This window comes from Hyaena hyaena, unplaced genomic scaffold, assembly GCF_003009895.1.
Source record: "Hyaena hyaena isolate Hyena2069 unplaced genomic scaffold, ASM300989v1 scaffold_4, whole genome shotgun sequence".
Lineage (NCBI taxonomy): Eukaryota > Metazoa > Chordata > Mammalia > Carnivora > Hyaenidae > Hyaena > Hyaena hyaena.
In genome coordinates, this window is record NW_024080636.1 from 2,412,564 (window position 1) to 2,688,591 (window position 276,028).

The 276,028-nt window shown below is 50.9% G+C and overlaps 14 protein-coding genes and 1 non-coding gene across 41 annotated transcripts in view; 9 read left to right on the forward strand and 6 right to left on the reverse strand.

The window, feature by feature from the left end:
* MEI1 (meiotic double-stranded break formation protein 1) overlaps window positions 1–5,438 on the forward strand; it is a 77,680-nt gene extending 72,242 nt beyond the window's left edge. The window contains exons 27-31 of the mRNA XM_039237528.1: window positions 2,059–2,140; window positions 2,606–2,712; window positions 4,013–4,144; window positions 4,325–4,434; window positions 5,245–5,438. Coding sequence (XP_039093459.1) covers window positions 2,059–2,140; window positions 2,606–2,712; window positions 4,013–4,144; window positions 4,325–4,434; window positions 5,245–5,290 — 477 coding nt within the window. The 3' untranslated portion in view covers window positions 5,291–5,438. The remainder of the gene's footprint in view (window positions 1–2,058; window positions 2,141–2,605; window positions 2,713–4,012; window positions 4,145–4,324; window positions 4,435–5,244) is intronic.
* A 1,176-nt stretch (window positions 5,439–6,614) lies between these two features.
* Window positions 6,615–25,145, forward strand: CCDC134 (coiled-coil domain containing 134). 3 transcript variants are annotated; one of them, XM_039237244.1, is made up of 8 exons: window positions 6,615–6,736; window positions 8,198–8,234; window positions 8,580–8,698; window positions 9,546–9,667; window positions 9,865–9,949; window positions 12,528–12,709; window positions 13,002–13,073; window positions 21,180–25,145. In XM_039237244.1, the coding sequence occupies exons 3-8, from the start codon at window positions 8,596–8,598 to the stop codon at window positions 21,303–21,305; spliced, it is 690 nt and encodes a 229-aa protein (XP_039093175.1). In that variant the 5' UTR covers window positions 6,615–6,736; window positions 8,198–8,234; window positions 8,580–8,595; the 3' UTR covers window positions 21,306–25,145. The 3 variants fall into 3 exon arrangements, with proteins under 3 accessions (XP_039093175.1, XP_039093183.1, XP_039093193.1); XM_039237252.1 differs by lacking the exon at window positions 8,198–8,234; XM_039237262.1 differs by lacking the exons at window positions 6,615–6,736; window positions 8,198–8,234 and adding an exon at window positions 8,179–8,197.
* A 1,253-nt stretch (window positions 25,146–26,398) lies between these two features.
* On the forward strand, window positions 26,399–82,534 carry SREBF2 (sterol regulatory element binding transcription factor 2). The gene is made up of 19 exons (XM_039236739.1): window positions 26,399–26,645; window positions 50,186–50,614; window positions 51,668–51,849; window positions 52,531–52,677; window positions 54,075–54,296; window positions 55,585–55,699; window positions 55,886–56,067; window positions 57,565–57,757; window positions 58,366–58,547; window positions 59,982–60,258; window positions 62,221–62,390; window positions 70,285–70,453; window positions 71,748–71,865; window positions 72,684–72,793; window positions 73,961–74,093; window positions 76,340–76,508; window positions 78,623–78,808; window positions 80,231–80,342; window positions 80,799–82,534. The coding sequence occupies exons 1-19, from the start codon at window positions 26,558–26,560 to the stop codon at window positions 81,017–81,019; spliced, it is 3,405 nt and encodes a 1,134-aa protein (XP_039092670.1). The 5' UTR covers window positions 26,399–26,557; the 3' UTR covers window positions 81,020–82,534.
* Window positions 82,535–84,732: 2,198 nt separating this feature from the next.
* Window positions 84,733–89,996, reverse strand: SHISA8 (shisa family member 8). 2 transcript variants are annotated; one of them, XM_039236818.1, is made up of 5 exons: window positions 89,476–89,996; window positions 86,739–86,869; window positions 86,578–86,580; window positions 85,849–86,010; window positions 84,733–85,436 (listed from the first exon to the last, which is right to left on the reverse strand). In XM_039236818.1, the coding sequence occupies exons 1-5, from the start codon at window positions 89,994–89,996 to the stop codon at window positions 85,042–85,044; spliced, it is 1,212 nt and encodes a 403-aa protein (XP_039092749.1). In that variant the 3' UTR covers window positions 84,733–85,041. The 2 variants fall into 2 exon arrangements, with proteins under 2 accessions (XP_039092749.1, XP_039092746.1); XM_039236815.1 differs by lacking the exon at window positions 86,578–86,580.
* Window positions 89,997–97,481: 7,485 nt separating this feature from the next.
* TNFRSF13C (TNF receptor superfamily member 13C) lies at window positions 97,482–100,889 on the reverse strand. 5 transcript variants are annotated; one of them, XR_005528829.1, is made up of 4 exons: window positions 100,739–100,889; window positions 100,138–100,467; window positions 99,493–99,736; window positions 98,965–99,020 (listed from the first exon to the last, which is right to left on the reverse strand). XR_005528829.1 is itself a non-coding variant. In XM_039234709.1 (3 exons), the coding sequence occupies exons 1-3, from the start codon at window positions 100,881–100,883 to the stop codon at window positions 98,848–98,850; spliced, it is 648 nt and encodes a 215-aa protein (XP_039090640.1). In that variant the 5' UTR covers window positions 100,884–100,889; the 3' UTR covers window positions 97,482–98,847. The 5 variants fall into 5 exon arrangements, 4 of the variants coding, with proteins under 4 accessions (XP_039090640.1, XP_039090658.1, XP_039090649.1 ...); XM_039234709.1 differs by lacking the exon at window positions 99,493–99,736 and having other exon boundaries at window positions 97,482–99,020; XM_039234727.1 differs by having other exon boundaries at window positions 98,929–99,736; window positions 100,138–100,383.
* An 8,392-nt stretch (window positions 100,890–109,281) lies between these two features.
* On the reverse strand, window positions 109,282–119,887 carry CENPM (centromere protein M). Of its 2 annotated transcripts, none has more exons than XM_039234669.1 (6): window positions 119,777–119,887; window positions 119,159–119,238; window positions 117,984–118,076; window positions 115,399–115,478; window positions 114,110–114,201; window positions 109,282–110,095 (listed from the first exon to the last, which is right to left on the reverse strand). In XM_039234669.1, the coding sequence occupies exons 1-6, from the start codon at window positions 119,831–119,833 to the stop codon at window positions 109,955–109,957; spliced, it is 543 nt and encodes a 180-aa protein (XP_039090600.1). In that variant the 5' UTR covers window positions 119,834–119,887; the 3' UTR covers window positions 109,282–109,954. The 2 variants fall into 2 exon arrangements, with proteins under 2 accessions (XP_039090600.1, XP_039090609.1); XM_039234678.1 differs by lacking the exon at window positions 119,777–119,887 and adding an exon at window positions 119,372–119,495.
* An 18,596-nt stretch (window positions 119,888–138,483) lies between these two features.
* SEPTIN3 (septin 3) lies at window positions 138,484–165,305 on the forward strand. Of its 5 annotated transcripts, none has more exons than XM_039236939.1 (13): window positions 138,484–138,550; window positions 141,810–143,136; window positions 149,790–149,981; window positions 153,523–153,651; window positions 154,075–154,156; window positions 155,212–155,349; window positions 156,964–157,081; window positions 157,960–158,055; window positions 159,649–159,745; window positions 161,407–161,458; window positions 161,750–161,843; window positions 163,514–163,559; window positions 163,973–165,305. In XM_039236939.1, the coding sequence occupies exons 2-13, from the start codon at window positions 141,822–141,824 to the stop codon at window positions 164,032–164,034; spliced, it is 2,421 nt and encodes an 806-aa protein (XP_039092870.1). In that variant the 5' UTR covers window positions 138,484–138,550; window positions 141,810–141,821; the 3' UTR covers window positions 164,035–165,305. The 5 variants fall into 5 exon arrangements, with proteins under 5 accessions (XP_039092870.1, XP_039092862.1, XP_039092876.1 ...); XM_039236931.1 differs by having other exon boundaries at window positions 138,485–138,550; window positions 159,646–159,745; XM_039236945.1 differs by lacking the exon at window positions 163,514–163,559 and having other exon boundaries at window positions 138,486–138,550; window positions 159,646–159,745.
* A 2,305-nt stretch (window positions 165,306–167,610) lies between these two features.
* WBP2NL (WBP2 N-terminal like) lies at window positions 167,611–196,936 on the forward strand. 6 transcript variants are annotated; one of them, XM_039236591.1, is made up of 8 exons: window positions 167,611–167,726; window positions 177,993–178,101; window positions 178,345–178,486; window positions 178,674–178,766; window positions 183,361–183,471; window positions 185,803–186,287; window positions 191,340–191,388; window positions 196,919–196,936. In XM_039236591.1, the coding sequence occupies exons 1-6, from the start codon at window positions 167,665–167,667 to the stop codon at window positions 186,219–186,221; spliced, it is 936 nt and encodes a 311-aa protein (XP_039092522.1). In that variant the 5' UTR covers window positions 167,611–167,664; the 3' UTR covers window positions 186,222–186,287; window positions 191,340–191,388; window positions 196,919–196,936. The 6 variants fall into 6 exon arrangements, with proteins under 6 accessions (XP_039092522.1, XP_039092503.1, XP_039092526.1 ...); XM_039236572.1 differs by lacking the exon at window positions 196,919–196,936 and adding an exon at window positions 191,694–191,871 and having other exon boundaries at window positions 185,803–186,301; window positions 191,340–191,507; XM_039236595.1 differs by lacking the exon at window positions 196,919–196,936 and adding an exon at window positions 191,694–191,871 and having other exon boundaries at window positions 185,803–186,301.
* Window positions 196,937–218,671: 21,735 nt separating this feature from the next.
* On the forward strand, window positions 218,672–218,756 carry TRNAK-UUU. Its single transcript has one exon. It is a non-coding gene; the product is annotated as a tRNA-Lys (tRNA).
* Window positions 218,757–219,746: 990 nt separating this feature from the next.
* Window positions 219,747–227,485, reverse strand: NAGA (alpha-N-acetylgalactosaminidase). 2 transcript variants are annotated; one of them, XM_039237134.1, is made up of 10 exons: window positions 227,404–227,485; window positions 226,882–226,974; window positions 225,919–226,054; window positions 225,349–225,520; window positions 224,676–224,853; window positions 224,235–224,329; window positions 223,319–223,480; window positions 221,846–222,043; window positions 220,629–220,772; window positions 219,747–220,385 (listed from the first exon to the last, which is right to left on the reverse strand). In XM_039237134.1, exons 2-10 carry the CDS (start codon window positions 226,895–226,897, stop codon window positions 220,251–220,253), a joined length of 1,236 nt encoding a protein of 411 aa, XP_039093065.1. In that variant the 5' UTR covers window positions 226,898–226,974; window positions 227,404–227,485; the 3' UTR covers window positions 219,747–220,250. The 2 variants fall into 2 exon arrangements, with proteins under 2 accessions (XP_039093065.1, XP_039093071.1); XM_039237140.1 differs by having other exon boundaries at window positions 226,882–226,967; window positions 227,404–227,422.
* A 3,764-nt stretch (window positions 227,486–231,249) lies between these two features.
* Window positions 231,250–235,019, forward strand: PHETA2 (PH domain containing endocytic trafficking adaptor 2). The gene is made up of 2 exons (XM_039236517.1): window positions 231,250–231,333; window positions 232,658–235,019. The coding sequence occupies exon 2, from the start codon at window positions 232,663–232,665 to the stop codon at window positions 233,425–233,427; it is 765 nt and encodes a 254-aa protein (XP_039092448.1). The 5' UTR covers window positions 231,250–231,333; window positions 232,658–232,662; the 3' UTR covers window positions 233,428–235,019.
* A 566-nt stretch (window positions 235,020–235,585) lies between these two features.
* On the forward strand, window positions 235,586–239,262 carry SMDT1 (single-pass membrane protein with aspartate rich tail 1). The gene is made up of 3 exons (XM_039237308.1): window positions 235,586–235,866; window positions 237,657–237,797; window positions 239,015–239,262. Exons 1-2 carry the CDS (start codon window positions 235,681–235,683, stop codon window positions 237,792–237,794), a joined length of 324 nt encoding a protein of 107 aa, XP_039093239.1. The 5' UTR covers window positions 235,586–235,680; the 3' UTR covers window positions 237,795–237,797; window positions 239,015–239,262.
* Window positions 239,263–240,813: 1,551 nt separating this feature from the next.
* NDUFA6 (NADH:ubiquinone oxidoreductase subunit A6) lies at window positions 240,814–248,330 on the reverse strand. The gene is made up of 3 exons (XM_039234752.1): window positions 248,164–248,330; window positions 242,219–242,334; window positions 240,814–241,026 (listed from the first exon to the last, which is right to left on the reverse strand). The coding sequence occupies exons 1-3, from the start codon at window positions 248,300–248,302 to the stop codon at window positions 240,895–240,897; spliced, it is 387 nt and encodes a 128-aa protein (XP_039090683.1). The 5' UTR covers window positions 248,303–248,330; the 3' UTR covers window positions 240,814–240,894.
* Window positions 248,331–248,662: 332 nt separating this feature from the next.
* On the forward strand, window positions 248,663–274,288 carry LOC120234268. 9 transcript variants are annotated; one of them, XM_039236087.1, is made up of 9 exons: window positions 266,221–266,357; window positions 267,854–267,892; window positions 268,758–268,801; window positions 269,502–269,578; window positions 272,792–272,857; window positions 272,999–273,037; window positions 273,278–273,457; window positions 273,767–273,809; window positions 274,128–274,288. In XM_039236087.1, the coding sequence occupies exons 2-9, from the start codon at window positions 267,861–267,863 to the stop codon at window positions 274,247–274,249; spliced, it is 603 nt and encodes a 200-aa protein (XP_039092018.1). In that variant the 5' UTR covers window positions 266,221–266,357; window positions 267,854–267,860; the 3' UTR covers window positions 274,250–274,288. The 9 variants fall into 9 exon arrangements, with proteins under 9 accessions (XP_039092007.1, XP_039092025.1, XP_039091992.1 ...); XM_039236069.1 differs by adding an exon at window positions 267,535–267,632 and having other exon boundaries at window positions 273,726–274,196; XM_039236107.1 differs by having other exon boundaries at window positions 273,721–273,809; window positions 274,128–274,154.
* A 1,492-nt stretch (window positions 274,289–275,780) lies between these two features.
* LOC120234310 (cytochrome P450 2D15) overlaps window positions 275,781–276,028 on the reverse strand; it is a 4,393-nt gene continuing 4,145 nt past the window's right edge. The window contains exon 9 of the mRNA XM_039236117.1: window positions 275,781–276,028. This exon is cut by the window's right edge and continues 14 nt beyond it. Coding sequence (XP_039092048.1) covers window positions 275,864–276,028 — 165 coding nt within the window. The 3' untranslated portion in view covers window positions 275,781–275,863.

Below are 276,028 nucleotides of genomic sequence, written 5' to 3' on the forward strand. Positions count from 1 at the left end.
AAGTATTTTCTCTCTGGGCCTCAATTTCTCAACTGTAAAACAAGGTGAGTGGATAGATCAAACACTTCAAGCTGTGTTCCTTGGAGGCCTTAGGAGATCTGTGGAGAAAACCCAGGGGGGTTTAAAGCGGGAGGGATGGGGGGAGGGTATTTCACCTGTTGTGCATTTCATGAGGATGTTCTCACCCTGTATTGAGCGTGTACTCTGTGGCAAGCACTGGCTGGGCACTCTGTATCCATTTCTCCTTCAACCCTCTTAGCAACCCAGGTAATTTTTTAATCCTCACTCAGTAAGGGTAAGTGACCTTAGCCAGGGTCACCTAGATGGTAAGTGACTAAGCAAGGATGCAAACCATGTCTGTCCCATGTTCTTAACCACCACATTGTTGCCTTCCAAAGAATAGTACAAAGACAGCATAGCTTTCTGTTTGTTTTTACATTTAAAAAATCCATTTTTTTATAACCTATATGCAATAAAATTCATTGATTTTAAGTGTCCAATTAAGTGAGTTTTGACAAAAATATGGCTTCATAAACACTACCACAACCATGGTATAGAACATGTCCATCACCCTAGAAAGTTCCCTTGTGCCCCTTTGTAGTTAATCTCTTCTCCCCTTCCCTGTCCCTCAGTACACACTGATCACTTTTCTGTCACTATAGTTTTGCCATTTCTAGAATTCCTAGAAATGAAATCATGCAATATGTGGTCATGTGTGTCTAGCTTCTGTCACTTTGCTCAATGCTTTTGAGATTCATTCATATTGTTGTGTGTGTCAGTACTTCATTTCTTTTTACTGGTGAGTAGTCATCCATTACATGGCCATACCACAGTTATCTACCCATTACCTATTGATTCAGGACTTCCAGATTTTTGGCTATTATGCATAAAGTTGTTCTTAATATGGAAGTACAAGTCTTTGTGTGGACATGTAGTTTTGTTTCTCTCATATAGGAGTGGAATTGCTAGGTCAGACGACATATTTGTTTTCTAATGTGGAACAAGTTATCACAGACTTAATGGCTTAACACCACACCGTTTATCATCTCAACAGTTTTCTATATTAGAAGTCTGAGTGGGTTTGAGCAAGTTCTTTGCTTAGAATCTCACAAGGCTGAAATCAAGGTGTTGGCCAGGCTGGGTGTTTATCTTGGGGATCTGGGAAGAAATCCATTTCTTCCATAAGGGCCTCTTCCAGCTCTTTGCCCACACTCTTTCTCACCAGGCCCCTCTATCTTCAAAGCAGCAATGCATGCTGAGTCCTTCTCACACCCCCGGGCTCTCTGGTTCTTCTGCCATGAGCCAGAGAAAACTGTTTTTCAAGGGTTGGTATGATTAGATTGGGCCCCGACGATCTCCATTTTGCCATATAATGTAACATAATCACAGGAGTAACATCTGGGAGCAAAGGTCATGGGACATGACCGCCTTACGCATATGGTAAGTACATGTTTCCTTTTAAGAAACCATCGAATTGTTTTCCAAAATGGATGCATCATTTTACTTTCCTGCCAGAACTATATGAGAGTTCTAGCTGCTGCACATTCTGGCCAACATGGTATCGTTGGTCTTTTTAATTTTAGCTCTTGGTGGGTGTTTAGTGGTACCGCATGGTACCTATTTGCATTCCCCTAATGACTGATGACAGTGAGATCTTTTGGCATGCTTCTTAGAGCATAAAATTTTGTTTGATGAAAGGTTCTGCTTTAAAAAAAGGTTGAAATTTACTGGCTTAGATAAACTGTGAGGTTCTTACAGAGTCTGTAATCTATGAATCTCTTAATGGGGCCCAGGGCTTATCTCCTTTTCTGAAACAGCCTCTTGAATGTAGGCAGCACAAAGGTATATCATCAGTATAAGCACTGTGCTCTGCTGTGTGCGTGGGTGAGACATGAAACCAACAAACATTCGTTGATTATCTACAGGGCTACAATCCCAAATCTGGAATTCTGAAATCCAAATTATTCTGAAAACCAAATGTGCTTTTCCTGATTGACACCAAAACTCATTGGTGGCAAAACCTGACATGAACCTCTGTGGGGCTTTGTTTGTTTGCAGAAGGACCCTGTGTTGTCCTACGCCTGTGTTGGCTGCCTGGAAGCCTTGCTTGACTACCTGCAGACCCGGAGCCCAGACATCGGTAGAAACCCTCCCTATTCTCTGATGTTCTCATAGGGGCAGCCAGCCCCTGCCACCCTCCTGTCCCAGACTTCCAACCTCTGTCCTTTGATTCACACTCATTTTGTTTCATTGTTTTCATAACACTGCAGGGGCATTGCCATGCCCATTATATGGATGAGGACATTACAGTTCAGAGAGATCAAGAAACTTGCCCAACCAAGGTCAAAAGCTCTTAAATGGCAGAGCCCTTCCTATTGCCTGCTTCACACAATAGTGGGACATGTTGTTTCCCTGAGCCAGGTAGCATAGGTGGATAGAAGCCCAAGGAAGAAAATCTTCCTGTGGTCAGGTCAGTTTGTCCAATGCCCTGCCTCTAGCTGGGCAACCCTTGTTTGAGCCAGTCAGAGAAAGTCCTCTTCCACAATGTTCCAAGGTCTATGGAAAAGTAGCAGTAACAACCTAGGGTGACTGGTGTTTCCTGTAGCATTCCATGTAGTCTCCCAGCCCTGGAATCGGTTTTTGCTGTTTACCCTCCTGGATGCTGGAGAGAGTTCCTTCCTCAGACCTGAGATCTTGAGGCTCATGACCCTGGTAAGTACAGAATGGATGGTCCTGTGGGCTGAAGAATGTGATGAGCTGAGTGGTCCTGAAGAGGCCAGGTAGAGGGGTGGAAGGTAGAGGGGCTGGGTGGGCCTCATCCTACAAGAGGCCTGCTCAGAGAATTCCTCAAACACCCACATCTTCTTACCCCAAAAGACCCAGATATTCCTTCTAATTGATTTGCACATGAATCATTGGCCAGGGCCTGCCTGCTGCACCCAGATCCTATGCTAGGAACCAAAGATGTTACTGAGCCAAATGCTCTGCCTTTTAAGGGTCTCTCAGTTTAGAGAAGGAAATAGACAGGAAACTAATAGTTAAAACATGACGTTATTAGTGGCAGAGTAGATGTGCTAAGAGCCTGGCTTGTGGTAAGCGCCCACCGAATAAACAGCAAAGCAGTCCACCTGTGAATGATAGTAAAGCAGATCAATGAATAAATAAGTGGTTGGTGTGGGGACACAGAAGAGTACAGCTGACCCTTGAATAATGTGGGGGTTCGGGGCGCTGATCCCCGTACAGTTGGAAATCCAAATATAACTTGACTCCCCAAAAACTAACTACTAATAGCCCACTGTTGACTGAAAGCCTCACTGATAACATAAACAGTGAACACATATTTTGTATGTTATACGTACTAAATACTGTATTCTTACAATAAAGTAAGCTAGAAAGTGTTATTAAGAAAATAATAAGTACAGTACAGTATTTATCAAAAATTATCTGTGTATAAGTGGACCCAGGCATTTCACTCTCCTGTTGTGTAAGGGTCCACTGCAATTGTTTCTGCCAGAGCTGGGAGGGAGAGGTGAGTAAGAATGTAGTAAGCACTCAGTTAATGCCTGTATTTCTCTAATAAAATGAAAAGAACATTCAGTAGGAAGGTAACATTTTAGCTGAGGCTTGAAAGATTATTAGGCAAAGAGGAGGAAAAGTATTCCAAGTAGTGAAGTGAAAATAGCAGGGGTATGAGCACATGGTGTGTTTGGAAACCACCATAGTCCATTTTGACCATGAGTGTGAGGTGCAAGGCCAGGCGGTGAGGGGGAGGGTACTGAAGGGGTCAGCAGGGCAAACTTTCTCAGGGTTTCATCCTCTGCCTCACTTATTCCACCTTCCTGGACACAACCTCACCCCTGCCCACCAAGTCTGAGCTCCTGAAGGCAGAGTTCTGTGGGCTTCAGATCGGTGCCCCCAGCCCAGGGCCAGTCACAGCAGGGACACAGGAAATGTCTGTGAATTAAGGAGATACCAAACCACCGTGGGTTTGGGGCTTCTCTCCTTGGTCTAGTTTGTGCGGTTCCAGAGCAGCAGTGTCCTTTCTCATGAGGAGGTGGGTCATGTTCTGCAAGGCGCAGCTTTGGCTGACCTCTCTACCCTGTCGAACACCACACTCCAGGCCCTGCGTGGCTTCTTCCTGCAGGTGGGTCGGAAGGGGTTGCCATGTAGCCTCTCTAAGGCCAGACCCTCCACACCATCTTCTTTGTGGAGTATGGGCCTTCTGGCCACAGCAGCCAGAGGGAGGTCAGGAGTGCAGAGGGTGGAGGGTAGAGAGGGCCTGATGGAGCAGGCACCGAGAAGGCTTGCCCTCTTCTTGCTCCAGGTCCAGAGCACGGGCCTCCTGGCTGATGAGAGCACGGCCCAGACCTTGCGGGTCTCCTTGGAGGGCCTCTTCCCCAGCGCCTCCTCAGCCCAGCCGCCCCTGGACATGCTGTATCCTTTCCTGCATGTGGGAGCCTTGGCCCAGGCAGGGTCACCCAGGCTATGGGAGGCTGCGGCATCGTGCTTCAGAGGGGTGCACTGTCTACAGCCCTGTACTTTTAAAGCATGTGGGTCAGTGAGAATAGTTAATAGTGATAGCAACGACAATGACTTATCCTGTCTAAGTTCCCACCAAGGGCCAGGCACATTATACGTACTGTGTCTAATCTTCACAGAAGCCAGGGGTGCTAACATAGCTGTAACTTAGACCAGAGGGGTTAAATGACATGCCCAGGATCACATAGTAATAGCATCAGGATTTGACCCCTGTTTGTCTCCAAAGCCACGTCATCAAACTCAGGAAGGAGCTAGTCCTTCCCCAAGAGCTTTGGAGAAAATTGGCCAAACCCAGTTGATAGGGGTGCTTCCCTCAGCCCAACATGGGGGGTGCTGGATGCCTGACCGGAGAAAGCCTGGCTGTGGGCAGTGGCTAGAGGCCCCCTGGGGGTGGTTGTGGTGCTCCAGAGAGGCTTCAGTCTGTGTGCTGTTTGGTGGTACTTCCTCCCCACCCCCACTGGCTAATCCCTGGCTCTCCTCTCTCTCCTCTTTCCCTTGTGTACAGAATGTTCCCTGTTGAATAGCAGCTGCCTCAGGTAGTTCGGGTCCAGGTGTTTGGGTCCCAGGTTTAGAATCCAGCCCACTATTCTTAAGAGCTCTTCTGTTCTTGTGTGACTGTTTTTGCCCTTTTTGGGCTCTGGAAGTGTGGTTCTCCCACGGTTGCCTCCACCTTTCTGCTGTTCTCCTCTCATGTTTTGCCACCAGTTGCCTGGGAGGTGTGGCTGTATCCCTGTCCCACATCAGAGACTGATCCTCCTGACTTGAAGGCCCAGAAACGAAGAGAACTGAGACCTGGAGAAGAGAAAGGGCAGACTTGTTGGGGGAAATGGATGACAACTGTAGCCATTCACTCTCTGGTTGAAATGGAATCAGGAAATAAAATGATACACTCACATGTCTCTGGGCTCTCCAAAAAACATTTCCCTCTCAACTTACCTTGGCTCCCTGGGGCTGACAACTCTGCCAGTGGGATGGTGGGTTGCTTCGGTAAGGAATGGATGGCCTCCTCAGGGACAGGGGTGGGATCTGCTCTGCTGACGTGTAAGGAACACCAGCCTGATACCTCAGTTGTACCCAGAAAATACCCCTTGCAGGCCGTCCGCCGGGCTGGAAGTGCAGAGACCCCATGTGTCTGGTACCGGTGTGGTCTGAGTGCTCTGAGAGGCACTTTCCCTGCTGCCTCACCTCACACCAAGGTGGAGAGAGGTACGGTTTCCAGGCAAGGACACCGAGCAGGTGAATCCTTGAAATCCTTCTCTGCCTTGCGGGCTCAAACGAACTGTTCCAACTCAGCCCTTCCCTGGCCAAAGCAGGTCCCTTGTTTCTTTCTGTGGCCCCTCCGCAGAGCTCGTATTTGTATACCCACGTGTGCGGTTCTTTTAACGTCTGCTCTCCGCCGCTGTGCCTGCTTCCTGTTCCCAGCTCAGCCGGCTGCCTCTAGCCTCCCGCCCCCAACCCGGGTGCCTGTAAGTGGACAGCCCACCCTTACTCCGTGGGTTTGGCTGTATGGACCCTGCACAGAACTCATATGAATTCTGTCCTAAAGAACTGCACTGTAGGTTTCTTCTTGTTTTATAAAGTTTATTTTAGTCATCTCCACACCCAGAGAGGGGCTTGAACTCACAACCCCGGTGTCAAGAGTCCCGTGCTCCTCCCCGACTGAGCCAGCCAGGTGCCCCTAGAAGTTTTTTTTAAAAACAACGAAACAAAAAACACTGCTAGTCGTGACCCACCAAACGGATCCTACCAACTACAGTTTAAAAAACACTATCAGCTTATGAAAAGTTTCGGTCAGGGCGCCTGGAAAGTCACCCAGACGGCAGGGGTCAGGGCCTCAGTCCGCTGACGCGTCCTTTAAGTCGGACGCAGACCCCACACAGACTTAACTTCCACCAACCTGACCGTGACAGAGCGCCTGGCGATCGAGCCCCGGCACTTGTTGGGCGGGACCCAACTCCCGCTAACCGCGCTGAGGACCGCCCGGCGGGGCGGGGCCGGAAGTGAGGTCAACGGAGCGGCTGTCGCGGCCCGCGCTCATTGGCCGGGAATGGCGCAGTGGGCGGGGCGATATTTGGTGGCCTTAGAGCTGCCGCTCGCGCCTAGTGTAGGGTTTCGAGTCTTTGCCATTCGCTCCGTAGATCCTAGAGCCGGGCTGGACTCCGACGTCCTGTCTGCACTTCCCGCACCTCCCGGCCTGGTAGGTGGCGGCAGGGGTCCCGAGCAGGCAGCCTCCAGGTGGTGCGGGGAGCGCGTGGGGTACGTAGGGACCAAGGGCCCCCACACCGGTTGTTGGGAGTAGAGGATGAGATTCGCGGCCCCGAATGCTCCTTGTTGGAAGGGCTCGTTCTCTCCTCCGGGAGCCCCACAAGGCTGGGGGCAGCAAGCTGGGTCCGCGAGCCCGCGTAGCCGGCTCAGAGCCCGCCGCCGCCACGCCATCCTTGCAGAATGGGTTCAGAGTCGCATACCGAGCCGGGAAGAGGTCTGGGAATGCACGGTGCGGGGAGCGGGATTGAGAGGCGGGGTATGTGGGAGTACCAGTGGAAAAAAGCAGGATCCGCGCCCACGCAGCCTGCTTTTTCGTCCTTTCCCACTTTTCTCCCGCTTCAGTCATTACCGGCTGTCTGATATCTTCCTGGCTCCAACTTCTGCCCTAGTCCGGGTCTGGTTCCCTTGAGTCTAGAGCGTGGCGTTGGAAGGCAGGTCCTGGGTGAAGTTGGACTACTCCTTCCCAGTCTTTGGGCTTCAGGTGTCGGATCTTCGTAGGGTGGGGGCGGTTCTCCGAATGACCTCTGCGGGCTCTCGCTGTCAATAACTGAGCATCTCTCCCCTGGAGCAGGCGTCCTGATAGACCAGTGGCATCTTTGAGGTAGCCTGTGCTCATTTAGACTCTTGGTTTAGGCTGGGAATAGCTGAGTGACTTTGGATAGTCATCTGCCTTTTCTGTGCCTTGGTTCCCACATTGGTAAAATTGATCAGCTGTCATTGGAGTGTGAGGCCTCCACTGACCACTGTGTTTAATATTACATGCCACCGATTCCCTCAACCTTTTGTCTTGTTTTACAAGTTTATTGATTTTCTGTTTCCCCTACTAGGGACATAAGTAATGTGAAATGCAGTCATTTTTGTCTGCCTTGGGCACTGTTGTATTCTCAGGTCTAAAACAGTGCCTTGAACTTAGTACTCAAAAAGTATTTAGGGAATGGTGCCTGAATAGTAACAGGTGTTGCTTGTGGTGCCTGTGGTTCCAAAGTGAATGAGTGGCAGCCTGCTTATCCAAGACTGTGCTGCCTTCATTCCTGCCCTGCATCCCTTCTTCTGTTCTCTCTCTTTTTTTAAGATTTTATTTTTAAGTAATCTCTACTCCCAGTGTGGGGGTGAAACTTAAACCTCGAGATCAAGAGTCGCATACTCCACTGACTGAGCCAACCAGATGGCCCCCGTTCTTCTGTTCTAATGACAGAAGTCAGAGAGGAGGGGAAACCAGAAGTTTCACATCCCCCCTGACTGCCTGGGCTTCCTTAACCAGATAACCCTCCTGGGGTCTAGGATGTTGAAAGGGAATAATGATATTGGCCAGCCCCCACTTTCCCCAGGCACAATGCCTCACCCAGTCCTTTCTCCCTACAGCAAGGAGGTGACTTCCTTATCTCTTTTACAGGTGAGAAACTGAGGTGACTTCCTTATCTCTTTTACAGGTGAGAAATTGAGGCTCAGAGAGGCTAAGCAGTTTGCCCCAGGGCCCAGAGACAGAGGCAGAGCCAAGGCTCTAGCCCAGAGCTCTAGACACTAACCCCTGTGCTCTAAGCATTCCTGTATTGCCAATATTATCTCTTCTCCTTCCTCCTAACATCCCACAGTGTTTATTGTATGTCTGGTTGGTCACAGGTGCTGGGCTGGGAGCTGGGGCTCCAAGGCTTCCCAAAGCTGGGTTCTTGGTATTTGGAGGCTATGTCAAGTTGGGAAGTTGCTGTTCACCTGCACTGTTTATTTTATAAACCAAGCTCTGGATCTCACCTCCTCTCTCTGGGTTACTTTCCTAGCTCTAGGATCTTGGATATGGACCTTCTTCAGTTCCTGACCTTCGTCTTTGTCGTGCTATTGTCTGGGACAGGAGTTACAGGCACCCTGAGGACCTCCCTGGACCCAAGCCTGGAGATCTGTATCCTTTGGGGTTGGAGGTGGGGTTAATGAGCTGTTTCTGAGGGTGTCTATAAATAAAGTCTTTCTGTACCCACAACCCCTTGGATTCCAGAGATGGAGCAGACCCCGCCTATAGGAACAGGGGAGAAAAGGTGAGGTGCTCTAATCCTTGATCAAGTCCATTCTTTTCTGACTCTCAGTTTCTCCATATGTTAAATGGAGGAGGCGAGGCATACTTCTCAGAGCCCTCTGAGGATTGTATATATGCTTTGCATCTTGTGGGTGAGACCCTGGGTGAAGAGCCAGGCCTTGCCATACTGGGGCTGCCTACTCTGGGCCAGACCTTGGGGACACGAGGAAGAATTAGGACCAGTCATCCCTGGCTTTGAGGAATTCACAGGCCTCTCACTGTACTGTGTGGTCGGCACTTTAATGAAACGTGGGGGAAGAGGGGCAGGGAGAAATACTGTGCTGTGGCTTTTGAACTGGGTCACGAAAGCATAGAAATTCATGGAGAAGAGTGGGGGGCATCCTAGGCAAAGTGTATAGTGGAAACAGAGGAGTGGAGGTTCTGGGCATGGTGAATGGTTGCAGCAGACGATGGGAAGACCACGGGAGGGGAGAGCAGCAGCCACGTCCGGAGGGAGTGTTCAGGGCGTTGGATATAGACTCCTCTGTGAACTGGGCAATGATACATTGCAGGATGCCTCTACTTCTGTTTGTTTCTTCCTTCTGGGTGGGGGCAGGGGGAGTGTCTCAGCTATGGGCATCCATGGCCCTTGCAGATATTTGCTGTTCGGGAATGGGCCCTCTGGATTGAGACCACTGGGTTGCTGAGGCCAGTCCCTTGACTGCACGCTGCTCAGACAAGAAGATGTTTATGGTGAAGCGGCGGGAGCAGCTGCTGGCACTGAAAAACCTGGCGCAGCTAAACGATGTCCACCAGCAGTATAAGATCCTTGACGTAATGCTCAAGGGGCTCTTTAAGGTACATGTGGGCATGGGACAGCTCACGGCCAGGTCTTTGATCTGGGCCCTGATAGATAAGGTAGGAGTTCCCTGAGGGGCTGGTGTTCAACGAGACGGGGAACCACATACACAGAAGATTTGAAATAGAGTTTAAATAAATAGGGCCGTGTGTGAAGGGCTCTGCAGAGCCACTCAGCCTGGGTGGGGTTCCCTCAGGTGCTGGAGGACTCGCGGACAGTGCTCATTGCTGCCGATGTGCTCCCAGATGGGCCCTTCCCCCAGGACGAGAAACTGAAGGATGGTATGGTCTTCCCAATCTTGCCCTTTCCTTCTTCCCACCACCTTGATCTTCTCTCACTGCTCCTTTCCTCCTGTTCTCCTCACTCTCTTTTTTTCTCTGGAAGTTTCCACTTATGACACCTTCCAACTGGTCCCCTTGGGTGTATGGACACTTAACCCATATTTCTCTGGGCATTTCCAGGTGTCAGAGCCAGTTTCTGGGCCCCTGACGTGGATATATTCCTTTGTACTGTACTGTGCTTGGGGCAGGGGAAATAGGAGAAGCCTCTGCCCACAACCCCACCTCAGGGACCCTTGCCTTTTCTATTACCTTGACTGTTCTGGTAGAGAAGGCAAGGGTTATTCCCATTTATAGGAGAAAAACTGAGACCTCTTGAAGGGACTCGCTGGTGGGGGGCAGCTAACAGTGCTCTTTTCTACTGTTTTAAAGCCTCAATCCCCTTAAATACTTTTTGAGACAAGGGGAAAACAGGTAAATCAGAGAGGAAGGAATGTTTGTGTCTCTTCATCCCCTTTTCTTAGAATTTTTCTCCCATGGTAATTCCCTTCCCACCTCCTGTTAACTGGTTATATGCTAACAATAAAACGTTAGATTATACTGTGAGAGAGGATGGAAATAGCATCTACATATCAAACGGTGGGCACTTTATAAATTTCATCTCGAATCTCTCCTATGACTCTGAGGAGGGCACTGTTGCCTTCATTTTCCAGATAAAAGAAGATGAGTGGTTTGCTCTTGCAAACCTGTAAACCAAGCTAACTCCCAAGTTCTTTGAGGTTCAAGATTGTTCTCAGGCCCAAAAGCCCCTGCTCCACTTTGCTTTGGACTCTGGGGGAGTCCGCTTATCTCTGTGTGGGCTGGCCAGTGCTGGTAAGGGCTGCCTGGGTCTTATCTGCAGGGGTGGCTCGAACAGAGACTTCTGGTGGGACTGGGTATATAGTTATTTTTCATGATAGTCTAGGTTGGGGGGACCTGCTGCCACGATGGACACTCTAAGTTAGTCTGAACTGATCTGTTGACCAGAGGAAGGACATTAGTGAGAAAATTAGTGAAATTCAGATAAGGTCTATGGATTAGTCTCAATGTTAATTTCTTTGTTTAGATAATTGTACAGTGCTTATGTAAGATGATAATATTAGAGGAAGCCGAGTGAGAGAGTTTTATGATGAATGATAGAAATCTATTTTTTTTTTAAGATTTTTATTTATTTCTAGGAGAGGGAGAGAGAGACAGCGTGAGCAGGGGAGGGTCAGAGAGAGAGGGAGATACAGACTCTGAAATAGGCTCCAGGCTCTGAGCTGGCAGTCAGCACAGAGCCCGACGTGGGGCTCGAACCCACGANTGATGGGCATGGAGGAGGGCACTTGTGGGGATGAGCACTGGTGTTATATGGAAACCAACTTGACAATAAACTATTTAGGAAAAAGAAGAAAAAAAGAAATAAAACACAAAATAATTTTTTAAAATCTCATAAATATACTCTGCCACATCAACAAATTAACAAAAAAATTTTTTATGTTTTATTTATTTCTAGGAGAGAGAGAGACAGCGCGAGCAGGGGAGGGTCAGAGAGAGAGGGAGATACAGACTCTGAAATAGGCTCCAGGCTCTGAGCTGGCAGTCAGCACAGAGCCCGACGTGGGGCTCGAACCCACGAACCGCGAGATCATGACCTAAGCGAAAGTCGGACACTTAACTGACTAAGCCACCCAGGCGCCCGAATCTAAAGTTATTTTAATATAAGACCTTGAGAAGCTTTTAAAATAAAATTGGGGGGTGCCTGAGTGGCTCAGTCATTTGAGCATCCAACTCTTGATTTTTGACTCAGGGACGCTCCCAGGGCTGTGGTTTTGAGCCCCATGTCAGGCTCTGCGCTGAGCATGGAGTCTGCTTAAGATTCTCTTTCTCTTTCTCTCTCACTCTCCCCCACACCTTTCCCCCTCTCCCCATCTCTCCCACCACTCCTTTTATCCCCTCTCTCCCCCATCCCTTCTCCCCTTCTCTGCCCCTCTCCCTTGCTCGCACATGCTCTCTTTCTCTCTAAACAAACAAATGAAAAAGATATTTAAAATGAAATTGGGAAGATATTAAAAAAACCAAAACAAACCCTAATGTGTTCTCTGGTCATCCTAACAAACCTGCCTCCTCACGTACACTGCCATTGTGTTAACACTGGGGCCTGGCTCTGGATATTTGGAGGCCAAGTTGGGGAAGTCCGACCCAGCCAAGCCTCATGCGATATATGTCTTCATGTGCGAAATGGTACCCACCTCTCCAGTCCTTAAAACAAATGAGGTTTCTAAGCTATGAGATACAGCCACCTGAGCCTCAGTTTCCCATCTGTAAAATGGGAACAGCAGCCACATCTCCTAAAGGTGGTTTTGGGGATTCAATGAGCTGGGGGACATAAAGCCCTTAGCATACACTGCACATGTGGTCAGCACCTATGGATAGTGGTCACAGTTCCCTCCTCTGATGAGCAGGCTTAGTGGGCTTATATACTCTGAAGGGTGGCTGGGGCTGGGCAGGTGGGCAGAAGGGCATCTGCCTCGGCCACTCATCAGGATCCTCTCGCCAGCTTTCTCCCAAGTAGTGGAGAATACAGCCTTCTTCGGTGACGTGGTGCTGCGCTTCCCGAGGATTGTGCACCACTACTTTGACCACAATTCCAATTGGAACCTTCTCATCCGCTGGGGCATCAGCTTCTGCAACCAGTCGGGCGTCTTTGACCAAGGGCCCCACTCGCCCATCCTTAGCCTGGTAAGGACTGTAGCAGAGGAGGTTCAGGAGCCCTCTGCCTGGTGGTGCACCGTGAACCTTGCATCTGCCTTCAGTTAGGCCTGAATGTCAGCCCGTGGTTGTGGTTTCCGTGATAAGCCTCAGGACACCTTGAGATGCAGTCTCAAGGGGTTCTGTGCTGACCTGGGTCCCTAGGGGTCATCACCTGTTTTCTGTCTGCCTAAGCCTTGGGCTTGAGTCCCACTGTGGAGGAAGTAGGTGCGGGTAAGGAGTCAGGAGAGGCGGAGGATGACTAACTTCTCCCCATCCGCAGATGGCCCAGGAGCTGGGGATCAGTGAGAAAGACTCTGACTTCCAGAACCCATTTAAAGTAGACCACCCAGAGGTAAGTTGTGGGGCCTATGGCCATGTCTGCTCTGCCTCTGTGGGGTCATGGGAAGCCAGGTCATACAGGGGGTGGGACACCTTGGGTGGAGCATGAGGGCTTTCGACTCGGAGTCAGACACGGCTTGAGTCTGGATCCACATTCCATTAACTGCTCATTGTTGCCTTCGCACAAGCCACTGCCCATGTCTTAGCCTCATGTTCCCTGTCTTTTCACGGGGTATGGAGCCCAGCTGTGAGGGACAGTCAGAGCCTGTGAACACACCCATCCCCATGGATAGTAGGCATCCCACATCAAGTGGCTGCCAGGCGACGATGTCGGGCCATGCTTCTCTGCCCTTGAGCCTTTGAGCACTCAGCCAGGCTTCTGTCTCACATTCTTGCATATGCTTTCAACGTAGGGGGCTGAGGTGGGCTCTGAGGGCTGACGGCTACAGGGTGGGACCACAGATGGGGACACATAGAGTAGAGGGGAGGAGGGAATCAGGTGGCAGGCCAGTGCAGCAGGGGCAGGAAAGCCTGGAGGACTGGACTTGTCAAATTATAGGCTCTGCTCTGGTGTAGGGAGGGGTGTCCGGGACCTTGAGGGGTCTAGGATTTTAGCCTGCTGCTGTTTCATGGGTGCTCACAGGTCAGAGACATCGGAGTTGACTGCAGCAAAAGCAATATCTGGACTGTTGGCCTGGCCACAGGGGTTTGCCTTGTTCCTCAAGTCACCCATGGGTGACACAGAGGGGTCCAGGCAGATGCTGTGCATGCAGTGGCTTTGCACGAAGGTGAAGAGTAGTGAGTTTGGGATAGTCACAGCCTTTATAGTGAATAGAGGCAAACCTACTCTCTTTAAGGGCAGTCATCCTGTCCCCCCCGCAGGTGGTTCTCTGCAAGCAGTCCTGACGAGTGATACCCACGTACAGAGTGGTCAGGGCTTTGCTTTCCTGTTGTAGCCAGTGAGACCGTGCAGGGGTACGCAGGGCCGCGGTTGGTTGCCTCCCCCACAGTGTACCCGTTAACCCTGTATGTCTTGGCTTAGCTTAAGTTTCCACACGAATGTGCCATTCAGTCTGACCCATCGGTAGAGGCGAGGACCAGATGAGTTCAGTTTGTCTCATGTTGTCATTTGATTACTGCTGCCATCAACAGGACTCTAAGCAGCAGGAGGAGGCCAAGCCCCGGGGTTGCAGACTCAGCCAGCTAAGTCCCAGGCAGGCCAGTAGATCTTTTTTGTCTGTTTTTTTATTTTTTTTAATGTTTATTTTTGAGAGACAGGGAGAGAGGGCGAGAGAGCGTGAGCAGGGGAGGGGCAGAGAGGGAGGGAGACACAGAATCTGAAGCAGGCTCCAGGCTCCAAGCTGTCAGCGCAGAGCCCAACGCAGGGCTCGAACTCACAAACCACAAGATCATGACCTGAGCCGAAGTCGGACGTTTAACCGACTGAGCCACCCAGGCGCCCCACCAGTAGGGGTTTATATTAGATATTCAGAATAGTCTAAGGCCGGTCTATTACCCATGACCACCCACACAGGAGTTTAGATGAATCTACTGATCTTTGATATCATTGTCCATAATTACCAGGAGCAATAGATGAACACAAAGCAGCCCTTCTCCCCAGTGAAGAGACAGTTCATGGCCCACGGTCTCCCATATATCACTACTTGATTGGAGTCACTGTTATATCAGTGTCTCCATGGGACTGCAGCCTCACTTGTCCTGTGTGGCATAACCCAAGGCCACTCAGACATCAGGAGAAGCAGATGGATTTGTATCTGTCTAATTAAAACAGGTTGTTTGGGCCTGTGTGCCTGCGCAGGGTCACTTTGGGAGCTGCTTTCGACAGCATCAGGCACAGCAGAGTAGGTCACTGCTGACGCCGTCCCTGGGAGTTTTCCTGTCACAGGGCTGAGAATGACACACCCAACAGCCAATCACATCGTCAGCTGCAGCTGCCACTTGGCTTGGGCAGATCCTAGGATTGTTTGCCAAGTGGCGGTGCTAGACCGAAGAGACCAAGAGGATTCATTGTTCCCTCCCCAGATGCTAAGATTATTGCTGCAAAATCGGTGTGTCACATCCCAGGCCCTAGAATTCCACTCTTTCTCCAGTCATCCCCTACTCTCGCCTGGACCTTTCTTTCATCCAGGAGGGTCAGATGTGAATGGACAAGGGCATTTTTACATTTTCAGAGACCCATCGTACCTTCCATCTTGGGCCACATGGGCCACTGTCAGGACGTGGCAGGGTGCGTACTTAACCAAATGGTCATTATCCCAATGATTTCAGGACATACCATTCCAACAAGGGACTCCAGGCCGTCAAGCCAGAAATAGAGAGTCCTCTGCTTAGTGCCCATCCATGGTGGCAAGTACGTTGCCACAGCTGGTACAATGATATATTTAGATGGCAAAGCCAGTTAACTGGGCAGTGTAGGCTTGATCAGCGTTTTGATTCTGGTTGATCTCATCAGAGAATGGACCTTACGATGGGCATCTAAACAAATGACCTGGAACGTTTAGTTGTCAACCATAGTTTGTTTCCAGACTTCATGGCCCCAACGAGGAATGGCTGTCTTGGATCTGCCGGTCTGTGGTCTTGTGGCATAGATGGTTAGGACACTGACAACAGTCACTAGAAATATAATATGCATGGTGTTAGGAATATTATCTAGGCAAGGCCAGTGGCTTTTAATTCAGATCATTGTCTGACTGGCCTTGATGGCATTGTCACCGGTGCTGGATGGCTGCCACTGCCAATAGACAACACTGTCTAGGATTCCCAAAAGCATCCCTGGATTTGATGATTCGCTAGGAAGAATCACGGGAGTCAGTGTATAGTTGTGCTCATGGCTGTAGTTGATTATAGCAAAAGAATACAAAGCAAAATCAGGAAAGGGAAAAGGCTCACGGGGTGAAGTTTCAGGGAAACCAGGCATAGGCCGCCAAGAGTCTTCTCCCAATGGAGGCACCCAGGGCATACTTAATTTCCACAGCAATAAGATGTGACATGTGAGAAGTTGTCCTGAGAGGAGGCCCATTAAAAACTCAGCGTCTAGAGTTTTTATTGGGAGCTGGTAATGTAAAGCTCCCTCTGCCCAGAGTTCCAGAGTCCCAGGAGGAAAGCAAGGTGTTCAGTATAAACCACATTGTTTGCACAGTTTAGGCTCAGTGAGTCACTCTTACCAATTAGGGTGGTGGGAGCCCTCCCAAAATCCAAGTTCCCAGACACCAGCTAGGATGCAACCCTAGAAACAGGCCTTTCAAAAGATAGCAGTCGGGCCGGCTGTGTTAACTCTTCTGCACAGTACCATTAGCTCTTAGTTTAGGCGAACAGTCAGTGAGCCAGGCCTGAGTGTTTAGGGGAACCTTTGAATCAAGGGCCCTTTGAAGCTGCGTCTTTGCTTCAGGCAGCAGAATGGGAGATAAGGGTTTCCCCACTAGGTTGCTGTCACCTCGTCATGTAATATCCCCCTCGAGGTTGCTTGCTGCAATCACAACCCTGATAAGTGGCCAATGTAAGAACAGTCAGGGCCTACCCAGCATGAATGCGAAAGGACACTCAAGGCCATGGCAAGTTTCCTTTCCCAGGGAGGGGCACCCACAGAGATGCTTTATTGCTGTGAGGCTGGCTCTCCCGGCCCTGCAGGTCATGAGGGCCCCTGACACAGAGAGGATGGGTGTCAGGAGAGATGGAGTTTGGCTTTGTCATAATGTGCTCTGCTTAGAAATAACCGTACCAGCAACATGCTCTCCTTACTTCTCACTGGCTAGGGACGGTCTCAAGCGTTTACTCCCTTTTTAGCATCCAGCATGGACCCGTCCCACCAGCAGCCCAGGCTTGCTCAGCCCCCTTCATGCACTCTCCGTGCTAGTGAGTGTTCTGTACATAAGTACCTCTTATGCACCCATAACTAGAGCCAGCCTGTGTCAGGCTGTATGCTGGTCACGGTCCCTGCCCAGAGGGAGCTGGCCCTCTCCCTGCTCTTCATATGCTCACAGTCTGTTGGGGAAGGTGGCAGGGAAACAGTCCCGATGTAGCATGATCACCGCACCAGTGGAGGAGGGAAGTGGGATGAGCTGTGGAACCCCTAAGAGGGAGGCTGACCCTGCTTCAGCAGGTAGGTGGTGGGGGCTCTGGGGTAAGTAAGAACTGCCGGGTGGACCGGCTTGGAGAAGACCCTGCAGGCCACGGCACTAGCTTGCACAGAGGCTCAGAGGCATAGCACATGCATTTATGTATCCTTTGGTGAGTGTCTACCGAATCCCAGCTACTAGAGAAGCAGAGTAGCCCTGCTCTCCTGGGAGTGCCACTCCAGTTGGAGGATATAGTCAATAAAAAGCATATAATCATGGGAGGTGGTAACAAGGCTATGGAGAAAAAAGCGGGGGAATGTGCTTACGGAATCAGGGATAAGGTAGAGTACAACTGCTGTTGCATGTGAATTCGATGCAGAAGGTCTTACTAAAAAGACCTGAACAAGGTGAGGGAGCGGGTCATGGATCTGGGGGAAGAACATTCCATGCTGAAGGAGCAGCAAGTGCACAGGCCTTGAGTTGGAAGCATACTTGGAGGGGAGGGAGGTTCCATGAGACGATAAGGTCGGAATAGGCCAGATCACAAGACCCTTGGGGGTCTTCTCCGGGGCTTTGGCATCTACTCTGAGACACATGGAGAACGGGGTGATGGGCTCTGGCTTTCCCTGTACAGGATCAGCCTGGCTGTTGTGTGGAGAGTTGTCTAGGGGGCCAGGGCGGGAACAAAGACACTGATGAGGAGACGGCTGGGCTGGTCCATTTGGGAGTTAATGGTGGTTTAAACCAAAACCAGGGTGACAACATTGAGGACAGTGAGATTCTGGTTGTTTAGAAGGTAGAGCCAGCTAAGGAAGCAGATGTGGCCTGAGAGGAACGCAGTAAGAAGGACTAGAAGACTTCTGGCCTGCGCACATGGAAGAACGGGGCTGCCATTTTCTAAAACGGGCACACTGTGGTAGGACCAGGTTGAGGCCTGGATCGGGGAGCAAGACTTTGTTTCTGGGCCTGGTGAGCATCCGGATGAAGATGTCATGGAGGTGATTGGAAATAGGACTCCAGATTTCAGGTTGAAGCTGGGGCTGCAAATGTGAGTCGTGCTTATGAAGGAAGGTGTGGGGAGCCGTGGCACAGGTCACGGTCCATCACCCCGGGGCAGGTAGGGTGTCAAGGCAGATAGAGCAGTGGTCAGGGCTGAGTCCTAGGATGCGCCTCCTGGTAGAGGTGGGAGGATGGGAAGGAACGAGCAAAGAAGCTCCAGAATGACGGTGTGAGAGTCGACGCCCAGAAGATCATTTCACAGAGGCCCTGTGAGAAACGGGCAGCAGAGGGAGTGAGCAGCTCATAGAATCTGCTGGAAGGCCAAGTAGCATGAGGCCTGAGAACCGGCCACTGGATTTAGCAACATGGACACTGGCCATCAGAGATCGTATTATAAGCTGTTTTGGTGGAGCCGTGGGGACAAAGATTGGATTTCGAGAGGGAGAGGCGAGGAAGTGGACGCCGCAAGGGCAGACTACCTTCGAAGAGCTGCCTTTTCAAAAGGAACAGACCAGTGGGAACATAGCCGGAGGGGGTGTGGATTCCAGGGGAGATTTTAGTCAGATGGGAGAGACTAGGCATGTTGGCATGCTGATGGGGACGGCCCATTAGGGGGAAAGAATCGATGGTGCGGGGGCATAAGAGTGGCTGGAGCCTCACCCTGAGGAAGGCAGGCAGGGGAGAAGATCTGGCACCCCGGGGGAAGAGTCCATCTTGTCTGGAAGAGCAGGCTGTGCACAGAGGCAGCTGGGTTGGCGGGTGTGGAGGTGGGAACTTGTGGAATTGTCCTGTGAGTGCTTCTGTTCTCTGAAATAAAGAGCTGGGTCATGGTCTGGGGGGAGGGGGGAGGATTGGGAGGCCCCAGGAGGTGTGCCTAGGAGAGCGGCTGCGGGAGCAGGCCAAGGAGACATGGATTGCCAGGCAGCATGAAGGGCCCGCCGGAGGTTAACACCAGGAATTTAAAGTAGGCATTAGTTAGGCCTAGTGGGGAAGCGGTCTGGGAAAGGGAGAGGCAGTGTTTCTCTTCTGACCCAGCTAGGTGTGGGCTCCTCTGGTGAGGCTCAGCCGGCTGCGGTTGGAAGGCCCACATCTTCTGACTTGCTCTACCCCAGCCAGAGCCAGAGGGTGTGGGGTCTCTGTGACCTGGGGGGTCAGCTCCTCATTCCTCCCAAGAGGATATGGATTAAAGCCTCGCAATAGGAGGCAGAGTGTGGTAGGGGCAACACTGGTCAGGGAGGTGGGAGGCCCGGGGGCTGGTCCCAGTGTGCCTCCCACTTGCTGTGTGACTTAAGCATATCACCTACCCTCTCTGGGCCACACTTCTCTGATTTCACCCCATCTTCCAGACTCTCATAGTTCAATCTAACATGGCAGGTAGATTTCTGCACAAGGTAGAGCTTCTAGTTTGTTTTTAATGCCTACCTTGATTACACATTTGTCACATTTGCCCTAAGAACAAATAAAACGGGCATATTTCACAGCATAGTTAACTTGAGTTTGGGGTACTATTATTGTATTTCATATTCTACTCGATTCATTTGTTCATTTAAAAAATACATACCGAGGGCCCTCTATAAGCCAGGCAGGTCCTGGGCTAGGGACTCGTGGTACGGTGAGCAACACAGGACCCTCCTGTCCTCGCGGAGAGTGTTTTCCAGTGGGCGCGACAGGCATGAAGCACTGAGAAGGAGATGGAGGAGCCAGCCCCAACTGGGAGTCAGAGCAGGTCCCCCAGGATGGCAACAGCTGAGCAGGGGCCGGAAAGAGCATTCTGGGCCCGGGCACAGCACATGCAGAGGCCTGGGGGTGGAAGGGAACAGGGAATCCGAGAGCCCAAAACAGGGAGTGTGAGGGTGGAGCACAGAGGTGGGCAGGGTGGGCCTGCAGATGGAGCGTGTGGAGCTTTATCCTGAGCGCCGTGCAGTCACAGAAGGGTTTCAGCAGGAGTGTGACACGGTCACATTTGCATTTTGAAAAGAGCTTCACTGCACTGAGGAGAAGGTCTGAGCGGCACCTTCTGCGTGGGGAGCGTGGGTGTGGAGAGCGTGGGGAGGCCCCGAGGCATGGGGAGAGGTGCGGGTGGTGACGAGGGTAGCCGTAGGGGAGACGGAGAGGAGGACCGGAGTTTGAGAGACACTGAGGAGTTAAAATGAGCCAGGCCTTGGTCAAGGAGGGAGGGCGGTGGGGGTGTGGGGCCCCACTGTTCATGAGGACAGGGATGCTGCGAAAGGACTGGGTTTTGGGGAGATGGCGCCGGGCCAAGTTTGGGGCACGTCTGGGACATCCTAGTCGCATTTAGATGTGGAGATGCAGGTGTGAGGGGTAACTGACCTACACGCCTAACGCAAGCCGTGGGTTTAGATGAGCCAGTCTGGAGGGGGTAGCGGGAGAAGGGCAAAGGCCCCGGGGATTGCAGTCGAGGAATGCTTCCACTGAAGTCCTCCTCCGCCACCCTGGCCACCCTGGGTTCCTGTCTCCTCACCGGGCACCACCGTCCCCGTGCCGTGGAAGCCATGAACCTGGACACCACAGTCTTCTCCTTCGCCTCTTTTTCAAGGTCTGCCAGTTTGACCTCTGGCCCTCTGCTTCCCATGCACTCCCTCGCCTGGGCTTCTCTGCAGCTTGTTCATAAGCAGCCGGATGCCTGCCGTCTCCTGCTCTCACTGGAGGCCCTCCCCTCCTGTGCGGCAGCCAGGGCCCTAGGGGTCTGGGTGTCTTGGGCACTCCGTCCCCTCACCCTGAGAGAGGCCTGCTTACGGTTTCTCAAATGCCCCGTGCAGGTTCCCACCTTAGCACTCATCCCTCCTTCCTGGAATGTCCTTTTCTTCCCTCATCCTGTGTGCTTGGGGAGCTCCTGGGTATTTCTCAAGACTCTCAGCAGTTTTCCCCGAGCTCATTGAACTGTCTCCTTGTCTGCGGGCTCCTTGAGGGCAGGGGCTGCGTCTAGGTGATCTTCCTGCTGCCGCAGGCCCACAGCGGCCTAGCCTCAGACAAACTCTCTGCTCCCCACAGACTAAACCAGACTGTTCTTTTTTTTCTCTCAGTTCATTTCCAGCACTGACCCTTTCCAGAAGGCCCTGAGGGAGGAGGAGAAACGCAGGAAGAAAGAGGAGAAGCGGAAAGAGATCCGAAAAGGCCCGCGGATCTCGAGGTCCCAGTCTGAGTTATAGCCGGGAGTGGCCCAGGGCTCAGGGGGCCAGGAGGAGACCAGTCTGGAGGAAGAGGCAGAGGCATCAACTGGCGGTGAGAGCCAGCTCTGTGAAAGGGGAGGCGACGTTTGCTCAGCCCCCCTGGAGCCGGCTCTGTGCCCTAATTGAAGTGACTGGGCCACGGAAGGCTGGATTTCCTTCCTGGGGCCTTCCTGGAGGCGTGGGTGCCAAGGAGGCCTTCAGAGGATGCCATGCTGCAGATCAAGCCACGTTGAGATGTGGGGGGAGGCTGGAAGGATCCTGGGCCGGACCCTCCCTTTGAGTTAGGACCGCTGGCCAGCTGGCTGCCGCCTTTCACGAGGAGGCAGCAGAATCAGACCCTGGGCCACTCGTGGAAGTGCCACGCGTGCTGCTGGCCCCACTGTGGCACTGAGCTGCTCGGCACCGGTCCCAGCCCCCTGCAGACACAGGAGAAGCCAGCAAGTCCTCTGGGCTAACCGAGGCTGATTTGGGCCCCAGGGTGCTGGGAGCCCTTTCATGGGGCAGGGGCCTGGGTGGGAGGGGGGGACGAGAGGTCCTCACAGACAGAGAGACTACCTTAGAGGGTGTTTCCACCTCATCAGGAGGAGCGCCAGGCCCTAGCAGGGCAGCGAAGCAGGGGCTTGGCTTAGGCCTCCTCTTCCCCTTCTCAGCACCGTCCTTCATGAAGGGAGTGTCCCGGGAGGGTGTTTAGCCAAAGACCTTAGAGCAACATGATCTCTGTCCTCAGACCTCTGGGGACAGTCCGAGAGCAGGTGCAGGGTGGACTCAACTTGTCCCCTCTGGCAACTCTAGGAGATCCCTGGCCTATGGGCAGGGGCTGCTGGGCAACGGGCTGTAGCTCTGCAGGAGGCTGTGCTTTGTAAAGGCAGAGCTGCCGCAGGCTGGATGGTGAGGCTGCGAGCTCCCCGTAGCAGAGAGCAGTGGCGGCAGAGCAGGGGGGGCAGCTGCCCTTTAATAATGCTCCTCCCAGGCAGAGGAGGGAAAGGCTCTGGTGGGAATTCTAGTTTCGTCTCTTTGACCTTGCCACGCCAGGTCTGCCCCCTTAAAAGGGGAGAGACACATGAGCATCCCAGAATCCCCCAGCCGCTCACCACTGACAGGGCTGTGAGGAGAGACCTGAGTCTTGTGTCAGCCCCTCAGACTCGCTGACTGACCCTGGCCCAGCCCGTCCCTGTGCTGTGGCTTCACTGGCAAAATGAATTTGATAATGTCTGAACCCTCCCCGGCCCTAAACTGCTTCTCTGAGGCTGGGTCTGGCTTCTCAGTGACCGATGCCCTTCTCTGATGGTCCCCCCCACCATCCCACAGGTTTGCTGAGCACACCTGTATGCGCAGCTAAAGAGAAGGACCCAGTCTTACCTGTCTTCACCTCTGTCCCATCTGGCACCCCCATCCTCCTAGGCTCTTCCTTCTGCGTCTCCAGCCTCTTCATCTTGGTTGATTTCCTTCCTCTCCATCCTCAGATGGGCCCAAGTTTTCCCATCTGACACCTTCAAAGAAACAGGCAGAACCACTCTGCTCTCCCCCTCTCTCCTTCCCTTTGATGCCATTGTTGATTGTTGTTACTTGTTCCTGGAATTCCACCTTGCGTCTTACGCAGGCAGAGCCTTCCCACCTCAAGGCCCGAGGGCACTTGTTTGTCCAGCTTTCTCTCAAGCAAAGTGCCATCAACCAGATGCACCAGCCTGTGTGGGAGTTGTGCTGGTGAAGGTAGTGGCCACTGGGACCAGAGGTAGCGGGGGGTCAGGAGGTGGGGGCGTTCTAGTGGCCAGATCAACACCAAGGGTGCCCAGTGGTGACAACAGTGAGGTCTTCGGTGGTGTTTTCAGCACGGTCTAGGCTATTCCTGTCTGCTGAGCTTCCAAGTTCATCTCAGGCACCGCTGAAGAGTCTGGGAGCTAGCTCCTCTGTATCCTGTGAGGCAGGATTTCTCAGCAGTGGCACTATTTACATTTAGGGCCAGTGTGCTTATGAGGATGGCTGTCCTGTGTGCTGTGAGGACACTTAGCAGCGTTCTTAGCCCCTGCCTGCCAGGTGCTAGTAGCCGTCTCCAGACATTACCACGTGACCCCTGGCGACAAAATCTCCTTGGTCCACAGCACTTGTCCCTCCTTATCCAAGCCCTACATCTTCCTCGGCTGAGATGCTATTGGAAGCTCCTTGAGATGCTCCTTCCAGGCTTCTGGGCTGCCATGTTGTCCTGGTTCTCTGCCCTTGGTCTCCATCTGCTCTGTCTCTTCCGGATTCCTCTTTCCGTACCCACCCCGTAAGTGAAGAGTTTTAGATTAGTCTCTCCTCTCTGCTCTTCTCTGCTGGGCACCTGCATCCTCTGAGAGACCCCAAAGCTGATTGACCCTCTTGCCACTGATAATCCTCAGTCCTCAGGTTTCAGCTTATCCAAAACCAAACTTGGCAATTTCCCATCCCCAGGCCTGATCTCTGTGTCAATCCGTGGGGTACATGTTCTTGCCTAACGCTGGAGGAAGTGACAACTAAATCCTGAAAGGTTGGGGGCGGAGGGAGAAGGTGACAAGGCACTGTGAGTGGGGGCCTGAAAAGGGAGGCATCAAAGGTACTCAGTGAAAAAGCACGTGCAAAGTTCTCTTCTGTGACCTGTAGTTACTGCCCAATCTGTGGTTGATCTCTGGCTCTATGGTCATCTGGTCCCTCCCTTTCCAGATGAAGAACCCAGGTCCTGAGGAGTGACTTGTCTAAGATTGCTCCACTCCCGAGAGCCAGTCTCTGTTCTCCCAGCCAGGGCAAGGTGCCAACTGGGAGAGACGTTCAGGTAGGTGGGATCCAGGGCCACAGGGACAATGCCAGTGTTTTGCTGGGGCTCGGTGCGGTGCAGCCACACTTTTTCTGCAGTTTCTACCGAGCCTTCATTTGCGCTCCCTCTGGCCACTTTATTAGGCCCCACAGCTTCTAGGCAAGTCCAATAGCGAGTTGTGGGGACAGCACGGAGTGGGAGGTGCTGTGCCTGACCTGCTACTTCGGTTGCCCTCTGCAGGGGGTTACTCGGGCTTTGGGTTGGGAAACCACTGGACCAAACTGAGTTATGGTAGGGCAGGAGACAGTCAGCCCTCGGCGTGGGGAGCCCTGTGAGAGGCTGTGCGAGGTGCAGCCCAAGGTGGCCCTGCCCAACTCCATGCCTGGTCCCGGGCAGGGCATCAGGATTTGGTGTTTTGTTTCAGGGTGAGACTGCTAGGTGTAGACCGCATGGAAACTCTTGTGCATATAAACAGTGAAGAAACATTCTTGTCCTTTGTTCCCCCCAAAATAAGTCGCTGTTTTTTTCTTATGTTATACGTGTTCATTATAAGAAGTGACTTAAACAATAGTGAAACACCAAGAAGAAAATGAAATTCACCCTAAGTCCAACCACTCCCATAATCATGACTGACAACTCAGCTGTTGGGCCTTCCAGCCTTTTGCCCTTCATGTGAGCACATAGATCCCTATTTTCTCAATTACAGTGGCTACTTGTACGGCACGTACTATATGCCAGGCCTTATGAGACCGATGCAGCAGCCCCTCCTGCCTCAGAGCATTTGTCCATATCATCTGTTCCCCTGGCTACACCAGACATGATTCCTCAAAATTTTAGGTTTCATCTTAAATGTCAGAGTCATTTGACATTTTACTGACAACCTAAGTTAGGTCCTTTGTTAGTTTTGGCACACCCATTACTCTCTCTTGATTACCTGTACCTTCTCTGCTTTCTATTTGTGTTTAATGTCTGTTCTCTTCACTAGACTGGAAGCTCTCAGAGGGCAGGAATTGCCTGTCGGGAATGTTCAATAAATATGGTCAAATGAACGTGCAAATGAGCTCCTTTAATCTTCAAAACTATGAGAGGGCACCGTTTTCCCTGCATTTTAGAGATGACAAAACAGAGGCTTAGAGCAGTTAGTGAGCCAGCCCAAGGTCACCCTGCATAGTGGATCCCTGTCTGCCTCCGCACCGCCTGCGTGCTCTCTTGACCTCAAAGCGACAGCTCTGTTAACATACTTTCCCTTTTTAACAATATATTGTGAGAGTCTTTGTCAATAGACATTTATGCACGTGATCTTTAATGATACCATTTAATTCCATTGTGTGGAGGTAATTTACTCATCCGGTCCTTTATTGGGCTTCCCAATACTTGCCCCAGTTACAGAGAACTTTGTGGTGAACGTCTTTGAACTTGCATATTTGCGCCCTTCTTTGAGCATTCATGCTTTCATTCCGTAGGATAAATTCCTACTAGTCTGCACATTTGGTTACGTGGAGACCAGCTGCAAGGTGGGGCAGTGAGGTGCTCGAAGCAGTGGGAGCTGGTGGGCGGGCCTGCAAGTCGGAATCCCTGCGGCGCGGTCAAAACGCTCAAGCCTAGGTCACACCTTAGGAGGCCTGCGGTGGGTCTCCGGCTGTAGCATTGCTTTAAAAGTCTGCAGGGGGTTCGGGGGGACCTAGGGTGAGGACCGTCGGAGTAAGCGCTTGGTCGCGGCAGGTGCAAAGGCGCAGAGGTAAAATGCGCTCCGCACTTGGGACAACTCACTGCCCACGCCAAACCTCCCATTTCCGCCTTCGCAAGCGGCTTCCTAGGAACGCTACTTGAGTGATCGAGACTCCTCCGGGCCCCAGCGTTGGGGGCCAGGTTTGATTCTACCCGCTCTCCCAGGCAGGCTGGGCGGGGGAAGCGGCTGAGAAGATGACGTAATGTGCTCACAGCGCGCTCAGGGGGCGACCCGCAAGCGGGGGTGGAGGGTGTTAACCCTTCCACCCCCAGCCGGTAGATGGACTAGTTTGCAGAGGCAGACGCAACTGAAAACGGAGCGGCGCCTTTAAGCAAAGGGAGGAAGGTTGGGCTGAGGACCGGGAGGCTTCTCTCCGCATTTGCTGCGAGCCCTCGCGGGGCGGGGCCTCACTATGCAAATCTGAGCTGCTGATCGTTGACGCGCCATCACCCCACGCGCCGCTTCGCGCGTTGATTGGCCACGACCACCCTGGTCCCATTGACAACAAACAAGGGGGCGCGCGGCCTGGAGGCGGGGCCGCGGAGGGCGCGGGTTGGGGCGGGGGAATCCCGCCCCGCCCCTCCCGCGCGGCGCAAACATGGCGGCGGCTGGCACCGGCCGGTGAGGCGGTACACGGGAGGGGGCTGTCGGGTGTCATGGGCGGTGGCGGCGGCACCGCCCCCGCGTCTCCCTGAGCGGGACGGAAGGGGGGCCTCCGCGCCGAGCTGGGCGATGGACGAGAGCGGCGAGCTGGGAGGTCTGGAGACCATGGAGACGCTCACAGAGCTGGGCGACGAGCTGACCCTGGGGGACATCGACGGTGAGTGGTAGGTGGGTGGGTGGGAGTGCGGGGGCGCGCGGGGAGGAAGGGGTTACGGCAGCGCGCGGGCGCGCCTGCGCCCACCCCCCTCAGCCCTGGCTCGCGCGGGAAGAATCGGCACGCGCGGTCTGCCCGGCGGAACCCAACCGTTCGGAGCGCTGCGGGTTTGGGTCCCCACCCGGCCCCTCGGTTCTGCGGTGCCGCGTGTCCGGAAGCGGAGCGGGGGTCGTGGGGCCGGGAGCGTGTAGCTGGGGGCGTCGCGAGCGCCCAGCGGGAGCGGCCGGAGGAGAGCGCGCGGCCGCCGCCTCCCTCGCGCACCTACACGCGCCGCGCGAGGTCCCGCACTCCAGTCGCCCGCAGCTCGGCGTCGCACCTGTCACTCCCCGCCCGGCCGCGGGGGCGGCTTTGGGATTACCGAAACAGGGTCCTCAGGTTCCGCGCTCTCATCTCTGGTCCCCCCAGGGCGTGACCCGCTGCCAGGTCTCCTGGCGCTCTGGGAAACTTTGGGCAGGGAGCGCCTGCGGAAGCAAGTTGCTGATGAAGCGAGCGGTGGCGGCAGAGTATGGACGCTTCTCTCCCGCGTGGAGACTCGGGCGCTCCTGCTATCGCGCTGCAAAGGGAATTGGGCAGCAAGAATTTTGAGCTGTGGCCCTTCGGGGACAGGCGGGGGAGCGGGTAGGGTAGCCTTTGTTCAGGCGACCTTAACAGCGGAGTGGAAGAGCTGGTTGGAGCCCAGGGATTCTCTCTTGCAATGCTCTCATTTTGTGACCATGGAAATCCAAAGTTTGGAGAGGGTCGTTACTTGCCCAAGGTCCACCAGCAAGAGAGCCCAGTTCCTGGGCAAAGTGTCGGTGTCTCTATAGCAGACTTTCACCTGACTCTTGGGGTTGAGGAGGCCAATAAATAGGTTAATGACCACAATAATAACTCTCAATATTTGGGCCCTCTTGTTAGTCCCCAAATTCTTTACATTGTTTCACTTATTCCCCACTACAATCCCATGGGAGACTGAGGTCAGATGTTTACTTGTCCAAGGTCACTCACCTTAAATTGTCCAGAACCCATGGTCGTAAGCAGTAACGAAACTGCATTGTGCTCATGAGTTTATAAAGTGCTATCAGGTCCAGGATTTCACTACAGTCTTGCAGGCAGGAAAGGCGGCTCCATCCCTATTATACAGATGAAGAAACTGAGGCAGCAGAAGATTCTCTTCTAGGAGAAGAGATAAGTGGCAGCGGCTCATTGAAAAGAATGTTTCCCATTTTGCGTCTGTAACGTTTAACTCCTTGGCTTGTCCTTGCCTTCTGTTATTGATCATCCTGGCAGTGAGCTAAGACCCTTAATGGAAGCCCCAAGTCTTGCCACAGATTTTTTTCCACTAAGTGCTGGAGATGTGTTAACACATAGAGGAGAGAGATTCTTGAACTCAAGAAGGGCAGCTAACATGCTTTGAGCATTTATGTGCCAGGCACTGTGTTAAGCACTCATACACATTAATGTTCTCAATCCTTAACAACAGCTTCAATAGATAGAGACATCTGTTCTACTACTCTCATCCCCTTTCACAGATCCTGAAACACAGGCTCAAGGTGGTTCATTAACTTACCCAAGGTTACCCACCCAGTAAGAAGTATGCCTAAGGCTGCCTACCAACAAGCTTACATGAAGAAATTCATGTGCATTTTGCCTTCTCATTCCATAACCAGTTCCTGTTTCTCTAATTTGTAACGTGTTAATTATCTAGTAGTCAGGTATTAACCTTGGCCCCCTAGATTTCTGAGTAAAATATGCATTCTAGAAACTACTGCAGTGGTTCAGTGGCTTCACAGGTCCCCATACCAGATTAGGGGACCTAAGTGGCTCCCTGTCTCCAGTTGCTCAACAAGTATTCAAGTGTCAGCTGTGGTTTCTGAGCGGTAGGGAACGTGAAAGTTAGGAAAGAGAATTTATATTGCCTCATGGAGCCTAAGATGAATAACAATAAAAGTGTAATGCTAAGTATAGAATAGCTTATAGTTACTCTGAGTAATAAGTGAAAGTCAGCATTGAGGAAGCTTGGTCAAGGCTGGCATACCAGGAAGACCGCTCCAAGGAGGTGGCCTTTGACCAGGGTCTTGGAGCTCAAGAAGGCTTGGGCAGGCTGAAGGCCAGTGGTCTGCAGTTACAAAAATTCCTGAATTCTTATGCATCCATTCCCCCTCCAGAAGGTCAGGTCCATGAGGGCCAGGTCCTTCTGTTTCCTTCATGCTGTATTCCTAGCACTTAGAACCAAGTATTTGTGAAATGCCTGAATGAATCTAATGACCTTGGTCTGGGCAGAATTCTACGTTGTTGAATCTTGGAGTTGGGTTAGATCAGGGGTAACCTGCCCAGTTGTTTCTAGAGCCAGTCAGGTAAGGAAGAGACCATGAGAATGAATAAATATACTTTGTGCGTGTGTTGGGGGATGGTGTGCAGTTTGCACATCTTGCAACCTGGGGATTTCATATCTGGCCCAGGAAGACCAGTTGGGCAAGATCCTTCCCTGGGCAACCTCATCTGTGCTATAATCTGTGAGTGCCCTTCAAGGATGTGAGTCCATGGAGGCCGCATCCATTCATTTATTCAGCACATGTCTTGAGTGGCTACTAAGTACCCCTGTGATGGACAGGGTGTTGAGGATAGCTTTGAACAAGACATCCACATTCTCCTCCCTCTCAGAGAAGGAATTCTGGAGGGAGGAAACACAAGAGGAACAAATAACTTAAAATGAACACTTCTGGCAGAACGCATGAAGAAAATAATATGGGCCCATGTTAATATAGAATGACTAGGGCAGACTAATTTAGACTAATTTAGGTGAGGGAGGCCTCTTGGAAAAGGAATCTGCCGTCTCTTTTTCAAGAGGTACCCACGTCAGGATTTTTATGTGAAACGGCCACATTTTTAAGTGTTGGCTCAAAGTGTAGGCCCAACAAAGCATGGTGTCTCAGTTGGTCTCCAGGGGCTCGTTCCCCTGAAGGATGCTCTGGTGTCCCAGGCCTCCGGTCCTCTGATGATAGAGTCTAGGGCACTTTCTTTTATGGTGGGTGACTGCATTATGAGAAGTGCCTCACGTCCTGTGATAAACCTGCCCTTCTGCAAAGGCAGAGAGGGGAGATATTTTTCCACTGGGCTCAGGAAGGGCGCAATGACAGAGGTGTCCTTCCCCTAAGACCCAAAAGGATCGGTGGCAGAATCATGACAAGCACATGGCCAAGGAGGTGGCAGAATCATGACAAGCACATGGCCAAGGAGGATCGAGCTGCTTTAGAGATCAAAGATTACTAGTGAGTTCTTGGACCCACGTGGTATGTGTAAGGCAACGGTAGAAGATAAGGTCTGAAAGGTGGGTTGGAGCCAGACTGGGGGGGTTCTTCATACCTGATGTGCATATTTGATGGAATGTCGAGGGGGACCTGCTCAGGATTTTTAACTAGGGAAATGATGCATCAGTCACGGGTTTCAGGAGACTTCAACTGTGGTGATGGGCAAGGAAGATTAGAGTCAGGGAGCCCAGTTTAGGAGGGAACTGCAGCTATCTGGGTGTGAGGTGATAATACTAAGAGGGTGATGGGGTCTCTATAGGAAGTGGCCATCATGCAAGATGGTGGACATAGCAGGCTGGGGCCTCAGTGGAGACCTTGCCCTGAAGGCAGAGTAGAGGTGGAATTCTATGATCCTATCAAGACTTTGACCCTCGGGCATTGGGAGAGTTCTGAAGCGGGAAGAGCTGGTTTTGGGAGATGATAAACATTTGTCTTAAGTGTAGAGCAGTTGAGGTGCTGGTGGGCGGGAGGGGGTGGTCTTCCACTGGGAAGTCAGGCCAGTTACTCAGGAAAAGGTCACAACTGGGGATGGAGATTGAAGAGTAGTCACTGGAGTTGAGGCTAGAGGTGAGAGAAGATAGAACTGGGAAGTCAGATCAGGTGGGGAAAGTGTAATAGAAAACTGAAGGAACGTGAACTTTTCAAAGAGTGGCTAGTAGATGCCGGAGATCCTGCTGCAGAGGACAGCAGGGATGACAAGGCCATGAAAGGAGCCATGGGATTTGACTGCTAGGAGATCGGCCTTTGACAGAGCAGTCAGATGAAGGGGTCCAAGTCTAGATAAGCCAGAAAGAGGTCGGGAGTGAGTAGATGATGGCAAGTAGAGGCAGCTGTTTTCTTTGGAGAAGGCTCAAGAAACTTTTCAATGAGCTAATTTCCTTTCTGTCCTTGAGGATTGGACTGTTCTGAACACTTCACAGAAATGGAACATGTGGTCTCCTTCCCTTAGCCTGACGTTGAGGTTCATCTGTGTTGCAGCAGAGCGTTCTCTTGTGTGGAGATACACATCGTGTTTTATTTATCCATTCATCAGTTGACCGATATTTAGGGTGTTTCTACTTTTCAGCTTTTATAAATGAAGCTGCTGTGAACATTTGTGTGCAACTGTTTGGACGTAGGCTTTCGTTTCTCTTGTATAGGTCCTCTCCTTTTTTTTTTTTTTTAACATTTATTCTTTGAGAGACAGTGAGCAAGAGTGTGAGAGTAAGAACATGAGTGGGGGAGGGGCAGAGAGAGAGAGAGAGAAGGAGACACAGAAACTGAAGCAGGCTCCAGGCTCTGAGCTGTCAGCACAGAGCCCGACGTGGGACTCGAACCCACGAACCTTGTGATCATGCCCTGAGCCAAAGTCAGACACTTAACCGACTGAGCCACTCAGGTGCCCCAGTCCTCTGCGTTGTTTGTTGCTGTTTGTATTTTCCCTAGGCCCTGTAATAGCACTGGTTATTCACTTGCTCACTTTCCATGTTCTTGCAATGAATTCTGCCCTAGTTCTTGTGACAGAAACTCTCAGTACAAAGTTAGTTCCTTTTATCCCCTGTCCTCTATTTGCCCCACCTGACGTCTGTCTGGCTCTGCTGTCGGGCACTTATCCTGGGATTACCTTAGCCATCTCCCTGGGGAGTGATCATTGAAGCCACTGTCCCTAGGTGGTCCACGTCTATGGGGAGCTTGGAGTGGCCAAGCCGGTGAGCCAGGGGCGGGTGTGGCAGGGCGTGGCCGGCACCGCGCTGGGAGGTGCGAGTTGCGGAAACCTTGCACGTTTCTCTCTGGTGAGTCATTCTGGGGGAAAACTGCTCGGTGAGGCGAAGCACAGATGTACGTTCTACCCCATGTGTGGCTTTTTCAAGAAGAAACTTTGCTCTGACACTTGAGTATACATCACCGTGGCTCACGTCTGGGGTGAAAGTGCTGCTGTTGCTCACAGCTTATTTATTGTTTACCCGTTTTTAGCTTCTGATCCCGTTCCGTTTCCTGGGACAAAGTTTTTGGGGGTCGCTTGGACCACTGAACCAGCCTCCTTGGGTCTCTCCTCCCTCCCCGGTGTGTTTGGCTTTGCCCTTGACAAACGTTGCCCTGCACTCACACCCAGGCCTTTGGCCTAATGGTCACGAACAGTCTATTCTGTCCTTCTCCCACTCAGCTCATGTGTTCGTATTTTTTAAAAAATACATTTTTGTATTTGTCTCCGCTGGATCTTTTCTCTCCTGCATTTCATAATTTAAAAGGTTCTTAAACCACTTTATTCAAAGGAGCACTTTCTGATGATCAGATAGTCTGTATCCCCTGGATGCTGCCTGAGCTTGATTAATGGGTGCCTGAATTGTTACAACATCCTCACTGACAGGTTGCTAGATGTTGAAACAGTTGAGCTTTAATAGCTGGGTGATGCAGCATAACCTGCCCCCCCGTCCCCCCCAGCACAGACAGGCCCTTGCGTATCCATGTCCCTGCAGAACATAAACACTCTTGGCTCGAACATACATGAGCAAGTCACTCTGGAGTCAGTTCCCTGGTGTGTATTTCCCAGAGAGCACTCCGCGCAGGGAGGGTGGCGGCCCCTTCACCCTGGCAGCCGTAGCCCTTCCAGGTTTTAAACTCTCCGTTCGCTGTCCATTACTGTGATTACTGTGGTGATTGGGGCTTAACCACTTGGAAAATATTTTTAGTTTTTCGAAAAGGGCAGTACATTCCTATGGCGAAATTTAAAAATGTGAGAGAGGACTGTGAAGTCATGTCCCAGCCCTGCTGGCATTTGCTTAGCGCCCACCAGCCCCGCCTCCTCTCAAGTAATTCATTCTGTAGTTTCTTTACCTTCTTCAGAACTTCCTTATGTGCAAATATAAGCAGATAAGCATGGCTTTTTTTTTTTAACTTTTTTTAAATGTTTTATTTATTTCTGAGAGAGAGACAGCGTGAACAGGGGAGGGTCAGAGAGAGAGGGACACACAGAATCCAAAACAGGCTCCAGGCTCTGAGCTGGCTGTCAGCACAGAGCCCGACGCGGGGCTCGAACCCACGAACCATAGAGATCATGACCTGAGCCAAAGTCAGATGCTCAACCAACTGAGCCACCCAGGTGCCCCAGCATGGCTTTTAATATTTGCTCCCCTTTTTATCTCTACACAGATAGGGAGCATGCTACAAGCTTTGTTCTTCTGCACCTTGCCTTTGTTTTTGTTTGTTTTACTTAACTATGTATATCAGAGATCTTTCCTGCTGCATGGTTTTCCATTGCATACATGTACTGCTGTGCCTTCATTCATCCAGCCCTTTTCTGATGGACATTTGAGGGTGCTTCCGGTCCTACTATTAAAGACACCGCTGTGGTGACTAGCTTGTAAATTCATCATTGCACACGCGTGCAGGTGTACGTGCGGGGTAAAGGACCAGAAGTGGGATTGCTGGGTCATAGTGGGGCTGGTGATGATCTACATCACAGATGCCACAAGAATCAAATGATAGAAAACTTATAAATGGAAGGGGCAGGAACTAACATTCTGTTCTGGCTCCACACGTTTGTGGTTTTGAGAGATCCTGTGAAACCACCATGCACAGAGGATGTGCCAATTTACGCCACCATCCGTGTGTAGGAGAGAGCCTTTTGCCCGTCAACTTCCCGGCAGAGTCTAGGACTCTGGTCCCTTTATTCTGACTGTCTTTGTACATGCGTGCTGTTTAGAGCTCACGCCACCCTAGCCCCACCCCGAGCCCCCAATATACAGACCCCTCTGGCCTGGCCTCCCGGTGCCTCACTTTCCTATATTTAGAACCACTGGACAGTGAGTAGTGACCAGCTTTCTGAACGATCCCTTCCTATGCCTCAGATGGTCCCTTCGCTTGCCCGGGACCCCCGTGGTTGGGACTGGCCATCACCTCTGCCACTTCAATTTGGTTTGCTTGCTCTCTTTACTTAAAATTGCTCCTTTTTTAAAAAAAAATTCTTTTTAATGTTTATTTATTTTTGAGACAGAGCACGAGCAGGGGAGGGGCAGAGAGAAAGGAAGACACAGAATCTGAAACAGGCGCTAAGCTGTCAGCACAGAGCCCAATGCAGGGCTCGAACCCACCAACCGTGAGATCATGTCCTGAGCTGAAGTTGGACGCTTAATTGACTGAGCCACCCAAGCGTCCCTAAAATTTCTCCTTAACATAGAGCAGTTCCTACTTTCAGCTCTCTGCTTTGGGGGACTTGAAAACTAGTTTCTTGTTTTACATGGTTCTGTTGGGACTTTCTTCTCTGCCTGTGCTGTCTTTCATGTAGTTTCTTGGCAGCAGCCCTTGCTGCCCCAAAATTTCAGTGCGTCCTCTCTGAAAAAATTTTGGGGGCTTTCCGTCACTGTAAGTGGTGTTCTGGAAGTTGCTTCCTTTCACCATAATTCTCTTAGGACTACTTTTCACCCAAATCGACAGGCATTTTAGGGAGTGCCCTTTGTTAAGAATAGTTCAGTCCTCATGATACTTCAAATACCTTCATTTGAACTTTAGGTTATTGGTGTTCCCTAGGAGAATATGATTCATCTTTTGCTTTGTTAGTTATTGACTGTGCCTGCAGTTACCTCTACTTTTCCATCCGTCACCAGGTTTTGAAATCACTGTGTCTGCAGCACCAGCTGTGGGCCCAGCAGCGTCAGGCCTGCAGTTCCGACCTTTACTTAGGGCCTGTGTGGAACTGGGCTTTGGATGCCACACTGGCAGGGTAAGCGAGGACCCTGCCCTCACACAGTGCGTATGGCCCTTTACCCATGTTGTCTCCTAAAACGTTGCTTTTAATCCTGTCTCCTGATTCTGTGGCCTGTACAGTTGAGAAACCGGGGCCCAGATCACACAACTGGTAAGGGGTAGAAAGGTGACCTCAGTCCAGACAGGCCTAACTCCCAAAACCCGTGTATCTTTCGCCAGCCCCATCTCTTGTCTGATGTAAATGGGCTTCCAAGCTGCAAACATGAGATGGTGTGGTGGGCTAGCGCCAGAGAGACCCGGGAGCCTCTGCTCAGAAGCACACTTAGTGACCCGTATTTACCAAGAGGGGTCTGCTCTGTGCTGGCGCTTCAAGTGACCTCCCCCGCGTCCTGCGACAGTTCTCTGAGCCTTGTCCCTGCTGTGTGGTGAGGACCAGGGACATCTATATCACAGGTACTACAAGAATCAAGTGAGCCAAAGCACATAAAGGGAAGAAGGCAGGAACTGACAAGCTGTTTTGATTCTATCTGAGAATGAATAAGGAAGTTCACTTTGCAAGTTGACTCTTAGGACCAAAGGGCCTTTTTATAGAATACGGTGTTTTTTTCTTTCGTAAGGGCTCTTGTAGGTGGGGTGGGCGGGACACAAAGGACTAGTCACAGAGTACAGAGTAAAGTGTTCCATTTCTTTTTTTTTTTTTTTTTAAATGTTTTATTTATTTCTAGGAGAGAGAGAGAGACAGCGTGAGCAGGGGAGGGTCAGAGAGAGAGGGAGTCACAGACTGAAACAGGCTCCAGGCTCTGAGCTGGCAGTCAGCACAGAGCCCGACGCGGGGCTCGAGCCCACGAACCGCGAGATCATGACCCGAGCGAAAGTCAGACGCTTAACCAACTAAGCCACCCGGGCGCCCCTAAAGTGTTCCATTTCTGAAGCACAGGACTCAAGGGTTAAACTTGGTTGACTTGATGGAATTTTTTTTTAAGAGTAGCCGGCTCCCAGAGCCTGGGCCTCCAGGTAAGGCTCCCTTGGGAACCTCTGTTTAGAAACTAATCCTAAACCATTGACCGGTTTGGAAACTGGAAAAGCAGAACTCTTTCTGAATTACTTAGGCCTCTGGAATTGCTAATGAACATGTGTCTAAATGTCTTATAATCTGGCCTCTGGATCTGGCCTGTGAAACTGGTCTGTTGGGTTCAGAGTCTGGTTTGGACCAGTGATGAAATTCCGACGGCTGAGCCAGATGCAGAGCCACCTTGTGAAACTGGCCCTCACTGTTCCACAGCAACAGGGAAGTCATGCTTCTTGCTAAGTGTGAAATTGATGGTGAAGCCTTACACTTTTACTAAAGTCCTACTGATACATTTGTCTAACAGTGCTGTGAGGTCAATGCTTCATTTTTCTTCCCATTTTGCAGATGAGACATTGCGACATAAAACAATTTGCCCAAGATTTCCCATGCTGATGGAGTCGGGAGTTGAATTTGGGCCTCCTAACATGGGATCCCATATACTTTTCTGCCCTGTGGGAATGCGGTGGGATGTGTCCTGACTCTGGAAACCTGTCACTATAAGTGGTGACCCTTCTGGGCAGAAGTTATTTTAAAAATGTTTAATATAATTTTTAAAATGTGTTTGAACCAATTCAGCATGGGTGAGTATCTATTATATTCCCAGCACAGTGTTAGAGCTCTTTAGGGTGTTGGAGGTGAGTGGAACAGTCCCCACCTTCAGGGAGCTGACATCTAAATAACGAGACATTATACGAAGTGAAATGCGACAGAGGCCATGACAGAGACTCCAACTCCAAGTAGTTCAGTGAGCACTAAGGAAGGGAATCAGCAGTGTCTTCAACAGGGACTTTGGCATTTGAGCTGAGATGTGAGGGAAGAAAGAACAGAACTTTATAAGAAGGGAAAAGTATCAGGATGTTCTTTTTGGTAGAGCTGGACCAAACTTGGGAATCATTTGGCCTGTTCTGGGAACACGTGATTTATTGTGGGATCAAGGTTCTCAACCTGCAATGTGTCTAAGAGCCCACCAGGGTGCACTCCCTAAGATCTTGAGTGTGGGAAGTCTGGGATGGCGTCTGGGGGAGGGGGACACCTAACTAGTGGAAGGGTGGATCCGAGGAATTCTCTGTGGAGCACCTTGTAAGCGGAGGTCTTAACGGCTGAATAAAGGGGCAGGAGAGAGGAGTCATATTCTAGGCTGAGGGAACAGCCCTTTGGAAAGGCAGTTGAGTGTGTGGGCCATTTACAGACTACAATCTTGATAACTATCAGTTTGTTATCTTTCTCAAACACAGTTTTGCTCAGGTCCCTCCCTCCTGGGCTTCAGTGTGTCGGTCAGGAGGCTGGGTGGGGAGCAGCAGACACTGCCTCTGGCCTGAACAGAAAAGGAGTTTGTTGGAAGGACAGTGGTGACCGACTGACCAGCAAAGCTGCAGCGCCTGACTTGGAGAAGGGGCCTGAACCAAGGGAGGCTCCGGAGCAGAGCTCAGCTAAGGATGGTCCAGGGCACCTGGGTCAGATCCTCCCCTCACCGCAGTGAGGCCCGACAGGTTGTCGCTCTCGTGGGTCACCCCCACAAGAGTCACGCTCCCGGTGGGGGTGTGCATGAATCAGGGCTGACTGGAGGGAAGCCTCACCGCCCACCAGCACCGCTCATGGGGGTTCTCTGAAAGGAAGAGCAGGGTGCCGATGGGAGCGTCGGGTCGAATGATGGACAAACAACGAAAGGCGCAAGCGTCCACTACGTTTTCTGTGCCTCTCCTTGCCTCCAAAGTAAGAGCCAACGCCTTGTGGCACCACCCCGGCCTTTTACAGCATGACTGGGAGCCGCTCCACTCTGTTCCATGCCTGCTCCTCTTCAGCAGCTCGAAGGGCATCTCCTGGGGTGGGGGGGGGGGAGGTTGCTCAGCCTGTTTCCTTTGTCTGCTGTGACCTTCCTTCTCTCTTAACTCCAAAAACTCTTCTTCCACTGCCTGCCAGAGGCTCAGTATTTCCTCTACTCTTATCAGTCCTTCCTCTGCTCTCCGACAGCCTTTTCTTTCCTTTTTCTTTTTAACGTCTTTTTTATTTTTTTTAAAGTAGGTTCCACACCCAACGTTGGGGTCTGAACTCACGACCCTGAGAAAAAGAGTCAGATGCTCCACCAACTGAGCCAGCCCCCTCCAACAGCCCTTTCTTTGTGAAGCACTCTGTTCTCGCCCGTGTCACAGTGGGTGGGGGTTGGTGGGGTTTCCCTATCTTTTCCCTTTGAGATAGGAAGGTTGGAGGGGGATGCGCCTGGGTGGCTCAGTTGGTTAAGCATCCGACTTCGGCTCAGGTCATGATCTCACATTCACGGGTCCGAGCCCCGTGTTGGGGCTGTGTGCTGACAGCTCAGAGCCTGGAGCCTGTTTCAGATTCTGTATTTCCCTCTCTCTCTGACCCTCCCCTGCTCACGCTCACTCTCTCTCTCTCTCTCAGAAATAAATAAAACATTTTTAAAAAATTTAAAAAAAAAGAGAGAGATGAGAAGGTGGGAAGGGAGCCACGCCCCTTGGGAATCCTTGCCCTGGGCTTCCTCCACCTCCCAGCAACATAGTACCCAGTATCTGTGGGTGCTGGGTGGGTGCTTATAGCACGACTTACTAATCTGCTTTGCAATTTTTGTTTTGTCCCTAGTCTTAGGGGAGTGAGTGGAAGGGTGGGATGGTGGGCCATTGGGGTCTTTCACCTTTGCCTGACTGGTTTTAGGACTGAACAAGGTTGAGATCCCCTGGCGTGGAGGCTCTGTCCCCAGGAGGGTCAGGAGAGTGGTTCAGCTTGCACCTGCCTTTGTTGACACTCGGTTGGTTACCTGGCACCGTGACATGCGATGCCCTTGTCTTCTAGAACAGGACAGTGCAGGATTGGTTCTGCAGTCTCGCTCTCCATGTCTTGCTCACCTTTCAGTCTTGTTCCAGGAGAGTGAAAGAGCAGCGTGGTGCAGGGCGGGAGCAGGTGAAGACGGGAAATACAGAAAGACCTGAGATGACACTCCTGCCCTTCCCGAGTGGGAGGTATGGGCTCTCATTCGTGAGCGAGGCACTTAATGAGCATCTGCCCGATGCCAGGGTCTGTTTGGTAACATCCATTCAACCAGTAATGGAGCCAAAGCAAGTGTACAGTGTGGTGGCTAAGACCTGACCGCAAAATCCAGCTCCACTACCTGCTGACGGGGTGACATAGGACAAGTTCCTTAACCTCACTGTACCTCATTTTCCTCGTCTGTGTAGTGGAGGTGATAATGGTATCTGCCTCAGAGTGTTGTGAGATTAAATGAGGAAACTATGCAAAGTGCTGAACGCCATCGCTGACGCACACTAAGAGCTTAGTAGGTGTTAACAATTAGTGTACTGGTTGTGTTATGGCTACTACTGATTGCCTCAAGTTCTTTCTTCTTAGTTCTCAGAGTCTACTCCTGACCTGTTTCTAAGAGCAGACATTGCAAAGTCCTAAATGGAAAAAGAGGGACAGCCTTTCAAATGTGGGGTGCCAACAATCTGATGCCTCTAACTTGCCTCCAGTTGGATTCTCTGAGGACTGGGAGGCCTGGTTTCACCGGCTGGGACCCAGGGTGGGGCTTTTACATGGGTGGTGTGCCTGGACTGTTGAGTGCGGCAGTGTTGTGAGCCCTGGGCCACCTCGCGGGGTGTCCGCGAGGAAGGACATCCAGGGAGGGAGCCCCACGGTGTGGTTGTTGGGGCAGCTGCTGGTGCGGGGTACTTGCGAAAAGAGCACAGGCTCGGGAAGAGGTCACTGCCGCGCACTTGCCCACCTGCCTAAGGCTGTGTGCACGTCACCCCCAATTTGGACTTGGGCTTGTTTCTTCCTGTGTAACCACCACCGTCACTTTTCAAGAACTTGTGTGCTGGGCACTGTTCTAAAGTACTTTACATGCACTGACTCTTTTTTAAAAGAGTTTTTAAAAGAGTACTTGAAACTACCACTTCACAGGGTGATTTGAAGATTATATACCACAGTACATGTGAAAGTGCCAGCAAGGTGTTAAAGGCAAAAACAACTAGGAGACAGTGCTAATGAGGTGCTTTTGCAGTTAAGAAAAAAAAAATGTTTAAACTTTGCATATAAATATATACTCACACACAAACAGATAAATAGCAGTAAAAGTCAACAACAAAGCCTTTTTAAACAACATGCTCTACAGCTTCTTTATCTTAACACTTGGTGCCTGACCCTGGCAGATGTTTGCACAGGGTTTCCGCTGTCAGAACATGTGCCTCCTGGGGCATCTGGGTGCTTTCTCTCTCCCCGCCTCCCTCCCTCTACCCCTTGCTCACTCACTCTCAAAAAAAATAAGAAGAATAAAAATTAAAAAATCAATACTCAGAGAATCAAATACTCTTTATGTTCTGGATATATGGATAGGAATATATATATATAATGTGTATGTGTAAGAGTTTGGATTATTCCCATATCTACAAGAAAATGAGCCTCAGAGAGATTTTTTTTCCCCCAAAGTCAGCACAGCAGTTACATTGACAGATTCATGGTCTGGTTTTGCTATTCGATAGCCAGATCTTCTTCATTCAGTACTCTTTGAACTTACGCTTGGGAATCCCTTTTCTCTTCGGCCTTCTAGTTAGTTCTTGGTTTAGCTTTTTGACATCCTGCTTTTTTCCCTTAATATGACTCCTTGCCACACTTCCTTCACACTGTCTCTAGGAGGTGGCCTGTTTCCCAGTGTGGACCATTTTTTAGAACCTCACATATAACCAGACCTTGTCTTTAATCAGTTTTCAGAAGATTGTCCTCATCAGTTGATGAAGTTATCCAAGATTTTGTTTCAGCTATTCTGCTATTATCCTCTCAAGTCAGAATTCAGCCTCGAGTTCGTGCTCAGAATGAACTTAAAGCGTTCAGGATGTTGGGGGGTTCTGGGGGGCCCAAGCCCCCTTGTACAAGCCAGTACGAGCAGCCGCTGACCCAGAGGGGTTTCCGAGAGCGCTGTTGGATAACTCACTGTTCCTTCCTTAATAAAGAGAAGGACCAAGTTCATCACCATGAGCTACCGAATAACCTGTCGTGATTTGACCCTGACTCCTGCCCAGCCCATGGCCCTGGCAGTTGCCCGTTCTCTTCAGCCCACTGTGCTAACTCTGTGGGTTCTGAGAAACCAGCCCTTGGCTTCTGAGATTCCCTGGGCCTCGAATCCCCTTTGTGTGCCCATCAGCCTTAGTCCAGCTCCCGCAAGAGGCCGTTCCACCAGCACCTTCCCCGTGTCGTCCTTGCTGCTGCGATTGTGAAGTTTTATTTTTTTTTTATCATCTCTCTAGGCCAGCGCACAGTGGGTGCTCAGCACATTTAACGTGGGTATGTAAAGTAGGATTTACATTTACATTTACATACCCATGTCACCAAAAGTAGAAGCTTTGCAGAAATAACAGATTTGTCCAGATTTCCCAGGATAACTTGAATTTCAGAAATATCTTGTCCCATTGTGAGGTGACATGTCCCTTCCAGTTTTGGTTCAGAAAGCGTAACTGCCATTTTTACGATTCCATGAAAGTTGCTTTGGGGAGCATTTCAGTGAATTGATGCCAGTTTTTTTTTTTTTTTTAACTGCCAGAATGGTTAGTACTTGGAGAAGTTTAGGAGAGTGGAAGATTTTGTCCATGTGCTTGTGAAGCGTAATCTATGAGAAAAGCATTAAAAAAATATAACTTTATGTAATGTGGCAAAATAAAATGTTTTGAATATTCAAAACCTACTGTGAGCTAACATATCATCAGCACATACCAGAGATTTGTTAACATTGTTAATGAGAATACCATCAGGACTACAAAGCTGGATCAAAAAGAGAATGTAAGAAACTGATACTTAACATAGTTTAGAAAGAAAAAAAGGATGCAGGAATAAGATTGCAAGTTTAGGTGCAGAACTGGTTAATGTCCTACAGGGAAATACAAACAAAGCCTTCAAGTTTATCTTTTTTATCAGAGAGAAATCATTTACCACTTAACAATTTTCTACAAATGAACATCTAACTTTACCTAACCCATGGTAAATAGAAGTGAAACGAGTTTGTTTCCACAGAGCATCGGATGACCTTCAGTAGTCACAGCGCATACTACTCCCTGTAGCATGACTTTAAAGGGACACTATATGTACATATATTGCCTTGTTTTCCAAGTTTCAGATCATTTTTCTTAACACATAAATCATAATTGGGTTCAAGAGCTCAAAGATGGCTGGATCCGAGGTAGAGAAGAGTACTTGTTGAAAGTCATTTAAGTGCTTTTGAAATGGAATTGTGGAATTCAGAAAGGAAGAGGGTGGTGAGGAACAGAAAAGGTGCGCTGTGGCAGTCACATTCTGGAATGATCTTCCCCCTCCCCCACAAAGGCATGTACAGATAAAAGGAGTGGGTATTTCCCCCCAGGTGGATGATGAGCAAAGGTGAGTGGGAAGGGAAATTCCTAGGAGTGGGAGGGAGCAGTTTGGCAGGAAGTTTTGAAGCTTGTGTTTAATAAGAGATTTGATTTGATTTGAAAGACTGTTGGACCAACAAGATACTCACAGAAGACAATTGTCACTGGGTAGGAGGCTGCAGTTGAGTATGGAAGTGAAGCGAGGAGAGAACTGTGACACCATGAAAAGAGGCTTGCCAGGAGCTCATAGTAAACTTAGGGTAGAGGGAAGAAGAAGAAAGAGCAGTTGAGTTGAAGGTGGTGCTGAAGATCACTGTCCTGGTTGAAACTGGGAGCTGGTTCAGGTCCCCTACTGGGTTGGACCAGAGAGTTCAGGGCTTGCCAGCTGGGACTCTCGGAGGCTGCCCTTAACATCCAGCTGGGCAGATAGGGGGAGAGAGGTAGGAGAGGAGTCCAGAAGACCATGTGAGAATGGCATTGGCTTCCCTTTGTGTTTTCTTTTTCTCTTAGTTTTCAAATGTTTTATTTTATTATGTAATATTTGATACATGCAGTGACACATTTCTGTGTGTTATGAAACACAGGCATTTAAGAACCCCCACCTCCCTGCCCAATTTTCTTTTGTGGCTTCTTTGCCAGTAAAAAGGGTTTACTCATCCCTCGCTTAAAATATAAGATGCCTGAGTCACTAGTTTGCCATCCTGTGTCATTCAGCCCTCCTCCAGACTCCGTGTCCGCCAGGAAGGTGACCCAGAATTGCCTTGAAGTGCATGATGCTGTCTCTGTGCTCTGAGCGGCTTAGCAAATGTGCCCCCTGGTGTTTGAAGTGATTTTAGGCACCAGTTACCTGTGATGTGTCCCTATGTTCCTTATATTCTTGCATTTCAGGGTTTCTGTGTTGATGGGTTTAGTCGACAGCCCAGTTCCTTAAGTGCTCTTCTGGGTGACCTGAATGGAGGTAACTAATGTTTCAGGTCCCGAGAACGCAGTGGTGATCACAGATAGCAAAATGGTGGAGGCAGGGAAAGTGATCTGTTGACCCTCAGGTGTGATACTGGTCTACATTTGATGTTATTTTGTTTTGTTTTCTTATTATCAGGAAAAAAAAAAAAAACATCCTAGGAGGGACAGTAGGGTCATCAGCTTGAAAGCAAGATACTTGTTTCTTAAGAAGCTCACAGTTGTGGATTAACTTTCGTGATACCCACCCTCCCGCTCACTGGTTGTGGTCCATCTGATTCCCAGCAGCCTACCAACATCACACACTATACTTACTTCTGTGTCCTTACGCTTGTTGGCCAGATCTAATGTGAAAGATTAATGAACAACACTACATGAAGAAAATTACGTGAATATCCTTACAATCTTTGGGATGAGGGACTTTTCAAGTGTAACACAAAAACCATGTCATTTCATTACACAGTAGTAGCATTTGTGGGCCACCTGGGTGGCTCAGTCGGCTAAGCGTCCAACTTTGGCTCAGGTCATGATCTTGCAGTTTGTGAGTTTGAGCCCCGCGTCAGGCACTGAGCTGACAGCTGACAGCTCAGAGCCTGGAGCTGCTTCAGATTCTGTGTCTCCCTCTCTCTCTGTCCCTCTCCCACTCGTGCTCTGCCTTCTTTCTCTCAAAAACAAATAATAAAACATTTTTAAAAATTTAAAAAAAAACAGTAGCATTTGTATACAGTCAGTTCTGCCATAATGCAACATAGCCCTTCCTTTAAAATCACTGCACTAACCAAAACCGTGTAATGTAAACCATAGGGCTTGTGGGGAAAATGAGATTCGGGTCACAACACTCAAAATCTTCAGAAGTGACCAAAAAAAAGAGAAAAATAAAAAGACTAAAAGCAAGGAAGGATTCTAAAAAAACAGCTCTGTTTTACCGATACTAAGTGGCTAAGAAGTACATAAATACCATAATAAATAGGGCCCCTTATTAAAGGTTTGCTTGTGGAAGTGGGCGTTGGAAGTTACAGTCCCTGAGTTACTACGAAGTGATGGACAGAGGGCTGTGTGCCATCTGATGGGAAGTTCTCATCCAGGTGTTTAATGGTTATGGTTCATGGCACATGCAGAGACCTGATGAAGCTGGTGGATGTCTGAGGTGTGTGCCTGTGCTCATTTTGTGTACTCCCATGTGGCATGTTTCAGCTGGGTATGTTTTTCCATTACCTACTGTTTCCGTCATGCATAAGGAAACACAAAATTCATGATGTGACCAAACTGTTCCCTAATATACCCAAATGCATTGGGACACATTCAAATCTTCAAAACAAAAGTCCAAGCAAAACTGTCAAAAAAAAAAAAAAAGCCACAAATAATATGCACTAATTAATACCAAGCATCAGGCTCTATGCCTGCTTTAGATTTTGTGCAGATTCTCTCAGCATCTGCATGAGGTGGGTATAATTTCAGCCCCAATATTATAGATGAGAAAACTGTGGCTCAGAGAAGTAAAACTTAGCCCAAGTTATAGCACTAGGGCATGATACCTTACTCATTATGCCATTATTTTTCCTCAAGAAATTTTAAAAAAAGTTAATGTCAACTCAACTTCAATAAAAGAAAAACTAGCAGTGTGCAAACAGTTGCAAATGTATAAGAAGGAACAAATATCCATCATCTATGAATTTTTTTCAAATCAGTACAAAGAGACAAATCGCCCAATGGAAAAGTGGGCAAAGGTCAAGAGCAGGCAATTTACGAAGAAAGAAATACAAATGGCCAATAAAATTGGCAGGGAGAAGTTCAGCCTCGTATAGTACTTCGTGCACCCTGACTGCTGTAGTTCTTTTCCCTGCTGTTTGAATGGCAGAAACAGTGGTGGGGAAATGCTGACAGAAGCATAGATTATTACAACTTTTCGAAAACACACATACCTTTCCTCTGATCCCAATTTCTAGAACTTTATCCCCCTGCCCTGTCAGATAAGTGGGACAAGAGTTTTTACAAGAGTTAATGCCAAAGAATTGAAAATAACCATTTGTCATCCCTAAGTGGTTAAATTCTTTTTTATTTTAATTTTAAAAAAATTTTAATATTTTATTTATTTTTGAGAGAGAGTGAGACAGCATGAGCAGGGGAGAGTTAGAGAGACAGATACAGAATCTGAAGCAGGCTCCAGGCTCTGAGCTAGCTGTCAGCACAGAGCCCTATGTGGGGCTCGAACCCACAAACCATGAGATCATGACCTGAGCCGAAGTTGGACGCTTAACTGACTAAGCCACCCAGGCGCCCCATAGGTGGTTAAATTCTCATGCATTGATACAATATATGACACGGTACAATGCTATGGGACTCTCACAAACCCTCATGTTCTATCCATCATGGTTGACACAATACTTTTAATATTTTATTAAGTGAAAAGATCAGGGTACAAAATAGCATCTTCAGTGTGATCCCATTTTTGTAAAACTGTTCACACACATGCATGCATGTACAGAAAGGACATATGAGAACATTGACAGTGGATGTCTCAGGGAGGTGGCATTGCTGGGTGATTTTTTTCTTCATTTAATTTTTTTCTGAATTTTTCGATAGTAAATGTTACTTTTACAATTTTATTCTATTTTTAATTTTTAAAGTTTATTTATATTGAGAGAGAGAGAGAGAGAAAGCACACGCACAAACGAGAAGGGCAGAGAGAAGGAGAGAAAGAATCCCAAGCAGGCTCCACATCATCAGCACAAAGCCCAATGTGGGGCTCAAACTCACAAGCCTGAAATCATAATGTGAGATGAGATCAAGGGTTCTACACTTAACCGGCTGTGCCACCCAGGCGTCCCACTTTTACAATTTCAAAAAAAAAAGAAAGTTACTTTAAAACATTATCTAACACAGGTGAATAATAAATACAAAATATAAGAATAAATGACCTACTTTGTAAAATTGTGCTCTCAGCACCTAACTGGGCTAAGTAGCAAATGGCCACTGAAGAATTGTTGACTGACTGCATTTTGGAGGCTACGTTACCTCATTGGGGTTTTAGGTTCTTTATTCCTGACCAGAGTTAATCTGCCCAGATTTCGGGTCACCTCACTCTCAGGTAGATGCTGCTGGCTGCTGGACAGAGTGATTTATGTTACCTTCAGGTTGCAAGCTCCGTAAAGTGCATGTGAACTTGGGGCATCTTTGGATGAGGCTCCAGAGTAGTTGCAATGCACAGGTGACAGCCACAGCCTCTGATTTTGGTCACCTGCTTTAAATTTTTTTTTTTTTAACATTTATTTATTATTGAGAAACAGAGACAGAGCTTGAGCACGGGAGGGGCAGAGAGAGGGGGAGACACAGAATCCGAAGCAGGCTCCAGGCTCTGAGCTGTCAGCATAGAGCTCGATGCAGGGCTTGAACCCACGAGTGGAGAGACCATGACCTGAACTGAAACGGGAAAGGCAACTATTGCGGATGCTCAACTGACGGAGCCACCCCGGCACCCCGGTTATTTGCTTTTAAAGGGACCAAAGCCCAGGTGTAGTTTCTTGGGGCCCAGGTTACTTTAATTAAGCAAACTTATCCCTTTAAGAAGCATCTAAAAAACAAATATGGAGGCTCCTGGGTGGATCATTTAGTTAAGTGTCCGACTCTTGACTTAGGCTCAGGTCCAGACCTCACAGTTTGTGAATCCAAGCCCCGTGTTAGGCTCTGTGCTGGTAGCACAGGGCTTGCATGGGATTCTCTCTCTCCCTCGGTCTTTCTGCCCCTCCCCTGCTCATACGCTAGCTCTCTCTCTTTCTCTCTCTCTTAAAAATAAATAAATAAACTTAAAAAAAATGGGGGTTTATCTGGATGGCTTAGTCAGTTAAGTGTGTGACTTCGGCTCAGGTCATGATCTCATGGTTCATGAGTTTGAGCCCCACATAGGGTCTCTGCTGTCAGTGCAGAGCCTTCTTCAGATCTTCTGTCCCCCCACCTCGCCCCTCCCCTGCTCTCTCTCTCAAAAAATAAATAAAACTTAAAAAAACTAAACTAAAACAATTGGACTGTGGCTTAGTCGGAGAGGGTAACCGCCAGGAGCATCCCTACCAGGTAAGCTACGGTTTGCAGGGCTGGCGGCTCCGAAGAGGCCCCAGTTGGCTGGCCCTCCACTCATCGTACGTGTTCTGGAACTTCATTTTTCAAAGCCCCATAAAACCTGTGCCTTCTCCAGGCCTCCATTTTCTGGGTTTCATGGCTCTCGGCGGAAATGAGAGCCTGTGTGATTGCAGCGCTCCAGCGATTAGAGCAGGGAACACGAGACATTAGGACGCTCCCACGGGGTACGGCTTGGAGCTTCAGTGCAAAACTGCACCCGGAGTGGGCCTCCTGTGCCGTGGTTCTCCAGGCCTCGTTCCGGCTGGCAGGGCCTCCCCGTCTCTGTCACTGCAGACCAGATGGGGTCTCGGGGAGGCCTGGTGTGCCCTGCTGGAGCGGGGGCTCAAGGAGCCTCTTCCCATTACTCCTTCCTTCAAACGCTTGGTCTTAACGGGCCCCTCTGCGCCACTCAACCCTGCGCCTATCTGCCTGGCTGCGGGTAACACCACTGGAGCTTGTCGTGTGTGGGTTGAAAAGAATTTATTTTTTTAAATTTAAGCAGTTGCGTCCCATCTGCCTACATACTCTTAACCTGCTTTGTAAACAAGCTTTGTGACCTTTGCAGGTTACTTCACTGTGCCAGCCCCTGCCTTTCTCCACGAAAGGCTTTGGAGAGCACTCATCCCAATGGGATCAGTGGAGCCGGGTGCCCAGGCAGGAGGGGCTCTGGAATGACCACTAATAGGGACCTTTGTAAAGGTGTGCCTTTTGCCAAGCACTTTGCACAAATTAGCTTTGTTAGTCCTCACAGAAAAGAAGCTGAATGAGGTTTTGTTTTGTGTTTTTTTTTTTTAATTTTTAATGTTTATTTTTGAGAGAAAGAGACAGAGTGCAAGCAGGGGAAGGGCAAAGAGAGAGGGAGACACAGAATCCAAAGCAGGCTCCAGGCTCTGAGCTGTCAGCACAGAGCCTGATGCGGGGCTCGAACCCACAAACCGTGAGATCATGACCTGAGCTGAAGTCGGATGCTTCACCAACTGAGCCACCCAGGCGCCCCTGGGGTGAGTATTCTTAAGGCAGCCTCTTGTGGTGAGGGAAGCAGGAATTAAGAGAGGTGACTTGTCCACGTTCACACAGCTGGGTAGGTGGCCTCCTGAGACCCATCTAGTACCAAAGCTTGTGCCCATCTACCAGACCTCTGGCCTCTCGTGCCTCGTGCTACCTTAGCTTTCCGTGGATGTGATGTTCTTTGGGCTCACAAAGCAGGCCTCTGTGTTGATTTCCCAGAGTTGGGATTTTATGGGAACTCTGGGAAGTTCAGCAGATTACTAGGTTTCTCTTAATCATTTTATTAAAATGCTTTTATAAATCTTGTGTTGTACTTGGAATGTGTCAGCACTAAATCGTGTTTTGTTTAAATCTTGTGCTGAGTTTAAGGACATTTTTTAGTTTGATTCATGTACGAGGAATTGGAATTGGTTAGTACCAGTTACAGTGTGGCAATGTGCCCATTTCTCCCTCCCACATACAGCAGGCTGAGTGTGGAGGGGCCACGGCAGAGTGCTGAGGTGTTGGTAAATAATACCGCTACATAGTTTATCTTACGAGATGCTGTTTTGGCAGCATCGAACTGCTAAGTATCAGTCCTACCTGGTCACCCTGGAAACCCCCAATAGCTTTCTGCTTGCCTAACATAAGATTCTTCGTAGCCCAGCCCCGCTACCTCCACATACGAGCGCGCGCACACACTGTTAAAGGCCTGGGAGGGCCTTGCTGGTGGACAGTTTGGGGGAAAAAAATGAAAAGAAGTGGTGCCTTTTTTTGGTTTGGGGAATTTTAGTGACTAAGTCGGAGCATCGTGTGGCCTTGAATGTTTAGAGAGGAGGGTGTACAGTTCAGGAACAAGCAGTAGCCACTTGGGAACATACTAGAAGGGGGAGGGGATGGAGAGTGTAAAGAACTGTAGGTCTGAAAATACCTGGGACAAAGCCGAGGCCCCAGACTTCTGATGGGGACCAGCCCATAGGGAGGAAGGAGTCATGAGAGATGACTTGTTAGCTATGGATTATCTTGGGTTTTGGGCAATTCTGAGGAGGATGGATTAGGAGAAGAGGCCCTGGAGGCAGGCTTGAGGCCCCTTGGGCTAGGAACGTAGGGGTCCCGAGTACTTAGAGCGTCATCTAGAAGGGGGCCGTGGCCTTCAGGTGGACACATCCCCTTGGTCTCACAGACTCCTTGCCCGGAGAGAAGGGACACAACCAGGGGAGGGCTGGGGTGGGCGCCCTAGAGCATGGAGCCCAGGGCTGGGGTTGCTCTGCCCTGACCTTCCGGTAGTGTGTGCGCTGTGGTACAGTGGCAGATCATGAAGCGGGGAGGCAGAGAACTGGTCCTAACCCTCACTGTGCCCTGATGAGCCATGGGACCTTGGCCAAGTTATTTCCCCGTTACGGACTTTGTATATGATCTTTCCATCCACTCCACCCCTAACGATCCATGACTTGGAGGCCATCAACTCCATCATCCCTGAGTGTTCCTGTGGGTACCAGCAGCGCCCAGGGCTGTCTGTATGTACCTTTCTTGGAGAGAAGGCCCAGAGCCCACCTGTGGTGAGGGGCGAGGGCAGCCTGGGGTGAGAGCCTGACTCCCGCCTTTCTGCTCTGCCACGGAGAACAGTGCAGAGACTGGAGGTGGCCTCACACCTGAGGCTACTGAGCCTCAAAGCCTTAGGACAGCCACTACCCACTTCCTGCCCCAGTGTCCCTAACTGTAAGATGAGACCAGCAATAACCTGCACAAGCAATGCTCACTTAGCACAGAGGCAGCTCCTGTTTGGCCTGAAACCATCAAGAAAGTTGGTAGAAAGGGCCTGGAGGTAGGGTGGGGAAAGAGAACATCAAAGAGATGAAGTCTTGCCCTGTTGTCTCCTGGTTTGCCTCCTAAGAGGGAGGAGAAGTTTCGACCCATTTTTGCAATGGTCATGGGAAAACCTTTTGATTTGCAGGCCTCCGTTTCTTAAGCAAATTTGATAGTTACTAGATATTTTGGGTGGTAATAGAATGACTCCTTCTTATTTATCCACAGAGATGCTGCAGTTTGTCAGCAATCAAGTTGGAGAGTTCCCTGACTTGTTCTCCGAGCAGCTGTGTGGCTCCTTCCCTGGCGGCGGGGGTGGCGGCAGCAGTGGAAGCAGCGGCAATGGTGGAGGCAGCGGGGGCGGCACCGCAGATCCCTCCCTGCAGCGGTCCTTCAGCCAGGTCCCTCTGCCTTCCTTCTCCCCCTCGGCCGCCTCCCCCCAGGCTCCAGCCTTGCAGGTCAAAGTCCCCCCCACCGCAGTTCCCACCCCCCCCAGGGCGACTCCAGTTCTTCAGCCCCGCCCCCAGCCCCAGCCCCAGCCTCCAGCTCAGCTGCAGCAGCAGACGGTGATGATCACCCCGACATTCAGCACAGCTCCCCAGACGAGGATCATCCAGCAGCCTTTGATATACCAGAACGCGGCTACCAGCTTTCAAGGTGATCAGAAGTCAGATGCCGTAGTGACTGGTTATTCAAAAGTGTGTGTGCCAGTTTGCAGACCCTTCTGAGGCAAATGGTTCTATCCTGTTTGGGGATGATAGAATCCATCAGTTTGGTCCTTGTTTGAAGGAATTTTGGGTAACAAGCAGGAAGGACAGTGGGTACGGGAACCGTTCACATTCTGCCTCTTTAGTTACCTTAACATCTATTGTGCCTGCTTCAAGGACGCTTGGTCGGAGAATCTAACAAGCATAGTAGACACAACCCCGGTAACTAGGGCTACAGGCTTGAAAAAAGGAGTCTGGAAACTGACCCAAGCAACAGCCAGATCTTGGCACCTGTAGGTTGAGAACCATTCATTCAGCAGACATCTCCTGAGCACCCACTACAGAGAATATATGACTCCTAGCAGGTGCTGGGTCTCCGTGCAGCAGGCCTCATACTAGGCCCTGGGGGGGGGGGGGGGGGGAGGGGGGGGGGGGGGGGGGTGAATGGGGGAGGGGGAGTGAGTGGCTTTCTCTGCTGCGCTGTGCCCAGTGCCTTTGCATCAGATTTCCCCCTGACCCTTTAGGGAGCCCTGGGCGGGATTGGTATTACTCTGAATTTCAAAGCCTCTGACAGTTCTTCCGTGGGCTGTGGAGGGTTTAGGGGCCGCAGGGAGGCAGCAAAGCAAAAAGCTGAGACCGTCCTCCCAAAGTGCATTTTCCATTCTTTTCATGAGAGGAAGTATAGCCCCGTGGCCTTGTTGGTTCTCGGTATCTATGAACGCCCTTGCTGGGTGCAGTCATTTGCTGATGAGTTCCCCTCACCTCAGCCCTAGCACCCAAAGCGACACTATCACCTGTTCTCGTTCCCTCAGCAACTGATGCAGCTCTCACGGAATGTTCTTGTTATCTGGACCAGCTTGTAAATGGCTGTGCACACCTCCTTCAGCAGCAGGTGGGGAGTCGGGAGCGTTCTGAGGCACTGCATCCTCGGTTATTACCGCAGCTACAGTGACAAAAGAGTGCATTCCTCGTCCGTGTGACTTTTCCCTCCTCTTCTCCCAAGTCCTTCAGCCTCAAGTCCAAAGCCTAGTGACGTCCTCCCAGGTGCAGCCAGTCACCATCCAGCAGCAGGTGCAGACGGTGCAGGCCCAGCGGGTGCTGACACAGACGGCCAATGGCACGCTGCAGACCCTCGCCCCGGCCACGGTACAGACGGTTGCCGCCCCCCAGGTGCAGCAGGTCCCGGTAGGTGGCTGGTGACGACCCAGGGAGGTACTGGTTGGGGCCGGTCTTTGGTTGAGCGTGTGGCCCACAGACTCTGAAGGACCGGTGGAGTGTAAGGGAGCAGCATTTGGGGCGCTTGGGCCCTGTGAGGCTCCCGTGAGCTCAGGGTGGAGACCTGGCTGAGATCGCATCTGTAGGTGTACACTGGCCCTCACACAGACTCCGTAAATGCGGGCAGTTTGTGATATTTAAGCATCTCATGGGTATAAAACTGGAAAGAGGTGTGCTAAGATATTTCTAAGTCAGGTACCCTAGTGGACTGTATTTTCTTACTAACAAGGTCATTTATCTTTGGGGGAAAAAAATCCAAGTTTTTCCTTTCTGCTTCTCAGCCATGCTCCTGGCTTTCCAGAGTTTGTCCAAAATCAGACCTCCCTCCCCTCCACCACATCCCCCAGCTTGGCCCCTGCCAGGTGCTGGCACTGCTGTCCTCAAAGCCTTTCATCCTTAAAACCCAGGACCCTCTTTAGCCATGCTCTTTCTCTGTCTCAACCCAGTAATCAAGTTGTGTTCTCGGTTTTAGGAAAATGTTTTTTGTTTTTTTTTTCATTCTTTCCCGGAGGGAGTCTGTGTGGTAAGAAGCTAAAGCAAAATAGAAAAATAATTCTGCCTTCCTTTTCCTTTTCTTCCTTCTCCATCCAGGTCCTCGTACAGCCTCAGATCATCAAGACAGATTCCCTTGTTTTGACCACACTCAAGACAGATGGCAGCCCCGTCATGGCTGCAGTCCAGAACCCAGCCCTCACTGCCCTCACCACCCCCATCCAGACAGCCGCCCTTCAAGTACCAGTAAGAGCCGCCTTCCTCCCTGCCTCCCCCTTTCCCCTCTCCTCCTCCTTCCTTGGAGGTCTTAGGCCTCAGAGATGCTAACAGAGCCTCTACACGGTGGGTAGGTACAGAAGCTCCATGGACTGTGTCGCATTGCAGATATACCCCCTTTGTGATTTTTAGCCCCCAGTTCATGGGCAGCACCTCCACACAGGGCCATCGGTGTGGAGGACTCTTAGGTCCTGCTGATGGTGGTTTGGCTTCTGAAGGACCCTGGGTCCACCAGGCGGGGGGTGCCTCCAAGGTGAGGGACATGGAAGGCACCCATCCTTGGGCTGTCAAGTCATAGCCGTTTTCAGCATCTTGTGGCAAGAGAGTCCAATCTAGTAAAAGGTGATCAGAATTTGAAACGAAGTTTTCTTCATAGAAGCCAAGAACGGGAAGTAGCCCACACGTCCAAAAAGAACTATTGATACATACAGCTGCTAAACCTCAAAAACAGCGTGTGGAGCTAAAGATGGCCTGTCACAGAAAAGTTCATGCTGGTGATTCCATGTATATGAAGTTCAAGAAGAGGCAAAACTAAGCTGTGGTGATAGAGATCAGAGCAGTGACCACAAGAGGGTGAAGGGACAGGAGTAATTGAAAAGAGGCACAAGACAACTTTCTGAGGGGATAGAAATGGTCTGTGCCTTGGTCTGGGTTGTCTTGGTTACACACATTGTATCCAAACATAAAACTCCGTCAAGCTGTCCACTTAAAATATGTGTTTTTTATTATGTGTGAATTATTTCTCAATGACTGGTGAAGTTGAGTGGCTTTTTATTTGTTCATTGGCCGTTTGGATATTAAGATCATTTTGTGAAGAAGATAAAACTAAAATTAGTAAAAATAGAAATGGGGGAAGGCAGAGTTGAGGGGGGAAGGGGAAGCCTCTGGAGTTGGCCTGCTTATCTAATAGAATGGCTCCATCAGTTCTGCCCTTGTGCATTTTGATGGCCAGATTATATAAGGCAGTGCAGCAAGTGGCTGCCCCGTCTGATGAAAGGAAAAGATGTATCCCACACCAGGAGTAAGTTTTCCTTGGAGCCAAAATGACATGGTACATTGTGTGCGAGCTCAGAGGTGGTTAATAGTTTACCAGCAAAGCAGAAATCATAGGGCTTGTTTCAGGTACCCCTAGATCCAAGCTTAAAACCTATGTATCCATGTTAATCTTATTGTGGGATGATTTGATGACAGTGGTTCTGAAAGGGGCATAGTAACTAAGGTACCATGGCTCCTGCAGCTTCCTGGGGCCTGACTTAATGAAGCAAGGAGAGGTGCCGCATGGCCAAGGCCAATATATTTGTGTTGTGAGGTTGCTTTACTCACACTGACCCCGGGATAACTCTGCCCTGTGTCTGTGCCTGTTCTAGACTCTGGTGGGCAGCAATGGGACCATTTTGACCACCATGCCTGTGATGATGGGGCAAGAGAAAGTGCCCATTAAGCAGGTACCTGGGGGAGTCAAGCAGTTGGAGCCCCCCAAAGAAGGAGAAAGGCGGACAACACACAACATCATTGAGAAGCGGTATCGCTCCTCTATCAATGACAAAATCATCGAGTTGAAGGACCTGGTCATGGGGACGGATGCCAAGGTAGGTGCCAAGCAAAATGGCATTTCATGTCCCACCCTTTCCCCTCCGCTGATCTTTACCGTAGGGACTCTGGAAGACCCAGGTCTAGTGAGTTAACATAAGAATGGTTGAGATTTGCTTTCTTACTAATTAAAGCATCTTGGGATTTTTTCAAGATTATAAAATATTAACATAAGCGAACTGTTGGGGGTCGGAAAGGCAGTGACCCGCCTGGACCTTTGAGACTGCTCTGCAGTGATCGCAGGTCCCCATAGCCCAGGCAGAGGGTTACCTCCTGCTCGCCAGCAGCCAGGTGCAGGACTGTGTGTCCCGTGGAGTCAGCTGGTGGCGTTGCCACCATATATTTAATCATGCTCAGGGGTGGTTAGCAGTGCTGTTACCCTTGAGGGAAGAGACAAAATGGAGACAGGATCTTTAACAGTAAATAGAGGACATAGATTTTTCAATATTTCTGGTGTTTCAGTGAATGTGTCTTCTATCATGTAGGTTTTTTTTTTACTTGTTATCTGTTTATCTTCATCTCTGTTTTTTAAATTATTTTTCTTGTTTATTTTTGTGCTTCCTTATCTCTGTTTTTGAAAGAAAATTTTATTTTCCTTGTAGCCTATAGATTTGAAATGTACTAATATAACTTTACTTAAGGTGCCTATCCAACAATGCTCTGGTCTTTTGTCATTTGTTTTCTTTAAAGTTTGTTTTGGTGGGTTCAGGGCACCTGGGTGGCTCAGTCGGTTAAGCGTCTGACTTTGGCCCAGGTCATGATCTCAGGGTTCATGAGTTCCTGCCCTGTGTTGGGCTCTGTGCTGACAGCTCAGAGCCTAGAGCCTGCTTCCAAGTCTGTGTCTCCTTCTCTCTCTGCCCCTCCCCTGCTCATACTTTGTGTGTCTGTCTCTCTCTCTCCCAAAATAAACATTTAAAAACTTTTTAAAAATAAAATAAAGTTTGTTTTAGTTCTAGGATTATAATAAGAAATGTGAGTACTAACTAATTTTTATTTATCGAGTATCACTATGCACCATATCACTGGCTCCTCTCTTTACCTGTATTATCTCATTTTTCCCTCACTGCAAGCCTGTGATTCATGTATTATCATTATCCCCATTTTAAGGAGGAGGAAAGTGAGGCTCAGAAATGTTGGATAACTTGTCCTAGGTTGCACAGCTAACCAGTGAGTGAGGCAGCATCTGAACCTGGAGCTATGCCTTCACCCCACGAGCTCTGGGTCTCTCCCCTCTCGCTCTGCAGCCTGCAGTGATGCCACTGCGTTTTCACCCATCTTCCTTCCCAGATGCACAAGTCTGGCGTCCTGAGGAAGGCCATTGACTACATCAAATACTTGCAGCAGGTCAATCATAAACTGCGCCAGGAGAACATGGTGCTAAAGCTGGCAAATCAGAAAAACAGTGAGTGAGCTCATTTGCGGTTGTAGAAGTCCTGTGCTGAGCACTGGGGAGGGCCCACTGATGTGTACAGGGTGCCTTCAGGGGTGAAGCAAGAGCAAGGACCATGTGCCCCTCACCCAGCCCAGCCCTGGCCCAGGCAGGGCTCTGTAGAAACAGACCATTCACAAGATGTGGTTTTCTTTGCAGAGCTCCTGAAGGGCATCGACCTAGGCAGTTTGGTGGACAATGATGTGGAGCTAAAGATCGATGACTTTAATCAGAATGTCCTTCTCATGTCCCCTCCGGCCTCTGACTCAGGGTCGCAGGCTGGCTTCTCCCCCTATTCCATTGACTCTGAGCCAGGAAGCCCTCTGTTGGATGATGCAAAGGTATGAGCTTCTGAAATCCCCCGGTTCTCGGAATCTCCCCCCTTCCCCCGCCCCATCTCTCCTTAATTCACTGTGGAAAAGGCTGCGAGCAGGGGCCGGGCCAGGTGTTCAGAGGACCAGGGCTGGAGAAGACTAGGAATTCCGTGAATTAGTCAGGTCCTACTGTGTCCCCCACAGAATCTGCTTAACTGGTTCAGTGTAGTCTGGTCTTAACTGGTCCTTGCTGACCGAGCCCATCTGAGAGGGATGAGGGCCAGATCCAGCACGGGAACACACAACAGCTGTCACGCCAGCGCGAGGAATTGCCGGAGGCGCCTCATTACATCCTTCGCCCATAATGGGCCTGGCAAGACCACTTTTTGAGGTGGTTCAGTTAGTTCAGGGTAAGGCTGCCTCTGGGTCCTCTTCTGGAAATGATTACAATTTGTAGTCTAACAAAAAACATTCCAACCCAGGGCCTTTAATTGTCAAAGAAAGCCCCTGGCAATTGTTGTTTAATGGAATTAGCCAAAAGAGGCTGGAGCCTAATGATGTAGCCCGGGGAATCTGCAGAGACCACTGGCAGTTTCTGACTTCGAGAGCACAAACTTCCCTTGTAGCCTAAGTTTTTGATCAAACTGTTTGTAGTATCGTGTACGTAATTTTACTGATGGAGCTCTAGTTTTGAAATATTTCATAAATGTGATTCTGTTTGGTAACAAAAGACCACACAATAGATATGTTGAATTAGTTAGGAATCTGCCCTCAGAGGACATTTTCAGATGGCTTTCAAATACTGAAAAGGAGTGGCGCAGTGTGTGCACTCCGGAGCCGGGGAGATCTGGCTCTAGGCTCCCTCCCTCCCTCTGTGGGCTCCCCGGGCAGCGGGCCTTCTGCCTCCAGTTGTCCCTCTGTGAAATGGGGAGGGAAGAAAAGTAACACGATGGTTTTACAACAGGCAAAGCAGACCCATCCTGAAGTTGGAGGTCTTTAATCAGCTCTACTGATGTTTCATTTACACGCGATAAACACACCTATCTTAACAGTAGCAAGCGGTACTACCGACATGCGGTTTATGGAGTTTTAACGAGTGTAGACGCTTATGTAACTGTCACTACAGTCAAGATGTTCCCATCACCCTCAAAACCCCTTCATATGCCATGGCAAGTAGTTCACACCCCCTCCAGCCTCAGCTGCCGATCTGCTTTCTGTCACTTCATATGACCTTTTCCGTTGTGGGATGCTACAAAGTCATGCATAATGTTCTCTTGTGACAGAGCTCTGTTTGATAAGCAGGACTCCTCTAACTTTGGTCCTTGTGTCGGGAGCCAGAGGGTGAGCGTGCCGGGGTGGGAGAAGCAGTGGGAGAGCCGTGGACTTCGTTGCCTGCTGCCTCTATTCCTGTCCGACTCGGCGGGCTTAAATTGAATCTCCCAGTCTGACTCCAATACATATGTTAGTAAAATGCTGCAAAAAACCATGTGATACTCATTCCAACCTCTCTGCCCTGTCTTAAAGGTCAAAGATGAGCCAGACTCTCCTCCTGTAGCCCTGGGCATGGTGGACCGCTCTCGAATTCTGCTGTGTGTCCTCACCTTCCTGTGCCTCTCCTTTAACCCCCTGACGGCGCTGCTGCAATGGGGCAGGGCCCCGAGCTCTGACCAGCACCCATACTCAGGCTCCGGCCGCAGCATACTGTCCCTTGAGTCAGGTAGGCAGAAGGCCCTTCGTGCCACCCAAGCAGTGGTGGGCTGCCGTGGCAGGGGACGGATCCTGCGTGTGCTGAATGCACTGCTTGTCCACGGGGTCCCGAAGGGCTTTTGTCTCAGGCATGGTAGGGACCGGCATAAGTCCCATTTTGAAGGTAGCAGGGCAAGCCCGAGTTCAGTCGGTAAGAAGAGAGCAAATCAGCAACCACACTGCTGCTGTTGTGGGGATGGGGCTGCGGGAATGGGGGGTATACCTACTGGAGGGGAGATGCGATATTTTTGCCCGAGTCATGAAACCAGTAGCCTGACCTCACCGTGACTAACACAGACTTGCGGCACCCAGCTCCATACTGACACGGGCTGCGGGGTTCCTGCTGAGGCTACAGGACTGTCCCGGACCTGCCCATAGTGCAGATTAAGGTTATATATTATCCCTACCGAAAGCACTTAGACGCTGTTACGAAATGAAGCAGTCTTGTCATCCACACTTCTGAAAAGGAGGTAGAAGGCCTTCCCTGTCAAATGCTGGGGGTCATGAGGTGCCCTGCGGTCCCCTGCGGCTGCTTAGGGAGGCCTTTCCTTCTGGCTCAGCTGAGACATTGCTCCTTAGGCTCTGGGGGCTGGTTTGACTGGATGATGCCAACGCTCCTCTTATGGCTGGTGAATGGTGTGATTGTCCTGAGCGTCTTTGTGAAGCTGCTGGTCCATGGGGAGCCTGTGATCCGGCCACATTCACGTTCCTCGATCACCTTCTGGAGGCACCGAAAGCAGGCCGACCTGGACCTCGCCAGGGTGAGTCCTGCCGTCTGCCTCTCCCCGTCCTCCCCCAGGAGCAGCTCGTAACTCAGTGACTGACATTGAGTACCCCCGCGAATGAAGTCCCGTGGTAGGTGCTTGGGGGCGGTGAGCGCAGGAAGGGACCCTGCCCCCGACAGTCACTGGGCAGCAGGTGAGAGGACACCTACGTGTCAGTGATTCCTTGGACACGGGATGATCACTAGTCTGTGCTGTGACAGAGGAAGAAGAAAGTGCCGCGGGAGTTGGGGCAGGAGGGACAAGTTCTGGCCGAGGGAATGGGACTCAAGCAGAGTGGGCAAGGGCAGGGAGGACCTTCTGGGTAGAGAAGTCTTGAATAGATGGGATATTTGGGGACCAGCAGGTAGATCGGTATGTCTGGAGTATAGGGTATGTCCGGGACGGGCGAGGGCTAAGGCAGGAAGTGTATCTAGGGCCCATATTAGAGAGGTCTTTGACTAGTAACTGATTTGGGGCTTTTTTCCCAAGGAGAACCAAGAAAGTTTTTGAGCAGGAAAATTAGCTAAATGTTTTCTTTTGAAATCAGCAAAGGAGGGGCACCTGGGTGGCTCAGTCAGTTCAGCATCCAACTTCGGCTCAGGTTATGATCTCACAGTTTGTGGGTTCGAGCCCTGCATTAGGCTCTGTGCTGACAGCTCGGAGCCTGGAGCCTGCTTCGGGTTCTGTGTCTCCCTCTCTCTGCTCCTCCCCCGCTCAAACTCTTTCTCTTTCTCTCTCTCAAAAGTAAATAAACATTTTAAAAAATAAGAAAAAATAGAAATCAGGGGCCCCTGGGTGGCTCAATTGGTTAAGTGTCCGACTTTGGCTCAGGTCATGATCTCGCGGTTCGTGGGTTTGAGCCTTGCATCGGGTTCTGTGCTGGCAGTTCAGAACCTGGAGCCTGTTTCGGATTCTGTGTCTTCCTCTCTCTCTCTCTCTCTCTCTCTCTCTGCCCCTCTCCCGCTCATGCTCTATCTCTCTCTGTCTCAAAAATAAATAAAAAACTATTAAAAAAAATGGTTCTCAGAGAGCGGCTCTGATCCGATAGGTGGGGGAGGGGTGGGGCAGGAGGATCAAGAAGTTGCATTTCTAACAAGATCCCAGGGGCTGATGCTACTTGGTCTAGGCACCACATTTTGAGAGCCTAAAAGACTAAAAGATCACCTAACTCCATTCTGTCATCTTATGCATAAAACTACTGTGGGAATTTGTGAATAGTATTTGATCATAGATAGACCACGGTACAATCCCAATTTAGTAAAAAAAAGCCAGGAGAACACATGAAAATGTCAACATTTCTGGGGGATAAGGTTCCTGGTGATTTTTACTCTGATGATCTAGGGAGTGAAGGGAGAGTAAACGTTTTCATTAAAGCAAAATAAAAAGGCCACAGCGAGGCCACCGGACATTCCACCTCTTGCCGCTTTCCAGGGGGATTTTGCGGCCGCCGCGGCCAATCTGCAGACCTGCCTGTCGGTGCTGGGCCGGGCGCTGCCCACCTCCCGCCTGGACCTGGCCTGCAGCCTCTCCTGGAATGTAATCCGCTACAGCCTGCAGAAGCTGCGCCTGGTGCGCTGGCTGCTCAAGAAGGTCTTCCAGCGCCGGCGGGCCACCCCGGCCGCCACGGCAGGCTTTGAGGACGAAGCTAAGGCCAGCGCCAGGGACGCGGCCCTGGCCTATCACAGCCTGCACCAGCTGCACATCACAGGTGAGCGGGGCCACCACCACCGGCTGGCCTTAGGGGCCCCGTGCCGACTGTGCCCCGGCTGGGGTTGCCAGTTATTTGTCCCAGCGGAAGCCCTGATGGCAGGTGGAAGGTGGACGGAGAGGGTTAAGGCTCGCACCGGGGAGGCCGGACAGGACCTAACGCAGCTGAAGATGCGCAGTGGGGTGGGGAGGACAGGCGGAGGGAGAGTAGGAGCTGGGACTGACGGGACCCGGGGACCCGTGCGACGTGCGGTAAGGAAAGGAGCGACGAAGATGGTTCCCTGGTCTCTTGCTTGAGAGTTTGGGTGAATGTCGTTGCTGCCAGCAGAGGTGAGGGAACCCAGTGGAAGAGCCGTTCTCCGGGGCGAAGGTGGGGAGTTCTGTTAGGGCTCCTGCCTGTGAGGGCTGGAGTGGGCAGTGAGCTTGCTGCATCTGCGACCCACGAAAGGAGCTGGGTCTTTGGCCTCCAGCGTAAATGAAAGCCAAGGTTGCTGTGAGAGGCCTTTGGTGGAGGGGACGCTCCAGGGACCCAGAAGAACACCACATGTCACAAGCAGGCCAGCGGCAGGAGTCAGGAGGAGGCTGCCCGAGAGGTTTGGTGTTGGGGGAGCAAAGTCGGAGGCTTCAGAAGGGAGGTTGCTGCAGGGACATCTGATGAAGGTCAGAAAGCAGTGGCGGGATGTGGTGACAGGAAGGTGATGGGAACGCGTGGGTGGCTCAGGGAGCTTCAGCCCAACAGTGGGGCCAGCCGTGGGGTTTTAACACCGTCGTCATGATGGCGTTCCCACAGAGGGGCCCTGTCTGCAGACCCTCCTTCATTCTCTGCCCCCTCTGTGTGCCCTTGGGGGATGGGACCAGCTCCCTCCCAGGTCTCTGATCAAGAGGCTGCGTCCTCCCACTGTCATGTTCTGGAGAATTCCAGCTGGGATAGTTCCCATCTCTCATTCTCTCCACATTTGCTGAACCGTTCAGCTCAGTGCACCTGGCTTTCTGCAAGGCACCGAGAGGACAGGTGACTAAAGCCTGGTCCCCACATCGCCTCCACCCTCCCTCCCCTGAAAAGAGAAAGCCACACGGTGCCTCCTGGGGGAGACCGACCCCCAGCGCCTGTGCAGAACAAAGTGTAGGGGCTGGTAAAAAGGTGGGGGAGGCAGGGTGGCCCCGTAGGAAGAACCTGGGGCTGATGAGGTCAGGAGGCCTGGCTTGGCCACCATCTGGAACTTTGACATGGGGCCACCCCTGACGCTGAGCCTCCTTTAGCAAAGCGAGAGGACTGCTTGCCCTGGCCACCTCCTAGCCCTGTACTGAGGACCAAAGCGAGCAACAGCACGGAAGCCTAGCAGCCTCGATGAGCCCCCGTGCCTGTGCGAGGGCTCTTTGGCCCGTGCCTTCAGGGTGGCACCACGTGAGCTGTGCGGCCCCCATACAAGAGGCGCATAGTAAGCCTTTCCTAGCCTTCCACTACCAACCCATGATGTGTCCAGCTGTCTTTCTGTTGCGTTACTTCCCCCTCAGAAAGATGTGTGCTTACATACTATAGGTTCTTTTAAATGAAAATAAATTAATGGCATTTTTTTTTCCTGTTTGGTTTTTTAATTTTTATCACCTCTTCCGAGATTTGGAGATGCACGATGTGTTAGTGGAACATGGTTGTGCTGTTGGCACTGCTGTGGGAAACGTTGCAGTGCGCATCTCCGAGTCCCACACACAACCTGCAGTCACAGGGCTCCCGTTTACACACCCTGCGTGCCGGGCGCTTGACACGCGTTTTCTCTGGCCCCCAACAACCCCCGAGGTAGAAAGGAACACACAGCTACTGAGTCGCAGAGCCCAGCCTCCCATCCAGGACTGTCTGATGACAGAGTTCAAGTACTGTCTCCAGTCCTACTGCACTAGAGAAAACGGAAAAAAACTTGGGCTGGAGGAGTGTGTTAACATCCGCGTCTGTTTCTGCCTGTGGCAGGGAAGCTTCCTGCAGGATCTGCCTGTTCAGACGTGCACATGGCTTTGTGCGCCGTGAACCTGGCCGAGTGCGCAGAAGAGAAAGTCCCGCCCAGCACATTGGTTGAGATCCATCTGACTGCCGCCATGGGGCTCAAGACCCGCTGTGGGGGACGGCTGGGCTTCCTGGCGGTGAGTACCCTTCCGGTCCCTTCTGCGAACTTGCACTAAGCGCCCTTCCCCAGCTAGGAGATAAGATGCAAAAACAGGTGTGGGGCCCGCCTTTGGGTGCCAACTGCCTAGAGGGGCAGATATTTATTCAGTAGGCCATAGTTCTGTCACTGAACAAAACAGAGCCCCCACCCCCCAAAAAAGACAAAAAACAAAACAAAACAAAAAAGCCCAAACCCTTGTGGCCCTTATAAGCATAAGCAGGACATTTTGGTGCCTGAAGTAAGACTGACTCAGTGATAGAGTGACCTGGCTCCAAGGGCTTAAATATATGACTTCTGCTCTCCAAGAGGTCATAAACAAAATTTTAAGTTTATTTTTGAGAGAGAAAGCGCAGGTAGGGAGTGGCACAGAGAGAGAGGGAGAGAGAGGATCCCAAGTGGGCTCCACACTGTCCGTGCAGAGCCCAACACGGGCTCAAACCCACAAACCGTTAGATCACGATCTGAGCCACAATCAAGAGTCAGACGCTTAACTGACTGAGCCCCCCGGGCGCCCCATTGTGGTCATAAAGATTTTTGAAATTTTTGGTTGTGTCTCCTGGTGTTTTTATTCACAAAAAAAGGTCATGGTTACATACCTTAACCATAGCACTGTGGGTCCAGAAATGGAAAACAGTACACGTCTTCAAGGAACTCGGGTCAGGCCCGGGGCAGGAACTGCTGTTACCAGATGCCTCCATTGTGCCCGGCGTGAGGCCAGCCTTGGGAATTCACAGTCGGCTAATTCACAGTCCTTGTTATCAGCTAGCTCACAGCGTCTGCTGACCTCAGGCTTTCTCTTACTGCAGCAGAAACTGGCATGTTTTATTGGGCGCCTGCTTTGAGTAGGCTGCCGTGCTCAGAACAAAACGATCACATCTCCGTTTGTTGGCATATCTCAGTAATGACACTGATGAGCTGATGAATAGGAATGTGCCCTGTGGTGGCACTGATGTTTCCTGATGTGTGTCACCACAGTCTAGGTGACAGAGGGCATGGGAAAGCCCAGTGTACTTTCTGTGCCTCAGCCCTGTTTCACTGACCCTGGATAACCATGTTCATTCAGCAACGTTACTGAGTCCCTGCTCTAGGCCAGGCGTCCTTTGCAGTGGAATTTCAGCGGTGAGCAGGACATTTGCCCTGTCCTCAGGGAGCACAGGGCCTGGCAGGGGATTTAGACAAGGAACAGACCTTAAGGACAGTAGGTGAGTGCAAGGCTGGGGCTCATTTGGCTGCCCAGAGAACACGCTGGGCTCTTGACCCAGTCTGCAGGGAAGTCAAGGTGGCATTTCTGGGCAAGGCCATTCTAGGCTGAGATCAGGAGGCATCAGCCGGGCTGATTCCCTGTTTCATTCCTTTGTCCTCATGTTCTGATAACATCGGCATGTTATCACACTTGTAACTTCAGCGCCCCCCAAAAGTGTTTTGAAGACCTTAATTTTATCGAAATACAATGCATGTACGGAAAAATGTGCACATTTTAATTAACAGCTTATAACAACCACCCAGAGCAAGAAGTAGGACTTCTGGGGCGCCCCGCTGGGTGTAGAGATTCCTTAAAAATAAAATCTTTGAAAAAATAGAAAAAGAGGGGCACCTGGGTGGCTCAGTCAGTTAAGTACCTGGCTCTTGATTTCAGGTCATGATCTCACAGTTTGTGAGATTGAGCCCTGCATTGGGCTCTGTGCTGACAGTGTGGAGCCTGCTTGGGATTCCCTCCCTCCCTCCCTCTCTGCTCCTCCTCCGCTCACACTTGTGTGATCTCTCTCTGTCTGTCTCTGTGTCTCAAAAAAAAAAAAAAATAAGAAGAAGAAGTAGGACTTCCCATCACGCCCAGAAGTTTTTCAGGCTTCCATTCACAGTGTCCCCTACAAAGATAACGATTATTCTGAATTCTGTCACCATAGGTTGATCTGCCTCTTACTTGTTATCTCTATGAACTTTTTTTAAAGTTTATTTATTTGTTTTTGAGAGAGAGTCTATGAGCAGGAGAGGGGCAGAGAGAGAGGAGGGGAGAGAGAATCCCAAGCAGGCCCCACACTGTCAGCACAGAGCCCAACTTGGGGCTTGATCTCTGTCAGCACAGAGCCCAACTTGGGGCTGATCTCATGAACTGTGAGATCATAACCTGAGCCGAAATCAAGAGTCGGATGCTTAACCGACTGAGCCACCCAGGCGCCCCTTTATAAACTATTCGTTGAAGTGTAATATGCATGTAGAAAAGTACACAAATCATAAGTGCACAGTTCGGTGACTTCATAGAGTGAACACACTCATATAATTAGCAGGCAGATCAAGAACAGAACATGACCAGGACCCCAGAAGTGTCCCTTGGGCCCCTTGCAGTTAGCAAAGTGCCCCTACCCCCTACGCTCTCCGGCCAGGGCCACCAGCACCCTGACCACCTCAGATGTTTTGCCTCTGCTGGAACTTGACGTCAGGGGAGTCAAACAGTATGTACTGTATGTCCAGCTGCTTCTGCTCAGTGTCACGTGTGAGATTCATTTGTGTTGTCGCATATAGTTATGGGTGGTCTATTCTCCTTGCTTTATAGTATTCCATTCTATGACTAGACTTACAGATGGACTGTTGAGTCATTTCCTGTTCTTAGTTATCGGGAATCGTGCTGCCATGAACATCCTCGCTCATCTTTTGGTGAGCATGAGACCGCATTTCTAGGCCTGGTGTTGCGCGATCAGCGGTTATGCGGATGTTCAGCTTCGGTAGACACTGCATGATGGTTTTCCAAAGCAGGTGCACCTGTTGCCACTCCGCCGGCAGTGTGTGAGGGAAAGTTCCAGCTCCACATCCCCACCAAACAGAGGATAGTGCTATTTCTGGCCCTTCTGGGGGTGTCTGATAGTTTTTGTTTGTAATTCCCAGGGGATTCGTGATGTCGAGCACCTTTTCATTGGCCGTTTGGATCTTCTCTTTTGTGAAAACCACAAAAGAGTCCTACCTATTTATTTGGGATGCTGGTCTTTTTATTGATTCAAGGAGTTCTTTATTCTGGTTCTGACCCCTTTGTGGGATCTCTCTCCCTCCGGGGCTTGCCTGGTCTCTCTTAATGGTGTCAGCTGATGAGCACAGCTTCTTAGTATTTCTGAAGTCAGATGAAATCAATCTTTTCTGTTACAGTCCGACACTCTGTGTCCCGGTCAGGGACGCTCTTCCCTGTCTCGGTTGTGGAGACGCCCTCCCCTGTCATCTGAGAGACAATGGACTTTTTGTTTCCACGCCCGAGTCCCTGTCTACCGGGAGTGGATTTTTGGTATGAGGTGGAGGTGGGGATGCAAGAGCTACTTTTTTGTGCCACCTGGATGTCTCCGTGCCCCAGACTCTATGATTAAAAGGACTGTCCGTTCCCCACTGCACCAAGTGGTACAGTCCACGTATAACAAGGCTGCCTCTGGATGCTCTAGTCTGTTCCATTGCACACCGCCACACACCCCTAATGGTCGAGTCTTCTGATACGTCCTGGTATCTGTAATTGCCAGCCCTCTAGCGTTAGTGACTAGTTTTTGCTCTTTACCTCCCCCTGTACATTATAGGATCATCCTGTCATCCCAGAAGTCCCTCTGGGGTTTTGATTGTCCTTATTGCCAAGACGCGGCCACCCTTCAGAGGGACACAGTCCGTCTGAGGAAGGTATATGTGTGGCAGCTCAGGAACAGGAGAATGGTTCCTTTAAAACTGTCCCTGTCCGTGAGCCCCCCACCCCCCAAATATTTGATATGCGGACAAGCAGTGAACAGTGTGATGTGGACTTCCTCAGAATGTTCTTCTTATGTGTAATAATATATATGCATTGTAATCTGTTTAGTGTGATCATGGCAGAAACCCCGGGTTTCCACTTGCTTTTTTCAACCAAACGATGTCTTTGGCCTCTTTCTTTGTTGCCTCCTTATTCTGCAGAGGTACTTGGTACCCCGGCATGGTTGCTGGCGGGCCCTGGGGTTGTTGCCAGGATCTGTGGTCCTGGTGCTGCAGAGAGAGTCATCACACACTCTCCTCGGCCACTTGTAGAAGTGTCTCTTGAGGGGCGCCTGGGTGGCTTAGTTAAGCGTCCGACTTTCGCTTAGGTCATGATCTCGTGGTTCGTGGGTTCGTGGGTTCGAGCCCCACGTCGGGCTCTGTGCTGACTGCCAGCTCGGAGCCTGGAGCCTGTTTCAGAGTCTGTGATTCCCTCTCTCTCTGACCCTCCCCTGCTCATGCTGTCTCTCTCTCTCTCTCTCTCCTAGAAATAAATAAAAAAACATTAAAAAAAAAGTGTCTCTTGAGGTTAAATCTCTAGAGGTGGTGACACTCACTCAAAGGCCAAAAATATCTGGAACACTTGATGGTATTGCCAAATTTGCATGTTCAGCAAGGTGGGCGAAGGAGAGGAACTGATTCCTAGGAAAGTCACTGCCCCTTTCATCTGTTTGCTTCTCTTGGGAGGGGACAGACTAGGAGACCCCGATAGTACTTTGCTAAAGAGGAAGAAGCTTTGAATTCAATCAAATATATTTTGCTAGCAAACGAGTCAGACTTTGAGGACACACGGAGGGTTGGCCTCTGTGAAAATGGTTTAAAGCAGAGGTTCACAACCTTTCTCAGTTTCAGTTCAGTCTCAGTTCTGAGACTTTGTATCTCAGTAATTTTTTCATGGTTCCCTGGGCTGAAAGAAAGACCTAACAGTTCTGTTTCATTTTTTTAATGTTTATTTATTTCAAGAGGGCGTGCACAAGTGGTGGAGGGGCAGAGAGAGAGGGAGAGAGAAGCCCAAGCCAGTTCCACACTCTGCACAGAGCCCGCCGTGGGGCTCAAACCCATGAACCATGAGATGATGACCTAAGCGGAAATCAAGAGTCTGACACTTAACCAGCTAAGCTACCCAGGCACCCCAGAAATACCTATCAGTTCCGTTCAGTTAGGTACAGACATCTTGATATCTTGATACATATTTATCTCTTAACAATTTAGTAGCTGTTAAAAAATATACACAGAATTGAAAGAAGAAATAATATTTTTTATCCCTGATAACCACCGTTACTTACTACTGGGGCACATGTGTCTGTTGGGTACCACATACCCTCTCAGACTTTGAAATCAGAGTCACACACCGGCTTCATCTCCTGTCTCACAGTGGTTTTCCTATAGCGCTTGCTTTTTATTACAACAGCCTCTAAAAACTCAGCTTCATAAAGATATGACATCATCCAAAGGAAGGTCATGCAGTCTTACATTGAGACTTCAAACTACCCCCATTTAGTAGTTTACTTGGAGTCTGCCTTGTGTTGAGCATGGCTATATTTACCTCAGAAAATATCCCTTGTAAAATATCTGGTGGCACCCCTCCCAAGTTCACGGTGATGCTTTCGGGGTGCCTTGGCACACAGTTCGAGAACCTTAGGCTAAGCCTGGTGTGGGAGGACAGTGTGGAATTGGGACCAGCTGGGCAGTATAGGGTGGCTCTCGGGATCTAAGCAGTTCTGAGACTCCTGCCACAGCTGCTCAGTTTGGCAGTTAGCAGGTGACTTAGGGGAGGGGGCTCATAGGCTGCAGCTTGGGTAGAATCTGGTGTCTGTAAAATTTAGGGAAATTATCACAGGGTAATAATGCCAAGAAAATTAAAAGATCAACAGACTTTTTTTTTTAGTTTTCCTCCTAGAAATTATACTGTGGATGACTGTATCCCAGGATTTATATTTCTTATTAATTCAAACCACCAAATTCCAGCTCATGCACGCGAGCACACACGCACACACACACACACGCTGAGATTTCTTACAACTAAGGTTTTTCTCAAGAATTAAGCTTAGGGGCACCTGGGTGGCTCAGTCGGTTAAGCGTCTGACTTCAGTTCAGGTCATGATATCGCAGTTTGTAAGTTCGAGCTCCACATCAGACTCTGTGCTGACAGCTCAGAGCCTGAAGCCTCCTTGGAGTTGTATGTCCCTCTCTGTGCCCCTCCCCCACTCATGCGCCCGTGCACATTCTGTCTCTCTCTCTCAAAAATAAATAATCATTTAAAAATTTTTTTAAAGAATTAAACTTAAAAATGTATTTTAACTTAATGATTTTCTAAATGGCTTCTCTGGGTTCCTCTTGCAAAACCACGTGACCAGGCTTTGTTTCTGCTGCTTTTGCTGATGTTGGGGCCTTTCTCAGGAACCAGTTGTTTTCTGTTTTGCCTGGAGCAGCTCTCGTCCTCCCTTGCTTATCAGGCAAATGTTAGAAGTTTCCTTGATTTCAGAGGTGCTGGTACTGCTGCCACCCCACCCCCAGCCTCTGTCCCATTCAAGCTCCTCCACTGCGGTTACAAGTTCAGATTCAGCAAGCACTTGGTGGGGGGTCGAGAGAAGGTCATGTGGGTGCCTCTGCATGTGCTCTCCAGTCTCCCGTCTCAAATATGGCGGCCAGCAAAGAGGAGGAAAGGCCAGCAGTGCTGCTGGCCCCGTGAACTAAGTGCTGCAATCATCTTCGAGTGTATTGTAGAGCAGCTGGGCCAGGTCACTTTCCCCAGATTCAGACAGCAACCTCCAGATTCCCCCCCAAGAGAGTCCATCATCTCAGTCTGTGTTCCCTGAGTGGCACTTCGGTGGTGCTATTTCTGACCCTGGCATTCAAGTCTTCTGAAGCCGTTATGTTCGCTGATGGCTACTTAGAGCCCCGTAAAGGTCAGAACCGTCAGACCGAAGCAGGCAAGGAGGCGCTGCCCTCATTGTGGAGGCTGGGGCGGAAGTGTGAACGTTTCCGTCTTCGAGCCTGTCCCAGCGGCCTCTTGCCCGGGTTCCCTGAGCTCTGGCTCTTAGGCTTCTCCCTCCTTCCCGTCCTTCTCTGCTCAGCTTCTCATTCAGATTAGCCCGCACTGAGTGGTTTTGGGGGTTGGAAATCATGGGTTTTAGAATAAAAATATCCTCACTCAGTAAGGGACAGAATTTCTGAAAACACGGGTAGACAGCCTGATGCCCGCAGCTCTTCCTCCTGGGGGCCTCGAGCCACGTTCCCCTGCAGCAGAGGTCGGGCTGGGGAGACGAGGGCACTGACTTCGAATGTCCCGGCAAAGCCGCTTTCAAAGTCTTTCTTGGTCATTTCCTCACCAGCTGGTGTTCACATCAGAGGGTCGTCTAGGGCTGGGAAGGAGGTCTCTTGAGAGGATTAGATGCAGCCCTTGAAAGGCTGGCTCTGGGGGGAGAGGCATCACCCGCAGGCGTGCCTGCCTGCACAGGTCCTGGGACAAGCCGCGGGGCTACCCGTTCACTCTCGCACTTTCCAGTGTGACGATGATGTTAACTAACAGTTACTAGCCACTTGCTGTGTGCCTTTTCTATACTCTTCATACTCAGAGGTAAAAGAGATGAAAAATTAGAGCAGAACACCGTTTTGCCTAAAAATATCATAAAAGGTAAGTAATTAAAATGACTGATAAGAAAAAGTCCCAGGATGCAAGGGGCTGCCTGGCTTGGACACAGGCGCTCACAGGGCCGAGGGTGGCCATGCAGCCAGGAGGCCTTCGCGACCCCTCCTCGACAAAGCACCCCCTCTCCATCTCTGCAGGTTTATGCCAGCAGGGCCAGAGGGAGATTCCAGGAAGGTTAGGCAGACCCGGCAGGGAGGGTGCAGTGGGGGCCCCAAAGGAGCCCAAAGCCCTGTCCACCCCCCCTGCTGGAGGTTGGACCTGGTCACCAAGTCCAGCCGGCTCCCCCAGGGCTACTTGCCCCAGTTACAGTGGTGGCATTTACCTCCGGGTCTATGAGCGTCCCAGCCCTCCTGTTGACCTCCTTTCCCCAGCCTTCCTCCACCACGGTGGCGCTTTCTGGTGGCCCCGTGGTGGCCATAGCCAGCGTTCCACCACCCTGATATTACCCCTGGTCCATGTCCTTCCACAGAGCTACTTCCTCAGCAGAGCCCAGAGCCTGTGTGGCCCTGAGCGCAGCGCTGTCCCTGACTCGCTACGCTGGCTCTGCCACCCCCTGGGCCAGAAGTTTTTCATGGAGCGGAGCTGGTCGGTGAAGTCGGCTGCCAAGGAGAGTCTGTACTGTGCCCAGAGGAACCCAGGTGAGAACACCTTTGCAGCCACTGGGGAGTGGGAGCGCCGTGAAAGGCGCCAGCACTTCAGGGGGACTGTGCTCCAAATGCATGGGGACATAGGTGGTCTCGGTCTTGTTTTCCCCAAAGCCCAGGGAGGTCCCAAGCCTCGTGAGCAGCGGCTCCGTCTGCGGCTCGCCTCTCTCGCACGTTCAGAGCCCCGTGTCCTCACATCAGTCACACCGTTCTTGCCCTTGTTCTGGGTGTTTTGAACACAAAAGATGTGTGGGGCTGCTGCTCGCTGGCCCCAGCCTCCTGGTCCCACTGGCGAGCAGGCATGTACGGAGCAGTTAGAGAACAATAGGCGACAGGCGGTCTGCAAGTGCTTAGAGTGGTGGCAGGGACAGGGCTCCAGGCATCAGGGGAGATGCTGGCTTGCTGTCCCTGGTGTTTGACAGTGATTCGAGGTGACTCGCCCAGCTCTGACTTGAGCGGTCGGCTTTCCGCGCGCTTTCCCCTCTCTCTGCAGCAGGGGCCTGGGGAGAGCGCGGCGAGTTCTGCAGGTACGGCGTGTGTGAGCTTCTATCCTCTTTTAAAAAACAACTTAATTGTGTGATATAAGAAGTTTCGGTGCACGACACCAAAAAGGGAGAATAAAAGTAAAAGCAATCCTAAGGCTCAGCCCCATCCTCACAATGTGCTCGGTCTACACCACAGACTTCCAGTGGCTTTGTCACCTCGTGCAGGCTCTGCTTCTACGCCTGGCTGCCCAGAATGTGCTCAGAAGCGTCCTGCCTCCCGGTCCTGGTCGGATAGAGGGCCCCGCGTCTGCACGTGTGAGGGGAGGGCGGGGCTGGTGTCACCCCACTTTGGGCCTGCCAGTGGGGACTCGGCCGTGACTGCCATGGCAAGCTTTGCAAGGCCACTTGTTTAATCAGCGCAGCCAGACCGTCACTGGCTGCGGAAGTCTGGAAAATAGGTGCAGGGCTTCCATGTCACATCAGGGCAGCGGCCACCACTTTGTCCCCCTCAGCTGACCATCCTCCTGCCCATTTTCTGTTTTCTGATAAGGCTTGCAGCCCCAGCCTTGAAGGGAAGTACTTAATACTGTGCACCCAGCACCCCTCGCACACACCTCCCTGGCCCCCACCTTCCAGCTGTCTGACAAGGTGGTTCTGGGCTTTGGTTGAGAAGGGGTTTGATCCCCATTCAGAGGGGATAGCTGTTTCTCGGGGTCGTCTTAGTACCCTCTGTTTTCTCTGCAAAGACAAAGAGGGTTTCAAGATTAGACCATCTGACCCTTCCCCTCTCCCCTCTTCTTCAGCGGACCCCATTGCCCAGGTGCACCAGGCCTTCTGCAAGAACCTGCTAGAAAGAGCTGTTGAGTCATTGGTGAAGCCTCAGGCCAAGAAGAAGGCTGGAGAACAGGAAGAAGAGAGCTGGTAATGTCCCCAGGATGGGCCCCTCCCTCGGGCGTCTGCCCAGGAAGCTTGGCGGCGGCTGCAAGGCCCACGTTCCTGGAAGCAAACAACACCTAGTGTAGGATCTGTAGGGAAATCGAATGATTCCTAGGTATTTATCAAACCTGGCAGCCTCATCAGAGTCCCGTGTGAACTCTGACCTGACCTCTGCAACCTTTCCCCCCACACCACTGCTTCCCCCCCCCATTCTTTCCCCCATCCCTTCACCAAGCGGAGGCATTTCTCGCAGCAGATCAGAGATGTGATCAGGTTGCTTTGCTTTTGGGGTGGGGAGGGGTGGCCTGTCGAGGGCATGAGGAACAGAATGCAGAGGGCTGAGCAGAAGGCAGACATCTGGGGGCCCAGACCTTTATACAGTGTGCCGAGAGTAAGAGCTGAGGGGCGGACAGGTGCCAGAGTCCCTCTCCTACAAGGCCCAGGTCCTGAGTGGATTGCACCTGAGCGGGGAAGGGAGGGCAGCTCTGCCGGGGAGATCAGCGAACTTGTGGGAGGAGATGACATTTGAACTAGGCCTTGAGGGGAGGAGTCCGGTTTTGCTAGACAAGGGATGGAGGAGAAAGGCTGGAGCATCCGGAACAGCCCGGGAACGTGTAAAGAAGGAAGGCCTGTGGAATCTGTGGATGGTGTCGGGGACGAGGATGAGGGTGTGCCTGGTGTGATTGGGGTGGGGGGCGCGGGGGCCAATGTGGCCACTGAGTCTTGGAACCGGAGCGCTGAAGCCAGGCACGGGCGTGGTCCTTCTGTACACTCTGATGTACCGTGGAACCGTTTCTTTCTAGCGAGTTCTCTAACGCTCTGGAGTACCTGAAATTACTTAATTCTTTTGTGGACTCTGTGGGGATTGTGACGCCACCCTTCTCCAGCCACTCCGTGCTCAAGTCAGCCCTTGGTAAGCACCTTGCAGGGTGGCTCTTCAGGCCTCACGTTGCTTAATCCCTTTTGTCCCAGAGGGTCCAGGTCAGTTATGAGTGTGCACTTGAGAATCTTCTCTGGATCTGAGGTGTGTGTATCTATGGCCCCCATGTAGCTCCAACCCACAGTTACCCCCTACTAGGTGGCATTCTGGGGACAGGAAATAACGATTCTCCTGGAAGTGGGACCACGAGCAGTGAATATCTTTCCTTGGAACTTTCCCAAACACCCAGACTGGGCAACAAGTGGTCTGGACACCAGGAGCTCGCTGGTTGATGCATGGTGGCCCTGAGGCTGTTTTTATGTCTGACAGTCAGTCTCTGCTGAAGGGACTTTCTCATCCGGGTATCGTTACTGCTCCGCGGCTGCCCATTGGGTGAGCCAGTGCAGCCTGCTGACTGAATTGGCGCCAGGACATTCTTTGCTTCTGTCCCCAGACTGTCTTCAGGGTGATAGCACAGCAGCTGTTTCTGAGGCTGCTGGGAGAGGGGGCCGTCAGGCTCTCCTCAGGCCTCCCCCCCGCCCCCCGCCCCCCGCCCCCCACCGGGGAGGAAAGGGTTCCAGAAAAGCAGCCGCCCATTATGACCCCTGACCCCGTGGCTGTCTTCAGAAAAACCCAGGCTCTTCTGCCTTTTATCTTCCACCCCCACCCCCCGCCCCAGCCCTGGCGTTGTGAGAGCACTAGCGCTGTGATTCTGCCGCTGAGGAAACAGCCTCTGACAGGAAAACACTGCAGATTCTAACCAGAGCCTCTTTCTAGAAACACTTGGGAAACTCCATTTTTCATGACTTCATTGGAGATTCATGTTGTTTCCAGCATTTTACTGAAAAATTATATGCCAGTGGACCTCTTTGATGTACTTTTTTTCCCTGGGCCATTTTTTTTGGCGACAGACTGCCCAAAATGAGATTAGTAGAGTTACTAGAGTAATAAGAGTGAGCATCTTTAAGGCTTTCGATACAGATTGCTAGTCTTTCCAAAAGGTTGTGCTGGTTCACGCTCCCACCAGAATCTCAGTGAGAGGGTGACGCAGAGGCCCCGAGCCCATCGCCGGAGGGTAAAGAGGGCCCGGGCACAGGCAGCCGGGCTGCGCTCCGCAGGTATGTGGCTGCTGCAGTGACGTTTGGTACTGTCCCATTGTAGGTCCAGATGTCATCTGTCGGTGGTGGACGTCCGCCATCACTATGGCCATCGGCTGGCTCCAGGGAGATGACACGGCCGTGCGTGCTCATTTTACTGAAGTAGAGCGTGTCCCCAAGGCCCTGGAAGTGACAGAGTGCGTAAGCCTCCCTGACCACTCACTAGCTTCTCTCCAGGGGAATGCCAGGTGCCAGGTGTCAAGCTTGTTTCTGTGTGTCAGCAGAGTGGCCATGGGGGTGAAAGGTCGTGCAGCTTGGGGATGCCATGATAGAGGGAGGGAGAGGTGAAGCCAGAGGGAGGAAGAGGGCAGCAGGAGAAACCGAGCGTGGCAGGCAAGCCCGCGGGTGCATGTGTCGTCCCAGCAGCTGTCCGCGCCACTTCCGGGGCCGCCTCCCCCATTCTCACGGAGCCACAGGCTAATGGGGAAGGAGAGCAGTGTGGCTCCTGGCATCTTGGGAAGCTCACGGTGAAGCCAGGCAGATGGGTGATGGCTCACAATCAGCCCAGGGCTTGTGAGGGCCTGAAGGTCCTTCTCTCGTGTGCCAGCATTGTACCCCATTTCCTTTCAGCTGTCCGTCACCACACCCCCTCCCCCACCATTTGCCCTGTCACTAAAAGGCTTTAGCATGAGAGCTTGTGACATTCCTCTTTGGGGACCCAAGGCCTGCCTCTTGGGGGCATTTGGCCCATAGTGCCATGCAGCCCTGCCTGCCGACACCCTGTCTGAGCCGAGTGCCCCTAACATCATCTGCAACCCCAGAGAAAGTGTACAGTGCTCCAAGACAGAAAGGTCCTGTCTTCAGACCCAAGGCTGGAACATCCCCTTGTCACGCAGACTCTCAACCAGGAGAACAGGAAAGAAAAGCTGAGAAAAGTAGGTCTAGGCAGGTTCTCTAAGGTAGGTCCCACACCCCAATTTCATTTAAGTAACCCAGTTTTAAGCACCCTGACCAGGGAGTACCCACCTTACACTCTCCCAGCCAGCACCTGAGGACATGGAGGTAGAGTGTCCAGAGTCCCCTCATTTGTGAGCACCAGAGCCCTGGAATCAGCTAGGACCCTCAGCACACATCCCTCCCCCTGAATTCAGTCACTCTGAGGACCCTTTGCTCTTTGGGGATAACAACGCCATAGGACCCCTCCCCCATCCCCAGCCTCCCCAACCCCTCCATGATCGGCTCCATGAAAAGAAGCTACATTTCTCTAGAAAGCTGCACAGCCAGCTTTGGGGGAGATGGCCCCTCAGAGAACAGGCACAAATAATGGCGCCCATACTCCATGTCACCTTAGGTGGCAGCAAATAGGATTATGGCCACTTTACAGATGAGGAAACTGAGACACAGATTGTTTGAATGACTATTTTAGGTGGCTCCTTAGTGGCAGTCCTGGTGGTTGAGCTGGGTCTCTGGTCCCTTCCTCTCGGCCACATGCCCTGTTCCCGGGTCTCCTGCACCCCTTCCATGATTCCATTGTTTATTTAGTAGATACTTAAATGAGGGCCCTCTTGGTGACAGCTGCGTTCTAGGCTCTGAGAGGCAGCAGCGGACAAGAGAGCAAGTTGCGGCCACAGGCAGATAGATGGTGGCCCGACCTGCACAGGTGCTCTCTCCCGTGGGCAGCTGGTGTCATCGCCTTTGCCAGGCCAGTGGTGGCTTCTGGAAGCAGCCCACGCATCTCTTTGCTGGGAGGGGGCCAGAGGGAGGGAGGCCCATAAACCACAGGTTGGTAATGAGGGGAGCAGAGGTGGGTACAAAGGGCCTGAGCCGGCGGGCAGCCTGAGGAGGCTTGCGGGGGGCAGGACAGGAGAAGGCAGGCCTGGGACACAGCAGGTGGAGTAAGTCTCAGGAGGCAAGCGGGTGACACCGGGCACTCCTATGCACCCACGTCACCAGAGGCACAGGAGGGGGAAGGCCAGGCCTTTGCATGTGTTGCTCCTCTGCCTGGAGCCCTCCCAGAATGCCACACAGCTCACTCCCCTGTCCCTTCAGCTCTCTGCCCAAATGTCACTTTTGCAGCGAGGACCTCCTTGACCACCATCTTTTATAAGATGCCACCTTCTTCCTCTGCCTGACTTTCCTTCACGGCACTCGCACCTCCTGCCGTTACGTGTTCAGGATTATCTGACTCCTGCGCTCGAAAGTGAGCGGGGCGGGGACTCATGCCCACTGCTGCATCGCCAGGCCCGGGGCTCCGTCAGTTCTCCCTGGACGAAGGAGGCTGTAGGGTGGGAAGCCCACCCTCCTTCAGGGCCAGCATCTCAGACCTGGAGCCATCATGGTGGTGCATGAGCGGACAGACCCGTGTGTCACCGGCTCAGGCTCTTCCTCGCGCTGCCAGGGGCGCTCACTGACCTCTTGCTCTCCCCTCCCTCTCACTGTCCAGGAGCCCCCTGGTGAAGGCCGTCTTCCACACCTGCAGAGCCATGCACACCTCACTCTCTGGGAAGGCGGATGGGCAGCAAAGCTCCTTCTGCCACTGCGAGAGGGCCAGCGGCCACCTTTGGAGCAGCCTCAACGTTAGCGGGGCCACCTGCGACCTCACCCTCAACCACGTGAGTGGGGGCAGATCCGGCCCCTCGGGGAGATGCCCAGCTGCGGTGGGTGGGAACACTCCGACCCTCCCTTCCCCCAGACGTCGCCCCTTGGCCCAGTTAGGCTCCCTTGTAGTCCTCGGGGTGAGCGAGTTTGCACCTGCGCTTTTGCTGGGTTCCCCGAGTCCCGGGGCCTGCTGGTCCTCGGCCCTGCCAGCCCCAGGTGGACCAGGGTCCCCCAGGGCTCCGCATTTGCTCCAGGCGGTTCGCACAACTCCCCCAGACGGCCGCAGGCCAGCCTTAGAAGAGAGAGGCCCCCAGCCGCATGCACACCCCCAGCCGACTGACCACCTGTGCACCTCCAAGGCCAGGTGCACACCTCCTAGCGGGCAGCTGTGGTGCATTGTAGTTGCATTGCATGTTCTGGCGGTACCCGTGCAATGTTTCCACAGTGCATCACAGAGGCCTGCCTGGCCCTCGAGAGACTTCTCACCCGTGCCCTGGCAGAGGGCACTGCCGTCGCTGTTGGATCCCACAGCACGGCCGACCCGGGAGGGAGGAGGGGCGGAGTGCGCACAGCTAAAAGTGGAGCACGGTGTGCCCGTTCAGGAGGAGCTGAGTTTCCCTCCATAAAGGGAACGACAAGCTGTGGCCTGGAGGGTCAGACTCTGAGCCCCTCGCTGGGGTTTGGTCCCAGGTAGCTAGGCTGGCACTTCTGGCTAGAGGTGGTATCAGTCCCAGAGACGGGTGAGCCCAGCGTGCCGCCCTGCAGGACAAGCACCGTGCCGACGGGGCGCAAGTACCAGCCCACGGCGGAGCCACGTCTCGCTTCGTGCCTTTCCTCTGCTGGCCACCTGCGGTGTTTGTCTCCGCGAGAGTCACGTAGTCTCAGCCGAGTTTGGGGAACGAGAGAGAGGCTGGCACACGTTGGGGCTGGGGTTCCCAGGCAGCAGTTCTATACGGGGGAGTGGGCCGAGCGAGACCCCGTGGAGCCCGGCATCTGTCAAAGGGCAGAATCCAGCCCCGGGCCACTCCCCCCACCCAAAGGTGCTCCCCCAGTGCTCACCTCTTAGAAATGCCAGGCTTGGTTTGAAGAGGGAGGCTTCATCTGTGTCCCCTTGAGGCCATCATCAGCCAGAAAACAGTGTGGCAAAGGGTCAGGACAACGGGCAGGCACGGGGCAGGGTCCAGGGTGGTTCCAGTGCCCTGGTGAAGGGGCACGAAGAGGAATGTCCTGGGGGAGTCCATCAGAGCCTGAGGGCCCTGGGGGACCCCTATCACGAGGAACTCTGCTTTGTCCTCACTCTCACGGCTCCCGGTACTGATGGGAGCCAGGCAGGCAGCCCAGCCTTGCGGGTGCCGTGCGGACAACAGTAGGCACGTCCCCAAATCGTGCGGCACCCATGCCTGGTAAGCGGCTGGTGCTGACAGCGCTTCCAAAGGCCGGGTGCGGTGCACACACCCAGCGCTCTCCTGTAACGCAGTAGCCTTGTGGTGCCCGTCTCACAGATGAGAAAACGGAGGCTGAGAGAGGGGCAGTTGTGTGCCAGTTGGCGGTAAAACCACAGTTGATGTAGGTCAGTGGGTCTAAACCCAAGTATTGAACTGCTCCCTGGTTCCGCCTTCTTGGAAACCCGAGACCGCCTGGGCCGAGCCTCGGCTGCCTGCTGTTGAAGTGAGCCTCGCCTCCTTCCCTTCCTCCAGCTCCTGCTGTGCTCCCGCTTCAGGCCCTCCGATCCTACTTGAGGGGGCAGGGCCATGGCACCTTTGGGGTATCTCAGCGTCCGGGCCAGCCGCGAGGCGGCTCCTGTGAGGTGGGCTTCCTGCCCCGGCCACACATCTCCTACGGAAGCTCCTGCCCTCTCTGGGCCTCACTCCCCACCCACAGACTGGGAGACACAGATCTCCCACCTGGGGCCGGAGAAGGGACTAGACGCTGTGAGCCCGAGTTTGCCCTTCGTCTGCTCTCTTGCCGTCTGTGGAGCGTTTCCCAGGCTCCCCCCTCTGGGACTCTCCACTTTCTCCCTGAGCTGCCGCTGCCGAGGGCTGGGCTGGGGAGGGCCTGATACCTGCTGGGATCTCTGCTCCGGCCATAGGCCAGTCACCGGTCTCCTCCCTTGTGGCTCGTCCCACAGGTGGTCCAGCTGCTGACCTGTGACCTGCTGCTGTCGCTGAGGACAGCACTCTGGCAAAAGCAGGCAGGAGCCAGCCAGGCCCTGGGCGAGACATACCACGCGTCCGGCGCCGAACTGGCCGGCTTCCAGCGGGACCTGGGCAGCCTCCGCAGGCTGGCGCACGGCTTCCGCCCAGCGTACCGCAAGGTGAGACCCAGCCGGCTGGCAGGGGAGGGCATGCGGGGTTCTGGAAGCTCCGGTGGGGGTTGCAGAGTTGGCCCTCAGAGGTCAGCCAGCTAACGTGTCTAGCACGGGGGTGGCTGCCATGTACCCCTTTCTTCTGCTTGTGTAGGTGAGTACCTGCCGCGTGCCCAGCCCTGCAGCGTGGCGCACACAAGGCACGGGCCCACCAGCAGGGGCCCGCACTGCCTGCACCTTCCGTGTCACCCGTGGGGACGGGAGGGGCTCCTGGCCCTGGGAGGGGTGGGAAGGGCATGGAGAGAGCGCCACTCTCTTTTTTCCTAACCAGTGTCAGAATGATGGAATCTCCCAGCACTTCACTTCATTCTTGTTCTGAGCCGCTGGGGGCTTGGGCCCTGCTGCCTGGCTGCACATGACATCCCTGTGGCCACGGCCACAGAATCTGAGAAGTCTCTCAGGCAGTTGTATAACTGGGCTGATTGGACCCAAATCATTTCCTTGCATGTTTTATTGTTATTGCTAATTAGTTATGTACTCAACATGTTTTTGCCTGAATTATTTTCTAAAACTTCAAGTGAGAAAGCCCTTAGTGTCCTCAAGGGGCAAGGGGCTCAGTGAGGCTGCGGGCCCTCCCAGGGTCACACTGTGGCCACTGTGCACAGTGAGCCAGGACAGACGGTGGACAAAACTTACCTAATCACCAGTGAACCACCCTCCACTGGGGAAAAGAGGAAATGTGCCCCAAGGCGCGGGGCCCTCTGGCTCCGGGCACGGCTGGCATCAGAGGCCTCCCCCGAGACACCGTTTCCACACTGCCTCTCCCCTGCCGAAACTCTTTAGCGGCTCCCCGGGCCCCACTGCCTTCCCGGGCAGCACTCGAGACCCTCCCCACAGGTGGAGACATGGAGGGGTAGAAAGGAGCCTTGGGATTTAAGGAATTAGAGACCTAGGCCTCGCCTGCCATTCCCCAGTGACTCATACTTACAGAAGAGCCGCACTTTCCCCTGACCACGTTCTGGTCTCTATTTCTTTCTGAAGAAATTGAAGGAAACAGAACCGAGCCTCCCTGGTGCCAGCCCCGCTGGCTGTCCACTATCCCCCCCCTCGCCTCACCTCTGCCTGTCTTCAAGCTGGAGGCAGGCCCCCAAGACCCGGGCCGCTTGCGTTCCAGCCCCCGCAGGCGTGTCTGGGCTCTTTGTCTCCTGCAGAGGAAAGTCCAGCCAGCCTGCACTGTGCTCCCCATTCCGGCTGCTCCTCCAGGTGTCTGGCTCCTTCAGAGCTCCGAGTGAGGAGGTTGCTTCCAAGGGGAAAGTAGGGCAGGGTAGTGCAGAGAGAAGGGCCCGTGTTGGGTGGCAGATGAGATGCCTCATGGAGAGGCATCCATCCACTGGGGCACAGACAGGTGCGTCCCCCCTGCACCACCCCCAGGTGTTCCTGCACGAAGCCACAGTGCGCCTGATGGCGGGAGCCAGCCCCACCCGCACCCACCAGCTGCTGGAGCACAGTCTGCGCCGACGGACCGCCCAGAACACCAAGCACGGTGAGAGTCTCCCTGAACCCCTGCTCCGGGCCTGGTGTGGACCCTGCCTGAGCAGGGGAGGAGAGGGGAGGGGAGGAGGGTCTCGGCCCGCACTTACCCTGGCAGAGCCCTGGTGGGTGTCCTCACCTGCGCTGTTCTCAGAGCTGTCGCAAGAATAGCAGTGGCCCAAGGCTGGTTCTGAGTGGCTGGGGAGGACCCCTGAGCCCGCTGTGGGGCCAGGGTTTGGCCGGGTTGTGGGTCCAGCCTCGGGGGTGGGGAGGGGCGGGCTGCTGGGCCCAGGGAGAAGCACAGCCCCGCCACGGGGTGATAGCCGCGGGGTGCTGGCGTGTTCCCCCTGCCGTCCCGTGCAGACCCCGCCACACTGGCTGGGTCCAGGCTTAAATAAACGAGCCCGGGGTGAGCCCTCGGACAGCTCCGCCAGCAGCCGCTCCACGCATCTCCTCACCGTTCCCGCAGGAGAGGTGGACGCCTGGCCCGGCCAGCGAGAGCGGGCCACCGCCATCCTGCTGGCCTGCCGCCACCTGCCCCTGTCCTTCCTGTCCTCCCCGGGCCAGCGGGCCGTGCTGCTGGCCGAGGCTGCCCGCACCCTGGAGAAGGCGGGCGACCGGCGCTCCTGCAACGACTGCCAGCAGATGATTGTCAAGTTGGGGGGCGGCACTGCCATCGCCGCCTCCTGACCCCTGGGCTCTGCCCACCTCAGCCCCTGCCTCCCTCCCACTCTTCCCTCTGTCCCTTGGTCTCTCTCCCTCTTGCCTGTCTCTCGGTCTCTCTGCTCCCTCTGGGAGTTGTGGGATGAGCCTTGTCTTCTGAGCTGTCGCCTGCTGAGGCTTGTGGACCACCTCAGCCCGGCTGGCCTCCGGGGCAGAGCCCCAAAAGCTGCTGTGGATAGATGCCCGTGGTCCAGGGCCCCGTGGGCCTGAGAGCGGGAAGAGCAGGGCAGAAAGTGGGGCGTCCCTGACTGAAGCGGCAGGGGGCCCCCAAGCTGCCTGGCCCCTGCCTCCCGCCCTCAGCCCTCCCCAGCTTTTCTCTCTTCTGAACACCCCCCCCCATTCCTGCTTCCTGTTTTTTATCAGGCTTGCCCTTGGGGGGACATCGGTCTCGGGCACAAAGCCCTTCACCCTTGGCACTGTGCCCAGCGTGCCCGTCCCCCTTTTTATACAGATGTTTTTATACCCGTGGGCTTGGGTTTGCCATGATGCAGGGCTGAGGTGCTGTGGCATCTTCCTCTCTCTCCTTGGGTCTGTGTCCCCTCCCCTGTGCCTGACAAAGCCAGTTCATTGTTTTCTCTTCATTACACAGGACAGCCGGGGCGGAGCGGAGCCCAGCTCTGGGGCGGCACGTGGGAGGCAGGGGGCAGGCCTGGGGTTGGCTGAAATAATGTCGGCATTATTTTTTAATTTTTTAAAAAATAAATGGTATCTTATTTAATTGTCCTGTTCCTTCCCACTGCCCCGCCCCCTGGGATGCCAGCACAGGCATCGGGTAGGCTCAGGGGCTGGAGCGATGGAGCCACCCATTGGGACTGGGGACCAGGGGCCTTCCGTGTGGGTTCTCAATTCCCTCCCACCCCAACTCCTACCTCCATAATCTATTTTTATCCCGAATTCTTGACCTGAAAATAAGCCAGGGTGGCAGGGACCCAGTCTCTCCCCAGTGACAATCCTCTTTTCGGGGTAAACGCTAGGAATAAGGGCCCCTGCCTGGATGAGGGTCCTTGAAGGAAAAGTGGTCCCACTCTTCTGGGTCCCCTGGCTCAGTGCCCCCCTCCCTGTGGCCGTTTCTACCAGGACCTGAGGACTCCCTGGGACCCCAGCACCAGCTGGGAGGCCGAGGGGGGCCGCCTTCCCTCCCTTCCTGCCTGTGTTCTCAGGCCTCAGGCTAGCTGGGGTAGAGAATGGGCAGCCCCCCGCCCCCATGCGAGTACAGGCTGGAATGGCTCCGCTCGGACGTTACCCGCTTTCTTTCTCTGCTGCCCCTCCCCCCACACTGTAAGTCCTGGCCCTGCCCACACTGGGTGAGCCAGCCCCTGTGTCACGTGTATATACCGTGCCTTTTCGCGTTAACTGTTCTGGGGTGGGAGGGGGTGGTTTTTCACGGAGAAGGGGATACACCGATGGCTTCCTTGATATGGAATCATTCACTGTGTCCTGGATGTAGGTTATTCAATAAACACAGATTGGTACCACCCAGCATGAGGTGTGTGAGGGTCTGTAATGTGACCACTGTGGCGGTGTAGCCAGGGGGCTGCAAAGCTTGGCCTCTGGTGGGTCAGGGACTGAGAACGGCCCCTTCTCTGCTAAGAGGCTCCTGGAAGGTTTCGTTTGGAAGGATCTTCCTCACCCACACACCTGCTTCCTTCCACTGCCAGCCGCTGGCATGGAGTCTGGGATAAAAGGGCAGCCCGAGGTGCTGCGTGGGTCAGAGGTCACTGTATCCAGCACCCCACTGGCCGATCACAGCAGCGGCTGTTTCAGATTTGGGGTGCCAAGCCCATGTGTGTTCACCCCTCGGAGAGAAGTCTGCCCCCTACTGAGTGTTTCCCCATCCTCCCGGGGGGCTCAGTGCCCACAGATCACATCCGAGTCCCGCTCCTGTACTTCCCAGCTGGGTCACCTGGGGCAGGACATCACCTCCGCCTCCACTTCACGTGTGCACCACAGGGATGACAGTCCCTGCCTTTAACTGAATGCCCACAGACGTGTTGGCCAGGTTCAGCGACATGACACGCACAAAGTACCATGTACAGTTAAGTGCGTCGTGAGGCTGGTGAGGGGCAAGACCACGGGCAGCAGTGGGCGGGAAGCGGAAGAGTCCAGAGTGACCTGGGGATGAGCCTGGAGCATGGAGAGCAAGCTCTGTGGCCTGGCCTGGCGGGGAATAAGCCTTCGCTGAAGGGCGGTCACAGCCGGCCACGCTGGCCCCTGGGATGGAGATCTAGGGTCCTTGGGACTGAGAATGAGCAAGGCATTGCACCCACCTCCCAGCAAAGCCCCGTCAGGGCCTGTGTCACCAGGGTGGGTGGCTGTGGGTGGCCGATGTGCCCAGGAACCTGATCCTTTTAAGTCTTGGCAGGCTCCATGACTCAGCACCCACCCACCCCTACCTCCCCCCCCCCCCAGAGCCTCTATACAGCTGCCTGGATAGGCCTCCGGGCACCGCACCCCCATTTGAGGGTGTGAGGGCGCTCTCCCCTAAAGCCACAGGGGCCCTCGCTGCAGGAAGTAGACTCCTGGCTCTGTTCTGTCCGGGGGCTTCTGGGCCTTGGTTTCCTCAAAAGTCAGAAGAGCTAGTGAGGGTGGGCCCTGCTACAGGCGAAGAGCTGGGGGGGTTGGGGGCCTCAGGGCGGCCCTGTCCAGCAGGAGGGAAGGTCTGAGAGCACGGACCTCCGGAGCAGGGCCCCTCCCTGCCAGTGCACGCCTTCAGACCTTTCCTCTGCCGTTCATCAGGTCCACAGTGGCAGAGGACAGGAGTCCTAAACTAATCAGTGGCATGACCTTGGCAAGTTACTTAGGTCCCCAAACCTCAATTTCCCTGTCTGTAAAGCACACACCCATGGGGCTTTTGTGAGGATTAAATAAAAGAAACAGCAACAGATGGTGGCCATTGTTATTAGAACAGTATACCGTGCCCAGGACACACAGGAGGGAAACTGAGGCCCAACTGGGTGGCTTCGTTGAGGTTACACAGTGAGGGGCATAACCCAGACAACCTCCCAACCACCCGGGGCACCAAGGAACTCGATGCACCCAGGCTGCTGGCAGTGCCCAGAGCCTCAGCGAGTTATGCCCGGAGCCCACCTGGCAGGAGGGGGGGGGTGGCAGTGCCAAGCATGTGTGAGCACCCTGGTGGGGGCACTGCCAAGGCTCCGCGTCCAGCATCCCCATCCCCTTTCCCCCCACAGCAGCTACTGGGAGGAGGCTCCCCCATCCTGAGCACCAGCTGTCCACTTGGCCCACTGCCCACACCCATTAGGGGGGGTGGCCCTGGACCAAGCTGGCCAAGTGGCCTGCAAGCCAGGTGCCGGCTCAGAGCCAGACTCTGTCAGTGAGAATCAGCCAGGTCCAACCAACTCAAGATGTAGAATGACTGGCTGGAAGGGGCTCACCTCCAGTAAGGGGGCCCCAGGCTCCCCGCGGCCCTCTCCCCCTGTGCTCTGGAGCCTCCAGGTGGCTGGGGCCCAGGTGCCCCGTCTCCTCTGGCTCCCACTGGTGTGGACATTAAGCTTGGCATTCACCCTGACTACCGTCTCCAGTCCCCTCTCCCTGGCCCCTGGGACACTTGCCTGCCAGCTCTCAGGAGCAGTCCTTTGCTCTCACACATGCTGTGCCCTCTGCCCGCACTGCCGTCTGTCCAGTCAATGACCAATGCTTCCACCATCGGTGCCTCTCAGCCAAGATGGGGCTCCTTTATTCTCAGGGACGGGAGCCACAGAAAAAGCTTTATATTTACATGAGGAACCCTGGCCCCAAGGCCCCGAGGACAGAACCACTGGCCTTCCCCAGTGGGCCCCTTCTTAGCCCTGCAGGCTCCAAAGCCCGAGTCCAGCTTGGGGAAGGCATAAGGGCGGGGCTGGCCTTCCACGGCCGGCGCCTCTCTTCCCGCGGCGTGGGCGCTGGGAACCGGCCCATGGCGTCCCCCAGGCGGACGAGGCGCCCCTCCCGGAGGCTGCGTTGATTCGGGAGAACCAGCGGCCCAGTCTTCACACGGTGACCTCGGCTTTGCTGTTGGTGCTCAGGTGCCGGGGCCCGCGGCCCGCGCTGCCGTAAAGGCCAGGGGGCTGCGGGCCGAAGGTCTCGGGCAGCTTCTCCACGCTGAACTGGCGCCGGGGCGCGTGGCCAGGCCGCCGGGGTGCGGGGGAAGCCTGAGCCGCCAGGTGGCCGCGGGGGGCGGGCCGGGCCTGGCGGCCGGCGATCCAGGCCTTGTAGTGGCCCGATGGAGCAAGGCCGGCGGGGGCCGCGTAGCCCGGCGGGGCCCAGGGGCAGGCGTTGAGCAGCGCCGGCAAGTCCTCGCGGGGCCGCTGGGGCCGCGCCGGGAGGGTCAGCGGAGCGGGTTCGGGAGCGGGAAAACGCTGGTAGAAGTCCTGCGGCGTGGCTTCTGCGGGGACAGTGGGGTCGAGCCAGGGGGCGAGGTCAGGGGGCGGGGCCCCAGCGACCCCGGGGCGGGGCAGGGAGAGGCCACGCCGCAAGGGCGGGGCCTAGGCCTCTCTCGGGTGGGGCGGGGCGGGTCAGGCCTCGCGGGCAGGACAGGCCCCGGACCGGGCTCGGGAGACGCGGGTGTCCACGCCCCCGGGCTCCGGCTGCCCCGGTGGGGTGACGGCCTGGTGGCCCGGCGAGGGGCGCGACACTGCCGAGGCACGGGAGCCGATTGGCGGCGTAGGCGCGATACAATAGTTGGCTGGAGCGCTGACCCGGAAGGCTGGGAACTGCGGGACTCTAAACGGGACCCCGAGCCTTCTCATCTAGGGGGTGCGGCGCCGGGCTCTCCCCGCACAGACCCCGCCACTCACCTGCGGCCTTGAGCGCGGCTGCTTTGAGGGTGGCTGCCTTGAGGGTGGCGTACTTGGCGTAGTCCGGCTGCAGCGTCATGCTGCCACCGCCCTGCAGCCTGGGACCACGCAGGGGGCCTGGTGTCGCTGACCCCAGGGGTGCGTTGTTGGGGCGTTTCTTGTCTGGAGCGGGGTGGGGGAGAGGAGACCCGGCCTGCTGCCTGGAGGACATTCTCCACCTGCACTACCACCTCTTCGCCGCCCCCTCCCTGATGAGAACTTGGGGGATGGTTACTTGGGGGGACTGAGAGCCAAACCTAACTTCCAGGCAGAATCGCCGATGCCTGGAGCCAGGCCTGGCTCAGAATAACGAGATGAGGAGCAGCCCTGAGTGGCTGCTAGCCTAACGGGTGACTCCTCGGCATGTTCAACTTGGGCCAGGCACTGGGTCCCAGGACCTGCTTCTCAGGAGATGGCATTAACGTCTGAGAATTAGAACCATATAGGGAGGTGAGGGGTGTTGCTGTGAAGACCAACTTACCAGCAAGAGCCCAAGAGGGAGGCTCCAACTTTAGGGAAAGGCCCACGGGCATCCACAGGCTGGTGCCAGGCTCACCCCCGGGGCACTGAGCCAAGGCCTAGACCCACAGCCTGATTCCAGATCCCTGATTCGAGCCTTCCTCACAGAGTGCCCTTGACCAGAAGCTGCGGGACACCTCAGAGGGTCTCTCTCCACCCAGGTGAGCTGACCGGCTTGCCCAGCCCCCACTCACACACCTGCAGAGGCAGGCAGCTCGTTCAGCCAAGAGCCTCTCCCTCCTCGCACACCCCTTCCTCTGCTCCCAGGCCCACTTCAGGCAAGGGGCGCCCAGTGCTGTAGACCGAATGTGCCGGCCCAGCAGCTTGCACACCTGTGTTGTTGGGGGAGCCCCGGGGGAGGCCGTCCCCCACCTGCACCTGGACACAGCTGCCCAGCGGTGGGCCCAGAGGTGGAGGCAGCGGCTCCTGGGGATCCGGCTGCTTCAGAAGTTCTGTCAGTGTCCTGTGGGGAAAGAGTGATGAGAGGCAGCCCTCTCAACCTCCTGCCCCCCCCACTGGCCAGGCCCCGGGCCTACCCAAGGCCAGTCATTCGGCCACTGTCCCCCGCTCAACCTCTCCGGGCCCCCCTTCTGCCCTGTGATTGTTCTCACACATCCAGTTTCTACTATCGGTCGTGACCTGTGGCCCAACACATGGCCGCTTCCAGAGCAGGTCAGGAAACTCTACAGGGGTCACGTGTCACCAGGGCTACCTTGTTTTCCAAAGACTCCCCAGCTCCCAGAGGCCATTCCTCGTCTCCCAAAGAAAGCTCTGCAAGTGCATCAGGCTCCCGGACTTTGCTTACTCTGCTGCTCCCCATGCCAACAATCTTTACCTCCATCTCCTCCCACAAAACCCCTACTCATTCTTCAAACCCCACCAGAATCCCTCCTCTTCCAGGAAGCCTTCCTTATCTGCCTAACGTAACTCCCTTCCTGCAGCAGGGGCTTCTGCTGAGTCCCGGGGCAAAGCTGCCACACAGGCACGGAGGGGAGAACAGACCAGACGTAAGGGGAGGGAGGAGCCAGGAGAGCCCAAGGTGGAAGCCCAGCACCGAAGACTATGTGACCTTGGGCAGCCACCTCCCTGGTACCAGGACGCCCGGCCCTACCCAGCTGTGACAGTGTCTGACTGAGCCTTCCCTGCAGACAGCGAAACCCAGCCTTCAGCCCAGCTGCTTTGTGGTGCCCAGAATCCATGATTTTCTTCTGGCTCACTCTGACCTTCTCACCTTCGCGGGTGGGGGGTGGAGGTGCTGAGGACTCATGGCTGATTCACGAAGAAGCACACTAGAGGCGGGAAGCCTAGGGTAGGTGCTGTTCGGCCCAAAGGCTTCTAGTGCCTGCTAACCTGACCTTCAGGCCCTGCTCACGCCTCAGCTGCCCAGCCCTGTGGCCTCATCTCTATGACAGGCTCCCCCAGCCAGCCCTCCCAGACACCTGCGTACTTTCCATGCCTCTGGGCCTCTGCACAAACCTTCTCTAGGGACAGACTCCAGCTCCCTTCCAAGCCCTCTGAGCTGGAGGGGCACTGACCGCCGACCTCAAAACGGCAGAAGGAAGGGTGAGACTTGGGGAGGGGGCAGGGGCTCCGCACACACCCACACATGAGCTCGGGTTGCGCTCCAGGTCTCCCCGGAGAACAAAGGGGGCACATGGGAGCTGAAGCCCAGACAGAGGAAGGGACTGGCCTAGGCCACACAGCACATGGGGGGTGGGCCAGCTCTTCCTGAGGCATCACCAGACCTGCTTCACCGTCCCCTGTGGATGAAGTGGCTTCTAGGTGAGTGCATCAGCTAGACCGCCCCAGCCGCCCCCTCTACGCCGTCAAGGCCCTCAGCTCCTGCTCCCCGGCCTAGTCAAGGGCATGCCCTGTTTTCTCCTGGTCCTGCATACGGGACTCCAAGCTCCGGGCATCCAGAACGCAGGAGGAGAGCCCCCCACATCGCCCGAGGCAGCGCGGTAGCTGAGCCCAGCACCCCCTAGCTCTGCGCTGCAGCTGTCTAGGAGGGGGTGGGCTACGTGGTCTGGGAGACAGGGGTGCTGCGGAGTGCCTGGGAAGCCCTCATCCCCTGCCCCTCAAGTCTCCAAGGCAGAAGCATCCATACCTGGTGCACTCAGGCCTGGGGGCTTCTCTCTATTGTCACCTCTGAATACCAGCCTGTCGCACACCCAAGGGAGCCCAGATATGGGTAGGTGAGGAGAGCAGAGGCCCCAAGACATGGGGGTGGCCGGGGGGATGTGAGTGTGTGTGTGTGGGGGGGGGTGTGGGTGAGGGTGAGGGTTCCAGGGTGAGGACACCGAATCCCGGAGTCCCCATTCTAGCTGACAAAGGGAACCTGGGTCCTGTAGAGCCCACTCCTCGCAAAGCTCAGACTCAAGCAGCACCTGTCCTGGCCTCAGCAACAGCTAAACTGTGTCTGCCACGTTTTGGCTCTTTCTACACAGGGAGAGACCCTGACCCTTGCCTGGGGTGGGGGGAGGGGGCGTGTACTGAGTAGGGCGGGTTGGGGAGACCTTCTCCCCAGGGAAAGAAGGTCAGGCCTGAGTCACAGCTATGGGGGTGGGAAAGGGGGTGGGGGGACGGAAGTGGAAGGAGAGGCGGAAAAGTGGGGAGAGAAGCAGGAGGAGGGAGACCTAAGAGAGCGACAGAAAATGCCCTACTCTGGGGGCCCAAGACGCCCTAAGCTCATCAGCCCACGCCCCCACCCGGTACCCAGACTCCCTTTCTTGGGTGTGGTCATTGTGCCCTCTGTCCGGGCGACCAGTCCTCGGGCCCACTCCAGCTCACGCCTCAGCACCCAGCTCCCTCCGGAAGGTCAAGGGGAGAAGGTATCACCTGTGTCACTCCACGAAGTCGGGCGGGGGGGGTGGGGGGGCGAATAGACCTGGAGACTGTGCCAGGAAGGAAAGCCCAGGAGGAGGGCGCTGCTGAGAGGACCAGAATTTACGGACGGGCAGGAAGGATGAAGGCTGCCGAGGGGGCGCCCACCCTTCGGGAAGCACCGTCCGGTAGGGACCGGCGGGGACCGCGGAGCCGGACCCCGGGCCCCGGCTGGCGCGCGCTCACCTGGTGACGGTGCGCCGCGCGCGCGGGCTGTGCGCCCTCTCCAGGCCCAGGCGCGCCCCGATGCCGGCCAGCACGAGCAGCGCAGCGACGCCGCACACCGCGTAGACGGCCGTGTGGCTGCGCTCGCGGCCCGGGTCCCGGGGCGCGGCGGCGTCGCGGGCGCGCGCGGGTGGCCGGCCCGTCTGCACCCAAGCCGGCGTGTCGTAGTTGGAGCAGCGGCTCTGGTCGAGGCGCCGCGGCCCGTCGTGGCAGCAGAAGCGGTAGCCGCACGTGCCGCAGCAGAAGCTATAGGCGCCCGAGCTGCAGTTGAAGGGCGGGTCCCACTGGCCCATCACGTCGTAGTAGCCGCGGCAGCGGTCGCCCCCCGCCGGGGCCGCCGTGCCGGGCGCCGCGGGCTCCTGCGCCTCGGGGGCGCCCGTGCGGCCCGACGGCGGCCGCGCCAGCAGCAGCGCCAGCCCGAGCGCGAGCCGGAGCCCCGGCGGGCGGCCGCCGCGCAGCCACCGCGCCCCGGCCCGCTCCATCGGGCCCGCGCCTTCGGCTACAGCGCCCGGCGCATGGCGGCGCGCCGCGGCTCCCTCCCGCCGGGCCTCCGGGCCAGCTCCTCCGCGCGCTCAGGCACCGCGCTGGCCCCGCCGCCCGGGCGCCGGTCCCGGCGTGCGCCTCCCCGGCCGTCACCTTCCTCCTCGGGCCCCGGAGCCCGCTGGGCCGCACCTCCGGTGGGCGCGTCCTCCGCCGGCACTCACTTCGGACCCGAGCGGGCAGCCCTCGCCCCCGAGGCGCGCCCCCTCCCTACCCCGGGCCTGGCGGCGAGTCCTCCCTCGCCTGCGCGCCGTCCCCGGCCGCTCCCCGGCCTGGCGGGTGCGCGTGGCCCGGGGCCTGGCGGGGGCGGTGGGGCCGCCCGACTCCGCTGCCTTCCCGCCGCCCGCTCCGCGCTGCCCGCGCTCTGGCTGCGGCTCGGGCTCCGCGCGGGCTCGGGCGGGCGGGGGAGGGAGGGAGCGCGGGAAGGAGGGCGGGCGGGCGGGAGGCAGAGCCGGGGGAGGAGCGCGGCCGCCGCCAGGGGAGGGAGGGGGCGCGGCAGGGCCCGCACAGCCCGGGCGCCCCGCCGGGGACCCTCCCCGAAGGCCTCCCCGAAACATCCCCCCGGAGCTAGGAGCTCCAGACCCTTCAGTTTATGACTCTCGGGTCTGTCACTTCGGACGCAGGCCCGCGTGAGCGCGCCTCTGTTTCACAGGTGCGGGGACTTAGGGGACGGAGGGGCCCCGGGAGGGTCGTTGCCGCCCCCGCCCCTCTTCCTCCTTCCCATTCTGTCAGTTCTGACCGCGACACAAGTGTAACATGTGGCATGCCCCGGCCCTCTCTGCGCCTCGATGTTCCCGCCTCTCAAATGGGAAAGAAGCCCCAAGCAGAGCCACTGCAGAAGGACAAGTATTCGTTTCCTACGTGCCGCCTGGGGCCCCGCGTTAACCCCGGGGCGCGCGCCCGGGTCCCAGAACCTCCTGGGCCTCGGGTTGGAGTCCTGGGGTGTCCCCCCTTCTATGGCGATGGACGTGGCCTGGGCCGCGTTCTCCCGAGATCTCTTCGCTACCCAAGTGTGAAGGGGAGGAGATTGTGCAGGACTTGGACCCCGAAGAGGAGGGCGGGGCCGGGTCAGGGGTCACCGGCGGCCCCTCCGCGCCGCCCCCCGAAGGAAGCTCTGGTCCTCTGGCCCGCGAGGGGAGAAGGGGGTGGAAGGCGGTACGCAACTTGGATCTGTCACGGAGCCGTGCCTTGGTGTTTTCCAAATTGGGTTTAACAGGAAAGTGTGCCCGGGCCGGGGCTTCTCTCTGCCTCAGTTTCTCATCTTAACATCAAAAACTTTTCCTGGGGCGGAAGGGGGGGCGTAGATTCATAATCCGCCTGTTCCAGGAGGCAAGGATCAATATGGTGCCTCCTACTGTCCAGACGAGAGCGTCAGGAGACCGAGGGCTGGGCGTCCACCTCCCCCCAGCGTGCACACACAGGCCGATCTGCTGAGCGAATGGATGAAGTGGCTTCAGTCTCCAGTTTTTATAAAATGAAGAATTCGGGCTCCTAGGGCGTCTCTTGCTCCCCTTTGCATCGTGTCTTCACTCAGCGACTGGGATCAGCTTATAAAAGTGGAGGAAGGGGAGGGAGGAAGAGGGAGAAGGATTTACATTTAAAGGAGGATCAGGTCCTTGTGTAGCAGAGATGAGGGGCTGACAGGCTAATTTCAGGTATTAGTAGCGGAGATGCCCTCCCGGTGAAAGGCATTCCTTGCGCCCTGTCCAGAGATAGCCTGCTCCCTCCCCCCTTGCCCACAACACACTTCTGATCCAGTTCGGAAGACCCTACCCCCCCCACCCCGTTAGAAGACTTTATTACAATTTTAGAGATACAGAAAGTAGACAAGCAAAGGAATGAAATGAAATTGCCTTAATCGCATCACCAGGGGCGGCTCATGCTAAAATATGCCCCATTTTTACATACTGTTTTTCAGTGACTGGTTTTTAGTTTACTTTTTGCTGTCAAACTTTCCGTTTATTATTCAGCTTAGAACTTAGTCGCTGTATTTTCTGGTGCAGACTTTTCCTGCTTCCTCTGGGGGTGGGAGTCCTAGAAAGGCACAGACTGTCAGATTTGTGTCAGCGCCCCCACCGCACACTGCTAAGCTGCCCTCTGGGTTACTGGGCCTTTGAGGATGACTGTTTACTCCCCCTTTCCCACCCTCTTGCTGGGCACTAGGTTACAAAGGCTTGTCACTGCCCCCCCCCCCCCCCCCCCCCCCCCCCCGGCACTGTGGCCTCTTCCCAGGTAGGGTGATTCCACTTGGCCCAGAGCTCCTAATGCTCTTCCCTGAATTATGTCCCCTGCCTGGGTCCCTCATATATATATTATGTATATATGTATATATGTATATATATATATATATATAAAATCTTCATTTGTCCAGTGAAGGAGCTGGCTGGCTGGTGTATTCCATTCCCCCACCCCCAGGAACTGAGGTCCAACCCCCAGTTCCTCCCCACACCCATGGCTTCTTCTCTATCTCAGTCTGGTTCAGGGTCACCCAGCAACCATAGGTGCCTACATCTACTAGACCCATGTCAGGCACTTAATGCCCTCTTCATATGAACGCACAGCCTGGGGTTGGGTGGCAGAGGGGGAACAGGGGAAGAAGACAAATGCAGACACAGACCGCGGCTGACTGGCTGAGTCTTGGGGTCTGGCGATTCATTCACATGGCACTACCCCTCAGGTGCCCAGACATTTGCCGGGTGAGGGGATCTAGAAATGGAGCAGCTCGGCAGAGGAGTGGCCCCTTTGCCCAGGCGGTCCTCTCTGGACTCCGGGGGTCTCTCTCCACAGCAGGGCGCCAGAGCACCTGCCTCTTGTTTCCTCTGCCTGCCCCCCCCCCAAGCCTGTGTCACCAAAAATCGCCCATTGATCCAGGCTTAAAATAACCCCTGGCATCTGCAGCGAGCCCCGTGGGGCGGGCAGAGGAGCCGTGTGTCTTCCGTGCCTGAAGGGCACCCGCCCCGCCCCCAGCTCTGAGTTCTGGCAGCGTGAGTGTGAGGGTGTCTAAATGTGCTCGTGAACGTGAGCCAGAGTGCATGTCTGGTGCTAGCGTGATTCTGAGGGCCTTCCCTCCACCATGGGCATGTGCACACACATGTGTGTCAGGGCCGAGGCGCCTGTGCACACGTGTTCTTCCTGCACTGTTGAGCCCTGCCTGGTGCCCAGCTCTGGCCGTGCAAGGCTCAACGTCCTGAGAGGTCATGGACATCAGGGAAAGCCCAGGATGGGCCTCGCCGTCTCCATTTTATTTTATTTTATTTTTTTTTTAATTCTTTTTTCTTTTTTATTTATTTCTGAGAGAGAGAGACAGTGTGAGCAGGGGAGGGTCAGAGAGAGAGGGAGTGACAGACTCTGAAACAGGCTCCAGGCTCTGAGCTGGCAGTCAGCACAGAGCCCGACGCGGGGCTCGAACCCACGAACCGCGAGATCATGACCTAAGCGAACATCGGACGCTCAACCGACTAAGCCACCCGGGCGCCCCATCGCTGTCTCCATTTTAGATTGTGGGTCCGTGACCAGTCTGCCCAGCCGAGGGCCAGGGAATTTGAGATTTCCTAGACATAGACCCAAGACCCAGAGCAGGGAAATGATTTGCCGTGACTGGCACGCAGCCCAGAAGGGCAGGGTCTCGCTTGACACCTGCGCTGTGAGTCCCAAACCTACCTTCTGGCCAGGTTAGTACAAAAAGGAAGAGCAGCTCGTAGGACCCCAGCCCGGAGCCCAGGGAAGTGTTCCTGCACCCTGATAACACACTCCGTGCTGCTGTGCCCGGACCCCTACGGGAGACCCCAAGCCTTCCACAGGCTCTTCTCCGTTCCTGCAATGCCTTTGCAGCCCCTCACACAGCTCCTATTTATCCTTCATTTTGGAGCCAGACTAATGTGGGTTGGAATTCCTGCTCTAATAGGGCCATTCAGGCTTTCTAGGCCTCAGTTGTCTCATCTGCAGGATGGGCTGCTAGCACCTCTTCAGCAGGGCTGCAGGGAGAAGCCAACCGGCCCCAGATGGAGAAACACAGGAGAACATACAGTCCGGCGGGAGCTTCCCCCGCCGCCGCCGCCACCGTGCTGAGGTGGTGATGGCCGCTATGGGTGCCATCCACAAGCCTCAAAGGCCACATTCCCAAGCCCATTTTGTTTCCATTTCTTCCATGAAGGAGGGTAACCCAAAAAGCAGAGATTCTAGAGAACTATGGACTCCCTGCTGGCACAGATGCCTATGCCAGTACCGGGAGGGGGTCTGGAGGGGAGGGCCCGTGGCTCCTTTGTCTCTCAAGAGGCAGCTCGTGACTCAGGCTCCAGCTGCCTGTGGGAGGGAGGGGGCGCCCTGGCTGAGGTCGCGAGGGAGCGGCATGGGGGAGGGAAGCGGTGCCGGGAGCTGGGGTGTAGCCTCTGGACCCCGCGCACCTTCTCCCTGACCCTCCCCTCCCCCTGCCGCAGGGAGTCGTGCTCCGGACATCACAGCTGGAATTACCTGAACTACCCGCATTAGTCGCCCCTTCAGGACCCTCGAAAGGCCCCAGTGAACAGGCAAATCCGGAGCTGGGCACTAAGGACAGGGCTCAGCGGAGGCCACACAGTGCGTCCACCCACCTGGAACAGGCTGGCCCTGTCCCACCTGCCTGCCGGGTCCTGGACACAATTTTGAGGTCGGCTCCTAGCCCGGGGTTGGGGGGGAGAGCTTTGCCCCCCTCGACATAGACACTTCGCCCCAGAGTCGGGGGCATGTCCTGCATCCAGGGTCTCTCCTGGCACGGAACGCACGCGAGGACGGGAGCCCCGCGGGAGCCCCGCGGGAGCGTGGAGGTGCGGGGTTTGGAGAGGGCGCTGCTCCCCGTGCAGCGGCTCACCAGGCGCCGCCCTTTCTCCCCGGCCTTGAGCCCACGCCTTCTACTTGCCCTGGCCCCGCCCCTGTCCTGCTCCGCTGAGACTTGGGGTCCCCCAGCCCGGCCTCCCTTCCTGGCCCCGCCCTCAGCCCCGCCTCTCGTCCGGGTCCCACCCAGCGCGTCCCCGCAGCTCTGCCCCCGCGCGCGCCGGGCGGCGGCAGTCGAGGGGCCACCTGCTGGACTGACCGCAGGGCTTGCGGAGAGAGACTTTCACCTGCCCCGGAGGGGTCGGCATCTTCCTGGATCCCAGACTCTCTGCAGCTCAAGGGACGGAGGAGACGTTCAGAGGCCCTCTGGGCCCCGGGACCCCTGTAGCGTCTCCAGGGCAGCTCCCCCGCCCTACAGAGTCCCGGGAAAGAGCATGGGCGGGGGACGTGGGCATCTGTGTCTTCCTGGCTCCTCCCTGACCCTCTCTTCGCGTGACCTTGGGTAGTCGGTCCTACCCCACCCCCACCCTTAGCGCCAGGCCGGGACCAGGCAGCTGCGGAGCAGGCACAGATTGGAGGGAGGTCAGATTTCAGCCCTGGGTGAGGAAGAATGTGGCCTGAGCCACCCAGAAAAGAGCACATGGGGGTGAGTCCCCACCCTGTGCCCAGAGGAGCGCCAGGGGGGTCTTGCAGGCTCTCAGAGGGGACGGGACAGGGAAAGGTAAGACACTAAATGGTGAGGCTGGAGAAGCACCTGGGTTCCCTGAGGATGGGTGCCCTTATGTATCAAGAAGATTCTGGCACAGCCTCACCAGGCACTCAGAGGCCATGGTGCCCAACTCTGCAGCCCCTCCCCTTGTGGTTTGCTTCTCCACCCCTTCTGTGCCCTCTCCTCTGTACCTTTGCCTGCACTCCCCTGGGCCAGGAGCGCCCGTTCTCTGCTCCATTCCAGCAGGAAAACTGGGCAAGACTCAGGGCATACCTCCTATGGTCCAAAGAATGCTCTAGATCCTGGATTCGTGACCTCCCTGCTTGGGGCCCTCCCTGTGCTGTCACTGTGTCTCGCTCCATCTCTCCCACTGGACTAGGGCCTGATGGCAGGGCCTGAAGCCGCACTCCACGTATTGCCCAGAACAGCCCTGGCACAGAGCGGGTGTGTTCGGATCTGGCGTGATCCGTGGGGCAGTAAATGGACGAGTGATGGAGTGGTAACTGCTGAGCCTAGAGCCTCAGACCAGCTCTGGGAAACTCGCTTTCCAGGAGAATTTCTGAGGGTTGGGGGCTCTGGGCAGGAAGTGTCTGCACCCCAGGGAAAGGTGGAGATGGAGGCACTCCAGGGTGAAGACCCTACTTGCCACATGACCTCTTTAATCTCGGACAGCTGGTTGGCCCTTGGGCTCCATTTTGAAGATGAGACGGGCTCAGAGTGATGCCACCAGCTTCTAAAGGCAAGGGCTGTGTGGGGCCATCCTTGCTGAGAGGCGGGAGGTAAGGGGTCAAGCCCTTGGCCTCCCCAGCTGGGCCTCCCCACCCCCATCAGGAGCCCAGAGCCCAGGGCTGCTGGGCAGGAAGTGAAAAGTGCCTGCAGGAAGCCCCAGGAGGAACTGAGACTTGAGCCAGCCCCGCCTCCACCTGCCCGGGCCCCTGGGCCCTGGGGACCTCGGGGAAACCAGACCCTCCTTCAGGAAAAACTGGCCAGAAACACAGGCTTGGGGGAGGGGAAGCTGCTTCCCTCGGTTCCCACTCCAACAAGCGGTTTTTCCAAAGTCTGTCTTGGGCCCCTCTTCCAGGAAGAAGAGACCAGCTGGGGAAGAGAAATCTGAGTAGTGATGAAAACAAGACGGAAAGCCTGGAATCGATCTCTGGAGTCCGCACTCGCAAGCAGGGCGCCTGGGCCACCAACCGTCTGGGCAGGCGAGCTGGGCATGGGCAGGAGTGTGGATCTAGCCCAGCTCTTAGTGTGGCTGGGCCAGATCCCTTCATCTCCTGGGCCTCTTTTTTCCTATCTGCAAAATGGGACACCTAATCCCTGTTCACAGACATGAACAGAATTTAGATTTTCAGGAAATCAGATTCTCAGGAAATCGATTCAACCAATAGGGGCCATAAAAAAAAAAAACTTGGGCAAAAACTTATGTCAAGGAGGTACTCCCGCCTCAGCTACAAGAGTAAAAACCAAAATCAACCAAAGGCTTAAGCAGAAAACTTTACAAATACTGAAAGCCTTGTTTGCGAAGTATTTAAAGAGAAAACTCACCAAATATGACAGCCAAAATATGAATTTCTGTGTGTGGAATGCTGATAATTATATAGAGAAGCCACCTCAGGGGCCTGATGTTACTGGGTTATGGGTCACTTCTCCATAGACTCCACCTTGGATTACTCTCCTGAACTTTCCAAAATATCAACAAATCATATGTCTTGATTTTTTTAAGGCTTATTTATTTATTTATTTACTTAGAGAGAGAGACAGAGAAAGCGAGCAGGGGGAGGGCCAGAGAGGAGGGGAGGAGAGAGAGAATCCCAAGCAGGCTCCACGCTGTCAGCATGGAGCCCGATGTGGGGCTCGAACCCATGAACTATGAGATCGTGACCTGAGCAGAAACCAAGAGTCAGACACTTAACCGACTGAGCCACCCAGGCGTCCCTCGATTTTTTTTTCTAATAAAAAAAAACAACAAAACTTTTTTAAGGCAAACAAATACCATGCTCCTCCCCCAAGTGCTGTCATTAAGATCAAATGCAGTAACATCATGAAGGCTCCTTAGAAAGCACTGCCTAGGACAGACAGCCAGAGACTGGAGGCCCCTGGGTGGTGGGGTCCCTTACTGAGGCCTGGGGGAGACTGGTCCCCTCTTTGCCAACCTCTCCCCCTGCCTCTGCTCCTGGTTCTCACCCAAGGAAGCCTGTTTCTTCTGGGCCTCAGTTTCCTCATCTATAACATGGAGGGGGGTGTGGTAAGGACTCTAAGGTTCTTTCCAGTCCTTCCCCTCTGAGGGCCATAAGCCCAGAGGAGCACCCTGCATCCAGCCCCCATTTTTAAGAAATGGAAACCAAGACCAGAGGGGAAGCTGGGGTTTGGCTGGGACACAGTGGTGCCAGAGGTTTGCATGTCTGGACCCCAGAGGGGTTTTACCCACGTGTTTTACCTCCAGGGCCCAGTCCCCGACTGTGATGGAAACGATGAGTGGGAGGTAAGAGCGGCCAGGAGGAACAGCGCAGACGCCCCAGTCCTGAGTTGAAGGGGACGGGATGTCGGGGCCTCCTTCCTACCCTCCTGCCTCCGGCCAGCCACCTGACCTCACCCCAGCCTCCTGGCAGCCCGCGGGGTAGGGGCCCTTGGGATGCATTCAGGGAGGGAGTGGCTAGGAAGACTTCACTGTGGGTGTCAGGGTCCCGGGGGCTCCGGACCATCTTCTGGGCTGAGGAGGGGGTGGGCAGGAAGGGGGGGTGTCTGCCGGGAATGTCAGGGAGAGGTGGGCGGAAAGCATCTGATGCGTGGAACAGAATACGGCCAAGGCCCTCCAGTGAGACAAAATGGTACCCAAAGCCCCGTCTCCTGACTTCTAGTCCATGCTCCTTGTGAGGATGCTAGGCTGTGACAAGGTCCAAGGACTGTCCAGGACAGAATCCGAGTCCGGAGTTCCTAACTCTGTGTAGGAGGGCCGGTAGGAGAGGCAGCGCCTGACCAAGTGTAACGTGCTCCACAGCTAGAGGAGACGGTCTCAGCCCCAGGCCCCAGAGCAAGGGCACTGCTGTCAGAGGAGCAATTCCCCTGGGATGATGGGTGATCCCAGGACCTGGCATAGAATGGCCAAGTGACCCCAGCACCCGGGGCCTAGCTTGAGGAGGGTGGACCAGAGACAGAGGGGAGCTCAAGGGACGTCAGGTCCAGCTGGTTCAAGGCCACGGCCTGCTCTGACTTCTGAACAAAGGAACCTCTTGCAGGCCCTGGGCCTTTCCCTCTGCACAGCTGAGTGTGCCCTAGAGGCAGCTGGGACCCCAGGTGGTCTCTGAGGGACAGGTGAGTTTGCAGTCCAGCCCCAGAGGGGCCAGACACTTCCTCTCACGATGCAAACTGGGGGCTCTGGAAGCTGCTCCCAGGGTGAAAAAGGCATCATAGGTCTTAGAAGACAGGGCCAGGCGCAGGGTTGTCCCTGGGGTACAGATATCCGAGAATTAGCACAATCCAGGCTATTTGTTAAAATCACCTTATATTAAACCCTAAAGCAAACCACTCAGTTGGTTACTCATCACTGCCATTTGCATCAGCTTTAAAGCAGGACAGCTCCGAGAGCAAGTATTAAAGAAATACAACACCCAGCTGTAAATTAAGCATCCTCCCACTCCATCATTTTCCTAGATTCATTCTGGCTTATGGTGGCTTCCCTGCACTTAAAGAAAAACCTCCTACGCAGAGTGCCCCAGCCACTCAAAGGCACGGGAGCTTAGCCACCACCTCCGACGGCTGCCAGAGATGGTCTGGTTTTATGCCACATGCTAACGAGCCGGACGCCATGCCGGCTGAGCCCTGTGGTCTGCGGTCCATGGTTCTGCAGGGTTAGCTGGGAGCGGCCAGGTTCCCAGAAAAGGGGCAGGTGGGCACTGCAGTGAAGAGCCGCATCCAACCTCCAAGCCCCTGGCTGACGTCTCGCAGAGAGGACAGGGGCCGCCTCCTGCCCCCTCCGTCGCTACTGTTGCTCAGGGCCAGTAGTCTTGGTGGTCACCAGCTCAGTGGAGCCCAGCTCTGTGGCTGGCACAGGGACGCTGTGGGCAGGTGGGGTGTTGGCTGGGTCTTCTCTGGGTGGAGGCCAGACAGGAGCTGTGGCATCAAGGGATTTCGGGGGGTGGATGATGACATTGTCCAGGGGCTCTGGTGGGAGGGGGGCAGGAAATGCAAGATCAGGGTTGCATCACAGCCTTTCCCCACCCCTGTTCTGGAAGCTGCACTGGAGGGACACCCTGGACTGAGAGATAAGTCATGAAGCCCCTCTTGCAGGGGTGGGGAGGGGTGGCACGTGATGGGCCCTCAGGACAGGAAGTGCAGAGGGCGCTGGCAAAATGGGGAGAGCAGGCGGAAGGGAGAAGTGTGGGAGCCCTGTGTCTCCTGCTCAGAGGGCCCTGGGAAGCTAGAGCTGTGTCCCTCGCTCAGACTCAGCCTGAGGTCGTCAGAGGCCGCCCTAGTGCCCCGCGCACCGCCCCCCCAAGCCACCCCTCTTCCACACTGCCCGGGGCCCGTCTCCCTCCCACTGCCCCCACTCCCGCAGAACTCACCATGCGGGTGCGGGTGCGGGTCCGGGGCCCCCGGGGCAGCCGCCGCGCGCAGCCGCCGCCGCCGCCACCGCCAGCTCAGCAGGCCCGCCAGGACCAGGGCCAGCGCCAGCCCCAGCAGCGCGGGGGCGCCGAAGAGCAGCGCGGGCAGCGGCAGCGCGGCCTCGGGCTCCGGCTCGGCGGCGGCCCCCGCGCCCACCGACTCCTGCGGCTGCAGCGCCGTCCCGGGCACCAGGCTGCCGAGCCCGGCTGCTGGCGGAGCGGACGGGGAGGGAGAGCAGGGGGCAGAGGGGAGGGACGGCCGGGGAGGGGCAGGGTCGGGAGGAGGCGAGGCTGGGCCAGGGAGGGGAGGGAGGGCCGGGAGGGGTGGACAGGGGAGGGGAAAGAGAGGGGGCGGTGAGGGCCACGTGGTGACCGCTCGTCCCCATCCAGGCCCTTGCTAACAGCCCCCCATCGACCCAGTCCCCACCCCCCACTGCCCCCCTCCCATCCTGGGGCAGGCGGGGGCCATGCCTGGGGCTCTGGCAGGGGTCCGGCGGCGGACCCTCCTCCCCCTCCCTAAGGCTGCGCTGCTGACCAGCTGGCCAAGTGTGTCGACTCTTACCCGGTCCCAGTTCTGGCGTCCGGAGGAGCTTGCAGTCCACGCACTTTCGGACCAGAGGGTCAAAGCACGTGTCCACCGCACACTTGGTGGGGCCCGGCCCCTCCCTGCCCCGCAGGCTCCTGGCGCCTCTCCTCCTGCTGCCCATGCTGCCTGCCGCACCGGGACTGAGTCTGGCCGCAGCAGCCAGGGGAGGAAACCAGGAGGGGCCGCCACCCACTGCGCCCCGCCCTCCTGCCTGCTGGGGTGGGACCACTCTCAGCCAGGGCCCCAAGGCCCCGCACCCCACACCTTCTCTTTCTACCTGTGGTTCCTCCACTCAACCACTCAACCATCACCCCCAGATGCCCACTGGGCGGGCCCTCTGCTGGGCGCTGGGCCGGCGCTGGGGCTCAGATGGGGGCCTTCTCTTGGGGAGCGAAGGATGGTCCCCTGTAGCCAGGACACAGACCTCTGGGTGGCCTCCCCCGTCCTTCTCCCCAAGGCCAGCCACAGCCCCAGACCGTCCCCAGCGCCGTGACCCCCTCACCTCACCTGCCTCATCTTCTGGGGAAACTTCCTGCCCTTCCAGGGCAGTTCTTCGAAGGCAGGGAAAGACTGCTTCACAGCAGCAGCAGACATGGATGGGGGAGGGAGGTGATGAGGAGGTGTTTGCCGGGTAGAGGGAGGCCAAGGGGAGCATGACAGAGGAGGGGCCCAGAGAGTGCTGGGCTAGAGGACTGGGCCGGGCTCTCAACTGAGGGTTAAGGGGCTTTGTTTGGCTGGGCACTGGGGAGCCGTGCAGGGCTTTAAGCAGAGAGTGTCAGAGTCAGATCTGCGTGACAGTGGGGACCCTCTGGCTGGAGTAGAGAGCACAGTCAGGGGAGGGGGAGGGTAGCCGAGGGTTCAAGGACAGACAGCTCAGTCTCCAGATCCTAGGCAGGAGGGAAACTCAGACCAACAGATGAACAGACAGACCAAGACCCAGCGGGTGGCCTGCCCGTCCCAGCTCCTGGTTCCCAGGGCTGCTGTGTGTCCTGGCCTGCTGGCCACTGTGTCTCACTGAGGTCCCTCTGTCTGTCTCTACTCTCCAGTGTTTGGGTTCCCCCCCCCCGCCCCCCGGCTGTCATCCACGTCTCTCTCAGATTGAGTCTCAGACATATAGACAGGCCCCCTCTGCCTTCCTTGACATCTGCTGCCCCTCCCTGGGGACAGGGGTTAGACATGGTGAGCCATCCCAGACCCCTAAGCACTCAGGACTCGGGGAGGGGGGTGCACAGAGGCAGGAGTTACTGTCCAGGGGATGGGGCAAGGGCTTGGGGACAGCAGTAGATCTTTTGCTGTGCAAGGTGGTAGGGAAAGCTTCCGGGCAGAGAGACTGGCCAGGGCAAAGGCAAAGAGAGGTGAGAGGGGATGGGCATGGCCATGGCCTCGGCCTCCGCGGATGCTGAGGAGGAGGGAAGGCAGGTGGGTCTGGCCTCGGCCTCAGGCTCCTGGGCAGTGAGGAGCCCCAGAAGGAGCCTGAGTGCAGGGAGGGATTCTCTGAGCTCTGCTTTAGAAAGGACCCCCTCTCTGGCTGCTGCAGAATTGGTGACAGGATGCCATGGACCAGGGAGGGGAACCACCTGGAAGTTTCCTAGGAGCTGGGAGCCTGGGTGGCTCAGTAGGTTGAGCATCCAACTCTTGATTTCGGCTCAGATCATGATCTCATGGTTTGGGACATCCAGCCGCATGGAGCCTGCTTGGGATTCTCTCTCTCTCTCTCTCTCTCTCTTCCCCTCCCCTGCGCGCTCTCTCTTCTCAAAATAAATTAAACTTTAAACAAATTTTAAATATAAAAATTATAGAAGATGTTTAGGAGCAAAGAGTGATGCTGTGGCGTGAGGGAGCAAGTCTGGTCCCCAGCTTTCTGGCTCAGGGGACCCTGAGGACTCAGCGGACCCCTGAGTTGGCTGGCCCCAGCGCACTGCCTCCCCGTCCCCTGCCCACGGGCCAGCAACTCCAATGCAGGAAGGTGTAGGCGGCAGGGCAGCTGCAAAGGAGAAGTGGGTCTGGGATGGTGGGTGTGGGTGCGAGTGTGGGTGTGTGGTGAGGGGGTGGGGGAGTCAGGGGCCTGGAGAGGAGTGGGGGTGGGGGTGGGGTGGGGCGGAATCCCCACCCCCATCCCAGTCGTGCCTGTTACTAGTTTTTGCCCTCAGGACCGCAGAGCCCTTACATCGGACGGGGCACCTTATTTAAACCTCAGGCCTTCAGGCGGAGAGGATGGGGTCTCGCAGGAACCTGGTGTGAGGACCCCGTCCCCGGGAGAGGGTGGGCCAGTGGGGCCGGTCTGAGTTCACTTCCATGAGCCACTTCTGCACAGGCTGCGTGGACCTCTGTTTCACTGTGGCTGCACTGGCTCCAGCAGAACGCAGGGGAGCTGGCCCTCAGGGGCCCAAGCCAGACAAGAAGAGTGACCGTTTACTCGCTGCCTCCTCTGTGCCCGAACAGAGCACGTGCCCAGGACAAAGCAGGTGACAGCGAGAGGCGTGTGCGATCTGACCCTGGACAAACCTCTTCACTTGCGGCTCCTGAATGGGGAAGGGGTGGGAGGCCTTGAATCTCAACTTTGCAGTTAAGAGAAATTTCCCCAACAGACCAATACGGTAAATATTAGGTTAAATCCTCAACGTAGTCCTTATTTTGGAGTTTACCAATCTCTTAAGTCAAGATTATGAATTTCTTTTTCTTTTTAATTTTGTGGGGGGGGGGCGGGGGCAGAGAATCCCAAGCAGGCTCCATGCTATCAGCACAGAGCCTGATGTGGGGCTCGAACTCATGAATAGTGAGATCATGCCCTGAGCTGAAATCAAGAGTCAGATGCTTAACTGACTGAGCCACCCAGGTGCCCCTAGATTATGAATTTCTTTATTCAAGTCTTCTACATCACTTCTTGAGTGAGGTGACTGAGAGAGGCGTTAATTTCACAAATCAATATGGTTTTTGCAAATTTTTCTTGTTCTTTTGGTCGTTTTTACTTACTCATTTAAGATTTTTATTTTTTAAAAAGTGTTTTCATGTTTATTTATTTATTTTGAGAGAGAAAGAGACAGAGCACAAGCAGGGAAGGAGCAGAGAGAGACACACACACACACACACACAGAATCCCAAGCAGGCTCCGTGCTGTCAGGGCAGAGCCCAATATGGGGCTCAATCTCACAAACCATAAGATCATGACCTGAGCCGAAATCAAGAGCCGAGCTGGGCACTTAACCGACTGAGCCGCTCAGGAGCCCCAAGATTTTTATTTACTTTTAAGTTAATTTACTTATTTAAAAATCTCTGCACCCAACGTGGGGCTTGAACTCACAACCCCAAGATCAAGAGTCACATGCTCCAGTGGCTGAGCCAGCCAGGCGACCCTATAGGTTTTACTTTAAATAATTTGATATCATCACCTCATAGGTACTGAATAGAAAATAAGGGACTTTGTAGCTGAAAAAAAACCTACCTAACCGAATGTCTCTTAAGTGTTCTCACGTTTTCATTCACTGATGCATTGCTTAAAAAAATAATTAATTTGGGGTCAGGGGAAAAAAGGAGTCTCCAATGCTCTTTGTCCCTCAAATTCCCCCCAAAACACCCTCCCAATGGCTCTGACACAGACGATATTATAAAGTCCGTTTTCCAGATGGGGAAACAGGGGCTCCGGGGGGCAAAGGGGTGCCCCAGTGTGAGCAGGGAGCCTGGACAGCGTCTGTGCCCACCCGGCCGTGAAGCGTGGCCGGTGCCCTTCATGCCTCGGGGACGGGGTGGGGGAAAGGAGGAAACTGCCAGCTGGAGTCGAGCGGGGGCAGTCCCCGGGGGGCAGAGACGCCCAGCCCCCTAGATCTCGATGTGAAAGTACTCCGAGACCCAGGATGCGCTCCTTACGTCAAAATTGCTTTTATTTGTAATTCTGTGAGTAATACCTGAACGCGTTCTCATGAAAAAACCCTCAAACAATACAGAAGAGTGTGAGTAAGAAGGGGCATTTCCCTGCTGTCCCCGGAGGGGGCCTGTGGACTTTTTCATCCCGGTCTGCTTTGTGCCTTTTAAATTCTCATGGAGACACCCGCGGAAAAGCCGGGTCCGTGATTCATAAAGGGGGCCACGCGGTGTGAGCTGCTCTGTTGGCTTCTGTGCTCTCCTCGGCCCGGTGGGCTTGCTCGTATCTCGTATTGCGTCGCAGGAGCGGCCGGGGTCCCCAGGGTAGATTCCCTTTGCCTTTCTTGTGTGTTTGGCTCCGACAAACAGGACACTGCCAGAAAGTCCCTCTCCTTGGGGACAGCGGGAAGAATGTGGCCCTGGGCCTCTGGACACTAGGACAAGGGGCAGGAGAGGCAGAGGATCGATACGAAGTCCTCGTGGGGCCGAATAGCCCCCGGCCCTTCTCCCCAACTCCAAGCTGTGCGAGGGCAGTTACACGTCCTCCCATGATGCAGTTAACAAAACCCTTGTCCAGATCTTCACAGGCCCAAGCTGCCGGTCTTCCAGCCCTCATGCCCACCTCCGCACACACGCACACACAGGCACACGCACACACGCACACACATGCGCGCAGTCTAACCCTCCTCGGGGTTGCTGGCCAGGGCAGCCCCGTTCTCACATGGCCCTGAGATGGAGGACACAGCCCTCTAAGGGAGGTCAGAATGGAGACCCCAGCTCATTGGCGTCTCAGCTGCAGGCAGGAGAGTCCCCATCTCCTGGGCGCCAGGCCAGCAGGTGGAAGGCTGCTGTAAGGTAGGGGTGGGGAGGTGAGAGCGCAGGGAGCCTCCCCAAGGGCTGTCCTTCCCTCAGGCCTCATTCAAGGCATCACCCAGGGGGACAAGGGCCGCTGGCTCTGGGCCCCCTTGCAGGCTTTTGGTCCCGTATGAGTGATGCACAGGCCGACTCTGTGGGCAGACACCTCCATTCATTCACCAAGTACGGACTGAGATCCACTACGTCCCAGGCCCTGGTCTAAGTTCTGGGGAGACGGCGGCAACCGCAAAGAATGGTGAAACCATATAGTAGGTAAGGGGCTGACAAGTGCCGGGGAGAAAATTTCAGGAGGGAAGGGTGTCGGGGGTGGGGGGTGATGGGGGAAGACCTACTGAGAACTTGCAGAGGGATGGAGGGGAAATGAACTCCCCCAGGATGTCTGGGGGGGACACACAAGGCCCGGGAACAGCACAGCAACCAGGAAAATGGTGGTGGCCCTTACCGACTGCCCTGCATGAATCCACAGTGCTCGCCTCAACCCTGTAGGGGACGTGGCATCGTGAATAACACTTTACCAAGAGGAAAGCAGGGTTAGAAGGAAGAGGGACGAGCCAGGCAGCCCCTCGGTCCTGAGCCTTGAGGAGCCTGTGGCTGAACACAGCAGAGGATGATCAGGTCCTGGGAGCCCTCTGGGCCTGACTTTGCGGGGCCATCATACAGCCAGACAGGCATCTACTGAGTGTTACCTCCCAGGGACCCCCAAATGCCTTTCGATTTTCTTAAGATGTAAGAGCGCTGCCTCCAAGGCAGGCTGCCTCCTGTCCAGGTCAGGGGCCCTGGGTCAGCCCACCCCCTCCCCCTTCCAGAGCTGGTCCTCAGCAGCCCTCAGGCCACAGGGTCAGGTGGGACTCAGATCTGGGTAGGGCCTGACCACCCATCACCTTGTCCCCACCCTCCACCCCTCTGTCCCTTGAGTCTCCAGGGATTTATGAGAACTCTTTCCACACTGATTCTCCACCAGCATCCTGATGGTCCCAGGGGAGAAGACTGAGGAAAGGTCAGGCCAGCAGGTACTTCGTGGAAAGGGTACCTTTCTGCTGGGGTCCTGTCGGGTAGGCCTGGCCCAGCACCAAGTATGTGGGGGTGGGGCAGGCCCTCATCTCAAGAACTCCCCAGCGCTCCCTTGCCCACCACACCCTTGGGCACAAGCAGCCTGTGGAGGGCATACACCGGGCAAGCACAGCTGAGCCGCACAAGAACCTCAAGAGGCTGTGGGGACGGGAAGACAGGAAGTGAGCTGCCCCAGGTCACACTGCAGGTTGGCCACAGACCCCGAGACAGTGAGACTCGGAGGCTGGGTCCTTTCCCACTGCATCACTTCCCCTCTGTGACCAGGTTGCCCTGTCTGAGCCCCAGTCCCAGGCTGCCCCCGCCTCTGCGCACTGAGGGTGCCATGTTGCAAAGCCCCCTCCTCACTGGGGAGGCTCCCCCTCTTCGGGGAGGAATTTCCAATGGGAAATACCATTAGATCAGGGTCAGAGCGCCCAGGCCTGGGCCATCTCCTCCAGAGGAGAGTGTGAGCTCCCTCCCCAGGGAGGAACAAAAGAAGCTGGGACCTGAACAGGCCCTGCCCCTATGGGAGCCTCAGATGCCTCATCCACACAGCAGGGGCCCAAGCCCCACTCTTTCCTCCGGGTACTCACACAGCACGGACGTGGCAGCTCTCAGGGGGGCAGAAAGGCCTTTCTTCCAGGAGCCTCAGGCCACCCATCCCTTCAGCCCGCCAGCCCGCCCTCTGTAACTGCCTCCAGCCTGCCCACCTTGTGACCGAGGCCAGCCTGAGAGCTCGCACCTTCAAGTCTTATGTTTAAAACAATGGTTTCTCATGCTCAGTCCTGACACTGGCTGGGGGGAAAGGCGTTAATTAGCCTGATCTCGTTCTACAGATAAGGAACCTGAGGCTCCCGGAGGATAAGTGACCTGCCTAAGGTCACGAGATGGGTAAGGAGCCAGGCAGTGTCTCCTGTCTCCCTCCACCGTGGTGATTCCACCGCGGCACCAGGCACCACTGGGGCATAAAGACTGGTTTCCAATCACTTCTCGATGGCACTGCCTCCCGAGCAGAAGTGGCCTCCAGGCAGGGCACGGGGCACAGAGCAGCCACACTCCCCGGGTGGGGGCAGCAGGCCTGGGGGGGGGGGGCTGCTAGCTGCTGGTTGGGAACTGACTGCTCAGCTCTGCCGTGGGGGCAGGGGCGGCCTCTGTTTCCTGGGCCCCGGCCAGGCTCGTGGGAGCCGGCAGCAGTGACAGCGTCGTGCTCCCCCCGGCACTTGGAAGGTTCTCAGATCCTCAGCTGGAGTGCGACGCTGCTTCTCTTGGTAAATGGCACCAGGTGGCAAAGAAAACATGGCACAGAGACCTGATAGAGAGAACGTGCCCCACGCGGGCTGGGGGGAGGCTGAGGGGTATGGGAGGGCCTCCCCTGGTCTCCAACAAAGGGACCGGCTCGCAGAGGCAAGCACGCTGCGTCAACACGGCCTACCTGCCCTGCTTGGACACCGTGCTCTGTTAGCTCCCAAAGGCCCACCCCAACTCCACCTGCTCTCCACACTGCCCTGCGAAGCCCCGGCCTTTATGGCCCGGGCTTTCTCCGCACCTCTGCCAATGCTGCCCGTCCCCGCCCGTCCCCTCCCGTCCCCTCGGAGACCAGCAACCGCTTTTACCTCTCATCGCGGCCTCTTCCTTCAACCCTGGACGCAGCCACCTCAGCACAGAAGCCGGCCTGCCTCCCCCGACGCCGAGGAGCCCCTGGAGCGGGCGGTGGGTGCGTTGGGAGGCAGCGCGCCTCCCCCCGCCCCCCCCCAGCAGGCTGTCCCTGTGCTAACTGGCACCCGGCAGTCCTGTCCTGAGGTGCAGACCCCCACCCAAGGGAGCGGCTTGTAAGACACTGCCCTTCCCCACAGCTGCTTTCTCGGGCACAAGGCCTGTGCGCCCGCTTCTGTGCCGCCAGTCGGGGTCTGCCCAGCAGAAGTGCCGGAACCTTCGTTCGACCGTGAGGCATGGAAGAAAACTCCTGGAAGGAAAAAGATGGGGCCGGAGATCGGCTGCCCGAAGGGCCCTGTGACAGGCACACACCTCTGGTGGCAGCGGTGCTACTTTTGTCGGCTGAAGCAGGGAAACCCGGTCCACCTCGCAGGTCTGTCGGGGGACATGGGAGCGGTGGTGCGAGGAGACTGGAACATGTGCTGTCCTGCTGTGTCACAGACACTGGGACCCTGACCGGAATCTATGCGGCTGAGGTTCTCAGGGGGGCCCGCAGGGCGGCCCCAAATCAGCCGGTGTCTGGCTGCCCCGCCCTACTAAGCACCAGGGTGTGGTGCGGGCCCAGCTCTGGCAGAAGCCCATGGAGAGAAGGGCAGGCCCTGTCCTCATGGCGACCACCGTTTGGCTCAAGTCGGCCCCGTTTCATGAAGAGCATGAGCTCGGGCTGTGGTGGTGACGGCCCTGCCCAGGGCGCCAGGCGGGGCATGAAGGGGCCCCAGCACAGGCGGGCAGGGTGGAGGTGGGGGGAGCCATCACGGTCCCAGGGAGCCCACACCCGTCTCTCCTCCTGAGGTCTCGTCCACCAGCCCCACTTTGCCCCCAAGCTCCCGTGTGCCCAGCTGGCCACCAGGGAGTGGCAGGAGACCCAGCCCAGCTGACAGCATTTCTGGAATCTGACCCTGGCACTTTGGCAAATTCTAACTAGACCCAAAGGAGAAGAGGAGCCACAGTCAAGGCACAACCTCTCGCTGCTGAGCGGGACACCAGCCCTCCAGAGAGACTCACACATCATTCTCCCCGACTTCTGAGTTCACAGACAGTGTAATTCCTGGGTTTGCACCAGCTTTTGAACCCAGCTCTGTGTGATTTCAAACAATGGTTACTGTTCACTGCGTGCCTCTTCAGTACCTTGATATGAAATGCCTGGAGCATACGGAGGGGGAGGGGAGAGAAATACAACCGCGGCCTTGTCCCCTAGGTCATTTCACCCAGTCCTCATAAGGCGATAAGGTCAGCAGGACGATCTCCACTCCACACCCGGGGAAACTGAGGCTCTAAGGGGCAACACCAGGTTCTAGAAGAATGGTAAGGGCAGGGTGTGGGGTCGGATTGGGTCACAGAGTGCGAGCTCCCCCTGTCCGGCCGTCCTGACGGATCGGAGTCAGTGTCCTCATCTGCAAAATCAAGGCAGTGGAGGAGGCCAGGGGTTTTCAGAATTTTTTTGAGCCATGGACGCTTTGTTCAAACGGAGCCTGAAGCTGCACCTTGGCAGGTGGAGGACACGGGCTCTGCTGGGGTGAGCCCGGGAGGGAGGGGCCGCAGGCCCGCCAGTGGGGGTCCCTGCAGCAGCGTGGATGAGTTCAGTTGTGCGAGTGTCTGACTGCTGGGCCAGAGCCCACCAGGCCCTGACCCGGTCTTCAGCAACAGCGGAAGTTCGCCAGGCGTGGGGAGCAGAGGCTCGGGGGCCGGCAGCCCTTACTGGTCCTCCGGGGCCGGGGTCTCCGAGCTCCTGAGCAGGGACGGCAGGTTCAGGGCTGAGACACCGGGCACGTGGCCGGCGCAGATCTGCAGCACACGTACCAGGCGCTGTGCCATGGTGGCTCGAAAGCTTTCTATCTGCAGGGGGAGAGGGGAGGAGGGCGGTGAGGCAGGTCTGGGGTGGCCGGCCCTGCCGCACAGCAGGCCAGAGGGGAGCTGAAGCCGAGGTGTGGGGCCAGCTTTGGGCACCACTGCCCACTGTGGCCATGCCCCGTCCACAGCATGCCTCACCAAGCAGCTTCCGACCCCTCCAGCTTCTAGATCCTTCAGACAACCCCTCCAGGGCCACCACAGACAAGGACCCACCTCCAGAGAACATGGGGCTTAGCAGGCGGGGCTGGCGAAGTTAGGTGAACTGTCTAGTGGCCGCAGAGCAGGGATCTGGATGGGGCCGGTTCCAGCCAGTGCCCAGGAGGCAGAGGCTCCTGCCGGATGGAAGCCAGGGGCCGGCAGTGGCCCTCGGGGGGGATAGGGAGTCCCCATCAACAAAGAGTCCCTGCTTTAGATGGCAGGGGCCCAGAGGCGCTGCGGGGTGGGGCTAGCAGGGGGAGAGGCTCTGTCCCAGGGCCTGGCGCCAGTGAATCGGTGTCTGGTGAAGGACGAACGACGCTCAGCCACCCTTCCCCCCAAACCCCCAAAGGGCTGGCGCCTCGGGAGCGGCTGGTCCTCCCTCTGCTCCCCCTTTGACCCGGGAAGGGGGCCTCGGCATCCAGTGGCCCAAACTAGATACTCGGCACCCTCAGCCCTCCTGCTCTCGCTCCCGTCTTTGCCACGTGCGACTCCTCCTCGTTCCAAACCCAGAGGCAGCTGTCATTCTCTCCGAGTGTCCTCTCAGCAGACCGCGCCGCTGCCGCACCCCCCCCCCCAGCCTCTCCTCCAGCCTCACAGCCTGGCCCCTCCTCTGTCCCACACCTAAGGGATACATTTCAACCCACATCACAGAAGTGGAAAATAAAAATAAGTAAAACCCGTGTCAGGCTGCACCCCTCCCTGCCCCTGCACCCCTCCCTGCGGCTCCAGTTTTACTCAGAGTGAAAGCCACTGCCTTTACTAAGACCCACAGGGCCCTCCTGCTCTGGCCTCACTGTCACTCTGACATATCTCCAGGGAGGCTTCCCTGGGGGGCCCTGGACACAGCAGGCAGGTCCCCACACCGCTCTGGCCCCAGGTGCTCCTCCACCGGGCGTCTGCACCACTTCCTTCCTTCCGCCTCCAGCAGGTCTCTTCAACAGTCACCCCCGGCCATTTGCACTGACCCTTACGCTTTACCACCACCTGACCGTCACATCCTCATTTTCTAATGCGTTTTACTTTTTTTTTTTAAAGCCTATTTATTTATTTTAGAGAGACCCAGCATGATAGGGGGAAGAGCAGAGAGAGAGGGAGAGAGAGAATCCCAAACAGGCTCCGTGCTGTCAGCGCAGAGCCCGACATGGGGTTCAAACTCACAAACCGTGAGATCATGACCTGAGCTGAAAATAAGAGCTCGGATGCTTAACTGAGTCACCCAGGTGCCCCACATATTTTACTTCTTTAGTGCTTCCTCTACTACAATAGAGCTGAGTTGTTTTTTTTTTTTACACTGTTTTGTTCTGTGCATCCCAGGGGCCCACTGTAGGTACCTAAAAATATCTGTTGACTAAATCCTTAGTCTGACTTCCGTGGCCTTTGCCTCAGAAAGAGGCCTCCCAGCTGCTGCCGCTGCCCTCACTCAGGCTCCCCGGCCGGCCTCCTGCAGCGGCCTGAGCCCGAAGCCCCAGCTCAGGCCGAGCCTCTTCCAGTCTGCACACGACACTCCAGAGCTGTGGCCCCCAAACCCAAGTCCGAGCACACAGGGCGGCTCCTGTCACCGACAGGAGGGAATGGCTTCTCCCACGGCCAGGCTTCCAGGTCTCTGCATGTCCTTCACGTCCACACCGGGACTGCAGGCTCCATGCCGGACTCGTTCGTGTGCTCAGGGAGCAGCACGGGACCCCAGGAGCAGAGCCGGGAGATAAATTCACTGGGCCGATCCCACAGCTTCGTGAACGTGTGTCTTCGGGTGGAAAGGGGGGCTGATAAGCCCTGCCACGCAAGCCCTTAACACATGGCGAGGCTCAAACTCAAATATGTGGAGGAGCGTGACAACAACACAGGGGGCACCTGGGTGGCTCGGCCACTTAAGCATCAGATTTGGGCTTTCATGGTTTGTGAGTTCAAGCCCCGCCCCTGCTCCTCACAGGGTGAGCTCGAGCCCTGCTTCCGGTGAGCCCCATTCCTCTCTCTCTGTCCCTTGTGGGATTCTCTCCCTCCCTCTGTCGCTGCCCCTTGCTCACTTGTACCTCCTCTCTCTTTCAAAAAATTAAATGATAAAAATAAATAAATAAAATAAAAGGATTATACAGGCACAAGGAGTGTGGGCTGTCCAAACACCGGTGCTTCATCTGGGGGACTGCCGGGTTTGCGTTGCCAGCAGGCCAGCTGCGGTGGCTGGAACCAGACAGGAGGCCACGGGGCCTTTTCCTTGAGAGCGTTCACGCTCCGCGTACCTGGTACGGCCTGCCACCTACTGACCACAAGGAGAACTGCACTACACCGCGCCAGGCTGGGGGGCGCCACAGCCAGAACCGCCTAAGGTTTGAGGTACCTGAGCTGTGGAGCAAAGATGATGATTCCCATTTACAGAGAGGAAGACCAAGGCTGCATGGAGGGGAAGTGACTTGTTCAAAGCCACACAACTAGCAGGTTAAGAAGGAAAAAGAGCCAACCCGCTGGCTCTACCCCTAACTTACTGGCTGTACGACTGAGTCCCCTCTCCTCTCTGAGTCTTGGGTTTCTGGCGTATGTTGTGGGGAAAGTCTGCAAGCGCAGGCACTTCGGGCATGCCCCGGGCCTCAGTGCCCTCTGTGAGGTCAGAGTGCTGACTCAAATAGTCCTCAAGCATGAAAAACGAATTTGGGACCGAGTGGCATGTGCATCTTTATTGAGGCGTTGAACAAGATCTGCCCCAGCCTCTAGCGAGATGGAAATATCTGCCATTTCTGTTGGTAACAGCCCCAGCCTAAAACTACTGACATCTCTTGCCTATATTCATACTGCTAAATTTCACTTAGAGTTTAGTGGAAAAAAAGAAGTATTTTTTTCCCTCATACAAGTTCACAGATGCCCTGAATTCTACCCTGAGGCCAGAGGGGTCCACAGACCCGTGAATAAGAACCTCCGGTCTGGGTGGTGGTAAGGGACAGTGTGTGGACCCCCTTCTCTCTGCATTACATCACTTTACCTTTGGGACCAGGTGCCAGACCCAGAGCAGAGCAGAAATGAACCTCAAAACCAATAAACACACTCTAAAACCAACTAAGTAGGCCTGGGACACAGGTGGGGTGGCCTAGGCCCTGGGAGTCCTCAGCAGGCCTCCCAGAAGGGACAGCTGCTGAGTACTTTTACCAAAAAGTCAGGATTCATACTCCAGAAAGCGAGGCTGGAGAGCAAAATTTATCAGCAAAAGAGATCTGCTCTGTGCTACTCATAATTAGACTCACGCTATGAGGAACACCCACAGAGCGAGTTGGGGCCCTCCAACCCTCTACTCACCCACCTGCCCGCCTTCCCTGCTGCCTGCTGGATGCCATGCCCCGGGCTGGGACTGGCCCAGGTCTGCAGTGCAGGGGAGGAAGGGGGACAGGGGCATCCTGACTGTGGGTGGACGTGGGGAGGCACTGGTTAATGAAACAGACAAGATGCCTGCCTGGCCTCACAGCACTTACAGCCCAGAGAGATATTAACAGGGACCCACGTTACATACATAAGACTTAGTTATGAGAGAAAACAAAGCAAAAGAAGGCAGCAAGTGAGAGCACTTGGCATGAAAGAGGCACTCAGGCTGAATGCATATTATCGCCCTGTTTTACATTGTATGTGCCCTAGCACTTAGCGGGACAGATCCACCCAAGGTCCAGCCGGTGAGCAGAGAAGCCAGGATTCAAACTAGGACCTTGTGTCTTCATATCAGGGCCTCCTCACCCGGGAACGTGACCCTCCAAGAAGCGTTCTCGACACACCTACTGTGTGCTGACTGCCCGTTCCCTGCACCCCCTCGATTAGTGTCCTTACCTCCAGGTCACAGAAGAACAGGGGGCTCCGGTAGGTGTGGGCCAGCTTCATGATTGTGTTTCGGTGGATGCTGCAGTGACTCTCCCGCCCAGCTGCAAAGAAGCCGTGAGTGCTGCGGGCTGTGATCTCTGCCTTCCTGCCTGCCATGCAGGAGGCACTGGGCACAGTCATCCACTACCCCTGTCTGGGCCTCAGTTGCTTACTAGTCAGTGGGGTGACAATCCTGTTCAACCTTCTTTTCAGGGCAGCCCAGATCATTAAATTAGAAAATAAAGCTGAAAGGGATTTGCAAGGGCGCTCTATAAAAACATGAGTTTCCTCATCTAGAAGATGAGGATGGCAACAGCCCCCGCCCCACTGAGTTACATAGAGATTCGATGAATTAATATACAGAAATGACCTGGCATTCATTTATTCGTCGATGCCCATTGAGAGGGATCTGCGCCAGGCCCTCCCGGCAAGGACTTCACAGGTCAGCCGGGTGGAGGAGGGCAGCTCAGACACACCGTCGGTGTAAGTGGAATGGTGGGGAGTCTATAGGACAAAAGCGTGCGTGGGATGGACCCCTTGGGGCCCAGATTGCATGGCTGGTGAGGGAGGGGTCTCCCAGGGGACAGGAAATAGAGGTTAGCTAGACAAAGAAGAAAAAAGCATCCAAGGGAAGCTCTATGGTAGAATCATGAAGGGCATGGGCTCTGGAACAGGACTACCTAGGTACGAACATCGGCTCTACCCCTTTCTAGCTGTGGGCCTTGGGCAAGCTAGCTCGCCTAGAGGCTCCAGTTTCCTCTGCTCTAAAACAGAGATAACAATATGTACCTCAAAGGGTTGTTTGTAGTGAAGATTATGTGATACAGAAATGGAGCACTTTTAGAACAGCGTCTGGTGTGTAGGGAGTGCTCGATAAAGGTCAGCTAGTATTTCCACCATCGGTATTAACAAAGGCTCAGGAACAGCAGGCCTTGATCAGAGAATGAGAGGCTGAACCAAAGGATGGGACAGTAACAGGAGCCGAGACGACACAGGAGGGTGAAAGGCCGAACTTGGGCCTTTACAGGACTGTGGCTTTTACTCTGAAAGCCACACAGAACCAGCAGGCAACTCTTAGTAATGATCTTGGCAGAATGAGATCTGCTCAGATTCGCTTTCAGAGACACTGCCAATGGGTCAGATTCCGAAACTCATGTTCTTTGGTCCCCTGGGAGGCCTCAGTAAGGAGTCCACCACCACAAAGCAGTGCAGTGCTGGCCACACAGCGCCAGGGCGGGGGGAGGGCAGGATGCACTTACCGCCGGTGGCGAGGAAGGCCGCCTTCCCCAGGAAGAAGGTGGCGTCCACATGGTGCAGGGATTCCTCCACGTTCCGGAGGCTAGCGGGAGGAAACAAACCACAGGACAAACCTTACCACAGAGAAGGCAGAAGGCTGCGCTCCTCAGCCCAGAGAGGCCAGAGAAGGAAAGGAGGGTAAGAGGAAACACCTCTAGAGGAATACTTCATTTTTCATTTTGAGTACTTTTATTTATTTATTTATTTATTTATTTATTTTTGAGAGAGAGAGAGACAGAGACAGAGTGTGAGTGGGGGAGGGGCAGAGAGAGACAGAGACACAGAATCCGAAGCAGGCTCCAGGCTCTGAGCTGTCAGCACAGAGCCCAGCACGGGGCTTGAACTCACGAACCACAAGATCATGAGCTGAGCCGAAGTCGGACGCTTAACTGACTGAGTCACCCAAGCGCTCCATTTAAGTGCTTTTAATTACGAAATGACTCAAGCCTGTAAAACAATCCAGATAGTGAATATGGATGTTTTCAGTCAAAAGGAAGTCCCCTCTCCAGCACCACCTCAACATACCTGAAGTAACTGCTGCTGACAGTTTGGGGTGTAATTCCTCTTGCGTATGGATTTTTCATGTGCAAATACAGACAGTGATATGTACAAACACTTAGTTGGGTTCAGTGGTAACCCATCTGTTATATTCTTTGGAACCCAACACCACAATCTATTTTCCGGGTGATGGACCCTTAAATGGTCTCCCAACGTTTCACCATTACACAGAATGCTGTGTGAACATCCTTTTATACACATTCTCCCACATGCAGACAGATGCTTCTGTAGGACAGATGCTAGATGCAGAATGGCTGGGTCACGGTATGTGTCTTTTTAAAATGTGGCTCTGTGGGCGCCAGGCGCCTCAGTCAGTTGAGTGCCCGACTCTTGGTTTCGGCTCAGGTCATGATCTCCACGCTGACAATGTGGAGCCTGTTTGGCATTCTCTCTCTCTGCCCCTCCCCTGCTCGTGTTCTCTCTCAAAATTAACCAACAAAACGTACCTAGGTATTACCAAATTGCTTTCCAATAAGGTTATAGTATTTACAGTCACATCAAGTGTATGAAAATACTCTTTTCCTTTAGGAAAAGGGCACTTTAACCTTCTGGGCCAAGGGTTTCATTCGCTGGTGTCCAAGGAATGATGAAGAAATCTGTCGTCTCCTGGCCAAAAAGCCCCACATCAGGCTCTGTGCTGACAGCTAGCTCAGAGTCTGGAGCCTATTTCGGATTCTGTCTCTCTCTCTCTTTCTGATCCTCTCCTGCTCACGCTGTCTCTGACTCTCAAAAATAAATTAAAAAAAAAAAAAAAAAAAAAACCATCTTGGGCAGGTGACCCGGGCCAAGGTTTCCGCCTGAATAAGCGAGGCCAGGGGCAAACAGTAAGGATGGCTCTCGGCCCCTCAGTGTGACCGTATAGATCCGTTTTGGTGACTGGATCTGCAGAGTCAGGCCCTCTGGCAATCAGGGCAGATCGCAGCCCTTTCTCTGCCCCGCCGTGGGCCCACGTCACTGCCCGTCTGGTCCAGGTGGCCAGGCAGCGGGTCTGTTCCAGGTGTTTCCACCACAGCCTCCACTTAAGCCACACCACATGACTGGGCGTGTGCCTTGGTTTCCGTGCTGGATGCTGTGTCCTGCCTCCCATCATCAGCCTCCCCGCAGGGGGTGCCAGCGGACCCTCTCCTGTACCCGCCAGGCTGGCTGCAGTCCTGTCCCCAGGCTGCCAGCACCACAGGGAGGCGGGGCCGGGCCCCAAGCATCACCACCCACTCATGCTCCCCTGACTACTACACAGGGCCCCTGACCCTGGACCAGCCTTAACAGTCCAGCACACACATTATGCTCCTCCTACCCTTTACATTAACCCATTCACCTGGCTCCTGCTCACTCCCAGTTGTACCCGGGCACCTCAGCCTGGTCATCTCCAGCAGAACGTCTACCCTGCCCTACGTCCTGGGAGTCACAGGTCTCGTTGGGGCTATCACAGCCCGATGCATCCTTCTTTTATAGCACCCATGCTAGACACTACGAGTGTGTGTTCAAGAGTCTAGCTTCCTCCCCCAGTGGGCTGGGAACACCTTGGGGACAGTGGTCTGTTTCATTCATGTCTGTGCCTGCCATCAGGGATACAGAGAAGGCTACAGAAAACATTAGCTCAAAGACCGACAGCACTGCTGGGGGTTATTAGCGTCTGTGTCATTTTTTTAATGTTTATTTTTAAATTTATTTTTGAGAGAGACAGACAGACAGACAGACGATCTCAAGTAGGTTCCACACTGTCAGCGCAGACCCCAATGCAGGATTCAAACCCACGAACCGTGAGATCATGACTTGAGCTGAAATCAAGAGTCGGATGCTTAACCGACTAAGCCACCCAGATGCCCCCCCATCAGTGTCTTTAAAGTGTCACACACTTGCCAGTGGCTCCCCATCCTCGTCCTCTGGGCTAACCCCAGGCAGACTCTCCCCGTGTCTTCTTCCCAGCACAGGTGAGGTTCCCATCCCAGGTCTACCTGAGCCCTGAAGGCACCCATTCTCTGGCTCTCACCTGTATTTGCTGTGAAGGTTGATCACGAACACGATCAAGTCAATTCGGGGCCGATTCACACTGGAGGGCAGAGGAAGGGACCTTGCCAGGTGGCTGAAAAACAAGAAATTGCAGGACTAAAGATATATGTACCCACAACCCAGCGACCATTCACATGCTGACCTTCCTAAGGTAAGAGGCTGTCAAAGGCTCCTCACCTATGTCCCTGATGCTCTTGTGGGCAAGACTCCTAAGGTGAGCGTAGGGGCAGGGCAGAGCCGGTCCTTTCTAGATGACTTCTGTCTGACTCCTTCTGCCTGCAAGGAGCTCTGTTTGGGAACTGCCTTGGCAAGAGGCAGTTTGGGCCATAAGGTGGCATGGGGCAAGCCAGCTACACTGTGTGCTGGGAAGGAGATGAGGCCCAGAAGAGGGGTGTGAGACAGTGAAGATTAGGGGTTAAGACTGAACCCCTTTGGAGGGCGATGGAAGTCAGCTCAAATCTCAGGTCTGGCAATGACCAGCTATGTGACCTTGGGTTAAGTCACCTTCATCACTCTCGTCTGAACTTGTTCCTTCATTGGAGATTCTTCGAAGTTCTGTAATAGGGTTTATTCTCCTAGTAAGTGGCGTTTTCAGTTCCCATGGAGGAGCACCCTCTAGAGTGCTCCTTCCATACGGCCCCTTGGAGCTTAACTATGAGGGAGAATGACACCCATATATTCAGTCCCTTGCTTCCCACCAGCAGCTGTTCCAACTCTCCAGTTAGAAAAAGAAAAACAAAATACAATTCTTTAGTCATTGTTTCTCCAAATTAGGGAGGTAATTGAACACTACTCTGTGCCAAGTACTGCTCAAAGCACTGGGGATTCACTAGTGAACAAAAATCAAAGTCCCTGACCTCAAGAGGCTGACCTTGGGGGTCCGGGGGGCGGGGCGCTGGAAACAAATACAGAAATAGGTGAACAAGGAAATTTCTTATGGTGACAAGTGCTAGAGGAACACAGAACAGTCGTGTAACAGCGAGTGACGGAGGCTAAACTTAGCTGGAGGCAGATCACGCCACGAGGGGCTGGCCCCTCCTGCGCCCCCCTCTCTGGCAGCTCTTCCCTCTCCGGCAGCTCCCCGGCTCGCCTACAAGAGCAGGCTACAGTTCAGCCACTGCGGAGCAATCCAACACCCCAGACCCAGCTACTTACACCCTCAGCTCCGAGGCGCAGTCCTCCTTGACCATCGAATCGGCCAGCTGCTGCAGAAGCGCATCTTCCGTGCCCACCAGCTGTCCAGGGAGAGAAGGCGGCCTACTGATGCCCGGGCACAGCAGTCCCGCTGGAGGGCCTGGGCATCAGGCTACAGACCGGAGACCGCTCGACTCCCAGGATTCCCGCTCCCGCGCGCAGGGCGCCGTTTACCGAGAGAGGGGTCCACCAGGCCCGGGTTGAGGGTCCAGGTCGCACCCCTCCGGTCCTGTCTGTACAACCTTCTTAACTTCCCCAGACGCCCACTCGGACGGCCGCACCCAGAGACACTGGAAAACCATAACCTGCCGGGCGCGGAACACAGCCTCCCGGGTCTCAGCCCGCCCAGCGGCCCCACCAATCAGAAACCGGGAAAGAGCCCCCCGCGCGCCTATTGGTGGAGGCGTCCTTCAGGCTTAGAGGGCGGCTACACCGATTGGTTCAGAATGCTGCTCTCCCGCCCACCACACCCCAGTCCGCGTAGCGCGCACCAGGACCTCAAAGAGCCCACAGGAACAGACGGTGGGGGCGCCGCTAAAGAGGAAAGGCGGGCGGGGAAGCGAAGCAGCTGACGCCTACCAGGATGGTGGCCGTGTTCAGGCCAGGCTGCTTGTCCAGCGGCCGCAACACCGACATCCCAGTCGGCGGGCTAACTCCGGCTCCTGAGGTGCGCGCGGATCTTTCAAACGGCCCGAGACCCGCCCTTAAGTGAAAGACCGAGGGTCACGGGACCATCATTGGGCGGGGCTTCACGGGGTGGGGCGTAACTCTCTTAAAGGAACCCACACCTCCTTTTTAAAAATTTATTTCTGAGAGAGAGAGAGACAGTGTGAGCAGGGGAGGGTCAGAGAGAGAGAGAGATACAGAATCTGAAACAGGCTCCAGGTTCTGAGCTAGCTGTCAGCACAGAGCCCGACGCGGGGCTCGAACCCACGAACTGAGATCATGACCTGAGCTGAAGTCGGACGTCTAACCGACTGAGCCACCCAGCACCCCACACCTCCTTTTTTGATGGGGGAAATCAAGAGTATGAGGCTTAACTGACTGAACCACCCAGGCACCGCATTTCATCATACTCTTGATTCCTTCCAAACCTGCCCCTGCCATTTCTTCCCCATCTCATTCGACTCCATCCTTGCAGCTGCTCAGCGCAAAACCTTGAGGTCATTCTTGGCTCTTCTTCACACCCCACATCCAACACATAAGCCAGCTTGTGGGTTCTAGTCTTAAAATGCACCCAGAAGCTGGCCGCTTGTCACCGCCTCCACCACCACCACCAGGACAAGCCACTGTCATCTCTCACCTGGACTACTGTAACAACCTTCTCATTGGCTCCCTGCTCCACTGTGGTCCCCCAGGGCTGCCGGTTCTTCCCCACACAGCAATCAGAGCCGCCCTTTTAAATCAAAACCCACCAAGAGTTCCCATCTCATTCAGAATACGCTGCAAATGGCATCCATGGACCGTGAGGCTGTATGTGCTCTGGTGTCTGACCATCTCCCTGGCCTCATCTGCTCTCCTCCCTCTTACACTCCTCTAGGCACATGGGCCACGAGGCTGTTCTTCAAATTATTCCAAGTATCTTCCCACCTCCTGCCTTGTCCTTGTGGGTCCCTGAGGCTGAAGAGCTCTTCTCTCATATAGTCACTTGGCTTGTTTCTGCTCCAATGCCACCTTATCAGAGGGGCCATTCTTAACAACTCTATGTAAAACAGCAAGCCTTGGAGAGCCTGGTTGGCTCAGTTGGTGGAGCATGTCCCTGTTGATCTTGGGGTTGTGAGTTCAAGCCCCACCTTGGGGGTAGGGTGTACTTAAAAAATACTTTAAAAATTACTTTAAAAAACCCATTATCTTTATTTTTTTCCAATGTTTATTTGAGAGAGAGAGAGAGAGAGAAAGTGTGTTCGAGCAGGGGAGAGGGACAGAGGAAAAGAGAGAGAGACTCCTAAGTAGGCTCCATGCTTAGCACAGAGCCCAGTGCGGGGCTCCATCCCATGACCCTGGGATCATGACCTGAGCTGAAATCAACAGTCAGACACTCAAACGACTGAGCTACTCAGGCAGCCCAGAAAAAAATCCATTATCTTTGAAAAAGAAGGAAGTCTCCTCCATTTTCCCTGTCTTCCTTTTTTCTGGTCTATTTTCTCAGTAGCACTAATCTCCACTTCCCATACAGTTAAGAACTGTACAGCTCTGAGATTTTTACAGTATTTACAAACTAATAAACTGTTACTGTTCATTGTTTAATAATAGTCCATTAACTGTTTCATGGATGCTGGCAGAAGACATGAAACTCCTGGGTAAGATTGGTTGCTTTTGTTTCCTGTTACTCATGGTAAAACCAGTAGCTAGGGCTTCACGTTTGTGGGTGTCCGTGCCCATGTCCCCCGAGCCCGGCAAAGGACCCATCATGGAGCCCCATACACCGGGTGGTGGTGGCACAGAGGAAGACCATGGGGATTGGAGATTCACTGTGAGTGGTAGGCATGCCTGTTCTTTGCCGGGGGTCAGGGGAGATGTCGCGTCATCCCCCAAGGTTGCTTGCTGCAAACACAACCCGAGAAGTAGCCCGGGCAAAGGGCTTTCAGGGCCTTGCACTTGTCATACCAGCAAGAACTCGCAGGGATGGTCAGGGCCCCTGACAGATTGCTTCCGCCACCAGCTGTATAATTACTTGCTTACTGTCTGTCTCTCCAGCAGAGCATAAGACACATGAGAGCAGAGACTTTGTCACTTTGTCCCTTTGCACGTCCAGCCCTTTAAAAAGTACCTGGTACATGGTCGTTGCTCAGTAATTATTTGTTGAATGAATGGATTGATTTACACATGCTGATTCTTTCATCATTGCCTTGGGCAGACCCAACACACATACAGATGAATCAGACAGCTCTGGGTGGGGGAGGGCTCAGACCCTGATCACCCAGTGTGCACACTGCTGTGATATCTGGAACAGCAGAGGCCTATTCCCTGTCTAACCTAAATCTCTCTCACTGAGGACTAAACTATATTTTACATAGAAAGACCTGGAAGGAAATGGCTTCATGGAATCCCTGCCCCAGCACAGATGGGCTTTGGTTCCTCCAGCAGGGGCTGTGGAAGGGACTCCCCAAAAGTCTGATAGGAATAAGTGCTCTGAACATAAAGTAAGGGGCCCTGGAGGATAGAGACGGGCAGGAAGAAGCTACGTTAGGTCAGGGGAGGCCTCTGGAAGACGGTGATGAGTTTTCTTTGTCATTTTTAAAAATTCGTTTTCAGATGTATTTATTTATTTTGAGAGCGAGAGAGGAGAGTTAGGGGAGGGACAGAGAAAGAGGGAGAGAGAGAATCCTAAGGAGGCTCCGTGCTACCAGCGCAGAGCCCGATGTGGGACTTGAAGTCACGAACCGTGGGATCATGACCTGAATCGAAACCAAGAGTTGAATGCTTAACTGACTGAGCCACCCGGGCACTCCAGGAAAATGATGTTTGAACAGATGCCTGGATTTAGTGAGAGAGGAGCCAGTTCAGTATATTGAAGAAGAGGCTTTGGGCAGAAAGAGCAGCAAGTACTGAGAGCCTGGGGGTTGGGGGGTGGGGACATCCCTGACACTTCTGAGGAACAGCAAGGAGGCCAGTGGCTGAAGCGGATGGAATGACGAGACACTGGGGAGAATGAGGCCGCAGAGGTGACTGAGGGCCTTAGGGTGTCACGAAGAGATTCTGGCCCCCGTCAGCACTTTCTAGGAGGGACTGAGCTGAGACCCATTCAATCAACACGTGCTGTGTGCCTGCCTCGGGCCAAGGCTGGTGCTGGGCACTAGTGACCCAGGCACCAGAGGTGTCACACACCCCTGCTTCCGTGGTAGAGGGACCGATAGCAACAGCCAAAGCAGCACAGTTAGTGAGAGCCACCCCAGGGAGCAGCGGGAGCCCAGATGCATGAAGGGTCCTAGGGAGCCATGGCTATACTTCGCTGGGGGAGGCGATTATTGGCTGTGGTGCTAAGATGAGTTGGTGCTTGTCACATGGGCAATGTCGTGTGTAGGATCATATCGTGATGAAGGGGGGGTGGGGATTGGCAGGAAGGCCAACCCAGGCCTGGAAATTCTTACATCAAGAACACCCAGGGGTGCCTGGGTGGCTCAGTCAGTTGAGTGTCCAAATCTTGATTCTGGTTCAGATCATGATCCCAGTGTTCAGTGTGGAGCCTGCTTGAGATTCATTCTCTCTCTCTCTCTCTCTCTCTCTCTCTCTCTCAAGAGGCACCCAGAGCTGGCAGGGCCATCAGATACCCTCCGGAATACAGTTTTTGAAATCGGCTTCTGTGGAACTCTGCGGAGATACCTCAGGGATGCTGTAGGTGACACGGAGAAGCTGAGTAGGTAGAATCCAGAAACGCCACCCTCTTATTAAAGAGCAGCAGCTCAGCCCTTGTCTCTATTATATATTGAGCTTCCCCTAGTATTTATTTTAAAAAAAAATTTTTTTTAATGTTTTTTATTTATTTCTAGGAGAGAGAGAGAGAGAGAGAGAGACAGCGTGAGCAGGGGAGGGTCAGAGAGAGAGGGAGCCACAGACTGAAACAGGCTCCAGGCTCTGAGCTGGCAGTCAGCACAGAGCCCGACGCGGGGCTTGAACCCACGAACCGCGAGATCATGACCTAAGCGAAAGTCGGACGCTTAACCGACTAAGCCACCCAGGCGCCCCAAGCTTCCCCTGGTATTTAAAAAAAATATTTTTAATGTTCATTTTTGAGAGAGAGAGCACGTGCACTGACTCGCAAATAGGGAAGGGATAGAAAGAGGGGGACAGTGGGTCCGAAGCAGCCTGATGCTGGGGCTTGAACCCATGAACCATGAGCACATGACCTGAGCCAAAGTTGGACGCTTAACCGACTGGGCCACCCAGGAGCCCCAGGCTTCCCGTAGGTCTCTGTGTGAATAAGGAATCAGGTGGCTGGTTTCTCCATGCCCCTTGGTCGTCCCTCCCCCAACTCCAGTGGGCTCTCCTACTCCAAACTGTTGAAAAGCACTTTGGAAGCTTTGCTCACGATAGTCCACTTCTGGAAACAACCCAAATGTCCTTCAGTGGGCGACGGATGAACAAGTTGCGGCATACTGATAAATGGAGCAACATCAGTGAGTTGCAAAAGCACTGTGCTGCGGGACGGATCCAGACACAAAAGAGCACATATGGTAGGAGTCTGTTTACATGAGATACAAATACAGGCAAAACCAGAGTTGTGGTGATAGAAATCAGCGGGTACCTTTAGGAAGGAGGTATTGACTGGCAAGAGGCAGGAGGGAACGGTCTTGGGTGATGGAAATATCCTAGACATTGATCACAGGTGTATACACAGGTAAACATTCCTCACTTGGGATTTGTATTTTATTGGGGCACCTGGGTGGCTCAGTCAGTTAAGTGGCCAACTCTTGATTTTGGCCCACGGTTGTGGGATCAAGCCCTGAGTTGGGCTCTGGGGTGAATGAGGAGCCTGCTTGGGATTCTCCCTCTCTCTCTCTCTGCCCCTCCCCTGCTCACATGCACGTGTACACACGCGTGCATGCTCTCTCTCAAAATTAGTAAATAAACTTAAGAAATTTAAAAAAAATTTGTATTTTACTCTATGTACTTTGTCTTAATACAAATCCTTCTGTGAACTCAGACTCACTCCCCTTGCCCTACATATGCTGGAGAGGACTTACCACCCTTTCAGGGGTCCAGAAGGGCCTAGAGCTTGCAGGGTGTCTGTGGGGTGGGGACCCAGGGTCCTGAAGCATCTCCCCCACAGCCTTCCTCACCTGCCTGTCCTCAGGTTTCTGGGAATGGCCTCCCTGGGAAGGTGGTTCCTCAAAGCTTCTCTCCCGCCCCACAGGCCTCTGGGGCTGCTCGGCCCTCCTGAGCCAATAACCACGGCTGTTTATGGAATGCACACTGGGTGCCTGACACTTTGCTGACACTCTGTCCACAGCACGGAAGGGAGGTCCCAGGCTTGGGGGGCAGACTCCTTACCCCAGCTCTGCTCCCCGGCTTTGTCACTGAGAAGCTGAGTGACCGAGAGGAAGGAGAAGGTTGAGCTGTGGCTGCCTCATCCCCACATGGGCTCTCAACACCACTGAGAGCAGAATGAAGTCGTGTGTGGGGCCACGCCTGGCAGGTGGGGGTGCTTAGTGCCTGGGAGTCACAGGCATCTGAGACCATATCCCAGCCAGGAACCTCGTGGCGCTGGTGAGGCAGAACCTGTGTGGGGGCCTGAAGGCCAGGCTAGGCTCTGACTCAGGCATTGCGACTTTCTTCCCGTGACCTTGGAAGATGGATAAATGAATTACTGTAAGTAAAACACTGAAGACAGTGTCCACATTGGACCAATGTGTCCAGAGTCCCGGTCTCAGAATTGATTCTCTCCTCTACGACATATGACCATCATTGGCTCTATTAGTCACACTTCTGTGTCCCCAGCTGCTTGCCAGGGACCCTCATCTCTCCCTACCCACAAACAGCAAGCCTCCAAACCCTGCCATTTATCTCAGCTGGGGTCCCCTCCTCACCAGGCTCAGCAACCACGGGGCTCAGCAGCCTTCCGGGTGGTTCCCATCCCTCCCCGAATTCTCCCAGCCCTGCCCTGTCGTTTCCGTACCACGTGCACAGTGCGAGGGATCCAGAAGAGAAGGCTGGTTGCCAGGGCAACGGAGGATAAAGCCCTCGCTCTGCCAGGCTGCTGATTGGCTGAGACACGTCCCGCCTCCTGCCATCCTGAGAGTAGGGGACAGAGGGAAGGGTCTCCCGGTGGGCAGGGAGATGTACCAGTGTGCCTTGCCGGCCCGGGACTGCCCCCTCCTGGCCCGGTCAGAGCCCCGGCCTGAGAAGCTCTGTCTCCCACGGAGGGGCATTGGCCTCTCCCTTTCTCTGCCTCCAGCACCCAGGGCGGCTGCAGATGGCAGCGTCTCTGGGGACAGCAGCAACGACTGAGTCCATAGGCCCACACTGAGCTGCTCGGACCGAGGTGGTGTGCTCAGCACAGAGCCCCTGGAACAGGCATCTGCAGGTCGTGAGGTGGGTCTGCGAACACGCGGGGTGGGGGGGAGGGGGGCACCGAGTAGTGCCAATGCCCTGGGAGGCAGAAAGGGGGGCTCTAGAGCCCTCACACTGTCCTGGATGGGACTTTGGCTAGAGTAGAGGCTGGAAAATTCCTTATAGATCATCTGGAAACCTCCCCTCTCCCACCTTGTCACTGTGCATGGGGAACCCTGAAGCCCAGAGAGGGTGAGGAGTAAACCCAAGGTCACACAGAAGGCCAGTGAGTGATTTATTTCCGCTAGGAGAAGGTCTAGGGGTCCTCAGTCTGCCCCAGAATGGTTTTGTTCACAGGGCTGGAGAGGTTGGGGGGCCCTAAGCTGTGCTCCACAGATCCACACCATTGTAGCCAAAAAATACTACAACTCTGCCCAAGTCCCTCATTCTCACGTTTAAGCTGCAGGGGAACTGGGGTCCTGCCTGCGGCCAAGGGTGAGACATGAGTCTTTTGGCCTCAGCCAGGTTAGTTTGGAGCAGACTTCCTGCTTGGGAGCCCCCTTTCCCAACTTCCCCTCGACCCAGGCAGCGCCAAGCAATTCTGAACTCTCTTTGGCTTTTCAGAAAGGCAAATGGTTAGGAGAGCATGGCTCAGCACTCTTCGTTTTATTCCTCCATGGATAGAGCACCTTGAAACATTGTGCTTCAGAATAACCAGTGGGGACCCTGGGGGGCAGGGGCGGGCATCAGGACGGATACGGCACTGGGAAGCAGCATCTCTCTTTCCCCCGGGGTCACAGCCCACCTTGAACTCCCACCTAGAAGTAATGCACAAGAGGAGCTGGAGTTTGGAGACAGAAGTCTGAGAAGCTAGGGCTTCTATATAGCCTGTCCTGAAGGTCATTCCATCCGTCCCTCTCTTCCCTCCCAGAAGCCAAGGTGGACCTCTGCTCATTTCATTCTGCTCAGGTGCCTTTACCCACCCTGCAGGACTCAAACCTCAGGACATCTCTGGGGGTTTGGGGTCCAGCTCTTAGTTCCCTTCCAATTGGGTAACGCAGGGCATGTTAGTGAACCCATCTGGGCCTCAGTTTCTTCATCTGTAAAATGTGGACAGTAACACCTACCCCATAGGCCCCGTATAAGGTTCGTGAACACATTCTAAGAATGCTCTCCCTGCCTGGACAGGCAGAGGAGGGGCTTCTCACGCCTTTTATACACCTCAGGAAGGGTTTGAGGGTAGCTTAACGGGTCCTGCTTTATCTCATTTCTGGAAGAGATGGTCTGTGAACTGGCTTTTGAAGTATGAATAGGAGTTTGCCACATGAATATAGTACAAAGGATGTTCTGGGGGAAATGAACGCGTATGAAAGATAGAGACTGTATGATATGCAAGGGCACATAGGTGACTGGCAAGCAGTTCGAGATGATGCCAGGTAGGACAGGAGATGAGGCTGGGAGGTTGGCAGAGCACAGATATGGGTACCTTTGGGCCATTCTGAGGGGTATGGGTTGTACCTGCTGTGCTCCACGTTCCTGCTTTCCTGCTACTGGTCCACTGGAAACAACACTAGGTAATATTACATGAGTGCTGATTCTGTCCATGCAGCCTGGTGCTTGAGGCATCATCTTGTTAAACACTCAGAGCGCCCTCAGGAAATGGATCCTACTCCTTCTTCCCATTTTACAGATAAGGAAACTGAGGCTCAGAGAGTAAGAACAAACAACAAGATAGCATGTATTATGTGCCAGGCCCTATTTCTGAGTATTTTACATAAATCAACTCACTGAACTGTCACAACAGCCAATACGGTCTAGGTGGGTGCCATTTTCATCCCCACCTTACAGAGGTGGAAACCCAAGGCCCAAGAGTTTTGGGTCGCTGCTCATGTGCACTGTCTTATAATCATGAACTTGAACATGGGCCTGAATTCGAGAGCCTGTGCAGACCCTGTTGATATCAACCAGATCCCCTGGGGATGGGTGTCTGTTCACCAAGCCACACCCTGCCAGGATGTGTGGGTGGCTGGGGACCCACTCATCTGTGAGGGCTTGGTAAGCAGCGCAGTCAGGGCCGGGAGGGGTGGTGAGGAGGAGGCCTAGCCCATGTTGTCCTTTACTGAGTGCTCAGAACCCCTGCTAGGCTCTGTTAGTGTCCCCTTCCACAGGGGACAAGGATCCTGAGGCCCAGAGAGGTTAGGCAGCTTGCCTGAGGGCACATGTACCTGAGAGGGATTGAGCCAGGTCTGGCCCTCAGCTATATATAAACTTCCGAAAAGACGGGTAGGAGCCAGGTGGCCCCCACCCTCACCCAAGTGACGGGGGCAGCTCTCTCTTGGGGGGGGGGGAGCAGGGGGCAGGCTGCTGAGTCACTGCCGTCCACACTCCTGGGCCTCAGTCTTGACATCCTGCAAGGTGATGTTGGCACCTCCTGGCTGCGCCACGCCTGCGCGTCTCCCTCCGGGCTGGCAGGTGGGCCAAGGGGCGCCTCCGCCAGCACTCACCGCCCGTGTCTCGGCAGCCGAGGCCGCCGCGATGCCGCACTTCCTGGACTGGTTCGTGCCTGTGTACCTGGTCATCTCCGTGCTCATCCTGGTGGGCTTCGGCGCCTGCATCTACTACTTCGAGCCTGGCCTGCAGGAGGCGCACAAGTGGCGCATGCAGCGCCCCCTGGTGGACCGTGACCTCCGCAAGACCCTGATGGTCCGCGACAACTTGGCCTTCGGAGGCCCCGAGGTCTGAGCTGAGCGGCGCCGTGCACCGAGCCCCTCCTCCCGCCTCGCCCAGCCTGGAGACCCTGGAGCAGAGAGAGGACAACGTGTGGTCCTCCAGGCCACCTCTGTGCGGCCTGGGCCCTCCCGGCAGAGGCTTCTGGGTGCCCCCGGTGGACGCTGGCTGCGCCTGGTGAGATGGGGACAGCCGGGTATCTTGAGGTGTCACTGCTGCCGGCCCAGGGCTTGCTTTCCACATCAAGCCAGTTCACTCCACCTCTGCCCTCCCCAGCTCGGGGTTTACCCCCCACTGGCCTCCAGTGCCTTTGTGCTGCCCAAGCACTCTTGCCTTTCCCCTGGAGTCGGGCACCGCTGCCCTGCGTGTCCTAAGTGTCTAGATGCCCACTTCCCCACTGAAGCCCTGGTGACACTCCACGGCCCGCTCCACCCGAGGCACCCTCCCTGCAGCCACATGTGGCAGGCTGCAAAGCTGACCCAAGGAAAGCGCCCTATTTGGAGAGATGTCTGCTCGGTCCAGCCCAGCCCCACCCCTGTGGACTCAACCTTGGCACTGATGAGCGTGTGTGATGAGGTGTGCAGAGGGGTGAGACCATAGAGGACGGAAGGGTGTGTGAGTGTGTGTGTGAGAGAGAGAGAGAGAGAGAGAAGAGTCTGGGGGGAGGAGGGAGGCAGGCAGGTATGGATGTGTAAGAGGGAGAGTGGGGGCCCCAGGCAGGGGGGGAGGAGTTGGGGACAGAGTGAGCCTGTGATCGCACGTGGGCTGCACACAGCCGTGCTCCCGCCCTGGCCCCTCCCCCCACCACCGGGCCAGACTTCTCTACTCTCCCCTTCCCCAAGGCCCCTGCCCTCTCCCGCCTGCCCTGTACTGCAGCCCCCCAGCACTACCCCCCTGCCCACCCTAACCCCAGCGGGGAGCCCTCCTCCTGTGTGGAACACTGCTGCCCCATTTTGGACATCCGTTGGCAGCCCGTCTCACTCTCCTCTGAGGTTTCCCTCTTAGTTTCTTGCAATAATAAAGATTTCATGACTATTTTTGCAGGACTATCTCATTTCCTGAAGGTAGGGTTATGTCTGTCATCTCACTGGCTCTTCATAAGAAAACACAATAATGCTATAAAACCCTTTTTAGGGACAGGAACACTTATCTCAGAGAGGCAGGTAAAGTAATTTCTCAGCAGCGGCACTATTGACATTTTAGTCCAGATTATTCTTTTTTTTTTTTAATTAAAAAAATCTTTTTAACATTTATTTATTTTGAGGGAGAGAGAGACAGTGCGAGCACAAGAGGGGCAGAGAGAGGGAGACACAGAATCCAAAGCAGGCTCCAGGCTCTGAGCTGTCAACACAGAGCCCGGCGCGGGGCTTGAACCCACGAACTGTGAGATCATGACCTCAGCCGAAGTCGGGCGCTTAACCGACTGAGCCACCCAGGTGCCCCAAGCCCAGATCATTGTTGTGAGAGGCTGTCCTGTGTGTTGTGGGGTAATGAGCATCTCTGGTTTCCATCCACTAGAAACCAGTAACTCTCACCCCCTCCCCCTACTTGGAACAACTAAAACCATTAGCTGGAGTACATGGGGTAGAGTGAGTCCCATTTAGGATATGAATTTAGGCACAGAGATGCAAAAACAACAGGGCCTTAAACCAATAGAATGTTTTTTCTTTCTCCCAGCACTTTTCACAGGGAAGTTTTCTGGAGCCGGTCTGATGGCTGGTTCCACACATGTTTGGGGATCTGTGCTTCTCTGTGGCTGCTTCCCTGTGTATGGGATGACAAAATCCAGAGGGTTCACCTGCACCCCTAGCAGCAAGGTGGAGGCAAGCGTGACCCTTTCCTTCCCTGGAGGACACTGCCTGGTAGCTGCACTGCTCCCATCCCCTTCTAACCTTCTGGTCAATACTTAGTCATACAGCTACTTCTAGCTGCAAGGGAGGCTGGCAAGTGTATTCTTTAGCTGGGGGGCTGTGTGTTCATTTAAAAAGTCCACCTCTTTGAGTCGCCTGGGTGGCTCAGTCAGTTATACATCCGACGACTCTTGATTTCAGCTCAGGTCATGACCTCACAGTCCTGAGCTCAAGCCTGGCATCGGGCTCTGCGCTGGGCATAGAGCCTGCTGAAGATTTTCTCTCCCTCCCCCACTGCCTTTATCCTGCTCACTCTAAATAAATAAATAAATAAAGTCTGCCTCTTTGAAGGGGGGAGAACACACGATCACAACTACCATTCCATTGTCGTAGGGATTTGCTGAGGCCACAGGGCAGTGGGCTGAGACTTGGACCCCAGACCAGGGCTCACTCTTGCACAGGCGAAGGAGGCAAACGTTACCTCGAGGGGTGGAGCTGCTCTTCCTCCAATGGGGCACACCAGGTCTTGCATACATCATCTTGCAGACCCAGGTTAAGGTAAGCCCTCGGTGCCTCCTTCAATCCTGTGCCCTCGGTGGCTCTCTGGCCTCACCCCAGCCTGGCCCTGCTGTGCCCGCCTCTCCGGCAGGGCATTCTGCAGCTTGGGGAGATTTTCCCACCCCCTCCCCCACCACGCGGCTGCCCCTCACTGCCACCCAGGCCTCGTGAGGGGCACAAGACACCAAAGTGAAAACAGCTGAAATAAAAAGGTTTGGTTCCAGACTCAGGCTTGGCTGGAAGCCTAGGGCTCAAGGATGCCATCAGGACATGCCATCTCTCCGTCTATCACTTTGTCTCCCTCAGTCCTGGTTTCCTTTGTGTGGGCTTCACTCCCAGGTGAAGCTTCCCTCCCACCACCCCAGGCTCCCTCAGCCCCCAGCGCCTTGATTTCTGGGGAGAGCATGCATCTGTTGTGGCAAAAGCTCAAGGGATGGACTCCCATTGGCCCCCAGGACGCGTGAGCTCAGGGCATGGGGTGCCCTGATGGCCAGGCAGCTCTGGTACCCACCACTGCAGCCAGGGACAGTCAGCCCACGGATCACATGGTCTGAGGAGGGGGCCGGGGGTAGGCAGTGGCAGTTGCCTAAAAGAGGAAACGGGTGCTGGGTGAAAAATACTGGGACTCAGAACGTTGTTTTACAAAGGAGGAAATAAGTACAGAGAGAAATAACCCACCCAGGCCACCCAGGGGGTTCAAACCACCTGGGTTTGAGCCTGGGAGCCTCAGGGAGGGGAAGGGCGGACAGGAACCTCCAGAGTCTGGTGAGTATCTGAGTTGGGGCTCTGAGTCTGGCCGTCAGGGCAGGCAGGCTTCGGGAGAGGTAGGCGGGTGGGTCCGTGGGTTCTCTGGAGACACCCTGGAGGGTGGAGCCCTTCCCGGGCCTTATCACCCCATGCAAGAATGGAGGGGGGCCCAGCACCATCTCCTGGGTAGCCGGTCCCGTTCTGCCTCAGTTTCTCTGGCAGTGCCAGCCCCAGTGTATCCTGGGCTCCCTTCCCTGAGGGGGATACACTTCTTATCTTCTGAGGCTCTGGATTTCACGAGCTAAGTGAGCGGAGGTGGGAGGCCTGGGCTGAGAGCCAGGGCACCGGGGTTAGAAGCTCAGTGCTACCCATTTATCAGAAAACTGTCTCCCAGCACGGGTCAGAGGCAGGACTGAGAAGGGCCCAAGCACACGGCCCATGCAAGAGTGCAAGAAACATCATAGACCCCAAGTCCCCTGGCTTGGGTGAGAAGGGGAAGTTTTCATGAGGACACTGGGGTGTTCAGGCCCTGGAGGACAGAAAGGTAGCAGGGGTCAGGACAACAAGAACCAGGCACTCAGACTCACACCATTCTTTTAATTTTTAATAATTTTATTTATTTATTTTGAGAGAAAGAGAGCATGAGCAGGGGAGGGGCAGAGAGAGGGAGAGAGAATCCCAGTCAGGTTCTGCACTGTCAGCACAGAGCCCCATGCCGGCTCGAACTCCTGAACCGTGAGATCATGACCTGAGGTGAAATCAGGAGCTGGATGCTTAATGAGCTGAGCCACCCAGGCGCCCCATTTCTCACATCAGGGGGTCACTCCTGACCCCCTGATCATGGCCACCTGTTGGCCAAGTTAGAGGTTCTACCTGCTCCAGACACCAGAGTTAGTCATTTGTCCCTCACTCTGGCCTTAAGCGCAAGTATCTCACGGGAGGGATTCATTGGCTCATTCTAGGTCAGACGCCTATTTTATTTTTTTTTAAAAAATTTTAATCTTTATTTATTCTTGAGAGAGAGAGAGAGACAGGGTGTGAGCAGGGGAGAAGCACAGAGAGAGGGAGACACAGAATCCAAAGCAGGTGCCAGTCTCTGAGCCTGACATGGGGTTCGAACTCACGAACCACGAGATCATGACCTGAGCCGAAGTGGGACGCTCAACCGACTGAGCCCCCCCAGGCGCCCCTCAGAGGCCTGTTTTAAACCAATCGCCCAAGGCTGGGGCAGTGTCCTAGGTATGGTCCAGCTCGGGTCAGGGCCCACCTGGACCAGCATGGCCCCGGGCTGGGGCCATCTCAGAAGAAGGCAGTTCTCTGGGGTGGTGGCAGAGGGGAACGTTTAGAAGAAATTATGTAAATTGTCACCCAGCCCCCAGTCCAAACACACCAGAAAGGCCCTGTTGGAAGTGGACTGGGCGGGCCTCAGGCTAGACCTGGCCTACAGTCAGATTGTTGCGTTGCCCAACACAGCATTTGGAAAAAAAAACAAAAAAAAACCCAAACTGGCATCATTTATAAGTCAGGAGATTTCATGTGAAAAATCTTTCTCTGACTCCTCTTTGAAAATAAAACTTCTGGGGCACCTGCGAAGCTCAGTTGGTTAAGCAGCCAATTCTTGGTTTTGGCTCAATCCATTATCTCGTGTTTTCAAGGGTTCGAGTCCTGCGTCGGGCTCTGCGCTGGCAGCACGGAGCCTGCTTGGGGTTCTCTGCCTCCCTCTGTCTCTGTCCCTCCCCCGCTTGCACTGTCTCTGTCTCTCTCAAAATAAATAAATTCACTTGGGAAAAAAAAAGACTTAAAAAAACAAAGAATAAAGCCTCTGGACACACTGGGTCAGAGGTGTGAGTGTGTTCAAGGTTATAATAAACTCATAACCTCGGCAGGGAGGATGTTGACCGTGACCTCCCTGAGGCTTGGGCAGTGGCCAGTCCTTCTCATAGGGAGTCTGCCTTGTACAAGGGCTGCCAGGCGGAGCCAGAGGCTCAGAGACGGTCTTCTGCTCTTAAACCTGGGCCCTTTCCCAGGTCCCAGGGCTTCTTACATAAATGTTTATTTACACCTGCTCTTCTCATAAAGAACAGAAGACAATTTCCGTTAATGAAGCCACACGTACATGGGGGCGAGAAGGAAGTGTTCTGACTCTGACCCCTACTGTCATACTATTATCTCTGAACTTCCTGGCAGCCAGAGGGAAAGAAGAAACACAAAGTGGTCATTTTATTCTTATTATGTGACAGAAGGGACAGACTGAATCTTCACGGGAGACCAATTTTTGGTTCTAGATACTAAAAAGAAATGTCTCATATGGGATGTTAACACAACGGACTGCATCCTCAGCATTTTTTTACAAGGGGGAGGGCTGACCTAGATAGCAGTCTACAGAAAGAGGCCAGTGCCCATGAAGCCAGATTTTTCCCTCTGCCAGGGTCTGCCAGAGGCCTGTAGTGGGAGCAGCTTGAGGGCAGGACCTGACAATAGTAAATCCTATAAAACTGTTCATTTACATCGCACGTCCCTGGGCAAGCTTCCTTGGCTCTCGGACACACACGTGAATTCACCAAGCATTTCTGCGTGCCAGGCTCCGGGAATCACAGGTGATTAGAGCCCAGACAAATGGTCCCCTGCCAGTGCCTGGCATTGTGCTCAGCTCCTGGCAGGTTTTCCATAGAAAAATAACTTGCCAGATGTTTCCAGATCACTCCTCCCCTGCCTGCCCCCCTGGGTTGTGGCAAATGTTAAGGGAGGTAGTTGGGCAGGAAGCGCTGTATTGATGCTGTGTATCATACAGCTGTCCCCCCGAACCCTACAGAGGCACGCCACATACCTGCTCTACCACAGCACTAGGCCTGGCACCAAGAACATAATGACAAAGAAGTCTCTGACTCAGAAGAGCTCACAAACTGGAGAGGAGGAGAGATGTGTAAACACATTACAAAAGTGTTGTTGTAGTAAGAGACGCAGGTATGAGAAACTGAGAACAACAGAAGACGTGTCTGCTGTCGTGGAAGGGGCTTGTCAAGAACAGCTTCCTGGAGGGGCACTTGGGTGGCTCAGTCAGTTAAGCGTCTGACTTTGGCTCAGGTCATGATCTCATGGTTCGTGGGTTTGAGCCCCGCGTCAGACTCTGTGCTGACAGCTAGCTCAGAGCCTGGAGCCTGTCTTCCGATTCTGTGACTCCCTCTCTCTCTGACCCTCCCCTGCTCACACTGTCTCTATCTCTCTCTCTCAAAGATAAATTAAAAAAAAAAAAGAAAAGCTTCCTGGAGGATGTAACTACTCTGCCGGGTTCCGAAGGCTGACTAAGAGTTTTCCCGAAGGGGAAAAGGAGTCAGCTAGCACAGAGCCATAGAGGCTCGAGAGAACTTAGTCCTCGCTGGAAACTATGAGTGGTGGGCACTTGGGTGGCTCAGTTGGTTAAGCTTCCGACTCTTGATTTTGGCTCAGGTTATGATCTAACAGGTTTGTGGGATCAAGCCCCGCATTGGGCTCTCTGCTAAAATCATGGAGCCTGCTTGGGATTCTCTCTCTCCCTCCCTCTGCCCCTCCCCCTGCTTATGTGCATTCTGTCTCTCAAAAGTAAATAAATATTTTAAAAAATCCTCACACTTGTGAGTGGTATCATGCATTTGAAACACAGAATATCAGTGAGTAAGTGGTGGGAGGGGAGACTGAATGAGCAGAAGGTGGTTTTTCAAGTAAGGCTTAGATCCAGGGAGAGAATCTATGACTTTCCAATTGCTGCCTCCTCCAGGAAGACTTCCCTGACCCCACAAGCAGCTTTCCCCATCACAGCCCAAATCTTATGCTGTGATTTTGTTCACATGTTTGCAGAGAGCAACAATGGGGTCCTCCTCACCTCCGCCCACAGCTTGCCCAGCAGTGGGCAGGGCCTCCATGAAAGCGTGCGTTTTGGATGAATGGGCTGGTCTGGAAGTCTTACCAGGGGACTACCCATCTGCTTAGACACCAAGATTTTAGAGTGGCTCAGAGAATTCCTGGGGGCCAGGGGAAAAAAACCAAACTGTTGTACAGGTTTTTAAATGTTTTGGGGGACTTCGCAGAGTCTTGAGAGCTTTGCTTTCCCACCATCTGGGAGCTATCAAGATATGGTGGGTGTGTCTGGGCCAGGCCCAGAACAGAGGACAAGAGGCAGGAATGTGCAGGGTCCCTGCATAGGAATGGTTGCAATGTTCGGACTCCGGCCCTGGAGGGTGGCACAGGCTTCTCATTGTTCCACGCCCTCGGCTCTCCACTCTGATGGGGAGGGAAGGGCTTGGAAAGGCCAGAGACAAGCTTTGGGAGGAGGGCAGAGGCTTCAGGCTCCCTCAAAAGACCATCATGCTGTCAGTCAACACACTCACAGAGAACCTTCAGTGGGCAAAGCCCCTTCTCCTCCGCCCCGTATGGTAGGAGGGGCTCCGGATTTGGAGCCTGGAGAGCTGGATGCCCAGCCACTGGGTCATTGTGTGAATCTCCGCAAGTCCATTTCCCTGCAGCGGTAAGCAGGTGGAATTGATGTGGAAGTCACGGGAAATCATAAGGGTAAGTACAAAAGGAAAACAGATTTACAAGGTAACAATTTTAATGGCTAACATGGATTGGATCCATTGCACTTCTCACTGTATCCCCACAACCATGCAAGCGGGTCATCAGTCAGTCCTGTTCATCAAATAGAGCCTGTTCTGGCTCTTCAACTCTCACGTGCAGTAGGGTTAACCTATCTCCCTCCCTGTGGTGGGTGGAGCCATGTGACTAATTCTGGCCAATGACTTGAGATCAGAAGTGAGTCCAGGACAAAGCATTTCTTTTTCTTCCTTAAAAAAAAGTTATTTAAGTCATCTCTACACCCAGCTTGGGTTTTGAACTCACAGCCTGAGATCAAGAGTAGCATGCTCTCTAGACTGAGCCAGGCAGGGGCCCTCAGGCCAAAGCATTTCATGGAGAGTGTACAGTTCTCCACTCTCCCCCATCCCCGGCCACACAGAGTGAGGAGAAATGGTGCTGCTCCATCAGCCTGCGTCCCAGAGTCAAGACGACTCAGAGCAGAGTCTCCATGGATCCAAACCAGTGTGGACATGAGAAATGAACAAGCAAATCTTTGTTGTCATAAGCCACTGGGATTTTGGAATTGTTTGTTACTGCAGTATACTTTAACCCATGCTGACTGATATACCCCCCATTTCTACAGATGAAGAGCTCAGAGAGCTTGTGACCTGTTCAAAAATCACACAGCTATAGCAAACCCAAGTTGGAGACTCTAAAGCCCGGGCCATGTGTCTGGGAGGCCACCACAATGGTTTTTTTCTTGGGTGAAAGTCTGTCTTTGGAGGCTCCTGCCAGGGCTTGAAGATCTTTTCCTTTGGTGGGAAAGAACAGCGGTACAGATGTGAGGTCATTGCCTCCTTGGGCCACTAGAGGGCAGCTGAACCCAGGCTTGTAATTACTGGGCGGGCAGTGTCCTCCAGACCCCCTCAACCCTGGAGGATAGAGCAGGGCCAATGGGCAGGAGGGGGATACAGACACGAACCAGATTCCTTCCTGGCTCTCAAGGCCCTAACAGCCTGGCAGGGAGCCCGAGGGAGGAATTCTATCTAGATCTTTACGCTAGAAGAGATCACATGAAGGCATCTGGGACCTATTTGCAAAGGCAACTGAGGCCCAGAAAGGCAAGGGACGTGATGGCAGCTGTATAATGACTCCTGACTTCTTCTCAGGGTTTCTTCCTCTCAGAGATAATGTAACCCAGTGGGGGTGACCGGTAAAGGCTCCCCCTGCCCAATCTGTCCAGGCAGAACTGTGCTGCCCCCTCCCCAAACACCTCTGCTCTTCCTCAAGGTGGGTCCTCGGGCCTTGAAGCAAGAAGGGGAAGGGGAAGGGCCGAGGCAGGAACTCCAGACGCCCCCCTCCCCCACCCACTGGACTTCAGCAGGTGTTGCCCTGGTAACCAGAGAAAAACCACATTTGAAAACAAAGGTTGGAAGAGAGAGGATGGATGAACAGGGGAAGGTCGAAGGTCCTCATATTCACCATTTATTCACTCACTCATTCATTCATTCACTCATTCATGCATTCTATAGAAACTTATGAGGCTGACTCTTGCCAGCCCCTAGAACCCAGAGAAAAGAGAATTCAGGCCCCTCAGAACTGTCCAATATGACAACACAAATTAAAATTGAAATAAATTAAACAATTCAGGTCCTTGGTCGCTGTAGCCACATTTTAAGTGCTGAATAGCCACCAGTGTCTAGTGGTTACCGCTTTGGATAGTGCAGATATAGAACATTTCCATTATCGTAGAATGTTCTATTGGCCAGCACGGCTCCAGAAGCTCACTGACTAAGGAGAGCAATACACAAGAAAATCGACCTGACCTCACAGCGCTGTGTGGGCTGTGGCGTGCTCATCAGCAAAAAGCAGGTGACGAGGCGGAGATTACAGGAGATGCCAGAAGAACGCTTAGCCTAATTCCTGGCTCAGGGTGAGCGCTGGAAAGATGTCATCCACCATCACTGCTGTGTTACCGTAAGGACCTGTTTACATCCCCATCTTCCCGAGCAGACTGTGAGCTCCTCCCCAGTCCTGGTAGTGCTGGCCTATAGTAAGTGTTCAGTAAATAGCAGCTATTATTAGCACTGTCATTACTATTACTCTTGCGAGGATAGAGGCCGATGAGAGCGCCACCCAGCCCACAGGGTAGGTCTCCTCAGGTCCAGGGCTGCACATCTTCAGTACAGGGTCCGGTGGGAGTGAGGAGGGGCTCTGGGGACTGGTGTTAAAGCAGACAGCCCCTGCTTTAGCTTCCAGGAACTCCAGCTTGCCCCAGAAAAGAGCTCAGGTGGGTGGGCAAGATGGCTTGCGGGTCACAGAACCGGACAGGATGCGGCGGCAACGCGGAGGGGAATCCGGAGTAAGGATGGTGCCAGGGCCACTAGAGCGTGGCTGTATTTGGAGTGTCCTTGTTCTTACTAGAGACTTCTCTCGGGAGTCAGAGGCTGTGGGAGGTAGCCTTTGGGAGATTTGGGGAGGCCGGGCAGCGGGACACCCCCCCTCCCCCTCCCAGGAGGCCTTGAGTCCAGGGCAGCCCAGCCTGGTCATTAGGAGCCTCCCATGGCCCTTCGGGATTCCAGAGGCTCAGAGCGGCCATTCACTGCCGCCCACTGCTGCGTAGCCAGCCCCTCCCTGCCCCAGAGCCCGACCCAGCTGGGGATGTAGCTGATGGGACAGGTCAGGAGAGGGCTGGACCCTAGGCCTGGGGACTATGACCTGGGGGCTGAGTGGAGGCTCACGAGGGGGAAGAAGGCCCTGAGCTGGTCACAGTGGCCAGAGTCTGGGCGCAGGGGAGGTGAGAGGCTTCTCCAGCCTCAGCTTCCCAGACTGAGGAGCACTGGGCTTTGCTTGTCCTCTGATCAAGGTAGGTGGGTATTTATGTGCGTGTGTGTGTTTGGGGGAGTGGGTGGGATAGGACCAAGGGACAGATGGCAGGAGCGTAGACTCAGTGAGGGGTGGGGATCCGGTGACGTTGGAACAAATGGGCCCCAGAAATCCGATCCACAGGCCTCTGCTCTCTCTGCGTGGGCGTGCACACAGAGGGTAGATGTTTGGGGTTAAGTGCAGGGTGAATGTGCTCGTGTCCAGGTACGTGTGGTTGTGGAAAAGGGCAGGAGAGCAGGCCTGAGGGACGTGCTCAGTGGGGGTGATGGAGGCTGGCACAGTCTTGGGTACAAATATGTGGCTGGAGAGGGGCTGGGGGGACGTCACTGTGAGGGATGAGAGACCCCTTGCTCCAGACCTTAGGGACCTGGTGTTAGGGTCCGGGCCATCTCCTGAGAACCCCTCCTGCTAGCCCCCCTCCTGCTGTGCTGAAAGCAATAGAAGGGCGCCTGGGTGTCTCTTAAGCTTCGGCTCAGGTCATGATCTCGCGGTCTGTGAGTTCAAGCCCTGCGTCAGGTCTGTGCTGACAGCTCAGAGCCTGGAGCCTGTTTTGGAGTCTGTGTCTCCCTCTTTCTCTGCCCTTCCCCAGTTCACGCTCTGTCTCTCTTGCTCTCAAAAATATATAAAACATAAAAAAAAAAAAAAGAAAGCAACAGAAACAACTTTGTCCCAACGGATAAGTTGGATGGAGCCCAGAGTATGCACCAGCTGGCCATCTGGGGGCCTTGGAGCCCACCTGGGGGAGTGGCTCATCCACACAGACTACCTGCAGAGCCTTGACCTCCACCTCTCCCCACCTCCAGGTGGTTTGTCGCTTCCATCCCTGTGCTGGGAAGCTTTCTCCAGCCCCGCCCCCACACACAGAGTTTCAACGGTGTCCCTGCCATTCTTCTTGCCTCCACTTCTGGTCCCCTCTGATCCCTCTGTCATACTGTTCCCGCCAGCAGATCTGACAAGGTCATCATCCAGGGCTGAGCATCGCTGTTGGCCTGGCTTGGTCTTCACTGCACCTGTGGCCTTCTATCCCCCCGCAGCGTCCCACCCCTTACAGCCAAGGAGACCCGCAGTGGATTTTCAGGAGGATGCCACACCCTCACCTCGGGGTCTTTGGTGTGAACTACCCCAGCCCCTGGTCCAACCTGCCTCCTCTGAGGCCCATCACTGAGCTAATACTTCACCCATCGCTCACCTCCAGCTTAGTCCTGCCTGCTCCACAGCCTGGTACCACTGGGGATGGTAGGTTCCCCAGGGGCAGGGGCTGCGGCTTGTTCACTGGACAAGCCTCCTCCTGAGGGCACTTGCTACTGCACCTCCCCAGCTGCACCTTCCCCATGTTCCTCTGCAGCTCTGGCTAATTCAGGATCCAGCAGCCAGGGGCTCTTTCCTGGCTCTGGACGGAAGCCCCCCAGAGGCAGACCCAGTCCCCAGGCCAAATGGGTCATCCCTCCGCCTCCCACCTGGATGCCTGGACTCCTATTTTGGCTGTCATGGGAGGGAACCCAGAGCATTCTGGCCCCTGCTAAAAAAGACAGGTAGACAGGCTCCCAATAACCACTGCCCTCTTTCAGGGCCCCTGAACAAGGCCCCTTCGGACCAAGGCCCCGAGACTGGGAGTAATTTTTTTTAACCTTTAGATATTTGTGTTTTTGATAACTAATATAAAACCCAAGCCACTGAGGATCCCATAATTTTATACCTTGATATATTACAAGTTTTCTTTTTTTAAAATGTTTACTTTTGAGAGACAGAGCATGAGCAAGGGAAGGGGCAGAGAGATGGAAATACAGAATCTGAAGCAGGCTCCAGGGTCTGAGCTGTGAGCACAGAGCCCGATGCGGGGCTCGAACTCACAAACCGTGAGATTGCGACCTGAGCTGAAGTCGGACGCTTGATCTACTGAGCCACCCAGGTGCCCCACAAGTTTTCTTATAAATATATTTCTTGTAATATATTTCTGTTAAAAATTATATTTAGAATTAAGCTTTATATACATACATATCTATTTGCCAATTTTTTTTCCATTATAAAGTGAATGATTTTTAAAACGATTTTATACCTTAGTGGCTGTATAATATTAAAATGATAATCGTGTTTTAACAATTACTCTATAACCTTTCCCATAACTTAAATATTTTACATTTTAAAATAGTGTCTTGTTTCATAAGACCCTGGCAAACACCGACAACTGAAAATTAATTTGCTACTTAGCAAAGAAGCTTTTGTGCTCTCTATTAACTAGGAATCAAAGCCATGCACGCTGAGCACCTCACCCCTGCTTGGCCTCTTCTCTCTGTTGATTGGCTCAGGGGGAGACCTGGATGGATCACAACTTTGAGCTGCAGCAGCATGGAGCCCCCAGCCCTGGAACCTCTGTCTCCCGCAGCCACCTGCTGGGGCGCCCTGCCCGCTCCTCAAAGCTCCCTGGAGGGGTGTCACCCCTCATCCCTGTCCTCAGGAAAACCATCCGTCTGGATGCCTTCCCTCAAAGCCACATCCCACAGGCTCCCAACCGACCCAGCCTTGGGGCCAGGGCCCAGAGTGTGCCCCCGCTGGAGACCACGCCCCGGAAGCTCAGCTCCATCTCCTTAACACTCCGTCAGAACAGCCAGGCATGGCCGGTGCGCCCCCCGTCTTCTCACTGGGGAGAGCTGCCCACCTCGGGCAGGGAGGCTGCCACCCACGGAGGAGGGAGGCTGCCCCCCCCAGGCTCACGATCTATTTCCCTAGTGCCAGTGGGCAGAGTCCACTCTGAGGGCCCAGGGAACCCAGGATTGGCCAAACCCAGCAGGATGCCCACAGTGGAGAAGCCTCTGGTGAGCTCCTACCTGGCCCTGCCATTTCAATCCCGGTTAGTCCAGAAAACACCAGGCCCTGCAGGGCCAGGCTCAATAGGTCAGAAACACCCTGTCCCAGCGACTGCCCACATGACTGCCAGAACTTCTCCAGGAAGAGGCAAGCCCCGGTTCAGGGGTATCCCGAGACCCCGGCTGCATCTCCAAAGGGCCGCCTCCACCACAACTCCTGCGACAGCCATGGATTTGGCTCCTCTGGACACAACCAGGCCAGGCACAGCCAGACATGTAGCCACAATGGCCACCAACAGACCTAACCTGACTATCAATCCGGCCACGTCACGCATACCCGCACTGGATACAGGCACAGAATCCCCTGCTCTGGACACCAAGCCGGGCACAGCCATGGACTTTGGTACAGAAGGCACAAGCAACTTGGCCATGGTCATGGATTTTGTAACTCCAGACCCAGAGAAACTGGGCAAAGCCATAGCTACAGCGGGCACAGCCCCATCAGCTATAACCACAAGGGGTACAGCTATGGAATTGGTGGCACCAGGCACAGTCAAGCTGGGCACCGCCAGGACAGATGCAGCCATGGCCTTGGCTAGAGCAAATACAGCCAAGCTAGACATAACTACGGATGCTTTTCCTTTGGACACAAGCAAGCTGGGCACAGCCATGGGGGAGACCACACTGGACAGAGTCATTAGCCTGACCACATCAGCCACCTACCCACTGATGCCAAGCACAGAGCCAGCTCTGGACCATGCTACTGCGGATGCTGTGACAGACGGGACCGCAGAGCCCATCGTGCGGGACCTAGCCAGAGAAACCGAAGGTAAATGCGAAGAGCTTGGCTGGGGATGTGGTGGGCTGCTGTAGGGGGCCAGGATGTATTGGCCTAGAGATGGACAGGTCAGGAAAGGGAGGTGGGACCATAAGGTCAGAGGTGAATGTGCTGGGGGCAAGGGGAATGAGACCGGTGGGCAGAACACAGGGGGTGCACCCTGAGCTGGGTCCCAACCTGCCAATCAGAGGTGAGGTGGAGCAAAGTCACCAGAAGGAAAGTTTACAGGGGTAACTTGTGGAGGAGCAATTATGCGGATTCCTTCTCTTAGTATCTTCCATGGTTGTTTCTTTGTTCCCTGAAGAGCTGGAGTAATCAGGGCATCTACAGGTGAGTCCAGCTTTAAAAGCAAACCGCTTGCATGAAAATACAGGTACCGGCTTGTAGATAAGTGGTGATTTGTCCAACAGCCATCTCTACAGTGCTCCTCTAGATGTGAGTAGTGACTTCACCTGAGACCTTCTAACTCGTGCACATTCAGCCTTTTCGGAAGCTATCTGTTGCTTGAAAGGTGCCTCACCTGGCATGCTCTTCCTTGATCCCCTACCCCTAGCCATTTAGTCCATAAAGGAAGTTGGAGACTTGTATGTATGGAAGTCCTGCGTAGAGCTTTAAGCAGGCCAACACAAGGGCTAGAGGTTCATTTGGTCTCAGAGAGGATGTGACATGCCTGAAGTCATGCGGGTGGGTGGTGGCAGTGAGCTAGTGGGGTCCCAGATCCTGGAATTCTTCTTTGCTCTGTCCCAACATTCCCAACATTGCACGGGCTCAGATTCTGGAGCTTGGAAAGCAGCCCATCCATCCCATGCCTTAACTGGGCCCCTGGGAAGTCAGACCCTCCTTATCTTACCCCATACTCTCAGTCTGGGGGAGTTCCCCCAGGCTCTGGTCTTCACTCCTTCTGCAACCTCAGCTCTCCTGAAATGCAGCCTGCTGGGCCCCTCAACCCTGACAACCCCTTTCTTCCTGAACAATCTCCACTCCCTGATTTCGCTCTCTCAGCTACAGGCACGGCCACACCAGAAACCTGGGTTTCTTCCTCTCCTTCACCCCACCAGTCTACTTCCAAGTCTGTTGATCTATGTCCTCAGTACTTGGCTGCTTACTCCCTCCTCTCCAACCCTCTCTCTGACCCTGTGATGCCACAGCTCCGCCCCCCCCCCCAACTCCCCCAGGGCTCTCAGTCCTCCATGCAACTGCCACAGGGACTCACATATTTGATGGCAGCACTTTCACTGGCTTCCCTCAAAAGTCCAGCTCCTTAGCCTGGCTTCCAAGGCTTCGGACTTCTCCAGCCTCTAGCTCTATATTTGTATCTGGAATTTTCTCTGCTTTGGCTGCATCAGGAGTGGTGTTGTCCACTGGCACCATGCTGCTCACGCCTCTGTGTCTGGTCACCTCTGCTGCCCCTATCCACAGAATGCCCTTCCCTTCCCTCCCACCACCATCTGCCCTTCTGTCTTGGCCCCCAGCTTCCCCATGAACTCTTCCAAAATCCCTCTCTCCCCGGGATGCCCACCAGAGTACCCTATGTGTGCCCCTGCCCCCTCCATTAGGACAGTCCAGCTTTCCTGTCACCCCCGCTAGAACTAGAATGGTCATCTTCATCCCTGTGCCCCCCAGGGCCTGGCAATGCTCTGTCCATTAATGGTGACTGAATGCATGAAAATTTGTTCTGATGGATAAATGGAGGCTCAGGAAAGTTCCTAAGCAGCTCAAGGTCATAGGGCTCACCGTCCCCAAGCCGGGCCTGGAACCCGGGCCCCTGACTCAGGGCTCCGCAGGCGCCCGCGCCTGGGCAGAAGCGCGCTGAGCCCGCACAACATCCCCACTAACCGCGTGACTCGCGCGCGCGCGTCGCGGCTCGCTGCTGCCACCGGTCCCCGGCGCCCCCGCCCCGCCCCAGCCTGGCGGGTAAGGGGCCGGCAGCGGGATGGGGCGGGGATCGGGACCGGGATGCGGGCACTTCCCGGAGCCAGGCATCCCGAGGTGCAGGCGCAGCGCCCCGCGCGCCATCCTCCCCTCCCCCCCGCCCCCGCCCCCGCCCCCGCGCCGCCCGCAGCGGGAACCCGGGACCCGCTCCCGCGTGCGGGCTGGCTGGGAGCGGGTGCGGGCGCGGGCTCGGCGGGAGGGGGAGGGGCCCTCGGCGGGGCCGGCAGGCGCGCGGGTCACGTGGTGCGGGTGGCAGCGGCGGCGGCGGCGGCGGCGGCGGCATCTGTGTGCGCGGGCAGGGGCAGCGCGGCGCCGAGCGAGCCGAAGCGAGGTCCGGGGCGGGCGCGGCGGCGCGGGGCGCAGGGACGGCGCGGCCGGGCAGCGGGCCGGGCGGGTGGGCGGAGAGCGCGGAGGGGCGAGGCCCGGCTGCGGGGGCCGCCCTGCCCAGGAGGAGCCCGCGCCCCGCTCAGCCTTGCAGCCCCGCGCCCTGAGCATCTCCCGGGAGGAACGGAGACAAAGGAGGATTCATGTCCAAAGGTAGGGCGGCCGGCCGGGCCACCGGCGCCCGCTGGGACGAGGCTGCGGCCCCGGAAAGCCCGGCCGGAGGTGCTGCCAGAGGGAGGGTGGATGCGCCGGGAGCCCACGCACGGTGACATATGCACACACGGTGGCACACACCCCAAGATATACGTGCCGGAGAAATGCACCCAGGGGATCGCGGGGAGAGAGAGAGACCCACGGACGCACAAGCAGGGACCCAGAGGCACAAGCCCCACGCCGGAGCACACCGCGACACGCACACACATGCACACGGCACACAGGTTATCAGGGCCACCTACAGCCGGCTAAGAGACCTGTACGCTGACACATAGACCCTTCCCCCACACACAGGCGCACACTGAGACAGGCGCAGGGACTGAGGCAGCTGGTGGTCTCCAAGGGAACTCACTGGCCTCCCTGGGATGGGGGAAGGGGGTGTCCCAGGGCCCTTTGCAACTGTGAATGGGAAAGGACTAAGATATCTCCTGTGATTCGTTTTCTGAGAGCGGGGCTGGAGCTGGGGTGGTCTGGAATTGCCTCTGCCCGTGTGGGTGGGGTCTTGAAGGCTGCCAGGGCTGGGAGCAGGGGGAGATTCCAGTTCGGGAAGGGAGGGAGGGACCCTTCAACACCCCCCACCCCCAAACAGGCAGGTACTATTCTGGAAAGATTCCCTCCCGCTGTTGCCACCTTCCCTACAGAGGGGTGGGGTCCCTGGGCCAGACAAAGACAAAGCCATTCGTTTGTCTGTAAAAAAAAGCACCAGGGTCCTTGCTTGGCATTGGAGAGGAGGGTGCTGTTTCTGTGGGGGACTCAAAGCTGAGTCAGGTGGACTACACCTCTCGCTAGAGCATTGATGGGGCAGGTGGCTCCTGGCTGGGGCGGGGGCGTGGGGTGGGGGCAGGTGCTGACTCCTCTGGAGAGCTGGGAGCTTAGGAGGACCCCAGGGACCATCTAGGCAGGATGGCACTTGAACTACATCCTGACACCTTCACCCTGAGCTCTTCCCATCCTTGTTGCAGGGGAGGGAGAGGACCTCTCTTAGCCGAGTCTACCCCTTTGACTGTGGCGACCCAGGAGCCATTTGCTGGGTGGGGGTCAGCTGCTCTGCAAAGGGAACAGCATGTGAGGGAGAAGAAAGGTGATGGTTCTGAAATGACATGTGCCTCCCTGTGAAGCATTCACTCATTCACTCATTCATTCATTCATTCATTCACTGCTGAGTGCCTGTGTTATGCTAGTTTCAATGGAGCACAGAGATCAAAGGGACATGGCCTCTTCCCTGAAGAAGGGTGGGAACTAGCCTGTATTCAGTGCCAGGTAATTTATGTCCATGCTTTTGTATAACGCTCACAGCAACCCAGCAAGGTAGGTACTGTGGCCATTTTCCTGAGGAGAAAACTGAGGCTCACAGGGGTCATCCAGGTGGGAGTCAAGCCTAGGTCAGCTGCCCATCTGGGGTTGGTATGGAAGGACCAAGGGACCTGTCCACGCAGAGGACGGAGCTATAGAATTCAACTCCAGAGCAGTGCTTTCCTGTTCCCTGAAAGTTGTCAGGTCCCCTCAGCAGACGGTGGACCCTCAGGGGCAAGGCCCTTCGTGGGGATCCAGAAGCCTCTTTGGTATTAAGTCTAGGGTTGGCTGGAGTGGGCTCCCGTTTGGCAGCATATGAATGTCCTGGAAGGGATGGAGGGGGAGAACAATGTGAGGAGTACAAGGTATTCAGGGGGCTGAGGAAGCACAGAACGGGGGCACCCGTCTCAGGTGGGAGAGCAGAGGTTTCCTAGAGGTAGCCATCGAGTGGGATGGTGAAGAAGGAGGAGGAGTCAGCCACGGGCTGGGGTGGGCACGGGTCGTCCAGCAAAGGTCGTGACAGAGTGACCCGCCGCCCGTTTGCAGTACTTGTGGCCGATGGGCTGTCGTTAGCGTGTGGCTGGCATGTAACTGGCATGTGGTTGGGAGAGCTAACTTGCCATTGGGTGCTCCGTACGGTGTGCGCATGGGGGCTAGGAGGTGCTCGCTGGTCCTAGAAGTTGCCTGGAAATCTGCTGGGCGGCCCCTTCTTGCAACCAGGGGGAGCATTTTGGGAATGCTCTTTAAGGACGCTACCATGGATGGACCAGAGCCGAGCAGGCCCTAGTTAAGGGCATGCACCGCACTTTATAAGGATACTAACAAAATCTCCCATGAAGAAATACAAGACTCGCTTTGCAAGTCTGTAGAATAGGGTAAGACCCACCCCCACCCCCAGCTGCCCACGGATGGATCTATGTCACAACACAGGTTGTGAGAGCACAGGGGCTTAGCTGTAGAGGCAGGAGGGGAGTGGTCTGGGCCAGCCGTGGGAGCAGCTGGGCAGGGAAAATGGGGCATGGCCTCCAGTGCAGGTGTGCCCCGTGGGGTCTGGGAGCCACGTGCAGCCAGGGAGGCGCAGGCCAGGCTGTGAGAGTCAGCTGCTGCAGGGCTGAACCCATCTTGCTGCTGCCTGGAGCCGCCTGGCTGGCAACAGCTTCCTAGGAAGTAGGAGGGAGCCACGCCAGGCCCTGGGGAGGTCCCCAGGCTTTTGTCAGATTTGGCCGTGCCTGGGAGTGACAAGGAAAGAACAGTTTCCCATTGGGAGAGAGAGTCTTGCCAGGGCTGGTGGAAGGGCCAGGTGGCGGGGGTACAAGAACAGACTCCTGGCTGAGTCTGGGGGTGGGGGAGGGAGGCACTCCTGTCCCCTCCCTCCCCCTCTTGCCCATCTGCTGCTCCATCGGTTCTCCCTGTGAGCCTGAGAACTGCAGGAGGCACAGGATTCCAGAAGGGCAAAGCCGGAAGAGGTCCTTGAGGGAGTGTGGAGGCCAATAGCTATGCTGTGTAATTAGCACTGCTTTCACAGGCCCCGCTTCACATGCCCTCCCCACAAGCTCGTGAACTTGAAACGGGCAGGGGCAAGGGAGTCTGGGAGTGAGAGGTGCAGTGCTGGGGGGCTTCGGCATCATGGCTCCTGTGATGCTCACCACAGCCTTCATGATGATCCTGTCCAGTCTCTAGATGAGGAAGCAGGCTCACAGGGGGGACATGATTTGCCCAAGTCCACACGCGTGGCAAGTAGGAGCTCCAGGCTCGTTCCACCGCACCACACACCCCCATTTTATGGATGGGAAAACGGAGTTGCTCTATACTATATGGAACCTACCTACCCTGGTAGGCATTGGTCCCACGAGGAAATGCACAGATTTCTCTTACGTGTGAACGTACCTGTGATCTGCCAGCCTCAGAGGGATGTTGGTCTTTCTCCCCTAGAGAAGGGCTGTGTTCTCAGCTTCCCCTTTTTTTTGCTACCCACCGTCCCATGAACACACTGCGTCATATTAGGCAAGTGACCGCTCCAACCTGGCTGCGTCTCCTACTCTTCCCACTGGTTGAAAGGGGAGACTTATTCCTTCCACAGATTTAAAACTATGGCTAGGGTGGTGTCTGGGACCCCGCAGGGCACAGACGCCCCTACTTTGCAGTGGTGCTCATGGAACAGAGGGGACACGGAGGCTGGGGGCAGGGGTGGTGCTCCTGCGGTGGGAAGGGGTAACCCTATTTGCTTCTAAAAGACAAAGCACCTGAGGTCAGTGACAGACAGTTAATACATGTTAGGTTCAGTATCCTAAAAGGTCTTAACACTTTATCTGAGGAGGCAAGAGTCAGGTCAGAAGAACCCCAAATATCTTTTAGATCGGTGGTTCACCACGAGGGTTGTGCTACCCCCAGGGGACATGTGGCACTGTCCAGAGATATTTTTGGTTGTCACAACTGAGGTCAGGGATGCCACCAAACATCCTACAGTGCCCAGGACAGCCCTCTGCAATAATTATCCAGCCACAAATGTCAACAGGGCCAAGGTAGAGAAGCCCTGGGAGTAGACAGACATGCTTTGGAGCAGTGAGGGCACAAGGAAGTGCCCCAGCAGCTGGAGAGGCTGGGCACTGATCCCAGTCTGGTACCTGACTTGCTCTGTGTCTGAGGGAAGGCCTTTCTCCCTCAGCCTAGGTCTCTCCGGGAAATGAGGGGCCCATGGTGGATGACACATGAGCTCCCTTCCAGTCCCAACGCTTTGTAATTCTGTATCAAGAGACTACTACTGTAGCTTCTGTGCAGCTTCTGTTTTCCTCCGGCCCACCTCTCCCACCTTGGCTTTGCAGGGCTCCCAGAGGCCAGGACGGACGCAGCCATGTCAGAGCTGGTGCCTGAGCCCAGGCCTAAGCCGGCAGTGCCCATGAAGCCCGTTAGCATCAACTCAAACCTGCTGGGCTACATCGGCATCGACACCATCATCGAGCAGATGCGCAAGAAGACCATGAAGACTGGCTTCGACTTCAACATCATGGTGGTCGGTATGAAAGGCCGTGGGTCACTGGAGGCCATGGTGGCGGGCAGCACTGAGGGTCCTGTGTCTTTCCCAAGGATTGGCCTCTGCCCGGCTTCCCTAGGATGAGCTCTTTCTGGGAGGAAAGATTTCACTATGCTGGTCACAGAAGCCTCACCCTCTTCTCGCCTCAAGACTAACTGATCCAGGGGTGGGAACTTCGGGGTATTGTCGGCCGGGCCCCATTATGAGTGGGCGGACACAGGCAGCCTCTTACGCATGCTCAGCGTGTTTTCAGGCGTGTGGTGTGGGGAAATCGTCAGTGTCCTTTCTCACTGGTGTCAGAGAGAGGGAGGTCTTATTCTTTTTTTAAAAAATGTTTAATTTTGAGAGAGTGAGAGAGAGCAAGTATGAGCAGGGGAGGCACAGGGAGAGAGGATCCAAAGCAGGCTCTATGCTGACAGCAGCGAGCCCCATGTAGGGCTCGAACTCATGAACCATGAGATCATGACCTGAACCAAAGTCAGACACTCAACTGACTGAGCCACTCGGGCACCCCGATGGTGGTCTTATTTCTGCTCTTTTGTCGTGCTTTAAAGCTTAAAGGGAATTTCCAGGACATTGATCGATCACTAAGTAGGGTCACTGGGTCACAGAATGTAAGAGCAGGAAGGGACTTTTGCCTGATATCAGTAGGACAGTCACTCAGTTGCTGAAACAGGGACCTGGGCATCATCTTCCTTTCTCCTTTCTCCCCCAGTGCAATCAGTCATCAAGACCTGTCAGTTTTACCTTGTAAATCTGCCTTAAGTCTGTCCACCTCTTTCCACCCCCACTGTGACCACTCTCAGCTGAGCTAGGTCTTCACCTGGATTGCCACAGCCACCTGACCCAGTGCTGCTCAAAGATAAGGTGCTGGCTGGAGTTTAAATCATCTGACAAGTCTTGCTATATATAAAAAAAAAAAAACCATCTCCTGAGGGGCACCTGGGTGGCCAAGTTAGTTAAGTGTCTGACTTCCACTCAGGTCGTGATCTCATGGTTCGTGCGTTCAAGTCCCACATGGGGCTCTGTGTTGACAGCTCAGAGCCTGGAGCCTGTTTCGGATTCTCTCTGACCCTCTCCTGCTCATGCTCTGTCTCTTCCTGTCTCCCAAAAATAAATGTTAAAAAAAAGTTTTTAAATGCCCCATCAACTGAACTAAACAGTGTGCTTAGTGTTATGGTCAATGTACTTTCTGGTGCAAATTTCTTATCTCAAGAATGGGTAGCAAATGATTCATGGACCTCGGCCACACTTTGAGGGGCCACACTTTGAGGGGCATTGACCCCCCTGGTCCTCTGTCTGCCTTCTGCTTTAGTCCATTATCCACCAGTGACTGAATAATATTTCCAGCCTGCAAAACTCCTTAGGTCGCCCAGCCTACTTAAAACCCTTCAGTAGATTTAAGGGCTTAAACTCCTAGCCTGGCCTGGTGCTACCTCGCCACTCACCTCTTACCACTTCCGGCATGGCATTCTACTCCTCGCTTGTGAGGAATGTTTTCCTGGATTCACTGTGCTCTGAGCAAGACTTCCCTGCCTCTGAGCCTTTGACTATGCCATTCCTTCTGTTTAGAACTCCCTTCTAGCTTCTCATAGGTCTTTCAAAGTTACTCTGCAGGTTTCAGTTTCATTGTTGCTTCTTCCTAAAAGTCCTCCCCATTCCAGCAAAACTGGATTACATTCCCTCCAGTTTGCTGGTTTAATGCCCCGGGGCTATCTCTTTCATAGCAATTATTGAGACGTACCGTAACTGCCTCCTTATGTTTTGGTCTTCCTCACACTAAATGGCTTCTTAAGGGTAAGGATGTCTTGTTCACCTCTCTACCTCCAATTCTGGCGTATCACTTGGCACTCAAGAGTACTTAGTGAGCAAGAGACCTCAGAAACATCCAGACCAGGAATGAGAAAGAAGGCCACATGGGCTACTTCTCCATCGGCTATGGGGAGAGACATTGCTGATCGGTCATGGCTCACGTTCAGGAGTGAGCTGAACCCACGGGCAGTCCTTCTAACATATTGGTCTAGGTGGCTACTACTGATTGAGCAGTTGTATTGAGAAATGCAGCTCATTTGCTACCCCTGGTCTCATTAGCTCCCCCTTGGCACCATGTCGTCGGTAAAACAAACTAGGGGAGCAAATGTGGCCAGTCCAAGGTGTTTGGGGGAACAGCACAGTTGGGTCTGGAGCCTTAGGCTCTTGCCCCCCAGCCTGGTCCTTTCTTCAGTATACCACAGGAATGTCCTAGACCAGCACTTCTTTTTTAAATTAAAAAAATGTATGTGTTTGTTTTGAGGAAGAGAGCATGTGCATGAGTGTGCGTGGGGGAGGGGAAGAGAGGGAGAGAGAATCCCAAGCAGGTTCTGAGCTGTCAGTGCAGATCCCAACGCAGGGCTTGAACCCACAAATCTTGAGATCATGACCTGAGCTGAAATCAAGAGTTGGACATTTAACCGGATGAGCCACCGAGGCACCCCCAGGCCAGCACTTCTGACTTTCTTGTGCACATGATTCATCTGGAGGTCCTGTCAAAGTGCAGATCATAGGACTGGGGTGGGGCCTGGGACCCTGCATTTCCTATGATGTCCAGGTGATGCCGACGTCATTCTGTAGTCGCAGGGCCTGCTTGTGTGATCCTTGTGCATGTAAAAGTTTGAGGAGCACGGCTTGGGCCAGTGGTTTTCAAACGCCCTTGAGATGCAGAACTCCTCCTTGGAATAAAATCTGCTATAGCACTATGTGTGTAAAACAGGCCAAAATGGGGCACCCGACTGGCTCGGTCAGTAGAACATGTGACTTTTTTAAATTTTAATTTTTAATGTTAATTTATTTTTGAGACAGAGACACACAGAGTGCGAGTGGGGGAGGAGGGACAGAGAGAGACGGAGACACAGAATCCGAAGCAGGCTCCAGGCTCTGAGCTGTCAGCACAGAGCCCGACGCAGGGCTCGAACTCACGAACTGTGAGATCATGACCTGAGCTGAAGTTGGACGCTTACCTGACTGAGCCACCCAGGCGCCCTACCTTGCAGACATTTTATTTGGTGGGGGTTAATCTCACTAGGAGCACTTTAGCCGGGGATAAAGAGAGCTCTGCCATGGGATTCACAGGGCTGTGGGATTCAAAGGCAAATTTTGCTAACAGATGTGGAAGTGCGTATGCACTGAGGCAGTATCAGAGGGCAAAGGAGTTCTGCCGTTACATTTAGATTATTAAAGACTAAAAACTTAAGTGGGGCAGACACACGACAAAACGCTCCACTAGACAAATACAGAGGGTTTCCCCTTTCCCGGGGGTCCTGGAGCTCTGGAAAGGAGGAAAGAATGTGGACTCCAACTGGCATTGCCCCCAGTCCCTCTCCGGTGCCAGGGAACTGTTCCACCCGCCTGCCCTCCACTCAGCCCTTTGTCCCCAGTGTGTGACAAACTGGGGGCGGAGAATTCGGTAGGCTCGTGGGAGAGATGGCCGGCTCGGGGGTGGACACGGCTCTTCCCCACCGTGTCACCCTCCTCCTGTCTTGTGGCAGGTCAGAGCGGACTGGGCAAGTCAACGCTGGTCAACACGCTCTTCAAATCCCAGGTGAGCCGCAAGGCCTCCAGCTGGAACCGAGAGGAGAAGATTCCCAAGACTGTGGAGATCAAAGCTATTGGACACGGTGAGGAGCGGGCAGGACCCCGGTGGCCGCTGTTCAGAAGGGTCTGTGTCAGAGAGGGAGAGATGGGCAGCTGAAAGGCAGTTTCAGGACAGAAGAGAACAGAGGCCGGAAGTCTGTGGAGCCAGCTCCTTGGCTAGAAAAGGGAGGGGGGATTAAAAAGCCGAGAAGTGGGGCTTGGGCTGGATGATAAAGCGAGGGTGGGATTTAGACAAGCGGAAAGAAGCTTGGAGGGCCCGGCAGGTGCGGGGAACGGCATGAACGGAAGTATTGAGGTGGGAAGACCCTGAACTCGACTTTTCCAGTAATTGGTCTTGAGGAAGGAAGGTAGGAAGGAGCCTGGGTCTTCCTGACTAGTAGGCCGCAGGGTACGTGGCATCAGCTGGAAGAGTGACCTCCCTGGTGCCTTCTCTGTTCACCCCCCAGTGATAGAGGAAGGCGGGGTCAAAATGAAGCTGACGGTCATTGACACCCCGGGCTTTGGAGACCAGATCAACAATGAAAACTGGTATATGTCTGCCTGTGAGATTTCTGCCTTAAAGACTGCAAGGAAGACGCTGAACACGGTGCAGATTCGTTCACATCGAGAGCCTTCTGCACCCTTCATGCCAAGGGACTAAGTGGGAAGACTTACTAACGGATGGCAGAGGGGCTTTATAAAGAGGCGAGGGAAGAGGCCTGGGTGGGGGCCAGTGCAGAAGGGATTTTGGCTGTGGGATTACCTACAGGTGGCCGAAGGGCAGGGTGGACAGAGCAAGGGGAGCTGTGATACGCTGATCTGAAGGCTGTGGCAGAGCTTGGCCTGTGGGCAACATCTTAGCCCAGGAAGAAGAGAGGAGGGCGGGTGATTTCCACGAGGAGAGAGCCTCTGGGAATTCACCGAGCAAAGCTGCAGTGAGCATGCAGCCCAGGAGGGGTAGCATATGCCGTGCAGAATGTAGATGGAAAGTTCCAGGCACAAGTTTGCCCCCAGATAGGGATGGAGGCCATTGCTCCTCTGTGAGGGAGCTGGGGTTGGCCAACACAACTTAGAACCATCTTGGAAAAGTAACCGGTTGGCCTCTTCTCTGGTTATTTGAATGCTCCTTGAAGGAGAAGGGTGATCATTGCATCGGCGACAGTCAAGATAATGACTTGTTGCTGTGTTGAGTACTTTCGGTATGCCATTGCTACATTAAGTACCAAACCTCTGCTAGGCAGCCGTGGGTACTCCCATTTTGCTTGTGAAAAAACAGCCTCAGGGAGGGGTAGAGACCTTCCTCAGAGCCTCCCAGCTAATAAGGAATGGATGTGGGGAAAGTGGGCGTTGCTTTCTGGAGTGGGGTGGGGTTGTGCAGGGTCCTCTGGCCCAGTCAGAGGAGTGGGTCCCCACGGGAGTTCTAGCCTTGCTGATGAGGAAAGCCATCCATGGAGGTCTGAGGGAGAGTGGTCAACCTACCCCAGCCCCACCGGGGGAGGTAGAAGCGAGAGGGATGTGAGGGCCCTGCCGCCTGACCATGCCTAAGGTGAGCCCCCAGGTCCTGTTTCTCTGGGACATCCATCTGCTTTCTTCCCATGCCCCAGCTGGGAGCCCATCGAGAAGTACATCAATGAACAGTATGAGAAGTTCCTGAAGGAGGAGGTCAACATTGCCAGGAAGAAACGCATCCCCGACACCCGTGTCCACTGCTGCCTCTACTTCATCTCCCCCACAGGACACTCGTATGTACCAGTCCCGCCCCCTGTGGCCACACCTAGCTCCAGTTTGCGTCATTCGATAGGGGATAACGAATCCCTGGATGCAGCTGGGGCCCCGGATGAGCCCCAATGTATTCATGGCCCTGTGATCCCCCAGACTTGCCCAAAGAAAGGCTGACTTTCTTACCAGGAGGGTAAAGCTGACCAACATCAGCCCCCCATGCTGCGCACTGGTGTTCTAGCCCAACTGGGCCAGCAGACAGGAGCTGATATGTGAGCACAGAGGGCTCCTCGCTTATTCAGCAGATCTCTGCTTTGCACAAGGCTCGGGGTGGGGTCGGGGATGGGCAACAAGAAGAGTAAAATGGGGGTGGGCAGGGTTATTGAATTAGGGAGGGTGTTTGGGGTACGTATGGGACCTCACTGTAGGCTGGGTGGCCAGCCAGCGTGTCTAGGGATGAAGGCTGGCAACAAGCAGAGCATGCTGGGAAGTCCGGTTGTGAGTGGCAGATGGGACTGCATGATAGGGAGTAGGGGCCTGGGATAGAGAGATCGAAGTGCGCACGCAGGCAGGCCTTCCATAGCTTAGTGCTGAGCCCGTCGGCTGGGCCAGAGTTCAGTTCTTCAGAGGATGACACGGGCAAGCAGACCCCCCAGTTTGGAGGAAGCAGGTACTCAGCAGGTGTTTGAGGGTGGGGCCCAGGGACTCAATAAAAAGGTTTGCTTTATCCTTCCCTGAAATGTGGATCCAAGGTCAGAGCAAGCAGGCAGATAGCCTGACTTAGTAAGTCTCCCCGAATGTGAACCAGAGCCAGACTGGGGCGCCAGAGCCTTGAGGGAGCTGGGCCCTCAGATGGGGAGGGCCAAGGCCCCCAGCCGGGCCCCTAAGGGGCTGAGTGCAGGCTGGGAGAAGGCCCATCAAAGGGTGCTGTCCTGGGGGCACCTGGAGCCCTGGGTGGAGGGTGTTGACCTCAGGACTGTGAGTTCCAGCCCCACACTGGGCATGGAGATTACTTTTTTTCCCTAAAAACTTTTAATGTTTATTTATTTTTGAGAGAGAGACACACACAGATTGTGTGACGAAGAAGGGCAGAGAGAGAGAGGAACACATAGAAAATAAAGCAGGCTCCAGGCTCTGAGCTGTCAGCACAGAGCCCGACACGTGGCTCGAACTCATGCGCCGTGAGATCATGACCTGACCGAAGTTGGATGCTTAACCAACTGAGCCACCCAAGCTCCTGTGGGCATGAAGATTACTTAAAAAAGAAAAAAAAAGTGCTGTCCCATTAGCAGAATAAGATAGGCAAGTAACCATGACCCAAGGACACATAGGCAGAGACGACAGTCCATGCTGTTCCCAGGAGGAAAAGGATCCCCATGCCAGGAAAGCTGTTTTGAAGGAGCAGTGTGAGTAGGGCTGCTGGAGGCGCGGGATTTGAAGAGAAAGGGAGATGGTGGTCCAAGTGGGGGCAGAGACTTGGAGCCTGTTCGGCAGGCTGTCAGGAGATGGAGAAGCCCCTTGGCCTCAGCCAGGTTCCCGGCCCAGTCCCTCTGCCCCAGGGCGGCCCTGGAGTGGTGGCCGTGGCTGAATGGGGGAGGGCAAGGTGGCTCTGACACCCCACCTTCTCTGGGCCCCAGCTTGCGACCTCTCGATCTGGAGTTCATGAAACACCTCAGCAAAGTTGTGAACATCATCCCTGTCATTGCTAAGGCTGACACCATGACCCTGGAGGAGAAGTCTGAATTCAAGCAAAGGGTGAGAAGGCCCCTCCTCCTTTTCCTGTCTGCTCCCCTCCTTCCTTCCTCTGGTCCAAGCCATGTCCTATCCTTGAGTATTATATACGCCCCCCACATCCCCCCCAGATCCTACTTAGCCATTAAAGAAGCTGGGCTGATGGTGTCTGTGGACAAAGACAAGTTCACAGCCTCAGGCTGCTTTCTTCCCAGCCACCAAACTTACTGGCAGACACCGCTGAATACATAAGTCACCGTACATATGAGAAACCACTCCTCAACGTTAGCTTGCTTGAAGGGCTGGACTAATTAATTGACTTCCCTCGGTGTTTACTATAAGCTCCTCCCTGTGCTGGATGCATGGGGATGGAGGTGGGGGCATGCGGGTGAAGTATAAAGACATTACTCCCTTCAAGAAGCTTACAATCGGGTAGACCGCTGAAGAGGTCCTAGGTGACTTCCTGGAGGAGGTGCGACATAAGTCGAGCTTTGGGAGAGGGCAGACCTACAGGCTTCGGGTGGGGAGCCTCACCTCTCTTCCCTGCAAACAGGAACATGACACGTAGCAGCATGAGCACTGCCCATGTGGAATCTGTACTCGGCTTGTCTAAATCCTAATCTTATGGACCCTGCAATGAGCAAGCTACACCCCCAGACTCTCCCCCAGCTCAGCGTGGGCTGTAGAGGCTGTATGACTCGGGTTCGCATTTATTAGGATCTTCCTGCTGCTCAGGGCCTCGGAGTTCAGAGATGACTAGATTATCAAAGGCTGTATTCACCCCTCTTACTTCACACACACACACACACACACACACACACACACACACACACACGCACGCACTTGTGTGTGCGTATCCTCCCCCTCGACTTGGCTACCTTGCTTCTCTTCCTTGCCCTTAGGTTCGAAAGGAGCTTGAAGTAAATGGCATTGAGTTCTATCCACAGAAGGAATTTGATGAGGATTTGGAGGACAAGACGGAGAATGACAAGATCCGGGTGGGTGCCCGGGGCTCTGTTCATCACACAATGCTCCCCTTGTTACCAGTGGGATGTGGATCGTGGACCCCTCCTGTCTTTCCACCTGCCTTTCCCCTTTCATACTTTCTGTTCCACCTCTCCTGACCCAGACTAGAAGTGACATGGGAGAGGATGAGGACCGGGGCCCTTCCTGGGACTGTGAACTGTGCACCCAGAAAGCCAAAGTTCACGTCTGTCCCCAGGCCACCCAAAAGCTGCTTCTTCTCCCACAGGGCCAGGGAAAACTGGGGTGTGGTTGATGGAAGGGCATGGGCAGGAAGAGCATCAGGCTGGGGTCCTAGGTATCTATGCTCTAGTCAGAGCTCTGCCTCAGTGTCCCCTCTCTATGGCACAGAGGTTGGGCTATGTGAGTGGCTTAGAGGCTTTCTTTCCCTTAGAGGAACCCTTTTAAAAAATTAAACATCAGATAGACCTTCTGTATATAAATCACAAAAACAGAGCTGTTCTGCCACAGTGAGACATGTACAGAGCACTGTCTTCTCAGCAATCCGTGGGGTGTCTCCTGGCCATCTTAAGGCTTCATGTGATTTCCACTATCCCTTCCAATTTGAAATTTCTACAATTCTGGGATCTTACATCACAATCCTGAGTTCTCGTCTGGGCTTTTCTACGAACCACTGTGACCTGAGACACGTCATTTACTTGCTTCGGTCTGGAGTCTCCTCCTGTGTTAAGTGTGGATAATGTATCAGAAGCCCCTTATCTGATGTCGTTGAGACAGGCAGTTAATCATTGGAAAAGTCCATCAAAGTGAAGAAATCGTTTAAAAACCGCTGCATACAAATCTTCAATGTTTTTAAGGAAATAATTCACTAAATGATTAAGTGAAAATAAATCCCATTTATTAAACATTCTTTTCATATGGAGACAAGGCTTCTCTTTTTGAGAATAAGTCCAGTCTCAAGCGCAGCTGACCTTTATCAGGTGTTTCTGAAACACGCAAGTTTCAGAGAAACAACTCTCCACAGTCATACGTCCTCAGCTTCCATAATAGTTAATTTATCCAATAGCAAGTACACAGCAGGCAAACAGATTTGGGAACAAAAGGCTGTCCCTTGGTGAACGTCCAGCCCATCTGGGGGAGCAGAGGAGCCCACGAACATCAGACAGTGGTCTTGGAGCTCTGAGAGGTCGGCGGACGTGGGCCTCTGCCAGTAAGTTTCATGCGAGGTAGTGTAAAGCATCAGTTATGTGGTGGTCAGATGGGTGGGTATCACTCAAGAGAGGTCTTTCTATCCTAGCTTAGCCCACAGAGTTGTTCCAAACCAAAGCAAACGCATTAAAGCAATAAAAAGTACAAAGTGTTCTCCTGTTGAAGGAAGGCCGACTTATTAAGGTGAACCAGCCAGGCAGGGGTTCCCACCCAGGACTTCAGACTTCTTTTCAGGAGACAAGAGCCTTGCCCTTGCCCCTTGCCATCAGTGGGGTCACTGAATGAACATCAGAAATGCGCAGTTCAACGCTGGAGGCCCAGGACCGTATGCCATCCTGTCCCTGGAGGCCCTGACGGTACAGGAGACTGACATGCACGTGTGTGTGGTTTGTCAGCAGGAGAGCATGCCTTTCGCTGTGGTGGGTAGCGACAAGGAGTACCAAGTGAATGGCAAGCGGGTCCTCGGCAGAAAAACTCCCTGGGGGATCATCGAAGGTAATTCAGTGCATTTCTTGAAAAACTGGCTGCTGGTCTGTTACACTTATTTGTTAAGCATCTATAGTTCAGGGCACTGTCCTGGCACGTAAGATATAAACTGAATGCCAGCCACACCCTGCCGTAAGGAGCTTACCGTCTAATTGAGAAGATGAATTTCAGAAGCAGGAAGTGATAAAAGGCCGAGTTAGCGCTTAATTAGGAGGCACTGACTTTGACTCGTGTGTCAAAGAGTTGAGAACATGGGAGAGATTAATGAGCACTGAGAAAACCAGAGAAAGGTTTTCACGTGAAAGGGGACATGAGCCTACTGACTGTTGAACAGTGGTTCGAATGTGGCCGTTTTCATTTTGTTATGAATGGATGGGAGCTCTAGAAGGTCAATAGCGATTCTGAGAGTTTTCAAAGAATTGCTTCAATGATTTCTTTCTTTTTTTTAACTTTTTAAAATGTTTTATTTATTTCTGAGAGAGAGAGACAGAGTGAGCAGGGGAGGGTCAGAGAGAGAGGGAGATACAGAATCTGAAACAGGCTCCAGGCTCTGAGCTGGCTGTCAGCACAGAACCCAATGCGGGGCTCGAATCCACGAACCATGAGATCATGACCTGAGCCGAAGTCGGATGCTGAACCGACTGAGCCACCCAGGCGCCCCTCAGTGATCTCTCTCAATGTGATAAACTTCTGCAGGGAGCAGGGTAGACGTGACTGTTCTCAGAACATGAGCCCCTGAGGGCTTTGAGTCTCAGACAGGTTTAAGGGTCTTGGCCAAGATCACATGACTTGTTCGTGGTGAAACTGGGACTTCAGACCCAGATTTCAATTACACAACTGAATTGATGTCAGCTTCCAAACCAAGTTCATCTCATTGTACCACATTGTCTCTCATTTGCTTATAGCCCCGTGTTGGGATTTTTTTAAAAATATCATTTTCTCACTGCCTTGAATTGGAATCTTTTATGAGAATGTCTGTCTTGTCCATCAGATTGTGGGACAAGAGGGTTCATGTCGTAATTTCCTTCTGCTCTCATAGACCTTGGCAAGTGATTTGCACATAGTAGGTCCACTCAATCTGTATTGAATTAGATTCATCATGTAGTGCATGACCTTTTTAAGATGGCTTAATAGTTATTTGCTGTGTGTGTTACTGTCTTCCAATCAGATTCTAAGCTCCTTGAGGATAGGAATTGGGTCTTGGGTCTTGGGCAGATTTTTAGAGGCCCTGTGTATTAATTTCCTTTCCTATAAAATGGGAAATACAATTGTCCCTATTAGTTGTTATTTCACAGAGTATAGAATAGCATCATGCCAGTGTAGCTGCTCAATAAATATTTGTTTAGGGGCACCTAGGTGGCTCAATGGGTTAAGCGTCTGACTCTTGATTTCAGCTTGGGTTTTGATCTCAGGGTCGTGAGTTCAAGCCCCACATTGGGCTCCATGCTGGGCATGAAGCCTACTTAGAAAAAATTTTTTAAAAAGTTTGCTCAATGCATAAAATCCCACGCACAGAAGTGCCAGGATGAGCAAGCCCCTGGAAGGCTTCCAACAGAGTACCTGTCCTGTGGCTCCCTCCTAAATGCCTCCACGACCTGACCAGAAATTCATCTGCTGGGTGTGGCTACACTGAAACAGTGAAATGACCACCTGTTTTGTTTTGTTCACAGTGGAAAACCTCAACCACTGTGAGTTCGCCCTGCTTCGAGACTTTGTCATCAGGTGAGATGCACCCCTGCCCTCAGATGGCAGGTTTATTTATTTGGGGTCAGGAGGCCATCTGTTCAGACCTACTTCCTCAGTCTCCAGGTCTTTCTGACAGAGCTCTCTGCCCCCATTGCAGCTCTGGTCATAAAGCAGAAGGGGCTGAAGAAGTGTCGTTAGCTCTCTGGCATGGGTCTCAGTCACGGGACCAGACCTTGGAAGTGATGTGTTAACCTCAGACGTGGGTCAGTCTCTTCCTCTTCCAACCCTTAATCACATCCCTCTCCCTTCTCACCCTTTGTCCTTCAGGACCCACCTCCAGGACCTCAAGGAAGTGACACACAACATCCACTATGAGACCTACAGGGCCAAGCGGCTCAATGACAACGGAGGCCTCCCTCCGGTGAGCGTGGACACAGAGGAAAGCCACGACAGTAACCCATGACGACCCTTTCTCTATATCATCACACATACCCACTTCCCCACACACATCCCAATACTACCAACCACTTTCTTCCTTTCTACTCTGTCCCCCAGGCCTGTCTGGTGTTTGTGGAGTTTGTCTACAGTGTGTGTGTGTGTGTGTGTGTGTGTGCGCGCGCGCGCGCATGCGTGTGTGTGTGTGTGTATGAGAGGGAGAGAGAGACTGTATTTATGTGTGTGTGTGCGCGTATACATGTGCAGGGGTGAGGTATTTTCACTGCCCTCCCTGGAAAGTCCCTTGTAAGTTTGGTTCCTCCATGGCTGTCCATTATCTGTCTCCTTTCCTTGTGTCCCAGAACAAAGCTGTGTGCCTCACTCAAGAGGTCTAGGGGAGGTTTCATTTAAAAATGATGGGGAGCAGGTGAGCCACAGGTAACTCTTTCTTATCTCTGAACCCGCCCACAAACTGGGACCGCAGAGACTCTCTGAGGACAGCTTTGGAGCTGGACCTGGCGTGGGTGGGGGGTGGGGGTGGCAGTTTAGGGTAAGCCTAGGACTGTCTAGGAGAGGGAAGGTCAAGGTAGAGCAGGGTAGACAGGAGCGGGCTTCCTGCAGAAAGATTTAGTGCCCAGAAGCGGAGAAGAGAGCTCTACCCTTCGGTCTGTCCAAAGCCCACCACCTGTTACTGTCTGTTGTGGTTGCAGACTGCTGCTTTGCATACGCGCCTCGCCTCACTCACCTCTGTTCCCACTTTCTCCCCGTCTCCCCCTGCCCTCATTCCTTCATCCTGCCCCTCTCTGACTTCTTTCACTTGCTTTGAGTCTAATCCACTTTAGCTACATTTCTATATTTAGGATCTATGCCCAATCTACTTCCAAAAATGACTTTAGGCCACCGTGAAATAAAATCACAGGCAAGGCACGTGATGGTACAAAGCGAGATTACGAGAGAAATCAGATCCACAGGGAGGAGTGGGAAAGAAAGTTTCTGCCGCGCACAATGAATGTGTGTGGGCCCAGGCAGAGGAGGAAACAGAACGAGGTACACAGTTCCCAGTATCTGGCTCAAGAAGCACATACGTTGGTCAAGTGACACCACCTTTCCTTAGGCATTAAGTTCTAGAAGAATTGAGTCTCAACAAGTTTTAAGAGCAATACATAATCTTTGCCTTTCTCAGTGGTTTGGCTTCAGAGACCAATTTTAAACGATGCCTCACTTTCCTCCATCAGGATTCTTCCTCCTTAAAGCTGGCTTCTCTACCGCTCACTTCCCATATATGCTTGACTCCTTCTTGACTTCTCTTCTGTTCTCTCTCACTGTGCATGTCTGTCGGTCTGTCTGCTTTTCCCTGATTCCCCTTCCTGACCCCTGGAGACATTCCTAACCATACCCACAGACAGTTAGCCTTTTCTGGCCTTCCCCTCAGTCCTGTATTTATCAATGCATATATTTCCCCTGTTTACTCTTTCTCGTTTAGTCTCGAAGGTGGCTGAAACTTGGGGCTGGGGAGACAATGTAGCCTTAGGTAAGGGAAAACACCAACTGAGTTTACAATAACCTCACACAGCCTCCTGTCCCATCTCCTGGTCCAGCCCTAGGTGTTTACTGGTCCACTACAAATCCCAGCATTTATAGTCTCTTGTCACTCAGGTGCTAGGAAAACACAGACCAAGATTCGGTGGACCAGGAGAAAGAGGTGGGTGACCCCAAACCAGTGACCTAAGACCTATGGTCTCGATCTTTCTTGGAGGCTCTTTACCAATCAATCCCATATGCATCCTCCCCCACCCACAAAATTATTCCAGGGTAAGCACCTGTCAGCATAGTACAGCAACAGGGTTAAAGCCCACAGGTTGCCCCATGTCAACTGAAGGGGGATCCCTGGTGTATACAGGGGGCAGTCGCGAAGGCAGACGTGGGACTGGCCACCTAGGATTAGCAGGGAGAGGTCTGGCGGGGGTGGTGGGTGCTGGAGAGGTTGAGTAGAGAATGATACTTGGCGCCCCTAAGCCATGATCTTGGCCTCCCTGGAGAAGTTGTCTCATGTGTCTACTGCCAGCTGCTGGTCTCCACACCCTCAACCGTTCTCAACCCCCCCCCCCCCCGCAGGGAGAAGGCCTCCTGGGCACTGTCCTTCCACCCGTGCCGGCCACCCCCTGCCCCACTGCTGAATGAAGGCCATTTCAAGTGCTGCTTCTCCCTCCATCCCTCCCAGCTGTTATTGCTGCAGGGCCGTGGCCTTTTTAGTGCCATGCTTGCCCAGCCCACCACCACAGCCCCCCCTCAGCTCTCAGCAGGTTGGAGGGGCCAAGCTGCCTCTTTAGGGCAGTTGCTTCCTCCGTTTGTCCAAACCACCCCTCTCCTCCCAGTGGAATGGAGCTCTCGCCAGCACTGCCCTCCTCCATCGTCCGGTCCCAGCCCATCCGTAGGGTGAAAGAACTCATCAGGAGCTCCTTCTGCCCTTGCAAACCCGTACCAGCTACTTGCAGCCATCTCCAAGGGCAATGGCTTTGCTCCCTGCCCATTCATCTGCATGAGCTCCTCTTGGCTTCCTTCAAGGGTCAAGGAAGCGACTTTTCTGCTTGTCAGGTTTGTTGACGTCAGCTGTGTGAGCCCCAGTGTGGGGCAAGGGTGTCTCCTTCATTGCTTAACGCTTATTTATAATGATGGGTCACTATAGATGTGGGGGAGCAAGGGCTAGGGTCGCTTAAAAAAAATCACCACTTGTGGCTGGCCCAGAGTGCAGTTTCAGGCACACACACACACACCCTTACCCCCATAACACAGCCACTTAGGAAGAGTAGTTTTCCTGAAGAGACTTTTCTGGAATTGACTTCCTTATCCTCAAACTTAAAAAGAACTTAACAGACACAAAACTCCAGAACCCCATGGGATGGGAATTCTAGGGAGGGGAAAAAAAAAAAGCACCCTTCTGTCCACCTAGCAATAAGAGGAATCTCTTTCCCATCTACCCTGACTACTCCTACCCCCGCCTCCACCCTGTTAATGTGAGTAATGAATTAGCCTGGCCACAGTTGGTCACTGTAGGCTAGTGGAAAATGCCCACTGGGGGGCAAAGCCCCCCATCAGATGCATGAATGTTTGCGAATGTTGGCCGCCACTGCCCCACATACTGTGTCTTTATGGGATCTCCCTCCCCCCGGCCACCCACCCCTACCATCTCCACCTGGACACTACTTTCTCAAAGGCTGGTGACCTGTGGGCCATTCATCTACAACTAAGTCCTGATGGAGCAAAAGGCCCAAGCCTAGGGGATGCAAGAACGACCCATTCCTTAAATGTTACCAGTCCCAGCCAGCCTTTTGGCGACATTATGGTTAAATTCCCCCAATTGAAAATAAGCCAACAGACACTCAAACTGGTTGTGTAAATGTTGCTAGACTTTGTGTTGTACAACTAAACATTGCTGTTTGAACAATAACTGCCTGGCCTGTGTCTCATTTGTGCTCACTCCTTGGCCAAATTAGCCATTAAATCATCTCACCCACGGGTGGAGAGTGAGACAGGGATCATCTTGGTAAGAAGTAGCCACAGAAATTATAGATGGAAAACGTTTTGTGAGTCCAGTTTGTCTTCAGTTGGCTTGAGGACAGACTTGGGTCATTCTTCCATGTGTGCGTTTAATGTTTATTTCGAGAGAGAGCAGGGGATGGACTGAAAGAGAGGGAGAGAGAGAGAATCCCAAACAGGCTCAGCACATTCCGCGTGGAGCCCAATGTGGGGCTTAATCTCACAAACTGCAAGATCATGACCTGAGCTGAAACCAAGAGTTGGAAGCTCAACCAACTGAGCCACCCAGGTGCCCCTCCATGGAGTTTTGTATCCAACACGAGTGAGGGAGCTGGCATGCTAGACCCGAGGGATGCTGTGCTCTGCGTAGTCTGTCTCCTTCAATGTAAACAGGGTTTATTTTCATTTAATGAATTTCCTAGCTTTTCCCTCATTTCTCCAGGAGGCACGAAACCCAACTCTATGGAAGGCATGGACCTACTTTGCCTAGAGACTTGCCTACTTTACAGTGAATGCTTTGAGAGTTAAGAATTTAAATTTAAAGCACTAGCTTCTCTCTTGTCTTTTTCAAATTTAAACCAAACTTCCTCTCTTTGAGGTTCCTACTCTCTTCTGTAGCCAACAGAACGTTCTCTATTTTTCTGAATTTGAATGTGATGACCATATGCAATTGTATTTGGGGCCTCAGTATTCTGTAGGGTGAATGCAAGGTATAGAAGAATGGGGGAGGGAGGTGTCATTCAGGTAAAATGATGAGGACCAGAGCCAGAGTGGCAATGCCACATCAAGATGGGCAGATGTGGGAAGTTTTGAGCAATAGAGTAGTTTTGAAAACTTAAAACATCACAGCTAAGAGAAAACAGTTCTTTTAGTCCAATTCTTTCATACACATATGGAAACAGAAGTCCGGAGAGCATGGCTGATGTCCAAAGTTGCACACGTAATTACCAATGGAAGATGGGGGCTCTATCTCAGTGGTCCTTCTATGGCTTCACATCATTCCTATTGCATTTAATCTGTTCCAGTAGTCTTATGTTAAAAAAAAATCAGGGGGTTGCACCTGGGTGGCTCAGTTGGTTGAGCAGCCTCGGCTCAGGTCATGATCTGGCAGTTCTTGGGTTCGAGCCCCGCCTCGGGCTCTGTGCTGACAGCTCAGAGCCTGGAGCCTGCTTCAGATTCTGTGTCTCCCTCTCTCTTTGCCCTTCCCCATTCACACGCTGTTTCTCTCTGTCTCTGAAAAATGAATAAACCTTAAAAAACTTTTTAAGATAAAAAATAAATAAACAAAAATCAGCCTGGGGCACCTAGCTGGCTCAGGAGGTAGAGCATGCAACTTTCTATCCCCAGGGTATGAGTTCAAGCCCCATGTTGAGTGTAGAGATTGCTTTTAAAAAATCAGCTTATGAATGATGATATGTCTTTATTTGGCAACTTCTTTCCCTCAGTGGTACATTTAAAAATGGCTCATCTTATAACTGACAGCATCTTAAACTTGATGAAATATGGTAATCCAGAAGATGTCACCATCCCTTTGCTTGAAGCCCTTCGGTGTTATTTTGTGAAGTTTAAAGGAAACAAAAAGATGTACATTTTAGTCTTCAAAGCAATTACAGTATAATGTATCCCACCGGATCCTCACAATCACCCTTTGGAGAAGGGAGGGCAGGTACGATGGACGCCGCAGGCTCTCTCGATCTTGGAACCGGCACAGACTCCCCCTGACCCAGATCATTCACCCTTTCCTGGATGCTGCCTCACAAGAAACTGACTTGCATTCCAGACTTTCTCTGGGGGAGAAAAGTTGTTAAGTTCGCCCTTGGGAGAAGCCAGAAATCTTTCTGGATCCTTTCTCCAAAGGGCATTGTTAGCTTCCTGATGCAGGCCAGGGGTGCACGCAGGAAAATCTTGCTTCTGATTTCTGACCCATTCAGTCCATTCCCGAGGGCGGCCGAGCAACCAGCTACCACGCTGGGGCCAGGAGGGCAGGTGTAGATCCAGGTGCCCACTCACCTACCACTCCACACCCTCGCACTCTGGGGCGGGGTCCATTCCCCGGGCCGCTCCCACCCCCACCAGCTGGAGTCCCAACAGCTGGCACCGACACTTGCGGGTTCTCGGACTACCGCCCCTCACGTGACCAGCCCCACTCACGGCGGTCTTTGTCTTTGCGCCATAATCTCTGCCCTCCCCTTCAAAGCCCCGCCCACCCGGTTTGGCGCAGGCCCCGCCCCTTTCCATCTGAGGGGCGGCAGGAGGGGGCCTGGGGCAAGATGGCGGTGAATCAGAGCCACACCGAGAACCGCCAAGGGGTCTTCATTCCTTTTGGCGACAGGTGCTCGAGGGGAAGCCGGTGGGGAGGGATGCTGTCAGAGCCCAGGAGAGACGGCAGGGGGAACTGGCGGCTTGCAAACTCTCAGCCAATCAGGGCCTTTCCCGCCTTTTCCGTCCTCGGCTGGCTGAGCCCCGCCCCCTCCATTGGGGCGCTCGAGCCCCGCTGGCGTTCGCGGGCACAGAGCGGGCCGAGGCTGGAGCGCGGGGCCTCGCTGAGGTAAAGGGCGGGTGCGCCGTGCGAGACGCGCGTCGCCTCAGAAGAAAGGCAGGAGCGCCCTGGCAGTCGTGGGGTGTCGCGCCGTCCCTCCGGGCCGCTGGTGGGAGCGCGCGACCTCCGTGGGGCGACGGCGGCAGGGGGTTGTCTCTCCTCCCAGGGGCGCGGACGCGCAAGAGGCGGGGGTTGGGGGTGGATCCCGCAGAAGGATCCCGCGCCGTCGGGGGGCCTCCCCGCGTCCTCGGGGCCTCCCCGCGTCCTGAGAACCTCCCGAAGCGCCCTTTCTCTCCGCCCTGTAAAGATCGGAACGGAAAGCGGAGCCCTCTAGGGAGAAGGACGCTCGTCCGGCCCGGCCCGCCGCTCGCTCGCCTCCCCGCCTAAGGCCTCCGCTCCGCGCGGCCCCTCCCGTCGGTTCCTCCCGCCCAGCTCCCGCCTCCCCTCCCACTTGCCCCGGTTTTCCACGGCTCGCGTGCGGCGGGGAGACTCAGCCTTTGTCGGGAAGACGCACCGAATGCCAATGTCCGGATCTTTTCCCTCCGCTGCCTCCCCGGGGAAAACGTTCTGGCCGGCCTCCGACGGGCGGCGGCGGCGCGTCCTGCCGGACTCCCGAAGGCCCTGTGGGCCGTGCGCAGCTGGGCAGCAGGAGAGCGCCGGCCCCCCGCACCCCCGCACCCCCGCCTGGGTGCCGGCGGCTGAGCGCCCTGGGGCCGCTCCTACCCCGGGTCTGGGCGTCCCGTCGCTCAGCCGCGGGCTTGCCGGGTTCCCTGCGTGCGATGGAGGCGGGGCATGAGGCTTGTTTCTAAAAAATTACAACACAGACGCCGATTCTCTGGTCCTCTGATCTTCCCGGGGTCCGTTCTGTGCTCTTATAATCGCCGCTGTTTAAGAGCTTTCTACTTATAGCTGCTCTAGCTACAGTGAGGATTCCCTTATTTCCCAGGTGGGGAAACGGAAAGAGAAGGAATTTGCTCACAATCGTGTGGTCAGTGCGTGTGGAAGGGGTTGATCGGGATTTGAACTCCTCGACTCCAGCGTCCCGCAGAAAGGGAAAGGGCGGCTTCTATGCTTTCTCTTCATCTGAGCTGCTCCGCCCTATCAGGGCGCCCGCTTCCTTATAGAAACTACTGTATTTCTCTATTTTATTTTATTTTATTTTTTAACTTGAGCGTAGTTGACATGTCGCGTTAGTTTCAGGTGTACAACATAGTGAATCGATTTCTCTGTAAGTTGTGCTGTGCTCACCAAAAGTGTCACCATACAATGCGATTACACTGTCACTGTTCCCTACGCCGCGCCTTTTATTCCTATGACTTATTCATTCCATTACTGGAAGCCTGTATCTCCCTGCTTTTTGCCACCCTCCCACCCCCGTTCCCGCTGACAGCCATCGGTTTGTCTTCTGTATTTATAGGTCTGACTCTGCTTTTTGTTTGTTTATTCATTTGTTGTCTTTTGTTTTAGATTCCACGTATGCGTGAAATGATATGGTATCTGTCTTTCTCCGTTTGATTTATTCCACTTAGTGTGATATCCTCGAGGTCCATCCATGTTATTGCAAATGGCAAGATCTCCTTTTTTATGGCTGCATAATATTCTGGTGTGTGTGTGTGTGTGTGTGTGTGTGTGTGTGTGTGTGTGTGTACATACCACATCTTCCTTATCTAATTGTCCTTCAGTGAACACTTAGGTTGCTTCCATATCTTGGCTATTGTAAATAATGTTGCAATAAACAGGGGTACATATATCTTTTCAAATCAGTGTTTTCATTTTCTTTAAGTAAATACCCAGTAGTGGAGTCATTGAATCATATGGTATTTCTCTATTTTTTTAATTAAAAAAATTTAAACATTTATTTATTATTGAGAAACAGAGACAGAGCATGAGCAGGGGAGGGGCAGAGAGAGGGGGAGACACAGAATCCAAATCAGGCTCCGGGCTTTGAGCTGTCAGTACAGAGCCCGATGCAGGGCCGGAACTCACAAACTGCAAGATCATGACCTGAGCCGAAGTCAGATGCTTAACCGACTGACCCACTGAGGCGCCCCGATATTTCTGTTTTTATTTTTTTTCTATTTTTAATTTTTTGAGGAACTTCCATACTGTTTTCCATTGTGGCTGTACCAATTTACATTCCCACCAATAGTGCACGAGGGTTCTTTTTTCTCCACATCCTCTCCAACATTTCTTGTCTTTTTGATTTTAGGCATTCTTATAGGTGTAAGGTGCTATCTTGTTGTGGTTTTGATTTGCATCTGATGCAACCCTGATGATGAGTGATGTTGAGCTCTTTTCATGGGTCTGTTGGCCATCTGTATGTCGTCTTTGTTACAAAGGTCTATTCAGTTCCTCTGCCCATTTTTAAGTGGATTGTTTGGGGGTCTTTCGGTGTTGATTGAAACTACTTTAAAAAAATAGGTTGAGAAAGAGAAGATTGGTTGTATTTTGACTTTTTTTGCCTATTCGTAATACACGTTTGAGAAATTCATCACACTGGATGTGGAGACTTTTTAGTCCCAGCTGAGAACTCATAATTGTACAGATAGGACTTTACTAGTAAATAGGGGAGACACTGAGTTTTCTTTTTTAACCAATATTCTAAAACTTGTACAGATAGTACCATGTGTGTTTATTGTAGAAAAATTAGAAAAAAATTTAAATTACCCCAGATTCCAACATCTAGTGCTTTTTATATTTTGGTATGTATCTTTCAGCACTTTCCTCCATGAAAATATATGCAACCCCCCTGCCCCCCACTCGAGACTGTTTTGTAATTTGTTTTCCTCATTTACCAATATATTGGGAATGCTCTCCAGTATCAATAGCTACATCATTATTTTCAATAACTGGTATTCCAATACACATGAACCTTTGCTCAAGCCCCTATTTGGGATGTTCAGGGTGTAATTTGTCATTGCTATAAACATTGCTTCATGAACATTTTTGAAAACTTATCTTTGCCTGTCAAAATGTTTTTTTGGGATACGTTCCTGAAAGTGCAGTTGTGGGATCAGAGGACACAGACTTTTTAAAAAAGATTAAAATAGGGGCAACTGGGTGGCTCAGTCGGGGAAGCATCTGACTTCAGCTCAGGTCATGAACTCACGGTTCGTGGGTTCGAGCCCCGCATTGGGCTCTGTGCTGACTGCCAACTCAGAGCCTGGAACCTGTTTCAGATTCTGTATCTCCCTCTCTCTCTGACCCTCCCCTGCTCACGCTGTCTTTCTTTCTCTCAGAAATAAATAAAACATTTAAAAAAATTAAAAAGACTAAAATATATTTTAAGGAGAGCCTGGGTGCCTCAATCAGTTGAGCGTCTGACTCTTGATTTTGGGTTAGGTCATGATCCTAGGGTTGTATGATCAAGCCCCTCGTTGGGCACCGTGTTGAGCATGAAACCTGCTTAAGGTTCTGTCTGTCTCTATCTCTTGCCCGCTCCTTCTGCTCTTCTCCACTCCTCTCTCTCTCTCTCTCAAAATAAGTATTTTAAAAAATATAAAACTTCTAGGGGTGGGGCACTTGGGTGGCCCAGTCAGTTGAGCATCTGACTCTTGGTTTTGGCTCAGATCATGAACTCATGGTTCATGAGTTTGAGCCCCACATAGGGCTCTGTGCTGACAGTGCAGAACCTGCTTGGGATTCTCTCTCTGTAATCTTTACTATTTCTTCCCTTCTCTAGCTTTGGGTTTAGTTTGGTCTTGTTTTTCTAGTCCTCTAGTGTGGGAAATTAGGTTATTGATCTGAGATCTCTCTCTCTCTCTCTCTTTTTAAAGTAAGCTTAATGCCCAACAAAGAGCCCAATTTGGGGCTTGAACTCATGACCCTGAGATCAAGACCTGAGCTGAGATCAAGAGTCAGGTGCTTAACCAACTAAACCACCCAGGTACCCTAAGATCTCGCTCTCTTTTAAACATTTATTCATTTCTAGAGAGACAGAGCAGGAGCAGGGGAGGGGCAGAGAGAGAGGGAGACATATAATCTGAAGTGGGATCCAGGTTCTGAGATGGCAGCACAGAGATTGACATGGGGCTCAAACTAATGGACCACGAGATCTTGACCTGAGCTGAAGTTGGACGCTTAACTGACTGAGCCACCCAGGTACCCCGAGATGCCTCTTTTTGATATTAGTATAACCATCGAAGCTCTCTTTTGGCTACTGTTTGGAATATCTTTTTACATCCTTTCACTTTAAAGCTATTTTTTTCTTTGGATCTCAAGTAACTCTTTTGTAGACAGTGTATAGTGGTATCATGTTTTCAAAAAAATATATTTTGGTAATCTCTGACTTTTAATTGGAAAGTTCAATTCATTTACACTTAATGTAATGTCCTTAAGGAAGGACTTAACTTCTGCTCTTCTGCTATTTGTTTTCTATGTTTCAATTACTCCATTAATGCCTCCCTTTGTGTTTAGTAGATATTTCCTAACATACTATCTTGACACCCTCCTCATTTGTCTTACTGTATATATTTTAGTTATTTCTTTGAGGTTGCCCTGAAGATTACATTTAACATCTTAATTTATAACAATCTAGTTCAAATTAATACAATTTTATTTTAATTGTGTGAGAAAATTGTGTTCCTATATAGCTGTGTCCTCTTATACTGTTATTGTCCCAAATTACATTTTAAAAAAAAATTTTTTTTAATGTTTTATTTCTTTCCAGGAGAGAGAGAGAGACAGCGTGAGCAGGGGAGGGTCAGAGAGAGAGGGAGTCACAGACTGAAACAGGCTCCAGGCTCTGAGCTGGCAGTCAGCACAGAGCCTGATGCGGGGCTCGAACCCACCAACCGCGAGATCATGACCTAAGCGAAAGTCGGACGCTTAACCGACTAAGCCACCCAGGCGTCCCCCAAATTACATTTTTATACACTGTGTATGCATCATCATAGATTTGTAATTATTATTTTTATAATTGTCTTTTAATTCACATAGGAAGAAATGAAGAGTTCCAAGACAAAAATACATGAATACAGACTTTTATTTTCACCTATGTAGTTGTTTTTACCAATGTTCTTTATTTCTCTGTGTGGGTTTGATTTACTGCCTGGTGTCTTTTTATTTCAGGATGAAGGACTTCCTTTAGCATTTCTTATAGTTCAGACCTACTAGTGATGAACTCTCAGTTTATGTTTACTTGGTAATGTTTTAATTTCTCCTCAATTTTTGAAGGATGATTTTGCCAGGTATAGAATTCTTGGTTGAGATTTTTTTCCTTTAAGCACTTTGCATATGTCATCCTATTACCTCCTGCCTCCATAGTTTTTGATGAGAAGTCAGCTGTTTGTCTTATTAAAGATTCCTTGTGCATGATGATTATTTTCTCTTGCTGTTTTCAAGAGTCTCTTTATTTGGCTTTCAGCAGTTTGATTATAATGTGTCTTGGTGTGGATCTCTTTGAGTTAATCCTATTTGAAGTTTGTTGAGCTTGGTAGTGTAGACTCATGTCTCTCATTAAACTAGGGGGAGATTATGGCCATTATTTCTTCAGATTTTCTTTATACCTCCTTTTATTCTCTGCTCTTCTTTTGGCAGTCACATTATACATACGGTTGTATGCTTGATTTTGTCCCACAGGTCTGTTAAGACTCTGTTCATTCTTCTTCATTCTTTTTTCTTTCTGTTACCTAGGTAATGACTGTTATTCTCAATGGACCTGTCTTCAGATTCACTGATCCTTTCCTCTGCCTGCTGAAATCTGCCATTAAGCCCACCACGAGTGAATTTTTTTGTTTTACTTATTATAGTTTCCAACTTCAGAATTTCTATTTGGTTTATTTTTCTAATTTCTATCTCTTTATTGGTATTTTATTACTTTTTGAGACATTATTCTCATTATTTCCTTTGGTTATTTAGACATGGTTTCTTTTAACTCTTTAAACATACTTCAAATAGTTTATTTAAAGTCTTTGTCTAATGGGGTCCCTGGCTGGCTCAGTTGGTAGAGCATGCAACTCTTGATCTTGGAGTCATGAGTTTGAGTCCCACACTGGGGGTAGGTTTACCTTAAAAAAAAAAAAAAAAAAGAATAAAGTCCTTTTGTAGTTAATCCAATGTGTGGGTTTCCTCAAAGTCAGTTTTCTATTAATTTCATTTCCTGTTTACAGATGAACATATGGGCCATACTTTCTTGTTGCATGCCTCATAATTTTTTTGTTGTTGTTGAAAACTAGAGATTTTGGGGCACCTGGGTGGCTCAGTGAGTTGAGTGTCTGACTTCAACTCAGGTCATGATCTCATGTTCATGGGTTCAAACCCTGCATTGGGTTCTGTGCTGATAGCTTGGAGCCTGGAGCCTACTTCTGATTCTGTGTATCCCTCTCTCTCTGCCCCTCCCCTGCTGATGCTCTGTCTCTCAAAAAATAAAATGTTAAAAAATTTGTAAACTAGACATTTTGAATATATATTATAATGTGGCAACTCTGGAAATGAGATTTTTTCTCTTCCTCAGGGTACATTGTTGCTGCTTGTTGTACTTATTGTTTGTTTGTTTACTGAATTTCCTAAATTATAAATTGTGTAAAGTTTATAATCTTTGTCACATTCAGCCACTAAAGTCTCTTTTATATTAACTTAGTGGCCAACTAGTGATTTGACAATTTCCTTATATGTCTGGCACAAAAAAAAAAATCTCCCAGGCTTTGTAGATGGGCTCTGCCTGTAGGTTTGGAGTGTGTCTTTATCACTCAGCCAGGCAGTTTACAGCTCTGTCTTAGCTTTCACTTCCTACTTGAGCAGAACTTCACTGTCAGCCAGAGGTAAAATTTTCAGGCCTTCTCAGTTCTCTTCTGAGCATGAATCCAGCCCTTGGGATGTATGCATGTGGCTTTCTAGTTTCCCATGAATATGTCAGAACTATTCAAAGCCTTTATTCCCCAAAGCATCTTATTCTCTAGCCTTTCTTTCCTCCCTAAGTTTTCAGTTTGTTTGCACTAAATGTCATCCTTTGCCCCAGACAGCAGGAACTAATACATTTACCTTGAAATGTTTTTGACAAATGGACCCTGATTTGTCACCTCAGTCCTGGGAGAGTTCTGAATTAGGCACACAACCTTGGAGCCTGCCCTTCAGGGAGCCACCATACAAGTCTTAAAACAACAATTCTTTGGGGCGCCTGGGTGGCTCAGTCAGTTAAGCATCCGACTTTGGCTCAGGTCATGATCTCACGGTTCATGGGTTTAAGCCCTGCGTCGGACTCTGTGCTGACAGCTAGCTCAGAGCCTGGAGCCTGCTTTAGATTCTGTGTCTCCCTCTCTCTCTGACCCTCCCTTGCTCACGCTGTCTTTCTCTCTCTCTCTGAAATAAATAAAAACATTTAAAAAACAACAACAACAATTCTTTGAGAATAAGGTCTATTTTGCTCCCTTTGGTACTTGGTGCTTATACTAGGAATGTGGGTTTTTTTTAAGGTTGTTGCCAAGCTGGGGATTAGTACCAGGGTAAGTTAAAGTGTCATGAAGCTTGCTTATTGAGACTCAGCTTTTTTCTTGATTAAACATTCTCTGAGTTGTTATAAGGTTTTGAATAGATTCCAGACTTCTGGACTGCCTTTTGGAGTTCCCTATTTTTTTTGACATCATATTTTCATTGTCTTAAAAATCTCTTCTTATCAACACACCACCACCCCAGTTCCAATTCTTATTGCATCACATCAGGACTATTTTAGGGACTCTTTTTAAAAAATTTTTAGGGTCGCCTGGGCGGCTTAGTTGGTTAAGCGTCCGACTTTCACTTAGGTCATGATCTCGCAGTTCGCGGGTTCGAGCCCCACATCGGGCTCTGTGCTGACTGCCAGCTCAGAGCCTGGAGCCTGTTTCAGTCTGTGACTCCCTCTCTCTCTGACCCTCCCCTGCTCACACTGTCTCTCTCTCTCTCTCTCCTAAGAAATAAAAAAAAATTTTTTTTAAATATTTATTTATTTTTGAGAGAGGGACAGAGAGAGAGACAGAATGTGAGTGAGAAAGGGACAGAGAGAGAGAGAGGGAGACACAGAATCCGAAGCAGGCTCCAGGCTCTGAGCTGTCAGCACAGAGCCCAACATGGGGCTCGAACCCATGAACTGTGAGACCATGACCCAAGCTGAAGTTGGGTGCTCAACTGATTGAGCCCCCCAGGTGCCACTCTTTTTTTTTTTTAAGTAATCTCCACACCCACTGTGGGGCTTGAACTCATGACCCCGAGACCAAGAGCTGCGTGCTCTACTGACTGAGCTAGTCTGGTGCCCCTTAGGGTTTCTTAAAGTGGTACCTCTGATAAACCACCACCTCCTTGATTGATTCTTGCTATTAAGTGATATCTCCAAGCTCTAGTTCCAGCATGGCTTTCTATCTGTATCTCATTATTCTTCCCACCTTCACCTCCGTGCTGTTTTGATGAATCCATGCATGTAGGCTGCTCCCAAGTGTGCAATTTGCTTTCCACTGCATACCTCCATTAATGCTGCTCTTCCACCTCGATTCATGCTGTTTGCTCCCCATCTGGATCATCCCCTACCCTCACCTCTGCCTACTGAAACAGTGTTCATCTCTTAAGAATCAGGGGCACCTGGGTGCCTCAGTCAGTTAAGCATCTGACCCTTGATTTCAGCTTAGGTCATGATCTCATGGTTAATGCCTTCTGTTGGTTAATGCAGGACTATCCGTCTCTGTGCTGACAGAGTGGAGCCTGCTTGGGACTCTCTCTGTTCCTCTCTCTTTCTGTCCCTCCCCCCACTTGAGCATGCATGCACTCTCTCTCTCTTAAAATAAATAAATAAACTTAAAAAAGAATCAACTCAAACTTGAACCTTTCTATTAAGTCATTCTTAATCACTTCAACCAAAGCTAATCTCTCCTTCCACTAAATTGCTATGCCACTTTTGTGCCATTAATGTTATATATGTCATATTACTGCTTGCATTATTATCTTTATTCATGTTTTCATTCATTCAATAGATATTTAATAGCACCCAGTATTTGCTAGGGCTACAGTGGAAAGACATTGTCCTTAACAGGATCATTAGTTAAGACATTGAACAAATAAACACATATATATTATAATAATTACTAAGAAAGATGAGAAACCCAATAGGATCTATGAGTGAGAATAGGATGAGTCCAGTTAAGAGTGAGGGGAGAGCACAAAAGGCAGAAGGAATAACAGGTCAGAGCCAGAATCCAGAGCCCTCCGTGTGTCTTGCCGTTTCTATCAGAGTCAGAGAAACATTTTCATTAGCACAGTGCTTTACACTTCCTGCACATGAAGAATAAGAACTATTCTTCTTATTTATTATTCTTAATACATGTTTTAGTGTTATGCTTAAAAAATTTTTTTTAATGTTTATTTTTCTTGAGAGAGACAGAAACAGAGTGAGAGCAGGGGAGGGGAAGAGCGAGGGAGACACAGAATCAGAAGCGGCTCCAGACTCTGAGCTGTCAGCACAGAGTCTGATATGGAGCTCAAACTCACAAGCAGTGAGATAATGATCTGAGCTGAAGTCAGATGCTTAACCACTGAGTCACCCAGGAACCCCTATTTTGTTATTCTTAGTAAACATTAAGAAGAAGGTAGGTTTGATAAGAAACAAAAGAATCCAGTGGTAAAGAGGGAGAAGAATAAGTGAATAGAGAATAAGATTTAAATTCCTTTCTTTTTAAAAAATCTTTAATGTTTATTTATTTTTGAGAGAGAGAGACAGAGCATGAGCAGGGGAGGAGCAGAGAGAGAGGAATACAGAATCTGAAGCAGGGTCCAGGCTCTGAGCTGTCAGCACAGACCCCAATGCGGGGCTTGAACCCATGAACTGTGAGATCATAACCTGAGCCGAAGTCAGACACTCAACTGACTGAGCCACCCAGGCACCCCCCGCTTTTTTAAAAAATATTTTTAAATGTTTATTTATTTTTTGAGAGAGACAGAGAGACAGAGCATGGGCTAAATTTCTATTTCAATACAATAGTGGTAGTAGCAACAGCAGCTAACTTTGAGTGCTTACTTTGGCCTTGGAATTGTGCTAAGAGCTTTATGTGTGTTGTTTTATATAACTTCAAAATTGTGTGGTGTCTTACTTTTCTGCAGTGTCTTGACACATTATCAGGATGTGGACCTCTCCTTCCCACAGCAACCAGAGAGATGCAATCTTTTCAGTGGTACGAAGAAGGGGACAGTATTTCTCACTTCATACCGGGTAATTCTACTTCTACCTTGACCTATCAACTCTACATTTGGTTTCCTTAAAACAGAGAGAGATTTAACATTGACTTCCAAACTGTTGGCACTTTATGATTCTCCATGTTGAAGGATATGGGAGAAAATGGGTGATGTTTCTCAGTTAGGCCAGAATGTCAAACAGCCCCGACCTTAGGATTGCTCTAATATGTCTTGGTCCGTGGACAGACTGCATTCCTCCTCCACTTCTCTCCTCTCTTAGGTGATCTTCATGACTTCACACTTAGTCAGTGATCCCATGTTGTCTTTCATGATGCCATTTGATCTGATGAGTAACTGTGCCATTGAACAACCAGTCTTTGCTGCCAACTACATTAAAGGGACCATTCAGGCAGCTTCGGATGGTAAGTGGTCTGCCTCAGAAGTGTATTTTTTTTCCCTCAAAAGCTTCCAGAAGGTTCAGACTTGGCTCATGCTGGAATTCAAAGAAAGCTGTGTTGCTCCATTGGGCAGTGCTTCTCTCTCTGTCCGGGGCTGTCCTTCTCTGACCAGTGGTGCCAGAATCTTAGTGTGTGCCATTTCTTCCCCCAGGTGGCTGGGAAGGACAGGCTACTTTTAAATTAACCTTCAGAAAAGGAGGTGCCATCGAATTTGCCCAGTTGATGATGAAAGCTGCCTCTGCTGGTGAGCAATCCTAATAAAGACACTAACCCTTGGGGGTTTTGAGGCCTGTGGAATTGAAGTAGTGGGCCCGCTACCCGGCCGAAACTTTGGTCTCTACAGTCAGGCAGTCGGTAGCTGCACCTGTATTCAGCAGGCATTTCCTGAGTCTCCCTACTATGGCACAAGTACAATATTACATTCTGGGAACAACATTATTCAGTCCCTTCTTGTCTTCAAGGAGTTTGCAGTCTGGCAGGAGTTTATATTCAGACACTCGAACCACTAATTATACCTGATAACTTTTGTCCATTTTTAATGTTTAAAAAAATTTTTTTTAGTGTTTATTTATTTTTGAAGGAGCGAGAGACAGAGCACAAGCAGGGGAGGAGCAGAGAGGGGGGGAGACACAGAATCTGAAGCAGGCTCCAGGCTCTGAGCTGTCAGCACAGAGTCAGACGCGGGGCTGGAACTCATGAGCCATGAGATCACGACCAGAGCTGAAGTTGGAGGCTTAACTGACTGAGCCACCCAGGCGCCCCTTTAATAATTTTTTTTAATATGTATTTTTTAAAGCTTATCTATTTATTTTGAGAAAGAGACAGCATGAGTGGAGGAGGGGCAGTGAGAGAGGGAAAGAGAATCCCAAGCAGGCCCCATGCTGTCTGTGCAGAGCCCAGTGTGGGGCTCAAACCCACAAAGCTGTGAGATCATGACCTGAGCCGAAACCAAGATTCAGATGTTTGCCCAACTGAGACACCCAGGTGTCCCTCTTTTGTCCATTTAAATGTTGGTCTCATACATCACTGAGTACTCTCATTTTCAGGCCAGGAAGCCCCAGTTGCCTGAGCTCTTCTTCCTTTGTTATGCCTTTTGTCTTTTTTCCTCTCTGGCTTTGACTTTGCTTCTCTTAGGTTTAATCCCCATCTTCCACAAGAAGAGGGAAGAGGTATTGTCCAGCCCTACAACACTGATGTAACAGATGTACCAGAGAACTCTTTCAGACTTTGAATGCAAATAATCTTTTTGTGATATACTTTTATTCAGTCTAGCCTCATTTCATGCCCTTGCTCTCTCACCTTTTGTACTCTAGTCCAACTGGTCTTCTTTGTGCCCTGTTCTCTCATCTCTAAGCCTTCATGCTATTTGCTCTACCTGGGTAACTTTATTTATGGATTTGTTTGTTTGTTTAATTTTATGTTTGAAGTAAAACTCTACACCTAATATGGGGCTCGAACTCATGGCCCTAAGATCAAGGGGCATATGCTCTACTGACTGAGCCAGCCATGTGCCCTGGAGTTTGCTCTATCTGGAATGCTCTTTCTCTTTCTTCCTTGCCTCCACCTCAACTCCAATCTAGTTGAGATGAACACAATCTAGAAGAGACAGACACATGCAAATATTCCAAAATAGAGGCATAGAAAAATGCTGGGGACACACCAGAGGGTGGAATGAATTTTCTAGCTCAGAAGACTGAATCATGATACTATAAACCACGGTTAAGAATATAAGAGATCTGGGGCTCCTGGGTGGTTCAGTCGGTTGGGCATCTGACTTCGGCTCAGGTCATGACCTCAGGGTTTGTGGGTTTGAGCCCCGCGTCGGGCTCAGTGTTGACAGCTAGCTCGGAGTCTGGAGCCTGCTTCGGATTCTGCGTCCCACTCTCTCTCTGACCCTACCCTGCTCACTCTGTCTCTCTCTCTCTCAGAAATAAATGAAACATTAAAAAAAAAAAAAAGAATATAAGAGACCGTCTAAGTTGGAGAGGAAACAAGTTCAATTTTAGATATAATAATGCTAACATTTACTGAATGCTTACCATGCAGTGGGCAGTATTCTAAGCCCTTTACATGTGTCATGTAAATTGATAACTGAGGAAACTGAGTCAGTGATGGTTCTACAGTTTCCCAAGGCTATACGGGTAGAAAGTGATGGAGCTAGAATCTGAACCCTAAATCTACTCTCACTTTCTTTTTAAACTTCTTATTTTGAAAAAAAATCTTATCTAGAAAAGTTGTAAGAATATTACAATGGACTCTCATAGACGCTTCATCTAGATTCACTCATCATTAACATTTTCCCACATTTTGTTTTATCTTACTCTTTTTTTGCTTTTGTTTTTACCGAACGATTTGGGAATAAGTCACCAAGATTGTTTCTTTCATTCCTTGAGTATTCAAGTGTGTATCTGCTAAGACCAAGGGTTTTCTCTTCTCTACCCTCGGTCTACTTATCAAATTCAGAGAATTTAAGATTGAAACAATGCTATCATTTAATATATGGTTTATATTCAAATAAGTATAGTATATAAATGATGCTGTGTTCTTTTGATCTATACTATTAACCATTGCATCCTATTAAACGTGAGGTACATTGGAGTGCTAGAGGCCAGCAGACGTGCAGCTCAGAACTCCAAAGATGAACTGTATCCAGAGACTGATCTGGAACTCCTCAGCACATGGGTCATTTCTGGGGACACGTGAGTGATAGGCTCAGTCAGTGAATAAGGGATGGTATTCCAAGGTCCTCAACATCTAAGGGGTGGGTAGGGTGGGGCTGACTGAGATAGGAGGAGAGTCAAGTGAGTTTATTATCCCAGAAATCAAGGAAGAGAAATTTCCAGTATTACTGAGTGGTCATCTGTCAGCTGCTGCAGAGGTGTTTGATAAAATGAAGACTGAAAACCATGCATTGCATTTGAGTTTGTGGTGGTATTAGCAAAACAGAAATGCTAAAGATAGTTGGCGGAAAAGCCATGTATAGGAAATTGAGAAGTAAGAAAATGTGTTACTATTACCTTTAATGATACAATGCAAGATATGAAGGCCAAGGAGTTCGAATACTGTACCCAACCAACAGCTCTTCATTGTCCAGAGGGCAGACAGCATCTGAAGCCTGACATTGGATAACATTGGTGTACTGGCTGACAGAGCGTGGCCAGATGGAACCCAGAGGCAGGGGATACTTGAAAGCCCAGTTCTTCTTTGCTACAGATGTCTGGAAAACTCAGAATATTTGCATACTGGATATTGAATTTGCTCTTATTTTTCACCTCACAATAGAGGGGGCTTATTTTTAGGATTATGGGCTAAGGATTGGGCAACTTGAGGGAGTCCTCTTTGTGGTTTTATTAAGATATGCTTCTTGGCTTGCAAAGAGAGGTTCAGTGTCCTAACAGTTACATAGCTTTTTGGAAAGGGTTTAGGCTATTTAGGTGAACTTGGCCCAATGTCTGCCTACCCCTGCTCCTCAAGCAAGAGTCAGGGATTGTGAGATGGGCTTCCTTGAGGCCTTCGGGATTAACTACCCATCATGCTTGATGATTTGATTCTTTGATGCTTTACTCACTGTATACCAAACACTATGTGAGATGGTTGAGAACACAACAGTGAACAAGACATACATAGTCCCCCACCTTCGTTAAACTTACAGTCTAGTGAGAGTCATATAAGAAATACACAAACGGGGCACCTGGGTGGCTCAGTTGGTTAAGCATCTGACTTTGGCTCAGGTCATGATCTCAAGGCGTGTTAGTTGTGCAGACAGCCCAGAGTCTGTAGCCTGCTTCAGATTCTGTGTCTCCATCTTTCTCTGCCCCTTCCCCACCCCCCCCTCGGTCGTTCTGTCTCTCTCTCTCAAAAATAAATAAACATTAAAAAAAGAAATATGCAAACATATAAGTTAGTAAAATAATTACTTCTGGCAAGGATACTAATAGGATATTGAAAAGGAGGATAATGGGGCTAAGGAGGGCAGGTTTAGATTTAGAGTGAATTAGTTAAGATAATACTAGTTATTGAAACAGATAAACCCCAAATTATCAATAGCTTAGGACAATAGATATTACTGCTTATGTAAATGTCAATCAGTAGGGATAAAGGGGGCTGTGTTCTACATAGCCCTTCAGTGACTCAGGGTAATAGGGTCTCTGCCCATCTTTAACACATGGCTTCCACAGCCTCTCTGGCTGGCTGGCAGAGAGGGAAATAGAATAGGGGTTTCACTTGGAAAGCCTGCGTGGGCCAGGCCTGGAAGCGGTGTATATTCCTTGTGGTCAGATGCCAGAAAGTAGTGTAGTAGGCTGATAATCGTTCCCTAAGACATACCTGTGTCCTAATCCTCAGAATCTGTGAATGTTCCCTTGTCTGTAAAAAGAATCTCTGCAGATGTCATTCATTTAAGGATCTTGAGGCGATTACCCTAGACTATCCAAGTGGGCCCCAAACACCATCGCAAGGGCCTTAATAAGAGATGCAGAGGGAGACGAACAGAAGTGCTTTCTTCCATATCACATTGCAGTTACATTGGTTTTTAATCGATGCATCTTGCCAGCTTGATAGAGTCCTCAGTTGGAAATTTTTTCTGAATATTTATTATGGTAGGTGCTATCCTAGGCCCTGAATAAACATAGGCAAATAAGACACAATTTCTGCCCTCAAGAAGCGTATGGTTCAGGACAAGAGACTTTTATATATTTTTTATCTTCTATACTGGGAGCATTGTTGGACACTTGTGTAAGATGATGGTTACTACTCTATTAATTGTTTGGTTGGTAGCTGTTGTACATCTGTGTTAAACAAATTAAAGAGTCCCTGTTTTGCCAAACTTGTCTTCTCAGCTGCCAGAGGAGTTCCACTTGGAAGTATGAATTACTGGTTCAGCCCTCCAGGATTGTATGTAGTTACGGGGCAGGGGAATATGATGTGCACGCAACAGATGCCTTGTCCAGGTAAGGTATGGCAGGGGACTTCTTGTTGGGAGGTGGAAAAGTATGCCAGGGGCTCAAAGATCCATTCACTGCTAGCTTGCTTCCAACTCTGCTGCCAGAGAAACAGCAGAGGTGTAGGGATTTGGAAAATGGTGAAGTCCATGACTTTGTTTCTAGACTGAAACCCAGTGGCACGTCAGCAAGTGGCTGGGCTTTAGTTTCAGGCTTACTTTGAACTGTAATGTACACATACAGGGCATACCTGGGCAATGTCCGTTAGTGGGAGCACTCCCTTCCTGCGTGTAGCCTGAGCAGAAGATGTGTGCTCTTGCCCACTCCTCCCTTCCAATTTCACACACGTATAGCCATCATGCTTATGCCCTGCCCTTCAACCTCACCGAGGGCTCCAGCTGTATGCCTGTACCCTCTAACAGTTGTGCCTGTCCACAGTGGTTCTCAAATGTGATCCACAGCTTACTGGTGGGCCACAAAGGGTTTCCTAACAGGCTGCCAGCAGGCCCCAGAATGCAGCCCTTTCTTGTGTTCTCCTTGGAGCATGACATGCATGTCTATTGGCTCTTTGTTTTGTATACTAACTGATGTCACAGAATGATGTGTTTATATGTTGTATGCCTAAAAACATAATCTAATAATCCTTTTAAATGCATTAGTCTCTTATATTATGTAGAAAACAAAAAATGGAATTACAAGTCATTGTTAACAGTAATATTAGCTTTTGTAATTGTCCAGTGATTTACCTTATCTCTACTGAGATCTTCATTCATTCATATGGCTTCAAATTTCTGTCTGGTGTGCTTTCAGGTCACCCTGTAGGACTCCCTGAGGCTCCTCTTGCAGGGCCAGTCTGGTGGTAATGAACTTCTTCAGCTTTTGTTTATCTGGGAACATCATTTCTCCCTCACTCTTGAAGGAGTTTGGCCAAATAGAGGACTCTTGTCTGACAGTTTATTTATGGCCTCCAAAGTTTCTGATGAGATATCTGCTAATTGTTTTATTGAGGATCCCTTGTATGTGGGTGATGCACTTCTCTCTTGCTGCTTTCACAATTCTTTCTTTAATGTTGGCTTTTGAAAGTTTAATTAGAATGCATCTCAGTTGGGTCTCTAAGAGTTCATCTGACTTCAAGCTCATTGAGCTTCCTGGATGTTTATATTCATGTTTTTCATCCAACTTGGGAAGTGCACAGTCATTATTTCTTTAGATATTTGCTCTGTCCCTTTCTCTCTCTCCTCCTTCTGGGACTTCCACAATGTGTATGTCAGTCTGCTTGATGGCATCCCACAGGTCCTTCAAGCTCTGTTCACTCTTCAATAGTTTTTCTGGCTGTTCCTCAATCTCTACTGTTTCCACCATTCTATTTTCATGTTAACAGATTCGTTCATCTGCCTACTCAAATCTGAATTTGAACCCCTCTAGTGAATTTTTTTCTCTTATGGTACTATTCAACTCCAAAATTTCCTTTTGGTTTCTTACTAAGTTTTCCATCTCTACTGATACTTCTATTTGGTGCACACATCATTTCCTTGACTTTCTTCACATTCTCCTTTAGTCTTTGAGCATCTTTAAGACAGTTCTTTTGAAGTTCTTTAAATTAGCTCAAACATAAATATGGATTACAGCAAAATAACTTGACAGTTGTCCATTCATTGATTCATTAAACCACTTTGGGAACGTAGCCAAGGAAATAAATAAAACCCATGTTTATTGTAATGTGAATCAAAAAGTTGGAAACGACACACACTCTTCTACAACAGAGAAATTAAGTAGCACCTATCTATGTGATATAATGTTGCCTGACTTTTAATTTATGAAAAATGTTAATAATATAAAGACATTTTTAATAATGTCAAGCAAAAAGAGCCAGATAAAAAGCTGTACGGTTGTTATGATTGTGATTGTATAAAAAATATTAACAGAGATCCTACAAAGAAATATACCAAAATATTGTTTTTGTTTTTAATAGTGGAATTATAAGTAATTTAACATTTTCTCTTTTCTCTGTTTTCCAAATACATATTCCTCATTGAGCATGTATTACTTTCTTCATAATCAAGCAAAATTTATTAAGTAAAATATGTATCTGACCACAAGTATAAGTAATATAGAGATATAACTGTAGGGATATTTTCATGTTAATCTGAACCCCTCCACAACAGGAAATGATAAAGCCTTCACCTGGTGGTGGCTGAAGGATCTGGCTTTAGCATTATTCTGCCTGAATTCTCTTCCTGGGTCAGTTTGCTTCACCATAGTTTTTTTGTCTTCTTCCTTCTTACCTATTCCTTGTCCGCTCTCAAAAATGAGTAACTGATTTTTTTTTTTCCTTCTCAGCATACCCATTTGTTGTCTATGGACCCCCACAGGTGGGATACGGACCCCCACAGGCTGGATACGGACCCCCACAGGCTGGATACGGACCCCCACAGGCTGGATATGGACTCCCACAGGCTGGATACGGACACCTGCAGGCGGAATATGGATACCCATCAGGGGGATACAGACCCCCACCTGCGGGATATGGAGCCCCACCAGGGGCATACAGAGCCCTACCAGCTGGAAACGAAACCTCACCTACTGGAAGTGAAAACTCAGTGGCTGGAAATGAAACCCTGCCTCCGGGATATGAAATTTCACCTGCTGGAATTAGAGCTGGGTGTAGCAAATCTGTGGCAATCCACTCTCCTGGGTATGAGGCTTCTCTTCCCCATGCCTCATCTTCTCAGATCCGCTCACCCTCTTCCAGGAATTAAACCTTGAAGACTCGCTGAGCAAAGTGGCACCCGAAAACCGAAGTCAGGATAGGAAGGTGGACTCAGGTATATGCTTAAAGGTGTGTCTGATGTAGTGTCACCCTGTGGAAGGGCGGCCTTAGGGGGAGGATGAGTCAACTCTTGATTAGATGGGCCAAAGGAGAAGTAGAATTAGAACTAATTCCCCAATAATTTGGTTGACATTGGGCTACAGTGTAATTATTTTTTTTAATGTTTATTTATTTTTGAGCTGGGGAGAGGCAGAGAGAGAGGGAGACAGAGGATCCTGAGCCGGATAGGGGCTTGAACTCAGGAGCTGTGAGATCATGACATAAGCTGAAGCCAGAGGCTTAACCAACTGAGTCATCCAGATGCCCCATGGGCTGGATTTTTAAACATACCTTGAATGTAGGGTGGAAAAGTCTTCCTGCCTTTCTCCTCTCCCTCCTCTAGAAACATTTATTGCACTGTTTGCTAGGCCCTAAATTATGTTAAAAATATCAAGTTGAGGGGCACCTGGGTGGCTCCTCCATTGGTTAAGCAGTTGGACTCTTGGTTTTGGCTCAGGTCATGATTTCATGGTTCATGAGTTCAAGCCCCTCATTGGTGCCAGCTGCCAGCACACACAGCCTGCTTGGGATTCTCTCTCTCTCTGCCCCTCCCCTGCTCAAACTCTCTTTCAAAATAAATAAACTTTTTAAAAATTAAAAACAAATCAAGTAGAACACTCAGTTGTTTTTCACAGCATTGTTTATATTAGTGAAAGGATGGACCAGCCCATCACTAAATTTCCAATAGTTAGAATTTCATAACTCATGGTACATCCATACAGTGGAATATTATGTGGCCATTGAAAATGACATCTAGATTAGGAAAAGCCTTCTTTAAGATCAAAACCAATAAAGGAAAACAGTGATAAGTTTGACTATATCAAAAATTTTAACTTCTGTATGACCAAAATTGAAAGACAGAAAACGGGATAGGAGAAAGTTAATCTCCAACATACATGTTAAACAAATAATTCATAGTTAGAATCTATGAAGAGCTCCTACAAGTCAACCAAAAATTAAAAATGGACAAAAGATATGAATTCTCAATTAACCAAGGCAGTCAAGTGGCTCAGAAACATTTCAAAAGTTGTTCAATCAACTTGACTAGTGTTAGGAAAATGCAACTTGACATGAGAAACAGTTTCATCTCCAAAGATTTACAAATATTAAAAAGATAGAAAAAGTTAAGTGTTGGGAAGGAACACATGTGGGGAAAGGTTATTTTATCCAATATTGGTGTGAATGTAAGTTGGCATGCAGTTTTAGAAAGAAATTTGGCAGTGCCTTTTAAAAGGTAAAAGATATCTACTCTTTTTAAAAAAATTTTTTTTAATATTTTTTTATTTTTGAGGGAGAGGGGTCTGAGGGACAGAGAGAGGGAGACACAGAATCCGAAGCAGCAGCACAGAGCCTGACGCGGGGCTTGAACTCACAAACCACGAGATCATGACCTGAGCCAAAGTCAGACGCTTAACCAACTGAGCCACCCAGGCGCCCCAAAAGATATCTACTTTTGATTTAGCACCTTTACTTGTCAATATCTATCCCTGAGAAATGCTTGCACCTGTGCACAAAGATGTGTGTGGGAAGATTTTATTACATTCATTGTTTCTAACATCACAAAATTGGAAATAACCTATGAAGTCATTAAAAGTATTTACACAAACTCTGGTACATCTAAGCTACATATGCAAAAATTCTGTCTTATTGTTAAAATGAGAAAAGCAAGTTGTAGGGATTATATACTGCAGTGATTTTCAATCCCATCAGACTGAATGCCCCCATAACAAATAATTTGTAATGTCTCCTTTAGATCATCGGAATGAAATTTCTAGACAACCGCATGATTCCACATCACTTCAACCTAAATCAATCAATACATAATGCCATAAATGTGATAGAAAGAAATAATAGAAAACTAGTTTGTAGTAAAATTTTAACTATTTTAATATATAAATGCTTAAATTCCACCGTACAAGAAAACATAACAAAGTAATCAAGTGCTCACCCCCCCATATGTAGATTCAGCAAATTCGTAAACACTAGAACTGATCCGTGTATGTTGTATTGGTGACTTGAATACCATAGTGGCAGTGCTGGTGGCAATGTCGTTTTCCAAAATGATGAACAATCCTTGACAAATTTCTAAATAAAACAAAGTTTCATTTTCCCTTTACACAGTGGTTAAATTCCTGAAAAGTTCTGCATGTATTAAAATCATATAATACAGGGTTAGGCTCTAGGCTCAAATGATTACAAGCATCTGTCTTATTGACATTGATGGCCAGAGATTCATTTAAAAATCATGAGGGGGTGTAGGATGATTCTTTGTTGTGAGGAACTGCCCTGTACTTTTCAGGACATCTAGCATCCTTGACCCCTCACCTATCAAATACCAACAGTGGCTTATAATTGTGATCACCAAAAATGCCCCCACTCATTTCATAATTGCCCCCTGGGGGTCAATGCCCAGAACTACCATTCTAGACTATTAGACTATTCCAAGGTTTTTAGCCACTTAAAGACTCACTATTCCCCTACCTTGACCAACTTCCTAATTTCACTGGCCTTTCCTTGCTTTCTTACAGGCTTATCAAGTCACCTAAAAGGAGGCCTTAAAACTATTATATCAAGTGTTTTTAGATATTATATAGCAGAAATGTTTTAGGAGCTCTAGCATACAATATTACCAGACCCAGAAGACATTTAAATCATGTATTTTTTTCTATGCATGTTTAGTATGTAGTTGAGGACATGTTGTATATACAAGTGTTTCACCTGACACTTTATATTTTCATAGCTTTTACTTATTTGCTTATTAAGTGTTTCAAAAAGTTTTAATGTTTACCTATTTTTTAGAGGGAGAGACAGAGCATGAGTTGGGGAGGAGCAGAGACGGAGACAGAGACAGAGAATCTGGAACAGGCTTCAGGCTCTGCACTGTCAGCAGTGAGCCCGATATGGGGCTCAAACTCGGGAACGGCAAGATCATGACCTGAGCCGAAGTGGGACACTTAATTGACTGAGCCACCCAGGTGCCCCAGCTGTTTTTTAAACAGCTTTGGGGTAGGAGCACCTGGGTGGCTCAGTCAGTTAAACGTCCAGCTTCAGCTCAGGTCATGATCTCAGGGTTCATATGTTTGAGCCCCTCATCAGGCTCTGTGCTGACAGCTCAGAGCTTGGACCCTGCTTCTGATTCTGTGTCTCCCTCTCTCTTTGCCCCTTCTCCACTCATGCTTTGTCCCTCTACCTCTCTCAAAAATAAATAAACATTAAAAAACAGTCAAAACCCATAGCTTTGAGGTATAATTGATAATTATAAAAAATTGAATATATTTAATGTATAGTTGGATAAGTTTCATAGGTTTTTGAGAATTCCTCATAAATATTGTTAGTGGCTACACAGTATTCTGACACGGTGCACCATTACATATTTTCTCAATCCCTATTTTAAAATATTTTAGTTGTTTACAAGTTTTTGCTATTACAAACAACATTGCGATTAACTTCTCTTATATAGAGCTTTTTTTTTTTTTAATTTTGGATTATTCCCTTGAAACAGGTTAGAGTTATTGATTGAGCCTCATTGTAACAATTAGGAAACCAGATGCTCCTATGCTGCCAAGGACAGGCTTCCCTAAGGAAGTTGGTGGATGTTAATGGGTCTTATGTGGAAAAGGTGGTTATTGAATCACATATATTTGAAAAGCCAAGTGAACAGATTTCTTAACCTCATGACCTCTCAGCACCTTGAATATACTAGTGAACATAAATCTCTAAGAGGGAGAGATTTTCAAAATACACATATTTTTCAAAATTATTTTACCTAATCTATTTTATTCACTAAACATTTTGGAAAAACTATTATTTAGTGGAACAAACTTCAGGAAACACTTTCTGGAATGAGTGGATATTAGAATTAAAATGAACTGTAAGTGTCTGGAATATGCTAGCCCTTAAAACTGTTCCCAACAGTGAGGCAAGTCAAGGACCATTCTTCTTCCCCTTCCAAGAAAAAGGGCTTCATGTCCAGTTTGTAGAGAACAGGAGATCTTGAAGAAGGCACATGATAGTATAGAAAGTAGCTACAGATTCCTCATAGAAATTACTGGCATAGAGTCATGTCTGGGACACTGGAGTGGCAGGATAGGGACTTCCGGTATGTCCAGGTAACTGCATGCAGGGAAGAAGTAAAAAGGGAAAACATAGGTATAACCCTTTTCTAAAGATTCCAAATAGAGTATTCAGACCATATGGATCTTTTTTAAAAAATGTTTATTTATTTATTTATTTACTTTGAGAGAGACAGCAAGGGAGGGGCAGAAAGAGAGTCCCGAGCAGGCTCCTTGCTGTCAGCACAGAGCCAGGTGCAGAGCTCAGTCCCACGAACCATGAGATCATAACCTGAGCGGAAGTCAAGAGTTGAATGCTCAACCAACTGAGTCACCCTGGTGCCTCAGAGCATATGGATCTTAAACATGGGTCACAGGTTCCAGACCTCTTTCTCTTATAATTTTTTGGAGGAAAGTGCTGAGGATTTTTTTAAAGAGTTTCTTCTTTTCTCACTTCTTTTTAAAAAAAATTTTTTTTAATGTTTATATTTCTGAGAGAGAGAGAGAGAGACAGCATGAACAGGGGAGGTTCAGAGAGAGAGGGAGACACAGAATCTGAAACAGGCTCTAGGCTCTGAGCTACCTGTCAGCACAGAGCCCAATGTAGGGCTCGAACCCACAAACTGAGATCGTGACCTGAGCCAAAGTCAGACATTTAACCGACTGAACCACCCAGGTGCCCCCTTCTTTTTTCACTTCTAAATCTCTCTACATGGGCAGAAGTGACAAGGAGAGGAAGAGGGAGAGATTCTCCAAACCAGAGCAGGAATAAGGTTCCCCTCATTCAGCTTTTCAGTTTGTGCTGGAATGTGATGTGAGTTGGGAATAGGGTCAAGGGGTGAGGCCTCTTTTATGCTGAAATAGTTCTCTAAATAGCTGACCTCTAACAAGCATATTCTGGGATTAGAATTCTAAAAGGGAAGCAAGCAGACTTTCTCTTCTGCTCTTCGTTCTAGTCATACATGTACCAGATGGATTTGAAGTGAAGTCCAGCAACCTAGAAGGGTAAGCAGGTCCAAGCCTCCTGAAAGTGGAATTCTGTCATGTTCTCCCCTGCAAAGGGAACTTGGTCACCTGTTTCCCCAAGCTGCTGGAATACAACCAAAGGTGGTAACCGTATAGAGGTGAGACCAAGCAGAGCCCCAGTTTGGACCCACTGGGGGCTGTGAGGCACACCTACTCTTAGCGCCCACTGCCTGATGCAGCTATTCCCCCAAAGACTCAGTCAGATTCCATCTATAAGAAGCACATCCTATAAGAAGAGCTTTGGGTCCTGCGTATGCAAAGGGATCTGGTTTTGCTCTGCTTAGGACAAATCCGGCAAGAGTTCAGTGAGGCCTGTTCTGTGCTGAAACACTAATGCTGAGTCATTCGAATCCCCACTGACATTTTGGATGCCTCCTTCCTGATTGATCCCTGAGCTGGTGGATTCATCATCTTCCTGTCTCCTCCCCAGCTGCAATACAGAATCTGCTCTTGCTTTTTGTACTTCGCCTCTTCATTTCCTTAATAGGAAATAGGAAATAGAATACAAAAGAAAAGGAAGAAGGCCTTTTATTCCTGGACTGTCTGATAGTAGACCTACAAAATAAGCACCTAAATACTCTTTTTCCTAGACAGGTGGATGCCTGTAGAACCTTCTGGGCTTGACTGTCCTGAGGAATCAAGGGGAAAATGTGTAGTGGAGGAATTTTTCAACCTATAGATTAATATATGCAGGAAATACTGCATATCTTTGTTTTCCATTAATTCAAGTATACAGACCGCCTCCCCCCCAACATCTGCCTTGCTGGTGGGCTCCTTCAAACCCCAAGATTATGCAAATTTATCCAGATCTTATGTGGCGTCAAGATGCCAGGAAGGCCCTTCCAGGCATCAGATTACTTCTGAAATAGCTACTGCCCAGTCCGGACAGTCACATCAAGTCTGATTTCTGGGTTGTTTCCTTCTGTCCCTGGAATCTTGGGTGGGGCCTGGAAGTTGGGTGTCAGAGATCCAACTCCACACCCCTGAGCACTGGGGAGCAGGACCCCAATGCCTACTCCTTGAGAGACTGCCAGTTCCTTCCCTACCCTTTCAGATTCTCCTGCCTCCATTGCCTCTCCTTGAGCACCCATCCTAATCTTAATCTTGGGATTTGGGTTTCCACAGAGGATAATAGAGAGCCTTTGCCTTCATGTTGACTTGGCTTTTCTTGCCCACTGCCTGGTTGCTTGCTTGAAATCATGTATGTGTGACTATGTGTAGATGTAAAGACCCAATTCAAATTCATACTGCACAGGTTACCTAGTTATCTAGTAGAAAGTAAAACATGTGGCAACCATCCCAACCTTTATCTGGAGCACCTTTAGGAGAGGGCAGTTGGTGTAGCACAGTCAACCATGGACTTCTAGAGAGTAAACTTGTCTTTGAAGGTCCCCAAATGATTCAGGAAGAAAGGATTCCGTCTAAGGGAGAGATTTTGACCAGCAGTTTGATTAGTCTAAATGTGTATTTAATAGCTAATATTTACTGTTTAGTAATCAGCATGTATTATTAAACATAAGACTGTATTAATTGTACTGGGTGTTAATAAGTAATTACTAATATTGAACACAGTTGTTAAATTCCATTTAAGTTCTAAGTAGTCATTCAGCAAATCTTTGAGTGCCGTAGCCAAGGTCAGTGGGGCTAGATATTTGAGTTGTGAGAAAAACCAAGGACAATTTTATCCTCCATCTCAGAAATAGATAATGGTCATCTTGTAGAGAAGTTACCAGAATGTGTCTTGCTCTCCTCTTTCACCATGTCTGTGTCTGGAATGCTTTCTATCTTACTCCTCTCCCTACTCTAATACTGAGCTCCTTTTGGTTGCCTGGCTGAGTCCTATTCGGCAGCTAAGTCCCAACCCAAATGCTCTATGAAACCTTCCTGAATTTCCCAACCAAATTCAGATGTTATTTCTTCCTTTGTCCCACTCTATCTTGTGCACGACTCCATTAGAGTATTTACAGAGTAATTGTCATTGCTGGAGTATATGTCTGTCTGCCCTGAACTGTGAGTTCTCTGAGGACACATATTGGGCCATTATTTGATGTGAGGCATTACTTCTTGTGCTGTAGAGAGGAGACAGAGTTGTTTCAAATATAGTCCCTGTTTTCTAAGAACTTACTGTTCAGAGATTTAGGGCAAGAAAGAAACTAGTTGTTAGCAATTGTTTTTTTCACTTTGCCACTCTTCTGGAAGATCCACGGAAAAGAGTTCCTGGTTATTGTTTTAATATAGGTTTTATTACTTTTTAGGTATGGTAAGGCCAACATTAGACAGCTGCCATTGAAAAGATAGTTTGTTATACTTATAGAGGCATGCCATGCCATGAGGACCACACAGGAAAGCACCAGGGACAAGAGGGAGACTGTGCCGCAGCCTTTATTGTGGTTTCCTTGGGAAACCACATGGGAAGGAACAGGTGAGGCAGGGTAAGCAGGTTTAGGATTGCATAGTTTGAATAATGGCAGTGGGCTTGGGGGCATAGGGGCTGGCCCTGGTTGTCTAGTCCCTGGCTTGGGGGTGATAGAGCAGGTGGGGCCTGATAACAGAGGTGGTTGGAGCAAGAATGTATTATGCTAAGTGAAATAAGTCAGACAGAGAAAGACAAATACCATATTATTCCACTCATGTGGAATTTAAGGAACAAAAAAGATGAACATATGGGAAGGAAAAAAAAAAAAAGAGAGAGAGGAAAGTAAACCGTAAGAGACTCTTAACTATAGAGAAGAAATGGAGCGTTGATGGAGGGAGGTGAGTGGGGGATGGGCTAGATGGGTGATGGGCATTAAGGAGAGCACTTGTTATGATGAGCCCTGGGTGTTATATGTAAGTGATGAATCACTAAATTCTACTTTTGAAACCACTATAACACTATTTATAACTAGACTAACTAGAATTTAAATAAAAATTTGAAGCAAACAACAATCCATATACAAAAAAAAAAAGAGGTGTTTGGGGGAATGGCCCCAGAATGGTTGACTTCCTTTTGAAAGGCACATTCACCCAGGGGTGCCTGGGTGCCTCATTTGGTTAAGCATCGACTTTGGCTCAGGTCGTGATCTCACAATTTGTGAATTCAAGCCCCATGTCGGGCTCTGTGCTGACAACTCAGAGCCTGGAGCCTGCTTTGGATTCTGTGTCTCCCTCTCTCTCTCCCCCTCCCCCGTTCTCTCTTTTTCAAAAGTAAATAAACGTTAAAAACATATTTTAATTAAAAATTTTAAAAAATTAAAAAAAAGAAGAAATTGGCTAACCCTCAGAGGGCCAGTCCCTTTAGGGGTAGCAATCCCCAGATGTCCAAGTATCAGAATACAGAAAATAAAAAATATGATTAATACAGTTATAAAACTAGGTCCCTGGCCTTCCTCATTGGTCCCCTTAACTCTGTGTGGAATCTTTGAAAAACAGGATTAAAAAAGGAAAGGGAAGAGGGAAGGAAACTCCTCTCTTAATTTAGAGTGCAGTCAGCTAAAGGTAAATCAACTACACTGTTTTAAATAAATAGGGGCTATTTCCTCACATAACAAAACTTCAGGAGGTAAGCAGACCCTGATCGGTGCCATAACTCAACCACATCATCTGAGGCTCAGCTCCTTCTAGTCTGCCACCCCTGCTATGCCTAGCATGTTGGCCAGGATGGTCAGGACAGCTGACCGCCTCTGGTCTTGTGCCCACCTCCAAGGAGGAAGATGGGATGGGCAGAGGTACCCACCTGTGGCTCCCTTCCCTTCTCTAGATCCTGGCCTGAGGGCGGGCACCTTCTGAAATGCTAATCTAAAACAATCTAAATATCTCTCATTGGAATACTGCAGGGTTATTAAAAATGCGGTAACTGAAAATGTACTAATAGAGATTAAGCTCCAAAAGATAGTACATGAAAAAAAAAAAAGGCTACAAAATCACATGTTTACTTTGCCACCATTTTCTGCACATGCTGAGAGTGACTGAGCCTTGTTTGGGGAGCTCCATAGGACCCTGGTGGCAGGACTTGTCTCAAGGGGAGGGAGCTGCACGGCTTGGGGAAAGGACTGGGAGCGAGGATGAATTTTTCCCACTCTAAACCCTTTTGGATCTTTTGATTTTGTGCTATATGCTTGCATACTGTGTGTTTCTCTTTTTAAAAGTGAATAACTTAAAGAATAAATTAATAATAGGCTAGGTTCTGCCTTGCTTATAAATTGTGAAATGGTTCCTCTCAACCTTTGGGATTAAGTGCCAAGTCCTGGTTTTCTGTATATGTGGGTCACATTATACTCCTTAGTATTTAAGGACCTGCATGGTCTTGGCCCTTCCTGTCACCTCTCCAGCTATGCACTCCAGCTGAGCAGAACAAAATGCAGACCCTGAACTGGGCATGGCCTTTGCCTCTATGCCTTCCTCCCCACTGTGTTTTACTCATCTTTCAAAATAGCCCAGAAGTTCTTTCTTCTGAGAGGCTTCTTCTCATCTTCCCTTCCATAGTAATTGCCCTTCTACTGAGCTTGTATTTTTTCTAGTGAAAACCTTTGCCAAACCTACTGTTGCCTGCCCATCTCCCCCATGGCCTGTCAACTCCTTGAGAACAGAGACTGTCCCATTGCAGGGACATCTAGCAGAAAGCACTGCACAGAGTGCGTGTCTAGTAAACATTTGTTGAGGGAATAGGAATAGAAATGTGACTATGTTATGTTTCTTGATTTATAATACACACATATAATACATATATATACCACCAAGTTCTGGCCATGAGTTGAAGATTATAATTTCCAGAATAAGTTTCATTTGGCAGGCTATTAGAGAGGATTTGAATTTCAGATTTTATTTATTTATTTTATTATTATTTTTAAAAATGTTTAATGTTTGTTTACTTTTGAGAGAGAGAAAGAGAGACAGAGTGTGAGCAGGGGAGGGGCAAAGAGACAGAGGGAGATGCAGAATCTGAAACAGGCTCCAGGCTCTGAGCTGTTAGCACAGAGCCCAACATGGGGCTCAAACTCATGAACTGTGAGATCATGATCTGAGCTGAAGTCAGACGCTTAACCAACTGAGTCACCCAGCCTCCCTGAATTTCAGATTTTAGAGGAAGCTGTCCCTTCTCAGGCTGGTTGAGTTGAACAGTCCTGAAGACATGGTTATGTTTCACCTCTTCCCTACCTCACAGCCATGGTTTATATGGTTCCTACTGGCCAAAGCCACCACTGGCAAGGTGGTCCCATAGAGCTCATCTGGTATGTAAAGGCCTCTGGAAGTGAATAAACGGTCATTACTGAAGTTGGGTGCTAGGCGATGTGCTAAGGTACTTCATGAACATATCTCACTTAATCCCCATCGCAATCCAGTGAAGTGGGTACTTTTAATATCTTCACTTTATGGCTACGTATACTAAAGCTTAGAGACTTTAGGAAACCAAAGAATCCACAATTACTGAGTGGTGGAAGCAAGACATGAACTCAGACTGATTCCAGAGCCTGCAACCCTAACCGCTGATGGCGGAACCTACGCCCTACCATCCTCTTTTCATCCACAGGTGCCAGGCAGTTGGAAGCGTTTCCTGTGCATGTGGTGGCCTGATCCTGTCTGCACATCTGTGAGATCCTGGTGAGCTCTGAGTCCCTTCCTTGTTGTGGGCTTGACCCCTGGTGGTCAGAGGGCTTAGAAAATCAACTGTGTCAAATGTGGTATAGTAGGTCAAAGAGGGCTCCAATTTCTCACAGGACCAGAAGACTGGTTCCAGATCCTGTGCTGCCATGCAATGGTGCGGGGGGTAGGGGGTGGTGGAGGGCCTCAGGCTAGCTGCCCTCAAGTCAGCTAAGCTGATACAGGAAAGAAGAAATCCTGGGACCTTTGAGTTTTTCTTGGCCTTGTGCCCTCATCACAAACCCCACATCAGCTGCCTTAGTGATGCCCCGAGCAGAGGGTACTTATAACATGGAAAGTGAAGAGTCTGAGAGGGGCTGCAGTTACGTTAATGGGCTGGCACATTCGTTAGCCATGTGCTCATGCCAAGCACCCTGCCAGGCATTTCACAGGTGTAACCCAGCAAGGTGAGTGCTTGGACCCCAATCTCATAGATTGAGAAACTGGGGCAGAGAGGGGAACAATATGCCTAAGGCACCCAGCAGGCTAAGAAGTGACAGAGCAGGACACAAACCTAGGTTTTGCTTCTCATTCACACACACTCATTTATTGAATGCCATTTGCATCCCATTTCTGTGCACATGGGATATCAGTGACCAGACAAAAGTGCCTGCTCTTATGGAGATTACATTCTGGTGATACTAAGATGCAGTCAATATATAGGTTATATGATGTAACTAGGCATATCATACACAAACTGCAGAAAAAGCAAAGACAGAGAACTTGATAAGAGTTACAAAAAAGTACAGAACAAAGTGCAGGAGACTGGGGATGCCAGGGGGGAGGGGAGGTTGGTGGAGGGAGCAGACTGAGGCAGAGCCTTGTCAAGTAGGTAATGTCCGAGTGAAGATTTGAAGGGTAACAGAGGTGAGGGAGCTGGCCACACAGATCTGTGCAGAAGAGTGTAAAGGCAGCTTAATTCCAAGGTGGCTCAAGACCTAGATGAACGTGAGAAGACTCCTGTTCTCACGGAAGGAAAATGCTTGAAAACAAGATTGCAAGCCAACCTGAGTGAGAGAGATCTGAACCAGTCCATGTCATACCGCCTGGGGATAGAGACTGATATCTAGGTTCTTGGTAGAAAACGGGCCTCCTTCCTGCCTATGTCCTGAGGAGAAAGGAGAAGCTAATGTAACCGAAGAGGCTGGGGTCACTCCGGCTTTACACCCTCAATTAAAGTCTGCTTGCTGTCGCAACATCTGTGCCATGCCCTTGGTCTCTCTGTTTCTGAGGGCATCTGAGATACGTACTGCCTGGTGCTAGTGCCTTGGGATCACCCAGTAGGCAGCTTGGACATGCCTGGACTTTCAGCTTCCTGGCTCAGCTCTGCCTTTGTCCTGTTTCAACAGTTCATTGTCTGGTTACAAGACAGATGGGTCTTCTTGGTGAAGACATCTCTGAGTCCCCTTGATGGAATACTTGCCTAAGCTGGGGAAGCCTGCTCTCTGACTCTCCATGGAGAGGGGACAGGGATAGATTCATGTGAGAGTTGTGGGCTGACCCCTTGTTCATTGTGCTGCCCAATATTGGGCTCTGGACTTTCTAAGGATCAGTCCAGGCGACGTACTTACTGAGGCTGCTTTATGCCAACCGTGTGCTCTGAGGAATCTGACACGTCCTGATGTTGAGGTGCACAGACTGCTCCAGAGATAGATAGTTTCATTATGCTCTGCAAGTGTCCACCCTGTCCCGGACGCCACCCACCTTGAAAATACAGGATGCAGCAGATAAGTACTCTACCCTCTGTGTGGTCCTCCTGGGGAGGATGTCTGGATCTCTAAGGTTGCTCTGATGGTCTTAATTTCCTGTTTGGGCCTTGATGTATCTCAATTTGAGAACTATGTTAGAAATATTTCCACTCAAGCTTAGGCTCTCCCTTGGACCTGTTTCTGGCATTAGACCCTTGGCTTTTACCTGATGATGAATAAGAGAGACATTCTTAATTCCTGACAAAAGTGCAATGATAGAGGTCTGCACAGGGTTTGGGGGAGAGGTTCCATCCAGCCTAAGGTTGTCCGGTAGGCTTCCTGGAGGAGAGGATGCCCCAACGAGGAAGGCCCTTGGTCTGGGCAGGTGGTCCGGTGTTAGTAAAGAGACTGAGTAAGATTTATCCCCTTGTGCAAATCTTGCCTGCAAATCCACCTGCTTCCTTCATAGATTGATTCTTAAATAGGAGACAAAGATTTTCTGGTCCAGCATATAAGGGGCTTGGAGTCAACACTCCCATCCTCACAACAACAAGAAAAAAGCTGAATGAACCACAAATCATCTCTTCTTAGTTCTATCAGAAAATGGAAGTCATAGGGCAGAGTGGCGCCTACAAAATTGGAGAAACAGGTGGACACAGATTGTCACAACTTACCAAAAGCAAAAGCCAAGTAAGGAACCCCAGTGATGGAGCCAGTACCTCGGTGGGAAGACTTAACAGTAATTGATGAATTGCTGGAGGCTCTGTGTAGACAAACTTGAGAATTAAAAATTTCAAGAGGGCCTAGTGTTAGGGGGGACCTGACATTTTTGTGAGTTTTACCTCCAGGAACCCTACCAGGTCCCCTACAGTAAAGAGTGAAGAAAAATCCTTTTGTGCTGCCTGCAGGGAGGATAGAAAATTAGCTATATTAAAAGTACACCCAAAGCATTATGTTCTTAACATGGACTGCCCAATTAAACAGAGCCAAACTGACCCAGAGAAAGGAAATACCTAAGTCGAGCCCTTTACCCTTTCTGCCTTGACTAAGGAGGTGGGGTAAACTAGCAACTGGGGAACACTTGTGAAGGTCAAAGCCCATGGGCTCATTAAAAGACTGACATTTAGGGGCGCCTAGTCAACTGAGTGCCCAGGGTGGCACCTCAGTTAAGGTGACAGCACAGAGCCTGGAGCCTGCTTTGGATCCTGTGTCTCTCTCTCTTTCTGCCCCTTCCCCACTCATGCTCTGTCTCTGTCTCTGTCTGTCTCTCTCAAAAATAAACATTAAAAAATTAAAAAAAAAAAAAAGCCTGACACCTAATCACAGGAGTGTAGAATGCTTCCCTTCCCCCAACACCTTGTCACCACATCAGTAGGACCCCTGCATAATAACGGGATTACTAACGAAAGAACTGCATATCTCAGGCCGTATTTTATTTTATTTTATTTTTATTTAAAAAAAATTTTTTTTAATGTTTTATTTCTAGGAGAGAGAGAGAGACAGCGTGAGCAGGGGAGGGTCAGAGAGAGAGGGAGTCACAGATTGAAACAGGCTCCAGGCTCTGAGCCGGCAGTCAGCACAGAGCCCGACGCGGGGCTCGAACCCACGAACCGCGAGATCATGACCTAAGTGAAAGTCGGATGCTTAACCGACTAAGCCACCCAGGTGCCCCTCTCAGGCCGTATTTTAAAAGTCTCTAGGGAAATAAATACAAAGACAACAGGGGAGAGAAACAAGAACACCAAAGGAAATTTACCTTTAATACCTATAGCCAGAGCAAACAGCAAGCACAGTCTAGCTCCAAACCAGATAAACATAAAGCCTCACACTTAAGGCCTATTTTCTTCCAATCCTTTTACAAAGTGTGTCATGTCTGGCTTTTAGCATAAAGCTGTAAGTCATACCAAAAGACAAGAAAACATAGCTTGGACAAAGCAAGCATCAGAACCAGATTCATAAATGGCAAAGATGTTGGAATTATCAGACTGGGAATTTAGAACAACTGATTAATATGCGAAAGGCTCTAATGGAAGAAGTGGGCAACATTTAAGAACAGATGGGTAATGTAAGCAGAGAGATGGAAACTTTAAGAAACCATCAAAAGAAATGTTAGAGATTTACAAGATTATCTAATGACCCTTGCTTTTGTGATTAGTTTTTATTTTTAAAAATTTTGTAACATTTGAAAACCTATGTCTACACAAAAATCTGCACCTGAACACTTATAGACCTTTATTCATAATTGCCAAAATCTGGAGGCAACCAAGATGTTCTTCTTCTGTAGCTGAGTGGATGGATAAATGGTGGTACATCCACATACAATGGAATATTTTCATCAATCTCCAGACATTCTGGAGAAGGCAAAACCAGGAAGACAATGAAAGAATTAGTAGTTGCAGGGGTTGAGGTGGGCGTGGGAGAGATGAATACGTGGAGCCCAAGATTTTAGGGCAATGACACTTCTGTGCAGTACTGTAATGGTGGTTACATGTCATATGTCATAGGTTGGTCAAAACCCATAGAATGTACAATACAAAGAGAGAACCCTAATGTAAACTATAGCCTGTAGCTAATAACATATCAATATTGCCGTCAGTTATGGCAAATGTACTACACTAATGTAAGATGCTAATGATAGGGGACACAGTGGAGGAGGCCTGGGGGGTAGAGAGGATCTATGGATACTTGACTTTCTGCTCAATTTTTCAGTAAACCTAGATTTGCTCTTTTAAAAAGGGTGGGAGGGAAAGATGAGGACTGGTAGCAGGGAGGAAGAGATGGGGACAGGGGGATTCCTTAAGAGGGAGAGGCTATTACTTCTCACGGTTTCCTATAGCAGGCTCCTGAGCTTTGGGGCAAAAACCACAATGTAAAGAAGACTGGGCATGAAAAATTCCTTATTCGGGTGCCATCCTAAGTGCTTTACATAAATTATCTCATGTAATTCTTGCGCAACAATCCTGTATAAACTATTAACATCCCTACTTTACAGAGGAGGAAGTGGAATAAATTAAGTAGCTTGTTCAAGATTGCACAGTTTCTAGTTGGAGTCAAGATTTAAATCTAGGTATTAGAATATGTAACTAAATCACTACATGCAACTTGTTCTCATTCTATAAACTGGGCGATCTTTTGAATGAAAAAAAAAATCATCCCAATTTATTACATTGCACATTCCAAGTCAGTGCAGATGCCTCTTTTCCAGCCTGGGAAGGCAAAAGGTCTCTTTCAGCGAGAGGTCAGCTTTGTAGGACCTCTCCCACACACACTCTATCCAGAGACTGCCTAGGGGAATATTAAACAGGAACCCAGTTTTCTTGTTTTTCTTTTTTTCAGGGAAGCCTAGAAATGCTAGACTGTTGCCAGAGACAGAGGAGTACCATAGGTACTTATCAACCACTGCAGCACAGCATGCCCTTGGCCTGTGCCTATTGCCTTAGCAGCCCTCCCCCCATTGCCACTCAGTTATGGATTGTCTGGCCATTCCTTCTGCTTCACCTTCACTGCAGCCACCCCATGGCCCCTGCCTCCCTGTCTCTCAACTGGACCCTTGAATGACTGTTTACAGGCTCTTTGGGTACTTGTCAAGATCCAGCCAGGAGACAGAAACCACACCAGTTATTTGAACAGAGAAATGGGTATGCAGTCATAAGCACTAATTCCAGAACATTTTCATCATCCAAAAAGAACCCCCCTGCCCATTAGCAATCACTACACTTTCCCTTTTGTCAACCACTGATTTTCTTTTTGTCTCTACAGATTGGCCTATTCTAGACATTTCATATCAGTGGAATATATGATAAGAGCCCTTTTGTGTCTAGCTTCTTTCACTTTGTATCATTTTCAAGTCCCATCCATGTTATAGCATTTATCAATGAAGATATATATTGTATGGATTGTATGGCTATACCACATATTTATCCATTCATCAGTCGACATGCATTTAAGTTTTTTCCACTTTTTGGCTATTATGAATAATGCTGCTATGAACATTCATATATAAGTCTTTGTGTGGACATATGTTCTCATTTCTCTTAGGTATTTGCATAGAAGTGCAATTGCTGAGTCATTGTGGCAACTTGTGTTTACTATTTTGAGGAATTTCCAGATAGTTTTCCATAGTGACTGATGGTTAGTGATGTTGAGCATCTTTCCATGGTGTTATTGGCTATTTTTATAATCTCTCTGGAGAAATGTCTATTCAAATCTTTTGCCCATTTTTAAAAGGCAAAAGATTTATACAATCTGAAGAGAAACCAGAATATTCTTTTGCCCATTTTAAAAATTGGACTGTTTGTCTTTTTATTATTAAGTTGTGTTCTTTACATATTCCAAAAATAGACCCTTATCAGATACAGCATTTGCAAATATATTTTCCCATTCTCTATGTTGTCTTTCACCTTCTTGATGGTGTCCTTTGACACAATTTTTTTCTTTTAATTTTAGTGAAGTCTGATTTACTTATTTTTTCTTTGGTTGCTTGTGCTTTTAGTGTCATATCTAAGAAACCATTGCCTAATAAAGAGTCATGAAGATTCATACCTATGTTTTCTTCTAAGTGTTTTTTAGTTTTAGTTCTTACATGTAGGTCTTTGATCCATTTTGAATTCATTTTTGTATATGCTGTGAAGTAGGAGTCCAAATTAATTTGTGTGGATAGCTAGTTTTCCTAGCTCCATTCATTGAAAAGACCCATTTTTAGGGGCGCCTGGGTGACCCTGTCAGTTAAGCATCTGACTCTTCGTTTTGGCTCAGGTTGCAGTCTCACAGTTTGTGAGTTTGAGCCCTGTGTCAGGCTCCAAGCTGATAATGCAGAGCCTGCTTAGGATTCTCTCTCTCCCTCTCTCTGCCCCTTCCATGCTTGTTCTCTATCCCTCCCTCTCTCAAAAAATAAATAAACATTAAAAAAAGAAAGAAAGAAAGAAAGAAAAGACCTATTTTTACTCATTGAATGGTCTTAGTGCCTTTGTCAAAAAATATTTGGCTGTAGATATATGGGTGTATTTCAGGACTTTATATTTCATTGATCTATGTGTCTATATTTATGTTAGTACCACACTGTTTTTATTACTGTGGCTTTCTAATAGGTTTCAAAATTGAAAGTGTGAGTCATCAAACTTTGTTCCTTTTTGCTAATGATTTATTTTAGCTATTTTGGGTCCCTTGCCATATGCATTTCAGGATCAGCTAGCCATTTTTATAAAAAGATTATTAGAATTTTCATAGGGATTGTATGGAATCTGTTATATCTATATGGGGCACATTTTAACAATATTAAATCTTCCGGGGTCCCTGGGTGGCTCAGTCAATTAAGTGTTGACTCTTGATTTCAACTCAGGTCATGATTTCAGGGTTCATGAGATCAAGCCGCCATTGGGCCCTGTGCTAACAGTATGGAGTCTGCTTGGGATTCTGTCTCCCTCTCTCTGCCCCTCCCCAGCTTGCGTTCTCTCTCTCTTAAAATAAATAAACATTAAAAAAAACCACAATATTAAATCTTCCAATCCACAAATAGGGATGTCTGTCCATTTATTTAGGTCTTTACTTTCTTTCACCAATGTTTGGTTTTGTATTTTATCAAATACTTTTTCTGCATCTATTGAGGTGATCATATGATTTTTATCTCTCACTTTATTAATGTGATATATCATATTAATGGATTTGTATATGTTGAACTGTCTTTACATCCCAGGGATAAATCCTAGTTGATTATGGTATGATCCTTTTAACGTGATATTGAATTCAGTTTGCTAATATTTTGAGAATTTTTCAATCTACATTCATCAGGGATATAGGTCTATAGTTTTTTTTCTCTTATAGTGTCCTTATCTGTCCTTGGTATCAGGGTAATTCTGACCTTATAAAATGAATTTGAGAGACTTCCTTTCTCTTCAGTTTTTTTAGAAGATTTTGAGAATGATTGGTATTGATTCTTTAAATGTTTGATAGAATTCAGCAGAGAAACCATCTGGTCCTGGGCTTTTCTGCATTGGAAAAATTTTTATTACTGATTCAACCCCCTTACTCATTATGTATCTGTTTAGATTTTCTATTTCTTCATGATTCAGTATTGTTAGGTTGTATGCTTCTAAGAATTTATCCATTTTTTCTAGATAATTTAATTTGTTGGTGTATAATTGTTCTTAGTAGTGGGGCATTCACTTTCAAATGCCCCCTCTCTGTAAAGAGAGCTTTCCTACTATTCTGACTTTCTATTCTTTAATAAACTTTTGTCTGCTGCTCAAAAAAATTGTTCATAGTAGTTTCTTATGCTATTTTATATTTCTTTGGTATCATGTATAATGTTTGCTCTCTCATTTCTGATTTTATCTGAGTCTTCTCTCTGTTTTTCTTTTGTCTAGCTAAAGGCTTATCAATTTTATCTGAAATCTTTTTTTTTTAACATAAGCATTTATCACTATAAACTTTCCTATTTTAACATTGCTTTTACTGTGCTTGTAGTATGTTGTGTTTCTATTTTGTTTGTTTAAAGGTATTTTTTATTTCTCTTTTGATTCCTTCTCTGATCCGCTGATTGTTCAAGAGTATATTGTTTAATTCCCACATATTTGTGAATTTTCCAGTTTTCCTCCTGTTAATTGACTTATAGTTTCCTACCAATGTATTGGAAAAGATACTTGGCATGATTAAATCTTAAACTTGCTAAGAATTGTTTTGTGATATATCATATGGTCTCTCATGCAGAATGTTCTGTGTTCACTTAGGAAGAATGTATATTCTGCTGTTTAATGCAGGGTTCTGCAAACAGGGCCATTTGGTGTGTAGTCCAACATTTACTTATTGGTTTTCAGTCTGTGTGTTCTATCCATTGTTGCAAGTGTGGTGCTGAGTTCCCTACTATTATTGGATTGTTGTCTATTTCTCCCATCAAATCTGTTAGAATTTGCTTAATATAGTTACCTTAATTTTGGGTGCATATATGACTGTTAAGTACTCTTGATGAATTGACCTTTTTATCATTATATAATGACCTTCTTTGTCTCTTGTTGTAGTTTTTGGCTTGAGGTTTATTTTGTCTGATATAAGTGTGGCTATCCCTGCTCTCTCTTGCATAGAATATCTTTTTCCATCTCTTCACTTTGAGCCTATATGTGTCCTTAAAGCTGAAGTGGGTCTCTTGCAGGCAACATGTTGTTGGAAATTGTTTTTTAATTCAATTATTGATAGGTAAGGACTTACTAATGCCATCTTATTAATTGTTCTCTAGCTGTTTTTAGTTCCCTTGTGCCTTTCTCTGTCTTTTTCTGTCTTCCTTTGTGAATTGATGATTTTCTGTAGTGTTATGCTTTGATTCCGTTGCCTTTATCTATTACTGCAGGATTTTGCTTTATGGTTACCATGAAGCTTACATAAAACATCTTATAGATACAAGCCTATTCCATGCTGGTAACAACTTTACTTCAACCATATGCAAAATTCTTTTTTCTTTTTAGATTTTATTTTTTCAAATAATCTCTGTACCCAATGTGGGGCTCAAACTCATGACCTCAAGATCAAGAGTCACACACTCTGTCAACTGAGCCAGCTGGGTGCCCCTATTTATCTTTTTTTTATGAGAATTTTTTTTTCAAGTAGGTTAACATTACATCCTGTAGTCTTGGCTTCAGGAGTAGAAGCCAGCGATTCATCTCTTACGTATAACACCCAGTGCTTATCCTGAAAAGTGCCCTCCTTAATGCCCGCCACCCATTTAACCCTCCCCTCCCTCCAGCAACCCTCAATTTGTTCTCTGTATTTAAGAGTTTCTTATGGTTTGCCTCCCTCTCTAAAATCTCTCCTTTTATTTTCCTTCTTTTTATGTTTTTGATGTCACAGTTTACCTCCTTTTATATTGTGGATTCATTAACAAATTATTGTAGTTATAATTATTATTTTTTAATGTTTTTTATTTATTTTTGAGAGAGAGAGAGGCAGGCAGGGGCAGAGAGGAGAGGGAGACAGAGAATCCCAGGCAGGCTCCATGCTGTCAGCACAATGAGCTGAAATCAAGAATTGGCCACTTGACCAACTGAGTCACCCAGGAACCCCAAGAAGTTATACTTATTTTAATACCTTTCTTCTTTAACCTTTATGCTAGAATTAAGTGGCTAATACACCACCATATTACAGTATTAGAATATCCTGAATTTGACTACACATTGACCCTTGAACAATACGGATTTGAACTGTGCGGGTCTGCTTACACTGGAATTTTTTTAGTGTTGACAACCAAAGCCACAAAACACTTACTTACAACTGCCAACCCCAGTCTTCACAGACTGTGAGAAGGCTACTGGTGCAGAGGTCATACCTGCTGCTCTGTAGGTACCTGGGGAGGCCCACAGAGGCTGTCAGCAGCTGCAGGGGACTCAGGACCAGGCAGGGATGCAAGGTGCCCTGTGTGCGCAGCCACAGCGCTGCATAGGGAGCCCTGCATCTCAGCACCCCTGCCCCTTGAGTGCTCCAGATGGGCTTCAGGGCTGTGCCAGGGCGGCCATGGACCTTGGACCCCTGCCTCCAGGGTGAGGTGTGGACCCCTTCCCACAGCGGCCCTCATCCTCCACCTTTGGCTTCCCAGAAGCCAATGCATTCACATGTAGCTGTAGCTGCTGATGACCACAGGCCAGTGGTGTACCTCCAAGCAGATGGGACAGCTATGCTATACCTCCAGGTCACTGTCATTGCCACAGGCTTTCCTGGTGGCTACTGCTGCTAAGCCAGAAACCACCAGGCTATGGAACATTGCCATCCCAAGGCACACTGCCGAGCTGGCTTGGCCCACTTACATGCAGGGTTTGTTTTTTTAAAATATACATATGATACTACTGTACTTTTTCTTTCTTATGATTTTTTTAAACATTTTTTCTTTAGCTTACTTTATTGTAAGAATACAGTATATAATATGCATAACATACAAAAAATATGTTAATCATCTGGTTATGTTATCAGTAAGGCTTCCGATCAACGGTAGGCTATTAGTAGTTAAGTTTTGGGGGAGTCAAAAGTTGTAAGGGGATTTTTGACTGTGCAGGGGTCAGTGCCCTGAATATTTCAAGGGTCAGCTGTACTTACCTTCCCAGTGTGTTGTATATTTTCATATGTTTTCATGTTACTAATTAGCATACTTTTATTTCAGTTTGAAGAACCCCTTCAACATTTCTTATAAGGCACATCTAGTGGTGATGAACTCCCTCAGCTTTTGTTTGCTTGGGGTAATCTTTCTCTTGTTCCTGAAGAACAGCTTTGCCAGATCATTCTTGGTTGGCAGTTTTATTCTTTCTGCACTATGAATATATCATCCCACTCTCTCCTGGCCTATAAGGTTTCTTCAGAGAAGTCCATTGATGGCTTTATGGGAATTCCCTTGTAAGTTACACTCTTCATTTCTCTTGTTGCTTTAAAATTTTTTTTAAATGTTATTTTTATTTTAGAGAGAGAGAGGGAGGGAGAGGAACAGAGAGAGAGGGAGACACAGAATCTGAAGCAGGCTCCAGGCTCCAAGCTATCAGCACAGAGCCCAACTCAGGGCTTGAACTCACGAGCAGTGAGATCATGACCTGAGCTAAAGTCAGATTCTTCACCAGCTGAGCCACCCAGGCACCCTTCTTGTTGCTTTCTAAAAATTATTATTATTATTTCAGGTTTCCTTTTTTTTCTTTACAATTTTATTTAAGTCCAAGTTAGTTAACATGTAGCGTGATAATGGTTTCAGGAATAGAATTTAGTGATTCATCACTTACATATAACACCCAGTGCTCATCCCAACAAGTGTCCTCCTTGATGTCCATCACCCAATTAGTCCATCCCCTCACCCAACACCCCACCATCAATCCTCAGTTTTTTTCTCTGAATTTAATAGTCTCTTATAGTTTGCCTCCTTCTCTGTTTTTATCTTATTTTTCCTTTCCACCCCCTATGTTCATCTGCTTTGTTTCTTAAATTCCACATGAGTGAAATCATATATTTATCTTTCTCTGAGTATTTCACTTAGCATAATACATTCTAGTTTCATCCACGTTGTTGCAAATGGCAAGATTTCATTCTTTTTGATTGCTGTACAATAGTCCATTGTACCTATATACCACGTCTTCTTTATCCATTTGTCAGTCGATGGACATTTGGGTATTTGTTTATAGTGTTGCTATAAACATTAGGATGGATGTGCCTCTTCAAATCAACATTTTTGTATCCTTTGGATAAATATCTAGTAGTGCACTTGCTGGGTTGTAGGGTAGATCTGTTTTTAATTTTTTGAGGAACCCCCATATTATTTTCCAGAGTGGCTGTACCAGTTTGCATCCCCACTAGCAGTGCAAAAGGATTCCTCTTTCTCTGCATCTTTACTAATATCTATTGTTTCCCAAGTTGTTAATTTAGCCATTCTGATGGGTGTGAGGTGGTATCTCATTGTGGTTTTGATTTGTATTTCCCTGATGATGAGTGATGCTGAGCATCTTTTCATGTGTCCATTAGCCATCTGGATGTCTTCTTTGGAAAAGCATCTATTCATGTCTTCTGCTCATTTCTTCACTGGATTATTTTGTTTGTTTGTTTGTTTTTGGGGGGGTGTTGAGTTTGATAAGTTCTTTATAGATTTTGGATACTAACCTTTTATCCAGTATGTCATTTGCAAATATCTTCTCCCATTCGTTTGGTTACCTTTTAGTTTGTTGATTGTTTCTTTCACTATGCAGAAGCTTTTTACCTTGATGAGGTCCTAATAGTTCATTTTTGCTTTTGTTTCCCTTGCTTCCAGAAACATGTTAAGTAAGAAGTTGCTGTGGCCAAAGTCAAAGAGGTTGTTGCCTATTTTCTTCTCTAGGATTTTTATGGTTTCCTGTCTTAAATTTAGTTTTTTCCTCTATTTGAGTTTATTTTTGCATATGGTGTAAGAGAGTGGTCCAGTTTCATTCTTCGGCATGTCACTGTCTGGTTTTCCCAGCACCATTTGCTGAAGAGTCTGTCTTTTTTCCATTGGATATTCTTTTCTGCTTTGTTGAAGATTAGTTGGCTGTACATTTGTGGGTCGATTTCTGGGTTCTCTATTCTGTTCCACTGATCTATGTGTCTGATTTTGTGTCAGTGCCATACTGTCTTAATGGTTACAGCTTTCGGGGCACCTGGGTGGTTCAGTTGATTTAGTGACTGACTTCAGCTCAGGTCATGATCTCACGGTTTGTGGGTTCGAGCCCCACGTTGGGCTCTGTGCTGACAGCTAGCTTAGAGCCTGGAGCCTGCTTCAGATTCTGTATCTCTCTCTCTCTTTGACCCTCCCCTGCTCATGCTGTCTCTCTCTCTCTTTCTCAGAAATAAATAAAACATTTAAAAATTTTAAAAAATGATTACAGCTTTGTGATATAGCTTGAAGTCCAGAATTGTGATGCCTCCAGTTTTGGTTTTCTTTTTCAACATTACTTTGGCTGTTTGGGGTCTTTTCTGGATCCATACAAATTTTAGAATTGTTTTTTCTAGCGCTGGTGTTATTTTGATAGGGATTGCATTGAACGTGTAGACTGCTTTGGGTACTATCAACATTTTAACAATATTCATTTTCCATCCATGAACATGGAATGTTTTTCCATTTCTTTGTGTCTTCTTCAATTTCTTTCATAAGGATTCTATAGTTTTCAGCATACAGATCTTTTACCCCTTTGGTTAAGTTGACACATTTTATGGATTTTCCACGTAGAGTATCATGTTGTCCTCAAAAAGTGAAAGTTTGACTTCTTCCTTGTCTCTTGTTGCTTTTAAGATTCTTTGTCTTTGATTTTTGACACTTTTATCCTAATGTATCTTGGAGAAGATCTATTGAAGTTGGGGCCTTGGGAATTCTCAGCCATTATTATTATTTTTTTAAATTTAAATTCGAGTGAGTTAGACCATTATTTCTTTAAATAAGCTTTCTCCCTCTCCCCCCCCCCCCCGGGGCTCTAATAATCTGCAGATTGCTTCTTTTGATGTCATCCTATATATCATATAGGTTTTCTTCACTCTTTCCTTCTTTTTCCTTTGTTATTCTCTGGGTAATATAAAAGTTCCTTTGTTCTAATTCACAGATTCTTTCTCCTGATTGATTCATTCTGCAGCTGATGTCCTCTGCAGCATTTTTCACCTCATTCGTTGTGTTTTTCAGCTCTAAAATTTGTTTGGTTCTTTCTTGATATGATTTCTATCTATTTATTAAACTTCTCAATTTATTATGTATTGTTTTCCTGATTTCATTGAGTTGTCTTTCTGTGTTTTCTTGTAGCTCATTGAGCTTCCTTAAAGCAGCTATTTTGAATTCTTTGTCAGGTAAAATGCAGCTCTCCATGTCTTTGGGATTGGTTACTGGAAGATGATTGTGATCCTGTGGGGATGTCGTGTTTCTTTGATTCTACATGTTCCTTGAAGGCTTGCTTTGCTGTCTTCACACTGCAGTATCAGCCACCTCCTTCAGCTCTTACTAATTGACTTCAGTGGAGAAATCCCTATCAGTTCTGCTGAGGAGCCTGAGGCTTTCTTTCTCAGACTTTCTATGGATACACCTCCTCCACACTTCTTGTTCCCACTTGTGGCAGAATTCTTAAGCGTGTTTGCTTTCTCTTGATACTGTGCCAGAAAGAGTGCTGACAGCCCCTCTGGAAAACAGTGTGGGGGTTCCTCAAAAAATTAGCAATAGAACTCCCCTATGACCCAGCAATAGCACTGCTAGGAATTTACCCAAGGGATATAGGAATGCTGATGCATAGGAGCACATGTACCCCAATGTTCATAGCAACACTCTCAACAATAGCCAAAACATGGAAAGAGCCTAAGTGTCCATCAACAGATGAATGGATCAAGAAGATGTGGTTTATCTATACGATGGAATACTACATGGCAATGAGAAAGAATGAAATCTGGCCATGTGTAGCAACCATGTGTAACACGTTGAGGATGTTATGCTGAGCGAAATAAGTCAGGCAGAGAAGGACAAATATCATATGTTTGCATTTATAGGAGGATTAGGAGGAACTTAACGGAGGACCATGGGGGAGAAGAAGGGGGGAAATGGTGGGGGAGAGGGAGGGAGGCAAACCATGAGAGACTCTTGAATGATGAGAACAAACTGAGGACTGATGGGTTGGGGGGCAAGGAGGAGATGGGCATGGAGGAGGGCACTTGTGGGGATGAGCACTGGGTGTTATATGGAAACCAACTTGACAATAAACTATTTGAAAAAAAAGAGAATTAAATGATTAACAATAAAAAAAAGAAAAAGAAAAAAGAAAGAGTGCTGACAGCTTGTCTTGTTTTCCCAAGGGCAGGGTTAAAGCTCAAGTTTGTGGTCTTTCCCTGATCTGCAAACTGATCCCTGATCTGGCTTTCTGTGTGTGCTCACTAGCCTTTTGCCAAAGCTCACTCTTGCCACCATCAGCAGTGTGCACAAAGAGCTGGCTGTAAGGTAAAGGTGTATGGGGTGAGGTGCATGGATCACCATGGGTACCTGTCGGTCATCTGGGGGGACTTGCAGGCAAGGTTTCCCCAGCAGCTTGTGGGCAGGCTTCTTGTTGGAGTCTGAAACACAGTAGGATCCACATCCCTTTAATGACCCCTGAAGAGTCTTATTTGTCACCCTCCCAGCCTTTCCCCACCCCCAAGTCATGCAGCTTATGACTCAGTGCTTTGGTTGGAGTGAGTGAGAAGTGGGCCCATTTGGCAACATGCAGCATAGTTGGAGAAACCATTTACTCCCTCACATGCTCGAATTTCCCCCTGTGGAGGAAATCAAGGTCCAAGAACGTCTCACTTGGCATGAGCTGTACAGCCTTGGGGTACAGGTGACATGTGTTAAGTCAAATTGTTCCTCTTTCCCTTTCCAGTGAGTCCAGATTCTTATTTTCTTTCTCCAGTGTTGTGCTAGAACTTCTCTACTGGAAACATGAACTTTCACAAAGACTCTCTTGTCTGTGGGTGATTGTCTAAAACAGTGTTTTCCAGAGGTCTCCCAGGCTGTGGCTACGTGGGGCTAGAGCCAGTTCACAGGACACTGCAGGTTCAAGCTGGAACTGAGATCTGTACACCTATTACCAATGGATACATTGGTGGTCAAGACCCTTCCCTCCCAGGCTCTTTGGTATGTGGTGCTGAATCCCATATGTCCCACCAGGCACTTCTGTCTGTGGTTGGATGCCAAATTGTTGTTTTTGAGTAGGGTGTGGTGGTGGTACACGAGGGATAGCTTATTTAGCTACCCCACTTTAAAAATTCTTACTCTTTACCTTGAATAGCCATGTGACAGATTGTGTTCTTCTCCCTTCTCCCTGTTCATTCTTTTATGGAGGGAAATGATATGGGGAAGAGCGAGGCTGGCTCCATTCCTGGAGCCATCTGATATTGAGGTAAGGATGGCAGAAAAGTGTGGATAACATTGAATGGGGAAAAAGGAATATCACAATGCATATCACTGATATGCACAAGCTCCAAAAATGGCAGGAGGATATCCATTCCTAATGACACCCAGTCCCATTCCTTCTTCATTCCTCCTTGTGGGCATCCGAAGGCTGGAAGATGTACACATCTGGATTGGATGCCCCTCTTCTCTGTGTTCACTGTCGCATTCCTGGGGATGCTGCTGTCCTGTTTGTGATCCAGACTGGGGATATTCTTCACAGGCCCATGTACTACTTCCTGGCCATGCTGGACCCTACTGACCTGAGCCTCTCAACAGCCACCCTCCCCCAAATGCTGGGTGTTTCTGGTTAAGTCTCAGGGATATATCTCTTTTTTTAAAATTGTAGTAAGAACAGAACATAACGCTTATCTTAACCATTGTTAAGTGTACACTTCAGTAGTGTTAACTATATTCACTTTGTTGAGTAGAGGATCTCTAGGATTTTCTCATACAAAACTGAAACTGTACCCACTGAACAGCTCCATATTCCTTTTCCCCCAAGCTCCTGGCAACTACCATTCTACTTTGTTTCTACAAAATTCACTACTTTAGATACTTCATACAAGTGAAATCATACAGTATCTGTCTTTTTGTGTCTGGCTTATTTCACTTAACATGTCCTCAAGGTTCATTCATGTTGTAGCATGCGACAGAACTTCCTTCTTTTTTAAGACTGAATGATGTGTGTGTATATACCTAATTTTCTTTATCCATTCATCCATCCATTAATGGAGTTTTAGGTTACATGTCTTTGCTACTGTGTATAATACTGCAAATGGACACGGGTGTGAATTTTGTTGTTGTTGTTGTCATTGTTTTAAAGACTTTAAAGTAGCCTCTACAGCCAACGTGGGGTTCAAACTTGCAAGAGATCAAGAGTCACATGCTCTACTCACTGAGCCAGCCAGGCACCCCTGGTGTGAGTTTTTTAAACAGCCTCATTGAGATATAATTCATATACTGTAATTCATTCATTTAATATATGCAATTCAATGGGTTTTAGTGTATTCACTGATATGTACAACCATTGATGGCTCCAGTCAATTCAAGAACATTTTCAGGGGCACCTGGGTGGCTCAGTCGATTGAACATCTGACTCTTGATTTCAGCTCAGGTCATGATCCCAGGGTCATGGGATCAGCCCTTGTCTTGCTCCATGCTGAGCATAGATCCTGCTTAAGATTCTTTCTCTTTCCTTTGCTCTTCCCAGCTTGTGCTCTCTCTTTCTCAACCTAAAAGAAAGAGAGAGAGAGAGAGAGAGAGAGAGAACATTTTAATCACCTCCAAAAGAAACCTTGTACCTTTTAGCTGTTATCCCTTATCCCTCCGTTCTCCCCACTCACCACTAAGCAACCACTGATCTACTCTCTGTCTTACAGATTTCCATATTCTGGACCCTCAAAGGAATGGAATCATATAGTATGTGGACTTTTGCAACCAGCTTCTTTCCCTTAGCATAGTTTTCAAGGTTCATTCTTGTTGTAGCATGTGTTAGTACTTTACTCCATTTGTGGCTGAATAATATTACATTGTATGGTTAACCATATTTTCTTTATTCATTCACCAGTTGATGGACATTTGGGTTGTTTCCACCTTTTGGCCGCCATGAGTAATGTTGCTGTAAACATCTGTGTGCAAGGTTTTGTGTGACATATGCTTTCATTTCTTTTGGATATATACCTAGATGTGGAATTTCTGGTGATATAGTAACTCTGTATTTAATCATTTGAGGGATTGCCGGATTATTTTCCACAGTAGCTGTACCAGTTTTACATTTCTACCAGTTGCATGTATGAGGGTTCTAATTTCCCCACATCCTTGTCAACAACTGTGACTTTTTTATTCTATCCACCTTTCTAGGTGTGAAGTAGTATCTTGTGTTTATTATTTGCATTTCCTTACTGGTTAGTGATCTTGAGCACTGGCCATTTGCATATCTTTCTTGGAAAAATGTCTGTTTAGATCCTTTGCCCATTTTTAAATTGGGTTGTCTTTTTATTATTGAGTTGTAAGCATTCTTCATATATTTTAAATATAAGTCCCTCATCAGATATGTAAACTGCACATATTTTCTCCCATTGCGTGAGTTGTCTTTTCTCTCCTTCATGTAGGCAAATTATAGCTATAAATTTCCCTCTGATCAGTACTTTCACCCCATAAGTTTTGGTATGTTGTATTTTAGTGTTTTGGGTACATTTTATGTTGATTTTCATGCATGTCAAGTATTTTCTCTAGTGTGTGATAATTTGCCTCTGTCTTGGTTCTTTTAGAATTCTGCCTTTGTCTTTTCAGGGTTTGGTTCTGCTGTGTCTAGGTATGCATCCATTTGAGTTTATCTTATTTGGAGGATAAACTCATTGAATTTCTTTAACATGTAGCTTAATTGTTGTCATCAAATATGGGAACCTTTTAGCCAGTATTTTTCAGTCCTTTCTCTCTTCTGTGTATGTTGGTATGCCTCATGGTGTCTCGTAGGTCTCTGAGCATCTGTTCATTTTTCTTCTTTCTTCTGTTCCTCAGACAGACTAATTTCAACGGCCCTAACTTGGAGTTCACTGATTTTTTTCTGCCTGGGCAGGTCTGCTGTTGTGCCCTCTAGTTACTTTTTTTTTAATCTGTTATACTTTTCAACTTGTGTTTGGTTCTTTTCTGTAATTTCAACTTCTTTAAAAAAATTTTTTTTTAATGTTTTATTTATTTCTGAGAGAGAGAGAGAGATAAAGACAGCATGAGCAGGGGAGGGTCAGAGAGAGAGGGAGGTACAGAATCTGAAACAGTCTCCAGGCTCTGAGCTAGCTGTCGGCACAGAGCCCGACGCAGGGCTCAAACCCATAAACTGTGAGATCATGACCTGAGCCGAAGTTGGACACTTAACCGACTGAGCCACCCAGGCGCCCATGCAATTTCAATTTCTTTACTGATATTCTCCATTTAGTGAGACATATTCTTATTATTTCCTTTAGGTTGCTTGTTTGTTTGTTTTTTAGAGAGAGAGCATGAGCAGGGGAGAGAGGCTGAGGGAGGGAGAGAGAATCTCAAGCAGGCTTCATGCTCAACACTGAGCCTGATGTGGGTCTTGATCCCACAACCCTGGGATCATGACCTGAGTTGAAACCAAGAGTTGGATGCAGAACCAACTGAGCCATCCAGGTGTCCCTCTCTAGTTCTTTATACACGGTTTCCTTTATAGCTGATTTAAAATCTAGTACTAGGGTAAATTAAGACATTACAAAGCTTGCTGTTCTTACCAAGATTCAACTATCTTTCTTAGCTGAATGCTCTCTGGGCTGCTACAGGCTTTTGGTTAATTTCTAGAGTCCTATGAAAGTTGATTCTGATAATATGTGGCAAGGTTTTCATTGCTTTTATGGAGGGAACAAACATGTGGTGGTTATTACTGGACCGTTTTTGTTGACTTCTTGCTTGGATTTTGATGCAAAACACTATAGAAAGGTATTTTTGAGACAGTTGGCAAAAACTGAACACAGAATGGTTATTAGATTATTAAAAACTTAATTTTTTTGGACAGGAAAATCGTATTAAGGTCACATATATTAAGGTCACTGTTACATAGTGGTATTTACAGTTTTCTTTGGTTTCCTTTCAAATACTCCAGCTCACAAGGAACAAGTATGTGTGGGAAGAGAGATACAAAATAATGGCACATATTGATGGTTGTTAGAACTGAATAATGGGTACATGGAGGTTCACTGCGCCATTTTATTTTCGTGTTTGAAAACTTCTATAATGATTCTTAAAAGATGAGGTGGACCCTTGGGTCCAAACAGGGCTACCTTGAACTGGGAAAAATTAATTGAGTCCTTAACTAGCTGTGGTTAGAAGGGAAGAAAACAACACCCGGAAGATAGGTAGGCGGTGACACTGACAGCATGAAGGCTAAAAAGATAGAATCAATCAGGCACCCCTAGGATAAAAGCACAAGTTATACCACAACTGAAGACATGTAACTGTGTCTCAGTCTGGAAGGCTGCTCCCTAATCCTAACTCCCAAGTCCATGGTCTCAACTGCTCTTGCCTGCCACATCTCAGGGTGGTGGGAAAGACTTCTTTCCTGGGACTGGCCAAAGAAGTGTACCCACCTGAGGCCATTCCATTTGGCTAAAATGGCACTATGATCAAGACCCAAATCTGGAGCTGTGCATGGGGTGACAGGCCTCCAGGGGCAGAGGCCCGGGATGTGGTAGGTTTGTGACCTTCTAAGTTACCCACGGCCTTAAGACATCATCTGGGGAAAGGGAATGCTCTCTGATGACTCCAGTCTCCATCAGTGAAGCCCCAGGAATCTGAAATGACCCCATACAATATGTACTTGTAAGTTCTCTACACCATAGCCTAAATACCAGTGATGAAATTTGAAGTAGCGTTCTAGAACAAATAACTAAGAAAGAATTCTTGAGACATTTTGGTGCAAAAAGGTGATTTTTATTATAGGTGATTTTTTTTTAATTTTTTTTAATGTTTTATTTATTTCTAGGAGAGAGAGAGAGAGAGACAGCGTGAGCAGGGGAGGGTCAGAGAGAGAAGGAGTCACAGACTGAAACAGGCTCCAGGCTCCGAGCGGGCAGTCAGCACAGAGCCCGATGCGGGGCTCGAACCCACGAACCGCGAGATCATGACCTAAGCGAAAGTCGGACGCTCAACCGACTAAGCCACCCAGGCGCCCCTATAGGTGATTTTATTAAAGGTGACAGGACCCATGGGCAGAAAGAGCTGCACCTGCAATTGTGAAGGGTGACTGATTATATATTTTAGGTTTGTAGAGGCAGGGGAGGTTGAGATAAGCCAGGTTTCTATGGAATTTCTGAATGGTGAAAGCAGGGTCTTACAGGACCTCGAAGATTTAGCTGTTGTCAAGATAAGGTTACTTTTGGTTTTTAATGAAATATAAACATTGAGGAATTAAGGCAGCCATGGGCTCCTTGAGGAAGGTCCCATACTGCATGTCTCAGGTATCTCTCAACGGGCTGCAGGCGGCAAGGATTTTTCACTTAAACTACATTATTCTTCCCTTTGTTCTCCTCACAAGGATCTCCAACCCTGAGGGAGGGAATGTGGGAGATCCACCCAGAAGAGTTCCGCAGGGCAAGACAGTGAAGGCCTGGAGCACTGGCTGCTCCCACATCCACAGCCCAAGGGAACCTACCCAGCCGCCCTGCTGCCAGCTTTCCAAATGGGGACAAGAACCACCAGGGACCGCAGGTACCCGGTGGCCTTAGCTAGAGGAATAGGGCCTGGGAAACAGCAACAAAGGCAGGCAGCCAGGAACCTGACATTCATGTATTTTCCTGAGGGGGAGGAGCAGGAAATATATTTTAAGATCCAAAGAGGAGCACCCGGGTGGCTCAGTCAGTTAAGCGTCCAACTCTTGGTTTCGGTTTAGGTCATGATCACGCGGTTCGTGAGTTTGAGCCGCGCACTGGGCTCTGTGCTGACGGCACGGAGCCTGCTTGGGATTCTCTCTCTGCCCCTCCCGTGCTCATGCTCTCTTGCTCTCTTTCAAAATAAATTTTAAAGGGGCGCCTGGGTGGCTTAGTCGGTTAAGCGTCTGACTTTTGCTCAGGTCATGATCTCGCGGTTCGTGGGTTCGAGCCCCGCGTCGGGCTCTGTGCTGACAGCCGGCTCAGAGCCTGGAGCCTGTTTCAGAGTCTGTGTCTCCCTCTCTCTCTGACCCTCCCCTGCCCACGCTGTCTCTCTCTCTCTCCTAGAAATAAATAAAAAACATTTAAAAAAAAAAATAAATAAATTTTAAAAACTTAAAAAAAAAAAAGACACAAAATCCCCTAGATTTGTGTTTAGAAACGGGTGTCGGGGAGGGGGGGATGTGAACCTCTTCTGAAGCCAGGTTAGGAGAAGAGAAACGAAAGGAGGGGTGCGGGTGCTGTCAGGCCGAGGACCAGCTGCAGCAGCCCTGTTGGAGAGAGGCTAGCTGGCCCGCTCACTGGCACCCAGGCCCAGAGTGGCACTGAATGAAACCCTACTAGAAGAGGGGACATGAGGGGAGCCTGGGTGGCTCAGTCCGTTGAGCATTCGACTTCGGCTCAGGTCATGATCTTGCAGTTCGTGGGTTCGAGCCCTGCATCGGGCTCTGTGCTGACTGCCAGTTCAGAGCCTGGAGCCTGCTTCGGATTCTGTGTCTCCCTCTCTCTCTGACCCTCCCCTGCTAACTCTCTCTCTCTCTCTCTCCCTCTCAGAAATAAAAACATTAAAAAAAAAGAAAAGAAAAGAAAAGGGGACATGAGCTGAAAGGTGCAGAAGACAACAATGCAAAATCCTTAGCAGATCAAGGCCTTTGTGCAAAAGAAGGGCTGAGGAGTGAGTCTGAAGGGGGTGGGGAAGGCGTATGTGAGACAAAGGGCCTGTGCGTCCCTGTGTTGTCACCACCACCGAGTTGGGGCAGAGCAGGGTGGCTCCCTGGTGAGAGGCAAGCCTGGCATGTCTAGGACGTATAATCTGCAGGTCACTTAGGAAAGTGAGGAGCCCGAAAATGCTGCACTTCTTCCATGTGAGGTGAGATGTGAAGCCAGCACGCTGTGCACTGCCACCCAGAGTCCCTAACTGAAGGCACCCATGACCCCAGGTCCATAGTGCAACTACCCGGTTAAAGAACAGCTTTATTGGTAACCTGAGGGAACCAAGGGAACCTAGGTGGCGTTAGCCTTGCGAGGCCTTATCCAGGCAGGCAGACCAATCACACATTCGTGGGAGTTCCTGACAAGAGGTCAGATCTCTAGTCGTAGTCATACGAAAAATTCCAAATCCTGATTTCACTGTCAACAAAAAGACGATCAGAGGGTATCAGTGCCCCTGCTCTTGGGGGCTCAGGAGGCTGGCAGAGTTGCTCAGTAACATCTGTGGGGCCATGCAGATAAGGTAGAAACCATGAAGGCCACAGGAAATCACCCCAAGACAAGTTTCCAAGAAGGTTCACACTTGGGCAGGGTGTGGAAACTGGCCCTGAGATGGCACTTTGGGTCTGATGGGGCCAGGTCACCGAGTAGGCCTGGGTATCAGAGAACCCTGCCTACTAGCCCTCGGCATGTGGAGGCCCCATGGTCTGGGCTCAGCGATGCTGCCACAGCCTGTCACGTCTCAGCTCCTCATTGCTGGGACATCCCCAGCTTCCTGATGGGATACAGGTACCACATCACTACCCCTGAAGGGTTGATGACCACCGTGAAGTTGGTTTTAGAGTGGAGGCCACTGATGATGTCACCCGTGTAGACGTCCTGGGCCTGCAGTGGAAAGAGACGCCGCCAGTAAGAATGGCCGCACAGAGACCCCCGCAGCGGGTGTGAAAGCCGGGACTCTGGCCTGTCTGGTGGGCCCCCAGTATGCCCTAGAGAAGTGGGAGCCCGGAATGGTACCAGCCACAGCCCCCGATGCCTGCAGCTACCCCTTGCACTTCTGCCAGAGGACCACCCCCAGCAACACCCACCCGGGGAAGCCCGAAGCCCCGCAGGGAGTAGGGTACTCACCTCATAGGTGTTGGAGCTGCTAAAGTTGAGACGGGCGAGGGAGGAGTGGTAGTGATAAGGCATATCCGTCCGGCGGCTGAAGAAGACCAAGGCGCTGGCCTCGTTGGCCAGGGGCCGCAGGTACACTTCAATGTAGGATGTCTCCTGGGGACGGAAGGTGGCTACTGGCTGGGCTCCCTGCTCAGTCCGGCCCTGAATCTCCTCCCTGGCCCTCCTTTGAGTTTTGGGTCCCCCTAATCCACAGTTCCATGTCATGCAGAAGTTTAGGAGGATACCCCAGCCCTCGAGCACCCCAACTTATTCTTCCGACTCAGATGCTCCCTGACACTTAATCTGTGCCAGGCCCCACGGCAGAACACAGACACAAGTGCTGCATGAGGTCCTGTCTCAGTTCATAGGATAATGAGAGGGATAGACGTGGGCAGCTGCGGGTACGGAGAGGGGGTGACTGTCCATAAGAATGAGGAACTCTGCCCTGAGCAGCCAGGAGGGTGAGACCCCCTCTGGTCCTTGGGCCTGGTTCCACCATCAGCTCCACCAGCAGGGATTCGTTCCCTCCTCTGGTGATCACCAGTTCTATATGTGCCTTCTATAGTTGCATGGATTTCTTTTAACTAGAGAGGTAAGGATCTATGCAAAGAGCACAGGCTTGGAGCCTATACTGTTGGGAGTCAGTTCTGTTGTACCATTCTCCGACTGTGTGGCCTTGGCTTATTTAGACTCTTCGAGTCTCAGTTTGCTTGTTTGTTAAACAGGGAAGGAAAATTTACCTTTTCAGAAAAGGGACCCAGAATGCCCAGCACATAGTAGGTGCTCAATAAATAGTAAATGCTAGTCTAGTACTAGTAGTGGTTGCATCCCTTTGCTCAAACAACTTCGAAGCCCTGGAAGGAATCCCTAGTTCTTTGCCAGACATCACAGACATGTGCAGAAGTCTTATACTTCCAAACCTAGGGGCCCCATGGTTCCCGTGTGCACCTGTGTGGTAATGTCTCCCTTCCCCAGACCCTACGAGCTGTCCTCTGGCCTTGTTCTCACCCAGGCAAATGGGGGGACAGCTGGAGCAGCTCCCAGTAGGATCATAGACTGAATGCAACCAGAAAGGCGGGCTGAGCAGATTCCAGAGGCCCAGCCCTCTGTGACCTCCAGGCCTGCAACTTGTTCTCAGGGGGCCCTAGTCCCTCAGCCTCCCCTTTCCTCCCCCCACACCCCAGTACCTTGAGAATCCTGCGTCCCTGGATGCCCAAGGGATCCTGGTTGATTTTGATCATGAGTGGATTCTGCAGAATGTCCACGTTCTGGGCAGAAATGGTACGCAGGTCCGTAGACATGAAGAGGGGGGCGGCCAGCACTGTCCATAGGGCCATCTGGGCCCGGGCTTGCTCAAAACTGAGGCCAAAGTTCCCTATGAGCAGCTGGGGTCACAGGAGAAAATCGGTCAGCTCTGCCCTCTCTAGGAAAGCGGGCATGGGGACAAACCCTAGACATGTAGCCAGGGCAAGAGATGGAGATGGAGGGCAGTGTAGGGCCTGGTTCTGTGTACACCGTTCCCCCAGACTGTGGCCCTGGGGCGAGCAAGTCACTCTCCCTCTGAGCATCAGCTTTTTATTTCACCAAGAATACGGGGCGGTGATGATATGCTCTGGCCATGGCACACGTTGTTCAGAGGCTCCAATGGGGTCCTGTTGCCAAAAGCGTCTATACGTTGGCACTAAAGTCAAGAAATACAGTCAGAGTGGCAATGGTAGGTACCAGACCTGGACAGAGTCCCTGCTCCTGCCACTAGCTGCCCACCTGCCCTAACCACAGGTGACAAGACCCAGAGGGACACTTCCTGACCCCAGGGCAACCAGTCCACAGACTGGACACAGTTATTGCTAATGCATCATGGTTACATACATACTGTATGTGCCAAACTGTGCCAAGCACGTTAAAGGGCCATTTTAATACGCAGAACAACCCCAGATAAGGCAGCTACTTTTCTCATTTTCCAATTAACAAAACTGAAGGCACAGAAAAAATTAAGTCACTTTCCCAAGGAGAAGTGGCAGAGTGGGAACCAGAACTCGAAAGCAGGCCAATTTGTTTCTCCAGGTGTCTATCTGGCCTGGTGTCTGTAATTATCATAATCACCGGTAGTAAATACTTGTTCACTAAATGAAGACATAGCTAGCAAGTCATAAGATAAGTGCAGAAACACTGAAGCCGGGGCTCTGAGTGAGGTGGCTGTGAGGGCCCGACTCTGCCTGCAGAGGCTCTGGGAGGGGAACAGGGCGCAGGGCACTGAAAGAGGGTCAGAAGCAGGCCTGTCAAGGACAGTCTAGGGAAGGAATGGCCGGAGCGTGTGGACTCTTCATGATCTTCACCCTCCCAAGGAATAGTGTCACACAAGAGTCGCCACGGACCGAGTTCTCAGGTTTCAAGAAACATCAGAACTGCCTGGGAAAACTTAACAATGGGCATTCCCAAGCCCTATTGGAACATCCTGATCCAAAAGGTGGAGGTGGGCCCCTGGGAACAGACATGTAAACAAGCTCCCAGGGTGAGTCCAGTGCAGCTGGTTCAAGGACATATTTCAGAGACACTGATCTAGAACCTGGCAGCGAGCATCCAGGAAGACAGCACAGGGCACTGGGGAGCAGGTCTGTCATGGCTGGCATGCCTTGGGCCATCCCCCTCCATGCCAGTACCATGTCTGGGTCGTTCCAGTGCCCAGGGCCTGCCGCCGGCTGCAGTATGTCCTGGTGCTCCACAAACCAGTCCAGGATGGACAGCACGCTGCTCCAGGAGTCCTGGATGTCATCATAGTTGCGCCAGAGGTTGCAGATTTCTGCCAGCAGACTGTAGTTCACCTGGATGTCGGAGGAAGGCAGAGGCCGGCAGCAGAGTCATGCCCTGCTGCCTAGAAGCCCGCTCAGGGGCCGGGGCGCCTCAGCAGGGGACACACAGGGTGGGGAGCGGGGTAAGAGAACAGGTCCTGAGCTAGATCACAATGAGGAAGGGGCCCTGCCCTGGGGCTTCCCAGGCCTCCTCTCCACCGGTGCTGGTGCGGGAAGCCTACCCTGCCCTCTCATGCCTGCTAGGGCCAAGCCCAGGGGCTGGGCCCAGGCTGGTGTACCCACAACCCTCCCCGCTGCACACCCACTCCCGTATTCTCTCAGTGAGCCCCACTGTCTGTCAGCATTCTCCCTCAGGTCTGCAAATCTGATCTCCCCCTTTCTAGTGTCCTAGGTGCTGAAGGGCCCCTGGGGATGTGCCCACAATGCTTTTCAGAGGCTCAGTCCCACTGGCATGGCCTCACCAGCCTTCTGGATGTCCTCGCCCATTCAGTACAATCAGGATTCTGACCACTGGCTGGGTGATGTGTGTCAGCACGTGACATGTGGTTCCATGCCTTGGACGCCCATCCCTTTGGCCCACCTGACAAGTGTCTCCTCTTTTCTCGACCCAGGGCTGGCTGAGGCCCCCTCTGGGGGACTCAGAACCCTCTCCTAGACCTATGAATCAGCACATGGGCAACTATGATGAGAGCAGCCCTGACTGCACAGGAAGGGAGGAGGCCTGGGTGTGGGGAGCATTGCCAGATGGGCGCACAGAAAGGCTTACCTTTGGGGGAAGGCCCCCTTCATAGGCCGGCCAACTGCAAGAGAAGGCAATGGGGTGGCCTGTGGCATTCAGGGCGGCTGCCATCTTGGGGTACCCTGGAGAAACCCAACACCTACATTTTAGGCCTGAGGAGACACAGGATGAAATCTGGGGCCTCAGCCCAAACCTCCCAGCAAATGTGACAGAACTAAGGCTCAAAAGAGGAAGTGCCTTCCCCTGCAGCCAGAGCTGCAAACACGTCCTGGATGGGCATGGTGCCAACCCATCTCTAGGAAGCCTGGGAGGCAAGAATCCTCCCAGCCTCTGGGTGCAGGGAATTGGGAAATACTACCCCTTGGGGGCCATACAGACAGACAAGCTCGGCCAGGTGGGCACCGGTGAGCTTTCCATGGCCACCGCTCCCTGTCTACCTGATGGCCCCTGGCCAGCTCCAGGACCCACCCACGGCCCGTTCCTTAGGGGTCGAAAAGCAGCCGTCCAACTTCAGCATGTCCACCTTCCACTCGGCAAAGGTTTGAGCGTCCTGAACCACATCGTCTAGTGTGATGCCTGGGTAACCCATACAGGTGAAGTTGCCCAAGTCCTCGTAGATGCCCAGCTTCAGGCCCAGGGAGTGAGCCTGTGGAGGGTTGAGGACACAGTGGGATTAGGCAGGACCCTCAGGGAGCCACCTCACAGGCACATCTGACCAGGCCTCATTATAAAACTATCGGCTCCCCACTATAGAAAGGAAAGGGTCTGTTTGCTGGCCTGCCCTCTACCAGCTATGGTCCTTCTCACTCCAAGACACACCTCCCATGGGCAGTTTCTGGCCTCTAGGCCTTGCTTCTGTCATGCCCTCTGCCTCGAATGCCATCTCTCTATAGCAGCTCAAGAACTGCCTCCTCTGGTGAATCTTTCTGAAATCCCAGGCTGGATAAGATGTCCTTCCTGGCCCTTACTTACCACCGCGGGCCCAAACTAGCTGTCTATCTGTTTCCCCCACCAGAATGTGATTTCTCAAGCAGGGATTGTGGAAATAAGCCCCAAGCAGGGGGTGGGGTGTCTGTGGAGACCACGTGGTCTGGACCCCCCCACCCCCCGGGCTAAAGGGCAGGGCTGGGGTGGGGCTCACATAGTCAACCAGGAAGGGAATGCCGTTGGGGAAGCGCTTGGGGTCGGCTATTAGGCGGCCTTTGGCATCACGCCCACCAATCCAGCAGTCATCGATGTTAAGGTATGTGTAGCCCAGGTCTCGCCATCCGTCCTGTGCCAAGTGGTCGGCCATCTCCATGAAGAGTCGCTCGCTGGTGAGAGGCAGGGATGGGGCAGTTCAGTCACCCCCCACCCCAACCCTCTTCCTCAGAGCTTTTCAGACTTCGCAGAGGATCTGAGTGTGAATCCAGGCTAGGAGAATCATACGCAGGGTGGAAAGATAAGAGTGGTTTGGCCCCCAGGCTGCGAGACAGAGCCAGGCTGGCTGTAGCAATGATCTCCTGTCAGTGACCTCGGGGGCTGCCCCTGCCCCACAGCCCTGACAGTTCCCCCAGAGGCCCCAAGCAGGTCACAAGGCTGTCAATATCTCAAAGGTCACCTCTGCTTGCATTCCCTCCGGCATGGGGTGCTCTTTTCCTGCCCTCCTCTCCCTGCCCCCACTCTGCGAGGTCTTGGGCAAGGCTTGTTAGGTGGTGTGGACCTCCCTCACCTGATGCAGTTCTTCGGGTCCTCATCACAGTGAGTGTTGCAGCGGAAACGTTCCCAGGCCAGCCAGCCCATGGGTGGCTTCCGCAGGAGCCCATTCTCTAGCACCAGCACCTGGGCCACCAGGGCCAGCAGGAGCACTGCAGGGGGCCGAAGGATGACTGTCAGTGGCTCCCACAGCCCCAGCCCTCATCCCACCCCCCATATGCTGTTGGGTTCCGCAGAGGCCGCTGGACTCCATATTAGGGGAACCAGACTCCCGGGCTTGAGGTAGAATTAGCTCTTATTGTAACTGCCGGCTCCTGCAGTTAGGGTGAGTGGGCTCATGGTGCCAGGGCTGGGGCAATGTGTTTGAGGCCTGAGTCCCTACCTGCTGTGGCCACAGCAGAATCAGTAAAAAGCTAACACTTGAGGTTGTATTCTTTCTGCACCCTGTCTAGCCCTCCCCCCCTCCCCAACTCCGTGTACACAGAACCTGACAGAGCACTGTGGCCAGACTCCAGGTCTCCTGAGTCCCATCCAGGGCTCTCTGCTCTCCACCCCAGACCCCCGAGAGGCCTCAGAAGGGCTTATGAGATCAGCTGGGGTTGGACCTGCAGCTAGCCAGCTCACCCGAGTGAGCCCTTGCCCCCTCAAGGCCTTCTTCCTGATCTGTAAGATGAAGTTACTGTATCGACTTTACAGGACTGGTGTCTGGCATGTTGATAACACATAAAGCAGGACCTCTGCACTTTGAGGGAGGGGGATGAGAAAGGAAGAGGCCCCTTTGGAAGGGAACTGATTCCTAGGTGGGGAGCATCTCCTTCTTGCTGGCCCAGCTCCAAGAGTAAGATACAGGAACAGCTCTCCCACAGACCCACATCAAAGAAGGAGGCCCAGACACCAGAGGGCTGGAACTTCCTCCAGGGAGCCCCTAACCCCAGTGGGCCACCTGCCGTTCCAAAACCACCCTCACCCACGTAGGTACCTGTTTTCAGCAACATTGCTCAGGACTCAAGAGTCTCAGGACCCGACCAGATCTGCTCTCCTTTCAACAGCTTTATACGTTGGATTCTGGAAGCTAAGAAACGTTAGGTAAGCACTGGAGTCCACTACTGCCTCGCTAGCTCTGCCGCCCTCAACCTTGAGCGTGGATCCCACACCCGGTCCCCAAGCCTCCCTCATTGCTCACCACCCCCGGTCCCCAGCCATCACTTCCCCGAGCCTGGGTTCTTCCTTCAGAAATACTAATCAAGGTGTCTTAGACGTCAGACCCCACCCCCTCTGTAGTGCTGGGAACCCCAGCCCCCACCGGCGGCTCTCCGCCCAGCCGTGGCCCGAAAAAGGCAGCGACCGCCTCTGGGACGCCCAGGAAGAACGGAGGCGTCGGGCTGGGACCGGGCTTCGGACTCCCACCGGGTCTGGGTTGCCCTTCCGGTCCCCAAGGACAGCAGCCCAGCAGTCCTAGCGCGGGGACCCTCCCTCAGAGTGCCCCACTCGCGGAACTCACCGTGAGGCCGCGTCCAGAACCGCCACTGGCTTCTGCCTCTGGAACCCCGCTGCTGCTATAACCTGATTTGCCTGCGGCGTTCCACGGGGGCGGAGCCTGGCGGCGGCAAGCCTTCCCGGCGGAGCCTATCAGAGTCCCGCTACCAGTGTCATGTCCCGCCCCTTGTGGGCCCAATAAGCCGTCCCCCGAACCTCCCAGAGCCCCGCCCCCTCGGATTCCGTCTCTGCGCCCACTTCAGGCTGGCACCACCGGCGGAGCTGGTCTGTGGACTGGGTGACCCGGCTACCGTGGCTCCCCGGGAGGGTAGTCCTTTCACCTCTGCGGGGTCCGTGAAGGCGGGCGTGGTAGACGCAATGTCGACGCTTAATAAATAGTATGGCGTAAATATCTGGTCTTTTAAAAGGAAGTGAGAAAACGCCATGATGCATGGCCCAAAGTAAGCCACTCAAAGACGGTAGTCACGAATAGGCGCAGGGCACTGTGTCTGCACAGCCAGGAGGCTCTCCTCTGCTACCTGACACTGCCAGCCACCCGCTGTACCGGCCCAGGCACTCTACATATTCCTTCCCTCCTTCATTCATCAAGTATGTTTTTTTTTTTTTTTAATGTTTATTTACTTATTTTGAGAGAGAAAGAAAGAGACAAAGGGCACGTGAGCAGAGAGGGACAGACAGAGGGAGAGAGAATCCCAAGCAGGCGCTGAGAGCATGGAGCCTGACTCAGGGATCCATCCCACCAACTGTGAGATCATGAGCTGAGCTGAAATCAAGAGTTAGATGCTTAACTGCCTGAGCCCCCGGGGAACCGCTGGAGTACTCCTTTACAACATGGCTCAGGTCACTCCTTGCTCAAGCCCCTGTGACAGCTGTTCATCTCAGTCTGGATACTCACAGATTTACAAAGCCCAACCCCACACATTCTGACGGCATCTCCTGCGGCTGTCGCCCTCCTTCGCGCCTCTGCCCCACTGTCCATCATGCACTTCCCCAAACACAACAGGTCTCAGGGCCTCTGCACTACCTGTTCCCTCTGCCTGGACTGATCTTCCTCCAGATTTCGGCATGACTGGCACCCTTACTTCCTACCAGTATTTCCCGAATGCCACCTGCTCACTGAGGCCTACCCTGACCCATCCTATGTGAAACTGCAACCTCCCTGCCCTAGCAATTCCCAAGCTCCATGTGGCCCCCTGTATTTTCCATGCTGCTTATTACTTTCGAACACATTTGTTATGGTTTCTGTTATTAACTGAATAAAAGTTAGTGGGAGAGACAGATAATAAACAGGAAATATTTGAGCATAGGGAAGCTTCCGTAGTGGCTAGTGCTGTAATGAAAATACACCCCAGGGATGCGATAGACTTGAAATTAGGCTACTTGACATCACATGGTCAGGGAGGGGACATTTAACTTGAGACCTAATTGGTGTGAAGGAGCCCTGAGAAGTTAGAGCCGAAGGGTAGGGGTAAGAAGGAAGAACATTCTAGGCTGCAGGAACTGCAAAGGCTAGAGCTCTGAGCTGGGAACCACCAAGTTCATGGGCAGATATTCCGACCTCCTTAGCTTCCAGGGCCTTCGGGCCCCCCGCCAGCCTCCTGCATTTGGTTGTGCACTCAGGGAACCTTCACCACAAGCCTACCCTTGGACCAACTCCAGGCAGACCCCTGGGGGCCGCGAGTGGGTTGCAGGCCAGTGGGCGTGGGGGAGGCAGAAATCGATAATCCCCAGGAACAGAAATGCGGGCACTTCGGGAGCCGGGTGGGGTTGCCAGGAAGCTCGGCGGGGCCTAGCAGACTGGATAGGAGCCCGCCCAGAGGAGGCGCCGGGCCCAGGCCGTCAGGCTTGGCTCAGTGGGAAAAGTGGGCCGGGCGGGGAGAGGGGCTGGAGAGGGGAAGAGAAGTACTCCCGAGTTCTCCCGGCGGTGGGCTAGGTCCGAGGCCCGGGGACCGCCTGCGGAGGGGCCCTGGGTTCGAGGTCGCCCGCCGCTGAGCAGCTCCCTGGTTCTGGCAAGTCCGGGTCTCTCCGGCCTCAGTTTCCCTCCCGCGTGGATCCAGCGGCGGCTTCGCGGACCGCCGGGTGAGCTACGGGAGGGGAGGGAGGAGGGTGGTAACTCGAGCCGCCCGGAAGGGGTCTCCTGGCGCCCGCGGCCACGTTCCGGCCCGGGCGGAGGCGCGGGGTCCGGAGCCGGGATCGCCCCAGGCCGCTGGGGCAGCCCACCGCGCGGACAGCTCTCCCGGACTTGGGCGGAGGTGAGCGCGGGCCGGGCCGGCTCCGGAGGAGGCGGCCCCCGGGAGGGCGTGGCCAGTGGGGACGTGGCGGGGCCGCCCCACTGCGCGGACCAGGAGACTGAGGCGGCAGCGCGCCCCGAGGTTCCCGGCGAGGCGACCGCCGTTTTAGGGCGGTGGCGGCTCGGGGGTCCACCCAGTAGCCCCAGGCCGGTGGGTCCAGGGCCCCAGTCCGCTCAGCTCCTCTAACAAAAAGACCGGAGAGACCCAGTGCGCTGACCCCCCGCCGGCTCCGCGGTCCGGGGCTCGCCCCCCTCCCCCCAGGAGGGGTGGGGGCCACAGCCCTCCCCAGGCTCGCGGGGGGCGCGGGGGCACTGCTCCTCCTGCTCTGGAGGCCGTCTCTGCGCCCCGGTGCCGGGCGGACCTCAGTGAGCTCCCCCTCCTCCTGCGACCACCCACCCCCATGAGCTCCCCTTCTTTCTCTCCATAAGCCTGATCGTTAATTTTTACATTCGTTTATTATTTATTTTCGTCTGTTTACACTGTGTCTCCCCGCTGGAATGTAGGCTCCAGGAGGGAGGGGCTGCTTTGTCCGTTAGTGTTTTCTCACTTTATTTGCATACTTTCTTGCTGAGGGGATGAATATTGGAAGTTACACGGGCAGCCACGGGAGTCCTGCCCTCGACATTCTGGGCTGGGCTTAATGCTGTAAACACAGAGATCATTGTGGGGTGAAGGAAATGCAAACAGAGGTGAGGGGGCTGCTGGCTGGGTCACCTTAGATCAGGTCACCTTGGGGATCAGGACCACTTTAAAGATTTTATTTGTTTAGGGGCGCCTGGGTGGCTTAGTCGGTTAAGCGTCCGACTTTCGCTTAGGTCATGATCTCGCGGTTCGTGCGGTTCGTGGGTTCGAGCCCCGCGTCGGGCTCTGTGCTGACTGCCAGCTCAGAGCCTGGAGCCTATTTCGGTCTGTGACTCCCTCTCTCTCTGACCCTCCCCTGCTCACGCTGTCTCTCTCTCTCTCTCTCCTAGAAATAAATAAAACATTAAAAAAAAAAGATTTTATTTGTTTAATGTTTTATTTATTTCTAGGGGAGAGAGAGAGACAGAGATAGAGACAGCGTGAGCAGGGGAGGGTCAGAGAGAGAGGGAGTCACAGACCGAAACAGGCTCCAGGCTCTGAGCTGGCAGTCAGCACAGAGCCCGACACGGGGCCCGAACCCACGAACCGCGAGATCATGACCTAAGCGAAAGTCGGACGCTTAACCGACTAAGCCACCCAGGCGCCTCGGATCAGGACCACTTTAGATACAGCCATCAGGACAGGCCTCTCAGATTAGATGACTTAAAGCCAACGTATGACATGTGCCCGGAGGGAAAAGCAGGAAGCTGAGGACATTCAACCCTGACCCAGCGTTAGGGAGTAGAGCACTGAGCTCTGAGAAGTGATGGTCAATTGCTCCTTGTTACAGACTGGCCTGGGTGAGTGGGTGGGTCTAGCAATTATCAGGGATCAGGGTAGGCTTCCTGGAAGAGGTGGTGGTTTTACTGGGCCCCTAAGACTAAGGAGGAGTTCTCATCCTTTAGGATGGGGTGACTGGGTTTGCCATTGTTTCGCAAGTACCCTAGGATCTACAGAGTCAGAGGGCTGACCTGTGGGGCCCGACAAGCCAGGCTCCTGCCTCCTTGCTGTGAGCTCTGCTGGTAAGTGAGTCACTGCCAAGATGTGCCCTAGAAAGTGTGAGGGAATCAGGAGATCGAGTTCTGCTTCTCACTGGTCACACATGGGGCAGTTCATCCTCACTGCTCTGGGCCTCAGTCTTTCATGAGTCCGGAAGACAGTTGGACTATGATCCATGGGACAGCGACATTCAGTGGCTGAGGCTGGTCCTACCCAACCACGCCTTGTGTTTGTACCACACTCTTGTTTACTGAGCAGGCCCCCATCTAAGCCCCTACGGATGGAGGAATGGGGCGGGCCTGCCTCACCCTGCCCTCATCTGGCCTCAAAGGCTGCAGATTCTTACTAAAGGGTAATTGTGCCATCACGATTGAGAGGCCGCAGGGGCGCCTGGGTGGCTCAGTCTGTTAGGCGTCAGACTTCGGCTCAGGTCATGATCTCATGGTGCGTGGGTTTGAGCCCCGCGTTGGGCTCTGTGCGGACAGCCAGCCTGGAGCCTGCTTCAGATCCTGTGTCTCCCTCCCTCTCTGACCTTCCCCTGCTCACGCTGTCTCTCTCTCTCTCTCTGAAATAAATAAAATATTTAAAAAAAAAGAAAAGAAACGAATGAGAAGCCACAGGGGCCCAGGAGGGTCACAGAAACCCTGGAGGTTTGGCCTCAGGGTTGGAGCTAAGGGGCCCCAGGATTAGGGGATGGTTTAAGCATAATGATTTCTATGGGTTCTACGGGTCCCGGGTCCATTTCAGCTCAGCTGATACCTTTTTCTTTGGATTTTAAAAAGCTGTGTCAACGCCCTCAATACCTCCTGGTCTGGTACACGTCATCCTTTTCTCTGAGCCCTCTGATGTCCAGTTTTTTGCATGACCCTCACAACAACCCTTTGAGAGAAAAGTCTGGTGAGAGTAGCCCATTTCACAGCTGAAGACACTGAGAGCCTCAGAGAACACAGCAAGTGAGTAGAGGCCACAGGGCTGGGGCCCAGGTCTCTTCTAGAACCAGCATTCTTTTCCCCACAGGGGCACAAAGGCTGCCTCCCTCTCTGACCTGCGGCCACCTGTCTCCTGTCACAGATCTTTTTAAAAAAATTTTTTAAATGTTATTTTATTTTATTTTTGAGAGAGACAGAGTGCGAGCAGGGGAGGGGCAGAGAGCAAGGGAGACACAGACTCTGAAGCAGGCTCCAGGCTTTGAGCTGTCAGCACAGAGCCCGACGCGGGGCTCAAACCTACGGACTGCGAGATCATGACCTGAGCCGAAGTCAGACACTTAACCGACTGAGCCACCCAGGTGCCCCCTCCCCGCGTTTGTTTGTTTTTAAGTTTTTTTAAAATGTTTTCCCCTCACAGTTCTTATGGGAGCCATGAAGCTGAATGAGAGAAGCGTAGCCCACTATGCACTGAGCGACTCCCCAGCAGACCACACGGGCTTTCTACGCACTTGGGGTGGGGCAGGGACTCCCCCGACTCCCAGTGGCACTGGCCGAAGGTGCTGGTTTGTTCTCAAAGGCAACCTGCTGTTCTCCTTTGAGAGCCGAGAGAGCAGGGCCCCGCTGAGCCTGGTGGTGCTGGAGGGCTGCACGGTGGAGCTGGCCGAGGCTCCAGTGGCTGAGGAGTTTGCCTTCGCCATCCGCTTCGATGCCCCCGGCGTGCGTCCACACCTGCTTGCGGCAGATGGCCCGGCGGCCCAGGAGGCCTGGGTGAAGGCGCTGTCCAGGGCGAGCTTCGGCTACATGCGCCTGGTGGTGCGCGAGCTGCAGAGCCAGCTGCGCGATGCCCGCCACAGCCTGGCCTTGCATCGCCACTCATCCTGGACGGCCGTGAGCAGCCGCCCGAAGCCCCAGGCTCCCGACCGCCGGCCTCCGGGCCTGGAAAACGGCCACGCCCTCTCCAAGGACTGCAGCCCTGTGGACTGGGGTGAGGAAAGGGGCGGCAGGCCCGCAGGGCGGGGCTTGGCCGAGATGCAGGGCGCTGCCAGCCTCTTCCTGGGCAGGGGCCAGAGCCCCCTGTGCCCCGAGACCTCCTACTTCTCCGCGCTGCACAGCTGGTACGGCCAGGAGATCTCGGAGCTGCGGCAGAGGTGGATGCAGAGGGCCCGCGCGGGGGCAGGCGGGACATGAGAGGCAGGGTGGGCACTGAGCCTTGGCTCTTCGGGTTCTGCCATCATCCTGCTGGTCAGGACACCAGGGCCAGTGCTCCTTCAGAAATTTGACGTTTTTTTCTTTCAAAGTTGCTTCTTCTTTTTTTTTTTTTTGGAGAAGGTTCTCTTCTTCCTGCTTCTTAGGCCTCCAGGCTCCAGGTCCACCCTCGTGGCTGGAGGGGGGCCAAGGAATCTTTTCTTCCAACCCCTTTACTTCCCGAGGCCCAGAGAGGAGACGAGGCTTGCTCGGCAACCGCAGGGCCGGACCCAAGTCTCCCGACGGTGCTGGACTGCCCCGCTCTCGGGGAATATTAATGAAGTGGAGGAAGTGCGGAATATTATTACATGGCCACAGGCCGCCCTGCCTCATTACCTGACACAACAGACTCTACAGCCACAACTTCTAACACTGGGAGTCGCGTGGACATTTAAATACCGGAAGTTGGCTGAAATGTTGACTCGAGGGACTGACACTGTCAGAGAAAGTGGATGGATTGTCACGGGGGGTTCTGGGGCCCAGCTCTTCGAGCGGTGGGAAGATTGGGCATAGGAACCCCACTCTGCAGCTTGGGTGGGGCCCTTTGGAGGGACAGGGCTTTCGGCCAACGAAGAGGGGTTGATTCTGCTCGGGAAGTGCTGGGGTCCCGTCATCTCTCCCTGGCTGCCCTGTCTATAGAAGGTGCTGGGGGCTTTTATTGGTCAGCAGGAACGCTTCCTGTTTTCTGTCTTTAGCAGCCAGCTCCTGGAGCTGCCAAGTGGGAAGCTAAAGAACGGGGGAGGCAATGTGGCTCCCTGGGGAAGCCAGGTTGTTATTTTGGTTCTCATTCTGGGGCATTCTGGGAGTCTGGACACAGGATTCCCAGCGCCCTGTGATAAACTCTTCTCTCCTAGCTGCTCCCAATCCTGTTCCCGATCCCAAACCCCTCCTAGGAACTCATTCGCCATCCCGTGTGCCAGCCAGCGCCTATCTGCCGAGACCCCTCGCTTGCTCCTCTCAGCAGCCTGGTGCCAAGTGTTTTATCGATTGTTTTGGGAGCAACGTGGGTGCCTCTAGAAGAGCCAGCAGCCAGACTGGCCCGAGCCCCAGAGGCGTGGCAGCAGCGGCTGGATGGAAGATGCAGAGCCTGGTCAAGCCGTGCTCCCTCTGCATACACACAATCTGCCCCTTCTTAGACCTTGGGTAAGCTGACCAGGGCCCAAGTAGGTCCAGAGGCTGCGACGGAGACCCTCCTAGGTCCAGCACGCCCAGAGGCCACCCAGAGTCCAGAACCGGTTCCTGCCAGGCTTGTTTCCCAGGTAGAGGGGCTGCCTTGAGGACCCCGAGCAGGACCCCCACAGCCCACTGCGCCTTGTTTTCTACACAGACACTATGTATGGGCTTTTGTTATCTTTCTTATGGTTACACAGTGTTTTTTTTCTATGATTAAAACATTACGTTTTTATTACTCATTTTGGTTCCTCAGAGTTTAACAACCACTTGACCGGTTAGTTTGTGCAAAAGCCCCCCATTTCTTCCCTTCAGTTATAGTTTCCATTTGCCTATACAGAACGTATACCTCGGCAAGAAATAAAATTCCCAAATCATCCAAGTGGTACAGCTAATAAATTTGAATTATATATATATATTTAAAAACATTTTTCAAGGTGTATTTATTTTTGAGACAGAGACAGAGCATGAGTGGGGGAGGGGCAGAGAGAGGAGACACAGAATCGGAAACAGGCTCCAGGCTCTGAGCTGTCAGCACAGAGCCCGACGCGGGGCTCGAAACCCCGAACAGTGAGATCTGACCTGAGCCGAAGTCGGACGCTTAACCGACTGAGCTACCCAGGTGTCCCTTGAATTATATTTTTTAAATGCTAAAAAGAGAAATACAATTGTCTGAAGCTCGATTAAAACGATTTCTCTTTTCAACCCGTTCGGCTAAACCCTGGCTGTCCTGGGTGAGGGAACAATACGCGGGGTCCACGAAGGACCGCCTGTCAGACGACCGCGCCCGCCGTGCCCTGAACGAGGCTGCGGTAGGAGCATCCGCGTCCTCGTGACGTCACCACGTCCGACCCGCAACAATCGCCTCTTCACCACGTAAGGAGCTAGGTGCACTGCGCAAGTCTGAGAGCGGGGCCTCGCGTCTGATCCCAAAAGTCTCGCGAGGCTTGGGGAGCTACTCTTCCTGAGGGCGTCACAGGGGCCGGCGGTTGGGTCCGGGTGCCGGGCTAGGGGCGGAGTTGGGAGATGGCGTCCGGAGCGGCTCGCTGGATGGCACTGGCATCCATCCAATCCGGGGCTTTCCGGAGCGGAGCGAGCCTGAGGAAACGTGGTGATGTCTCCGCCGGAGGGGGTGGCTCAGGTCGGAGCCTGGTACCGTCGAGGTCAGTCATCGTTACTCGCAGCGGCGCCATTTTGCCCAAACCGGTGAAAGTGAGTGTCTGCCTGGAGGCGGGGCGAAGGGGCCGAGGCCAATCAATATGGGGAGTGTGCGCGGGTCGACGCTGACTGATAGGCGCAAAGGCCAATCATACGACCGCTTTAGACCGGAAGCCGGATCAAGGACAAAGTTTAGCAATGATGCGCTGCTGATTTTGACAGGTGGGAGGAAATGGTCGGGTCAGATCCCGGGTGTTGATTGAGTTGGGCGCACGGAGACCGAGGAGGGTGGGGAGCGGGGCGAGAGCTGAGGACTGCACTTCGCACTAGCCTATCGTGAGGTGCGCTAGTTTTCCAGGGCCACGAGACTCGGCTTTATGCACCCACTATAGACAGATCACGTAACCACTCTGTTCTTGTCTACCTCAGAGTTGATGGGATGAAATAAGGAGTTGTGAAAGGACTTTGTAAATAACGGGTGCGTGAGACCTTTTCTTCCTATGAGTTTTGACCTAGTATTTAATTCACGGGATTTCCAATTCTGAGGTGCGTAGGGAATTATTACAATCACTGTTCTTACAAATGAAGAATCCGGCCAAAGCAGTGAAGCCAGTGAGCCTCCAAAGCTAGCAGCTAGTCAGGTCCTTCCTGGAATCCAGGTTTCCTGTCGGCACGAAACCCTCTCCCCCTCCTTCCTATTTTTTCCACCACTGAGTACTCTCACATGCCCTGAGTACCCTTGGGTTTTTCTTTTCTTGTTTAAATTTACATCCAAGTTGGTTAGCATACATTGCAACAGTGATTTCAGGAGTAGAAAGAATCCTTAATGCCCCTCACCCATTTAGCCCATCCCGCCCCCCCACAACCGCTCCAGTAACCCTGTTGTCCTTATTTAAGAGTCTCGTGTCTCGTCCCCCTCCGTTTTTATATTATTTTTGCTTCCCTTCCCTTATGTTCATCTGTTCTGTCTTAAAGTCCTCATATGAGTGAAATCCTGTGATATTTGTCTTTCTCTAATTTCACTTAGCATAATAGCCTCCAGTTCCATCCACATAGTTGCAGATTGCCCTTGAGTTTTTCTAAGTAAAATGGAAACAGCCCCCTTAAACCAAACAAGTTTGCTTTTTGACTCCAGTGCTGGGTGGGATCTGATTCTCGTAAACCCAGTCTGGCCAGTGTCGCTCACACTAACAGGTGAGCTCAGGACTGCTTCCTGGCAAGCAGAGGGTCTGTGCTGGGGAAGAGCTGCCTTAGAAGAAGGCACAGCTGAGAGAAAAACATTTTTTTGTAAACTCCATAGGAAAATATGAGAGCATATGTTGAGATTCTACTGAAACTCCCTTAGTCCATCTAAACAGTTAGTCTTTTAGTGTAAAGACATGCTCGCTTTTCAAAACATGCTTGTTTTAAAATTTTAACGTGAAATTAAACTTCTCAGGCCCTGGGGGATCTGTTAATGGACTGTATTCTTTCACTGTACATGCTCATTGTTTTGTAATCCATTTTCATGTATTTGGGGTCTTCAGGTAGAGGTGAGCGGTTTCTGCAGTCCAGCACGTAGTACTTTCTTACCTGTTTGTAAGTATCTGCAAGTAGTTACCAGGCTGTGCGCTAAATTTTAGATGCCTAGAATGCCTTCTTCCCGGTTTCCACTTTGATGACCATAAAATAACCTTATCAATTCTTTGAATTTTTTTTTTTTGCTCTGAATTTTTCCAAGGACTTTAAAAATCAAGTAGTTGCTGATCACAGGTCTGGGGTCCACAGGAGTGCCCCCAAGGGCCGGGCCTTCTGTGGTCCCAAGTGGGCTCTGGAGCTCACCGCCACACTCTGACCGTCTGCAGATGTCCTTCGGCCTTCTCCGTGTGTTCTCCATCGTGATCCCCTTTCTCTATGTCGGGACGCTCATCAGCAAGAACTTTGCAGCTCTACTTGAGGAGCATGACATTTTTGTCCCAGAGGATGACGATGATGATGACTAACAGGTAAGACTTCTTTTCCTCTACGTGGACCAGGAACAGGAAGTGGGGTGGCCATCTGAACTGTGACGCACTGTGGCCCTGTAGTAGTTTTCCTTCGCGAAGCGGAAGGGCAGACCCTTAATAAACTGACTCACTTGGCTAATGTTTTGTCTTGCCTTTTCTCTATGTTGGATGAAGAAAACTATCTTATTGACTTAGAAATTCATTGGGATCTCTTCCAAATAGGTTGATCCCAACCAGCCTTTTTATTTGCCCTTTATGGACCCTCGTTCTCTCAACCCATAAGTTTTCTTAACAATTTAATATGCCTTACACACCCACCCCAAACAGATTCATTCTCCACAATGAAATTTAGAAACTGCAGGTTCTCACCATGGTCAGCAAGATTACCAAACTCTGTACCAGTATAGGCTGCATACAGGCATCGCAGCCTGGTCCATACACTGCTCACAGACCTTTCCCCCCATTCCTGTCTCTTCCAGCTTTCTGGTGTTGGCTTCTGGTGCTCTAACATGTGCTGCCTTTCTGTTGCAGATAAGGACAGCTCTGGCCCCGTAGTCTGGCATTCAAGGCTTGCCCTGATCTGGTCACACAATCTGGTCACATCTGTTATTCCAGCTGCATCTTCCATATTCCCAACCACAGACCTATCCCGTATCCTCAAGTATTCACTGTTTCTTGAATTACCAAGAGGCTTACCCACTCCCAAGCAGAGGCTGACTCTTCCTCCCAATTGGAAGGCTGTTTCTCGCTACTCTTAGTTTCACCAATTCTTCATTATCTTTGATGAAGTCTTCCCTCATTCCTCCATTTGAAAGTGACTGTTGTATCCTCTGTACCTCTCTTGTGACACTATTATATAGTGAAGCACACAGGTACACCTCCAAATTCTACTGGACAACGAGCTTCCTCCTGGCAGGGAACATGGGGTTTGGTTTTGTTTTAAAATAAGTTCTACACTCAGTGTGGGGTTTGAACTTACAACCCCAAGATCAAGAAAAAGTCTTATGCTTTACTAACTGAGCCAGCCAGGTGCCCCAAGGAATGTGTTTTTTATACCTTTCGGCCCCCAGTGTGTGTTTTCCAGTGAATATTCAGTACATGTAGGAAGGAGTAAACAACCTGCCTTCTCCTGCCTTGTTTGTTAGAACTCCCTGGAATTCTCTTCTTGGTGTGTGGCTGCTCTGTGCCCAGTTCACTGCTACTTTCCTTTCTTACAGGACATGGAGGAAGTAGAGAAAGGAGACAGCTTTAACTTAATTAAGATATGGTGATGCTCACAGCCTCTCCTACTTCCCTATCAGCAGAAGGGCCCAGGGAAAGCCCTCAGCGTCCTGACTCCCGTGAAGCCTCCTGCACCGTCTGTGACCATACTCGAGACCCCCAGGCTCTGGGAGGCTCCTAAACAATGTGCTGTCCACCAGGCACAGTCAGCTTATGAATAAACATAATAAACATCAGCTCTGTATGACTGAGTGGTGGCTTAATTGTCTCAACATGAGTAAGACCCTAGTTGTCGTTTCTTGTCCCTGCTGTCCTTTCTCTATCAGCTGAACATAACAGGTCTGATTTATAATCCAAGATTTCCAGGCCTCTCTGCATCTACAAAAGTAATTACTGGTGCCTGGGACCTATTTTCATTATTTACAAAAGCCCAGCAGAAACTTTCCCCTCGGTAAAGATGCACAGGTTAACTAGAGTCTCCAGCTTTTTCGGAGCTGAGGAACACTGGCTAGGCACCACCTGGTAATCATAAGCTTTGTTTAATTTTTAAAATTTTTTTTAGCATTTATTCAGTTTTGAGAGACAGAGAATGAGTGGGGAAGGGACAGAGAGAGAGAGGGAGACACAGAATCTGAAACAGGCTGAGCCATCAGCACAGAGCCTGATGTGGGGCTCGAACCCACAAACTGTGGGATCATGACTTGACCTGAAGTTGGATGCTTAACCGACTGAGCCACCCAGGCGCCCCAAATATGCTTTGTTTAAAACTCCTTAAGAAATAATCGTTATTAGGGGCACCTGGGTGGCTCAGTTGGGTAAGCGTCCAACTTCGGCCCAGGTCATGACCTCACAGTCCATGGGTTCGAGCCCTGCGTTGGGCTCTGTGCTGACAGCTTAAAGCCTGGAACCTGCTTCAGATTGTGTCTCCCTCTTTCTCTGTCTCCCCCCACCCCACTTGCACTTGCTCTCTGTCTGTCTCTCTCAAAAAAAAAAAAAAATTTTTTTTTAATTCATTATTAGAATGAATCTTTCAAAACTTGGGTTCCTTAGATGAAAAGACAGTTAAGGGGCTGGTGGTGCTGAAAACTCTGGGAGTGCTCGGGTGGCTGTGTATTCCAACACCGACTCCGTCTCCAGCATTTACACTGCCCAGAGAAGGGACCACCCAAAGCAGAGATGAGTTACTTAACCTGCATCAACACTGATTCTCCCATCACTGGAGCCACAGGGCCGTTTGCAAAACCAGTAGAACTATTTCTGTTGTGTGTGCACTAAACAGCTGTGTTCCTAGAACTATTTCTGTTGTGTGTGCACTAAACAGCTGTGTTCCTCGCAAAGCGCCTAACTGCACAGGGACTTCATGTCATTTTAAGGACCGATGCTTGCTGCAGGCAGAGGGGCTGGGCCTCCGAGCTGCCATTCTCTTCAGAGCCCAGCCCATCACCCTAAGTCTGCGCTGCTCAGTGTTACTCTCATCCCTTCCGAACAGCACGAGCTGCCCAATTTTGGATAATCTGTGCTGTGACACTAAGCTATCCTGGAGGCTGTGGAAACACAGCTAAATTGTACCAGAGTCATCCAGCCGGAATGACAGTTTCTGAGCAGATGGCTTCATCCTTCCTGTTTACTGACATGCAAGGCTCTGAGAAAAGAGAATCTGATTTACAGGAAACACCACACTTCAGGAAAGGGAAAGAACAGGTGGTGTGTATGCAAAGACCCCACGTGCTCAGGCAAAGAGGGAGAGAGACTACAGAAGGAGAGCGTCCCACTGGCTCACCAATGGAATTCTATTAGAAAGTGACCATCACATACTGAGTTTATTTGTGCTCTTAAAGTATTTAAGTATCGACATGCACCTTTCCACTGAGTGACTTCATGGGTCATGGCCAGTGTAGAACTTGGACAGGAAATCCGTTGGCCTCGGCGCTTCTGTTTCATGGAAGAACCGCATAACATGTGTCCGCTGCTTCCATACGTTAATCGTTTCCTCAAGTTCCATCTTTCCCTGCACAAGTGAGGGGAGAGGTGTTCTGTCAGAGGAGCGGAGTGGAAAGAATACCACCCTACAGGCCAGGATTCTGGGCTCTGCTCTGGCACTGACTTGTCGAGTGACCCTGGGCAAGTAGCATTCCAGACCACATTTCTGCATCTGGAAAATGAGGTGGTTATACTAACTGAGCTCTAAGGTCTTTCAAATATTTTTTAACTCTAGCTAACTGATTCCAAGAGGAGAGACTTCCAGGTCAATAGGCCCCTGCCCCATGACTGCCTAACCTGACTAGCTGGTTTTTGCTTAACATTCAATGTGATGTACTGGTTTGTGCTATAGTTCGCACTGATGCTAGCGTGACTGACCAGAGATACAGAATCAGGCCTGGGATTTGACCCAGGCCGACAAGGCTCAGCTAAGCAGCCTGTCTCTTCCAGCTGTAAGCAGCAACCCAGTGAAGCAGTAACTTCCAGGAACGAGGTTCAAGAAGATTTCAAACTTTCCTCATCTTTTTTTTTTATTTTTTTATTTTTTAAATTTTTAAATGTTTATTTATTTATTTATTTTTTTTTAATTTATTTCTAGGAGAGAGAGAGACAGCGTGAGCAGGGGAGGATCAGAGAGAGAGGGAGACACAGACTCTGAAACAGGCTCCAGGCTCTGAGCTGGCAGTGAGCACAGAGCCCGACGCGGGGCCCGAACCCACGAAACGCGAGATCATGACCTAAGCGAAAGTCGGACGCCTAACCGACTAAGCCACCCAGGCGCCCCAATTTAAATGTTTATTTTTGAGAGAGAGAGTGCAAGCGAGGGAGGGGTAGAGAAAGGGAGTCACAGAATCCAAAGCAGGCTCCAGGCTCTGACCTGCCAGCACTGGGCCTGATGGGCTCGGCTCACAAACCGTGAGATCATGAACTGAGCCGAAGTCGGAGACTTAACTGATTGAGTCACCCAGGTGCCCCCCTCTTCTTCTAAAAAAATTTTTTAAACATTTTCTTCATCTTTTTTTAAAATGCAAACCCCAGCTGATTTTTTCTTGAACAACCTTACAGGTAATAACCTCTAAGTTCATCTGTTTCTTTGAAACCCTAAGCAACAGTCGCTGACCCAGTAGTTGCTTTTTAAGCTTGGGAGACAAACTTGGGAAGACCGAGAAACTCTGGACAAGATGGGTGCTCTTATAAGTCGGTTCAGGAGGGTCAGGTACCTTAATGACCAGAAGATCGATCACCCTGGGGTCTGTGACGTGGGCGTTCTTCATGAACATTTCTCGGACCTTATCCCGTCCCTGTTTCATGGTGATGTCTAGCTGGAATGAGTGCACTAAAGAGAAAACACGAGTCAGGGGAGAAACTATATGATCAGAACATGTCTTACAAAAATCGAGTCAGTGGATATTCATAGACACAAACAGGTGGCCCATTCATTTCTTTTGCCAAGTATTTGCCTGACCCTAAACTAGGTGCTTGAGGCTATATAGAAGAGTGAGACACGGCGCTTGCTCTCAAGGAGCTTACAGTTTGTTTAAGACCAGACCTGAGCCAGCATAGCATAGTTCGAGAGTATAAACAACCTGGCTTCAAATCCCAGCTGATCGCCTACACGATCCTGCAAACATTAACTTCTCTGTGCCTGAGAGTACTTATTTCTGAGTGAATGAGGATGATAAGAGCGAGTATAATCCCAGAGCCGTTGTGAGGATCCCAGGAGATGATACGAGACCCTTAAAATGGTACCCGGCATGGGATAAGCTCTCAGAAATGTCAGCATTATTATTATACAGAACAACTGGCGAAAGAGGACAGGGTTGAAAGCAACCACCAGTGATGTGGGCACAGGTCCATGCAGCACACAAGCTTTGGGTTGAGGGAGCCTGCTGAGTGTCTGTGCATGGAGGGGGGGCTTCAGCCCAGCCAGCAACGACCCCCACATGAGGCACATCAGGTTACCCAGGGAAGGAGGAAGCAGTCCACGATGGAACTCCTACTCTCTTAAATTCTAGCCCGAGAGGCAGCCATCCACGAATGCAAACAAAATCATAATAATGAGCAACCCTGAAGTGCCTAAAACAGTAGCACAGACTTAGGGACCTGGGACTTCAGAGGTGGCCTGTGTTATGTCCTTTGAAAATTGGGTGTTATCACTTGTGTTCCCATCCTCTGGCAGTCAGCCTTCAGTGGTTCTGCTGAGCAACAAGGTGGGTGGAGTTAGGCTGAGGTGGGGGCGCATAAACAAGGCTCACAGCCTAGAATGAGCCTGTGGTCGAGGAGACCTGTGTGCTCCTTTGGTGAGGATCCCTTGTGTTGTGGCCATTCTTGTGACATGTCCACTCTAGTCTACAGGATTCTCAAAAGCCACTCTGAAAACCATGAGGCCTACGTAGTGACTAATCAACAATAAACTTTGAGCCTTTAACTATACGCCTCATTTAGCGACAGCATTTGAAAAATAAAGCTTCTGCTAAGGGAAATCTGATGCCATGCCAATCCAACCAGGAAGCAACAGTGGAAATCTAATAGGAGACGCTGCATCCTAGGTGTTAACAGAGAAGAGAAAATCACTCCCACTGGAAAGAGTTGAACGCGGGGTCCAGCGGGGTCCTGAGTGGGCTCTCATGGAGCCCCTCTTCCCAAAGTGGCCTTCACTGACTTCACTCTAGCAGCTTACAATCAACCGTGGTGGGAGAACTGGTACCATGGGAAATGGTCGATGCTCTAAATCTAGGTTCCCACCACCGCCGGTATCATAGTAGGAATTTTAGAAAAGGGCAAACACAGGGACAGTAAGACAAAGACACAAAAACAAATGCAAACTAACAAGCATCCAGGGATTGAGAATCCTCTCACTTGGGGAGAGTGGGGCCCATAGAACCGTGGGTACCTGCCTGAAGTCATAGTATTGGCCCCTGGAAAACATAAGCCTGGAACACAGGTGGTTTAGTGTTTTTAATTTTTTGATTTTTGTTTTTTATAAGTTTATTTTGAGAGAGAGAGAGTGCGCCAGCAGGGTAGGGGCAGAGAGAGAGAGAATCCCAAGCAGGCTCCATGCTGTCAGCGCAGAGCCTGATGCAGGGCTTGAATCCACAAACTGTGAAATCATGACCCTAGTGGAAATCAAGAGTCCCGACTCTTAACCAACTGAGCCCCCCAGGCGCCCTGTTTTTTTTAAAGGAAATGAGTATGAGGACTATTCCCCTGCGGTCAGTGCTTATCTTTCCTGCACTTTTCCTTTTTTTTTTTTTTTAATGTTTTATTTATTTCTGAGAGAGAGACAGCGTGAGCAGGGGAGGGTCAGAGAGAGAGGGAGAAACAGAATGCAAAGCAGGCTCCGGGCTCTGAGCTGTCAGCACAGAGCCTGAGCGGGGCTTGAACCCACAAACCATGAGATCATGACCTGAGCCGAAGTCGGACGCTTAACCGACTGAGCCACCCAGGCGCCCCCATTTCCTGAACTTTTATATTAGATTCCTGCCCAACCTTGGGAGTTTAAAAAAAACAAGGTCCCTCTGTACAAGGGAAGCTGGTGTCCATCTGCTCTCATTCCTCATGACCTCCTGAACCATGCACCAGGCCATCAGGTGTACAAATCTCCTCCTCAGGAAAATGTTCACAGGCACAAACGCCGAGTTTTGCTTACAGTGTCAGTTCACAGATCCCTGAATGCCCATCCTCCGAGGTTGGTCTCTAGGGAGACAAGTCCATAGCTTTGTCCCAATCTCCCTCCTCCCATCCCAACCCCTTGAACATCCCCCCCTCCCCCACCAGTGAGAAAGGCTGCGGAAGGTAAACAGCCTAAGCTACAGCCTGCAGAAGTCTTCTCTGGTCTAACTCGGTGGTTCTTAAACCAGCAATGATTTTGCCCTCCAGAGCGTCTGGCAATGTCTGGAGGCACTTCTGGTTGTCACAAGCAAGGAGAGGGTGCTACCAGCATCTAGTGGGTAGAGGCCAGGGATGTTGTTAAACTACCATGCACACGATTGCCTCCACAACAAAGAATTCTCCAGCACAAATGTGTGGCGAAACCCTGGTATAAATGAATTCCAACTGCTCTTTCTCAGCTCACAGATTCTTGCCTTATTCTTTAAATTCTGAATATTTAAACTGCAATTTGAAAAATCGCAGAGGCTCAAGAGGCTCAACGTGGCCCTTTGGATGAAGGGGACTTTTCCGTAGCTTCCGTGTGTTTTCCCAAAGTTACTATTAAGGAGTCAGAAAGGCCCTGACACCTTAAGAAAGGAAGACAATGATATGGTTCTCAGCTGTTTGCTCCAATCCATCTTGTAGCATTCGTACCAGGCACTGGGAGATCTTGAGAAGGGAAGGCAGCGCAGTGTAATGGAAGAGCATGCGTGGGCTTGGGTTCAACAGCAGTAAGGACTCCACACCACTATCAACTATGACCTTGCTTACGGCAGCCTCCTTAGCCTGCTTCCTCATCCAAAACATAGGAGAAGAAAAATAACCTCTGACCGAATTCCTTTATGGGAACATGGCAAAAATCAGGCGACAACATCTTGCATACAGTAAAGCTAATGCAAATATTAGTTGTAACCATTTCAGCTCTTATTCTCCACACATCTATTTTAAGTTTTAATAATCTGGATATACGCCTACCTTCCTGACTAGCCCACAAGACCCCTGAAGGCAGGGCTGTTTTATTCACATTTGCATCTCGAGGCAGTTGGTACTAACCCTGTAGTACCAGAGACGGCAGAGGAAATGGAAATTAAATGGTTTCTACGTCAAGTGTCCTGTTCTGTAAACACCAAGCCCCAGGTAATATTTTTTCAGTAAGGGATTTGAAGGAAGGTAGTTCTGTCCCTGCGTGCCCATGCCAGGCAGCCGCCACCCAGGCACGTGGCTTCTCTCCCTCTCCAAGTGCAGCATAACTGGGTCCCCTGAGATAGCTGAGAGCCAGGTCTAACAGCTGGATACTGAGGGTCTCCTAAGTCAGGCTCCTCCCCTCGCTAATAGGGTGACTGATGTGCCTCTTACAGTTTCCTGATCTGTAAGACAGGGAAACAATCAGAACCTACCCTAAAAGAAAGCAATGTAAAGCTTTTAGCATAATGCTGGGCTATACGTATGCAATTCTATAAATGTTATTTATTATAAGTGCTATTACTTATTCCCAATTCTTTGCTGTGGCTCCTCAGCTGGAGTCCCAACAACGGAGAGCATGACATGGGTGTAGACACAGTCCTGAGCAACTGACCAGCTACAGACCACCCCCTTAACCCCTTCCCTCTGCTTCCTTCCCTTGCTCTCTAGGCTCCTCCTCTCAGGACCCTTCTGACTCTGGGGTTATCTTCTCAAAGAGTATTTGAGGGGAACTCCTGTAAGGCGATGGTTTAAAAAGAGCCGGCTCCTGAGTGTGGATAAGTGGGTCTATCCTCAACTCAGCCACTGATTTTTTTTTTTTTTTAAATACTATGCAAAGCGTTCTTCCTGCATCTGGGTCTTGTTCCCCACCTCCTGCTCCTCTCCTCAACAAGAAAGGGTTCTGGGCACTCACAGAAGTATTCCGCTAGGCCAACGTTATGTTTTTAAACATCTGCAATTGAATACACCCCTACACACACACACACACACACACACACACACACACATTCACAGACACTTGCTACTGCCCCCTGAAGGCATTTAAATTTGCATCCCTGAAACGGCAGTTCAATCAACTTTCTCCCTCCCTAGTATCCTGTGGGTCTAAGTATTGGTCATCAGCAACTCTCAAAAAGTCAGGTTGAGGACAAGGACACCGTGGAGCAGACACGGTGCTGGGGCACCTGGGTGGCTCAGTCGGTCAAGCATCTGATGGTTTGTGAGATCCAGTGCAGAGCCTATCTGGGATTCTCTCTCTCCCTCCCTTGCTCCCTCCCTCAAAAATAAATAAATAAAGATTTTTTTAAAAAGCCTGGCTTCTGCATGGAGACTCTTGCTATAAATAACAGTAATAATAATAATAAAAACAATAGTAGCAGCCAACATCCAATGCATGTCTAAGTGCCAGGACTGAGCCTAAGCACTTTAGATACATTACCTGTTTAGTAAGGGCTACTCTCTGAAAGTACTATCATGATGCTCATTTTACGGATGAGGAAACTGAGGCATAGCAAGATGAAATAATTTGCTCAAGGTCACACAGCTACTAAAGGGTAAGGTCTGGAGGCAAGTCTGTAACCACCACATTCACAGGCAGGGAAGAGGCAGCCCAGAAGGGTGCTATGATGCTCCAGCTTGCTTAAAAACACCTTCCCTCTCAGCCTGGCAGTGACAGTCCACATTAAAATAAACTAAATCAAATCAACAGAATAAAATATCAACAGCCACTGACATCTGTACTGCCCCTGACAGGTTAGTGGGATTTTCCCCAATCTTCCTTTCATTAAGTACGGGAGGCACCGAGAGGGTATGCCAAGGTAAGAAAACAGAATCTCTGTACCCAGGGAGCTTCTATTTCAATCGTTCAGGTCTAAGTGAAGGCAGGGGGCAGGCCATAAGGGGGCTGGGGGAGGAGTCCCTAAGAACTACTGACGGCAGGTAGACCTTAGGGGACAAGCTTGGGAAACTGGAAATGGAAGGACTGGAAGAGGCACCACTGACTTAAGCGGATGACCCTGGGAAAGTCACTTCCCTTCTCAGGTCGTCTGTTTTTGTGGGGGATCATGTGGGAAACGGACGATCGCTCAAGTCCTACAGCCACTTTGTTCAGTTAACTTGGTGGGCAGCCGTACATTTATTCAGAAACTCTACGGTGGACTTTGGGTTCCAGATCCAACAAGAGCTGGCTCTGGGCCTCGGGGGCGTCACTTCGCCTCTAGGTGCCTCATCTGTAAAATGAGCAGGTCACTGACAGTCCCTGCTTCCCCTGCACCCCCCCCCCCCCGCCACGGGTTCGGTAAGAATTACGGGGGACAAAAAGGCCAAAGGGCCCGGGGCGCCTCGAAGCGCGGTCCGTCTGCGGGGCACTGCTGGTCTGACTCGGGCGGGGCCGCCAGATCGGGTCCATTAAATGCTCGGGGGACCCTCCTCCCCTGAAGCACCCGGAGTCGCCTGCGCCCAAGTCGGTGACCTCAGCTCGTCCCGGGAGAAATGGGAGGCCAGGACGGCTGCGACCTTGGGCGGCTGCATCCGGAGCCCCGCTGCCTCTCACCAGTGTTCGGCACCTCTCGATACCAGGCGCGATACAACTCGCGCACCCTCCGCTTGGCTTCATTCATGTCCCGACTAAAAATGGGCTTCACTGAGGTAGGAGCCGCAACTGCAGCTCGCCGGAGGCCGCTCGCCGCCATCTTGCTAAAGAAAGCCCCTCCCGCGAGTGCGGCCTGAGGACGAAAATCTTCTCTCATTGGCTAAAGCTGAACGCCACGCCCCTAAACTCCACGGGTAGGCGGGAGGAGAGCTGTAGGGCTCTCTGATTGGCTGGGAGACCTCCATCTCTGGGTGATGGCCCCTGGGGCCTGCGCATGCTCCTGTGCGGAAATGCCGGCTCCGCCGTTGGTGGTCCTAACCCTGACCCAACCGTGCCGCCAGGGGACGCTGGAGCGCCAGAGTGGCCGTCGAGCTGTCGCCCGGCCTCCCGCAGCGTGGCGTCGGCCACCTGCCCGCCTCGCTCCTTTGGATGCGCCTGGAGGCGCGTGGGCCTGCAGAGCTTCGCGGGTCAGCTTCGCGGCGCTGGCCGCGGCCGCAAAGGGCAGCGGAGGCGCCTCACGGAGCCTGGGCTGCCGTGGCGATGGCCTGACCCCTGTGCGGTTTTTCTGCGATAGTATTTTTTATTTCTTTTTCTATAAACCGACTCTGCAAGCGCTGTGTAGATGCCAAAGCACTTTCCTGGCCGTTAGCTTCGGGGCGCTTCTCCACATCCCGGGAAGGTAGGTTCTATCATCAGCCTCATTTTACGCAAGAACATTATCATCCTAAACTGTGGATCCCTCGGAAAAGCAGCCCAGAAATTTAGATCTGGAAGGAGCCTTGTATCGTCCATCCTGGGTATCCCCGTTGTTGCTGGCATTGGGGTTACCTCTCACCATCCCGGGGAACCCCGACGTGCCAAGGGAAAAGTTACAGTTAACGTGCACTAGGTATTTTACCTAATTTCATGGATCAGAGAGGTTCTGTTAGCATCCCCTTTCTACAGGTGAGGAAACTGAGATGTAGGGTCTAGGCCACCTGCTACGTGATGTCCCCCTTCCCCCCACCAGCTGACGCCTGCCCCTAGCTCAGCAGGTCTTTTCTCCAAGTGCAGCTGGCAGACACCTTGTGAGTGTGTTGGGGAAGGAGCAGGGCCCAGGGCCGAGGTCAGCCAGCATGGAACGTGGCCCTGCCCCTGTCCCAGGCTTTCCCATTTGAAAGGGTAAAAAAAAAAAAAAAAAAAAAAAATCAGATTTTTGTTCTTGTATTACCTTTTAAAATGTATTTGTGCATTTAAGTGAGCTTGCGTTAAAAAAAAAAAAAGCATGCACCATATACAAGTCTAAAGCATGATAAGAAAATGGAAACTCTTGAACCTCAGTACCCACCTTAAGAAGTTTACCTGGTTTAAATTCTCCAGGGGGCATTGGGGCACCTGGATGGCTCAGTGGGTTGGGCCCCTGACTTTGGCCCAAGTCATGATCTCATTCCCTGTGAGTTGGAGCCCTGAATCGGGCTCTGTGCTGACAGCTCAGAGCCTGAAGCCTGCTTCAGATTCTGTGTCTCCCTCTCTCTCTGACCCTCTTCTGCTCGTGCTCTGTCTCTCTATCTCTGTGCTCTACCTCTCACATCATTATATCTACCTAAGTCTAACCCGATCCATGCTCCTACCTCCTCCAAGAGTGAACATTATCATGAATTTGGTGTTTAATATCCCTATACATTGAAAAAAAAAGGCCCCCCAAACAATCCACAAACTGTGGAGAAACTATTCGCAAATCATATATTCTATAAAGTACTTGCATCTAGAACATATAAAAGATTCTTACAACTCAACAATTTTAAAAAGACAAAGAGCCCAATTTAAAACCAAGCCAAGGTGACAATACCACATGGCAGTGGAGTAAGCAGCAGGAGGTGTTTCATTGCTGGTGACAATGAACAGTCACACAGCCACTTTGGTCTGCTTGGCGGTTTCTTTCTAATGTAAACACGCTCTTACTGTGTGATCCACAACCACACCCCTTGGTGTGATTGGTATGAGCTGAAAACTTTGGTCCACCCAAAAACCTGCACATGGATGTTTACAGCTGTTTTTTCAGAATGGCCCAAACTTGGAAGCACCCAAGACGTCCTTTGGGAGGTGAATCGATAAATATACTTTTGTACAGCCAGACAATGGAGTATTCTTTAGCGTTAGAAACGAGCTATCGAGCCGTGAAAAGACACAGAGGAAAGTTAAACGGGCAAAAAGCCAACGTGAAAAGGCTGTATATGGTATAATTCCAGCTATAAGGCACAACGGAAAGAGACGAAATTATGGAGACAATAAAAAGATCATTGGTTGCTCGGGGCTGGCGGGGGTGGGGGGGGAGGCCTCAATGAATGAATGGGTGCAACACAGGCTTTTTAGGGTAATGAGACTCTGTATGGTATTATAGTGGTAGATACATGTCATTTACATTTGTCCAAACCCATAGAGTGAACCGTAATGCAAACGATGGACTTTGGATGACCATGATATGTCAGTGTTCATCGATTATAACGAATGTAGCACTCTGGAGGCCGATACTGATAGTAGGGAAGCCTGGGGGCAGGGGGAGGGGAATATTGGAAATCTCTGTACTTTCCACTCAGTTGTGCTATGAAACTAAAACTGCTTCAAAAAATAAAGTCTATGTTTTTAGTGGGCAAAGGATTTGAATAGCTGTTTCTCCAAAGAAGAGACACAATGATCAACAAATACATGAAAAGACACTCAGCATTGTTAGTCATTAGGTAAATACAATTCAAAACCGTAACAAGATGCCATTTCTTACCCACTAAATGCCCAGAATAAAAAGATAAACAATAGTCAGTGTTGGTGAGGACATGGAGAAATTGGAACTCTCCTACACTGCTGGTGGGAATGTAAAATGATGCAGCCACTTTGGAAATCAGTCTGGCAGTGTCTTAAAAAGTTAAGCGTAAAAAAAAAAAAATGTTAAGTGTAGGGACACCTGATGGCTCAGTCGGTTAAGTGTCTGATGCTCCATCTTGGCTCAAGTCATGATCCCAGGGTTCGTGAGATGGAGCGCCACGTTGGGCTCTGCGCTGACAGCACGGAGCCTGCTTGGGATCTCTCTCTCTCTCTCTCTCTCTCTCTCAAAATAAATAAATAAACTTTAATACATAAATAAATATATCCCTAAAAAAAAACCCAGTTAAACATACTTACTGTGTGATCCAACAATTTCAGTCCTAGGTATCTTTCCAGAAGAAATGAATACATTTGTCCATACAAGGACATAGAAACAAATGTTTGTAGCAGCATTACTCACAGTACCCAGAAGTCTGTCAATTGGATGGATGACAAAACAAGTGGATAAAGGCATATCATACAATGGAATACCTTTTAGCTATGATGAACCTTGAAAACGTTATGCTAACTGGAAGATGCTAGATACAAAACACGAATGATTTCATTTATATGAAGGGTTCAGAAAAGGCAAATCTATACAGATGAGTGGGCTGAGTGGAAATGAGGAGTGAATGTACCATGAGATTTCTGTTTAGGCTGATGGAAATGCTCTAAAATTAGTTTGTGGCGCAGTGTACAACTTTGTAAATAAAATTCATTAAATTGTACACTTAAAATGGATGAAGGAGAAATTCTACATTATGTTAATTATGTCTTAATAGAGCTGTTGGGAAACATGGAATCTGATGATTTTTCAAATGTGTAAAGTCCCGTGTATTTTAATAATGGCTTCTTGCTCTCATCAACTTAAAAACAGAAAAACAAAAACAAAACCCCCTATCTGTCTTTATTAAACAACGACTTTAGAAGGTTGGGAAGATTAGGACCGTACAGAAAATAAATACCTCTACAGAGTTAGAAGCAATGTAGTATACGGTGAAAAGAGTTTGTCGTCAGTTCCTGATCCCAGTTACAAGCGGTGTGTCAAGGCACACCCATGAACTTTGGTTTCCACATCTGTGAAAGGGGGATAATAGCGGCTACCACCCAGGGTTGTGAGGAGTAAATGAGATAATCTAAATAATGTGAAGTGCCTAGGAGAGTGTTTCGAAGCACACAGATGTTTGGTATGTATGAGTTGTCTTTTCTGTGTCTTCCAATCAGATTATGAGAATCCTGTTAACTTCTTTAGCCTTAATCCCTATAACATGTCACACAGAGTAGATCCTAGTGATCAAGAGCCAATGAAGGGTGGCAGTCTTGTTGAGGGCGGAGGTGGGAATAGAGTGTATCCAGGGGATTGTCTCAGTCCCTGTTTGCATCTAAGCCCCCATTTATACTTACACTGAACATTTTACCCCAAATTAAGAAAATGTCAATATTCTGTAGCAGACAAAGCATATTACTTTGGGGGGGGGGTGTTGATATAGATGCAGGTTAAAGGCTACCCACTATCCCCAGCCCCTCTTGCTACTGTCCATGATACCCAGTGAATATTAGATAGGGTTGAATTGAAGCCCTCAGTATTTAAGAGACTTGTTCAGTCCCAGAATTTAAAGTTCTTCCATCTTAGATAGTCAGTGACTATTTGCATCCTTCTTCCTTGAGACTACCTTGGAGTCAGAGATAAGAGCAGAAGGTCTTTTGGGTTCCAGGGGCAGAGGGGATCATGAGGTCCCCAGATGGAAGCAGAAACAGGGATGGATTCATCGGAGTCCGGACACCTAGCCACACACTGCCTCATACTTGGCCTTTTCTTTCTGTTCCGTATAGGGAAGAGAAGGTGGCTTTTATCATGTTTATTGTGTTATGCTACACATTTTAAATTCAACTTTTAGGATAATTGTAGACTCATATGTATAAGAAATAATACCGAATGGTCAGGTAGGCCCTTTACTCAGTTTTTCCCAATGGCAGCGTATTTTAAAACTATAGTACGATATAACAACCAGGACCCTGACTTGATATAATGAAGGTACAGAACATTCCCATTACAAGGTCATGTTTCGCTTCCCCCACCCCCTCCTCAGTCCCTGATAAAGGAACTCCATCTTGTCATTTCTAGAATGTTACACAAATGGAATCATATACTGTATAAACTTTTGGATAGGCTTTTTTTTCCCCACTCAGAATAATACTCTCAAGATTCATCTAGATTTGTCATGTGTATCATTAGTTTATTTGTTTATATTTCCAAGTAGTATTCTATGGTATGGATATACCACAGTTTAACCACTCACCCCTCACCTTGAACAACATCTGAGTTGTTTCCAGTTTTGAGCTATTATAAATAAAACTGCTATAAATATGTGTATACAGCTTTTGTGTTAACATAAGTCTTCATTTCTTTAGTATAAATGCCCAGGATTACGATTGCTGGGTCCTATGTTTGTTGCATATTTAGTTTTTTTAAAAATTTAAAAAACTTTTTTTTTTTAAAATTTCTGAGAGAGAGACACATACAGCGTGAGCAGGGGAGGGTCAGAGAGAGAGGGAGATATAGAATCTGAAGCAGGCTCCAGGCTCTCAGCTAGCTGTTAGCACAGAGCCCGATACGGGGCTCGAATCCACAAACCATGAGATCATGACCTGACCCAAAGTCATATGCTTAACCGACTGAGCCACCCAGGTGCCCCTGATTTCTTTATAAAAAACTACTAAATTGTTTTCCAGAATGACTAAACCATTTTAGATTTCCATTTGCAATGTTTAAGTGGCCCACTTCTCCATATTCTGTTCTGCATTGGTGCAGCAACTTTTTAATTTTAGCTATTCCAGTAGATGTGTAGGGATACCTCACTGCTATGATTTGCCTTTCCCTCACGGGTAGTGATGTTGAACATCCTTCTTAATGCTTATTTCCCATCTTAAATGGAAATGTCTTTTCATGTATTTTGCCCATTTTCTAACTAGATTGTTTACCTGTTGAGTTTTAAGTGTTCTTTATATATTCTAGACACTAGTCCTTTGTCAGATACGTGCTTAGCAAATATCTCCTCCCACTCTGTAGCTTATCTTTTCATCTTTTCAAAAGCGTCTTTCACAGAGCAAAAGTGCTTAATTTTGATGAAAGCCAATTTATCAACTTTTTTCTTTTATGGTTTGTGCTTTTGGTGTCAAAGAGAACACTTTGCCAAGCTATAGGTTCAGAAGACTGTTTTTGTTTCTAAAAGTTATATGTTTGGGGGTGCCTGGCTGGCTCAGTTGGAAGAACATGTGACTCTTGATCTCGAGGTTGTGAATTTGAGCCCCACATTGGGTACAGAGATTTTTTAAATAAAAAATAAACTTTTCTTTGAGTTTTTTAAATAAACTTTAAAATCAATAAAAGTTTTATGTTTTATATTTAAGTACATGGTACATTTTTCATTTTGAATTAACTTTTGTATAAGGTGTTAGATTTAGATAGAGGTTAACTTTTTTAAATTGCCTGGGGATGTCCAATTACTCCAGAATCATTTGTTGAAAAGCCAGTTTTCCTCCATTGAATTGCTTTTGCAGCTATATCAAAAGTCAGTTGAACATATCAGCTGGTGACATTATCTTAGTTTTCCTTTATCTGGGAATTTCCTGACTTCTTCCAACATCCTTAAAGGACATTTTCATTGGATATGGGATTCTGGGTTGACATTTCAATACTTGAAAATGTTAACGTCATTTTCTTCTGGCGTCTGTGGTCTCGGATGAGAAATCAGTTCTTATTTGAATTAATTTCCCATATAGGGAAGGTGCTGCTTTTCCTCTGGCTACTCTTAAGATTTCTCCTTTATTTAGTTTTCAGAAGTTGGACTGTAATGTGTTTTGGTGTAAACTTGTTTAGATTTATCTTGCTTGGAGTTCACTCAGCTTCTTGAATCTGTCATTTTGTGCCTTTTGCCAAATTTGGAAAGTTTTTCTTTGAGTATTGTTCAGCCCTGCCTTTTTTCTTCTCTCCTAAGATTCTGATGACATGACGTTTGATCTTTTGAAATAGCCCCACACATCCCTGATGCTCTGCTCATTTTTTCCTCAGTCTGTTTTTGCGGTTAAGACTGGATAATTTCTATTGTTCTACTTTTTAGTTCACTAGGTTTTTTTTTCCCCCCTGCCCTCTCCTTTCTGTTTTGAGCCCATTCGTTGAGCTTTTTAATTTCAGTTATTGGTCTAAACTCTCTATCTGGTTCTCTTTTCTATCTAGTGTTTCTTTGCTGAGACTCTATTTTTTTTATTTTGTTTCAGAAATGTTCATAAATGCTTGTTGAAGCATGTTTATGATGGCTGCATTAGAATCTTTGCAGATAATTCTGCCTTTATCATTTTGCTGTTGGCATCTAGTGATTGAGGGTTTTTTTTCCATTCAGTTTAAGATATTCCTTGTTTTGGGTATGATGAGTATTTTTTTTTTTTTTATTGAAACCTGGACATTTTCGGCATTATGTTAAGAGACCCTGGATCTTATTTAAACTTAAAAATATTTTTTAAATGTTTTTGTAATTTATTTTTGGGGGGAGAGAGAGAGAGTGACAGACAGAGTGCAAGCAGGGGAGGGGCAAAGAGAAGGAGACACAGAACCTAAGCAGATTCCAGGCTCTGAGCTGTCAGCATAGAGCCAGACGCAGGGCTTAAACTCACGAACCGTGAGATCATGACCTGAGCTGAAATCGAAGCTTAACTGAATGAGCCACCCAGGTGCCCCTAAACTTTTTTCTTTTTTTTTTTTAAGGTAGCTTCCTTTGAGACTGCTCCTGCAGGGGAAATGGTGGAGCTTCCTTATTACTGCGAATGTGGAAAGAAGCCCAGCCTCCCCACTCAGCCTCAGTTGGCCCTAAGCAGGGAGGTAGGAAGCCCTCATAGTAATTAGCAGGAGTGGGGGTCCCGGCTCCCTACAAGTCTTCCTCTTATACCCCCTGCTCTCTGGTTGGTTAGGGAGGGAGAGCCTCATTACTGTTCTTCCCCTGTGGCTTCTGCAGACACCGCGAGAGGGAGGTTTCTTTTTACCTGTGGTCAAAGGTGAAAGTCCTGACTCTCCACTAGGTCTCCTTTGACAATATTTGCTAGGAAGGGGGAGATGCACCAAGTGTGGCACGTCCGAGCACAGGGCCCCACGGGGCTGCGTATGTTGCACCCCAGAGAGCAGCGGACAGGGGTCTGGATCTCAGGTCCTGCCACTTACCCGCTGTGTGGCCATGGCGTGCATTTCCCAGACATCTCCTGAGTGGTGTTCTCTGCCAGCCATTGAGCCACATACAGAGGACACAGAGAAGATGGAGACATAACCCTCACCCTTACAAGCCCCTGCACTGCACAAAATCAGGGTAAAATTCTGGGTCGAGGGTGAGGGGCAACAATGCCTCAAGAATTACTTAGGGTTCATTTCCCACAAACTTGAGTTGAGGGCTCAGAGGTTTGTTTGTTTGTTTTAATCTTTATTTTTGAGAGAGAGAGAGCACATACAAGCAGGGGGTGACAGAGCGGGGGATGGGGGACGCAGACTGGGGATCCCTGAGGGCTTGGAGTCTAAAATGATGTTTAGGGGCACCTGGGTGGCTCAGTCGGTTAAGCATCCGACTTCGGTTCAGGTCATGATCTCAAGGTTTGTGGGTTCGAGCCCCACGTCAGACTCTGTGCTGACAGCTCAGAGCCTGGAGCCTGCTTCAGGTTCTGTATCTCCTTCTCTCTCTGACCCTTCGCTGCTCACGCTGTGTGTGTGTCTCTCTCTCAGAAATAAATAAAACATTTAAAAAAAATTTTTTAATGATGTTTATGTAACAAGAAAGGAGTGTGCTATTTCACCATTTCTTGCACATTTGAATCTGTGGGCTGAAATTTTGGGGGAGGATGTACATACCTGACTCCTGTCCTGCCTGCTGTTTTGCATCTTACTTTTTTCTCCAAGGTCATTCTCTCAGTTCATCTAGATCTGATTCATTTTAGTTCTGGAAAGAAGATGTAATGTGGATGTATCATATTTCATTTGTCAGTTGTTCCCCTAGCCATCGGCCTAGGTGGTTTCCAGCTCTGTGCTATTAAAAACAAGGGACATAAGGGGCGCCTGGGTGGCTCAGTCAGTTGAGCATCCGGCTTCCACTCAGGTCATGACCTCACAGTTTGTGAGTTCAAGCCCCTAGGCGGGCTCTGTGCTGACAGCTCAGAGCCTGGAGCCTGCTTTGGATTCTGTGTCTCCCTCTCTCTCTGCCCCTCCCCGACTCACACTCTGTCTTTCTCTCCTTCAAAAATAAATAAACATTAAAAAAACAAACAGGGGACATACGGGGGCGGCTGGGTGGTTTAGTCGATTGAGCCTCTGATTCTTGATTTCGGCTCAGGTCATGATCCCAAGGTCATGGGAATGAGCCCCTGGTCAGGCTCTGTGCTGAGCATAGATCATGCTTGGGATTCTCTCTCTCTCCCTCTGCCTTTGCCCCCACATTAAAAAAAAAAAAAAAAGTCTTTTAAAACAAAGTACATCCTCATTCATGCCCCATCTGTGCCTGTCCGAGTGGGTATTTCTCTGTAGTAGGTAACTAGAAATAGAACTGCTGAGGCAAAAGGTATGTGTGTTTTAAATAGATATTGCCAAATTGTGCGCTCATCAGTGATTGAAGGTGCGGGTCCCTTGTACCCACTTCAACATTTAATATCATCAGGTTTATAGTTTTGCCAATTTAAGGGGAGAAAATTATAGCTCTTTGTTTTAATTTTCATGATTACTAATGAAATTGAGCTTTTTTTGATGTGGCCACTTATATTTCTTCATCTTCTTTGCCCATTTTTCCATTTCATCGTCCTTTTGATCTGTAGGAATGCCTTTTGTAGTCTCCGTATTAATCTTTGCCACATACACTGCAAATACCCTATTTCTTGTTTGTTTTCAACTTTGTTGATGGCTGTGTCATACAGAGATTTAAATATTTATATAGTATAAGTGTTTTGTGTCTTATTTGTAAGAAGATCTCTTCTACTCCAAGGTTGCAACATACTCTTTTTTTTTTTTTAAAGCATTTTTAAAAATGTTTATTTTTGAGAGAGAGAGAGGGCGCAAGTGGGGGAGGGGCAGAGAGAGAGGTGGGGGGTGGGGCGAACACAGAATCTGAAGCAGGCTCCAGGCTCCATGCTCTCAGCACAGACCCTGATGTGAGGCTCGAACTCGTGAACTGTGAGATCATAACCTGAACCAAAGTCCGACGCTTAACTGACTGAGCCACCCAGGTGCCCCTGTCCTTTTTTAAAATACTTTGGTAGACTCTCTTTGAATGCTTTTATTTATTGTGGAGTGCTATTAACCTATGCAGGGTCATGAAAACACATCGCTAATCAGGGTGTACTTGTGGTTAGACTTTGGGGCCCTGGGGCTCCCCATTCCTGCTGGGTGTTAGTTACCAGCCATCCAGCACTTTTATGGCCAAGAATTCTCATATTTGGGGCACCTGGGTTGTTCAGTCGGTTAAGTGTCGGACTTCGGTTCGGGTCATGATCTCAGGATCTGTGAGTTCAAGCCCCACATTGAGCTCCGTGCTAACAGGGCGGAGCCTGCTTTGGATCCTCTCTCTTCCTCTCTCTCTCTCTCTCTTTCTCTCTCTCTCTCTGCTCTTCCCTCTCCCTCTCAAAAATAAACATTAAACAAACAAACAAAAAAGAATTCTCACATTCATTGCTCCCACCTGGTGGTTAATACATGTTTTTGTCTGCTTGCCAGAGGTGAGGAGAGAGGAAGCCCGTCACCTTTCTGCTTCACATGAATCCCCAGAGCAGTTACCCTAATAGGGGTCTGTCCTGCTGCCGAGATCTCGCACTTTAATGAACAGTCAGAGGCCCCCCGAGACCTTCCACCTTTCACAGCGATGCTCCTGCCTGTACTCTGTGCTTTGGTGTCCTCTGTCAGCCTCACTCCGTCTGCCTTCTGTTCTTGAGGGCTTCCTTCTAGCTTCTAGTTTAACAGGGCTCCGCTTGTCGCTTCCAGCACGGTGATGGATTTATTTTCAGGTCTACTCTCACTTCTGTGGCTTGAGAAGAGAGAGGCAGTGCCCACAGGCTCATGTCTGGGCCCAGTGGCCACGGAGAACCTTTCCGTTGTCCTGACACAGGGAGCTTGGCTCAGCATAGAATTCTTGGGTCACAATCAATCATTTTCCCTCAGTTCCCTGTAGAACGTTACGCCACTCTCCCCTGACGCTCCGTATCGCGGGTGGTAATTGACACCATTCTGATTCTTTATTCTTTTTAGGGAATCTGGGTTTCCCCCCCTCTGCCTTAATGTTTTCTTTTCTCTTTCTTTCTCTCTCTGTCTCTGTCTCTCTGCCTGCCTGCCTTCCTCCCTCCCTCTGTCTTTCTCTCTCTCTTTCTTTAGATTTTAAGTATTTTCTTTCTTTAGATTTTATTTTTAAGTAGTGTCTACACCCAACATGGGACTTGAACTCACAACCCTGAGATTAAGAGTCACATTCTCCAGGGGCGCCTGGGGGGCTCAGTCCTTTAAGCATCTGACTCCAGCTCAGGTCATGATCTCACGGTTTGTGGGTTCGAGCCCCATATTGGGCTCTGTGCTGACAGCTCAGAGCCTGGAGCCTGCTTCAGATGCTATGTCTTCCTCTCTCTCTCTGCCTCTCCCCTGCTCATGCTCTGTCCCTCTCTCAAAAATAAATCGATTTTTTTTTTTTTTTAAAGTCACATTCTCCACAGACTGAGCCAGCCAGGTGCCCCCTTAATGTTTTCTTTATCCTTAAAATTCAAAAATCTTACCAAGATATATATGCTTAGTGTTATTTTTGCCTTATTAAGTTAATCTAAAAGCATGTGATTAAGAGTCAAGGCTTCCTTGGGGCGCCTGGGTGGCTTAGTTGGTTAAGCGTCCGACTTTCGCTTAGGTCATGATCTTGTGGTTCGTGGGTTCGAACCCCGCGTCGGGCTCTGTGCTGACTGCCAGCTCAGAGCCTGGAGCCTATTTCAGAGTCTGTGTCTCCGTCTCTCTCTGACTCTCCCCTGCTCACGCTGTCTCTCTTTCTCTCTCCTAGAAATAAATACAACATTAAAAAAAAAAAAAGAGTCAAGGCTTCCTTTACTTCAAGGAGCATTTTTATTTCATTGCTTCGCCCTGGACTCTCTTCCTCCCAGTGATCTTATTTTATGACTATTTGATCTTCTAGGTCTCTTCTCCATCTGTCTTCTCTCAAACACTTCCATTCTTTACCTTTTGCCTCTGTGTTCTGGGAGAATTTCTTGGTCTTCTCTTTAAATGCACTAATTCAGTTTTGTTTTGTTTTGTTTTTGTAGTATCCAACCTGCTAGTCATTGTTTCCATTACATTAAAAAAATTTTTTTAAACATTTATTTATTTTTGAGAGACAGACAGACAGACAGACAGAACGTGAGCAGGGGAGGAGAAGAGAGAGAGGGAGACACAGAATCCGAAACAGGCCCCAGGCTCTGAGCTGTCAGCACAGAGCCCGACGCGGGGCTCGAACTCATGAACCACAGATCATGACCTGAGCCGAAGTCAGATGTTTAACCAACTGAGCCCCCCAGGCGCCCCATATGTTTTTATTATTAAAGAAGCTTCCAGACTCCACAAAGTGGTTGCATCATTTTATATTCCTGTCAGCAGTGGCTGAGAGTTTGTTATTCCACTTCTCATCAATGTTTGTTATGGTCAGTCTTTTTAATTTGAGAGAATTTATAGTAACTATGCAGTGATATCTTATTATGGTTTTAATTTGCATTTTCTTTCCTAGTGAGCCGAGATGTTGAGAGTCTTTTCATGTGCTCAGTTTCCATCTATCTATCTTCTTTGGTGAAGTATCTACTTAAAGCTTTTGGCCATTTTATTTTATTTTTTTATTTAATTAATTTTTAAAAAATTTACATCCAAGTTAGTTAGTATATATTGTTTCCTTCACTGTGCAGAAGCTTTTTATCTTGATGAGGTCCCAGTAGTTCATTTTTGCTTTTGTTTCCATTGCCTTCAGAGACCTGTTGAGTAAGAAGTTGCTGCGGCCGGGGTCAAAGAGGTTTTTGCCTGCTGTCTCTTCGAGGATTTTGATGGCTTCCTGTCTTACATTCAGGTCTTTCATCCACTTTGAGTTTATCTTTGTGTGTGGTGTAAGAGAGTGGTCCAAGTTCATCTTCCGCATGTCGCTGCCCACTTCTCCCAGCACCATTTGCTGAAGAGACTGTCTTTATTCCATTGGATATTCTTTCCTGCTTTGTCAAAGATTAGTTGGCCATACGTTTGTGGGTCCATCTCTGGGTTCTCTATTCTGTTCCATTGATCTAAGTGTCTGTTTTTGTGCCATCTTTTGCGCATTTTTGTTTTTTTTTCTTATTATTTTGAGGGTTCTTTATATGTTCTATTTTTTTTTTTAATTCTGTAGTGTTTGTTATTTTTGAGAGACAGAGCGTGAGCAGGGGAGGGGCAGAGAGAGAGACAGAGACAGACAGAGAGAGAGAGGGAGACACAGAATCCAAAGCAGGCCCCAGGCTCTGAGCTGTCAGCACAGAGTCCCATGTGGGGCTCAAACTCACAACACGAGATCATGACCCGAGCTAAAGTTGGCTGTCCAACTGACTGAGCCACCCAGGTGCCCCGGTTCTTTATATATTCAAGATAGATTTCTTAATTAGCTGTATAATTTGCAAATATGTGCTCCTAGTCTGTGGCTTGTCTTTCTATTCTGTTAATAGTGGCTTTAGAAGGGAATATTTAGGGCACCTGGGTGGCTCAGTCGGGTAAGCGTCTGACCGGCTCAGGTCATGATCTCTTGGTTCATGGGTTCGGGCCCCACGTCGGGCTCTGTGCTGACAGCACAGAGCCTGGAGCCTGTTTCAGATTCTGTGTCTCCCTCTCTCTCTGACCCTCCCCTGCTCATGCTGTCTCTCTCTCTCAGAAATAAAATAAAACATTAAAAAAAATTAGAAGGGAAGATTTAAATTTTTATGAACTCCAGTATATCAGTTTTTTTTCTATTATGGATCATGATTTTGGTGTTATATTGTGAAATTTTTGCTTAATCCATAGTCATAAAGATTTTCTCCTACGTTTTCTTCTAGACATTTTATAGTTTTAGGTTTTGGATTTAGGTCTGTGATTAAACTTGGGTTATTTTTTGTACATGGTGTGAGATATGAATCAAAGTCCACTTTTTTTCCATATGAATATCCAGTTTCTCTAGGACCATTATTGAAAAGACTCTTTCCTCCAGTGAATTACCTTTGTCTAAAGTCAGTCAACAGCGTATGGACCTGTATCTGGACTCTCTTCCCTCCCATCTCTCTTGACATCAGCAACTTCATATTGTCTTGATTGCTGAACAACTTTGCTTATTTTTTTTTAATTGTTTGGCCATTTTAGGCCCTTTGCATTTCCATTATGAACCTTAGATATAAAGCATTTGATTTTAACAAGGAAAAACTTCTCTGGAACTTTTATTACAATGACACTGACTTTGAGAGTAGAACTGACATCTTAACAACATCGAATCCTCTGATCCACGACCATGGCCTCTCCCCTTGTTTAATTAGGTCTACTTTAACTTCTTTCATCAGTGCCTTATAGTGTATAGTGTACAGATCTTGCATACATTTGTTGTCATATTTTCCCATCTAAGTTTCATATTTTTGATGCTATTGTAGATGGTATAATTAAAAATATTTCAATTCCCAGTTGTTGCTATTGTATAGAAATATAACTGATTTTTAAATATACTTTATTTTTTAGAGCAGTTTTATGTGCACTGCAAATATAATTTATTTTTATATATTGATCTAGTATCCTTCAGTCTTGCTAAACTAAAGTAATTTTTTGTATGATCCCTTAGGGCTTTATACACAATCATGTTGTCTGTAAAATAAAGCTAGTTTTAGTTTTTCTTTTCCAATCTGATTGCCTTTTACTTTTCTCTCTGTTTCTCCAATTCTCTCTTTCTTTTTATGTTAAGCTTTGAAGTTCATTGCAAGGATTGGTCATCTTTTATAATGGCTAACTCTGATTGTCAAATTTGAAAAACATTAGTTTAATCAATGAGCAACATTATGATACATTTGCAAGTGAAAGGCTTTGGTCTCATTTGCAATTTGCTACAGAAATTAGTGGAGAAAATGTTACAGCTCTTTTATGAAATGGACACAAACAGTATTATAAGTTATATTAAGGGATGAATCATTGCAGTAATGAGGCCCTGACTCTAGAAGTCTGTTACTCAAAGTATATAGTTTGACTTCAGGAAAAAAACTGGCAAATGGTAACAAATCAGATTTGCAGATGTTAGATTGGTTATTGGGCTAGACGTTTGATGTTATGCTTTATCACTGACATCATTGCATCATTCAGGAGTATGGTAGGTTTACAAATGGTGTAAGGGGCAGTTACTTCATTTTTTTGATTGAGTTCATTGACTAAGACTTCCAGCACAGTGTTGTATAGAAATGATGAGGGCAGACATCCTTGCCTTATTTCTGAACTTCGGGGGAAAGCATCCAGTAGTTTTCATTGAGTGTATCATTAGCACTAAGTTTTTCATAGATGTCTTTCATCAAGTTGAGGATATTCTCAACTACTCCTAGTTTTCTGGAAGTTTTTCTTCAGGAACAGATGTTGATTTTGTCAAATGTTTTGTGTGCACCTGTTGAGATAAACACACGATTTTTCTTTTTTATTTACAATGGTGAAATATGTTGATTGTTTTTTGAAGGTTGAGCTGACCTTGCATTCCTGAGGGTAAACTCCTTTGATATTATGTATTATACTTTCCATATGTTGTTCTTTTCAAGTTAAGATTTGTTAATAATATTTGCATCTATGTTTAAGAGGGGTGTTGTTCTGTCGTTTTCTTGTGTCAGATTTTGTCTGGGTTTGATATCCGATAATGCTGCCTTCATCCCTCATACAATGAGATGGAAAGTATTCTCTCCTTTTTCTGGAAGAGTTTGTGTAGAATTGGTATCATTTCTTCCTTCAAAGTTTGGTGGAATTCACTTGTGAGACCATGTGGATCTGGAGTTTTCTTTGTGGGAGAGTTAAATACATTGTCTTCAATAGATGTGTTATTCAGGGTTTGTTCTTCTTGTTGTCTGAGCTGTGGTATTTTGTGCCTTTTAAAGATTTTGTCCCTTTCTTCTAGGTTGTCCAGTTTATTGGCAGGACATGTTCATAATATTCCCTTATTGTCATTTTGGTATCTATAGAAACTGCTTCATTGTCACCTTTATCATTCTTGATACTGATCACTCATATCTTACTTTTTTTCCCCTGGTTTAGTCTATGTATAGAATTATACATTTTGTTCTTCTCATAAAACCAGCTTTTGGTTTTACTGTTTTTTTCTTTCTTCTTTTTTTTTTTAATGTTTTATTTATTTCCAGGAGAGAGAGAGAGAGACAGCGTGAGCAGGGGAGGGTCAGAGAGAGAGGGAGTCACAGACTGAAACAGGCTCCAGGCTACGAGCTGGCAGTCAGCACAGAGCCCGACGCGGGGCTCGAACCCACAAACCGCGAGATCATGACCTAAGCGAAAGTCGGACGCTTAACCGACTAAGCCACCCAGGCGCCCCTTTACTGTTTTTTTCTATTGTTTTATTGTCTTTCTGTTTTCTATTTCAATTATTTTCACTTTAATCTTTTTTAATTCTGTGCTTACTTTGGGCTTTATTTGCTCTTCCATTTCCAGTTTCTTAAAGTAGAAACTGAGGTAATTCATTTGAGACATTTGTTACTTTCTTTTTTTTTTAAAGTTTATTTATTTTTTAAGAGAGAGGGAGCAGGGCAGGGTCAGAGAGAGAGGGAGAGAGAGAATCCCAAGCAGGCTCTGAGATGTCGGCACAGAGGTGGGGCTTGAACTCATGAACCAGGAGGTGATGACCGGAGCCAAAACCAAGAGTCCAACACTTAACTGACTGAGCTACCCACGTGCCCCTGTTATTTTCTAATAGAGATATTTTTAATACTGTGAGGTTTTCTCTAGGAAGTACTTTAACTGCATCCCACACATTTTGATATTTTTTCATTTTCATTCAGTTCAAAAAAACATTAGAATTTTCTCTTAGATTTTTTATTTCACTTATGTGTTATTTAAATGTGTGTTTAGTTTCTAAATATTTGGAGATTTTCCAGGGATCTTTCTGTTACAGATTTCTAATTTAATTCCATTGTGGTCAAAGAACAAACGTTTTTTGTTTTTTTTTTTTAAAGTAGACTCCACCCCCAAAGTGGAGCTTGAACTCACAACCCTGAGATCAGGAGTTGGATGCTCTACTGACTGAGCCAGCCAGGTGGCCCCCAGAAGTGACTCTAATCTTTTAAATTTAGTGACGCTTGTTTTATGGTTGTGAATATGATCAATCTTGGTAAATATTTCATGTATGTATGAAACTATTTCTCAGAGGTTTTTTGTGTTTTTTTTTTTTTAACGCTTATTTATTTATTATGGTGGGAGGGCAGAGAGAGAGGGAGAGAGAATCCCAAGCAGGCTCCATGCTGTCAGCACAGAGCCCCACATGGGGCTCAAGCTCATGAATCATGAGATCATGACCTGAGCCAAAATCAAGAGTCAGATCCTCAACTGACTGTCAGGTGCCCCTAAGCATTCCTCAGTTTTAACCATCCATAGTTTTGTCATTATTATTTAGTTACATTAATAGTAATTTTTTAAGTTACGTTAATAGTAATTTGGGGAGGGTAAAGTTACCATCTTGAATCAGAGTATGTCTGTTTGGTGTCCTCAAGCTCCTCAAAGGCAGGCTCTGTGTCCTGCCTGCCTCTCTGTCCCCTCAACATTTTTCCTGGCCCCAAGTGGAGGCTCAGCAGACCCTGGTTGACACTCAGAAATAGTTAGACTGCGATCTTGTTTTTAGTTCAGAAAAGATCCCTCTTCTGACAGGACTGAGACTTCCACACCTTTATGTGTTTGAATCCCTACAAGACTTGGCACCTAGCTCGTAGCTCGACACATCTCAGGGGCTCAGGCAGCGATGGCGGCATTGAATGGAACTGAAGAGATAGCTACAGAGGTGCCGCCCCTGACTGGTGGGGGTTTAAAGCCACCGTGAGGCAAGTGACAAACTGCTCGGGCCACAGTTGAAGAGGCTGTCCTGTCATAAAGCCCCCTAGGACATGATGTCACACACAGACACGCTCTCCTTGCAGAAGGGAGGGGCTGTGCCCTGGACTCCCAGACTGGGCTGGGCTGCGGTGCCCTACACAGGCTCGGCCCTGGAGCCAGAGGGACGTGACTAGGCTGCCGGGCACTGAAAGGGTCAGAGGGTCCTCTGCAAATCGCGAACACCATCAAGGTTGGCAGGCTCCAAGGGCTGCCCTCGGGAAAGCACCCAAGCAGGTGGAAGTGGTCTTTGAGACTCTCAGCTTACCTTTCCTGCCTGGCCCTCCCCTCCTCCCTCTTCCTCTCTCCCTCAGGAATCCTTTACTCCCCTCTCCTCCTCCAAACCGCCTCTCGGAAAAAGCCTGATAACTTTGCTCACACCAAGTTGGAAATGACTAGAAAGCTTCCTGTTGAATATGTTGCCAGCACTTTTCTCAGAGAAGGTGACTCTGGACAAGGGAGGCACCGTAGTGCTGCCAGAGAGCCGGAGTGAGCCACGCCTGGAAAGGGCCCACTGGCTCTGGTGGCTCAGCACTATTGGTGACCTTGGCGAGAGAGGTTTTGGAGGTTTGCGGGGACAGGACCACGCTGAAGCAGCCGTGGAGTAAGGGGAGGAGAGAAGACACTCCCTGCAGACAGCCCATGGGCTGGTGTGCAGGATGGGGGGCCATCACAACAGTAGCTGGGAAGGGATCTGGTTCAAGGGAGAATGGCCTTTTTTTTAATGGAACACAGGAGTGATGTGTGACTTGCTGATTAGGGGCCAGTAGAGAAGGAAAGCCTGAATATACCAGTGAGAGAGGGGACCCCCAAACACCCAGGCTGTGAGACCGGATGGACTGGAGCATAGAGTGGGGCTGGGCCCGGAGGGCAGAGGGCAGCTGCGTCCCTGAAGACGAAATGGCCTGGGAGAAGCAGAGAGGCGGCAGAGAGTTAAGGGAACTCCCATCCCCATCCGGGGGTGTCTGTGTTCTCTGCTGAAAGTGGGGAAGGCGGGGTTGGGGTGGAGGTTTAAAGGGAGATTCTGAAATAGTCCCTGGGGAGAATGGGGAGCTCCCTTGGGAAGCAGAGGCCCCGGGCCACACTGGGTCCAGCTCACATTGGAGACCTTGACTTTGCAATGGTGTTGGTTTGGATGGAATTGGACTCCGATGGTGGGATTTCAGACAGAGAGGTTATTTTGAAGAGGCTAGCGATCTCCCGCAGGACTCCTAAATTATACTAGTAAATAATAATGATCAAAAGCTACCAACCCTTTTGAGTTATTTTCTGTTATGCAGCACTTCTGCAATAATTAGCTACCTACATCTGGGGTTACTTTTTACCAAGCGTTCGATAGAGTGATCCCCTTTTCCTTAATCCTCTCCCAGCTGCCTTTTCTCAGCCTGATTCTCTGGGAGCTACCTTCCAGCTCTGAGGCTGTAGAAACCAGCTTTCATTTGGGACTCTGAGGTCTTGGGAGAAATCCGTGAGCATTTTCCAAGCTCTCATCGCTAGCCCACTCCGTCCCGAGTTTGGTCTCCAGCTGTGACCTGCGGGCCGTCCCCGGGCTGCGCCCTGTGGCCAGATGTCCTTGCCATTCCCCCAGCTGCCTCTGGGCCACTGCAGTCCCTACAGCCACCAGGGAAAGGAGCGCTGGGGTCCCTAGCCTGCGGGATGCATTGACTGGTGACCATTTTTTCTTCTCAGACTGAAAATGTTGTTTGGACTGTGCTGTCAGAGAGAGAGGTGAGGTTTAAATGGGCCCTGTTCCAGGGGCTCCAATCACCAGGAAAGGGGACCCCTTTTGGATCTCAGAGGAAGGGGAAATAGGGTTCTGAGTCCCCTTTCCTTGACTGTTACAGGATCCCTGTGACTCAGGGTTGGGCTGGAGGGCCTAGTCCTGACAGGTGGGGGACATGCCTGTGTGCGTGTGTGTGCAAATGTGTGAGCACATGTGTGAATGTGTGTGTGCACGTGTGAATGTGTGTGCGAATGTGTGAGCACATGTGTGAATGTGTGTGTGCATGTGTGAATGTGTGTGCACACGTGTGAATGTGTGTGCACGTGTGTGGATGTGTGAATGTGTGTGCACGCACACACACGCACACTGGGAGCCAGTGTCCTGCCAGTGTCCAGATGCTCTGCTTGTCTCACGGGAGGGGCCCCAGAAGAGGAGGATGAGTCCTGGGGATACTATTTCTGATCCGGATTGTGGGATCTGCCCAGAGTAGGGGGGGTGCTTTCGAGGACTCTGGGGAGAAGAGCTGACCCTGTGCTGAATGAGCAGCTACGAATGTCCAGCCAAGGCTGGGTCCTTGCTTCCTGGCCGGGAAGGCAAGGCGGACCCGTGGAACAAGTACAAAAGGAAGGGAGAAGGCCGCGTGCTCCGGGCTCCAGGTCTGGCTGCCAAAGCCGGCAGAGGCGCTGAGCCTTGCCTGCCAGGCGGCGGGAAGCCCGGGCTGAGCCCCGTTACAGCCGCAGGATTTATTCCCCCACAGAGTTAGACACGCCCTGGGGGGGGTGGTCCTGGGGATTGGGAGGAAAGCCGGTAGCCCCGCCAGTGAGGGCACGAGAGAGCCCAGCCTTATGCTCAACTCTGCTTTCCTTCCAGGCTCTACAAGCCCCTGTACATAATACAGGTCTTCGTTCTTGCAGGTAGGAGCCTGGGTGCGGGGTGACGGCGGGAGCTGGGGAGCTGGTTCCCGCCTCAGGGCCACCCCCACCTCTTACCACCTACCGGGGCTCCCAGGGACCTCAGTCAAGGCTGCGCTTCTATCCCTTTCTTCCCTTCCCTTCTTTCTGCCCTTCGTAGTGAAACTAGGATTTGAACCCACGTTTGATTCTAAAACCCGTGCCTCCCCTGCTCCCCAGAAAACCCAGGAACCAAAACCCCCACAACCCAACGTCCTACAGCAGTGATCTTCCAGTTTTTGCTTGCATTCCTTTTGAAAAGTCATATATCGCGCATACATTTAATATCTAACATCTTTCGTTACAAGTTCATTTTATTTTATTTTTTTTATTTTTTTATTTTTTTTAAATTTATTTCTAGGAGAGAGAGAGAGAGAGAGACAGCGTGAGCAGGGGAGGGTCAGAGAGAGAGGGAGTCACAGACTGAAACAGGCTCCAGGCTCTGAGCTGGCAGTCAGCACAGAGCCCGACGCGGGGCTCGAACCCACGAACCGCGAGATCATGACCCAAGCGAAAGTCAGACGCTCAACCGACTAAGCCACCCAGGCGCCCCACAAGTTCATTTTAAAAGGCTATGATTTCTGGTATGTTGTAAATACTGACATTTTAGTGATTACATCGCTCTTTTAAACGGTTTCACTGGTCTTTCTCCACCCGCCCGCAGGAGTGGCATACTACTATTTTCAGGAGTCTGTGGGGAAGCCAGCCCCGGACCATGAGATCGCTGGGGAATCCGCACAGGTAGGCACTGCGGAGGCCTAGAGGCCGGGATGGTCTCCCTGTAGCCTGAACAGGGGTCACGCTTCTTGAGCTCAACTGTTAACCGACTGTGTGTGTACGTGTGTGCATGCGAGGGCTCTGCAGAAATTCGCTGTGTTTCTGGCAAAGTGTCAAAACAGAGGCCCCACCTTCCCCGGGTTGGCTGGCTGGTCGCCCCCGGCCTCTGTGGCAGTTGCCTCCACCATCCAAGAGGAAAAGATGACCCCTCATTCATTTGAGTAGCCGTGGAATGTGGCTCAGCGCCCACGGGTGAATGAGGTGGTGGCGAGCAGGACACCTGCCTGGGGTCGCATTCTCTCCTCCGTGTCCCAGATCCACGAACCTATGGCGGAAGCCCCCGCCCCCATCCCTGGGTCAGAAGAACACAGATGCTGGACGCTCACCCAGGGCCACGTGCTGGATTACGTGCTGTCCATCTGTTACGTCATTTAAGCCTCACGGCAACCCAGCAGCTCACACTTTATACAGATCTAGGCCCAAGAAGGACTAGATCCAGGCTGCCCAAGTGACAGCACAGAACCACATACCTGATCTCTGGGGGCCTCCTCTCTGCACAGCGCTGTTGGGAAGAGAATCCCATCGAAACAAGGTTATCGGCGGTGCAGAAACTCTGAGAAGTATGTGCTCCACCTTCTGGGGTGACCGTTCAGAGGTGGGGAGCCCCTAAGAAGGCCCATGTTGGCAGGTACCTTGGAGAGCACCGAGTCCAACTTTACCTCCTTTCTTTGTCGTTGCTGTTTATTTTAAAGTAACCAGTCAAATTCCATTTAATCGTTTTATTCTCACGGCACCTGGTGACTCATAGGGTTAAGCGTCCAACTCTTGATTTCAGCTCAGGTTGTGAGCTCATGATTTATGAGATCGAGCCCCAAGTCGAGCCTGCTTGGGATGCTCTCTGTCCCCCTCTCTCTGCCCCTCCTCCACTCGCTCTCTCTCTCTCAAAAATAAAAACAAACACTAGTCAGTGAATTCCTACAGTGGAAGCTGAGGATCTAGCTCTTGTAACAACCGCACATCTACTGCCCCTCCAGCATGCACTTCACCTCCCTCAGCCTTCTAGTACAGATAGCTGTAGCCTTGTTTTGAGGTTGTAAAATGTTGAGTAGTGACGTTTTCGATTGTTAGTCTTTTAAATAACATTGATGTTTCGCTGATTTTTATATCATTTTTAGCTTTAAGTCCCCCTCCACAGCAGTGGGCTCTTGTTTACTTTTTTAATGTTTATGTTGAGAGAGAAAGAGACAGATCCTAAGTGGGGGAGAGGCAGAGAGAAACACACACACACAGAATCTGAAGCAGCCTCCAGGCTTGAGCTGTCAGCACAGAGCTCGACGCGGGACTCGAACCCACAAACTGTGAGATCATGACCTGAGGTGCAGTTGGACGCTCAACCGGCTGAGCCACCCAGGTGCCCCAGGGGGCCCTTTTTTGACAGGCATAACCAGCGCAGCTCCATCCCTTCGAACAATCCGTCTGGTGAAGAGTTTACCGTTCCTGTACTTCGCGGTAGCCAGATTGTTCTGGAAGTGGAGGCATCCCCGATGCAGCCTGGGCTTCCGGCCTCTCGCTGCGTGGTGCACCTGAGGCCTCTTTGGGCGCATGCGCAGCAGTAGTTTGTGGCTTCCAGCGGAGCAGGCAGCTTCGTGGGGATGGACAGCGGTTTGTCCGCTCACCACTTGAGATATTTGGGTGTTTCTAGTTTGGGACCATTACCAAAAAAACCCGCTGTAAATATTCGTGCACAAGTTTTGTGTTGACATAGGTTTTCCTACCACGTGGGTAAATACCTGGCCCCCCATTGGAGGGGCGCCTGGTTAAGGGTGCATTTAGTCCTGCGAGAAAACCGCGACTTTTCCAGGGTGGTCGCTGCCGTTCTGCGCTCGCACCAGCAGCGAATAGGAGGTTCCGGTTGCCCCACATCCTCCCCAGCACTTGCTGTTGGGTTTTAGCCATTGCAGTGGGTGCGTATCATAGTTCTCATTAGACAGCAGTGAGGGTTTACATTTTTTTTTAACTGTGAAAATAATACTCCTAGCGGTCGAGTAGTGTACCATGGCCACTCTTCGAGTGTGATTTTTGTCTTGTCTCTTTTTTAGTTTTCCTTCTACCTACCATTAATTTACCCAAGCTCTCTGCCCCCCAAAAATCAATCTCCTTGCAATACATTTAGACAAATTAGGTGCTTTATCAATATGATGTTTTCATGGAGCCTCCCTCCCCGTTTCCATGTGGACAGGATGCCCCACACCCTGCTCACCCCTCAGCTGTCCTGGGGCCTCCCTTTCTCGTGGATCTGGGGAGCGCTCCACCCCTCCCATGTGGGGGTGCCCCCGTCACTCCTTCGTTTTGGTGGGACCCAACCTCTAGGAGAACCCCTGCTTCCTGAGGGGGACGTCTTTAGCTATATTACATATCTGAAACAGTCTTAAATCATATTTGTCTAAGAGTTTGGATAGATACAGAATTCTAGACCAGAAGTATTTTCCTCATAGAGTTTGAAGATCTTCGTTGTCTCCTGGCTTCAAAGACTTTCGAAGGAAAGTCTGAGGAAGGTTGAATTCCTAAAACAGGCTTTTTTCCCCTTTGTATTTCTGGAAGTTTTGAGGTTCCTTGTCCTCTGTGTTCTCAGATGCATTAATGGGAAGCTCTGGGGTGGGTCCCCGTCATCCATTGTCCTGGACACTTGGTGATTCCTTCTCTTCTGGAAACTCACTTCCCTCATCTTTGGGAAATTGTCTTGATTAAAAAAAAGGGACGTATTTATTTGGTATCTCTCTCCTGCCACCTCAGTCTGTGGTTTCTGTTCCATCTCTCAGAAAGAGCTGTGATTTAGCTGGGGGAGCTCCTGATCTCTTCGTAACTGTTCTTTCTGGAAAGTGTTTTGTTTTTTTCAACTTGACCTTCCACACTTGGACTGGATTTTTCATTTCCATGATTATAGCATATTTTTGTGTGCAAGAGTTAGAGGTTTTTTGAGCATTTCTGTTTTACAGCCTATTTTTGTTTCATGAATGCAGAGTTTTAAGCTTCTAAAACCATCATTTCTTGTTTGTTTGAACTTCTCAGATTACTGGAAGTTTTTAGGTGTCTGCGTATGTGGATTAGTGTGTAGCTGAGGTGGCCCTTAGATGTCACCTCAGCCTTCCCTCCCTCCTCTCTCTCCTTGTCATGCAGCCCATAGGGGAGACCTTAAGGCCAGTGTGGGGGCTGATGGATAAGTGTTACCCTGTGACCACTCAGGTAGGTGAGGGCTGGGGACCCCTCTTCCCCTGGAGCAGGGTGGCTGTCCCGGGCATCCTGGGTGGGTCCAGCGGGAGGAGGGGCGAGGCAGGGAAGGACCCCCGCCCCTCACAGCTGTGTCACTTCTGTTTTCCTCTGTAGAGACGCAGAGTCAGGAGTGGGAAGAAGCAAGCCTCTGAGGTAAGTGAGGCTCGCTCCTGTCAGAGCCCCACGAAGGGCAGGGACACCCCAGCTCGCGGCAGGGGAATCCCAGGGACAGTGGCAACCCCTCCCCCCGGAAACTCCCCACTCACTGAGCAGGGAAGGACTTCCTGGGAAAGACAGTAGTGTACACAGTCCAGGTGCAGAGAACAGGGAGGGACGAAGAGGCGATCTGAGGCCCTTTCGGCCCGCATCCCACCCTCCTGACCCTCCCCGCAGGCCGTGCCCCCCAGGGCAACAGGAGGACCGAACGGTGCTGCCGAGGGGGAGACGGACGTCTTGTCTCAGCATGAGGGGGCGGGGAGGGCCCCAGAGGCGGGAGCAGCCGGCCCCGTTGCTGCCGGGAAGGAGATGGCTGAGGAGGAGGAGGAGGAGGTGGCAGGGATGCGAGGCGGGGAGGTAAGAAGCCCGGCGCCCCAACGGGAACATCTCCAGCAAGGGTCCTACTGAGAAGCACCGCAGGGTGCACTGCAGGGTGGGGGCCGTGAGGGGACGGCGGTGTTGGGGTGGGGGGGCGATGGGCACTCCCAAGACCACTGGGCCGTGAGCAAGGAGCCCTGCGGAGCCGAGAGGCAGTGGTCCTGGTATCTGCAGGAGTGGGTCTGAACCCTGCCTCTCTTGACTTCCTGTGAAGTGAGGCCTTGGTTTCCCCATTCGCGTAGCGTAGACCTGTCCTCGCCCACCACTGCGTCCTTTCTTTCTTCCCAGGAAGATAAAAACGTCCGTCAGGAGATTGCAATATACCGTGCCGGTAAGATGGCAGGCCCCGGCCCGGTGCAGGACTGTCCCTCCCCGACCTCAGCGACCCTGCAGCGGCCACAGATCGCTCCTCTCAGACCTCCTGGCCTGGGTGGGGAGGGGAGGGAAGAAGTCCAGGGAGCCTGATGCCCCATCCTCCCCGAAGCACCCCCTGCCTCCTGCTTCCTTCCTGGTAGCGGGAACCGAGGCCCCGCCCCCCGGGCTGGAGGACCAGCCGGCAGGTTCTGGGCCTGTTCCCTGAGGCGGCCTGGTCCTGGGGAAAGGCCCTCCCGGCAAGGGACCCACAGGCTTGCCTGTCTGTGCTTTCTAGAGGCCTCTGAAGTGGAGAGAGAGGAGGAAGGGCCTGGGGCCTGGGTGCCCCAGCTGCTCAAGAGGCTCTGGCTGGGCTGGTTCCCGGCCTCGGACACCCGGAAGCCTCGGAACCACGAATGACAAAGTACCCAATAAATCCACAGAGTTACTGCTTCTGCAGGCCCAGCTGCCTCCTTTCAGAGGCTTCGTGTCTTCAAAAACCCAGTGAGGCCCTGTCCACACCCCCTGTCCTGACAAGGGACAGGAACACCACCTCCTGCCACTGAACCCTGACACATCAGATACTCCAGACAGACTCAGTGCCAGGGGACAGCCAAGTCCCCTGCGTTCGGAGAGCAGGGAGCGCCATGTCACGGAGGCGTTTAGGAGCTGCCGGTGGGCCCTCTGTCAGGGATGCTGTTGGGTGGGGGTGAGGAGGGTCCTCTGGTAAAAGGAAGCCTCAGGGAGGGGGGAACTTCTGACCTGAGTGTCTGTGGTCCCCAAGCTGTTCCCTAAATGCACCAGGGGGTCCGTGCAGGACTTGGCTAAGCAGCCCACTCTCAGAAGCCGCCAGGTGCTGCCCAGGTGTGCAGTCCAGAACCGGCCGACTGTGGGGGTGGGGACGGGGGTCCTGCTCCTGGTTGGGGCTCCAGGCTAACGGGGTCATAGCCCCAGAGGTCAGAGCAGGAAGACAGGCCCCGGCAGCCACCTGATGCCACCGTCTCATTGGCTAAAGGGGAAACAGAAGCCCAGGGCAGGAGAGGGACTGGCCCAGGGTCACGCAGTGTCCTGGCAGAGCGAGGACGGAAGCCAGGTGTCCTCCTCCAGGGTCTCCACATGGCCTCCTCGTCCTCTGACCATCCCACTGTCACTTGGGCCCAAGGTTGACCCCGTCCCTGGGGCATGTCTGGGGCCCACAGGTCTCCCTGCCTACCCCTGGCCAGGTCTCCCGAGAGCCCGGCCTGACCCAGCCACTCAGGGGACTGTGCCCTAGGTTGGGGCCCGGGTGAGTGTCGTCCTGCCCCAGCCTGGCCACGCCTGACCACGTGCCCGGACACAAGCATCCCTGGGGGGCTGGGAAAGGGGGCTCATCCTAGTTTGGGGTGACTGGGGCTCAGGGAGGTGGCGCACTCCTGGACTGCCATTAGGCTGCCCAGGGAAAGCTCTGGCGCCTGAGGGCTGAGCCCTGGGTGTTAAGCTGACACATCCTTCCTGGCCATCCCTGAGCTCCTCACTTTGGGGGTGTTGAAGCTGAGGGGGGTGCAGAGGACATGCTGGTTGCCGGCTGAGCCGCTGGCCAGTGGGGTGGGGTGGGCAGTGCTGGACCTGAGGTGTGGGCGTCCCGGCTGAGTGCGGTCCTCCCCACCCCCACCGGGGCCTGGCTGAGCCCTCTCAGCAGCTGGCTCTGGCTCTTCCTGGCATGGGCTAGGACCCTGCACATTGTCATTAACCAGAGCGGCCAGTACTGGGTCTCCGTGGGTGACTAGAGGGCAAGCTCGTCATCTTCTGACCCTCAGTATACCCACCTCTCACATGGGCTCAAATACAAGGTAAGGATGGATAAGGCAGGGGTAGGGGTTGGCCCTGGGGAGGCAGCCGAGGCCCCATCCCTGCCAGGGGCTGGTCAGGGGGGGGGCCCTGGCGGGACTCCAAGACTCCAGGACTCGGGAGCCAGGCTGGAACCGCCAAGCCGGTTTATTGCATGTCCGGGCCCCTGCTGAGGAGCCGGTGGGGGGGAGGGGGAGGCTGCTGCTCCTAGCGGGGCACGGCACAGAGCTGGTAGGCGTGTGGGATCATCAGGAAGGAAAAGACGCCGTGGTCGCTGGGGCGGGGCTGCCCCTCAGGCGCCGAAAAGCTGAAGCGCTGGAGCAGACAGGTGAAGAAGAGGAAGAGCTCCATGCGGGCCAGGGGCTCCCCGAG

Excerpts from the sequence above, each read along its gene's own strand:
- CCDC134 (XM_039237244.1), top strand. The coding sequence starts at position 8,596 with ATGGACCTTCTTCAGTTCCTGACCTTCGTCTTTGTCGTGCTATTGTCT. Across the intron at positions 8,699-9,545 it reads GGACCCAAGCCTGGAGATCT|ACAAGAAGATGTTTATGGTG; the intron begins GTATCCTTTGGG and ends CACGCTGCTCAG. Across the intron at positions 13,074-21,179 it reads TTAAAGTAGACCACCCAGAG|TTCATTTCCAGCACTGACCC; the intron begins GTAAGTTGTGGG and ends TTTTTCTCTCAG.
- SREBF2 (XM_039236739.1), top strand. The coding sequence starts at position 26,558 with ATGGACGAGAGCGGCGAGCTGGGAGGTCTGGAGACCATGGAGACGCTC. Across the intron at positions 54,297-55,584 it reads TCATGGGGACGGATGCCAAG|ATGCACAAGTCTGGCGTCCT; the intron begins GTAGGTGCCAAG and ends CTTCCTTCCCAG. Across the intron at positions 60,259-62,220 it reads GCACCAGCTGCACATCACAG|GGAAGCTTCCTGCAGGATCT; the intron begins GTGAGCGGGGCC and ends TGCCTGTGGCAG.
- SHISA8 (XM_039236818.1), bottom strand. The coding sequence starts at position 89,996 with ATGGAGCGGGCCGGGGCGCGGTGGCTGCGCGGCGGCCGCCCGCCGGGG. Across the intron at positions 86,870-89,475 it reads GCGCGGCGCACCGTCACCAG|GACACTGACAGAACTTCTGA; the intron begins GTGAGCGCGCGC and ends CTTTCCCCACAG. Across the intron at positions 85,437-85,848 it reads AGCCGCGCTCAAGGCCGCAG|AAGCCACGCCGCAGGACTTC; the intron begins GTGAGTGGCGGG and ends CTGTCCCCGCAG.
- TNFRSF13C (XM_039234697.1), bottom strand. The coding sequence starts at position 100,883 with ATGGGCAGCAGGAGGAGAGGCGCCAGGAGCCTGCGGGGCAGGGAGGGG. Across the intron at positions 100,468-100,738 it reads GACGCCAGAACTGGGACCGG|CCTCGCCTCCTCCCGACCCT; the intron begins GTAAGAGTCGAC and ends TCCCTGGCCCAG. Across the intron at positions 99,737-100,137 it reads CCCGCACCCGCACCCGCATG|AGCCCCTGGACAATGTCATC; the intron begins GTGAGTTCTGCG and ends CCCTCCCACCAG.
- CENPM (XM_039234669.1), bottom strand. The coding sequence starts at position 119,833 with ATGTCGGTGTTGCGGCCGCTGGACAAGCAGCCTGGCCTGAACACGGCC. Across the intron at positions 114,202-115,398 it reads GGCCTTCCTCGCCACCGGCG|CTGGGCGGGAGAGTCACTGC; the intron begins GTAAGTGCATCC and ends GCTTCTTTGCAG. Across the intron at positions 110,096-114,109 it reads TGTTCTTCTGTGACCTGGAG|ATAGAAAGCTTTCGAGCCAC; the intron begins GTAAGGACACTA and ends CTCCCCCTGCAG.
- SEPTIN3 (XM_039236931.1), top strand. The coding sequence starts at position 141,822 with ATGGATCACAACTTTGAGCTGCAGCAGCATGGAGCCCCCAGCCCTGGA. Across the intron at positions 143,137-149,789 it reads CCTAGCCAGAGAAACCGAAG|GGCTCCCAGAGGCCAGGACG; the intron begins GTAAATGCGAAG and ends TTGGCTTTGCAG. Across the intron at positions 163,560-163,972 it reads CGGTGGACCAGGAGAAAGAG|GGAGAAGGCCTCCTGGGCAC; the intron begins GTGGGTGACCCC and ends CCCCCCCCGCAG.
- WBP2NL (XM_039236591.1), top strand. The coding sequence starts at position 167,665 with ATGGCGGTGAATCAGAGCCACACCGAGAACCGCCAAGGGGTCTTCATT. Across the intron at positions 167,727-177,992 it reads TTCATTCCTTTTGGCGACAG|TGTCTTGACACATTATCAGG; the intron begins GTGCTCGAGGGG and ends ACTTTTCTGCAG. Across the intron at positions 178,487-178,673 it reads CATTCAGGCAGCTTCGGATG|GTGGCTGGGAAGGACAGGCT; the intron begins GTAAGTGGTCTG and ends TTCTTCCCCCAG.
- NAGA (XM_039237134.1), bottom strand. Across the intron at positions 222,044-223,318 it reads ACTGGAACGACCCAGACATG|CTGCTCATAGGGAACTTTGG; the intron begins GTACTGGCATGG and ends CTGTGACCCCAG. Across the intron at positions 220,386-220,628 it reads GCAGCTCCAACACCTATGAG|GCCCAGGACGTCTACACGGG; the intron begins GTGAGTACCCTA and ends TTTCCACTGCAG.
- PHETA2 (XM_039236517.1), top strand. The coding sequence starts at position 232,663 with ATGGGAGCCATGAAGCTGAATGAGAGAAGCGTAGCCCACTATGCACTG.
- SMDT1 (XM_039237308.1), top strand. The coding sequence starts at position 235,681 with ATGGCGTCCGGAGCGGCTCGCTGGATGGCACTGGCATCCATCCAATCC. Across the intron at positions 235,867-237,656 it reads TTTTGCCCAAACCGGTGAAA|ATGTCCTTCGGCCTTCTCCG; the intron begins GTGAGTGTCTGC and ends GACCGTCTGCAG.
- NDUFA6 (XM_039234752.1), bottom strand. The coding sequence starts at position 248,302 with ATGGCGGCGAGCGGCCTCCGGCGAGCTGCAGTTGCGGCTCCTACCTCA. Across the intron at positions 242,335-248,163 it reads TCGAGAGGTGCCGAACACTG|TGCACTCATTCCAGCTAGAC; the intron begins GTGAGAGGCAGC and ends TTTTCTCTTTAG. Across the intron at positions 241,027-242,218 it reads TCGATCTTCTGGTCATTAAG|GGAAAGATGGAACTTGAGGA; the intron begins GTACCTGACCCT and ends TCACTTGTGCAG.
- LOC120234268 (XM_039236061.1), top strand. The coding sequence starts at position 267,861 with ATGTTGTTTGGACTGTGCTGTCAGAGAGAGAG. Across the intron at positions 273,038-273,277 it reads GGAAGAAGCAAGCCTCTGAG|GCCGTGCCCCCCAGGGCAAC; the intron begins GTAAGTGAGGCT and ends CCCTCCCCGCAG. Across the intron at positions 273,458-273,725 it reads CAGGGATGCGAGGCGGGGAG|ACCTGTCCTCGCCCACCACT; the intron begins GTAAGAAGCCCG and ends CGCGTAGCGTAG.